Genomic DNA, 288,358 nt, shown 5'->3' with positions numbered 1-288,358 from the left:
ATGCCTGCGAGTAGTACTTTTCATAACATAGGGATATATGGTAACTCGTTCACAAGCTATCTAACGTGCTGTAGATGATCCTTTGTTGTAGGAACACGGACATTGTGGTATCTCCAAACGGGATACACAACATATAGAGCCGCAACGTGTTCATTGCGTTTTGTAGTAGTGTCCCCTTTTAGATTGGTATTATTTTTGTTTATTTGTATGTTAGTTTTTCTCAGTTTATTTGTATATTTTATTTTTTATTGTATATTTTATTATTGTTCTTTTCTAGTATTATTTATTTATCACTGTTGTAGATTGGGATATCTCCAAGCGGGGATACACAACATACAGAGACATAATATAATTCATTGCGATTGGCTTCAGAGTAGTGTCACCTTTTAAATTGGTTTTGTTTTTGTTTTTTGTATGTTTTTTCTTTTCTCAGTTTATTTGTATTTTTTGTTTAAATCAATAAATCTATTCATGTACTTTTCTATTATTATTTATTTTTGGCTTAATTTGGACGTTAAGTGTTTGTGTTAGTGTTGTTTTTGTTTGTTGTTTGTTTGGTGTTGTTTTGCTTTGCTTTACGAATACTCTCCTCTACTCTGCTCTGCGTTGTTTGGGTGTCTTATTGATGGGGGTGCTAAGGAACAGTTGGCTCTATTTGGCCATCTATAGCAAAGTATGGGGTGGAGCAAAGTATACTGGCTGGCCCCCTGCTGAAACCAAACAGTAACAATTTAAAAAAGGAATTGCAAGTATCGGATTCACAGATACTTCATCCGAGATACTAACATCTACTGCGAAATAAATCAAACTCTTTCGATCTGCGAAAAAAACACTTCAATCTAAATAAAACCCACTTCAATCTCAGAAAGAAAATCTTCAATCTCTTCACATTTGTTAAAAACTCCGAAGCAAATGTGAATAAGTTGAGTCGAGTATTTCAGGATTTTTCTTTAACTTTATCAGGATTCATTTCTGGACGTTCTCTGCGTTGAGATCCGTATCTTAATTTGGATTTCGATTCCCGACAGGCATTTGACAAAATGATGAATGTTCTCCGATTCCAAATAAAATGAAGGCTTGCAACTTGATTCTTAATATCATTGATTTTACATGAGATGCCCAGATGTGAGATCGCTCTCTTGAAACTAAGCCACTAATCTCTGCTGCAGATTCCGTCTATTAGATACAGCGTTCGTTTTAACATATGTGTAAGCGAGTGAGTTTAGTTCTACTCCGCTTTCAGCAATCTTCAAGCCCGCGTAAAGCCCACTAACCCACGTGTGGATAGGCGTGCCCGTGAAGATCATACGTGGCGGTGATCAGTATAGATGACGCATGGCGGTTAGCGGCGTCTAATGAGCGATGCGTCTAATATGGTATCATGTGGTTAATATGTAGAATTCAGGTATCCATGACGATCTTTATTCCGCGTATATTTGCTTTCATATATTCAAGACATACTTTTCGTCACACTATGTAACACTGTGGGGGAATGAAATCCTCAAGTGCAGATATCTGTATTTAGTATAATTCTCAGGCCCAATAATGCGGTCATCAACAAAATCATGGTCGTAGGTTCGATACCGCTGGTGGACCAATCACAGTGCAGGATTCTGTAATTGTAGATAGCTATTAACCATCTGTAGAACGGGGTCGATGCTATATTTGACACAAAAAGAGAGTGGAAACATACATGCATTTATCTCATTGGCTGTCGTCTATCTTCAACCCGGGAGGTTGTCAACAAGTTCACTCACTCACTCACTCACTCACCAGTGGATATTACTGTTTGTATGTCTTTGAAAATATAAAAGCGTTTAAACTAAAAAAATCATCAAGAACTTATGCAGTAACGAATGACTATAGTTTTAGTGATGACACCAGGTGTTCCGTTTCTCTTGCTTCGTTAGGTTTTATTTCACAAGGTATCTGTAAGTTTCCCTTTATCAATGGGCGCGGGGTAACTGTGTTTGAGTGTAATGCTAAATGACTGCTAAAGAGGCAAGTATGGTGCAACCTGCTGCTGATGGGTCCGCTCCATTCATAATTCTTAATTATCTGACACGTGTCGCTTTCGTTTGTCTTGAAGGATTTAAACTCAAACCAGTTCTCACTCACTCACTCACTCACTCACTCGGACAACGACTACTTACATCATGCCCAACTGGTCGCCTTCGTTACGCTGTTCTTACATTAACTACACGTATGATTACAGCAACCGCTCCGCCCTGCTTCAAGGCTATGTATTTGTTGTCCACGCCTATTTGAAAAATGGATTATTTAATTAATAATTTCTTGACTCTACCTTAGGCTGCATGTGTAACTTATCACCACAAACAAATATTCCGTAACACTTACAGAACGAATGATAGCCATGATAGCAGAACGCCCACTATCGAACATAAAAGCACCCAACGTTATCGCACTCTCAAACTTTATTGTAATTTATGTTGCTACTTTCCTTTGATGTCTAGGTCGCCAGGTAAATATACCTGCGTTGCACAACGTGTAATGATACGCACAATTTAGGCACATATTTATCAAATCTAAACTTGACGTTAGGATCTATAACGCGGGTATTGACTCCCGTCTGCCACTGATTACAGGTAATGACTTCATACACCGAGAAGACGCCATGGGCACACCTGATGCGGCTCATTAATTACAGGTATCGCATGTAGGAATATTATGAACGAACGTTAATTACGGGTGAAGGTGTTGATAATGAACGATTCGACAGGTAAAATTGTCGACTTCTGCAATAACATGTAATTTCGCCAATTCAGGCGTCATGTATTGACAAATACCTAATAATAGTAATATTGTCTGATTCAAACGCCTTCAAACGTGGTTAACTTACGCTATCGTTTATGTGCTAAAGAGTGCATGTTGTACAACGCGGCCGTCGGATATTTAAGAATTGACTTCAATATTTTTTTGCGTTCACGCGTCGCGGATTTACGCTAAGCGTGCCCATCGTGTGTTATATTCCTACCAATACAAATTAACTCAAACAGACTGAGGACTTAGACAAGGGCGGATGGTGGTGGTGGGTTTATGGGTGGCAGTGGTGGTGGTGGTGGGTTTGTTGGTAGCAATGGTGGTGGTGTTGGGTTTGTTGGTGGCAATGGTGGTGGTGTCGGGTTTGTTGGTAGCAATGGTGGTGGTGTTGGGTTTGTTGGTAGCAGTGGTGTCTGGTTTGTGGGTGGCAGTGGTGGTGGTGTCGGGTTTGTGAGTGGCAGTGGTGGTGGTGGTGTCGGGTTTGTTGGTAGCAGTGGTGGTGGTGTCGGGTTTGTTGGTGGCAGTGGTGGTGGTGTCGGGTTTGTTGGTAGCAGTGGTGTCGGGTTTGTTGGTGGCAGTGGTGGTGGTGTCGGGTTTGTTGGTGGTAGTGGTGGTGGTGTCGGGTTTGTTGGTAGCAGTGGTGTCGGGTTTGTTGGTGGCAGTGGTGGTGGTGTCAGGTTTGTTGGTGGTAGTGGTGTCGGGTTTGTGGGTGGCAGTGGTGGTGGTGTCGGGTTTGTTGGTAGCAGTAGTGTCGGGTTTGTTGGTAGCAGTGGTGGTGGTGTCGGGTTTGTTGGTGGCAGTGGTGGTGGTGTCGGGTTTGTGGGTGACAGTGGTGGTGGTGTCGGGTTTGTGGGTGACAGTGGTGGTGGTGTCGGGTTTGTTGGTGGTAGTGGTGGTGGTGTCGGGTTTGTTGGTAGCAGTGGTGGTGGTGTCGGGTTTGTTGGTGGCAGTGGTGGTGGTGTCGGGTTTGTTGGTGGCAGTGGTGGTGGTGTCGGGTTTGTGGGTGGCAGTGGTGGTGGTGTCGGGTTTGTGAGTGACAGTGGTGGTGGTGTCGGGTTTGTTGGTGGTAGTGGTGGTGGTGTCGGGTTTGTGGGTGACAGTGGTGGTGGTGTCGGGTTTGTTGGTGGCAATTGTGGTGGTGTTGGGTTAGTGGGTGTCAATGGTGTTTGGTTTGGGGATGGCAATAGGGGTGGTATTGGGCTTGATGGTTGCAATAGTGGTGGGTTTGGGTTTTGGGGTGGCGATGGGGGGGTGGGGGGGTTTGTTTGGAGGAATGACTAACAATTGAAGGATTCAATTTTTTTTGCCTCAGTTGAAATTCACTAAGAAATTTAAAAACTATTTACGACGACATGTGCTTTGTGAAGCATCATGGCGATGTCACTCTCGATATGGTTTGGAACACGAATGTTCTATTTCCAACTGGAATAATTATTGAATGCCTCTATTGATGGTAAACAACTGACATGGACAGGTATGATGATACGAACAAGTTTTATGCCACATTTACATAAGTATTTTCTTAATGTGCCTTACCAACGTGTATAAATGTTTTCAGATAGCTTTATTGTCTTGGGTTCCTATCAACGCGGCGTTCAGAGACCTCAACATTATTTATATTTACAGAACGGACCATTCATCCTGTCCACCTGTCGAGCTGATGCATATCATGGTACATCTATATCTATGCAATCCATTTTCTTATCTGGCGTGCCATGCATAGCTATCACTCTAAACATTGAATAAGAGATTAATTCTTCCTGAAAGGTAAGGGGATTAACTGATGTGTTGAATGATAATGGGCCGATCAGCAGAAAATCGGAATTGAATTAAAGAGGATTCCCACTTATCCAAGATATCGCGAGATTCGTACATAGCTCCCGGCGTGCATTGCGGCATCCGGTTGTTCTGGAGAGGCTCGGAGAGACAGGCGGGCGGATTGAATGACTCAATGTGGCGACAGATAGTATGGTTGATTATCGTCAGACGCCATCCTGCTGACATTGCGTCATACGACACCGCTTCGTTTCTAACTTCAGAAAAATGTCTCAAATAGTGTGTAGTAGGTAGTATTACAAGCGATTCGCCAGGCTATGCGTCGTCTGCCTGCTGCTTCTACCTTTGTTTTCCACCATGAAGGTACGATAACCGCTATTGGGCTTTATTTGGGTTTAGGGGGTGGATGAAAAATGTTTGGATGAAATTAAATTTGAAAAGGATGATATCACCCTGATAGGTCCACAAAATAGATCCACAAAAGACTTCCACTAACGACGTGGCATAAACACGGTCGATGCACTGATCGTGTGTGTTTAGGACACCTGATGGTGATGATTTGAACTTGAGTATCTCATGTTTTCAGAATGTAACATGAACGAGGAAGTGTCAATGACATTACATTCCCGAATGACTCATGAGTTTGAGATGTACATGGACACCTTCGTTTCAAGAACACCTCACCAAAATGATACGGTAGCTTACTGTCCATAATTCGTTGTAAGAGGAACTGGAAGAGTTTGAGATGATCCAGTGTTCAGTGTTTCGGGCGCAAGTAAACCACGCATAGATACAGAATGTGTTTTCGATCACTGCTTCAAGATCTACATTGATTCTGCGAAAGAAGACGCTGAACTTTTTTCCACAAAAGATTATCAATTGTCGATGCCTGAACTAGCCATAGAAGAATGCGTTATGTTGTTACGATATGATTAATGGCCGTTTTAGTTTCAATCAGTTTCGAGTTTAAATCCCTTCGTTCCTCCCCGCGTTGTTATTCTTTTCGTTAAAAGGGTCGTGTAAACTATGAGAAGCATTTCAGTGTTAAAGTAGCGAAAAATGTGTTGAGGGGAAAATTTCGTGAGCTCGAACCCCTTTAACACAATTTATAGTTTAAGACGAAATTTCGGTGGTCTCACAGCGACACTTTAGTCTTATATCGACGCTATGGTCTTATATCTGTATTGTGTTCTACCATCGCCTCTAGGGTCTAATAAAGGCACCATGATCTAATATCGACGCTATGGTCTTATATCTGTATTGTGTTCTACCATCGCCTCTAGGGTCTAATAACGGCACCATGGTCTAATATCGACGCTATGGTCTTATATCTGTATTGTGTTCTACCATCGCCTCTAGGGTCTAATAACGGCACCATGGTCTAATATCGACGCTATGGTCGTATAGCTGTATTGTGTTCTATCATCGTCTCTAAGGTCTAATATCGGTAAGTTGGTCTAAGATCGACGCTAGGGTCTAATATCTAATAGCACTGTAGTCTCTTATATCGACACTATGTTCTAACATTGACACTACAGTCCAATATCAGTACTGTTGTCTAATATCAGCACTGTAGTCTCTTATATCGACACTATGTTCTAACATTGACTCTACTTTCTAATATCAGTACTGTGGTCTACTATCAACACTGTAGTCTCTTATAGCGACACTATGGTCTAACATTGACACTAAATTCTAATATCAGTACTGTGGTCTCTTATATCGACACTGTGGTCTAACATTGACTCTACTTTCTAATATCAGTACTGTAGTCTAATATCAGCACTGTAGTCTCTTATATCGACACTATGGTCTAACATTGACACTTCTTTCTAATATCAGTACTGTGGTCTACTATCAGCACTGTAGTCTCTTATATCGACACTATGTTCTAACATTGACTCTACTTTCTAATATCAGTACTGTGGTCTCTTATATCGACACTGTGGTCTAACATTGACACTGCTTTCTAATATCAGTACTGTGGTCTAATATCAGCACTGTAGTCTCATATATCGACACTATGATCTAACATTGACACTACATTCTAAAATCAGTACTGTGGTCTCATAATGAAATTATGGTCTAATATTGGTACTTTGGTCTCATATCGGAATTATGGTCTAATATCCACAGTATGGTCTAATGTCGGCGCCATGATCTTATGTCGGCACTATTGTCGAATCTCGACACCTTTGTGGGGGTCCGCTTGTTTGAAGTGCAGATAGCCTAATACCATATAATTTAGGTTACCCGTTGCCCCGGTAACCCTACGACCCTTACTGTTTTTCATTTGGTACGTAATATTTATGAGGCCTATCTGACTGTGAAATCATATCGAGTTATACGATCTCTCAAGAATCCGCTAGTCAGTACAGCACACATTTCCTCTCGAAGACAAGCATGTCCTTGTTCCCAAAACACAGTATTTGCAGACTGAAACTCAATAAACCTTTCCTAAATAATTAATGAACTAAAATAAGAATGGACTTCTTGTAAGAGAAGTTTAAGGCAGTTTCAGATTCGTATTGAGGACCAGGTTTAAATGATGTCTAGACATTAGACACATTATAGAAACAATACCATCTCGCTGAAACACCAGCCTCACATAACCAGTAATCTTACAGTAAATTGCCGAAGCGACTTCAAGTTTATTATGGTGTGAGTGAGTTAACAGTTATGAGTGAGTGAGCGAACGGCTGGAGCAATCATTCAGTTTCAGTGACCCATTCATATAATTTACACCAAATAATCCAGACTGTATGTTCTCTTGCGTTGTCGTTATATTTACACCGATTTCAGCATTATTTCGACGAAGACAACAAAAATTGCTACCATTGGTGTCCCTATGTGGGATTCAAACCCGAACCTTAAACAGATGTGTTTATGTACGGGACTAAGGCAAGGACTGTACAGCAAACAGGTTTGACTTGTTATTGCTTAACATTTGAAAATGGGAACAGGAATTGAAGTCTCTAGCCGTTCTCCTTAACTTTCCAAACATTATTTCCGTATTTACAGATACAGATTTGCCATGACGAATCTACTATAATTCTAGGATAAATCGGTTTTGATAATATTGATAGACAAGAATTAATTGAGTGTGTTTAGATTAAAAGGAATGCAGCATGAACAATCTTAGGAAACCCAATAATATTGTATGGTGACATCTTCCTGGGGCAAGAGAGTTACAGTCTAGTTTCCATCCTTGCCGAACCAGGCTGGAATTCCTTGGCTCGATCGTAGCGCCACCAGTGGCTATTACCAGTTACGTCTCTTTTAAGCCTCTCCTATGGACCAATCAAACTCAATCACTTGCGTTTGCTTCACACAAAATGGTGGCGCCCAGTCAGGACGATCTGATCGATAATCAAGATCTATATGGGGATAAAACGGGTCTTACATCGCGAAATGCATCAAATAATGTAAGCACCTTGCTTAAAAACATGAAGAGATTAGGAAAATATCTGCTGACAACGAGTTGGCGGTGCACATGCTTTGTAAATCCTGCAATCGATCGAAATCTGCACGACAGTTTACGAACCGGATTTCGATTTCGTTGCGCGATTTTGATTGGACTATGCATAGACTCGTTAGTCCAGCCAAACTGTAACTCCATAATACCAGCCTAGTCGGGCAAAGGTGGAAACTGGACTTTTATAGTCAGTTAACTCTCTTGCCTCGGAAGATGGTATGGTGCTGACAAACCAAGAGTTATAATCGTGCGGATCTTGGATTTGAACTCAAAAGAGCATAAAAGCTAAGGGGCGCAACCGTGTAGTAGTTTCAGCGCCTTTGATCAAAGACCACTCTGCTCGCAATCATGTTGGAATATTTCCAAAAATAAATTTATACCTTTCACCTCATCATTTAATGCAAACCCCCCTGTAATATATCCTCTGACTTCTTCCGTTACTTTCAAAACGACTTCGTTATTTTGTAAAACAGAACCGACAGCGTGAACCAAACGTAACAGTAAACAGTCCGCCTCCAGGTGTATACAATCACACGTAACCACGTGTCGCACTTAACGGAATCCATCTTGGAGCGAACACCTTCTCCCTTTACTAAACTACCAAACCATTCCTTAAAACCCGGTATCTTAGCCCCGACTACGAGCTCTGTGATGAAATTTTATCACTGCAATCTGAAACAGTGATGAAGCCTTCTTTGTGGATTCCGCAGTTACCGTTACGACTGATGGCACCGAGATCCGCCGAGAACTAACATGCTGTGACAGCTGTAGGAAATACCTTAAGAATCAGTGGAAATTCTAGAATTTTGAAGTTTTTTTCCTCAAATAATCTCTGGAACATTCCCTTGATTAATTTCAAGAGTGTTTAAAACGGACACAGGTGTTGCAACTCCGACCGATTGCCGCCGTCGATGTCGCGTTTGCTTATACTGTGAAACCCCGTTAAACCGGGCTGATACAAATCAAATAGTCTGGATTTTCGGGTCAGAGAATTCTGGAGATTTGAATTGTATAGCCATGTTCCTGATTATCTTGAGATGCACATAAAGTATTCGCCAGGGAGGCGGATTTTCGATTAACGAGGTAGTATAGGACTGTATATACACTGCCGGGCAAAAAAAGTATACACCCACGTTTGATGGTGGCAAAACATGAAACAAACAAGAATTGGCTCTCCGATGGTAATGTATTTGAATATGGTATCAGAGTTGTGTTTTGGAGTGAGTGAGTGAGTTTGGTTTAACGCCGCTTTTAACAGTATTCCAGTTATATCGCGTCTTGTGCTTTGGACCTATGTAGTGTTTCGGTGACTGTTTTCAACATAGTAACGTTTGTAGTTTGGGTTTTTTTTGCCGATGATGTTTACTACGAGCAAGAAGCTAACTCAAGTAGGATGGTAATGGTTAGTGGATGGATTGTTGTTTTACGCCGTCGTCGTGGATATTACAGCTATGGCCTGCTTACTGGGTGAGTGAGTGAGTGAGTATTTTTTTACGTCGCTATTAGCAACATTCCAGCAATATCAAGGCGGGGGACACCAGAAATGGGATTCACGCATTGTACCCATGTCATGACTCGAACCCGGGTCTTCGGCCTGACGGCCTGCTTAATGTAGCGCCTCGGCCACGCTAACTAGTGGTGGTAGCTGGAGCAACGTGCCGTGCCGTCGAGGATGATGAATCCCAAATGGTCTCGTCATCAAATATAACCATCCGAAATCCGGAACCCCAGGGGGAGACAATGGTGGGATACTGGGGATCTATTCGGTTCCAGAATCCCCACGAAGAGACATGAATATGGGGTAGTGGGAATATATTCTGCCCCTGAATCCCAATTGGGTACAGGGGATTTATCATACACGAGAATCTTAACGAGGTGACAAGCATGCACACTGGAGGCCTATTCTGCTTCGGGATCTACACGTGGAGACAAGCATGGAAACTGGAGGCCTATTCTGCTCCGGAATCTACACGTGGAGACAAGCTTGGAAACTGGAGGCCTATTCTGCTCCGGAATCTACACGTGGAGACAAGCTTGGAAACAGGAGTCCTATTCTGCTCCGGAATCTACACGTAGAGACAAGCATGGAAACTGGAGGCCTATTCTGCTCCGGAATCTACACGTGGAGACAAGCTTGGAAACTGGAGGCCTATTCTGCTCCGGAATCTACACGTGGAGACAAGCTTGGAAACTGGAGGCCTATTCTGCTCCGGAATCTACACGTGGAAACAAGCATAGGGGAGATGGGGACATACTCAATTGGCAGACAGGGTTCAGGGGATTTATCATACACGAGAATCCTCACGAGGAGACAAGCTTGGACACTGGAGGCCTATTATGCTCCGGAGTCTACACGTGGAGCATAAGGTGCAATGGGGACATACTCAATTGGGAGACAGGGTTCAAGGGATCTATCATACACCAGAATCCTCATGGTGAGAGGCTCACGATTGGCGGATCCGTGCAGGTAAACGACGGAACCTTGAGAACATAATAGCGGTGGCTTGAACCACTGGGCCGGGCCCATATAGCTCAGACACTTATTGTTCGTTTCACTTCACAGGTAGGAGAGCTTCACGTGAGTCTCTCTTACACCCCCGTCACGTGAGGCAGGGGCTTGTCTTGACTTCCGACCCCTCACGACTCTCCGTCAGACAAACCACTGGCTGATGTGGGGCGACGTCAAACCCGTCTGTTAAGATGACGTAACCAAACGCCACCGAATCTGACCATAATCGATCCATTTTAGTCGCCTTTTACAAACTAACCTTCCATTTTAGTCGCCTCTTACGACAAGATAAACTTCCATTTTAGTCGCCACTTACGACAAGCTTTACTTCCATCTGAGTCGCCTTTTACAAGCTTACCTTCCATTTTAGTCGCCTCTTACGACAAGCTTACCTTCCATTTTAGTCGCCTCTTACGACAAGATAAACTTCCATTTTAGTCGCCTCTTACGACATGCTTAACTTCCATCTGAGTCGCCTCTTACAAGCTTACTTTCCATTTTAGTCGCCTCTTACAACAAGCATACCTTCCATTTTAGTCGCCTCTTACGACAAGCTTACCTTCCATTTTAGTCGCCTCTTACAAGCTTACCTTCCATTATAGTCGCCTCTCACAACAAGCTTACCTTCCATTTTAGTCGCCTCTTACGACAAGCTTACCTTCCATTTTAGTCGCCTCTTACGACAAGCTTAGCTTCAATTTTAGTCGTCTCTTACGACAAGCTTACCTTCCATTTAAGTCGCCTCTTACGACAAGCTTACCTTCCATTTTAGTCGTCTCTTACGACAAGCTTACCTTCCATTTTAGTCGCCCCTTACAACAAGCGTAACTTCCATTTTAGTCGCCTCTTACAAGCTTACCTTCCATTTTAGTCGCCTCTTACGACAAGCTTACCTTCCATTTTAGTTGCCTCTTACGACAAGCTTACCTTCCATTTTAGTCGTCTCTTACGACAAGCTTACCTTCCATTTAAGTCGCCTCTTACGACAAGCTTACCTTCCATTTTAGTCGCCTCTTACGACAAGCTTACCTTCCATTTTAGTCGCCTCTTACGACAAGCTTAGCTTCAATTTTAGTCGTCTCTTACGACAAGCTTACCTTCCATTTAAGTCGCCTCTTACGACAAGCTTACCTTCCATTTTAGTCGCCTCTTACGACAAGCTTACCTTCCATTTTAGTCGCCTCTTACGACAAGCTTACCTTCCATTTTAGTCGTCTCTTACGACAAGCTTACCTTCCATTTAAGTCGCCTCTTACGACAAGCTTACCTTCCATTTTAGTCGCCTCTTACGACAAGCTTACCTTCCATTTTAGTCGCCTCTTACGACAAGCTTACCTTCCATTTTAGTCGCCTCTTACAAGCTTACCTTCCATTTTAATCGCCTCTTACGACAAGCTTAGCTTCAATTTTAGTCGCCTATGTCGATAAGCATACTTTCAATTTTAGTCACCCCTTACAACAAGCGTAACTTCCATTTTAGTCGCCTCTTACAAGCTTACCTTCCATTTTAGTCGCCTCTTACGACAAGCTTACCTTCCATTTTAGTCGCCTCTTACGACAAGCTTACCTTCCATTTTAGTCGCCTCTTACGACAAGCTTACCTTCCATTTAAGTCGCCTCTTACGACAAGCTTACCTTCCATTTTAGTCACCTCTTACGACAAGTTTACCTTCCATTTTAGTCGCCTCTTACGACAAGCTTACCTTCCATTTTAGTCGCCTCTTACGACAAGTTTACCTTCCATTTAAGTCGCCTCTTACGACAAGCTTACCTTCCATTTTAGTCGCCTCTTACGACAAGCTTACCTTCCATTTTAGTCGCCTCTTACAAGCTTACATTCCATTATAGTCGCCTCTCACGACAAGCTTACCTTCCATTTTAGTCGCCTCTTACGACAAGCTTACCTTCCATTTTAGTCGCCTCTTACGACAAGCTTACCTTCCATTTTAGTCGTCTCTTACGACAAGCTTACCTTCCATTTAAGTCGCCTCTTACGACAAGCTTACCTTCCATTTTAGTCGCCTCTTACGACAAGCTTACCTTCCATTTTAGTCGCCTCTTACGACAAGCTTACCTTCCATTTTAGTCGCCTCTTACAAGCTTACCTTCCATTTTAGTCGCCTCTTACGACAAGCTTAGCTTCAATTTTAGTCGCCTATGTCGATAAGCATACTTTCAATTTTAGTCGCCCCTTACAACAAGCGTAACTTCCATTTTAGTCGCCTCTTACAAGCTTACCTTCCATTTTAGTCGCCTCTTACGACAAGCATACCTTCCATTTTAGTCGCCTCTTACGACAAGCTTACCTTCCATTTTAGTCGCCTCTTACGACAAGCTTACCTTCCATTTTAGTCGCCTCTTACGACAAGCTTACCTTCCATTTAAGTCGCCTCTTACGACAAGCTTACCTTCCATTTTAGTCGCCTCTTACGACAAGCTTAGCTTCAATTTTAGTCGACTATGTCGATAAGCACTCTTTCAATTTTAGTCGCCCCTTACAACAAGCGTAACTTCCATTTTAGTCGCCTCTTACAAGCTTACCTTCCATTTTAGTCGCCTCTTACGACAAGCTTACCTTCCATTTTAGTCGCCTCTTACGACAAGCTTACCTTCCATTTTAGTCGCCTCTTACGACAAGCTTACCTTCCATTTTAGTCGCCTCTTACGACAAGCTTACCTTCCATTTTATTCGCCTCTTACGACAAGTTTACCTTCCATTTTAGTCGCCTCTTACAAGCTTACCTTCCATTTTAGTCGCCTCTTACGACAAGCTTAGCTTCAATTTTAGTCGCCTATGTCGATAAGCATACTTTCAATTTTAGTCGCCCCTAACAACAAGCGTAACTTCCATTTTAGTCGCCGCTTACAAGCTTACCTTCCATTTTAGTCGCCTCTTACGACAAGCTTACCTTCCATGTTAATCGCCTCTTACAAGCTTACTTTCCATTTTAGTCGCCTCTTACGATAAGCTTACCCTCCATGTTAGTCGCCTCTTACTAACATATTTTCCCAGGAGACAAGTCTACAGCGGAATACCGAATATATATAGCACTATAGTATGCCCCCTAAAAACCGGTGTAACTGGCGGCGCCATATTAACAGTTAAAAAATCCACGTTAAGAATTCAATCCCCAAAATTCACGTGAACTCGTCTGTTTTTAGGTGGGACCGATTATGACGGACAGCCAAGTTTCATTAATATAGTGATATGGACCCTGTCTCTGAAACGTCGTAACAATCAATCTCTCAACTGTTCACCATAAAGGTTATGTTTAACCGTCATGCACCTCTTGTAATCCGCTCCCTGCCTGGCTTCGAGGTTATGACGGTTCGTGCTTCGCCTCTTGATTTTGATACGCCCCCTGCTGAGTGGTTGTGACGTGTTAGATAGAGCGAGAGAGATAATCGTCCGAATGCCCCACCGCGGAACGCAACAAATTAGTCATGTACGCGTATGCACACTTTTTCCCTACCTGTCACTGCCTCTTTTTAATGTTATTGTAATCTTGACGATCGAGGAGTAACTTTAACGCGGGTCAACTGGAGAGCAGGGCTGTTTACAGATCCCGTCACTGGGGATGGGGTGGGTGGTTGTTGTAGGGATATCATCACGACGTCTGAGGAATATGCGGTTTAAGAGAATGTACATGCGCATTCTTTAAATATAGTTTCATAAAATTAAAAAACTACTTTTGGAGGATGTCTAAAACAGTTACTGTTACTTAAGTTCAAGGACTTCGAATATGCTTTGGCTATGTTGAGAAGGTAGTGTGTTGTTGATTAAGGTGAGGTAAGGTGAAATTGGGTTTGACGTCGCGTCCAAGATTATTGCACTTATATAGCGACGTGCATGCACGTGTGTGTGTGGCTGCTTGTACTAGTCCGGACTGATGCCGATTGATAGTGCTAGCTCACTGAGACACCATGCCTCAGTTTAACATGAATACCCCAATCAGACACAGTATACGGACTCCGAGCCGACCTGTCCTTGTTTTAGCCCCTTAATGTCGAGCGCCAGACAGGGTAACAACAAGTACCATCTTTTAACTTTTTTTGGTATGACGCGGCCGGGGATCGAACCCCGCATCTTCCGCACTCCGGGCGGACGCTCTACCACTAGACCACGGAGGCGTTCGTGTGCGTTCGTGTGTGTGTGTGTGTGTGTGTGTGTGTGTGTGTCCGTTCATAGTATAAAATTAGTTATTTAAAACCTATATTCCAACCTCTTCCTTCATCACGTTCCTTTAAATACATATGCTTTCATCAATAAAGGATTCCAGATCGATAGATACGGTAGAGAGCTGGTGAGGCCCCCCATCTTGATTTCCAAAACCAGTTCTTGTTTCGATCTGGAATCTTTATTGTGAATAAATGATAGTAAACGCAGAACGGCGAGGGAGTAAGATAACCACAGAACGGTGCGGGGTACGATAACCGCAGAACATTGAGAGGTACGATAACCGCAGAACGGTGAGGGGGTACGACAACCGCAGAACGGCGAGGGAGTAAGATAACCGCAGAACATTGAGAGGTACGATAACCGCAGAACGGTGAGGGGGTACGACAACCGCAGAACATTGAGAGGTACGATAACCGCAGAACGGTGAGGGGGTACGATAACCGCAGAACGGCGAGGGAGTAAGATAACCGCAGAACATTGAGGGGTACGATAACCGCAGAACATTGAGGGGTACGACAACCGCAGAACGGCGAGGGAGTAAGATAACCGAAGAACATTGAGGGGTACGACAACCGCAGAACGGTGCTGGGTACGATAACCGCAGAACATTGAGGGGTACGATAACCGCAGAACGATGAGGGGTTCAATAACCGCAGAACGGGCATGTGGGGTACGATAACCGCAGAACGGGCATGTGGGGTACGATAACCGCAGAACGGGCATGTGAGGTACGATAACCGCAGCTAGCGTCATTGCAGATAAAACCTTAAATCTTTGAATAAGCGCTTGGCGTTCTCTAGTATTCGCTACGTTCTTAGACCTGGCGTTATTGGAGGTAGGCGTTTATGGAAAAATTATTATCTGAATCGTCCCCGCAAAATCAATATGACTGAGATACGGTTTCCAATGTCTGTATTGACGTCCTAACTTACTCGCAAACGTTTGATCTCCACGCCTGGATGGTCGGTTGTTATTCCGCCATTCCAACATTGTTACTGACAGTAGCTACAGACCCAGCCGTCAATCACCACCTCCAAGCATGGCGTTAAAAGCCCTTGTCGGAGTATCAGTGGAGCTAAGGTGCGATGGTGGTTGCTGTAAGACAGATTAAAATCGAGATGACCTTACCAAAAGGTCATCGCCTCAGCTCGTCAAATTCACACCTGTGTTTTGTTTGATGTTTTTCGCCACACTAGCACACACATAAATCTCGTCATATCACCCGCGGTGAGCGCGAGACAACGCGGGAAGTCGTATCATTACATCTCCCGCCAATATCTTCACCTGGTCTGCGATGATTGCTCACATGGAGTACATGCATGACGTGCCGATCTTTGTTAACCCTCTTAGTGCTGAACTAAAGAAGAGTATTAGTAGTGAGTGAGTTGGGTTTAACGCCGCTTTTAACAGTATTCCAGTTATATCACGGCGTGTCAGCTTAATGTGGTAGGAAAGCCCCAAGTGATGCAGGTCTCAGATGTTTACCACTTCGGTGAAACCCACTAGCACGGGTATGGTGCTGACAAACCTAGAAACATAATCGGGGTGAACCGGAGTTCGAACCCACAATCATAGGTTTCTGGCGTATCCAGGGGACGCAACTCTGCACAGCGAATCGCGGCGCCTTAGACGAGTTGGCCACCCATGCCCCCAGAGTATTAGTAGGTAGAATAGGTCTTCAGCAACCCATGATTGCCGTAAAAAGCGACTATACTTTGTTGTAAGGGGCAACTAACGGGATCCGTCCATCTGTTGATGATGTGCACCGGTCTCTCTGTCTGACCACGTCGGTCAAGTTTTGAAAGTAAAATGAAGTTTTAAAGAAGACTATTGATGGTCATTTACTATGACACAAGTAATTACGTGATAAAGCTCGGATATTGCTGACTGCGGCGTTAAACAACATTCACCCAGCCACTCTATAATTTCTACCGCGTCGGTAGCTTTGGCCTCTAAAATATCTTTCAATGATTGACAAAAGAGAAAGGGTTAAGGAACTTATAACTTAAAATATACGACGTATTTATGTACTTGTATATAAATATTCCGTGAAAGAAGACGTCTAAGTCCAATGGTAACTTATGACCAGTTGACGACGTGGGCCGCAGGTGACGTCAGTGTAAGTAAACAAACCGCCCGCTATGACGGATGGGGCTTGTACCCCGTCTGGGGCGCCCTTTATAGTCGGGTATGCATATGACATATGGAAGTGATTTGTTGGAGGTTGAGTATCACCCTGTCAGATATCCAACAATATGTAGCCTTGTCTATGTTTGTGTGTATTTACCTATTGGTCAGAGCCGTAATCGATACCTCCAACAAATGCAACTGCCAGTCTTGTTGTATATCCTGACACCATGGGCGTAGAGATAAATGGGCAGTTCGGAGTTCCAATACTCGTATCGATAGAAAAATAGATTATGTTCTTTAGTTGTCATGGTAATCAAACTGTAATTCCGAAAGAAATATATAATTGTGTTCAACAAGTGAAATATACAGTAAACTACGGTTATAACGAACACGCTTATAGCCAACTGACGGATATAACGAACTTACTTTTCTGGTCACGACTATTTGCTGTAGTTATGCTGTATATATGCTTATAACGACCTACGGTTATCACGAAATAAAATTAGTAGTCCCTTTGAGTTCGTTATAACCGTAGTTTAGTGTGTGTGTGTGTGTGTATATAAGTATAGATAGATATATATATATATATATATATATATATATATATATATATATATATATATATATATATATATATATATATATATATATATATATCCCGTATATAATCCCGTATATATACGGAAGCCTTTTAGGACCATTCAAAAATAGATATTAATTTAAATGTTCAAGAAACTGAGAGCATGGAGATGACTTTCCAGGATAATACTAACGGGATCGGGTGGTCAGGCTCGCTGACTTGTTTGATGCATGTCATCGTATCCCAAATGTGTAGATTGATGCCAATGATGTCCATCACTGGGTTGTCTGGTACAGACTCGGTTATTTACAGACCGCCGTCATATAGCTGGAATATTGTTGAGCGTGGCGTTAACCAACAAACAATACGATGACAAATCAGCGAGCCTGAGCACCCGATCCGTTAGTCGACTCTTACGACAAGCATAGTCGCCTTTTGTGGCAAGCATGGGTTGCTTGGAATAGAAGACCTATTCTAACCTGGATCTTCACGGGTTGCACTCCTCGTAAAATAACACGGACTACTTAGCAGTTTGGATAGAGTTTAGCAGAGCAATGTGTGGCTATGGGCGACCTACGTCCCTTTGTTGACACGTGCTTTAGCTGTGTCCTCATGGTCGAGGTAGGCTGCAATATTTACTAAAAGCGAAATCAAACCTACCAACCCATTACCCCACTCACCACTTTGATCCCTCAGCCACTCATCCACTCGCCCATTCACCAATCGGCAACTCAAACACTCACCAATCGACCACTCGCCCATTCACCGATTGGCCACTCGCCCATTTACCGATTGGCAACTCAAACATTAACCATTTCACCAATCGACCACTCATCCACTCGCCCATTCATGAATCGGCCACTCGCCCATTTGCCAATCGGCAACTCACACATTAACCATTTCACCAATCGACCACTCATCCAATCGCCCATTCACCGATCGGCCACTCACTTAGGCGCCCAGTCACCCTTTTTCCCACTGATCACTCACTCTCCACAACTTTGATCACACCAGGCAATATATTCCAGTTTTCTGCAAATCAGTCTTATTGATAACAGGCAAACTAGCGAGTGAGAGAGTTTCTCTGGTTTTATGCCGCTTGGTATTTCAGTTATATCACTGTCCGTCAGCTTAATGTGGGAGGAAAGCATGCAATGACGCAGGGGTAGGATGCTGCCAAACCCAGAAACATCATCATCATCATCATCATCATCATCAGGGCGAAACGGGATTCGAACCCATGATCATAAGCTTATGACTCTTCTAAAGGATGCAAGCTAAGAAAGCTCACTGGATTATAGACACAATCTTGTTGGTACAAATGTGAAGTCAGCAAAGCCAAGAAAACCATTTCCTGGGCATGCACCCCACCCTCACACCTGCCCCCACCTGGCTGTAATGAGCTCTAACTAACCAATCAAACATATTTGGTAACAGGTTAGAAAGATGTTAACACCATGGAGTACAGGCTGTGCAGGTGACGGGTGCTAGGCGGGGTGTCCCAGCACATTAGCTCAACTGTAATTACAACTAAATTGCCGGTAATTGTTATCACCTGGGCAACAAATATACCTTTGATGTAGCCACGTGCAGCTCGTGCTCGAGAGACTGATAACAAGGATCGTCTTATGAAAAATGAATTATCTATAAGCTCGGGGAAAATGATCACACATAAATCTTGTAAAACTACGACAGAGCGACCATGTCACAGGATGCATGGGGATTCCGGGTTAGAATTGGTCTCCGGAAGCCTATGCTGGTCGTATGAGGCAACCCAGTGGATCGGGTGGTCAGGCTCGGTGAGTTGGTTGATAGAGTATCATCGTACGCCGATGGCGTGGTTCGTTGTTCAAAATAAAAATCACTGGATTGAATGGTCCAGTCTCCATTATTATTACTCAGCTCTTACGACAAGTATTGGTTAGTGGGGGACCTATTCTGCCCGACGAGGAGAAAATATATTAGTCAATGAAGTACCTCTCAAGCTGTTTTGGTTCATAAACCGATATGGCATGGACACTGGCAACTGGCGTTAGTAAGACCAGAGAGCCCAATCAGCTGTTTTAGGCTCCAACACAATGTTATAATATAACTGGCCTATATTGCTGTCATCAATTTTTTTTTAAACTCAAGTTCACTCAAGTCTTGGTTTGGGTGGAAAACATCATTTTCAGGTCAGTCAAACCTAAAATGTGAAGTAAAATATCAATTAAAACATATTACACTATGACATGCAACGAAGACCGTTTACACCAACAATTACGGTAAATCTGTTTTGAAATCTGCAAAAGTGGCAGTTTAGTGTCTCCATCGTTTGTTAATTGACAGCAGATGATGACCAAATCCTGTGTGACGGACACAGGTTCACAGGAAAGGTGTTAGGAGAGGTACGCAAGCAGTCTGATACGGCGTTAAACAATATGCTCTCACGCCATGAACAACAGCTTCAATGGGACATGGCAGGTGCATTAGGTTCCTCGTTGTACCCCGACCTCTGACACCTGTAGCATTATGATATATTATCTGACAGCACCCTACAAAGAACTGAGAAGCTAAGTGATGTTACATCACCTGACTTCCGGTCAAACATCACCATGTTAAGTCCTCAAACAGTTGAACTATCTCAATTCATCTTTGACTGTGACTGTAATCTGTTCTGTCAATTTCAACAGGCGTGGTTAAATATTTGGAGTGAAAGCATATGGCGATGTGTCACGTGAACAGACATGCGCGATGTCATTAGATGACCTGGCCAGATGTTTGATGGAGACGTCTTGATTGAGACAGATTTGGAACACCCTGCTTTCAATACGGCCGTAAACCTACGCCATAACCTTATTGTCATGTGGTATTAGGTATTGTCAGAGCAAATGATCGCTGTAAGGAGATGGCCAAGGCTACAGTGGTAACCATTGTCCTGGTAGCATTGTGTGGACAGAGACCTGTAAACCGATGACCATGGTCAGCATTCGGACAGTTGCAGCATTGTGCTGGGCCCTGATAGAGTGGTCGGTCATTTGTCATGAGGTGCCAGGTGAAACCAACCACGCTCCGGACAGCGCTGGACCATATCACGACATAGAAACTCGACAGCAGCGCGGACTTCAATTAAACCTTACATTATTAAAAAAACCAGCAGGTAGAAAAAATGAAATCGCCAGACCAAGAGTGATTAATTCTAAATATCACTTAAAATCAATCATCACACCCCTTATAAATTCAGGTCATATATTGGTATCAAATTATTCACTTGAGTCGATAATCCCCCAGCGGTGTCCTGTGGTTTATTGAATATTTTCTTTTTCCACAATCCACTTTCTTGCTGGAGGCGTCGTGATGTGTTTGTGTGATGCTGTGAGGAGCTTGCAGGCAGCGTGGTCACATGACACCTAGGTGGCGCTGTGAGAGGCAGGTGACAGGCCAAACAACACAGATGGACATGTCCGTCACTTGAAAACACCCAACGCTGTGCTCAGCTCGGGGCGAGGGTTCTTTCTACCCACCGCGCCCACAAATGACGTTCATTGTTCACTCAAGAGGATTAAAATGCCGTGAGATTGGTTAAGGCTTCTGTATTACTGCCTAAACGCTCAACTCCTGTGAGTTCTCGCTCTTCATCTCAGGGTCGGGTGACCGTCATGCAAGATTATCCGAACCACAAAGCTCCGATTCTTTAGTTCGAGACAGACCAGTATTCCTGGGGTGGGACAGCCTAATGATGGTCGTGTTTACGTTATACACGCGTCTGTGTGCCTACTGTTTGACTCCCATCAGAGCATAAGTCCGACTATTAATAATCCCGAATTTAACCCCGGCCCGGGGGTTTTCCGGTTCACGAAAAGTCAATTTCTGCACTACATAAGTTTCCGAGCTACGATATCGACACATTGACTCGGTTGTGTCATATGGTGAAGGTTACGGGATAACCTGTTATAAAATGGCATTAGTGTGAAGAGTCGGGTATCAAGCGACGAGAACCCAGTGTAACTCTCATTGAGTTTTCACATAACACGGTAATAACTATCTGTGAAGCAAGAGGCCGCCTCCGTGGTCTAGTGGTAGAGCGTCCGACCGGAGAGCGGAAGGTCCGGTGATGGATCCCCGGCCGCGTCATACCCCAAGACGTTAAAAGATGGTACTTGTTGTTACCCTGTCTGGTGCTCGACACTAAGGGGCTAAAACAAGGACTGGTCGGCTCGGAGTCAGTTTACTGTGTCTAAGTGGGGTATTCATGTTAAGCTGAGGCATGGTATCTCAGTGGGCTAGCACTATAAATCGGCATCAGTCCAAACACACACACACGGGCATGCACGTCGCTATATAAGTGCAACAATCTTAGACGCGACGTTAAACCCCCATTTCACCTCACCTCAGCTGTGTTGCAAGCAACCTTCTTTGATCAAGTTCACGGTTTATGTTTCTGTTTCTTATACATCTTTACAGCATCTGCCATTTGACCCACGTCTTCTGATCAGTTATGCTTCTCCACGTTTGTAATGAGATATTTCATTTATTGAAAGGACAACAATTTCCCGACGTGTGTATTTGACCTTCAGCGCCAAGGCAATATCGAAAGGTATTGGTATGACAACATATCCAAGCAATTAGTTTCATTCCGCCCAACCCAAATATTCACTAGATCAGACATTGGGTAGTATACTAGTATCTACACGACTGATATATAAATAGCGGAATGACGTCAACCGATATATTTTATCTATTGAACGTAATTTGTAATAATGTGAATATTAAGCCTGTATTTGGAACCTTTCTTTTTAATTGTTTGTCATTTAGTCTACTACGGATATGGCGAACAAGGGAACAGAACAAAATAGTAAACTTTACTATTTGTATGAGTTATAAAGTTTATCAACAGCTGAAGGTCCCGTTTCTCACGCAAAGCGATTTTAGCACTAAGACTATGGTACAGCTGCAAACGTAAGCTCCAAAAAAGCTATAATACTCATTTCTTGTTTGCTTCATTTTAGCCAGCTTCAACTATGGGTGTATATGTTATTTGCTCGACAGTGAAGACACTAACATATTTAAGAACGCGTTACCAAGGTAGCATTATATGTTTACGTTTTTTTTAAAAATTATAACTGACAAGACTAACGGGATCGGGTGATCAGGCTCGCTAACTTGGTTGATGCATGTCATAGATCCCAATTGCTCATGATGTCAATTACTGTATTGTCTGGTCCAGACTTGATTACTTACAGACCGCGGTCATATAGCTGGAATATTGCTGAATGCGGCGTTAAACAACAAAGAAACAAACACTCTTCCAAAACCAAATCCGTTATTTGAAATATAAACATATTTCCACATAATATCAACACAGAGATAAAACACGGTAATTCAGCGACACTTGATGCATTAGCAACTTCCTAAGACCTCTAAAACAATAAATAAAATATTTCAAAATACATGCATGTGATCGGTCGGTCCCCGCAGGCGTGTTGGAACTCAGCCCTATGCCATATGTCCCCTTAATTCCTCCAATGACTAATGGCTAGGTATTGATATCTATTTTGTCCGAGTGTGTGATTTATGGCCGTATAACCCACTACGTCAGCTGCCAGTACCCCCGGCCAGGTTACGCGCGGGACACACCGGCCATAACTGTCACTGGGGTCCGTTATTGCAGCCCTCAAATAACTTACCTATACAGGAAACGATTTAAATTGTTTACCACTGTTTACAACGTTCAGTTTACTACGCCTGGTATTTCTTAAGGCCACATCAAAAAAAGATTTTCATCCAAATCGTTGAAAATTGTGATACGGGTTCGGTATTTTTGCATTTTATTTTAACAAGGAATCTATTCAAGATATCTATATATACTACTCAAAAGAAGTTAAAGAACCCGATTTTCATGGGTTATGGTCAATCTGTCATGGCTAGTGGGTATGCCACACACGATCTTGCAATTGTGGGTGTTCTTTCACTTATTTTGAGTAGTATACAAAACTGTCGACGGATGTCAGTCATACGAAGCATGCATGTTTAATTGGAGTGGGTAAATGGTGTATTTCAGAAGGAAGAGAGCTCGATTGTCTTCATCTATGGGTACTTGAAGACGATACAAGTATGCTTTTGGTAGTGAGGCGGGCGGGAATGAGAATGTGATCATTCATTAGCACTAAAACCAAGACATTGTATTTATTGACGTTCCCTGCTAATCACCGACATTGCCGCCCAGTGGTATATTATTATGTGATTAAGCAAATGCGAAGTATCTATGGGTAGTTTAGAGGAGAATATCATACCAAACCTTCAGTCGTAAACAGGCTGTCGCTCCACGCTGCGGTTGTCCTAGCTTCCATACGATAGTGGTGGTGGGGGAGATAGTGTTACAACGTTGCCTCGGGACGGGCCGGGGTCGATTCCCCACATAGGTCATATATGTGAAATCTATTTCTGGTGTCCCCCGTCGTGATATTGCTGGAATGTTGCTAGAGGCAATGTAAACGTTCACTCACTAACTCGTGGTCTGTTCAGTCTGAACTTGTAGACGGAGCCTAGTTGTCCTTACATCCCATCCTTTCAGAATGAGTGAGTGAGTGAGTGAGTGAGTGAGTTGGGTTTAACGCCGCTTTTAAGAGTATATCAGTTATATCGCGGCGTGTCAGCTTAATGTGGGAGGAAAGCCCGAAGTGATGCAGGTCTCAGACGTTTACCATTTCGGCGAAACCCACGAGCACGGGTATGGTGCTGACAAACCTAGAAACATAATAGGGGCTGACCGGGATTCGAACCCACAATCCTAGGTTTCTGGCGTGCCCAAGGGACGCAGCTCTGCACAGCTAATCGCGGCGCCTCAGACGACTGGGCCACCCGTTCACCCGTTGATACGGGTATATCATAGTGTTGTGTTTTGGACCTCAAGTCTGCAGTGTTTCGACGACTGTTTTCAGACTAGTAGCGTTTTGGGGTCACTTCGAGTTTTCAAGTGTACACTTTCTTTTTCCCGACAGTTTATGTTGGTGAAACCAGAGATTCCTCAGGATGATGTCAATCGATCGTCGTAGATACACACATGGTTTTGATCTCTTTCAACCTTTCCGTTTCTTAAATACGTAAAAAATTAAACTGTGACAGAAAACTAACCTCGATTATGTTTAAATTCATGTTATTTTATCAAAATAATATTTCGTCAGATGATTTTTTCGTACCTAAATTTTTATACTATCAGGAACCTTTATCAGTCGTTGAGATAACAGCTTCGTTCCTAGATCTATGGGGGTGCGTAGGTAGCCTAGCATTTAAAGCGTTCACGCCTCACGCCAAAGCTCCGTGTTCGATTCCCAATATTGGTACATTGTGTGAAATTTTCTTAGTGTCCCCCCATATGATATTGTTGGAATAGTGGTAATAGCTGCTAAAAACCTCACTCACTCACTCACACTTGGGGCGGTCGGGTAGCCTAGTAGTTAAAGCGTTCGTTCGTCACTCCGAAGACCCGGGTTCGATTCCCGACATGGGTACAATGTGTGAAACCCATTTCTGGTGTCCCCGCCGTGATATTGTTGGAATATTGCTAAAAGCGGCGTAAAACCATACTTACTCGTTCACTCATTGATAAAGAGAAACGGAAAGGAAGTTGTGAAATGAAACCTAATGGCGTAAGATGATACTGAACACCTGGTGTCATCACTAAAACTGTACAGTGATGCTTGACTGTATAGGTTCTTGGATGTGTCCGTCGTTTTTGTAAGTGAGTGAGTTTGGCACTCTGCAATCCTTCAGCTAACTGACGGCGGTCTGTGAATAATCTGACAATCCGGTGATGGACATAATGAGCGTCGATCCACGCAATTTGAATAGACGACATGCAATCAACCAAGTCAACAATCTTGACCACGGTCCGACCGATCCGCCCCGTGAAGATCCGGGTTAGAACAGGTCTTCAGCAACCCATGCTTACCGTAAACGGCGACTAACGGGATCTTACCCAGACGGTAACGAAAATGACGACATCCTTCTGTTAGGGTTAGTTTCTACACATGTGCTTTGAAGAAACAACTGGTTTGATGAATCATCACGTTGCAACATTATACCGAATGTCAAGTCACCATATTGATAGTCTGTAATAGAATCGTCAACACAAAAGACGAAATATTTATTATTAAAAACAAAAATGAAATTGAAATCAACTCCGTATCTACTTCATCATTTGAAACTATACATAAAGTAAACTAATTTCCCCATAGAAGACATTCTCACAGCTGGTGTAGTAAACAAATTGATGTATTTACAGCGAGGCCTTCAGCAGGAAGACAGGTTCTCGACATGACGATGGTGTGCATTCGAACAACAGCACCTTCTTGTAACAAATATCCAACTATCTGCGCGAAACTTGCTTTCTTCTAAACAAACCCAAACATCAAAGGCAAGAAAGTGCATATTTCCGAACGACGCCTTCTTCTTGGAGTATAATTGCCAGCGCTAAGTAGTCCGGGAACCAGTTGAAGGGGGCGAGGAATATGCTTCCATCTTCTCGGAACAATCGAAGTGTTATAGAGAAACAGTTAATAAAATTAACACTACGAAACCTGTTGTAAATCAGACTGACGAGAAAGAAATGAAGCAGTTCGTTTATTCCTCCACTCCAGCTGCAGTTTACAACTAAAAACATAGGTAACAATTGAGACGAACATGTTCACACCTTTCTGTGATTAATCATCATCAAAGCTGTGAATGAAGAACCACTTGAGACGGAGAGGAGGTACTTTATAGCACGTGGCGGGACGAGCGGCTGCCAGAATGTGCAGATTGGAGGTCAACAGTCCGCCGTGGACAATAAACCAAAAGAACTTGAAGTTAAAATGTTACGTGAGCAAACACACACCTAGTTTTAGGGGCCGGCGCAGGTGTGACGAGGCCAGTCGAGGTTGTTGTCGTCACTCGAGGATGTACACGTGGTTTGAGGACACTTGGTTTAAATCATTCTAACGTCATCTTCATGTTGGTAGTCGGTTGAGCGGACCAGGTATTGTGACCTTCTTAAAGACGACCTTCAGAAAGACACCTAAGCAGATGTATGGCGTTTTGACGAAGAGGACATGCCAGGACATGTTCTGGTAGTGTTCTGTGTGGAATGTTCTGCGTGCTCGTCTTGTTGCCTTACGCGATTAGATCAGCGTTAGCTTTGTGGATATGTTGTTTAACGCCGCTCTCAACAATATTCCACATCTATTACAGAGGTATGTATATGGTCGAGGCTGGACCAGACAATCCAGTGATTGATATTATGAACAACGTTCCATGCCGTCGGGTACGGCGACACGCTATCAACCAAGTCACTGAGCCTGACCATCCTCTTACGACAAGCATAGGCTGCTGTGGACCCATTCTAACCCGGAATCCCCATGCCTCTTGTGACATGGTCGCTCTGTCGTAGTTTTACTATTAACCAAGTCACCGAGCCTGACCACCCGATCCTTTAAGTCGCCTTTTCTACGGCCATGCACCATACGGTTGTTAGGGATCATTTCTAACCCCGGACACCCACGTGGCACGGAAATCTATTAATATAGCGAAGAGTGGCACCTTTTCGCGTACACATATCATCAGTATTTGATAGTGATTCCTAAATATATGCCAATTATATATCCGGAATCGTACAATGGACAATGCTTTTCAGATTTTTTATGATAATGATTTTCGTCTCTTTTATGTATATTAATATAACGGTTGGTATAGAATGATGGATCGGGGCGGCTTCCTGGATGAGGTAGTGAGTGAATGAATGCTGTTTTATTTCGTAGTCAGCAACATTCCGGCTTTATCATGGCGGCCTGTGTATGTACGAGTCCAGGCCAGTATACCAGAGATATGCTGCATGAACAACGATCCACATTGAACAATGATGGCACAGTCAGCACACAACATCTTGTGGCCATCTGATCCTCATTTGTGCCGGCTCTTCCGGCAAGCATACGTTAAAGGCAATCCCCATGGGATACCACACTATCACTTACAATAATTAATGGGTTGTATAGGCGTCGAAGTTTGCCTTTTGATACAAGCAATTGCCTTATATTCAACATAATATTTAGTGGACAGCAAGAAAAACAATAATCGAGGAGTACAAAATACAAGGCATTCTCTGTTGATGAACCTGGACATGCCATCCATGTGGACATGGTGTCAGCTTTAAGGGATGGTCTGCCTTTCTTTGCCAAGAGGGGAAGAGAGAGCCTTGACGATGATCCAGGATCAGGAAGGTGAGGTGAAATGGGGTTTAACGACGCGTCCAAGATTATTGCACTTATATAGCACATATATAGCGACGTGCGGTCCTTGTTTTAGCCCTTTAATGTCGAGCGCCAGACAGGGTAACAACAAGTACCATCTTTTAACGTCTTTTGGTATGACGCGCCGGGGATCGAAACCAGGCGGACGCTGTACCACTAGACCACGGAGGCGGCCCAAGATCAGGAAGACATTAACTGCCACCACTAAGGAAAATGTTGATAAAATACATGGTATGAATATTGATGATGGACGATTCACCACATGTCATACCCAATACATGAGCCAATACGAGAGCTTAGAGAACATTCTGATCAGAAGCAGACCCTAATGATAGCGTTGGGCGATTTGTAACCATGGACGAGTCATGGGTTCACCATTATCAGCTTGAGACTAAACAAAAGTCAAATCAGTGGGAACATCTAACGTCTCTTCCTCTGGAATTCCAAGGAATCCTATTGGTGGACAACCTCCCGAAAGGTCAGAATATCAATGACCAATATTATATCAATCTCATTAAAATCAGATCTTAGTTCTCGCTACCGCTAAACAAAGATCTGAGGACATCCCATTACGGGTCACGTCAGACCGACCTTGCGCGAACTTTGACCGACCAATGGAATGACCAATCAGAAGGCAGCTTTCCTGTGCTTTACGGCACTAATTTCAAATTGGCGACTACGCTTCAAAACATATTTTGACAAATTCTCGATTACAAATTTGAAACCTGAACAAAAAACATTCTGGAATGACTAATAAATGGTCTCGATGGTAAGGATTCAGTCGTTAAACCCGTAACTATCGTTCGGAATACCCCATGTTAAAGTTTTCGAGATTGCATGATTAGAAATCACATTCCGACTGTCACTTTCATAATCTGGTAAGCGACGCACTGATTGGTTGGATGAAAGGTCGTTCTGACGTGACCCCTAATGGGATGTCTTCAGATCTTTGTTTAGCGGTAGCGAGAACTAAGGTCTGATTTTAATGAGATTGATATTATATCTGCTTAGGCAACTGTGTGTGTATATCAAGGTAAACGTTGTTGGAAACTCACTAAAGGCGAGAACTCCACAAGGACAACACCCCTGTGTACATACATGTCTATTGTCGCCCTACTGCTATGCATGAATTTGAATTTGAACTCGTTGAACAACCTTCGCAATCACCAAATTTGGCACCGTCAGATTTCCACCTCTTCCCCAACTTGATGAAACAACAGTTTGACCAGCATTGCGCAAATTATGATGACGTCGAACAGGAGGAAGCCATCTACGCCAGTTGGATCCCGGCGCTCCAGCATAGTTGACAGAAGTGTCTGGACCTCGGAGGGGATTATGCTGAAACATAATTAGCAACTCCATCAAGGTAGTCCTCCCTATGACAGCAAAGTAACAAATAACTTATTCCAAAATATCCTTTCCATGGGCATTTATACGTACTTCTTTTGTGTGTTTGTTTGTTTGTTGTTTAACACCGCTCTCAACAATATTGCAGCTATATGACGGCGGTGTGTAAATAATCGAGTCTGGACAAGACAATCTAGTGATTGATGTCATGAGCATCGATCTACGCAATTGGGATCAATGTATTAATTTAAGCCCTAGATCCAAGATAAATTGAAACAAAGGAGAACTTTCTGTATAAAGTTCAAACAAATGTCTTTGAAGACACGGGTACAGTTTGTATTAAAAAGGAAGGAGATAAACGTCTGCATTGACGTACACATTATTTTGGACTAAGCTGTACTCTCTTCCGCGCGGAGTTACAATTAACACCTTGGACTAAATTCGTAAGGAAAGACAAGGCAGGAAACAAAGCGAAAAACACATTCTTAAGCGAGACAAACGAGCAGTTGGTCGCGGGATTAACTACAATGGGAATCTCTGGCTAGGTGGCAGGTTGAAAAGTTGAGGCAGGCTTACACCAATCCCTTTACTGTCCATTGTGGGATGTTTCTAGTTACCGCGAGACGTGGTAAGATCATTTTGTTCTTGTAACAAGTGGGTTTGTCCATCTCAATGACCTTAAACGTTCGCCAGGAAACAAATGAGGCTCACCGTCTCTCTTGAGGATCAAGACAATCGTGTTATCGCTTAATAAATACGTCTTCTGTGTAACATGAATACTTTATTTATTTCGTTCTTGTGGGGTTAGTGGATATTTGAAGATAACGTAGTTGGGTAAAATTAATCTTTGTAAAACGTCTTGTTTTGTCAGAACATGGATTTATTGGACGTGAGTCTCATTGTACAGTACTTGTTCATTTTACGGTCTCCGTAAGAGATTGACGGCACCATACTTCATGCCATCATTAGATGAATGGTAAATGTGTAAACTAAAATTATTTATATATTACCCCAGCGGTTACAGAATATAGACAATTAATACAAAAACACATGCTACAAATGTTACAGTTTGAACTTATTCCAACAAGTATACCTCGGATATTTTTTCAAACGACGACTGATTTTATCCTATGCCCGCGGGAGCTCGTTTGTCTTTGATGATTAAGATGATATTGTAGTACTGACTGCACCCTTTATAACTCTTTGGACTTGAAAAGTTCACGAAAATATCAGAAGCTCATTTATAAAATTACCGTCCCCAGGCTTTTTTTGCTGTCATCTGACTGAAGTCAGTTCCAACTCGTCATGACGGAATCGTTTTGTGATGAAAGATACCTGGGTTTGTTTGTTTTTTAAACCGGACAATGATGACAGCATAAAACTGATATTATAACAGGATGTCTATACCGGGCATGCAAAGTAAATTTAAATGAGTAGCCCTATTCGGTTAAAATGAAACACATTATAAACAAGAATGACTTTCAGAATGCCATGTTCTCCCCCATGCTTATTAGTATTACAGTGTGCGTCCAGTTCAGCTAACCAATATCTCACCGACTACTTAATTTACATTCTGACTCAAGGTCACCGGCGGCTGGCCGTTTACAATAAGTTGTGTGGAAAATGTTAGCAACAGTTTCCATCCGAGGTGATGAAGCCATATGTTGCTACACTGCCGGGCAAAAGAAAGTATACACTTGAAGATTGGATTTTGACTAAAATAATGACAAACGTTAACAAAGTGAGTGAGTGAGTATCGTTTTACGCCGCTTTTAGCAATATTCCAGCAATATCACGGCGGGGGACACCAGAAATTGGCTTCACACATTGTACCCATGTCGGGACAAACGTTATCAAAACCTCACTCGACTGAAAACAGTCGTCGGGACACCGAAAACTTAAGGTACAAACTATGATACCCGTATCAAATACAGCAAATCTAATAACCATTTCATTTCATTTTAGCTAAATATGGGCTGTTTACTTTATTTTTCTCAGCAGTTTATATATTTGAAAATGGTTATGTCTCATATGTGGAAATATCTCACGAATGAAAATGAAAAATGAATCAATATTAATTGGTTCTCTGTTTGCTCCGTGCGTTTTCGTGACCAATCGTGCCGTTCGGTACAAGCCTTCTTATAGGTCACAAAAAAGTCGATTGGCGACGAACATTTTTTGTTTTTGTAAGCTTCAATTTTAATGTATTTTTGATTATCTCTCGTCTGTCATACATACCCCAGCTACAGATAACAATTGTGTCGCAATACGTTTTTGTTGGGATTTAATGAAGATAACATTTCAAACACTCGGATGGACGACCGGCTGGCCAGATGCCTGAAGACGGAGCCCAGTGCTGCAGACACACGTGCTTGTTGATGACGTCAGTCAGGGGTTAAATGCATTGTTCACAACAGCGAATCAACTCAAAATTCCATTCCAGTGAATCCAACCGAGATGGAATCATGTGGACAATGTTTCTGTCTGCAGGTATCGGTTTAGTGACAAACACGGTATACATCAGTCAGTTGGTTGTATCAACTAGCGGGGACCAGGTAAATACTGGGTAAAGTTTACCCGACCTCGTCAACACCCCACTGTGACAAGGTGAAATGGCAAGAGTTGCCCGGATGTTAGGACAAAACTGTTGAATGTTTCGCAAGTCCAGCCACGTTAAGGGGACAATTTATTGATTGGTCAGACCCTTGTTATAAACTGATAACCTGTATATGCGAGAGATCTTGGGAGTCGGGACCATCCGGGTACCTTCATCTGGGTAAAGCGCTGATGCAGCTTTCAGGTAGCTATCAGTTATACATGAATAATATGTTAAAACTGTCGATGATGGCTAGTTTAACAACTAGATAACACAGATTTGGTTCTAACACCAGTGAAAGGTGAGGTGGGGTGAAATATTGTTTAACGACGCGTCCAAGATTATCGCACTTATATAGCGACGTGCATGCACGTGCACGTGTGCGGCTGCTTGTACTAGCCCGGACTGATGCCGATTTATAGTGCTAGCTCACTGAGATACCATGCCGCAGTTTAACATGAATACCCCACTCAGACACAGTATACTGACTCCGAGCCGACCAGTCCTTGTTTTAGCCCCTTAATGCCGAGCGCGAGACAGGGTAACAACAAGTACCATCTTTTAACGTCTTTTTGTATGATGCGGCCGGGGATCTCCGGGCGGACGCTCTACCACAAGACCACGGAGGCGAAGTAACAAGAGATGAATATGACATCACAAAGGGACATATAAACCTGGCTATAGATCGCAAGCAACCAAGTTTGACCACTGTACCAGGGTGGATCGACACCATCCCCCATACCTCTTCTGGGGGATCGCGCTGCTATGAGGAAGGGAACATTTTGTGAGGCATGAACTGGGTGTAAATACATTGTACCGCACTTGTTCGCCTTTTATCGTCTCCACCAGAGATTGACGGCACCACGCTCGATGCCATCTTTAGAGAAATGATAAATGTGTAAATGATATGACCCGAGCTGTTAAAGGATAAAGAAACACAACGGACAACATTATTTACGAAGCAATAGCAAATATTACTGATCAAACTCGCTCAACTATGTATACCGCGGATAGTTTTCGGGGCAGTTTTAATTCTATGCCTGCGTCTTACTCACACACTCACTCACTCACTCACTCACTCACTCACTCACCCACCCACCCACTCACCCAACCACCAGATGCACTGTTTTGGTTTATTCCTCCAAGACGAAACCGACACGTGTCTGATTATGAATGTAGCTAACCTGGCAGTATCAGACTGCACCAAACTTGCCTCTTTAGGAGTCACTTCGTATTGCAATCATACACAGATAAAGAGAAACGGAAAGGAAGTTGTGAAATGAAACCTAACGACGTAAGATGATACTGAACACCTGGCGTCATCACTAAAACTGTACAGTGATGCTTGACTGTACAGGTTCTTGGATGTGTCCGTCTTTCTTGTAAGTTAGTGAGTTTGGCACTCTGCAATCCTCCAGCTAACTGACGGCGGTCTGTATTAGGAATCGAACACGGGTTTTCGGCGAGAACTTTGTAATCACTAGGCTACCTCACTGCCTCTTAGGGCAACCTGGAGTGGAGGAAGATGGATTACTATCCCTATCATTCATGCATGTTTTATTTGGGTCATCCTCCAACATCGCGTCCTTTGTGGGGATTCCGGGTCCGTATAAATGGGGACAATGTTTGACATGGTTGATAGTGTACCATCCTACCCTGATGACGGGGGTCGTCACCATGTTGTCAGTCACTGCTCTACCTGGCCTATCTTTTTAGGGAATTTAAATTTACATTTCTCTAAAATAAAAATATTACAAGAAAAATAAATTACCAGCCACATTGTCTTTAATACATTATATAAAGAACCACGAAACTTTATCCTTAGCTACAGACAATCTCATTACAAATCAGATCTCTTATTCCGATACCATAATTCTCTGCGTGAAGATCTGAAGACACCTATATAGAAGGTCACGTCCTCTGAACCCTGTAGAAGCAAACTCTGACCGTCCAATCGAAATGAAGAATGAATGGGGTTTTGAGCCAATCAGACGTCACGTTACTAAAACAACCCGACTTCATTTCTTTTTAACCTCGATTCGAATTTTCGATTTGTACAAATGAAAACCTACACAGAAATAAACTATTCCTTCGATGGTACTCCCTTTTGAATACAGATGCCATGGCGCTCAGAAACGACAGAGTGTATAAAACACCCACAACAATATATAGGGGCAGCCTTATTTATCTACATTCGGAACTTGTCTTTTTAAATCGTTTTCGAGATAGGAAATCAGATATGCTGGTCTGAATGGTTCGCTCACTCGTCCCGAGAATGTTGTCGCCTCGACACTGACTGTCTGATCAGAAAGTTATGGTGGGGTCCTCAGACCTTTACACAGAGAGGTAGTGGAATAATACCCTGACTTTAATCCGATTGATCGATAGAAATCTAGATTTCTAAAACTAAAAAAAGACTTTCATCGTGTTTGTGGCTATTAATTGTTTCCGGGTCTGTGTGACAGGGTATCCGCCGTGATACATTCTGACAGCTGGAATTTTGCTGAAGCCAGCATGAATAACATTCACTCACTCACCCCACATCCAGGAAACACAATTGGATCTATTCTAAATTTAACCTATCGTAACATTAACCGACTCTGTCCACCCAGTACATGACACACATCTCAGTTTTTCTCTGAGTACATGTGACATCCTTTAATGTAGGTTGTCAGTTTGACGGAACGGACTAGCATCTCCCTGACAATGTAAGTACGTTGGCACGCTGAGGTAGCTCACGGTCAAGCTCCGACTCCTTGTGTTTGTCCGACATTTGTACTGGACACGTTGTTTTGTCTCATCCAGCTGTTAATTTTCTTAACCTCTTGCTCTCTGCAACCCTCAAGTACAAGTAGTTGAACAAGTAATAAAATGTTTCATGGAAGTGAACCGTATTTCAGGCTCTGAAGCATTCGTCACCACTCGCCACTTTCCGTAACCTGAAAGAAGACTCGTCCCCCTGTCGATGAATGTTATGTGCGAAAATACGACAAACCAATCAGAATGCGCATATGATTTCAAGTTCTTCGTCAAAGAATCCCAACGAAGAATTTTTGATTTTACACATGTCCTGCATCTAAAAATATACCAAAGATACAGTTAAATCATACTGTATAATTCCGCACGTCCTGATGTGCTTTAAATTGCATCTGTAATATATGGGGAAATATATGTAAGCCATTTCGCAACGAATTGACAATTGTTTAAGGTATGCCCGTTCGCGCTAAGACGGAACCCGGTCCCAAAAATGGCCATGATAGGGGCACGAGTCGATATTCGGCTTGTCACGGAATAACACGAGTTGGTCACGAATGGCTCTGAAGTACAATTATGGTGAACACAGCAACTTTGCTGATTGTAATGCATGCTTTATGCTTGACGCCGAAATCAGATTTGAAAAAAGAAATAGCATAAAACAGATACAAAATGCTAGGTTAAATCATCCCCAAAACGAAAAAAATCCTTCATTGGGGTTAAACACCTTCCCCGGTTTTGTCGCGCTGCGCAATTTCAAAGTTCGGTGCTGCTAGGCTTTGGTTTTTTCCCCATTTTGATTAAAGAGGGCACGAGTGACCCAATATGGCTCAGATTCGCTGTTCAGGGTCGTGGGGTCACCTGGTATGATACGCTGGTTGTTAATTCGAATCCCAGATTGGTTCCAATTTGAACCAGCACCATACCCGCGTGACTGACGTTTCCAAAGTTTTCTCCCATTTGATACTGACATGCCATGCTATAACTGATAAACTGTATAACACAGCCTTCCTTAAACCAAACCAAAATCGCCAAATAGATTGAATCTTGAAGAGGGGCCTGTACATAACGACACCACGTTGAAGAAGGTGACAGTTATTATGCTACTCTCTATAACCTTGTAAAGACACTTCATGTCTATGGAAAACATCCCCTGACCAGATAAGCCGTGCGATGTCTATGGGATAGCATCCCCTGACCGGATAAACCGCGCTATCTCTATGGGATAGCATCCCCTGACCGGACAAACCGCGCTATCTCTATGGGATAGCATCTTCTAACTTGGTAAGCCACACGACGTCTATGGGATAGCATCCCCTGACCGGATAAACCGCGCTATCTCTATGGGATAGCATCTTCTGACTTGGTAAGCCACACGACGTCTATGGGATAGCATTCCCTGACCAGATAAACCGTGCGATGTCTATGGGACAGCATCCTCTGACTTGGTAAGCCACGCGATGTCTATGGGACAACATCCTCTGACTAGATAAGCCACGCGATGTCTATGTGACAGCATCCTCTGACTTGGTAAGCCACGCGATGTCTATGGGACAGCATCCTCTGACTAGAAAAGCCACGCGATGTCTATGTGACAGCATCCTCTGACTTGGTAAGCCAGGTGATGTCTAAGGGATAGCATCCCTGACCAGATAAACCATGCGATGTCTATGGGATAGCATCCTTTGACCAGATAAGCCACGTGATGTCTATGGGATAGCATCCTCTGACAAGATAAGCCACGCGATGTCTATGGGATAGCATCCTCTGACCAGATAGCCATGCAATGTCTATGGGACAGCATCCTCTGACCAGATAAGCCACGCGATGTCTATGTGACAGCATCCTTTGACCAGATAAGCCAGGCGATGTCTATGGGACAGCATCTTCTGACTTTGTAAGCCCGACAACACCCAAGGAACCCAAGGGACCTTACAAGACCACACGACGTCGATGGAACACAGTTTTGTATTGGTATTAACTATTATGCCTACTTGAGTCACTACAACTAACACAACACACACAGTACACTTACACCACAAAACCAACACAAATCTAGCAAGTATTGCCCTGTGTCCAGTACAACGTGTTTGAAGTTAACAATGTCCCCTAATCGCAACACGATCCTCCCACAGCGGAGCCAGGGAGCATTGGCATTCCACGGAAGTTCCTGGTTTCTGGAGAGCAGAAGGATCCCTATGGACCATCAGAACAAACACGACTCAGTTGCAACTAACCTGACACCTTGAGTATGTCATAATTGATTCTTTAAAAGGTTCCGAAGGGTGTTTCTGAAACTGGCGAGCATCGGACATTCAAGGCTATTAAAATACATAGGACGGTTCAGATGACGGTGTCTGTTTCGAGGACAAACACCTCACTGATGAATGAGCTGGAGGGGATTGATGATCAGGGCTTGACGAATGCTTGAACCGCGGGGTGAAATGTTCCAAGTTAAATAGGTATGGTGTGTAGATATGTAGAGGTTTGTAATCGCTACTGTGTTGACCTTAGCAGGAAGCAACGCACGTCCACATGCCAGGCATGGCGTCAGTGTTGTTTCAGCAACATGGTACTGTCACGTACAATGCACCCTGTATTCTTAGCTGGTATCAAGTACAGATGGATGAGTCTGGGTTCGAATCCAGAAAAAGTCATCATGTGATGTTTTGTTTACGACTTGTATATTATTTTTGCTTTCTGCTTTGCCTTGTAACAATTTTCAGTTGTTGTTTTTGATACTTTTGATGTTTACATTCAAACTAGATTTTTTTATGTGTTGTTCGTTTTTTGTGTGACCGCGCTGCGTTGACATTTTTCAATTGCCTGGTTTATAGATTAGAATTATTAAGTCATCGTTTTCCAGCTCTGTTTGTTTGTGTGTCTGTAGCGTGGCAATACGTCATCAGTACACAGCTTGGAAAAAGCATAAAGGAAAGAGTTAACAATTCTGGTTTTGAATCCCTTGTATATTATTATATCTTCCAGAAACCACGAAGAATGGTTTGACATCGCTTTTAGCAATGTTCCAGCAATATCACGAGTGGGAAACCCAAAAATGGGCTTCGCACATTGTATCCATGTGGGGACTCGAAACCGGGTCTTCGGCGTGACTACCGAACGCTATTACCACTTGGCTACCCAATCGCCCCAGAGACCACGAATAGATAATAATGTTCAGAATATCAAGACATTTGTGATTTATTCAAAGCATGCAATACAGTGGTATATTTGGGCATTGACTACACAGCGATATAAACTAATCATGAACAAGTTGGGTATTGTATCATATTTACTTTATTTACTTTCTTTCACTGGTTCATTCGGGTGATCTTATTCCATTTCTCCGATACTGTCAAACACATGGGTGAGTGAGGGAGTTGTGTTTAACGGCGCTTTGAACAAAACATATCAGTTATATCAAGGACTGTCAGGGTTGGGTGGTCAGGCTCGGTGACTTGGTTCATTACATGTCATCTAACCGTTATGTCTCAGTAGCAATTGTTGTAAATGTATTTGTAGTGATTATCAGTGGCAGCAAATGATTGAAGTGCTGGTAAAATGTCGTGTGCTGGCGGCGGCAGTGAGTGGAAGTTCGAGTTTCCGCCCTTGGCTGTTGTAAACAAACATGGCAGGTTTATGCGTTCGAGAAGTTTTTGGATTGGTCAGTATCTAAATGGTTGGCTGTACCTATATAAGAAAGACAACAGGTCGATTCGGATAACAGACGTTAAAAGATGGTACTTGTTGTTACCCGGTCTGGTGCTCGGCATTAAGGGGCTAAAACAAGGACTGGTCGGCTTGGAGTCAGTATACTGTGTCTGAGTGGGGTATTCATGTTAAACTGCCGCATGGTATCTCAGTGATCTAGCACTATAAAATAGGCAATAGTCCTGACTAGTACAGGCAGCCACACACACATACGTACATGCACGTCGCTATATAAGTGCAATAATCTTGGACGCCACGTTAAACTCACCACCCACCTTTTGTGATTATTAACCTAACCTGTGTGTTTCAATATCCTTTATTGATTATTCATTGACCTTGTGTAGTAACATATTTCACAATGAACTAATTTCCGTGTTAACCTTTGAGTTTCAATTTGGACTTAACCTGGTAACAGTACCCCAACACTGCGTAGGTCGATGCTCACGAAGTCAATTACCTGGTTGTCTGGTCCAGAGTCGATTGCTGACTGCCCGCTTAAAAACCTTGAATATTGAGTGCGGCGTTAAACAACATACTATCTTATCACCTTCCCACGAGTGTCACTCTGTGACCTGCCTGCTGGCTGATACACTCCTGATTTTACATGCGTGCTGGTAGCTCGAGATTCTTTTGTTTTTTCAGCATCTGCTTTATTCAGTTTCATCTTGACCGAATAACGGCTAGAACGACCTTGTAACACGTGTTCTCTCTGCATCAGAGTCCCTCACGCAGTCTCCAACAGGTCGCCCTTAACGTTGTTGTTGTTGCATAAAGTGTTCAAGAGGTTGCCGTCTAAGCATTTTCGGCTGACCTGTCCCTCTTTGGGACTCATGTGTGTGAGTAGGGTACTCATATCAATTGTGAGTTTGGTATTCACATAATATCTGTTTTTGTATTGATATGATTTCTATTTTCGTATATTGATATCGTTTCATTTTTATCCTTGGCTGCTCTGTTTACATACGTTCGAGTAGCTGTCCATCTCTCAGAAATAGAGTTAGTTTAGTCTTCGCTGTTGCATCTCTTGACAACACAATTGACATCTTTATAATCCCTCGTAAGAGATAAATTGTTGTTTATTCTTCTTTTCACGTATTCCCCCAATTAGCGCCCCATCAGACCAAACCTTACCTCCCAATGTCCTCCCCCACACCTCTGCCCTTACCGCCACCACGGGATACCTCCAACAAACGCCACCACCCACACCCTTCACACGGACCCTCCCTGCGTCTTCACCCCGATCAGCCCCCTCTTCACCCCAACCGACCCCTCTTCACCCCGAACCCCTCCTCTTCACCTTGTGAGATAAAGTACGCAATTTACAACACCTGTAATTACCGCCATTGAGCAGCTTAACTAATCTTAGACCTCCACTGAACCTTTGCGCCATTGAACAGCTTAACTATACAGAACCCCAATCTGAGGTAGTGGTTTCAAAGCCAGGACGAGGAAACTGTCAGTCAGTGTTTATTAGCCTGAATACCTGGTAATGTTCGCCCGGCAACTGGCCATGCATGTAAGTAAAGATGGCAGTTGTTTCAAACTGGTGTAATATATCTACAAGCGCGTACGAACGTTCGAACTAGTTATGAGGGCAAGACAGTAGGGACCGTTCATTTATTTTCAGTGGAGACTGAAAACATGGGAAAATGCAAAGTTGCTTCACTTCAGGGACCGGTCATTTATTGCGGGGGTCGGGTGGTGGAATCAGGGGAGGGTGACAAAAATATGACAATCTCTAGGGGAGGGTCCTAAAAATAATACACATATTTGGGGAGCGTCAGGTGAAAATGTCAATTGTATAATAAAATATTTTGTGTTTTTGCATTTAGTCTTTTTATGGAGCTTCATGGCTAAAATGTACAAGGACATGGGGAGGGTCATCCAAAAATATGAGAAGCATTAGGGGAAGGTCCCTATTTTCAGTACATGAGTGCATCAAATAAAAACCGCATTATCAGTGGTTCATATTGGGAAAGGGAGGTCACTCTAATTTGACACTCTGACACTGACACCATCAACCCACCCCCCTTACCTCACCCCCCTGTCATACATGATCGGTCACATAGTGGCAAAGAAGTATTTGCCAAATGAAGAAAAATGTTGAGTTGTGGCTGCCAAACATCTTTTATCCGATCTGGCAGATCAGAAACATTGAATACGTTGAATGAATTGAATGTCTTGTTCCTAGGTCGATGACGTGTTTGCGACTTTTCTAAATAGCGATGTACAAGGGGCACCACAACACACATTCTCTGATGGTTGGTGTATTTACCTTAAGACAAGGAACACGACAACAGTACTTGAAATACACTTGTAATGCAAATACCACAGCATTGTGTGTATTCCTCGGCAGAAACAGAATTACGTTGACTTTACGAGAATTTATTCTATAACTGTTGCTACTTATAAAGTGCTGCTTCAAATTGTGCGCACATGCAGTCTGATCACACAGGGGTAACCTCTGTAAACGGGAGGCAGGTATGTTTAGAAGAACGCTGGGTGTTTAAAGGTAGTGTTCCTGATGGTGGCTTGGGTTGTGTTTGTTTGTTGTGGAGAGGTGTTGGCATTGTTTTGAAAGGTTGAATCTTGTTTGTCATGCGGTTGCCATTGGTGGTGCCTGATAGCATGGGTTGAACAAGAGACTGATAGCATGGGTTGAACCAGAGATTGATGACGTGGGTTGAACCAGAGACTCTGATGACATGGGTTGAACCAAAGACTGATGACGTGGGATGAACCAGAGACTCTGATGACATGGGTTGAACCAAAGACTGATGACGTGGGTTGAACCAGAGACTCTGATGACATGGGTTGGACCAGAGACTCTAAAGACATGGGTTGAACCAGAGACTCTAAAGACATGGGTTGGACCAGAGACTCTGATGACATGGGTTGGACCAGAGATTCTGATGACATGGGTTGGAACAGACACTCTGATGACATGGGTTGAACCAGAGATTCTGATGACATGGGTTGAACCAGAGACTCTGATGACATGGGTTGGACCAGAGACTCTGATGACATGGGTTGAACCAGAGACTCTGATGACATAGGTTGGACCAGAGACTCTAAAGACATGGGTTGAACCAGAGACTCTAAAGACATGGGTTGAACCAGAGACTCTAAAGACATGGGTTGAACCAGAGACTCTGATGACATGGGTTGAACCAGAGACTCTAAAGACATGGGTTGAACCAGAGACTCTGATGACATGGGTTGAGCCAGAGACTCTGATGACATGGGTTGGACCAGAGACTCTAAAGACATGGGTTGAACCAGAGACTCTGATGACATGGGTTGAACCAGAGACTCAGCTGACATAGTTTGAAGCAGAGATTATGAGGCACGATGGCATTGCGTTAACGATTGATTTACTTAGGATGGTTTGAACGGTGACTGTGATGGCCTAAATTGAACCCTTGATTCCTACCAGGGATTTTGTATCGAGATTAGATATGGTTCAGCTACAACTACAAATTTTTAAATATTATTTTATTTAAACCTTTGAACCTGGACTTTGGCCACAAAGCTCGGATAGCTTGATAGACCAGGGATCATAACTGAGAGTCGACAAATCTGCTGTATTCGAACCCTTACTCACTGTATATCTACCCTCTAAACAATAAGATACGATAAGCCCCGAGGAACTGTAAAGACGGTCCGACGGAATGCTGGGTCTATCAGTTGGGATGTTTACGAAAACATTGTTTGAAAGGGGCAAGGTTGGTTGGTTGGTTTAGTTTGTTGTTTTACGCCGCAATATTCCAGCTATATGACGGCGGTCTGTAAATAATCGAGTCTGAACCAGACAATCCAGTGATTGACATCATGAGCATCGATCCAGGCAATTGGAATACAATGACATGCATCAACCAAGTCAGCGAGCCTGGCCACCCGAACATGTTAGTCGCCTCTTACGACAAGCATAGTCGCCTTTTACGGCAAGCATGGGTTGCGGAAGACCTATTCTACCCCGGATCTTCACGGGTCGAATTGGGCAAGGTGTGTCAATGAGATGAACTACGATATTGTGCTTCATTTTAACATAATTCATCCGGACCCACCCATGAGCTGTTTGTATCTCACAAGACAACCGTTCACAATCATATTGTAGCATAACATTTCTACCAAATTGACTCTACCACTTTTCTAGGAACCACATACGTTGAGCATGTCAGCCACGTGCCGTTTTTCTGTTAACTGACCTATCAGAATCGTGCCTGACTTTTACTGCGCGTCACTCCGATAGCACTGCACCACAGCTACTTGTTGCTAACATTTTAGAGTCTTCCATTCTTTTCTTCACGCTCAGACCAAATGCACAAACGGCTGAAGCCTCTTGGAAAGCTAAAACTAGTTGTTAGGAGGACGCAGATGCGACTTGCCGACTCTAGTCTTCACCTCGCCAAAACACAGATGTTTTTGAAACACATATGATAACAATAGACTCTTTAAATGTTAATGTCGTGTGAGAATGCCGTGATGAAATACTGCTTACAAGGTGTCTGAAAGGGGACATAACCCTGCATCTACTTCCGGATCTCGCCAGCACAACCCGTTAAATTTGTTTTCTAGACATCAACGTCGCAAGTCGATGTGCGTGTATTTCAGTACAAGTAAAGGCAAGAAATTGTCAGATGTGCACAGTCTCTAGTCGTTACTGTCACTGCAGCAACAACGACGACGATAAATAACACAGTTTATGTGTTGCAAAGCACGTCCGAGACTATGTCGGTCTTGTTCAACGACTGACCAAACTGGTCCTGCGCGCGCATGTCTCCTGAAAGAATTTGCTGTTTTGACATTCTGGAAACGAGGTCGCGGGACCAGTTCTTCTACATTGTGAGAATACACAGGGCTACTTAACAGACATAGTTCAAAGAAGGAAACTGTTTAATGTCAGTCTATAAATTAGGATTTGACGGTAAAGCGCCGAGGAATCCCACTTTGTATCTTGTGTAGTTTGTCAACACCTAGTAAAAACCTTTCATATATGCACCTGTGTAGCACCACCGCTTTTTTGTTTTCATACATCCTGAACCTTCATGTATCTTTCTGAATGTCTACGTATTATATTGATCTCATTTTGATAAATGTCCGCTAGTTCTTCTGATAACTGAACCCTGTGTTTCTTCAAATGGTCGCAAGTATTGATGGCAACTTAGAATGTAATAGAGAAAGACGGAGCACGGTTGTAAAACAGCCTGGTTCTCTAGGTATGCTGCGCTGGCGCTAAGCTGTCAGTGTAGCGCCGGCGCATCATACCCAGGGAACCAGGTTGGGTATACGTAGTAATATAACTGTTGGAAACAGTTACAAAACATTTCATGTAATAATCGATTTCGGTTTTATAATGTCAATATGAGTATGGCATGTTGTAAACAGAAACAAATTTGTTTCGTTATAAAATAAATACAGGATACGATATTAAATATGGCCGAAATGTATATTGATGTTTGTTGTTGTTTAACGCCGTACTTGTTTAATGTTTTGGGGATTTTTATACTGCTTTTAGCAACGTGTCAGGCTTATCGTGACGAGGCACTAAGAATATACTTCACGCTTGCTGTCCATTACGGCAGTCGGAAGCAAGTTATCTGCCCCTCTGCGTGATACGCGATCGTAGTATTGCCCACAGTGACTTCCGACCGTTTCTGGAACATACGTCGGTTCTTGTGTTTTGTTTGTTTGTTGTTGAACGCCGCACTCAGCAATTGCAATATGACAGCTATATGACGGCGGTCCGTAAATAATCGAGTCTGGACCAGACAATCTATTTATTGATCCTGGCACAAGAGAGGGCGAAATTTACGCCGGGTAAAGCAAAAAGGGGCCTCGAACCTTCGGTCTGGGAATGGACACCTTGTGTTAGGGGTACCAGCGGCCGCTCTAACCACTGGACTACCCAACCTTTGCCTGAATGATACAGTTTCACAATATGTCACAAACTCACCATCACGGAGATTAACAGTTATAGCTGTTTTAGTCGATCAAAAGTTTTAGGGATGTTTGGAATGATCCTGTTTGTCATTTGAATCATGCCGACGAACGGATTGTCCGTATTTTAACGAAAAAGTTGTTTCTTGCACCACCATGATTCCAAGGGACCGAATCAAAAGTTAAAAAGTTAAATAAAATATCCAGATTTTACAACCCTCCCATCCACCTAGATTAATGCGTGGATCGATGCTTATGATGCCAATCAGTTGATTGTCTGGTCCAGACGCGATTATTTACAGACCGCTGTCATAAAGCTGGAATATTGCTGAGTGCGGCGTTAAACAACAAATAAACAAACAAAAACCTAGATTAATGCAGTGAATAATGGATACAGTCTGAAACCGTATCTTAACAACTGAAATCACCACTCTGACCTTCGGATGAATAATGTTTTCTACCCACATTTTTGTCTCCAAGTCACCCCAAAACACTTCACAGTTCATTTGTGGATGTGTGTCGTCAGCAACTTGTTTAGCTACAGAGCCAAGGTGTATCAATCGTTTGAAAATACATGTCGCGATTGACACTTGATATATATACAACACGAAGTTTAAATTAAATTTATTCAATTATTATTTTTAAAACTATTAATTCATGGATGCAATATATATAGCATCCATGAATTAATAGTTTTTATTAATTAATAGTTTTTGAAATAATAATTGAATAAATTTAATTTAAACTTCGTGTTAATTAACTGTGCAAACTGAAGGAGCCAGGAAAACACATACAGCTATTTTTTACTTGAATCAACAAATAGATTCGAAAAAACAGTTGAATCACTGCAGTCGATATAATTAAAATGTCAGCAGGGGTGGAAGGTGTGTTCGGGGGGTGCAGTGTCGAGTCGACATGTTGCATTGTTGAATTCGCGTGGAGCACAAACTCAACATGTTCCGCGGCACACATAGCCTTGCTCCAAGGCTGTCCTGAAAGATAAGTCTATGGATGTGTGGTAATTCTGTGGTAAAAATGACGCTAGTCTTTTATGGGGGCAACTTGTTCGTATTATTTATATAATCTAGAAATCACAATTAAGACTAATAATTATTGCCTTACAATACTGTCGTCCCCTGCGCAATAAACTGGACTCGTCCGTTGCACGCGCAACACCAACCTACGGTCCCATAACTCGGTGTTCACTCGGAGTTTGTTCAGCAGTGGATCATTGGGCTCCCCAACAACAAACCCACAAGAATAAATGGATTACATTAAGCGATTGACTTTTAGAAGCATCCCTTACGAGTTTGTATCAACTATAATGAATTACTGCCTCCTGAGGAAAACGGCCCAGTGGCAAAGACATTTTGAAAATAGGATTCTTAGAAACGGTCCTCATATTAACGATGGACGTGACATTTCGCTGATTTGGAACAAGAGACTGTAACATGGCACCCACTGCTATAAATATCCCAGAGTTTCAAGAGGTTACAGTTAATGAAGATGGAAAAGATCACAGGGAGCAGATGATTCATCTCAGATGGTAATCAGGCGTAGCTCTGCACGTCCTTCATCTTCCCCTCCATGTCAGTGTGCAGCAAGCACGTTAGTACAGCATCATGACTGTGGGGTATATGTGTTTTATGTAAGGGTAACGAACAAGCTGGTTGGTTGGTTGGTTGGTTATTTTACTCCGCTCTCAGCAATATTCCAGCTTTATTGCGGCGGTCTGTAAATAATCGACAACCCAGTGATTGATATCATGAGCATCGATCCACGCAATTGGGATCGATGACATGCATCAACCAAGTCAGCGAGCCACCCGAACCTGTAAATCGCCTCTTACGACAAGCATAGTCGCCTTTTACAGCAAGCATGGGTTGCTGAAGATCTATTCTACCCCGGATCATCACTGGTCGTATATATAATTAAACTATCAATTCGTTACATATAATCTACAGTTTAACCAACTGAGTGACATATCATAGCGTATTTTAAGAAATCAAAGCAAGATTTTAGATAATATAAAAAGTCTATCAGTCTCAGGAAAAATCATTCAGAGAAGATAAATGTATCGTGTTACTGTAATTAAAGATTTCATAGACTACAGTGAACTACGGTTATAACGAACTGACCGATATAACGAACTGATTTTGTAGTCCCGTCCATGTGTTGTATATATGCTGTATATATGCTTATAACGAACTACGGTTATAACGAACTAAAATGTGTGGTACTTTTGAGTTCGTAATAACCGTAGTTTACTGTATATGCTAGTCTGGAAGGACGGACACATGGCGTCTGGGTGTACTGAATCAGTGAATACAAAAATACTTAGGCCCTGTTCCACAAAGCGATCTTAGCGCTAAGACTGTCGTAGGTGTGGGAGTCACGATCATCTCAGCACAGAGATCGCTGTGTGGAGCAGACTGCTGGGAGCTTGTCAAGGTCATGATGATGGCCAATGTGTATCATAGTGTACACAACAAACGCTTAATTATTACCATGTTTAAGTGAGCACATTTTAACATCCAACACAGTGGATCAATAATTCTATTAGGCTAACATTAAATCTCTGTTGTTTTGTTTGTTTAACGTCGCACTCGGGGATATTCCAGCGGCGGCAGCCTGTCTGGACCAGACAAGCCAGTGATTGATATTGTGAACAACGATCCACGCTTTCAGAGTACGATGACGCTCTATCAAGTAAGTCAGTGAGCCTGACCAACACCCGATCCATTTGGTCGCCAGCAAAGGTTCCCTGGGAACCATTCTAACCCGGAAACCCCACAGCAACGAGCCAGGAGCTGATAGACCAAGGAAGGTAATCGACTATTGGTTTCTAATTCAGCGTCAGCGGATCCCGGCACGATTATCATTCTAACTGGATACAATAACCTAGGGATATATAAACACATGTCAGGTCATCCTCGATTAATCAGTGTATTATATGTCATTTCTGCTTGATTCATCGTAATAGTGAGTGAGTTGTATTTTACGCCGTTCTAGCAATATTCCAGCAATATCACGGCGGGGGACACCAGAAATGATTAATCGCAATAGAAAAGCGAGATGAAATACTCTGGATAATACTTCTTTAAGGGACGAATTTACACGAATCACAATTATAGCTTCAGTGTCAATGGTGCAGTCTGATGGGTGAGTTTGGCTTAACGCCGCTTTTAACAGTATTCCAGTTATATCGCAGCGTGTAGCTTAATGTGGGAGGAAAGCCCGAAGTGATGCAGGTCTCAGACGTTTACCACTTCGGTGAAACCCACGAGCACGGGTATGGTGCTGACAAACCTAGAAACATAATCGGGGTGAACCGGGATTCGAGGGACGCAACTGCACAGCGAATCGCGGCGCCTTAGACGACTGGGCCAGACGTGCCCCCCGTTGCATTCTGAGGTAGTCGAGTGTTTAAGTGATGAGTATGATTGTCTACGACAATGCAGCTGAACATGTTCTACGTTTATATCCATACACCAAATAAACTGTTTCCTTGTGTTTCTACATTTAGTCTGAATCAATTCCGCCACCATTTAGCAGTTTCCATGTGATTCTATATTCTCTCTGCATCGATTCCGTCAGCATTTACCGAATAAGCTGTTTCCATGTGATTCCACTCTCAGTCTGCATCGATTCCGTCAGCATTTACCGAATAAGCTGTTTCCATGTGATTCCACTCTCAGTCTGCATCGATTCCGCCAGCATTTACGGAATTAGCAGTTTCCATGTGATTCCGCAATAAGTCTGCGTCGATTCCGCTACCGTTTATTGAATAAACTGTTTCCATGTGATTCCACGTCAATCTGCATCGATTCCGCCATCTTTTCGAAATGAGCAGTTTCCGTGTGATTCGACTGTCTGTCTGCATCGATTCCCCCGGCAAAGGGACAGGTTTTTTTGTCATGACAGTTGTGTTTACTTCCAAAGTTTGTTCATGATGCTCGATCGTGTAGATGTCGCCGTTGACATGGTGTCCACCTTGACGGAGGGGGCTTCAATACACATTGGCAACGATGCGGATACGATACCATGCATCAACCAAGTCAGCGAGCCTGACCTCCCGCTCCCGTTAATCGCCTCTTACGACAAGTATAATGACCTTTTACGGCAAACAATTGGTTGACGAAGACGTATTCTACCTCGGATTTTCCCGGGAAAGTGTGTTAGTGAGAGGACTGGAGTTCACTCATATTCAACAATACCACAGATACACCACTGCTTCCCGCAACGCCAAAACGTCTATCTGAGGCTGAGGCTGAGCATGTGGGAATGTACCGTCACCTATTCTTTCACTATCGGCGACACATCCTTGTCTTATTCACGTTTGACAGCACTTCGGGGGGCACGGGGGGCCCAGTCGTCTAACGCGCCGCGATTCGCTGTGCAGTGTTGCGCCCCTTTGGCAAGCCAGAAACCTATGATTGTGGGTTCGAATCCCGGTTCGCCCCAATTATGTTTCTAGGTTTGTCAGCACCATACCCGTGCTCGTGGGTTTCACCGAAGTGGTAAACGTCTGAGACCTGCATCACTTCGGGCTTTCCTCCCACATTAAGCTGACACGCCGTGATATAACTGGAATACTGTTAAAAGCGGCGTTAAACCCAACTCACTCACTCATTCGACACCACTGCGGCAATACTCTGTCAGCCAACCTTACATGGATACATATACCCTAAATGCAGGGACCCTTGTGTAGCCTCGTGGTAAAAGCGTCACGCCGAAGACCCGGTCTTGATTCCACTGAAGTGTACAGTGTGGTGAATTCATCTAAAAGTGGCGTAAATCCTCACTCACTCTAACTATTTTTGTTAAGTTATAAAAAGGAGTTGAAGTCGATCTCACCATTTCGCGAACACCTGGTGTCATCACTATTTGATAGTGATTCTAAAGCACATACTTGTGATAAACTTGGAATCGTACAATGGACGGAGCAGAGATTCTGATGCAGAGGGCGTTTCGCTTTTATTATCAGAGAGATCGCATTTAAACTAGGATTAAAATTGTTGGTGAAGACCAATAATAAAAAACCCGGATCTTCAATGATGGATCTATCTATGTCTTGAATTATCAAGTTTGTTTCATTCGGACATATATGCGTTAGATACATGCATATATACTTTTGTATTTAGAATAAGTAAAAAAAACAAATCCATGTTCCATTACGGTGCCATAGATTCGAAAAAACTCCCGGAAGTAGACACCTACACAACTTTAAGACGATATAGACCCAAACTATGTCCAGGGCCCCGTTCCTCAAAGCGAGTATGGGACTTACGATTACCTTAGTGCTAAGATCGCTTTGTGGAACGGGGCCCAGGTGTGTGGTGGGTACGACCTCTCCAATTCAATTCTGGAGGTGACGGGTAGACTTGCACAAGTTTTGTAGGCGATTATTATTACTTTAAATCATAATTTGAAGATGATATAAATAATAAGAACTAGTCGTCCCAAAAACGACTGGCGTCCTCACAGTCCGCTTGTCTAGGCTTGGATAGAATACACGCATATATTTATCATTCAATACGGCCTTGGGTCAAGGCTAGTGACGTGGAAACAACGCTATCTTTGTTGTAACAGAGACCATAAAATAGAGTTTAAAAATATGGTGAAAATGGTAGTAGATTTATAACATCCACACCTATGTGATTGATCACGGCGCAAATAAATCATAGTCCTACATCAACCTACACTGTATACGTACAATATACCTGTGTGGTCAGAAACGTCTCTCAACATTGGTGGTCCAATGACGAAGCTACAACGTTCGGTTCGCAAGGGTGTGGCGTCTTTGACCCAGCGGCGGTCTCTGCCACCCGTCACTGACGCCCTTGGGGTTGGGGGGGGGGGGGGGGGGGGGGGGGGCGGAATCATACCGGCTTCCTCGCACCGCACCCGAGATGGCCCAGGTTAGCTCACCTCATTCGTTACTTTAACCCCGGGACTTGACCGTAGGTGATTTATCCCCACATTCAGTGACCCGACATGACGGAAACCATCTGGTCAGTCACACCCACCCCCGACCCCCGGGGTCAGCTCCGTGGACCCAGGGGCACGTCAACGTGGAAAACTCACGGGCAGGTGGCAGCATCGTTGACGAAGACGCTGAGAGGATAAACAACGTCAAATGAATGACGGCACCTGGCGACAAGCCTGGAACTCACGTGAGAGAATGTTGGGGAATGGACGGCTCGCCGTGGACCTTAATGGTGATCTTACGCCACTGTTGTGTGTCAGCTCTGATTAATGAGGCGCTCAGTATTCGTTTCACAGTTTAGAACACCGGTGAGATATTCACTGCCGACATCATTATGACGTCTCTGTGAAAGTGTTGCGGTTGGCGCCTTTGTAGGAAGCTCCCCCCCCCCATGAGGCTTTTACTACCGACCTACCGCTCTCCGGGCAGACGCTCACTTTATCACAGTGGCGGTCCCTTTTCCGACGAGAATTGGATACCTGGTATGTTGCATCGAGATCAGATTTTTTTTCAGCTAAAAAACCCAAAACATATAATTTAAACCTATGTGCCTGATTTTTTTGATTTTTTTAAAAAAACACCTTGCAACAATGTCATTTTTGTAGCAGAATTGTTTTTGCCTTTCAATAGTGTGAAGCATTATCATTCTTTTCAAGAATTTTCGGGAACAATTTATTTTTTCGATAAGCATTATAGTTTTTCTGGACACTTCACATCATATAATCAACGTAACTCGCCAAGTATACAATACTCTCCAGCTCCCTCATGTGGTCGGAATATTTCTAAATGCGCGTTAAACAACCAAAAAAGAACTTTAGTGAAGGAGACCTAAAACTAAAATCAGTTAAAACAATTCAAACAGTAGACCAAAATTCTACTTCACTGTCTCGTAACGATTGTCGGCAAACAACACATACCGCAACTGTACAAGGAAATGTGCAGGCCACCGCATGTTCTTCGTGCTCCACTTGACCCTTTGTCATGTTCAGGGCTAGTGACCTTTTGAGAATGGCCCCGAACAGGATTAATATCATATTTTTTTCAGCGCATGTGGCGAGATATGTGTTGAGACTATTTTGAGGATCACTTATGTTCCACTTTTCTGATGCAATGAAATTCTCTGATATTTCCCAGATTTTCGAAGTTTCCTGGAACCATGATTTGGGTAATCTACACGGATCCAACCATCTGTCTGTGGTTGTCATGGAAACGGTGGTTGTAATAACGTCCGAAATGTGTGTTTGTTGTTTAACGCCTCACTCGGCAATATTCCACCTGTATGACGGCAGCTTGTAAATAATCTTACCCAGACAAACCAGTGATTGATATAATAAATTATGATCATCGATCCACGCCGTCACGGTATAGTGACACACAATCAACAAAGCCTCACCATCTGATCCATTAAGTCTCCTCGTACTACAAGCTTAACACGTGAAGATCCGGGGTAGAATAGGTCTTCAGCAATCCATGCTTGCCGTAAAAGGCGACTGTGCATGTCGCAAGAGGCGACTTACGGGATCGGGTGGTCAGGCTCGCTGATTTGGTTGATGCAGGTCATCGATCCCAATTGCGTGGATCGATGCTCATGATATCAATCACTGGATTGTCTGGTCCAGACTCTTTTATTTACAGACCGCCGCCATATAGCTGTAATATTGCTGAGTGCGGCGTTCAACAACAAACAAACAAAACACAAGAACGGACGCATGTTCCAGAAACGGTCGGAAGGGGGCAATACTACGTTCGCGTATCACGCAGAGGGGCAGAAAACTGGCTTCCGACTGCCGTAATGGACAGCAAGCGTGAATTATATTCTTAGTGCCTCGTCAAGATAAGCCTGACACTTTGCTAAAAGCAGTATATAAAAAAAACATTCTTGCTCGCTGACTCGTACGTTCAATTGAAAGATGGTGACCCGATCCCCGGATCGACTGGCTGGGTTCTCTGAAGGTTCCCCATAACTTGATCCGACACAACTTCATGGTCGCCTGACGCAATCTGCAGCTTTATCTAACACGATTAAGCTAACGAGGAAGTCACACCAGATAATATGACCCATACGTCTCCGCTCAGAGGTATCATGTGAGCTGGTTATTGCTTTTATGTAAATAGTAAAGATATGGTTATGTCTTCGAGGTAAAAAGAGCCCTCCCACCGTATAGATGTGAGAAGAAGTGTTTAGGAAAGTATAGTTTCAGTTATTCTCATGATCCTGAGACTACTGTTATTTGATAGAAGAATTTGATACCTAAGACAGAACGATATACTACTTGCAGTACAACACACATCATATATGCAAATAAGGAGATCTGAAACGGTGTTTAACGTCGCGTTAAAGATTATCTCACTTATGTAGCGACGTGCATGTACATGTGTGTGTGTGTGTGTGTGTGTGTGTGTGTGTGTGTGTGTGTGTGTGTGCTTGTACCATCCAGACTAATGCTGGTTTTATAGTGTTAGCTTTCTGAGATACCATGCCACAGTTTAACATGAATATCCCACTCAGACACAGCATTCTGACTTTGAGCAGGGTAACAACAAGTATCATCTTATAACGTCTTTTGGCACCACCGAAACACCTTATCGCTATATCCATGTGTATATGTCTATCAATAGTCTGGGTAAGACCTTGTCGAGATATTTCACACCCATTTTTCGATGTTATGTTTTAAGGAGTTATTTTTTATGAGAAATATCGCATATTAGCACATAATATCTTACCAACCAGGAATCTTTTGCACCAATGATATACTTCCCCAAAGAGTTAAGATTCTTTTACATTACTCTAGAATCGGGTGTTCCTTAACTTATTTTGAATCATTCATAAATAATCCTCACTATCTTCTGGCAATTTCTTTTTTCATCAATAAGTGGAGCGAAATAATTGTTATACATGTACAGTAAACTACGGTTATAACGAACTCAAAGGTATCACATATTTTAGTTTGATAAAACCGTAGTTCGTTATAATTATATATACAGCAAATGAACGGGATCAAAACACATTTCGTTATATCCGTCAGTTCGTTATAAGCGTGTTCGTTATAAACGTAGTTTACTGTACCAGATTAAACAAACGGATCTAAAATAGCGGAGAGGTAAGAACGGCTATGAAATCTCTTATTTTAGGAGGTATGTCGATCTAAGCACAAATTCTCACCCCAGACACAAAACATGTCAATACTTTTGTGGTATAAATGAGTCACGGACAACTTGTAAGTCAAAACATGACCCATCAACAATGTCAATAGTGTTAATTCACCCCCATTACACTGGTGGTGATATCTGACACAGCTAATTGCTTCTTACCTTAAGAATATTTTCGAAATGAATACAGTTAGTTTTGTGTGTTGCCTACACCTGCTTGCCAACTACACATATCTCCGTGTCGTGTTTACGAGCATCTAGACTAATATTTATTTCAAGTTGTTATATATTGCCTTTAACATATAATAAAAATGAGCCCATGCAGAGAATCTCTTAAACTGACAAAAACATAGACTTGCCAAAGTCTTGTAGTTTTCTTGGGGGTGTCGGATAATTGTTTTTTCTTGGCCTTACGTATAGCGCGGGTGAAGCAAGTATTTCAGAACTACATCAACGCTAGGCTTATTGAATATTCTCTTTTGAATATTTCTATTTCTAAAACAATATATCATCTAAATCTTTGTCAAAACACAAGAGCAGTGTGTCTGATACTTCTGTTGAAAATAGTCAGTCTCTAAATTCGGACACCCTGTCACTGTCCCACATGTCTGTAAATCGTTACTCATGCTTTGTGAATGCATGTATCAAGGGAATAATATTGCAGTTAATATATAGAATGAACGTATACAGTACACACGTGCTGTTAAATAATTCCAATTATCCGTACCTCGATACAAGCGGTGTCGATAACAAAAGTTGCAGCGAGTTATACGACATGTCAAGATATCTGAGATGTTCTACCGCATCAAGCAGACTTTAAAATAAAAAAAACAAATTTGTAAGCAAACTATCGATGTCATGTAATTAATTTACAGTGCTCAAAATGCAAATCAATAAATAGAGAACTGTCTTTGGGCTAACCATCGATTGCCCATCTCAAGCTCTGATTAATCCCAAAACGAAAGTTACATAATCGTGATGTTTTAGCATCCAATATCTCCCCTTAAGGTCCCGTTTAAGGTTTATAAACGTGTGCAGATAGGAACCCCGTTGTGACGCGACCCCCGAAGATCCGGGGTAGAATAGGTCTTCAGCAACCCATGCTTGCCGTAAAAGGCGACTAAGCTTGTCGTAAGAGGCGACTAACGGGATCAGGTGGTCAGCCTCGCTGACTTGGTTGATGCATGTCATCGCATCTCAATTGCGTGGATCGATGCTCATGATGTCAATCACTGGATTGTCTGGTCCAGACTTGATTCTATGCAGACCATGGAATATTGCTGAGTGCAGCGTTAAACAACAAACAAACAAACAAACCGTTGTGACGCGTTTACGTCACGTGCCACTTTAGACCTTCAAGTCTTTGGGAACAGCTCGATGGTTTCCAAATACTCCCCTTGAACGTACAGGGCGCCATGTTGCGTGGTTGTGAAGCAAGGGGATCCCCCCCTGATCTGAAGAGTCTTTGCGATGGGAAGGTGTTGACAGGTGTAGATGCTACGCTCACAATCACTCCGTCGTTTATGTAATTGAGACTCTGAGTTGTTGTTTTTCGCCGTGCCTGCAATAATTCTGCGATAAGCTGAGCCAGAGATTACAAGGGTTATAGGACATTCCGTGCAAATCATTGGATTGTTCAACATTCAGATCTACATGAAAACATTTACAGTCAATATTGTAGCAATGTTTGTGTATGCTGAAAATACACGGTATGTAGATGAAGCGATAGTCATCAATCCTTTTTTAAGCGCATTGACAATGACGGCATTATTCAAAGGACGTTTGGCTGGTGAGAAGCGATAATGGCGGTTGATGCTTGGAATTCACTACTGTCCAGATAGCCTGTTAACAACAGATTAATGTTTTATTAATTCAGGCTGAGTGTATTTTGGGGTAGAATTTCAGATTTGGGGTTTCTGCCCTTCATGCCGATGAAGACGCATTGGCAGTGATAGGATATCTCTCTGGCACCATGGGGGTATTAGCTGATGATTGGCGTTCCTTGGGTTTGGTTCAGGTTGAAAGAATGCCCGTCCATCGATATGGGAACCAACCGACAAAGACTGACATCAAATGTATCACGAGACTTAGATCTTTCTAAAGTTTCAGGGAGCGATCGTAGTGCTACGATTGTGGTAAGTCTGTATGTTAAACTATTGAGTAGTATAGGTACGACTGTCGGAAGTCTATCTGTTAAACTACTGAGTAGTATAGCTTCGTCTATGTGTTAAACGCTTGAGTTATCGTAAGGCTACGAATGTCGTATGTTTATGCTAAAATATTGATTCTTCGAAGCTCTACAACTGTCGTAAGTCTATATGTTAAACGCTTGAGTTATTGTAGGGCTACGAATGTCGTAAATCTGCAAGTTAAACTATGGGATGATCGTACACTACAACTGTCGTAAGTCTACGTGTTGAACGCTTAAGTCATCGTAAGGCTACGAATGTCGTAAGTCTGTATGTTAAACTATTGAGTACTACTATTATCTCTGCGATTGTCGTAAGTCTATGTGTTAAACGCTTGCGTTATCGTAAGACTACGAATGTCGTTAGTCTGTGTTAAACTATGGGATGATCGTAGTGCTACAACTGTCGTAGTTCTATATATTATATTACTATCGAGTGGTATCTCTGCGACCGTCGTAAGTCTATATGTTAAACGCTTGAGTTATCATCGGACGACGGCTGTCGTAAGTCTATGTTAAACTAGACTGTTTAGGTCTGTAAAGATATTACCCAGTCTTGGCTCGTCGATCGTTTCAAATAACGGGGTCAGTTGTTTTTTCCTCTTTAATCGTTGGCCTCTGGCGCGGGTTACCTGGGCCGTGTGAAACGCTTGATTTTTCATTATGTTTTCTTGGTTTTATGCAAGCTTTATCTGAAACCCAATGACATTTCCCAGACACGTAAGGAAAAAGGAATAATACTCGAACGCAACACCCCGCGCGACAATCACAGAATCTCAAGGAAACAATCATGACCAGTGTATGGAGACATTAAACAAACTTGGGAACTGATTGACAGGGTGAATTCTACAAACAGAACAAAATATATGAGATTTGGAGAAGGGTAAACTCGATGACTTTCGATATCACAAGACTGAAACCTTTGCACGAAACTCTCTTAGATCTGTCGTAGGTGTATGACATGCTATGCATGTTACACCAGTCGCAGAACAATGATTACTTTGTGAAAGAAGGAGGCGTGACATTTTCGTGCCAAAAACCTTCGGCGAAACATCCCCGTAATCGTTGACGCACGTCCCAGCTCATGGGGTCTGCGTTGACTGCACACCGAGGGTTCTCGGCCCCATACACTGCTCACTGCAGAGAGCGCATCGAATGGTACCCGCTGCAATAAAATCCTTCGGCATGGACGGGTTATTCGCTGTCTTTGCGCTGTAGAGTATTTATTGGTTGCAAGCTGGCGTTCGCGTCCTCTTGTTTCTTCCGGGAGCCTGAAAAACCTAGTATGGAGATGGTTCTTTTATCTTCTTAGATCGTTATAGCAAACTGGATCGTAGCTCTAAAGAGGGCCACAGGTAGGCTACCATTTGGCATTATGTCCTGTATCAACTATGGTATCTGAAAAGGGACATTGTCGCGTTGTTGCCATTACAAACCAAGCAAACTGATCAAATTTAAACAAAGCGAGACATTGCGAAAACGAGACACTTTGACTGTCATTGTCGCCTTGTATAGTCTGGCTTTCAATAATATATATTTTTTCCCAAAGAGTGATAATGCGACAATTCGTCAAAATTGCTTTGTCGCGCTTTGGTTTATGTTGTCATAAATGTTTGGTTTTATAAGAGCGACAACGCGACGGTGTCCCCTCTAAGATTCCATAATCATCTACTTACATAGGAAGGCAGTGGCACGATAAAATAACGAATTGTATTCATGTTCGAAATAGATTCTCTCTGACTTTGTATTTCTTTGCGGCTCGGAGACGTATGTGTGCATATTACGTCCCTTTGCTGTTCAGGTTCAGCTGTTCACAGCGAGTTAGACTTGCACACGTTTCTAAGGCCATACCTATTAGTTTAAATCATAATTTCTAGATTATATAAAAAAATAAGAACAAGTTGTCCCAATAAGAGACCATCGTCCTTAGACTGTACTGTCCACTTATCTAGACTTGCCTATTGGGAGGATACACTACTACACATCCATGGACTTGTCTTTCAGTACAGCCTTGAAGCAAGGCTAGCACCCAGTATGCTCGTGATTTTCATTAAAGTGCTTAACATCTATTCATTAAGGTGCTTAACATCTACGATCAGTATCACTTTGGGCATTGCTCCAAGATGTTTCCAATATATATTTTAAAATCCGCGATATATTTTTCCCCGTCCCTGAAGAGTACCGAATGCAGCAAAACCTCTGAGACATTAAATCTAACTGATGTTTTTGTTGCAATTTATTTGTTTGTTTGTGTTAGGTAACTTCAAACATTATCTACATTTTCTAAAAATACAACATTTGCACAGGTATGTCATCAACGTCATATTTGCTTTCCAATATCAAATAGATCCCATTGAAACAAGTCGCGAAAGTCTGACTTTGGAACTTTTAGCGTTTTAACAAAAAACAACTCAAGTTCAAATTTTAGATAAAATCATATCGTCCGAAAACGAATGTGCAACCGAGTGCGTTTTGTTGTACAAATACGGTAAAAATATACAAAGTAAATGAGACTGAAGTTGTAGGATTAACCTGACGACTGTGCTTTAAAGCTAAATAACCATTCAGATATATTATATCCGGGTTATCTCATGATTCTCTTAGAGTCACAAGACATTCTCGGATACGTAGTTTTACACACATATTTACAATTCAACATGTCTACCTATATTCTTTGTATTAAGTCATCGCGTCTGTTAAGACGGTTGGAAATGTTCGCTTGCTGTTTCACTAATGTTAATAGACGTTGATCACTTTCTGCATGGGCTAAATCCAGAAGCCCTGTCGAAAAATGTAAACAGATTTGCTCCTTCTCTGTGCCTCCTGGCCTCGGATGACCTGAAACGTGCGCTTCTCGGCGCTACATTAAATCCCTTACCACAAACCATGGCCTCAGACTTGGCGCTAGTCTGTCTCACAGGTCCTGAAACAAATTATTTTCCCTTTCGCCAAGTCCTAATGAAGCAAGTCTAGATTTTCCACAGGTTCTAAATCTCCCATCTTATTAAGGGTCTGTTCAATCTAAATGTAGTTGCTTGTTTCTATAAAAATGAGATTTTTTCAGAGACTAAGAGTTTGTGTAACTGGGCGCCTGTCTACCGAAACATCATCACTGAAACGGCCACTCGGATCCACTCGGGTCCAGTCGGCTTATGGCGCTACCTTCATTATACCTAATATATTTTAGTCTAATTCATCTTCCCGATGCAAGAGAGTTAACTGACTATAAAAGTCCAGTTTCCACCCTTGCCGAAGTAGGATGGTATTATGGAGTTACATTTTGGCTGGACTAACGAGTCTATGCATAGTCCAATCAAATTCTCGCAACGAAATCGAAATCCGGTTCGTAAACTGCCGTTCAGATTTCTGTCGAGTGAAGGATTTGCAAAGCAAGTGCACCGCCAACTCGTTGCCAACAGATATTTTGCAAACCTTTTCATGTTTTTAATCAAGGTGCTCACGTGATTTGATGCACTTCGCGATGTTGGACCCGTTTTATCACATATAGATCTTGATTATCGATCAGATCATCTTGACTGGGTGCCGCCATTTTGTTTGAAACAAGTGCAAGTGATGGAATCGGATTGGTCCATAGGAGAGGCTCAGGTGGGACATAACTCACAATAACCACTAGTGGCGCTACGATCGAGCCCAGGGATTCCAGCCTAGTTCGGCAATGGTGGAAAGTGGACTTTTAAAGTCAGTTAACTCTCTTGCCTCGGGAAGATGGTCAAATTGGGCCCCTGTCTACCGGAAGATCATCACTGAAAACGGTCACTCGGATCCACACGGGTCCACTCGACGTATCGCGCAACCTACATCACGCCTCTGAGAGTAATGATATTGCATCAGAGATGTATCTGGGTGTGTCTATTTTTGCAGGAGGGGTCCGGGCTGGCACACTTGATTTGAAAGAATGTTTCATTTTAGTAATGACATATCATTACACATGCTCGGCAGCCTCAAGTCTATTATATCTGGGATGTAAATGTTAGACAGAATAGAAATGTCAGTTACATGTAACATGCAATCCACAGTTTTAAAAGGGTTACCGATTCAAGCAGCCATACGTGTTTGGGTCCTCCAGGACTCCAGCCATGTAGATAATTTGTGTTCATTCACAATTTTATATGCGTATAGGACGCAATGTGCTGCGTCCGTTAAAAGCCAATTGCATGAATTCATAGTAATCCTAGTCCTGCACCATGACTGGAATATATTTATTTTATGAGAGAAAAAAATCAATCTAGAAACGAAAACAAAAGCAAGTCTAGCCAGCTCTAGCTAGCTCTATTCCACAGTCATGTCACTCTTTGAAATTGTTTAGTCTCTGAAATCAGCATTGGGAAAATTATGTTTTTTTTATTTTTAGAGTCAAGAAGAGTATTGTGTAATTAAGATTTCATAGACTAATGTTAGTCTAAAGTAATCCATGTAACGCCAGACATGGTAGTGTTCTACCATGAAGGTCGTTTTAGAAGACAGTTTATTCTGATCTTAACTGAAACAAAGTATACAACGTGATTAAAAAACAAAACAAGCGAAAGAATTACAGTGATATGTTTCCAACTGCTCCCAGTTTGTGTTCGTCACGTGATCGCGTACGAAACTCGGTCCAATGTTGATGAGCATATAGAGTTGTGCTTGTTGGCTAGGTGAGGATTCCAGGAATAGGTCCCAAGTGCCACCGTAATGCTGGTCGTAAGAGCAGACTGACATTGGGATCGGGGGTCACGCTCGGGGATTGGCTGATTGCGTGTCATCGTACTCCGATTGCATAAATCGTTGTTCATGCTTTCCGTCACTGGTTTGTCTGATCCTGACTTAACTACTTACAGGTCGCTAAGATGTACGTAGAATACTGTTGACTGCATGTTTACATACATTCACTCACTCACTCATTCACTTGTGAGAGACTCGTGAAGATCTGGGTTTGAATTGGGTCTTAAGAGGCGACTATGCTTGCCGTCAGAGGTGACTAACAGGATCGGATGGTCGGGCACGCTGACTTGGTTGATGCATGTCATCGTATTCCAATGGCGTAGATCGATGCACATGATGTCTATCACTGGATTGTGTGGTCCAGACTCGATTATTTACAGATCGCCGTCATATAGCTCAAATATTTCTGAGTGCGGCGTTAAACACCAACTAACTAACCAAGCCAAATGTTAGAGAGTGAAGACGCCATTGATAAGGATCCTCCGAGGGGATGGGGACTTGTATAGCGAAGGGCTGAGATAAGGTTCACACTGGTTCATTAATGTTTCCACCTCGTCCAGTTTCAGACATGAGACTGTTTCTCACACGGGCTCAAACCTTGTTACATCTGCTGAACGTCAGATCCCGGCTTTGATCAGATCAACATGCACGTCTAGCTGCTCCGTCAACTGCAATACCTCTTAAACAACCACCCAGCTAGCCTACCTGTCGTCTGCGCAGCTTGGTGCAGTGACTCCAAAAACAAGTTCCGGTAGCGCCCGGTGCGCGATCACTGACCCTCGAAGAACGATCACCACGTTTCCGCGGACCAGTGAAACCTGAAGTAGCCATATCCTTGTGCTTGAATATCATATCGGTGATGGCAACGTCTTCATCCACGAACACGGCAACCAGAGATGTTGGAATAGCAATCACGGAACATCTTCCAAAGGTCATGGAGTTTCTCGGGCAGATAATTCATTGGAAGGGTGACCCCAGTCTGTAAATGCAGGGTACTGTGACAGATTATGTTATCCATGCAAGATTTCCGGGAAGACTTAATTAGCCTGACATGTGTGATTTATGTACCCGATTCGACTAATTCAGAACCTCAACACCGCCCTGTTGATGTGCTTGTTAAAAGCTAAATGTTTAAGCAAGGGTGTGGACAAGGGGTATCGCCTGCCACGCCTTATCGTGTCATTATTACTATCATGGCTCATTTTCGATTTTTAAAAAAAATCCTTAAATAATAAATTGCGTAAATGAGTAATATATTTAAAGTGATAAACATCCAACACCCGCCTCTTGACCTTTCCGCACACATCAGCCGACACGCAGATATAACTGAAATACAGTTTAAACTTGCATTAAACTCAACTCGCCGACTCCTGACAGAGATTTCTCTCCTAACTTCATGTTACATTAAGGTCTCTTTGCGGATCTGACTTTGTGAAAACATACTTTGTATTTATAATGTGGAATAATGTTTTATTTTTTATTTTTTTATATTTATTTACGTAATGTTTGTTTATTTATTTATTTATTTATTTATTTTATTTTATTTATATTTTTTATATTTTCATAAAATAAATTATATATATATTATTTTTTTTTTTTTTTTGGGGGGGGGGGATATTTTTTAATTTAACGCTTCAGTCAACATTATTCCAGCTAATTGAGGTATGTACATTTTCTAGTCTGGATCAGACAATCCAGTGATTGATATTATGAGCAAAAAAGACCACACCGGTGGGTACAAATACATGCAATCAACCGAACCTGAACAGCCGATCCGTTAAGTCGCCCCTTACGGCCAACAGTTGGGAACCTGTTCTTATCCTCACAGGTACCAGCAGTGGATGACCATGTGGTGGCTTCCACTGGAGATCGACAATGGCGACAACAGAAGGGGCCGGCACCAGGTAGTGGGAGGGGGAGAACGCTCACACCTGTACCCCCCGCCCTCTTGATCCCCCGAGAGCTGAAAGCCGTCTGCGTGTATTTAGTAACATTTCGACATAACGAAGCAAAGCCGTTAACACAACAGTCCATCCCAAGCCATGGCAGCCATTCACAAGACACGCATTACCCCGTATAACACACGGGGTCTGGCTGAAAATGTGAAACAATATTCACGTACATACGAAAAGCTGACAATACAATAAAGGGGGGCAACGCATGTGATATTTATATATTTGGATGCAAGCAGTACTTGTCCATTAAAAGTCTAGCAGGGACTTAACACGCTTCCAACAAAGCGAACTGATACACCCTCCAAGTGTATGGGCCGGAGACACGGAATGCTGCAGGTAGTGTGATACAATATAAGCTGCATCTCTTTAATTGATCGCTAAATATGTTGTTCTGTCTCCAACACGGGGGATGCTTCCTGTATTGTTGCATGCACGGCCCCGGGGTCGGAGGTACTGGGGAGGGTGGGTGCTGTTTGCGGAGAGGGCGACACCGCCATATAGGTAAGAGAACAGTAGGGATTTTACCATTTGTATGGCAGGATCACACTCGGTAGAGGAGTTTACCTAGTAAGAAGAAAAGACAAAGTACGAAGACCTCCAAACAATAGATTTGGTAAACTTATATTTAATAGGCCACGCTAATTGTATTCCTTCTTGTGCGAATCCGTGTCAATAAGACAGGAGCGGTTCCGAATCATTAAAGAAACACAATAATTGTCTTTTTATTTTATTACTGTTTCAACATTTAGAGTTGGATCGTTCGGAGGACAACACTTAATAGTCGTGACAAAAATCCGGAGGATTTGCGTTACATAAATTTAAATATGGCGATGGACATATTTAAGAAATAGACGACTCGTGGTCGTTGTTTCGAGTGGTTTATTCTCCCTGTAGTGTTTTATTGTACGATAAACAACGACCACGAGTCGTTTATTTCTTATAGGAGATATCAACATTATGTACAGCCTATTTAAGGATGTTGATCTTTAGGATTTATAGCGTAGCTATCCTATATTTGGTAATAACCAACAGAAGGTACATGTGTCTGTTATTAGACAGGTTATTACAGCCTTGTGTAGTAAATACATCGTCATAGGTATTGCAAGACAACACGGCCGTAGTATATTGGACACCGTTTACTGGTTCGTCCTTCTGTTTACCCACAGAGGAAATACGTGCGCTGCTGTCTTCAGTCGAATAATGTTAACGGGTGAAGGTGTTCCCACTAATAGGCGGTCCCAGCCTTGATTCAAGTCGCAATTTCACATTTCATGGTGTAAATCAACCCATGAGTAAACTAAATTCCTAATAAAGTTTCTTAGTTTAAGGGCACTAATTACAACTTCTCGACTGATACTGAAAAAGGGCAGCAGACCCTTGAGGGAAGGGTCTGCCACTTCTACCGACCCGTGAAGATCCGGGCTAGAATAGGTCTTCAGCAACCCGTAAAAGGGTTGATGCATGTCATCGTATCTCAATTGCGTGGATCGATGCTCATGATGTCAATCACTGGATTGTCTGGTCCAGACTCGATTGTTTACAGACCGCCGTCATATAGCTGGAATATTGCTGAGTGCGGCGTTAAACAACAAACAAACAAACAAAGACTTCAGTGGAATCAAAACCGGGTCTTCGGCGGGACGCTTTAACCACCAGGCTACACAAGGGTCACTGCATTTAGGGTATACTCACTAACACACCTTGGAGACGCTGACGGTTTCAAATAAACCTCCCACGCTTTGAAGCCTTGATTACCGCCTCCGCCGTAAATACGGGAGCAATATTAATGTCAAAAGTATATTTTGTTTACAACCAGTTCATGTCAGAGAAGTGTTGTTTATATTCACCTCGTGCCTCCGACAATTTAGTTTTTGTCAAAGGATGGTGTAATAACAGTGTCACCAGTTCTTCTTGGATACAAACTCGGTGCGTCAGAAACAGTTTTTTTTCAGCAAGAGCTCCTCACAAATACTGCATTTTTATAGTTCTAGGTAAAGATATCCCATTGCCATAATTTACCCTACAAGTGCATCTGCTGTCAAGTGTTTCTACTACATCTGATCTGTTTTCCTTCATTTCGGTACGACATAAACTAAAAAACCTTTGATCGTTATTCATGAAACACAAATATAATCACTCGTGTGACAAAAAAATAGGCTAATGTTAAGCTTACCCGTTATAAACGCACTCTGTGAAATGTTTAAGACGTTCATACTTATTCCAATCACGGATGATGGTGGAGGAGATATTGATGATTTTATCACTCCAGTCTTTGTGAAATTAGGGTAGATAAGAACCTCATAACTGAACAAAGCCAATCCCGTTCATGAAGAGGTTTCAAAAGTGCTCATCCCCGATATAGTTATTTTCAAAGATGGTGTTATGTGTAGAATGGGCGATGGCGATGATATAAGTGTTTTATTATCCGCTTTGATATTCGAGACGTTGGTAAGTGGTTTTGCTCTGTTATGACCTGAATTAATTACTAGATATTCACGGTGTTAGCGAAGTGAGGGAAGTTCCATTCGGTTTCAGTCGCCGTGGTGTCTACCAACTGGCACCATGTGTTGGTTGCGGTTGCGGGCGTTGCTGATTAATGACATCAGACGACTCTCCGTTACAAAGATGATCCGTTTGGGGTTGAACAATTTCCCAAAACAATTAAACATAACCGACAATGCTGTTGCTACTTTCAAAATATTCCCTCAGGGAAGAGAGCACAATGATCAATCAAGGTGCCAGAATGGCCACACTTGTGTAATTGAGAGAATTCTTCACGAGTTAAGAGGTTGTATAATTGAAGGAATTCTTTGCATATCGTACTTAAATCTACACGTTGACCTCAACATGTGCAGTTTGAGGATTATTTATTCGGACGGGAAATTTATTGTAATAAGGGCAGCTCTTGTATGGGGAGGGAACAACAGTGGCTATGTGTTTTTTGAGTCAAGTCGGAATTGTAACCTAAATCAGATGACGCGTAAGTGTTTTGTGTTTTTCATGTTATTAAGAAGATATAGTGAGTGAGTGATTCTAGTTTAACGTCTTTTTAACCATATTCCAGTCACATCACGGCGTGTCAAATTCATGTGGGAGGAAAGTCCGAAGAGATGCAGGTCTGAGACGCGTATCCCTTTAGTCAGTGAGTGAGTTGGGTTTAACGCCGCTTTTAACATTATTCCAGTTATATCACGGCGTGTCAGCTTAATGTGGGAGGAATGCAGGTCTCACACAATTACCCGGTGAAACCCACGAGCACGGGTATGGTGCTGACAAACCTAGAAACATAATCGGTGCGAACCGGGATTCGAACCCACAATCATAGGTTTCTGGCGTGCAAATCGCGGCGCCTTAGACGACTGGGCCACCCATAACCCCTATCACTTTGGTGAGTGAGAATGAGTATGGTTTTACGCTGTCTTTTAGCAATATTCCAGCAATATCACGGCGGGGGACACCAGACACTTTAGTAAAACCCACGGGGAATGGGTATGGTGCTAAAAGAAGATATACTAACCAGACTGCCAAAAAGTCTTCTCTGTTAATGCCATAATAGAATAAGTATGACTCCACCTCACCCCTACAGGAGGTACAGTCAGGATACATTCACCACTGCAACCATATTTTTGAGTCCCGTCAGGAACTATTGCCAATTTATTTGAATTTAAAGACCTCTAATCTTTTTTGTGATAATTTATAACTTTTCAAACCGTTTAATGAGTGCGTCCGGGTATAAATCATCACGCTCCACACGCAACTGTCCCCGCGTGACTTCCTCAGTAATTGCTTTTCTCGGCTATCTTCTTCCGATCTTATTATCACCTTAGTTCAACCCAATCAGAAAGTAAACTAAATAATATAATTTTGCATTCCAAAACATAGTTACGCCGGCGCCTTGAAAATTGTTGTTTTTCTTAACTATCAAAGAAACATTTCTCAATAAAAAAATACTCAAGAAAACAGTATCAAATTCGTCATCCACACGGGATCAGGAGTCCGAAGTCAAGGCTATAGTCCTGGGATAGTGAAGGTTTTACAGCCTGGCCCCAGGTTCATGAAAAAAACTTAAAAGTCCATATTATGTTGTCTTAACGCTTAAGTGAGTGAGTGAGTTGATTTTAACGCCGCAGTGAACAGTATTCCAGTTATATCACGGCGTTTCAGCTTAATATTGGAGGAAAGCCCGAAGTGATACCGGTGAAACCCATGAGCACGGGTATGGTGTTGACAAACCTAGATACATCGAATCCACTATCATTGGATGACAAAACTTGTGCGGAACAATATTAGCGGTAAGATCACTTTCATGATCCCTGCCCCCCAAAAGCAGTACTTCATCAGCCAGATTCAAGCATGGAATACACACCTGTGGTAAGGTTGAGCGAGCACCGCTTGCTGCACATTTACTCCCTAATAGTTTTTCGTATCCAATATAAATTTTCTTACCAAGGTATGTTTATCCGAATGTTGTTTATCGCGGAATGGAACAATATTTTAGCCATATCAGGATAGGACAGCTTAACATGAGGGCAAAGCTCTAAGTGATGGTCATAGACGTTTGGCACCTTTTTGGTCGAAATGGTTGCAGAAATTCCTTGTCAACTATGAGTTATGGATCCTCTAAATATGCGAGTCTGGAGATGGCAAACCTCTGACTGCAAGAGCAGCAGTTCACATGGTGGTGTAAAAGAACACCTGCTCATTCATGTGGAATATTGTATCTCCTCATTGCACCAGCTTACAGTCCTGTTTTTGTGTTTGTTTAAAGCCCTTATATGACGAGCCTGTGTTAGTCGCCTCCGACAAGTATGGGTTGCTGAAGAAAATCACAGATTACAAGCTTGGGACACAACTGATTCTGGCCCAAATACTACAGCTACAGAAAAGCCAGTGAGTTCTCCTTATGCAATAGTGTAGCATGGCTACAGTCAACACCAAGAATAGGCTTCACACATTGCACCCATGATGTATGTTTGTATGCCACAATAAGCAATATTCCAAATATATGACAGGTCTGTAATTACTCAAATCTGGAATGGACAATCCAGTGATTGACATTACATCGATCTACCCAATTTGGTTACAATAACATGCATCAACCAAGTCAGCGAGACTGACAATCCGATCCCGTCAGTCACAAGTCGTCCCTTACGCAAAGCATGGGTTGCAGAAGACCGATTTCAACCAATCTTGGGTAAGCACCTATTATGTTGGGAATCCATGGTCTATACAGGGCGAGTGAATGTTTTGACCATCACTGTGGTAAAGTATAGAACTTACCATGTCAGTGCTTTGTGGGGAAGGAACATGGACTGAAAACCTGTCACCCACATCACCAGCAGCTTCACATCACTTGATCTTTGATTCAGTAGGAAACAATCTCATCCAATTTACCTTCATAATGTGTGTCAGTATTCATTTAACTTACACTGCTGTTGGCCATTTGAAGAATATCCTGGTGGCCATACATCAATCAGACAAACCAGTGGTTGATAGCATGAACAACAATCTATGCCACCACAGCCCACTTGCACAAAGTGATCTTTGCACTAGGACTATTGTAGTGAGTGAGTTGGGTTTAAAGCCGCTTTTAACAGTATTCCAGTTATATCATGGCGTGTCAGCTTAATGTGGGAGGAAAGCCCGAAGTGATGCAGGTCTCAGACGTTTACCACTTCGGTGAAACCCACGAGCACGGGTATGGTGCTGACAAACCTAGAAACATAATTGGGGCGAACCGGGATTCGAACCCACAATCATAGGTTTCTGGTGTGCCCAAGGGACGCAACTCTGCACAGCGAATCGCGGCGCCTTAGACGACTGGGCCACCCATGCCCCCCTAGGACTATTGTAAGCCTATGTTAAAGTATGGGAGTTACGATCATCTTAGCGCTAAGATCGCTTTGTGCAAGTGGGCCCAGGTCCAAAAAACAGCATCATTCAGGTCATGTATATCAACCACCAAAACCTCATCACCAGGGTCTTCAACAGACATGTGACACTGTACTCTTTTCTACACCATCGAATTTCAACTGGAATGTAAATATTCAAACAAAGATGACAACTGAATGTGTCAAATTTAAAAAGATAATATGAGCTGTTCAATCGAGACCCTCTGTCAGAGCTTAAAATCAAGAAAACATTCCCCGAGGAAACATCTCTCAAAGAGTACAAATTCATTTTTTCTTTAATATTTTATTCAAATACAAGAGAAAGAAACATACAGATAGGTGGTCCATGTAAATTTTGATGTATAGATAGGAATATTGGTGCATAACTTACTTCACTTTATAGAAAGGATGACTTAGTGCAAAACATTGGACCAAACTGCAGTGATGGCTCAATCCGTTGCTGCAACCATCCAGGTAATATGTAGGTAGCAATAAATAATTAACTTATTTGGGATCAAAATTACTAACAATGTACATATTACAAAACATTCAAATCTTCTTAGCATAAACAAAACATTCAGCAAACTAAATATTTTGGAAATTTGTTACAATTTCCATAATATTTAACAAAGAAGTAATTTCAATTTTCAAATTTCCTTTTCCTGGCTGTGATCTTCCTGTAGTTGTATGTATCCCTCCCAGATAAATATGTTTGGTTTTGGTCATCATTAAACATTATATTTCATATACAACTTCCAAATGTATGGCAATAAGTACTAAAAATTACACCTTGTATGCCACATGAATAATAAAGTTTCATGCAGTATGATTAGCAGTTGAGCAGGGATTGAGCCAGACACTACTCACACGTCATCGACACAAGCATACTTGCAGAGCAATGCATTGAAGGCACACCACAAGATGAAACTTACTTACTGGTTTTTTAGACCTGCGCATGAACAAGTTTTAACCTGACAATACCAATCTTTATCAATTACTTTTGGAAAATTTGAAACTTCAAACATCTGAAAAGTCAATAATCTTATCTTTCCATTAATCATGAATTTGTTCATAAAAAAAATAATTGATCTTGGGAAATTCCACACAGTCAAAGCCATTAACTTCAATTTTGAATGTCAAGTTGATTAGTGAATGTACCTTTAAGCAAGTCAAAGCAGTGAAACTTAACTATGAACACAATACCTACAAGGCATTTTTTGACGATCTAAAAAGTAAATATTATTTCAATGCTGAAATTTTTAACATATTTAAATACATTATCTTACAACTCCAAAACCATAAACGTCACAAAATTATCAAAAGAAAGCCAGGCATTGTGTTCATAGTGCAAAAAACACAAAACACTCGAGTCCCGTCTTGCGGAACCTATGGTGTTTGGCAACAGTCGCAGGAATCTTTGGTAAAAGCAGCAACCATCATCATCCCTTAACATTCACTGGGCCTTCCACAGTGGCATTTGTAGAACTCACTAAACAAAAGTTCAGATACTGCATCCAAACTTTCAGCTCAATGACATACTGGAACATCCTCATCCTCTTTGCTTCCTTGACAACAAGCTGTATGTTGTCATAACATTCATCTGACAATTCTGGATTTCTCAATTTTTCAAAGCACCTTTGTATGATTGCCAGTTTCCATGTGCATCTCTGAAGACAGGATTTTCTTTTTCATTCCAATTCAAGTTTTTGAGATCTATAAGATCCAACATCATCACTGGGGGTATAGAGTGAGGACCTGTTTAACTGAAGCTCAATTGACAGAGGTTGTTAATGCATGAACAACGATAGGAAACAACATTAGGACACAACAACAGGATCAGTAACAACATTGGACAGAGATTGTAAAACATCTCATATATGTAGAAACAACACTTTCTCATGTGATCACAAAATACCAACTGTATCAAAACAAAGTCACTATCACAGGAGTGCGACTGAATCATAGTCCCCAAATGAGCCATTTCAAGCAAGCAAGGCAACAACTTGTCTTTCAATCTGAGAAAGAATGATGATTAGAAATGGCCACAACTAATTAATTACTTGTTCATCAGAATCTTCCCATCCATATAGTTTGTGGTTATGAAGAGGTTACTATTCAGAGAATAACTGAACTATCGTGAATCAAGAAATATCTAGCCCAATTGTGTGAATGCTGTAAGTCCAGGCGGTCAGTTAGGAACTTTAGGATTCATTCATCAGGGTAAGAAATTCTATAGTTCCCAGGTTTCAGTAGGTTATTCTTATGAGAAGAGAAAGCTAAAGTCAACCCATAGTTCCGATGATGTAATGTCATTAACGTCAGACATTGTTTACAATGGATGACTTCAGATCTTATTGTTCTCAACAAAGAAGCATAGTAACATCATAACACTTCAACTGACCAGTACGTATTGGTGGAGGGGGATGGATGGCAGACTTTGTATTAAAAAAAGTGCAATGGTCTTGCTTTGGTTCATGTCATTCTGGTTGACACATGTTTTGTATCCGCCACAAAAAACACAATTATCCAAATTCTCACTTTCACACACAAAAAAAATCAGAGAAGAACGAAATCAACTGGTTGTGGCCTATTCAAATGAAAGAGGTTTTGCAGGTCGGTCAGACAGACATCCAACCTGTCCTCCTCCCTCTGTAAGCAGGTATGTATCACATGGTAAGAAAGAGCTGCTTCCCATCAGTCAGCATCGTCTGGACGGTCCAGACCATCAACAAACCACACAAGCCAAGACCATGGAAGAACAAGCTTACATATATAGATCAAATCTGGTCAACTTTAGACACAAACTGATTGTTAAAGTTACTCTTATTCATTTCTGGCAACACTTCAGTTTCATGGAACCAATGAATACCAATTATCTTTTAATGATATAAGAACAATTGTTTCAACTGACTATAGTACTTCTCCCATGTCAAGGCATCAAAATACTCACTGCGATACTGTCTCCATAAGAGAGAAGTACAAATGACGAACTCATGAGTGCTATGGGTTTGACCTTGTTTGAAGGTCATGATACTGGCCCAAGGTCAATACACAGACCTCCAGGTTCAAGGGGTAAAGGTCCCGTAGTTCCAACATGGCCAGCTATTTGTAGCTCTCACTGAGAAGGTGATATTGTTGCCACAAATCCAGCGATGTTCAGCCCAATGCTGGTGCCGTGAGCTAGAATCTGTTGAACCGTAGCCTGACTTCCTTCCGTCACCTCGAACAGCAGGAACTGTGAGAAGACAGGATCAACTCTCTATACAATGTATTCTTTAACTCAAAATAACAAAAAGTAACGAACCATTAGACAATACAATATGGACAACAGAATACATTCAACCCCTGCTCCACACAAATCATGATACTTTTGTCTTTACATTACATGATAGTATGATAACATTGTCAGCAACATCCAATGGACATCATTACATCATTGTAACTAGTATATAATCAAATACAGGTCAAGCAAACCAGTGGTTGACAGCTTTAGCATTAGAAGGCCCAGCCAAATAAATTCATTTATCAAAATGTGATCTGTCAATTTCTGCCATGCTTCAAGCGCTGTGTTTACATAATACATCAATACTGTCATAACTGTCAGAGACAGTGTGTTCAAGATAAACCTTTTCAACTGTGACTGTTAATGCTTCTGATAGCAACCAAAATTTTAAGTCAATTGTAACAACTACCACATCAAAATTAGCAGATTGTTTTCATAAGTAATTGTGCTTGCAATCAAAATGATACTTTACATTCTTCTATAGGGGATGGAAAAGTGTTAGTCACTGACTCCGACAGGATGAGAGCTGTTTCTCTACTTACCGACAATTTGACAGACAAGATATGTTACATGACACAAGACAAGCTATATCTAAAACACCGAAGTAGTGGTAGGGAATACATTACATCTTTCCACATAGTCACTGCCATAGGCAGAGCTCGCACAGCCTTCACGTAGAGCTTCTCCATCTGAAACCAAACAAATGTCAAGTCTGGATACACAAAAAAAAATAAACAGCACTCAAATCATAGACAGTGAGTGAAATTTGAGTGTGTTTAACTTCTAAGTCAGCAATATTCTGGCAAACATATACTTGTAAATAATCAACAGAAAATATCTGCAATTTCATCGAGGCACAATGACCCACAAGTAGCCATGACCAGTGTTTGAAATAATTTAAAAACCAAACAAGACAGTCAGGCAGATAACCCACATAAGTGTTGACTGCGCTTCTTCAAAGTTACCTGCCGGCATTCAGACATAAATAATGAAAAAAGCGAAAAAGAAATGAGACAAATCGCGCCTTGATTCAGTTGAAATAATGCAAACAATTACTTGTGAATCTGCAAGGAGTTATGATAAAACTGAATCTCTTAGTAGTCTTAAAATTATCTGCCAGACAGTCTGGCAGATGGAGGAAAATGTCAATCTGCCTGACAGAAAAGTTACTAGCCACGGCGGAAGGGCAGGCAGTTATTTCGGATACTGGACACTGTGACATATGTTTTGTTTCCTTGCTTGGTTGAATTGACAGTAAAAAGTTTTACATATTAGTGATATTTCAGGCTAACCTCTTTCACAGATCCCTGCCTCTGAGCAAGACCAAGTACCCTGGAACAGCGCAAAACATGACTGAACATTCACAGACAGTGAGATCCTGCATGCATACAGATCACTATCTATGTGACAATAACTGCTGAGTGGATCCACTTGACAAACAACCCTTCACCAAATCCAGGTACCACATACTAACATTACATCTGTCTGGCTGAGTGGAAGCTGTAGAGCGGGACTGAAATGACTAGCATCAATATATCAGGTTTAACAATATCAGTAAAATTACAAAATGAATATTTAGGTGAGATTTCAAAGGTGAAAAATAGAATTTCTATTCATGAGTGTTAAAATTAAGGGGTTGGTTCTTTGAGGAAAGGGAAACAGTATCTTAATCTGGGAACCAATACTTTATAATACACACACAGAGCTATGACAAGAATGTATGGGACTACTGTCAAATACGAAGCACACTGTGTGCAGAATCCCTGCTGCAACTCACATCTTCCACAGATGGACACTGGCCACTCCTTCCCACAGCAGTGTGTTGTAGAGACTGCGGGCACGCTGGTACTCCTTCCCCAGCACTGCCTCCTCCACACTCCTACAACAGTCAGTCACACTCAGTACTTCTCAATATGAAGACAATTCCAGTACACATCCAACTAAAGCCTAGATGATCCACGTAACCTTTCTAGCAGAGTAACATATAGACCCTGGTTAAGGTTAAATCAAAATAATCTCAAGGGCAGGAAATGTATACTCACACAGGTTTGTACATACTATGTACATCCAGCATCCGGAAATAGATTCTACTGTATAATGTCGTCACTATTTTAAACCGACAATTACATTGCACTAACAGCAATAGTTCTCAAGCAACATGCGCTCCAGTCTTGTGCTACAGTCTTGCGACCATCTATTCTCATCAATGTAATGGTATGGTTCATTCATGGAAAACCATGTGATGATCTGGGATAGAATAGATCTTCAGCAACCCATGCTTGCTTTAAAAGGCGACTATGCTTGTCGTACGAGGAAACAAACAGGATCAGTTGGTCAGGCTTGCTGACTTTGTTGATGCATGTAATCATATCCCAATTGTGTAGATCAATGCTCTAAATATCAATCACTGGATTGTCTTATCCTGATTCAATTATTTACAGACCGCCGTCTGAATGTTGCTGAGTGTGGCATTAAAAAACAAACATTCATGAAGAGCGAGTGAGTGAGTATGGTTTTAAGCCGTTTTTAGCAATATTCCAGATATCATGGCGGGGGACACCAGAAATAGGCTTCACACATCGTACCCATGTCGGGAATCGAACCCGGATCTTCGGCGTGACGAGCAAACGCTTTAACCACTAGGCTACCCTACCGCCCCACATTCATGGAGAAACTCAAGTACAATACAGCTGGTCATCCATGTTGTCATCTATCACAGCAAAATGCAAACTTTGTTCACCTAAACACTTGTCAACTAAGAATGTCGTACTGGCTCAAGTTATTCAACTATCACTTTCATATCAAAATAATTCCAAGGCGATATGCATTTCTCATCATTTTGCAATGAAAATGAAAATACATATATACTTGCATAGAGATCACTCTTACAAATTAGATCAAAGACAATGATTTGTGGCCATCAGACTCACCTGATGACGAGGTCAACATTTGAAGGCATCATTTCGACAAACTTCTCCAGAGCAGTCAATCTCTCCTCTTTGGACATCATGGTGAGGTACGTGTGGATCATCTTGTTGACCTGACGGTAGTCCCTCCATGTAGCACCATCATCTGAGAAGGGGACGGGGAACTTGGTGGGAACAGTTGACAAACTCCGTACCATCAAGTCAAATACCTCACGCAGGCGCACATCACTGCTCACTGCACCCTCTAGTTGCCGGTGATGGTATTCCAGGTAACTAAATCCACAAACAAACACCCTCATCAGGAATAATGTTAAAATGGTAAAGCTAGAAAAAAATGTTGCTTTCATGACATATTCTATGACACAAATCCTACTACACGAGTCCTGTCTTCAATGACCTACAATAACAAGCCTGGAAAAGGAGTAGTTCATTTTACAACAGTTTTGAAAAATATTCCACATAAAAAATATCTTGCCTCTGATGCTATTTTCAGATCTATATTTTCTGAGTAAGTGAGTTCCTATTGTTTAACACATGTTCGCGATATTCCAGCCAAACCACAGCAGAAGATAAATAATTGAGGCTGGGCCAGGCAACCAGTGGTTGATAGCAGGAGCAATGATCCATGACATCATCAGATCAGCTAGGTCACATATCATTACCAACCGTTAATTGTCTGAAATCAGCACAGCGATTAAGTCAGACACTCATTTATTAAGGAATCTTAAGTCTCAAGGGGAAGAGAACAGGAAATATACACACAGGGGTCTGTAAGAGAGACTACCTAACTAACACAATGAAATATGTCCCTTCCTAAACACTGCATCATTCTGTAGGAAAAATATTCTGTGTGATATTGTCAGTATCAGGTTATGGTACATGCCCCAAGGTGCTCGACCTCGAGGTAAGCACAATGTCTGACAGAACAACCCACAACCACCACCATGTCTGTAAGACACAGACACAAGCCATCAGTGGTGACAAGGCTCTTGTGATTCGTTGCACGTTTCCTGCCACCCTCTCTTGCTCTCCTTCCGTTGTTGCGCTAATCCTTTTCTGTTTGCGCTAGATAAGATTTGGGGATTACTTAAATTGATCCAAGTGTTTATTTACTAGGTTTTTTATCAGTCTCCCATCTAAAGTTTCATTCACAAGAGGTTTTTATTATTCTTTGGCCTCACACCTCTGAGCTGACTAGAATCAAGAATCACTAATGCTGGGTACAATTGTCAGCTCCTCATGGGAGAATCATCTCTGACCTTAAATTGAAGGTGCGAGGATAAAGGCATTATTTGTATGATAAGTGTACACCCCTCACCACTAGCTTTAATTGACATATTAAGACGGATCGGGACAGAAGGCTCTACATAAATAAAGACTGGGGTATTGTGTGCCTGCATCTTGGTTAACCCTTTCTGGGCAGATACAAATCTAGGAGGATGAATTCAAATGAACAGTCCTCTCCATATCCCAAGCAACTGCAAAATTTTCAATTTAAGAAGCCAATGCATACTGCTTTGAACATAAGTATATGTCCTGTTCACTTTACTTACAAGTGGAATGCCTTTATTACACTTGTGAGAGAAGCTTGTATGAAATTTATCAATAACTGAAAATATATAGTAATTTTGATGACAATGAAAACTACAATGTTTTAACTATGTAAAAAGACAAACTGCTTTTCTACTACTGTATTATTGGGTAAAACATATAATTTTCATACCAGATTTTAATATTTACCCTTCTTCTTGAAACAGCTGCACATATGTGCAGAACATCACAAGTGTTAAGCAGCAAGTAAATTAATTTAAATGTTTAGAGCATAAAATGGGTACAAATGAGACCGACATCATCCCAGATAAACATGAGTGGAGTTCAAACCCATACAGAAAGGATGAGGTGATGTACCTACATGCTTATTGGTTCACTGGTATATAGTTTACCCAACAAGTTCACTGAATTGTGGGAAAATGGTGACACACAGTTGCGTTGTTTTTTTGTTGTTTAACACCGCACTCAGCAATATTCCAGCTATATGACGGCGGTCTGTAAATAATCAAGTCTGGACCAGACAATCCAGTGATTAATATCACGAGCATCGATCCACGCAATTGGGATCGATGACATGCATCAACCAAGTCAGCGAGCCTGACCACCCGATCCCGTTAGTCGCCACCTACGACAAGCATAGTCGCCTTTAACGACAAGCATGGGTTGCTGAAGACCTATTCTACCCTGGATCTTCACAGCTGGTTACATTTGGAGACATGCGGATGATCTACAAGCACATTGCACAGAAAGACCAATAGTGGCTGTGATGATGAGGGCTGGCAAAACCTACAACTATAGGCCAGACTTATACCAATCTTAAAGTGGACCTATTGTCTATATAGTTGTCATTAGCTTCTTTCCAACAGGATAACGGTTACCCAGACAGCAATGACCTCAACGCCATTAAACACCTGTGGGATGAACTTGAACTAGAACTCTTTGCAACTCTGCAAGAGGATAGGCTCCTGGGCTCTGTTCCACGAAGTGATCTTAGAGCTAACATCACTTTGTGGGACGGGGCCCTTATCCCAAGGGCTTCCATCAGGACCATCATTCACAGCAACCAATAAGATGACAGGCAGTTGTCAGAGTCAACAGCGATCACAATCTACATTAATATTCACTCCTTATGTCACCACATTCCACAACTTTTACTACATATAGATCTTGGTCTTGATAGCTCAGCTTATAATCACCCATCATGAATTAATTCTACTGAAAACGTCTCCAAACACAAAATTGTCATATTCTTGATGTCACATGGCAATTAAACATATTAGTGTCCTCCATACACCATACAGGGTAACAACAAGTACTATATTTTCACAGCTTTTTGTATGAGAAGGCCAGGGACACAGAGGCGGTTAACAAGTGACAAAGGCCCTGACAGCAGTTAAAGGGTTATTAAGCCTTGTGTTATATTTGGGATCAGGCGTAACAAGGCGAGTGTGAGAGGTAGTGACAACACTAGGGGAGTGAGCGGGTGGTGGAAGAAAGACAAGTATGGACACAGTGCCATGTGTCCTGAATAGCTGCAACCACCACAAGCACCTGCCATCTCCACCACACATGCTTGCCCTGGTCCAACTCTTATGGAAGTAACACACTCTGTACAATTTGAACAATCTTGTGAGAAGAATCAAGATTGTTTGAGGATGTTTTTTACCAAAACACCAAATTGTATTTGATATCATGTAAGTATTTCCAATCTCAATAGTAATGCTAAGTATGCATGGGTGAACATTAATGAAAAGAATATTCTATTAAGAAATATTATCCATATGGTTAGACTATTATCATCACCAAAATGTTATCAATGGGAGTGAATTTACATCCCATCAGCAATTTTAAAACTTTTTGTGGCAAATTCATCAATACAGATATACATCTAATTAAGTGATACAAGCGATAACATTTCTCAAATGAACGAAAAAATTGGCACACAATATGGAAAAGAAATACACGTACTTGATCCAGAGAGTTTTGAGGTCCTCTGCCGTGTAGCAAGATGACAACGCTGTCTCAAACACCTCCACACACTCCCGGGTGTCTCCCTGCAGCTCCAGCAGCACGCTGCAACAGCAACAGCACACAATGTCACAGCAACAGCGCACAATATCACAGCAACAGCACACAATATCACAGCAACAGCACACAATGTCACAGCAACAGCACAGCAACTAGATGCTCAGGATGCAATGAAACATTTTCATCAAATGCATATCTAATGTACGCAAAATACTCACAACATCTTGAATATTGCAAGCTGATAATATTAAAATGGAGATACAATAGTAAATGCAGTTTGAATGTCGTAAGTCAGCATATCATTGAGTGAGTGAGTGAGTGAGTTTGGATTTATTCCACTTTGGACAGTATTCCAGTTGTATCACACAGTGCCAGCTTGATGTGGGTCGACTGCCTTAGTTTTATTTGTTTGTTGTTAAAAGTTTAATGATGCACTCAGCAATAATACAGCGGTCTGCAAATAATCAAGTCTGGACAAGACAATCCAGTGACTGATATCATGAGCATCAATCTACACAATGGGGATACGATGATATGAATCAATCAAGTCCTGACCACCCAATCCCATCAGTCACCTCTTTCGACAAGCATGGGTTGCTGAAGCCTATTCCAACCCAGATCTTCATAGGTTGAAAGTCCTAAGTGATTCATGTCTGAGACATTTCTGCACTTTGGTGAAACCTACAAACGTGGGTATGGTGCTGACAAACCTCGAACCACAATCAAGGTGATATTGAAAATATTTACTGTCACCTTGGCTGTTGTCAGATGATATCGTAATATGAATGAGTGAATGCATGAGATGGGTTAAATGAGTGAGTGAGTGAGTGAGTGAGTGAGTGAGTGAGTTAGTTAGTTAGTTAGTTAGTTAGTTATGTTTAACGCCACTGTGAACAGTATTCCAGTTATATCATGGCGTGTCAGCTTAATGTGGAAGGAAAGCCCGAAGTGATGCAGGTCTTAGACGTTTACCACGGTGAAACCCACGAGCAAGGGTATAGTGCTGACAAACCTAGAAACTTAATTTCAAAACCACAATCATAGGTTTCTGGCGTGCCCAAGGGACGCAACTCTGCACAGCGAATCGCGGCCCCTTAGAAGACTGGGCCACCCGTGCCCCCTTTAACCCTGAAGAACCAACATAATGATGTCAAGAAAAGTAGACAGGGTGGTTGCAATTAAGCATCCCTTTTACCTCCCGGAACATGCCAGATTTCTAACCAGTAGATACATGATACTGGTCAAGTCCATGCACAGCTGAACCAGGTCCAGCCACCCATCAAGAGTTGGTATGACCAGAACACACACCCAGTGAAAGCCCTATAGAAGCTATGGCTGTAAGCATAGACCAGTCCCACACAGCACACAATTCAAGAGGATTACTTTTGTTGGTTCCATCAACATTGGGAAATTGGTGTATTCTGTATGGTGTCAGTGTCAAATGTAGACCATTGTTGGAGGTCTGTCCAGCATTTCCTGGTTCAGTCTTTGTGTGGAGGGGATAAGCAGCTTTTTCATCCTATGTAAATATGTCCAGTGGAATTAGTATACACTGTCTGACATTTTACAGTCAATACTCGTGGTGAGGTGTTTGCAGGTATTGTTAGTGGGATGTTAGAGTGTGATGAGGACATAAAACGTCAATTTGTTGAAGATTAAGTGCTATTTAAAGAGGTCAGCAGATTGTTGAATCATTAAGAGTTGTGTCATCATCAACTGTAGTCCTAACATTATATAATGAACCCTGTGGGGATTCTGGATGAGTGAGTGAGTTGGGTTTTAACGCCACTTTCAACATTATTCCAGTTATATCAGCTTAATGTGGGAGGAAAGCCCGAGGTGCTGCAGGTCTCAGACGTTTACCACTTCGGTGAAACCCATGAACATGGATATGGTGCTGACAAACCTAGAATCATAATCGGGGCAAACGAGGATTCGAACCCACAATCATAGGTTTCTGGCGTGACCAAGGGACGCAACTCTGCACAGCGAATCGTGGTGCCTTAGACGACTGGGCCACCCTTGCCCCGTGAGGATTCTCGGATAGAATAGGTCCCCTGCGATCTCTGCTTGTAGTATAAGGCTAGTCAGTGGATCAGGTGGTCCAAGTCAGTTAGGTGCATCATCGTACCCCAATGGTGTGGGATGTTACTCATAATATCAATCACTGGTTGTCTGACCTTGTTTTGATAATTTACATGCTGGAATATTGCTGAGTGCAGCATCAAACAACAAACAAACAAAACAACATTTTGAAAGAGCACCATATGTCTGGCACACTTACTGATACCTGTCATCCGTACATCAACCCTCAAGGAAATCTTCCACATTTAAAGAAAATGTTAGGAATTGTGTCAATTCAGGGAAGGTGACTATGCTGGTCGTAAAAGGCGAATAAAGGGATCGGGTGGTCGGGCTTGCTGGCTTGGTTGATGCATGTCATCGTATCCCAATTGCATAGATCGATGCTCATGAGGTTAATCACCGGATTGTCTGGTCCAGACTCGATTATTTACAGATTGTCATAAAGCTGGAATACTGAGTGCAGCATTAAATAACAAACAAATAAAACTTAATTTGAAAAAATAAAATAGGCTCATTAATTATGATAACCTATATTGGTATTTTGCTCTTCCAATTTGAGAATTATCACACACATTTGCCATTGCCCTATCGGTCTCTGAAGCAGGTTCTCAGCCTGACAAATGAGTGCTTTAATCACTCAGGTACCGTACCTGCCATCATCAAAATGATGTACAGTATCTAACTCTGATTCAAGTGTCATTTAGGATTAATGTCACCAAGTTTCTACACAAACGTTTATTCCCCATTATCAACACCCATCCTCACTGACAATCATATGACATAACATGATCGATTCCTGACGATATGATACCAGACTCAGAGAATACAAACAAGATGCACGACACCAGGTTAATCCCCCTTCAAGATTAAAGTCCTCTGATGTAATAGGTGACAGACGTGAATGTCCTAACATCAAGTCCAGTTCCTGTCTGATACACCTGAACAAGTAGAAACATCAGGACATTTTCCCAGCCCAGTAGGTCTCCCTAGCCACACCTCTCTATCAGCCAACTCTTCTGGATAAGGAGATAGTAATTAGCAGAGTACAATACCCTACACTGTCTCAGGTCAAGTCATCAGGTCAACTGGAGGATGGCCCCCTGTGGAGTCAGACAATCTCAAGCACCTACACTAATCTCCTTGCTTGAGACATTGATTATACTAATCTTTGAACAAACGTACAAAACAACATGCACAATTTGTTTGATAATATAGGTCTTTGACTTCGTGGTTTTGAATTCTTTAAACTTGTCTGGCTTTTCTTAGGGGAAGTATTTCAATTCAGGATGCTGATATCAAGATTTCATACAATGTATAACTTCTGAATTATTATGGGCCAAAGCATTTTTCATAGGTGTCAAAAGTGATTGAGCAAGCAAGCGAGCGAGTTGAGCTTACCATCACCTTGAAAAACTTGTTACTATGTTAGTAAGTGAGTAAGTGAGTGAGTGAGTGAGTGAGTGAGTATGGTTTTGCAAGGCTTTTAGCAATATTACAGCAATTTCACAGCGGGGGGATACCAGAAATGGGCTTCACACATTGTACCCACGTCTGGAATCGAGACCGTGTCTTCGGCGTGACGAGCGAACGCTTTAACCACTAGGCTACCCGACCGCTCCCATGGCACATAAGCTTGATGTGGGAGGAAAGCCCCAAGTGATGTAGGTCTTAACACATTTCCGACTTTGGTGAAACTAATGAGCATGAGCTATTAAATATGGTACTGACAAACCAAGAAACATAATCAGGGCGAATCTGAGGTTTCAACCCAAAATCATAGGTATGCAGCACCTTACATAACCAGACCCGATTAAAAAAAAGCAAGCTTAGTGCTAAGATAGACTTGTATGAGGATACCCCTAGTGGGGACATTGCCTAATGCAGCTCTGTTGTCTGTAATAATAATGACTACCCACACATGACAGCTTGTCACTCTCTACCCCCACAGTTCAAAATACGAGTTACAAATTTCAAAACAAAGCACAAACGTAAAACATACGCTCCCTATGGTATCATTCGAGTACAAAAATGACAATGACAATCTACTTCGCAAACAAACACGTTAATGAAGAAATCAATAAATAATATTTAACTAAAACACTATCTGCATTTCTTAAAAAGATAAAGTAACAGAAGCGAAATCAGAATGTGAAATTATTCTAAAAGTGTTTCAACAAAATAATGACCCACACATAACTGATCCTAGATCAGTTCTAAGAGGGGGGCGTTACATCAATCCACAGAAATCTTACTGTTCCAACAGGTGCCTGTTGACATGTAACAAGACGCTGTGTAATATTACACAGTTAACATACAGTTGCCATGTTAATTGCAATGCTGTGTCTAGGTTCATGGCCACACCTTCCAAGGACCAATCCAACTGTCATCCTATCTCTTCTGCTGCAACCTGTCTGGCTGCTGACATTTCTTTTATCTCCATGTCCCCACATTTGTCCACGAGGTGGATTATAATAAGGTCTACATTCCTGGACTACAATTAGCACTAGGATGAAATGACATATTCCTCCCATTGTTTGAATACTGCCGTGAACCGACTGCCTTGACATTTAACAATTATTTCCCAAAAGTTAATATTTTTAGACTTGGCAGAAATATTGAAAATCCCATTTCTCAAATAACTTAAAGGGGTAGACATTGTAGTCAACTCGAGTCCACAAAAAGCACCTAAAGACTTACATTTAGTGAGTAAGGTTTTACGCCGTTTTTAGCAAACTTCCAGCAATATCACGGCAGGGGACACCAGAAATGGGCTTCACACATTGTACCCATGTCTGGAATCGAACCCCGGTCTTCGGCGAGACGAGCGAACGCTTTAACCTTTAGGCTACCCGACTGCCCCCTAAAGACTTACAACTTAATGAAACCAAAGCAAACAGTTTTTATTTACCGTACCAAATTGTCATTTTTTTGATGATTTCACATGAAGGGCACAGCTGGATACACTTGCAGTTCATAAAACACTTCTCAAAGGTTCAGTCAACTCATGCTGTGTCTAGCAGCGGTGGGAATTAAAATTTTTAGTCTACTGGTCCTTATATTGATAACATACCCTTAAAATTAGCGAATTTCTTCTAAGCCTTATGACACCTTAACTAATAGGCCGTTTGGCAAGGACAAAAAACAACAGGACTAGTGCCAATTTCTATCACTGGTCTAGTGGTTTATGTAACAATTAGACGGGGTGAGAAGGAACTAACTAGTCTTTCCAATTATTACTACCAGTAGTCACTGAAGGGAAGCCCTGTATAGCCCCGGCATCCTTCTTCTAACAAAATAAATAATTTCAATAGGACTTGTATTCCAATCCTTAAACCTAAAAAATATCTTTTTGTTTTAAATAGATTATCAAGAACACAAAAAAACCTAAGTTAACCGCTTATAAAAATACATAATCTCTTATGACCCCAGTGTAAGATAACACACATCATCACTTGGCAGATCATTTCTTTACTATAGATCCCCTGTCACTACTTGTGGACAACCCACTCCCTCTTCTAGATACAGACTTATCATTGTGCCAGTGTGATGTCAGAGCAGCCTCCCTGTAAAGGGTGGACAAGGCAACACTGCACTTCACAACCCGACAGATGCCTGACAGATGTCATAACAACCTCTCAAGCACCCATTACAAGCTCCCAAGGGAAAAACATAATTGATTATGTTTTCCCCTTAAATCAGGAATGATTTGTGAAAATATTTACATATTTGACAATTCAATATTCCTTTTCTAATTGACATGCCAGTGATGTGCTCATAATTGTGATCCAATATTTATTGACATGGGCTTGCTGTCTTGTTGGTAATTAAAATACATGTAACAGAATGTCAAAACCTTCCATTAATCATCTGTGCATACATGCCAACATTGTGCAATTATTTTGGTTCCATTCCCTTAGTCGACAACCACAAGTCCATCTAGTCCTCAACGCATCAGTACCTTCAACATCAATACAACAAACAACCCATTCTGCTGTTACAACAAATGTCAACATCATTTCATGCAAGTAATTGTTTCTGTACGTAAGTTTTTAAATACAAAATTGAAAATGTTGAAGCTGTAGATTTATTACACAACCCCATTTCAAAAGAAATTCTTTCTGATAAAAAAAACCTTGTAATATTCAGTGCAACTTGGACAACTTAAAGGGAGCCAGACTCAGCAATTCTTAATTTTTCTTTTGGTTGTTGTTCAATGATACACTCAAGTTATAGGACGCCAGTCTGAGATAATCGAGTCTGGTCCAGACAATCCAGTGATTGACATCATGAATATTGATCTATGCAATTGGGATACGATGATATGCATCAACCAAGTCAGCAAGCCTGACCTCCTGATCCTGTAAGTTGCTTCTTAAGAGAGTGAGTGAGTGAGTGAGTTGGGTTTAACGCCGCTTTTAACAGTATTCCAGTCATATCAAGGCATGTTAACTTAATGTGGGAGGAAAGCCTGAAGTGATTAAGTGATGCAGGGTCAGTGAAACCCATGAGCACAGGTATGGTGCTGACAAACCTAGAAACATAATTGGGGTGAACTGGGATTTGAACCCACAATCATAGGTTTCTGGAATGCCCACGAAGCACGGGTTACTGAAGATCAAAATAAAAAAAGGTTGGTCATTCTGTACCATTTTTTTAGTTGTACACCTTGTTTCAGCCTCAAACAGGGCACTAAGTACAATGTACAAGTACTAGTCCAGAGTGCCTTTGTACAAAACAACCTGAGTGCTACGACAGTCGTAAGTCTATGTAAGGATCTGGGAGCCACAATCACCTTAGCGCTAAGATTGCTCTGTACAAGGGCACCCTGTACTGCAAATGGCAAATAGATGCAGCATAGTCCTACTTCAGAGAACGCCATCGTCATACAGTCAGTCTTCCAAGGTGAGTGAGTGAATGAGCATGAGGAGAACTTGATGTAAGACTATGGCTCTTGAGATGAGTATGGGAATGTTGTAAAATACCAGTCAGCAATATTTCCAACTACATCACGACCTGTAAAATTATCAAGTCTGGACCCGGCAAACCAGTGACTGAAAGCATGAGCACTGATCCACACAAATGAGGTTTGATGAGATACAATCAACCAAGTCAAGGAGCTGGACCACCGATCAATTTTAGGCAACTCTTAATGGAGTGAGTGAGTGAGTGGATAGATGGGTAGGTGGATGGAGTTTGGGTGTGGTTAGGTGAGTGGGTGGGATTGGGTGAGCAGGTGTTAACCTGCTGTATGAAATCCAAAGTGTTCTCTAGCTTACACGTACCTGTATGTCAGCCAGTAGTATAACTTGTTTGCTTCTACATGTCCATTAACTTCTTTCTTCAACACTGGTGGCTTACTCTTGAAAGGTGCTGGCAGGCCCAACAGGGTGCTGCAAATATCAGATTGGCCAGTACATCTTTCAGTGTTAAAGGTGGAACAATCTTAATATTCTTGCTAGTGTTCTATCTCCCTTGAGCACCTGTTTGGCTGAAGGCTGCTGACAACAGTTTACTTCTTCAAACTTCAGTATTCATTTTACAATAGTACAGATATTACATAAACTCCTGTAGTAATTTATTTATGGTTAACTATCACCCTCTACTCTTGTCACTCTCTCTGAACAAAAAATCACAAGCTATAACATCTTTAACAGTTATCAAGATGCAGGTTCCTTGAGGTTGCTGCTGTGAAATATTTGAAAGTAAACTCCTATTTCAAGGACCCAAACCTTTCATGCCTCATTTCAAACACTGCTAAACATGCTATAAACAATGACATTTCTGCATTAAATTCTCTATGAATCAATAAAGCGCTCAGATGTGTTGTATTTGATGAATACCGCTTCTAAGCCATATCAAATCTCATACTGATAAAAAAAATATTTTCAAACATCCCCATAACCATAAAAACATTATCTTCCTTAACCATTACACCCTGTCATCATGGCAGATAATATTCCTGGTTACATCCCCTAACTTGCCCCCGATGAAGTTTAGCATCATGCCATGATCAGTTTTATAAGTTTCATGGGGCCACCTTTCCCCCACGTGTCTCCATGTGCCTGACTGATCCCCCCACAGCTGTGTGTAATCTACTGCACGGTATCACTCCACCAGTGGCCACCCCTACTTCAGCCGCACCTGACAAATAGATTTACTGCACAATAATCTCAACATACTGCAGCTGACGTTATTCAGAGGTTGTGTACACAGCATAAATCTTCATGTGATTAGCAATGTCAGCAATCACATTATAATCTTTAAAAAAAAATAATAATAAAAATTCAAAAAAAATTCAATATAATTCTTTCTTATTCTTACATCCCCCAAATCACCCCTAATTAGGTTCTAACTCTGTATTTGTAAAATTCAATGATCTAAGGTTTGTCTTTTTAAAATCTATTCAGAAACATATTTTTTTTATAGTGTCATGGGTATACACAAGAATAGGAACTCAATGTTCTAAAATAGTGTCCATTTTTCACAACATTTAAGAAAAAAAAAGAAAATTTTTCTTTAATAAAATTCCAGGTCATTGAATTATGTTTTCTTGAAAAATGACTCACACAAAAACAAAATTTCAGTGTCCTAAAAAATGACTTATTTTCTGAAAAAAGTCACACAAGAGGAATCAACATTCCCTTAAACACAATTCCAGATGATTGCGAATCTCCACATAGTTTTTGACTGATAAGTCCATTAATTCAAGCTGTTTGCGATTCTGTTATCAGGGCGACTGTCGAGGTTGAGAAGCAGGTATACCAGAAGAGCTTGTTGGGATCACAGGAGCCAGGATCATTCATGTCCACATCAAAGTGGCGGATGACAAATTGCTCAAGAGACTCCAGGGCCCGGTCGACACTCCCCTGAAGCAGATCAGAGCAAGAAGGAGTTTAACAACAAGTACCCATCTATCTCCCATATGGATTACCTGTATCACAGCCCTTACATCTTCATGGATTCAGATGCCCCAGATATGGGTTAGATTCAGATAATAAGCTCCTCCCCTCTCCATTATTTGCCCCTTATGTTTCGGGAAGATGGTATAAAAAGGGCCTGACACAACATGGCTATTGTTCTGTCATCAGACTATTAGCATATCGACTGACAGTTGAACATGTGGCAATAGACACGACTCCTTACATCAAAGCTGTTGTTGTGAACCTGGAACTGTTCAGTGATATATGAGAGTGCAATGAAAAAAAATATGAATATCTCTTAAAGTGGATAAGAATCATAAAAGAATATTTCTTGTTTAACGCCGCACTCAGCAATATTCCAGCTATATGACGGCGGTCTGTAAATATCGATGACCGTGCATCAACCAAGGCAGCGAGCCTGACCACACGATCCCGTTAGTCGCCTTTTACGACAAGCATAGTCACCTTCTACGACAAGCATGGGTTGCTGAAGACCTATTCTACCCCGGAATCTTCACGGGTCAATGTTCTGGTACATGTGCTAGTACATTTATAAAGAAAGTGCTTGATACAGGTACAACCCCCTGTACCAATATGTCTCATTGCTTGACAAGGCACTAGCACCTGTACCAATGTCAAATTGCTTGACAAGGTACTAGCACCTGTACCAATTTGTCATATTGCTTGACAAGGCACTAGCACCTGTACCAATGTCACAGTGCTTGACAAGGCACTAGCACCTGTACCAATTTGTCATATTGCTTGACAAGGCACTAGCACCTGTACCAATGTCACATTGCTTGACAAGGCACTAGCACCTGTACCAATGTCACATTGCTTGATAACGTACTAGCACCTGTACCAATATGTCACAGTGCTTGACAAGATACTAGCCCCTGTACCAATATGTCACATTGCTTGACAAGGTACTAGCACCTGTACCAATACGTCACATTGCTTGACAACGTACTAGCACCTGTACCAATATGCCACAGTGCTTGACAAGATACTAGCCCCTGTACCAATATGTCACATTGCTTGACAAGGTACTAGCACCTGTACCAATACGTCACATTGCTTGACAAGGTACTAAAGTACTCACGGAAATGAAAAAAACCTGTTTTTTCGATCTCAGATTTTAAATAAATGCAGTTAACATACATAATATATATAAATACTCAAACAACTCAATTAGTACTAATTGGGCCTTGGCACAAATACAGCGTATCAAAGGTTTTTATGTCTTTTTACATGTAAAAGTGTGTAAAAATATGAACAAAACAGACTATTGTGAAACTGAGCATAACCAGGTGTTAGTAGATCAAGGTGAATGTCCATGACCTATGACACCTTGATGACAGGTGAAAACAGGTGCTTGAAATCCACGTGCATGTGATTTGTCAGTGGTTAGTGATTTGTCAGTGGCATCGTGGGATAGTGAATCATCGTCAAAATATCAGAACGTAAAAGTAACATATTCCCTTCTCAAACAACAACTTACATGTCATTATTATTATGTACATAAACATAGCTGTTATTTTTATTGTTGTTTTGATAACTTTTTTTCCAAGGCTAATTTGCAAAATGCCTATAGCCTGTTTCTGCCATGTCAATTTGGACTTAGTTTTATTTTTGAATGTTGAAAGTGCCTACAAATTCCCTCCTGTAAAGTACATTTTGTATTGAGCACTGAGATAAAACTAGCAAATCCAGACTAGTACTTTTCCAGTTGTTTTGTTATTTTGTATTTACATCTACGTAATGCTTTGTGTCGATTATTATATCCAACAAAACAGGTTTTTTTCATTTCCATGAGTACTTTAGCACCTGTACCAATATGTCACATTGCTTGACAAGGTACTAGCACCTGTACCGTCACATCGCCTACAGTACTTGTACCGATCTGTCAATTTGAAAGAATAAGGAAGATGAAACCCAAAATTTCAATTCAGCCTTCAGTTAAATGTTTTGTAGCTTTATACATTGTTAAAACACAATAGATTCCAGTTTTCAAGACATTTAATTGCAACTCTCATGAAAGTCAGCAAATATGGTTCAATGTCACTGTTAACAGCCGTATCATAGTGGGTGGACGAATAAGGAACACTGACTATGAAGAAGATCAAACATGGAGCCTTTCATGTAGAACCAATGCTACAATCACAAGGCTAATCTACCAACTCTGTCAAGTAACGTGTGAGTAAACAATTACATACTTTCATTGGCATCATACTGCCTTCATATACCTGGCCAATGAAGACTGAATCGCATCTCAATCATCGAGTAAACTGTCATAAAACCATAATGACAAGTGACAAGTTGTCTCCTGTATGTAACACTCAAGGTCATAACAACGACAAGAACCCCGTCACAGAATTGCCCTCCTACAATTTCCACTTCCATCATCTTAACACATCCTAAAGTCATTTAATCTTCACAGGTACAAGCAAGCGTGCCAATAGGTGTTCATAAACCTCCAACCACCCACAGTCGTCACCGACGGCGTCACACCGTCTCAGCATAATGTATTCCCAGTCATGACTACCTCCTCCCAGCTGACTGAACGTGTACCCTACCAGAGTATAATATCACCGATGTTACACACTTTTAAGGCTACAGGGATTAATGGTGAAATAACACCTCAATATACCCATCATTACTGCCAATGTTTTCTGAGGTGGATGAATGTCCGATTACAAAGTACAGACATCAAGAGATTAGGCCACATCAAAACAAATACCCTACACTTTGTATCGAATTCCAGATTACACAACACTTCATCCCTAACATTGACACTCCAAGTTGAAGACTCCAACACTATCAATTTGATAGTGCCATTAACCCCTTAACTGATTACCCCTTCTCATTGGCATAGATGTACATGAGACTACAACCAAGGAGGCACTATGTAATATGAGCTCAACAACATGACATGCGCAGCCAAGTTAACCCCTTAAGGGACAGGTCATTTAATATTTGGGGCTTAGAAAGACCAGATATGTTTTCAGTCAAAGCTTCTAGACATTACTGCTTTCCTTTAAAGAAGCTGAACAATTTTATTTTTAAATCATTTTCACAACAATATCTTTTCAGGACAAATCTATCAAGTCAAGTGAACAATTTGTTGCTGTTGTAAAATTCCAGACAAAATATGTTTTGTGTATTATCCGAGACTGCATCTCCCCCGCCAGAATATCAAAAGGTTGATCCCTAGTGATGAGTGGGAGAGGGTTAAGGTGACAGTGACATAGGAGCGATATAAAGCGGAGCATGTTGAGTGTCAACCAACCTGAGACAGCTCAAAGTTGGCCATGTAGAAGTGGAGCTTGGCACTGAAGGGGTGCGCCGATGTTGCTTCGTTGAATATCTGTAAACATCAAACATTTTATGCCAGAATAAATCAAGATGCCAACTTGACAAAAACGCTTTACATATTTTTTTCCTGTGCTTATGTTATGTGACGTCCATTTTTATATGCTTTACTGCATGTATTTCTGTAATTGTCAGGAAAGAAAAATAGGATGTCTTGTTTGACAGATTTTTTAGACCAGTATAAACCAAGATGCATGTGAAACAACACCTCATGCTTGTCATAAAACACAACTGAAATGGAGAGAATGTGTGACCAGATTAACTAAGTGTCGCCACTGCTAATGCTTGAACTACTGGTTTGTCTGGTCCTGAATACTAACAGGCCAGAGTGACACAGTTGGTTTATTGCTGACTGCAGCAAGAACCAACATTCACATAGTCATGTCTGTCCTTACTTCTCCAGTAATACCAAGTAATTTTTGTTTGTCTGTTTATTGTTTAATGCCACACTTAGCAATATTCCAGCTATATGACATCAGCCTGTAAATAATCGACAAGAAAATCCAGTGATTGAGTCACAGTCCCTTCTTACAAGTTGAATATGGACCAAAACTCTGCAGCACTTGTTGGCTGAGGTGAGGTGAGGTGAGGTGAGGTGAGGTGAGGTGAGGTGAGTCACATACCAGCTCACATCATTTCTGCAAATGTTATCAGGGGTCTGGACCAAGCATACAGATAGTAACAGAGTCAGTACCCATTTAATTTCTTTTTCTCCATTCAATTACAATAATGTTTTATGCCACATTGAACAGTATTTTAGTCACATCACACCATGTCAGTTCAAAAGCCATAAAAGCCATAAGCAAATGAATGGTCCTGACAAACCAAGGATCATTATCAGGGTAAATCTGGCATTCGAAACCCTCAGTCATAGGATCTTGGCACACCAACATATCACACTGCAGCAAATTGCACCAATTTAGGCGCATGGTGCACCAGTGCCTTCGTGCTAACCCTGAACAACCAACATAATGATGTCAAGAATAGTAGACAGGGTGGTTGCAAGCAAGCATCCCTTTTACCTTCCACCACAAGGTGACATCCTTATTAAGGGTCATATATCAAAGATATGATCTTCAGATGTATTTGATTTGAATATCAGAAAAGAATGGATCAGGTTTCAGAAATACAGGACCAGAGATTTTATACTGCACTTAATAGATGACCAAGATCTCCACATAATTTGGAAAACTGAACAATGTATGCTGGTAGATCTAACATTCAAATTCACACTCAAGCTGTGCATATGTCAACATCTCTCCTCCTACAATGTTTGTGAGTTAGACACGGAGGACGTTGGCAGGGAGAGCGCAGCCCAGACTGTCATGTACAACATACAAGCAGCTGTCGACTCACGGCCTAAAACCGAAACATTTGTGCCAACATTCTCCGCACAAAAAAACACAACAGTAAACAAACAAATCTGACAAATATGAGAAGTATGATCCCGACCATGTTCACATGTGTGCAAAACACTTGTCACAAATCTAGCCCAGACGTTTCTCAGATGGACGTTTCTGGTGTCAACTTAAAGCCAATGTCAACGTTTGGTGACATATGATTTAGTCTACTTCCTGCCTGTGTTGACTGCAGAAACCAGCACCATCTGGTCATGTGACCAGACATGCACATGTTTCTTATCACAAGTAGTCATCATCACCTGCATGGTTTCCATGTCAACAAACATTGTCAGAGTGGGTCAATGGTGCCAAAAGCCGAAGTGATGCAGGTCTCAGACGTTTACCACTTCAGTGAAACCCAAGAGCACAGGTATGATGCTGACAAACCTAGAAACATAATCGGGGCGAACAGGGATTCGAACCCACAATCATAGGTTTCTGGCATGCCCAAGGGACGCAACTGTGCACAGTGAATCGCGGCGCCTTAGACGACTGGGCCACCTGTTCCCCCTACAAACATACAGTGAAAGTATGTTCAACAACATAAATTTCCTTCTCGTTTCATTTTTGACATTTTTCTTATTGCAGTAACAATTAACTTTCTACAAAACAAGAATTCTTCAAATAGATGTTTGAAAAATAACATTCAATATTTCAGGAAGTCTTGAGAACTTCAGAGGGAATACACATGTAAACTTCATCAGCAAATAATGATATTTTTGCAGGTCTTGCCACACATACTGTTTCCATTACTAATGAAACTTGAAAAAACTAACCTTCCTTCGATATGCAATGCATGAGAAAGGTAACCTCTTTGATCTCTCAGACATGGCTACTGATGTACTTGGGATTTAAAACAAAGAATTTCTTTTAAATCACACAGCAACAAATCAATGAAGTGCTTTCCTGTGTGGTATGAGAGAAGTACATGTTTTCATCTCAGCATGCTCTCTGAACCTCAAGTCTGTTTGTTCATAAAACTGAGGGGGTGTGCTGGGTTTAGTGCCACTTTGAACAACAATTCAGCAATAACGACATGTAAGATGTGTCTGTGTTTGTTGTGTAACTCCACACTCAGCAATGTTACAGACATATGACAGCACCCTGCGACATGATTCAGGGTAGGATGACACAGTATTAAACATGTCACCAAGTCTGACCACCTGATCCATTATGATCTACCTCCATACGTTGCTGGGGATCGATTCCAACCCGGATCACCCACGTGTGCGTGCGTGCGTGCGTGCGTGCGTGCGTGCAGTATACTGACTCAGTATACTGACTCCGAGTCGACCAGTCCTTGTTTTAGCCCCTTAATGCCGAGCGCCAGACAGGGTAACAACAAGTATCATCTTTTAACGTCTTTTGATATGACGCGGTCGGGGATCAAACCACGGACCTTCCGCTCTCCGGGCGGACGCTCTACCACTAGACCAAGGAGGTGGTAGGAATAATTAGGAAGGAAAGCCTAAAGTGACATGCCTCAGAAATTTAACACACAAGTGCAACCCACTGATGATAAACCAATAATCATAACCAGGGCTAGTCTGCGAGTTACACCCATGACCACAGATTCTAGCATGCTAATGGACACAGCACTGCACAGCCAATAGTGGACTGGTCAAGTCTTGCCCTTCTCCCATTCATTAAAGGTGGGAACAGTAGCATCTTGGTGTCTAGGAAAGACACTGATGAACATTGTGTACCACAACTTACATGTCTAGTTCCTTCCAGCTCCTTGCACGCAGCGTACAGGTCGCCAGCCAACAGCCAGATGTCAACCAGGTCCGGGTTCAACTCCAGGATTTTACGACATGTAGAGCAGGCATCCTCCCATCTAGAATCACAATAAAACACTCTTGAACATGCTGCAAACCAATCAAAACGTTCTTGTCATGAATTTCTGATTAACATCTGTTGAAGGAATCCACAGAGATAGCTGTTCTAGTGCAAAGAAAGGGTTGCAATGATCAAATTTAATTGGATATGTGAAAACAATAATTATAGATATATCAGAATCAGACATAAGTGAGTGAGTGAGTATGGTTTTACACCGCTTTTAGCAATTTTCCAGCAATATCACGGCGGGGAACACCAGAAATGGGCTTCACACATTGTACCTATATCAGGAATTGAACCCAGGTCTTCAACGTGACGAGCGAACGCTTGAACCACTAGGCTACCCTGGATGGATACATTATGGTGGGGAACCAAGACCTGGCTCTCAAATTGTACCCCATCTTGAAAGGAGTCATAAAAACATTCAATACAGTGTGAGATAGAGGCAGGGATTTGCCTGTCTACAAGTACATAGAAGGACTAAAAGGAACTATTTCCTCCACATCACATGCAATTACAAAATGTAAGAGCTGGGTTTCAGTATTTCAACATATCACAGTTTATACGACAGGAATGCCAGAAGTGATACATGATACGCAGTGGAAGCCTTAAAAATAACTCAACAAAACTTTAAGTTAATGTCTGTTTAATAATTGAAACTCAAATTTACACTATATTTAAATTAACCCACGATTTCAGAAACAATTTCTAAATTCACTACTTACCACGATTTGTCCTTATTTAATTTTTTAGTCCTTATTTGACGATGTTTTAGTTCTTATTTGACTATATTTTAGTCCTTTTTTGACTATGTTAAACCCTTATTTGGTTTTCTTAAAGTCTCCATTTGACTTTACAAAAAATACAATTGTGCCCTAATCTGACACTGTCAGAGGCAGCCACCGGTAAGATGGCTGCTCTCTACCAAAGCATGACTATAAAGTGACAAGCCCAGGGACAGAGTTCCCCGCTGCACACAATTGCACATGCCGCCCGTGAGCTGCATGCTGCTGTCGAGCCCACCAACCCTCAACAAGTGGTGCGTTCGTGTGAATGTTTTTTAAAGATTTGGCATCCTTCAGTTCAATGCAGGTTTTAGGTATTTACTACTTTGAGTTGTTTGACAAGAATTACTTGGAAGTTGACGGATGACAAAGTAGACACAATTTATGGATAACAAATTCTTTAATTACTGTAAAGGCGATGTGTCAGTATAGATCCTTATACCGTCATCAAGCAGTCTTGCTTTACAACAGTAAAACCATCTTTACTGAAACGTTGCCTTTACATTAATTAAATAAGTTGTTTTCGACATGTGACTACTTTGAAAAAACAATGAACATAATCTCCAGGGCCCACTTGCACAAAGCGATCTTAGCGATAAGACTATTGTAAGCCTATGTTAAAGTATGGGAGTTACAATCATCTTAGCGCTAAGATCGCTTTGTGCAAGTGGGCCCTGGTCTCAAATCCACAACAAGCAAATCCTGTCATCACTACAGGGCCCAAACTCAGGGCCACAGTTCTTTCGAAAAATGAGCCCTTGCCCCAAGTGGTAACTGTGAATAATTGTACCTGCTAGTTTCATTGAAATATTTTCACAAATGCAGTGATAACTCACCAGATACCCATTGTGTAATTCCTATTCTTTGCATGACATTGTTATATACTTGTTACAACTGTTGCTCAATAAACCGTGTTAGTGTTTATATTCAAGTTGGTTGCAGCTATCCAAAGTGTGCAGTGAGACTGTCTATTGTTGATAGTCATTTTGGAGACGTAAATGCAAAGTTAATTATGTGAGCAAAGACCACTCGCATTTTTCACATTTAATTCATGCCCGTGTTAATTTCAAGATTTACAGTATCAAGACTTCTTGAAATAAAACTAGCCATGAATTTGTGGACAACTAGGTGTTTAACATGCAGCCTTGATCACTAGCTGAAAAGTGGGTGTCAAATAATGCTACAAAACAGAATCCTTCTACCCAGAAGGCCAGGCTGAGAATGTCCCAGTGCACAGACATGTGGCTCGCTGCAACTGGAGCTAAACAACAGCCACGTTCATCCATGTTAGATGTCTTCACAGACCACAGCATGGCCAAGACAGAGATGAAACACAGACATTTGGTCACTCATTGCCGAGGAATTGACATAAAAGGCACGGCTAAACATAAACCATATTCACTAATCTTTGTGTTCTTCTGGTCAAGAAAATTCTTGCTACATTCCAGATTTAGTGTAGTGTATTGAAGCGAAGATGCTGGGCAGATGAGCCTGGCAGATCATTCTGACAGGTAATTCACTTACCATGTTGGAATATCATTCTCCAGATGATGTTTCAGTTTTCAAATCAACATCAATATGGTGACCAGTTCATTGAAAATGGAATACAATCTGACCTTCATACTTAACACAAATTTAGGATATGAGTGAGTGAGTGAGTGAGTGAGTGAGTGAGTGAGTGAGTGAGTGAGTTGGGTTTAATGCTGCTTTGAACAGTATTTCATAAATATCACAGATTGTCAGCTTGATGTTTGAGAAAGACCCGAAGTCTTCCACGTTTACCAATTTGGTGAAACCCATGAGTATGGGTATGATGCTGATACGTAGTCATGACGAATCTGGGATTCAGTTCCCATGATCAAGGGATTCTGGTATGCCTAAGGGATGTAACTCTGCAAAGTGAATTGAGACTCAACAAACGACTGGACCACCTATGTCTCCTTAAGGATATCAGGTTACTTCCTTTATTACAGAAGAACTAATATCACAGGACTAGAAAACTGTACTAAATATATCAGATGATTTAAAGGTCAAAATTTCAGAGTTGAACATCAAAGTTTACACACTTGAAAAGTGCTCATTGTGAAGAAATTAGTAGTTTTCAAAATCAGATTAAAATGACCTTGTTATATTTCAAATCAATATATATTACACAACCAGGTGCAACAACCTCACTCCATGTGCAAACATTCCACATACCTTCAGAAACGGCTGTATTCTGGTACTGAGATTGCTTTATGCATAACAAATAGTTCCTTGATTCAATTCCCTCTAATGTGAATTTCTTGTATTACAGTAGGATTGAATGCACTGGGTGTGGAGTGCAAGGCCATGCTCTGGCTGTAAAAGACCGAATTATCTCCCCTGGCAGCCGTGCAAATTTCAATTTCACAGAATGGATACCATGGAGAGTTATGACAGCCATAAAAAAATCCACCAAATGACGTCTTAACTCAAAAAGCAATTTATTGCTTTTAACTCCAGGCACAAATTCCACAAAGTTTACACAATACTTCAATTTGTGTTTTATTGTAACAAAGCATTAACACAGACTTCCTCTGAATATAAAATAAAACCCAGGTATTCAAGCATTCAGGTCTTTACTAGCACAATAACATCACATGGCACAATGAAAAGAATTTGCTGGGAAATCATAAGCTCCAAATTGATGATTTTACATTCCAAGTCTTTAACAAGAGAACAGCCATGTTGTTCGCATCGCGTCATTCATGGTCGTTTCTAGTACTATTAACATAGCAGACGTGTGTGCACCGAGACTGCCTTATGACCTCAAGAGTGTTCTTCCACGCCCCTCAGGTACAATGCAAGCAAGTATGTCCTAATAATGAGGTAATGATTGTTTTTTGTTGGAGCAACCATACCCCCCAGCTATCAAGATCTGACCAGGGAACTGGGTGCATGTATTGACATCAGCTCATGCAAACAAGGCTCCTAACAATTACATGCTTTCTGGACAAAAGATTGTTTTTATGCTGCAATAAACCCTACCCCCTGAAAATAGGCAGCATGATTTCATTCACCCAGTAAATTCAATTACATGGGTATTGGCAGGGAGGAATATGTTCTGTGTGACATACAAAAGCTTTTCTTATCAATAATGCTGTCCCTGGTATATTCACATATCATCCAACGATGAGTATTATGATCGGTTATTACAGAATAATTTCTGTACAGATGTTAATCACCATAACCCATCACCACCTCCAAATCCACAGTTGACATGTTAATCTGAATGCTGAAACAGGAAATTATTACAAACACATGCAGTCAGCCACTTAAGCCAATGGTTTGTCTAGTCGCTCAGCTTATAACAGTTCACAAATCAGAAGGAGGTCTTATGCAGCATTTAACAATATTCCGTAAATATCACGGCGGAGCACTCCAGAAACTATGCCCATTTTGGGAATTGAACCAGGGCCTCAGGTTTACGACTGAACACTTCAACCACCAGGCTACCCCAGCACCTTAGACCATATATTAAGTTACAATCTACTCATAATGATTCCATGAGACAATTTCAGATTTGTAGGTTCCTTCCCAGAAATACAAAAAGAATAACATCTAGTTTCACATCAACAAATTCCATTTTCTACCAATTTGGCAGTTTTAATGCTTGAGAAAAGAATATTTGATCTTTTTAAAAAATTTCTACTTCTATTTAATTCTCTTGGAAGATAAGAGTGAGTGAGTGAGTGCAGTTTCATGTCACAAATGGCCATATTACAGCTTTATCACCAGGGCCATGGCAGATCAATTCATCTTCATTTACTGCATAGTTCAACTAGAATACTTCTTCAAGTTCACCAAGGTTATCAAATCACTGATGTCAGCGTGTTTGTGTAAAAGTAAAACTGACATACATTTTCTACAAACTGCAAATGTCTACAATTAGAAAATATTCCATGGGCAGGAGGTGGATGAAAGAAAAAAAATTATTTTGACAGTGACTAAGAAGAACAGTTACTGGAAGTGAATTTGTTGTCAAGTCCTACTGCATTGTGGTGGCTAGGTCCACATACACAAGATATATACAATTACCACATTGTGGACAAGTGAATGTTGTTTAATGTCACATTCAGTAAAATTCCAGCTGTATCATGGCAGTCTTTAAATAACTGGGCCTTGGCCAGGCACCCCAATGGTTGATAGTGAAAGATGTGATCAATACTATTGGATCATGATGACACTCAATCAACCATCTTGTAACCACCCAATCCTTCTTAGTCCGTCCTTACTGAGGGTGAAACGATACATCAGTGCACAGTGCACAGTGCACTATGAGTTTTCATGCTCGGATACGATACACGATACGGTTTTTACTGTATCAATACAAGACGATACACTTGATAAAATAAATGACTTACTACTCATTAAATGACCCCAGCATGTGAGTTTTCATGCGAGGATATGATACACAATACGTTTTTTACTGTATCAATACAAGACGATACACTTGATAAATAAATTACTTACTACTTGTTAAATGACCCCAGCATGTTTGTCAAATATCTCAAAATGTGTTTTAATTAGCGTTACAAGTTCACTATTAAAAACAGCTCCAACGAACATGTGTCTTAAGCTAGATGTTCCTTTTGAATCTGCTGAGAAATATTCATAGTCATGTCAGATACATGTCCTATCGTGACCTATGTATCGTGACCTTGCTGTATCAGCTCACCCCTAGTTCTTATGACAATCATGCCAAACATGGTCACTTCATTGACCACGGTTCCTTAACTTCACCTGATTTGCAAGCCATGTTCACAGCACCACATGCTGCCATTTATGTAAGGAATCAAACCATGTCATGAGTGTGACAAGCAAACACTTTCACCAATAGGCCACCCCATTTGGGCATAGTACAAGAGATGACAAGAAGCAGTATGCAATCAAATAATGTTACCCATCCAACATTTTACCCATAAAAATACACTCTCTACACATAGGAACTTGGATTTTCTCAGATATAGATGTGATGAGGGAGTTATCTGTGTTATCTTTTACTAATATTACTGCTATATTAAATTATCTTGTTATATTCCCACACAGTATACCAGCTATCTCCTTAATGACAAGTGCCAGACAGGGTAAAAACAAGCACCATCTCTTAACATCGTTTGGCATGACAATTCTAGCTATCGAACAAGCGATCTTCCGATCTCTAGCCCCATGCTCTATCCACAACATCAGAAAAGGTCACATGAGCAATGATATATGCCAATATGGTAAGCATCACATACAATTTAGCAGGTGGCAAACTGCGGCCACAGAAACCACATTAGTCAACTCTTACACCAGGCAAGGAACACTGAGCACCTACTCTGCCCTAGAACAGTAAACCAGTACAGGAGAATGCTAAAATATATTTTTCATTTGTCATCTTTACATCTGAATGAGGTGATCTTACCACCTCCTGAATAACTCTGACAGAATAATGAGAAATGCCATTTTCATAATCAACATGATCTAATGATTTTTGCATTGAAAACATAGATCATCTAAATGATGCCTATGAGACTGTCAAAACGAAAGTCTATTTCGATTTGTGTTGAGTTTTATGTTCCCTCAGAGTGCAAACAAAACAAAATTGTGCACATTTAACTTCAACAGAGAACACTGTGCCATCATAAACAATGTGCAGAAACTTGCAACACATACTGAAAAGTAAACAACATAAAAAATGAAAGTTAGAAGTTTGTGGAAAGCATCTACAGAGCCTGCTCCCAGACATGTTGCCAAGGATTATATAACCTGAATGTTGGTTCACTAGTCCACCATCATGACAATAAACACAAGTGCAGATGTCCCAACAAAACAGTTAGAGTAAACATGGATACAGCCCTACTGCAAGTCCTTTAACAATCCCATCTTCAACAAATCACAAATGTCCTATTTTCATGCTCACTCGTACACTTCAAATGAAACTGCTCAATTCCTTGTTTCCTGCATATATGGAACATAATACTTTTCCAAAAATGACTTCTAATTTTTTTTCAAATTTCATTTATTATTTATTCAGGTTAAATATTTAATACCATTAATTCCAAAATGACATTCTTCATTACCCTGTATATCATATCCCCATCCTATTAATGATGATAAAAACCCTGGGCCCATTTATCATAGCTTCCTCACAGAAGTAACTTCTCTCTTATCACTAACTTAGTACAGAATTTCTCTCTCATGAGCTTGAAATCAAAAACCAATCAAACTGTCTCTTTACAACATGGCGTTGGCATACAGTATTTCAAACTTTCTGCCTTTTACGAGCGATTCCACAAAACATAAAATAAGAAAAGAAATCCTATAAATTAATTTTATAGTGGAAAAGATGTTTCCCTGAATATTAAGACGGTGAGATGGATGTAATTATGCTGCCAGATATTCCCAGTTGTCTTTGAGACAGAATGCTACAAGGCAAGACAAGTTCAAGTGGTATTGCCAGTATTAAAATCAGGAACCAACAGCTTAATCTAATTTCACAGCTATTTTTAGTGTTGTGCCTTTGAAACTGAAGCTATGGCAGTGACAGCATCCAGGGTATACCAACCATACATATACAGGGATAAATAATACAAGATATTCAAAGATCCATTTATTAGTTAGTCAGAAACACTTGCAACTTGTTTTTCATTAAGATCTGATAAAGTGACTTGCAGTACCAACCATACAGAAACAAAATCTCACCTTGGCTTATCTCTGTCAATTAAGAAAATGAAACAGAATCAAACTTAATACAACTAATCATAAACTACCTCTATGGATATGCCAATAAAAGCATTACCACAGGGCTCTGTAGCTCACCTAATTCTCATATTTGTATACATGATATGTCAAAATATTATGAAATATCCATCACTTAAAATGTATGCAAATATACTACACAAAAATGCTTCAAAATTAGCATCTATACAGTTTATCTTGCTTTTGATTAAGTCTGCTTCATTTTGGCTTTTGTGGCCATTTATATAACAGAATCCTGGAACCAATATCTCATTACATCTTTTCTTGGACAATTCACGCCAATGTTTGTAGTTTCAGCGGTTAACAGGTAAGAGACTTGTACAGTACATTACATTGGCAGGTGTATCGTGTTTTATATTGTCAGAACGTCCGTCATTAGTACATCAATTGTGACATCTAAGTGAGTGAGTGAGTGAGTGAGTGAGTGAGTGAGTGAGTGAGTGTTGTTTAACACCGCTTTCAGCAATATTCCAGCTATATGACGGCGGTCTGTAAATGATAGAGTCCAGACCAGACAATCCAGTGATTGACATAATAAGCATCGATCCACGCAATTGGGATTGATGACATGCATCAAACAAGTCAGCAAGTCTGACCACCTGATCCCGTAAGCCACCCCTTACGACAAGCAGTCGCCTTTTACGGCAAGCATTGGTTGCGGAAGACCTATTCTTTCCCCGTCGAGTGAGTGAGTGAGTGAGTGACTGAATGGCATCTAAATATCATCCTCCAGCGTACTGAACCAGGTGAACCTGTGGTTGATAGTAGCAGCACATCTGAACACCTGATCACAGCAACACGCAAGGTCACAGTTGAAGTCTTTCCTGAGCCCCAGTCCACCCAGCAATCTTGGCACATAGCTTAATAACCCCAACACAAAGACTTATCTGCTCACTTAGTCTAGTGGAACAAAGCCCTGGTGTTTAGCCATGTCAGTATTAATGATAAATTCTACCTGACATGGCCATCTAATCCCCATTTTAGACATTGAGGAATCCAAAGACTGATTTTGCACTTGATGTCTGTAGAGGGAGTGGTAACTGTGGTGGAGGAATTAGGGTAAGATGGTTGTCGGGGATAGGGCTGTAATGATACACTTTGTTGTGATACGATACACTTCTTGTCGGTACAGTTGCTACACAACACATGATAGGATACACGAAAACTTGACACTTTGCATGTTACAGAAACATTCCATCTTTGTCAGAAACTAATAAAAGCCCAACTATACATATCTTTTAGATTTCGGTCAACTGATAATACACTGGCTTCATATCTTGTACATACAAGAAATATCATTTCACAATTTTGATGCAATTTTGAAACAGACTTGTCATGTCAATTGTTGAAGGCAGGAAGCAACTGCTTTTGTTATATCTCAAATGTCCATAAAGAATCCATGCATAAATGTGTCAGTGCTCACCAGTGGTATGAAATATATTTCTTCAAGGACTTTCTAGCATATTTGCTTAAAGTTACTTCTCCAATATTTATCGATAATTGATTTTATTAAGTAAGAGATTATTGATCTCTTTGATCTATATCGATAGCCAGCCCTAGTACATACAATTTTACACGTCACTGTTGCCAGTATTGTTTAGTTTGGATACAACACCCACTGATATGATTCTCATATCGTGGCACAGAGCATCGCGTTGCACAGTCGGCGAATCGTAACACCCCTTGACATGAAACTGTCCTTAAACAAGCTGACTATACATCTGTACAGTTAAGTTAAAGTAATGAAGAGCGTAGCTTTATTGTACTGAAATACAGGTGCTCTATCTTAAACGTTCAGAGTTAATTTCAGTATGTTTTACTTTGAACATATTGGATTATTCTTTTGAAAGTGAGTTCAGGAGCTAAACGGATATACTGGACTCAGTGTTCTGGCCCTTAAAGGCTTAGTGTCACTACACAGCCATCTCTATCAGTGCGAGTTGAGATCGTATGACACTGACCATCAAGAAACATCTACACCCTACCTACCATGTCTACACGCTGACCATCAAGACCCATCTACATCCACCCTACCCTGGCTACAGTCGACCATCGGGACCCATCTACATCAACCCTACCCAGGCTACACCATCACCATCAGGACCCATCTACATCCACCCTACCCAGTCTACACCATCACCATCAGGACCCATCTACATCCACCCTACCCAGTCTACACCATCACCATCAGGACCCATCTACATCCACCCTACCCAGTCTACACCATCACCATCGACCCATCTACATCCACCCTATCCAGGCTACAGTCGACCAACAAGACCCATCTACATCCACCTTAACCAATCTACACCATCACCATCAGGACCCATCTACATCCACCCTACGCAGTCTCCAGTCGACCATCAGTAGCACCCACCTTGACTGAGACTTGAGTAGGTGCACCAGACTCTGAAGGAGGGGCACACAGTGTTGGTTCTGCACGCCCCCACATGCTTCTACACCGTCCCAGAAGTTGCCCACCAGAGACTGCAGTGGTGTTATCAGCTCATCCTTCATCTCCCACGAGATCCATAAGCTGGTCTGTGAAATAATAGAAACCAATGAGCAAATATGAACACAATTACAGGCACTGAAGCCTGAACCTTGTTAAATGGTTCAATGTTGTTAGCTTAGCTTATTAAAAATTTATCAATACTCAGATTCAAAGCTACAGAAAAAGTATGTGAGATGTATTCAGGTTAGTCAACTCAAAAATTGACTTCAGCAATCCCGACACAACATCTTGAAATAAATGCTTTTTTGTGTTTTATGCTACAGCAAAGTGTATGAACTCAACTAATGCTAAATAGCTGTGGTTAATGATCTCCCTTAGTCCTTGTTTAATAAACAACTCCAAACATAACTAGAATCCATTTACAAAAACACTGAAATCTGTCAGTGAACACCTGCATTCAAACACATCAGGCTGGAAATTCAAACTAGTTCTATTCCCTCAACGCATACATGCAGTTCTCTACATGCAGATCTCGTTATCCTGTCAAATGCAGGTGTAATACATTCTGTGAGAGTTTGTGTATGTTGTACAACATGTATGTAGGCTGTGCGCATGTGACAGCCGATCATACTTCCGGTGGGAATGTTATGATGTCATACCCATGTCACATTTGGCCATACAGGCTGTCCATGATTTCACATCTGTCTGAGATATAACAAGCACACTAAGGTAATTCCAAGTTTTGTAGAACTGCCCATCACTTAATAGCTATTTGAAGTAAAAAAATTCTTTTATTTCCGAATTGACAGTTACAAAGAATCTCACTCTCATTTCTTCCAAGATCAAATATATCAAGATGAATTGATAAAAGTCACAAATACCCTCAGCCAGTCTTGGATATTTTTACATTTATCAAAGAGTCTTCATATATTTGAGCTTGGAAGACACGAGGATGAGATTCTATTTATCATCCGAAATTATTCTGCCAAAGTTTACGTTTGTAAACAGTAATAACAAGCATCTTGAGCCCAGTGTTTGAAATAATTTTAAACCCCCATCAAGACAGTCAGGTGACCCATAAATGCTGCTGCCCACCTTCACAGTTACCTGCTCACATTCAGACAATATTAATATTGAAAAATCACCAAGAGGAAGAGACGAATTGCATCGTAATTTAGTTGAATTAATGCAAAGTTCACAATTACTTGAGAACACGAGAGGCGTTACAGTAAAACTGAATACGTAAGTAGTCTTAAAATTATCTGACAGACAGCCGGGCAGGTGGAGTAAAATTTCATGCGGCCTAACTGTAAAGTTACCAGCCATGGGCGGGCAGGCAGGCAGTTATTTCAGACACTGCTTGAATGTAAGTACAGCTAACCATATTAAGTGGTAATGACAATTATAGTGATGTCATTTGATTGTGATGTCATGGTCTGCAAAGCATAGTGCAGCAACTTCAATGTAGTAATATATCCCAGCAGATATTGCCTGATCTCACCAAAGCGATATCTCCTGTGGAAGTCAGTTTCCTGACTGTTCAATCTGACACAGGTAAAGTATGTCCCCCAAGTCACGGGTATAAATGGGTTGTTCACCGACCCCAAGTCACGGGTATAAATGGTTTGTTCACCAACCCCGAGTCACGGGTATAAATGGTTTGTTCACCAACTCCAAGTCATGGTTATAAATGGTTTGTTCACCAACCCCAAGTCATGGTTATAAATGGTTTGTTCACCGACCCCAAGTCATGGTATAAATGGTTTGTTCACCGACCCTAAGTCAAAGGAATAAACAGTTTGTTCACCGACCCCAAGCCATTGATATAAACAGTTAATTCAACCACAAGTAATAGCTTTCAACAGTGAGTTTGACACCTACAAGTTACAGGTATGTAAATGGTTAGCTAATCGACCACAAGTCCGTGGCACGAACAGTTTGTTCAACGACCACAGTGAGGTAAGGATGTGCTCTGGACATATGCTGGCAATGCTGCTGCCATGTCAGGGTTTGGCAACTGTTGTAATGTGCAACAGTGAGAGGTATGGTTGTGTTCCAACGCTATAAATTGGCAGCATAGCATAGAGGTGGGTCTACAGCCTGTTTGACAGCTGCTTAACACAGCTAGTCCAAATAGCAACTCACTTCCAGCAGCTTCCTCCCTTACCCCTCACACAACTTCACAGCCAACGTGCCGAACAACGCTGGCTCTCTTAAGTCTTGCAAGCATCATAAACACCAAACAAATATGGTACTTAATAGACCAAGTCAACAAAATTAAGTTAAAAAACCTGCTACTGTGCTTGTTCCGGAAATATTTATCACCTACAAGTCAAAACAACTTGAAAAGGTGTAATTTATAATCATTCTAAAACAACTCAAACTGTATGATGACGTTTCTTGCAACGAGTCTTTGATCCACAATGTATCATATTCAACAACAGAGTCTGGCATGAACAAGCAGATGGAATTGGGAACTTGTTGGCATTGGGTACACATTGTTTATAAGGGCAAAGCCAAGGATGGGCAGTAAGTTTCTGGATTAAATTTAGGATGGAATCAACATGTATACTTTACACCCAGTCTAGATTCAAGGGTCGGAGCTGACATTGATTTTCTAAGAATATTATTCTTTTACTGTATTCATAATTTCAGCACTTGATTATTCCAACCAGTCAAAACCATAACAATTTTCACTAGACTAACATTAAATCTCTTTAATGAAAATATTTTAAAAGATCTTTTGGGTTAAAATATCTTTTAATTTATAATAGACAGTATTTGCAAGAATCTCTTCATTTTCAGTTACAATAATCTAGGCTTGCTATTGTTTTGAATACTTGCTTGGGAGTTTTTGGATATTTGTTTCAGGGTCTGCATAAGAAACTACATTTTACAAGATCAGCAATTTCTGCTTGTGGTTACAGCAACTTTCTTGTCCTAAAAGTGAGTTTGTGATTTGGGTTTACAATGCTTTGAAAAGTATTCCAGTCATATCATGATGTGACAGCTTAACGTGTGAGGAAAGCCGGAAATGGACAAAGAAGAGTAGATAATTATGATTTTCTACATACCACCATTTTTTGGCATGTCAGTAATGCTTATAGAGCTGAGGTTACCAATGCTCCGAAATTAAGCGTTATTTGTTTGTTTTTTTATGAATGAGGATGTGAATGTTACATTGTGCTGCTGGCTACAAGTGGTATTTGGTATATATTCTCTTTCATGACATCTATACATTCCTTTGGAGCACAATGACATGCAGTCAGCCAGGTCATACACTTATAACCACCTGAGTCTCAGTCGGTTCTACCCTCCACATCTCTGTGCACCCTGCCCACCCTTCGTACCCCTTCTGGAGCCATGTAGGCAACAGGATCTTGCATTACAATTTGTACCAATGTACGGAACTCAAACACACGCATTGTGAGAGACGAATGAACTGAGCCCCCATCACTCAAACCATCTCAGAATAACAGTGTTCAAAATAGAGCCAATCTACCAGCATCTGTAACAGGAACTTCTTATAAGAACAGGCAACCTCCCTGAAAAATTTGACTTTTCACATCAATAATAGTAACAGTTTCTCGACAAGAAGGCCCAGGACCAATATTCTGCCCAGATTAAATCACCCAACTGTGGTTGTCTGACTGAAGTGGCCTACCGTATTTGCTGTAATATGTACCCAATGCCAATAAGTGACAAAGTTCTATACCTATCTGTAAGTAATCTTTTTGTGCCCCTGCCTAAGCTTGGAAATTTACACATCAGTCCATACTTTCTCGCAACCATTACAGACTTTTTACAGAAAACATCAGTGTAGAAGGGGAAAATAATTGTCTGGAACTTGCAGCGATAGAAACTAATTGTTTTAGTCCACTAGTCCTTATAATGATAAACAGTAAAACCCTAAAAAAAGGGTAAATTTCTACTAGCCCTTAGATTACCATAACTATTTGGCAGTTTAGCAAGGACTATAGGACTAGTGCCAACTTCTAATCCTTTGGAGCTATTAGAAACGTTTGAGTTTCAACAACAAATTTAAGAAGGAGTGTATGTTTTTAATAGGAGCCACACTTTGTCAATTTTCTAAGTGCCCCAGGTGCATATTAAAGTGTATACGGTATTTGTTAGTAGTCCCAGAGACGAGTCAAAACAGGTTGTTCCTCTGTAACCATGCACCAGCTGTAACACTACTGACTAGAGAGCATCATAACTCTATCAGTGGGCAGTGGGCAGCACCCATCAGCTAGGTCAGGGTGTAGCCGTTGGTCAATCAGTGTATCAGTGAGTGACAAGAACCGGGGGGGGGGGGGGGGGAAGAACATTTTTTTATAAAAATCAAGGTAATGTACTTATTTTGGTTTCAACTTACTACAGACATTGATCAGATAGGCCACTTACACTGAGGGTAATAAAGTACATCTAATAGGTACTTGTTGTCTATTTCCCTATTTAGTAAAAGCTGAAAGAAGACCGTTTGTCCAGAACTGTTCATACTGCTGACAAGACAGTTTTACATTAATTCAACTCAAACAACATTAAACAAAAGCCATTTTGAAACTTGAAAGTTACAATTTTATGAAAATGAAAATTATGTTACTTCACATTTCATTGATGTAGAAAGAAATTTTATTTGACTAAATTCATCAGCTGGTAGAATGATTTTCTAAAACTATTTTCATTTTCAACAGAAACAACACATGTAGTATTTTTATGTATTGAGTATTTCAGTGTTTGATAGTTGGTCGCAAAAGAGTGTTTCGCTATCAGAATCATAGCATTTTTTGTCAGCAAAAAACACATTTCCATCTCAGTGTTTATGTTTTTATACATTTGTCTCTGTATTGAAGGGAACAGTATGTGTTTCTAGCTTGCTAGTTTACACAGACCCTGCAAGATAGTGCAAACAGTCTGTGACAGACAGATGCTCCCAACACCCAGCTGTCAAAATGATGCCGATTATTGCAATGATATACAACCCATCTAAGTGCCCCCTCACTGATTTATGTGACAAAACTGCAGGGAATGCTCCCTATTAACACTTGATCAGCACTCCGCTGCTAACACTCATGAAGCCAGGGTGCAGGGCAGTTAGCTCCGAGCAGAATGGACAGCAGCACCAATGAAGCAGACGTCACTTCTGATGAATGGCTAGAGGCTAGAGGCCGACGTGGACAAATTGGAGTATTTTCCAACACTTCTTGTACTGCACATTTTGTTGGTGTGAAAACTTCCTTTTTGCATTTTTTCATTATCATGTCTTTTACTCAACAATGAAATTTCTGATAAATGGACAGAGCAATAAAGGTTAATCTTCTTCGGTCTGGTGTAATGAGCCGGCTGAAAGTCAACAAACTTGCACCCATCTGATCTTTGGGACTGGGTCAAATATTCAAATGAAATACACTGTCAGCTCTAAATGGCAGAAAATATTTTCCAAAGTTAAATGACTAATGACATTCATTTAAACCATAAAGATTGACAAGATAGGGGATGACAAATGGCTGGGAGGGTGTGAAAGAAATAGGTATTTTGACGTCTTTAAATGAGCCAAGAATAATGCACTTAGAAACAATTTAACAGCTTTGACAAATGACTGCAGTGGGGAAAGACAGTATTTATGGGTAGGGTACCGCCTCAGAGGGCTGCAGACACGACCACCAGGGTCAACGTGTAATCACTCACACTGACTGGATGAATGGTGTATATTGTGGCAGCCAAAGTCACTGGGTATCACCAGGAAAACTAGTGGTTAATACTGAGTGAATGAGTTTTGTTTAAGGCTGCAGTCAGCTATAGCAGAGCAACATGTAAATAATCAGATCAGTCAAAACCAGGCAACCTAGTGACTGAAAGCATGAGCACACAGAACCTGATACAAATATATCCAATACAGCCCATGCAAGTCTATAATGTTTGGCAAGTCTAGATTACTGCAATATCTGAAAATGAAGAGAGTCTCCGAGCTCCTTTTTAGTATAGTTTTTTATTAAGAAAATAAGATAATTAAAGAACTTTTTTTCTTCTGAAAGATATGTTCATTTCAGAGACTAGATGTTTGTCTAAGGGGAACTGTTTGCAGTGAAATTCCTAAGGGGAAGTCAGGCGAGTTACTCCTTCATGTGTTGAAATCACCAACATTAAGGTCAAGGTACAACAGCAGAATGTCATGGGTGCCTATACTGACCATCCAGCCCTCATTACCATGTGTAATAGCCACTTGGAATGTAAACTTGCACACACCTTAGGGGCCACTGGGTCAAACAGTGCAGGAACATATATTATCTGGACAACAGACTATAAAAATAGGTAGTACCCTACAGCTTGACTGACGCCTCTAGGGATGACATATGACCATTTATTCCTCAATTATGTAAGGAACATGAGATGGTGGGTCAAAGAGTGCATGTGTTGTGAATGCCATGACAATCAGAGTAAAAAAAAGTAAGAAATAAGAGCTACAAGTTTTTGTTGTTTTTGATTTCTTCTGTAGCAGATGGCAATAGCTGTATCACAGTCACCTGTCAATAATCAAGTCTGGGCATGACAAACCAATGGTTGACATTATAAGCAATGCCACCAGAGTACGATGACATGCATTCACCAACCCAGTCGGACCACCAAATCCAATTTAGTTACCTCGGTTATGAGGGATCAGAACAAGTGAAGAGTGGTCCATATCATCCTTTACCGAGTCCTATTACCATCAACAGCTGATGCAGCAATACTACAACACTTTGCAGCCAACACTCATTCTTGAAGAAACAAACACTCTAAACACAAAAGTGGCCAATTTTGTAAACAGACTGTTCATTTTGAAGAGAACAGGTTCATTGCAGATACACAATGGCTCCAACAAAGACCCTTATCTTGGATATATATCTGTACAAAGATATAGCGCTCTCTGTGAAAGTCATATGAACCCAACTTGTTCCAGAATCAATCCTGCCATTGCTGGCCAAGGTCCGATTGGACTGAGACGAGCCAAGTGATTCATTAACCTGACAGTGTTGCACCAGAGTAGCAGGAGTATCAGCCATACCATCATTTCTCTCAATCAGCCCAGTCATCACAATGCTGATAGAGAATGTAAGTACAGATTACCCCAACAGGCAACACAGACATACACCTCTATGAGATGTCTTCAGACTGGATGTGGTGAGAGCTTTGTAGATAGCCATGACCTGTATTTGATTATGTCTACAAACATCATGTCCTACATATCATTGAATCGGTACAGTTTGGACCAGTTTGCACTGATATACAATCACAGGACATTTATTGGATTAAATATTATCTGACTATGTCAGCAGCGACAGGTGTGAAATGCTATGTCCATTGCTGTGATTCATAATGTTTTTCACAGGAACTGATATTTGATTGTAATTCTTAATATAAAACTTGTCCTGTGACATACACATATATTCAGTGAGGCAGTGTGAGTGTGAGTGAGTCTTGCTTACGCTGCCTTCAACAGTATTTCAGTCATATCACACCACATTGATGTGGGAGGAAAGCCCTAAGTGATGCAGGTCTCAGACATTTACCACTTTGATGAAACCTAAGCAGGGTATGGTGCTACAAGACTAGAAAAACATTATCAGGGTAATCTGGAATTTGAACCCACAATCTTATGTTCCTGCCACGGCTAAGGGATGCAATTCTGCACAGATAATAGTGGCACCTAAGCCACCTGGGCCTATCTGATTGCTTGGATTTGTTGTCATACGAATCATTCTCAATACTGCCATTGAACGGACACATTTCCAGCTTCTCTTCATGTTAAAGTTAACATAAGTACACATTTCAATGCATTGATGCTCCTGAGGTTAGTAACAGTGTGAAATATCTATGTATCCCAATCAAGTGTTAAGAAGCATAGATTGAAAGAGCGAGTTAGTGAGTGAGTGAATATGGTTTTACGCCGCTTTGAGCAATATCACCACGGGGGACACCAGAAATGGGCTTTACACATTATACCCATGTCGGGAATCCAACCCTGGTCTTTTTGTGTGGCAAGCGAACGCTTTAACCACTAGGCTACCAAACCGCCCCTCATAGAAGGAAAGATGTTACAATTTGAGCTCATGACTATCGAGTAGACTGATGAGATAACACCTGATGACTGTCATTACCAAGCCATTGGTATTTGTAGCAACAATGCCTTACCAATTACTCCAATGATAATCTTCCTGATAAGTTTCTATTTCAATAATAAAGATTGAAGTGTGATGAATATTGGTAAATATGATATATGATTGCCCATAATCACAGGGTTCTAGACTGGTTTATTTTCTATGACGTTGACTGATTTGTCATCCAAAATGACAAAAAAGAAATCATATTTGGTAATGAAACAGAATCCCTTCAAATGCTCTTCCTATAACATTATACAACATCAATGAAGTGTTTGTCAAAACAGGTATATATTCTCCTCAGGATTCCAATATTTCAGTTTGAATTATCTTTTCAGGGCTGGACATATACTTACCCTAATTCTATGTAACCCTTCTATGATAAAGACTAGGTCAATAGGATATAGCAAATCAGCTTTCATTTGCCTTGCAAATATAATGATTCATAAAACAAACAGACGTTCTTTTCAACAATTCCCCTTTTAATGTGTACTGTCATTCCACAGAAATAAACCTCGAAAACACAATCAATATCCCTACTATTTCTTTTCTTTTACAGAGAAAAATATCCATTTCCAACACTTGAAAACCATTTGTATAATTTAGTTACATCAGGAGCCAAAGACATGAAATATTTTGGCAGAGCATGTGAATTTTCTACAACTGTGGCAGGGTGACCATTGTTAACTGACATCAACATGCTTAAGAAAAAACATGCATAAAATGTTCCTACACTAATTGATGAGCAAACCTGTCAGTTACAATACAACCTCCAATAATTGATTTCTATCAATTGACACTAATTTAAATGCATGCTTTGTCAAATGACATTTTCATTGAAGCAAGAATTGGATCTGCATGTCTATTGATTTTGTAACAAATTGGCATTTGGTGGGAGAGTTATAATCAATAACACTTCTTGTTGTCACAATTATTGCCAGTAGAGATGACTTCAAGTCCAAGTCAGATAAACTGAGTGAGTGAAGCCCTGGTTCAATTCCCAATGTGGGTACAATGTGTGAACCCCATTTCTGGTGTTCCCCGCCATGATATTACTAGGATATTGCTAAAAGCAGCGTAAAACCATATTCACTCACTCACCATGATAAAGCTCTGATGTACAAAGAATGTTAGAAGAGACAAATGTATGTCTGATGAAAAATGGCCATGTCTGTTGGCCAAATATGCACAACATCACTAGTTCCACGTAAAAATGACTTGGAGAATGTTAAAAGAAAACAGTTTTTATAAGAACAAGTCTGTATTAAATAAACTTCAAAGAGAAGTTCTGCCATTACTTGTGGCCTATTTGTTTGCACATCTGGAACAGGGGCAACAACATAATTATAGTTTGGTTTACACATCTACCAAAACTTAGGCTGGAAGATATTTGTGGGGAAAAAGAAAGATTTAGACACCGGTCCAATCAAGTATGAGTTAGTGAATAGACTTTCACACTGCTTTTAGCAATATTCCAACAATTTCAAGGGATATACAAAATAAGTGATTCACACCAGCGTTGGAAATTAAGGATGGTCCTGGGGTCCGTGAGATCTACTATGGTATTTGAATCTAAGGGCCCCCCTAAATCTTGAACTATAAACCTTAGGGTTATGACGATGACCCCTGGACGTACAGGCTTAATTTCAAACATTACTATCTATGGAAGAATTGAACAATCTCTTCATTTAAATATATAACATTCACCGCTATTTCACGCCAGCTCATCACATGGTGAAAACTGTAAATGGCCTTCTCTTACCTTGGACATGACTTTGCCTGGGTTCTGGTTGGCTGGGTCAAAGAGCTGCTGGGGCAGCTGATGGAACTCCAGGAGATGGATGTAGGAGATCCACAGGACACACCGATCTTCTGGCTCCAGCAGCAGCAACAGACCGTCATCGCCCGACTTCTTCAGGACAGTCTGCGAACAGAATAGGAAGGGTAGAGTTGTAGGAATCCCTTACCTGCATTGCCATCTTGGGTTTAGATGTTTCTCACATCATTTCAGTTATTTCAAAGAATAAGGGTCAGGGTTAGTGATTGCACCCTTCGTGAGGTGCTGACAGACCAATGACTAAATCAGAACATATATTGGGTCAATGACAACTGACCCTGGCAACAGAAAAGGGCCATAACTCTGCACATCAAGAGTCAGCACCCTGGACTTCTTGGCCACCAATGACCGAACACACCTCGGACCAGTAAACCAGGGAACTAAATTTAGGGGTTGAGCAGGTGATATTCTGTATCACTGATACTTCATAATGCTTATCATGTACAGTAGTGATGTTTCCGCATACATGTACCTCCTTCAAGACCGGCTTTCTGAATTTTTCTCGTAAAAATGATTTAGTTTCATGCCAAAACTTTCACACCTTTTTGGAATCAGGTATCTCTTACCTTGTTTGAGATTCAATATTTTCTCAAAAAGGAAAGCATGACTTTAGAAAGATCATCATGAATCATCCAGAACAGAAAATCAAGTATGGGTGGAAAACTGAATATTCTGAATGAAATCCAGCATGACAGTCAAAATGACATTTCACATTTCCTAATTCAGTATCATTATTATTCTCCATCAGAACAAATTATGACGAACCTGACTTCCTTTCAGAATAAATTAATCACATTTGCTTAAAATATGTTACATTTTTACTTGTTTCAGCAGCTTGAGGACATTGAAGACACACACAAAGCTCTGATTTATTAAACCAAGTTACAGAATACAGACAATTCGGTCACCTTTAGCTTTGTTAACCTAATTACTACCAAATAAACACTACTCTCACATTTCAAACAGGTTTGACTTTTACGAGAAAATTGAGTAAACCACACCAAAAAGAATCTATTTGCAAATGAGGGTAATTACTCCCCAAATACACCTCCACTAATTGGACCAGTAGATCTGCACAGGAAAGCAGGTGAAGCAAGATGTTGAGTCGGGTAACGACCTACTATGGTCACTCTGGCCCGGAGGGGAATATCACATATTGGTGTTGCACGGGACTAAGTTTTGTTATCATCTTGTCTCAAGGATTAAGCAAATCAACAAAGCGGGATCTCCGATTGTCTGCCGAGACACATGGCCAGGTCCCAGTACAATAGTACCTGGCACCAACAAGGGGAGGTCACTCCCATCGAAGCTAAGTTCGGCCCTCAAAGGCAATGCGACAGTTGTACACAATGAAGGGGTATGGTGTTTGACCATGTAAAGTGACACCTCACAACAAAGGGAGAGAATAGGGGTGTTTAAGCATTTTATTTAATGATTCAGACTGTGCTCAGCTGAAGCGTCACCTGATCGTAGGGGTGGGAGACAGTGGGTTATTCAGTAAACTTAGGTCTGAATCAATATTCATCACATACAGCAAAAGGAAAAACAGATGTTTAAATTTTCACAGGGACATAACTGTATTTGTGAGTGATGTCCTTTATCAGAAGTAACAAACTTTGTTTAAACGTCAATGAAACTAAAAAGTTTTCAATAATAGTTACAAGGCAAAAATATATCCCTTCTGTGCTACTGTCTTGTGAATAACACAAACCTACCAGTACGAATATAATCCAAAGAAAGGATCATACTGAGAGGAAATTTACATCCACAATCAGCAGATCCTGGTACAGCTACGGAACATGACTCTTCACAGCTTATGTGCTGTATCATAGACCACCCACGCCCTTTAGCACCACATTAATATATGGTAGTATCATTTGGCTGCATACAAATATTTAACGTTTCTGGAGGACACTTTTCTCAAAAAATGAAGAGGGCAGTAAGACTTTATTTATTTTTTATTAAAAACAAAAGTGATGCGGGAAGAACACTTTACTTTTCCCCCACCCACAATACCAACAAACACAAATCGGCACACATCAAACTTGGCCCTTTGATACAAACCGAGTTGTCAGACATTATATTTTATGGGTAACCAAGAATGCCTCACATGATGCAGGAATTTTGAAAAATATTTGTTGAATGGAAATAAAAATTACTTAAGCACAAAATTTCAAGTGATGCACCAATGTCTGCCTTATCAATAATACTATTACAAAAAACAAGTGAATTGCGTGTTAGGCCTAAATGTGCACTAAAACAGGCAACCAGGTGTCAATAGTCAACATCGATCCCAATATTGAGGAAAACAGGGATGAAGAGTAGACAGAAAGAGAGGACAACGGTAAATGTGTATGCACTTATATTTCATATATTCTCATAGGACATACATGACCTTCAACATGTTCAAACAAAGTAACATCTTCCCTTTTCAAAATGACTGTCTCTATTTTAGCATTATTGTTTCAGATTGACAAAATAATTTGTCCAATGTGTTCACAAGCCGTGCTACAATGCCCACTTTTTCAAATGGCTACATTCACAAAGAGTCATCTTAATACAAAACACCAGGGCTTGGGGCACAAACACTGACAGTCACCAGGAAAATGAAAACACATGCCTTTTTCCAACATGGGAGAATGTCAAGGAACAATTGGCAAGGTTCAGAATATTTGAATTATGCTCTATTAATATAATCAGCAGCAAACTGTTTACACAAAGGAGTTACATATGTTATGGATGGCCATGTTTGAATGACTTTTCAAACACAATTCCTCACACATGCTGCACCAACATAATATTGGTGTGTAGTGAGTATGGTTTTACGCTGCTTTTAGCAATATTCCAGCATAATCACAGCGGGGAACACCAGCAATTGGCTTTACACACTGTACCTATGTGGGGAATTGAACCCGGGTCTTGGCGTGACGAGAGAATGCTTTAACCACTTGGCTACCCCACTGCCCAATATTGGCTATTAAATGTGAACAGACATTATTAAGACATTCTGAGCAAAAGATTATCCCTGACTGTGTAAATTACTAAAGACAGATTTGACATGGATTTCAACGTCATTATTTCAATGAAACATTTCAGTACAGGTACTTGTCTTCATTTGCTTCACTGAAACATTAGCTTCTAAAATGCCACTCAAATATATTGTGTAAATTACTAAAAATATGAATTTAGTGTCAATAACAAACATAGTGCTTGAACAATAATTAACACCAATCTAAACAGGGAGGCTGCAGTTAGATCATGGCAGAAGCCATCAAGAACAGGCTTCTAAATTTGTGGCTCCTCGAAATGATGAAAGTTTCAATTACTATCTCATCAACCACATTTATAACAAAATCAAAACAAGAAGAATCATTGGAAAAGCAGTAAGATATCAGCTAAAAGCAGTAAGATATCGGCTAAAAGCAGTAAGATATCAACTAAAAGCAGTAAGACATCAGCTAAAAGCAGTAAGATATCAACTAAAAGCAGTAAGATATCAGCTAAAGCAGTAAGATATCAACTAAAAGCAGTAAGACATCAGCTAAAAGGAGCAGGACCAGCTAAACAAGACAATGTCAAATTTTCAACTGTCCGAAATGAAAACACAAGAACCCGGGTTAGAATAGAGAGGCAACTGAATTCAGGCTTTATTTTTTTATTTTCATTATCAAATTCAAAGAAGTGAAAACTTAAAAGCTGAAGCACAACACAGATTCCTGAGTGACTTTCACTAAGAGACTTTCACTGAGTGACATGACCATCAGCCCATCAAACCTTCCATCACCACTGATTTGCCGTTAATTTCCTACTTGAGTCCCATGCACAGCAAACATTATATGAGCTAACTGGAGATGACATCCCACTCTCAACATAGGATACATTTGATAACTTTGGCACTTCCGCGGGAGATCTATTAGTGGGCAGAAAAGACTCCTAATGATGAGTTACATACACGCATTATTTCAAAGCGAAGTAAAAAGCTAAACCCTGATTCTTAAATGCAAGTCATTCTGGGATGAATTGAGCTAATTAGGCCTAGATGCATGTCCTATTACTTCATTGGCAACAGAATGGCATTCCTCCTCAGTTGTAAGTTTTAGACATCATATTAGGTAGCACAGCGTTGTTGGTTCTCTGAAAGCAAGCCTGGAAGTAACACTACTGCTTGACACTTGGGGTAACATCCCCTAGTAACATGACCCTCACTTAGTGGGGCCAGCAAAGGCCAAAGGTGGGAAAGGACAAAGTTCCAGGGGACGTCAAACAGCAGAGGTGGACATTAGGCTCATCAAGTCTCATGTCACCAATAGCAAATAATATCACATTGCCCTTGCAAATACTAGCCAAACCCAGCACTAATTATTTCAAAGTGTCAACCAGGACATTTAATGAGTGAAGAGCCATTGTGATGATGTAGATATCTCCAGACCTGGTTGAAGGAATCAGTGACCTGCACTGCCACCGTGGGCTTAATGCCATGTTTCTCACTCAAGTGTTTGGCAAGCCACATTCAACAGTGCTGTGTTGGTAGATGAGAGGAACAACAACTAGTGAGTGAGGGATGTGGGGTGGGTGGGGGGTGGGTCGTGACAAAGTGAGTGAGTGGGTGGATGGGCAGGTGCTGGGTTAGTGAGTGAGTGTCTTGTTTGATTGCCAATCTGGATGACTTCATTGGAAATGGTTCCGTCCAGATTAACAATGTATATGTTTGCTGTTTAACACCTAACTCAGCAATATTCCAACGATTTGAAAGCAGCCAGTAATCCTGTCTGGACCAGACAATCAGTGAAACACACTAGGGCTGGGACAAGTCCAAATTTACTACCCGGGTACCCACACCCCTATTACCAAACTCTACAAGGGTACCTACTGTTGGTCTCAAGAGATAGGTACAAAATGTCCAATTGGGAATAGTTTGACAGTAGCCCTGGCAAAATGTATTTAGATACACAAACTAAAACGATGTGGTCATGCATACACTGAAGTTGACTAAAGTTTTTGTCATGCATACACTGAAGTTGACTAAAGTTTTAGCTTTGTTCAAACATATATAAGTCAGAAGGAAAGTGTTCATAGTCATGAAGAAGTGCAAACATTAGAGACTTAAAATTGTCATGTAAGCATGTAGTTGTATTGTGAATTTTGGTCATGAAACAATTATCACGTGACTAACCACGGGTCCGGGTAGTCCTGTGGGTACCTAGGTCCTACTCAGTACCCACCCGACCCGAGTACCCGTCCCAGCCCTAAAACACACCTGAGGATTACGATGACATACAATCAAGCAGTCACCGAGTCTGACCACCTGACCTATATTCACCTCTTACAACCAGCATAGGTTGCAGAGACCACCCCACAGGGTTCCAATTTACAGTCTCACTGTATTACAATTAAAAATAGGTGGAATGCAAGTGTCAGCCTTCAACAACAAACATCTACAAGGAACAAAGCATTAAATAATTTAAATTGTACAACAACAAAACCTTTTTTTTCTTAGTTTTTCAAAAAAAGAATAAAACATCTCAGAAATCCTTTTCTGGCAGCACATTTTGTTTGGTTGACAACTATCATCAGAAAGAAACAATCACTGTAGACTAATGCATATTTAAATCATGAACATGAAACAAAAACAATTTAATGCAGCCTAAACTAAACATTCCAACTTGCCAAACTTAAACAGCACATGATTATGAAAATCATATACACATCCACACATTTAATTTATTACCCGGGAGAAGCTTGCCAATTCTTTTCTCAGATCACAGGTTAAAAACGTAAATATTTTACAGAATTTTTTAAACGCTTGTGTTTTTGGCAACACATGTTCCAGACAGAACAAGCATGTTTTAACACATGCAAGTGGCGACAACAGAACCGGCTGTAGGGGATGCCCTGTGTACTCGAGACACACCAAGGGGAGCCCTGCCATAGGAAGTCCCAGCCTAACAATAACACCCACAGGGGGTGGGATGAGGGGTGTTGGTTGTGTTTGAAGAACATGCAGGCTGTGGGGGGTGACACCGTGAAATCGGATGCACATCAAATACAGGCAGATACAGAAATGAGATCCCGATATGCCGATCATGTGTGGCAGGCGTTCACAGACTGCCCAATGTAATGGAGGTCTGTGCTGAGAGTGCTTTGATGAGAGTCCTAGGCAGATCATGTTTAACATCTCGACACAAGTTAATTCATCTATTCTTCATCTTCAAAAAACATCCCAGACGGACTTAATCCAGGATTTGCATTTATGAAAGTCGAAAATGGTTGTGGAAATGAGGGATGGGGCATGGGCGAAGGTCAGTGCACAACTTTGACTACTGTTTCTCTTCGCTTCCTGTTCTTCTTACATCATGTACATAAAGCGTCGGCCAAGTTGACTTGTGCATGACATTAGACAAACTTGTGAAGTATACTGGGATCTTGTTTCTGCCCCAGTGTCAAACACAAATCCGCCAGCAGAGTTTACAATGCATTCATGCCCCACCCCCAGTATTGTTTCCATCAAGCCTGAATGCAGTGGTGCAAGTTTGTGCCAATAACAATCTGAGCACATTAGGAGCTGTTCTGCAATATATTCACAGGCTGCATACTTATGGGAGGCCAGACCAAGAGGCAGACAGACATGAAAGAAACAATTTAACAGAACATGCATCATAATTTGCCTCATTACAAACATAGGTTTTACATCTGTTCCACGAGGATAGCTTTTACTGCCGCAATTTACCACTGTCGTAAATATCTTTTAGGCCTTGATAATATACCCACTTAAAGCGTTCAGTTTATATTATGATATTTATTATTATGAACTAGGTAAACCGTTTTTTACACGAGTGAGTGAGTGGATGAATGTGTTGATCTCTGGCACCTGCTATGTGATTTGACAGCTTTTAAACCCCAACGGAAAATATATGTTCCAATTTCATATGCTAAAAACCCAATTATGTTTAAATTTAAAGAACTTTTTAATTGTAAAAAAGTAAATGTTTTTAAGAAACTCTGTACATACTGTAATGTCATTATGAAAACTGTAAAATCTTCCATGTAAACCATCCATCCATTTTGTGTATTTACTGTTTGCAAATTTGTATATCAAATGCCGAGGATCCCGGCCTGAGCGTAAATAAAGTTTTGTTCTGTTCTGAGCATGTGCTTCTCTTTGGTAGTCGGTAATATCCCAGCCTTAACTAAAACCAACTCTCTGTTAATAATCAAGTCTGGACCATGCATGACCAGTGGTTGACAGCATGAGCATTGATCAATACCACTGGGGTAAGATAACATATTAATCAGTCCAAAATTGGAGTTATGGCCAACTTATGGGGACCTATTCTACCTAAAATTCTCGACAATTCTTGATCTCCACAATCTTAATACATATTCAAATAACAACCAACGTTTGTTTGTTGTTTAACCCCACACTCAGCAGTATTCCAGCTATATGACACCAGTCTGTAAATAATCAAGTCTGGACCAGACATTCCAGTGATTGATAACATGAGCATCAAACCACGCAATTGGGATGAGACGACATGCATCAAGTGAGCAAGTCCACCCAATCCCGTTAGTCACCTATTACGACAACCATGTCGCCTCATGTCAAACATGGGTTGATGAAGACCTATTCAAACCCTGATCTTCACGGGCCAACATCCAAGGTAGACAGCTTCATACCTACCACTCTGCTTATCATATGCTTGGTTGGTTTGTTGTTTAACGCCGCACTCAGCAATATTCCAGCTATATGACGACGGTCTGTAAATAATCGAGTCTGGACTAGACAATCCAGTGATTGACATCATGACCATCAATCCACGCAATTGGGATTGATGACATGCATCAACCAAGTCGGCGAGCCTGAACATCCGATCCCGTTAGTCACCTTTTACGACAAGCATAGTCACCTTTTACGACAAGCATAGTCACCTTTTACGACAAGCATAGTCACCTTTTACAGCAAGCATGGGTTGCTGAAGACCTATTCTACCCCGATCCTTACCATATGCAAAACAGGAAGTGAGTTTAGTGAAATGCCTCTCTGAACCGTATTTTAATTATATCATAACCTCTCAGCTTGAGGAATGAGGAAAGCCCAAAGTGATGCAGGTCTTATACATATACCACTTTGGTGAAACCTATGAGTTTTGGTTTAGTTCTGCCAAATCAAACATCATAATCAGAACAAAGACAGCATTTGAACATTTGACCATAGGTATCAAGCACACCTAAAGAATAGACAACACATCCAATTGTTGGGCCTAAGACAATTGGGCCATCCAGGCACCCACAAGCACACAATACATAAGAGCACAAGAATGTATGAGTCGTGGATTGCAGTTACCTGTAAGTATGTGAGTCCAGTCTTGTACCTCCCCGACTGCACAACTAGAGTTGTCTTGTACAACAGTGTTTCCAGGATCTGGTGTGACCGTCTGCTCACAGGGATATCTGTGGATCTGGTCCTCAGGAACTCCAGGGTCTTCTCACAAATCTCATCCCTCCTCTGGAAGTTGCTAACAGTCTCAGCATACTGCAAAGGAGACAAATTCGGGTAATACATGGCTGATAGACAGAATGAACAGTTAGAAAGTTGGACACTAAGTTTTTACTCTGCTTTTAGCAATATTCCAGCCATATCATGGCAGGTGACACAAAGAATGTGCTTCATACATTGTACCCATATAGGGAATCAACCCAGGGGTTTTGTCGTGCGTGGCTAATGTTTTAACCACTAGACTACTCCACCACAATCACAATACTTTGACAAATATAGCATGGTAGAAATACATACAAGATGTTTTCTTAGACGTTTTAGGATTAAGGGAAGCACATGACAGCCATCAACAGCATGTTCTGCAGCTCTTGAATAATACACATACAAGTGGGTTAATGTTGGTTGACACCATATTTAGAGTATTCATCAATAAGCATGAAATACTCACATCCCCAGGTTGTGAGGCAAACTACCGCCATTTTCAAGACAAAGTTGTTGCCATGGAAACTCGAAAAACAAATTTTCAAAAATCACAACTATCAAAAGGCACCAGTTCTCCACTAGACCTATCTATGTGCCAAGTTTGGTTAAGATATATCTCATGGTTTTGAGTTCTGCTCCAGAAATGAAACATGACGGACAAACTGCACCCATTCCTATATCCCCCTGCCACTTTATGCAGGGGATAATAACCCAACCCTATCAAACATTACATAATAGAATTAATGTCCCGGAATTCCCACATCACAACAGCATGCAAGTCGCAGGCAAAATTCAAACTACCCAGGTCCCTCTGAAAATACCCACAAGAAATGTTGTCTTTACAAGTGTGCCACACAACTCATAAAGACGTTTAGGTGTGCCTTTGGGAATTCAAATGTGCCAACAAGAATATTATTTATCCATCTACAAATAAGATGAATGTCTTTTTACCATGACCTAGATAATAAGGAGATGTAATATAGAAAGTTTGCCCACTTCCTTTCCATCTACCATGAGATTCATAACACCCTTAATTTCTGAATTTCAAGTTAATTTCATGAATCATAGCATCAAGCAGTTTCAAAGGGTCATAATTTACCATGTGTTTGTCCATCTTACTCATGCAATAGCACACTAATCTGGCTTCAAATACTATAAATCGCCACAAGGTACGTCTACTACAAAAAGTATGATTTCTAACTTCACCCTACAAGCACCAGAAACATATTTTAACAATGCTTTTTTTAATAACTGTGCCATTGGCACTCTAATACAAGGACTCTTTTATTTCAAACCCTGTTATCTTTTATGACAGTGTAAGCTACAGGGGAGCGGTAAACCCTGGATTAAAGAAACTGTCAGGTCTGTTGACAAAAAATCACCAACGAAAACAAATATCAAAGGAGAAACGAGAACAACTTCAAGTTATCATGCAATTATTTACAACCAGTTACACATCTACCATAGTCTTTGCCATGGGTTGATCAAATAATCCAAGCAAAACTATTAACATCAAACGTGTGCCAATAAAAAAAAATATTTCCCCACCACAAATGAGGTTATTTTACTGTAATAATGTACGTGGGTAGCATCAACAACTGTTTTTACTTGTTGTTCAGACAGGGTAAAATGAGCACACAAAAAATAGTTCATATATCTAAGAAACCACCGCTGCCCTATATTTAATGTATTTTATTATAGTCATAAATTCAAAAAAAGCTGTTAATGTGACATATTTTTTATAAATTTAACCTCTTGACATCTTTTTCAGATGCAGGTGTGTGAAATCTTGTCAGGGGTTGTACTTGGCAAACACATTAATGATATGTCATGGTAAACATATACCAAGCTTTTCACTGGTGCTCTGCCCACTACAATCAACTCATCAAAACAGTCTCTCAACACAACATAGCAACCACCTGATATTTGAACTTTAATCTTGACAGATTGATTCAAAATAAATATCAAATTACGTGAAAAACTCTCAAATATGAAGGCCCACTTTGATGTGGAAACCTACCCATGTAAATCAAATCCTTAACAATACAACTAACAGGACAGTAATATTGAATATGGAGGGTACTGAATTCGGAAAGAGAAAAATCAATTATACAAGAGGCAATGCAAACATTAGATATGCACCTCATCTTTCCCAGACTACAAAACATATGTATTAGTTGACAGAGATCAAACGGCTGGTTTGAATACCTCTGCTCGTTTAAGCACTTACAAAGGTTTAGATGTCGGAGTTGGAAAGAGGAAGAGAAGAGTGGAAGCTCGGTGTACATATATGTACACTGAACCGTATGTGTGTGTAGTGTTAGGTCATATGACACGGAGAGGACTATCCACACAAAATCTATTACCTCATTTATGAATGCTTTCAATGAATTAACATCATGTCCCTAATACTGTGTTAACATCCAACGGTAAACGGGGGCTAAAACTGATAAGATGCAATCTTCCCTGTCGTTAAATACGTCTAGCATCTACTCTCACACTAGGATTAAACACATTTAACATTTCAAATACGTAGGGCAAATGCCTTATTATGTGAGATACCTGTCAACTAAAACCAATATTGACAAAACATCTTATCCACCAAGGTCCTCATATGAGACGGACGAAAACTTAAATCTCAATATTTCAAACGTATCAGGTTTCTGTATGAATACTAATGCGATAATGTCGCATCCCATTTGACAAAGAGATTCCCAAAATAGGGCTTTTCATCTCGAGAGTGTCTTATTCTTTAACAGTTTCATCAAACGAAAATATTTTCTTGGAACACTTGTCATGCTTATTGCAGAAAGAACTATTTGAAGCACTGATATTAAACAGTTACACCTTCACATGCTAAATCTTAATCAAATTCCATTGGAAGATTTCGAATCTAAAATAAGGTTTTACAAAATATTAATAAAGAGAACTATTTACTCAGATGTTGTACAACACACTTGTTTATTTCATGTCAACAGCGAAACTATTTTCAGTTACAGATTATCGAGTACATTCGCACATCATGCATACCAAGTCCGACAGATGCACGTGCAACTGAAACACCTAACAGCTTGATTATTATGCATAACAGTGACAGCCTGTATTCATAGGTGTAACCCTCCTTATTAAATCATGACAAACTGTTTGAGACGTACAAAGTATTGCATTCATACTGATACCCGAAAAAGCCACACAAACGTGCCTTGACTGTTCGAATTTGTCCTGCATTGATATAGATATTGAATAGACAAATGTGAAGATAAATGTGCAAACAGCCAAACACACTTATCGCATGGTGAACAAGACTATGGACAAATATCCGGGCTTTGCCCTACAGCCATGGAGGCAGGCGGGGCGCTTGTTGATTCATCAAAGAATAAATGCTGTGATATGATTTCTCAACAATTCTGTTATTGAAGCACTTGCATAAGATGGTGAAAAAAGTCGACTGATTTAAATTTCATGGGATGAAATAGTCTGAGTATTTCAAGAATGTACTTTCCAAGTACCACAAAATATTTCATTATGATGATGCATAGCTTCAGACTTATGGGACACAAAAACCTGAGAATAGATCTGGATTGTTTGGAGGGGGCGTGGGATTGTGAGGGTGTGGGAGTGTGGGTGGTAGCGTGCGAGTCATTATTGTGAGATTCATGGAATCAGTTAATCAAGTCAACCTCCAGCACCTCCTGGACAAATAACTTAATGTAATAGTGAGCTAGTAATTAATTTCAACCACATCCTCACTCCTGACCACAAAAAAACCCCATTACAACAAGGTGTTATATATTCCGACTATCCCTTTTAAACACAAAACACCCAAAACCTAATAATAATCCCTTAACTAAAACACTGAAAACATTAACTTCATTGTTGATAACTTTGACCACATACAGGTGCCGTTTCTGAGATCGCATCCATCTCATATAAGATGAGTGCAAAGTACAGTGTAAGAAATTAAAGAGGATCCTGGGGCCCTTTATGGTCTTAAGTTATAATACATGTATTTGAATCTAAACACCCCTAAAGCTATTATACTTAATAAGGACCAAGACCCCTGGCCTCCTATAATTAAATCACTGAAATGCATTATGATTTTCAGAACAGTCTTTCCTTGAAATCTACTACCCCTATTACAACTGACATGGAAAAGAAACAAGTTTTTAAGAACAAGAGCCACACCAACCATCTGATGCCCGAGGGAAAACATTGATGGGGAATGACGACATTCCTGAGGTTACTTGGAGCTGGTGTTACCGCCACAATCAACAATGGTGATATCTCAGTCCCAGAACCAAAGCCTGAATTGAGGCCCAAGCAAAAATTGCCAAAACAAAATAGACTTATGACATGCTTGGGTAGGGGTGTCCACAGCCTGAATGGACTAATTTAGCTAATCATTGTGATCTCAGAAGGATACATGATGGGTTGTGAAATAGTTTTGCTTAACTGAAGAAATCTCATTAGTCTAACATAATTCAAACAGGGACAGATGGTATTAGGATGATACTCTCTGATGTAAGGTAAATATTGACACTGTATGCCAAATTAACCTTCTTGCTTATACATGTATATAGGTTCATCCACAACACAAAATATGGATGAACTGTCATAGAGAAAAGACATTTTATATTTTCCAAAATAAATTCATATTCATACACTTGAATATTCTCAAATTCACCCGTTTTGAACTGTTTTCTGAATGATTTGGGTTCCCTGGGTCTTCCAGGCTTTCAGCCATTATTTTCAATCTACATGATCTAAAGAGCCCTTAAATTTATTGGTGGTGTACTATTGTAGGGTTGGTTCCAACACATTAACTTGAGTGACAGTGCGAGTGTCCAGTTACTTTAAGCAAAGAATAAGGTGTGATAAGGGACTTTTTGGGCCTACTGAAAATGTCAAATTTAAAAGTTATGGAAAGTTTTAAAATACTGATATGAAACATATTCTACAGAACTCTTTTCCTTATGATTCCAAGTTTTGGATACTTGATAAGACCAAAGCATGTAAAGCTAAATATTTTACATTTACCTATATCCCCATAAAAGACAGCTTGGTTCAAAGACTTGCTCATGGTCAATTATTATAAGGTAATGCAATCTGAAAAACTTTTACATTTGCAAGTGTTGAAATGAAAGACGTCAAATTCTCATTCCAACAATTTTTTTTTATTTTCAATACTTTTTGCAAAACTTTGCTTCTTTCTTAAATTTTGCTGATGGGACAAAAAGAGCCTTGACCATACCCTGTCCTTTATAAAAATTTGTTGTCAAAAAGTTGGGAATCAAACCAGTAGCACAAGTATACAACAAGCAAACACACTGCACTGTGCCTCTGGCCCACAAATTATCTGAGTTCACAGTCTAGTCATGGATTTAATGAAATATTATTTAAGTTAAAGAAAAACCAAAGAGTGATATTGCAACGTCCTGCATTACAGTTTTGTTAAACAACAGGGTGTGAGTGAGGTGAAATGGGGTCCAAATGTCTTGTTCAAGATTATTTCACTCATATAGCAACGTGTGTGCGACTGCTTGTAATGCCAGTTTTATAGTGCTCTACTTCAACATGGATAACCAGAGACACAGTATGCTGACTCCGAGTCGACAAGTCAATGTTTTATTCCCTTTATGCAAAGTGACAGGCAGGGTAACAAGAAGAACTATCTCTAAAAAGTCTATTGGTACGACACGGCCAGGGGATCGAACCATTAACTTTCTCCTCTCCATGCAGACAAAATCATTAAGACCATAGAGGCAGTTTTAAGCAAAGGGGATTAAATGACCATCTGTAAACAAAAGCTGTGACATGTGTGACATGTTTCATATTCAGACGACTAGTACACAAACAACTTCTCATGGTCCAGATTACAAGATAATTGATTCAACATGCACAGGATTTATTATTAGACACAAAGGAGTTCATGAAACCAAAACACTCCAAATACAAATATTTGCCTACACTTAGCAGTCTGGTAGGGATATTGAAACCCCACAAGGTAACATGGAACCTTACATCAAACATACGGAACATGCACAAAAACACTTCCAACTTTCTCCCCGACAAGTCTAAAAAATAATTATGTATCAGCCTGTTAACAAACATGGAGGTGTTGGTAATTATTGCAGACACAGGCCAGACGAAGGAAACACAACACATCATTCACTGTGTACCTTCTTCTCACTGAGGATGGAATACATCTGCAGCTGAAGGTCATACTGGATCGTATGCACTGGGACACAAAGGTCTGGAAGTGTAGTCAGGACAGTATTAACAGACAAAGCCTGGAATCTCCTTGATGCTTCTTACCCGGAACTCTCCTGTTTATTTTGGCAACTGTGGAGTACGGCGGAGACATGGGTCAACTAGATTATCTGGTAATGAGGAAACGAGTGAGTGAGTGTTGGGTTATACACCGCTTTTACCAATATTCCAGTCCCATCATGGCAGGGGACACCAGATATTGGCTTTACACATTGAACCCATGTGGTGAAATGAACCCAGGTCCTCGCCATGATGAGCCAACGCATAAACCACTAAGTTCACATCGCCACCTGCGAGAAAAAGAAGTCTGCAGAGCAAACTGTTGCATTGTCTGATGAGGATGTAGAGTTTGATTTCTCTTCTTTACCGTGGAGGAAAGGTATGCCTAGGTTACCTGCTGCAGTGAAATAGATGTTGAAAGTGAGGTAGAAAGTGTAGTTTAACACTGCATTGAACAGTATTTCTGATATATCACACTCTCAGCTTGATATTGGAGAGGGGAGAGACGTAGCATAGTGATGCAGGTCTGAGACAATTACCGCTATGGGGAAACACATGAGCACAGGATTGATGCTGACAAAACATTGGACTGGATTGGAAGACATGATCTTAGGTTATGGCATGGCTGAAGGACAACTCTGCACAGAGAATTTGCGATGGTTTAGACAACCTGGCCATCCATGCCCCCAAGAAGGTGTTAAGATAATCATCCACTAGTCCAACACTACTGAAAATTTTAATGCAATATTGTCATCTGCCAAAATCTAATAATGTTACATAAACAACTGCACCAAAATAAGTTGCAAAGTCCAACAATCCAGCCAGAAGCTGTATATGGATTTCAAGAGCATGACATTGGTTGAGGAGTCCTTCAGTTACATCAGGATATATAAGCTTCATGATGTGCGAGTCCTCAGTGACACAGATCATAGATGTCACCATTGGGTGACAACATTCAGCATTTAGCTGACAGACCGATGATTATTATCTGGGATTCAAATCTATGACCAAGAGCAAGCTCCTCACAGGGATAGCTCTATTCTGTATTCTGTAAGTTGAACTCGCAAGACACAGACAATTATGCTAACAAACAAGTGATGACTGTCCTGATGCCAAATACGTTTCCCTCGGTCAATTTGAAATACGTTTCCCTTTCTGAGTGAATATTTTCAGGATTCTTGTAATGGCCGCATCCACATTGGTTGCCAAGATGTTATCAGAATATAAAGAACATGGACCAAGGAATCCAAGGGTTCCAAAGGGAGATAACTCTGACTGAAAGGACATAACGACAGTATACTGTTAAGGATGTGTGCTGGCACAACACTGTCGTGTCTGGGAGTGTTCAAACGACTTGATATGTATCTTAGAAAATGTTAAATATTCTTAATGAAGGCCAGCAGACATTAATCAAGGAGTTATATTTCTTCCTTAGACTCGACTATGTTGGTTCAAATGGAACAGTCACTCAGGAAGAAACTATTGGGGAGTGTCCCCATAACCTGCTACAGGATAGTACAAGAATGTTGCCATTTCCACAACTTGTCATGCATTTGTGAGCATATTTGTTTGCAGTATGATGTCACACTCAGCAATTTTCAAATTACATGATTGCAGCCTTTGAATAACTAAGTGAGTGAGTGAGTGAGTATGGCTTTACGCTGCTTTTAGCAATATTCCAGCAATATCACGGCGGGGGACACCAGAAATGGGCTTCACACATTGTACCCATGTCGGGAATCAAACCCGGGTCTTTGGCGTGACGAGCAAACGCTTTAACCACTAGGCTACTCGACCGCCCCCTTGAATAACTAAGTCTGGACCAGACAGTCCAATGATTCATATCATGTGTAACGGCCCACGCCATCGGAGTAAAATGACATGCATTCACTTAAGTTACTGAGTCTGACTACCCTATCCACTTCGTTCCCTTTTACAACCAGTTCAGTGCTGGGGACCTACTCTAACGGGGCTTTCATGTAGACAAGACCAAATCATGCACTGAAAAACATGGGTTATATTTCATATAAAAACTTTATCTAATCACACCATGACTGCAATAAATAATTTAATTTAACTTGCATACAGCATCGAACCTGATCGAAGATAACACTACAGAGATCAAAGTGCCATACATTTAAATACATATTTCTGAAAGCAATTCAAGAACATGAACAAAAAATATGGACCTGAAAACAAACATTGCATCTATTTTGGATAACTTACGGAATATTCTGCTTTTGATGTTGGTCCGTGTTTCTTGAATTGAATGTCATAAAAGCCATACTTGATTACAGCACTTGAACATGTGTGGCGATAATGAGATTAGATTCCCGATCTCATACAGTCTGAGCTTAGACCTGTCTGATCAAATCTCCAACTACATGTAAGCACCTCTCTAATTTACTTAATACACGGAAATACACACTTCACATTTATGTCATCTGGAAACATTTAATGCTTCAAAGTCACATACTCATTGCCCTGTGATAAATCTTCAAGCAGTCTAAAATTGCACTGGGCATTTTGGATTATTTGTGTATTTTTGAATATGATGTAAGCTGGCTTAAGTGGACAAATACTTTACTACAACCTTAGAAATACTTCATAGCAAAAATGTTTATGTGAATGATATATTCACAAGCTTATTTCAATATCAGTGATCACTAAAACACATAAACTGTCATGTCTCAGCACATACACTGGCCCAAACAATCTACGGTGTAAGTGAAGAAATTATGAGGATAAGTGCCACAGCAATGTAGCTCACCTATATATGTCATAAGTTTCTGTTGTCAACAAAGAGAGATTTCTTGTTAGCATCAATACTGCAATATTTTCCACACCAATACAGTCGAAAAATGGACACTAAATCTAATATTTTGAACAAAAATTGTCATCACAAGAAGAAACATACATGCCAATGTTTAGCTCCTATGTGTGGCAATTTCAGAGGAAAAGAAGCATGTGAAGTTTCAACTTTATTGGTCAAGTTGTTTCTCATCTTCCCGAGGCAAGAGAGTTAAATGACTATAAAAGTCCAGTTTCCACCTTTGCCAAACTAGGCTGGAGTTCCTGGGCTCAATCGTAGCACCACCAGTGGCTGTTACAAGCCATGTCCATTCTATGCCTCTCCCATATGGACCAAACAGATTCCACATCTCGTATCACTTGCATTTGCTTCAAACAAAATGGTGGCGCCCAGTCAAGACGATCTGATCGACCATCAAGATCTATTTTGTGATAAAACTGTTCTTACTTCGTGAAGTACATCAAATAACGTGAGCACCTTGATTAAAAACATGAAAAGATTTGGGAAATATCTGTTGACAACGAGTTGGCGATGCACATTCTTTGCAAATCCTGCAATCGACCGAACTCTGCATGACAGTTTACGAACCGGATTTCGATTTTGGTGCGCGATTTTGATTGGACTATGCATAGACTCGTTAATCCAGCCAAAATGTAACTCCATAATACCAGCCTAGTTTGGCAAGGGTGGAAACTGGACTACAAGTCAGTTAACTCTCTTGCCTCGGGAAGATGGTTGTTTCTCAGGAGACATGTTTACAACACACGTCAGATGCCAGATAACACACACTGGTCAAACAGGCTACGACAAAAGCTCACTTACTGAATTAGACTTTCAGAAAGGTGATCTAATAAAAAATAAACTAATGATATTGTAGCCTGCAACACTAAAGATATATCACAATAAAAAAGCCTCATCATGTTGAAAATATACAAAACATCAATTTTACTCACTGAACTGTTTTTAAAAGGATGAAACAATGGTACCAGTGTCAAGATCAAACAACCACAACTGACAAGTGACGTAGGTGGTACAGGCATCTAACCTGCTGCAATTCACGAGGCAGAGGTGCACCCCACAACTGTCCTTTTTGGACCAAGGAATCTTGGTGTTACAGAACTCAATGACCAAACAGCCACAGAGCTATGAAAAATCATATTCTAAAAACAAACTAAAAGTGAGACAAACATGGAACAAGACATGCTTTCTAAAAATAAACACACATTTTTTAAATCTGAATTCAAGTGATATTTTCAAGGAATACTAAACATCTAATTAAACAGAGTTGGAAAAGTCGGGCATGGTATAACACTATCCATCAGTACCAGCAAGTGGTTTCTCTGACATTTTCACAGTTTTCATTACAAATTTAGGCCAGTGATTCATCCTTCCAGATCAAGTCGGGTAATGGTGTTTTTTGTCAGCAATCTGTAAACTGTTTCACTACAGCATGTAAGAACTAGTCCCAGACACACCAGGACTTGTGAGAGCAAGCAGGGAGTGTTACAACAACTATACATTTACCTCAACCAACTGCAAAACAAAGTCAAGTTCGATCATATTACACCATAACATCAAAACATCAATACTGTAGTCACTGTAATAAGCAGCCTGGCAGGTCAAAAATTGACAAAGAGGGACAGAGCGGTAGAGAACAGGCTTAATTCACACTTGAGTGAGTGAGTGAGTGAGTGAGTGTGTATGGTTTGTACACCACTTTAAGCAATATTCCAGTAATATAACTGCGGGGGGACACCAGAAATGACTTTGACACATTTTACACATGTCAAGAATCGAACCCAGGTCTTCGGTGTGACAAGCTAACGTTTTAACCACTAGGCTATCCGACCACCCCAGTTCACACTTTAATGAGTGAGTGAGTATGATTTTTTTACCACTTTAAGCAATAATTCCAGTAATATCACTGCGGGGGATACCAGAAATGGGCTTCGACATGATGAGCGAACGCTTTAACCACTAGGCTACCCCACTCATATTTTTGAGTGTTTGTAAACAACTGTTTATTCAGTACTCCCATAAATTTGCTCTCGTTGCTACATGGTTGAAATAATGCCAATGCGACGTTAACTTTTCACTCACTTACTGATCCCTACTCCAAACAGCATTACGAGGTAAATGTTCCATCACAAAGGAACAGCTCACTTTCCAGTCATCACTGTCAGCATATGGCTGCCATACTGCTGACTGCATGCTGCTGCAGATTATTTTCAAATACTGGCTGTGAGGTCCGGGACAACACTCAATGAAAACTTTATACTCCGGATTTAACTTTTTTACAGGGCTGGACATGTGTGGTGTAGGGGGCGGTCTTGACAAACTGTTGATGTACAGACGAGGGGATGTCAGCATGGGGAGAAAGTCCTAGGAGGATTCCACCGCAGACAGCTCTTTATTTACAATTCCATTACAAACCACCAGGAGACTGTCATTGTTTGACATGGAGTGAACGAGCAGGGCTTTACCTGGGTCCAGCCATGTATCAGGCCTGGGGACTCTTTGGAATAACTTTGGGGGTCTCAGGCAAGAAAATAGAGGTCTGAGGGTGATCACTGCAACCTTGTTGATGTCTTCAGAGTGACCACACCTGGCACACGACTGATGACTTTCAATAATTATAATTTTAATTTTGATTTTAATCAAAAGCATGATCTGATAAAGCTGAATAGTTTGGTGGCTTCCTTGTTTGTCACAAAAACATTGGAATTGGACTGAACTTTGTTTTTTATCAGAAAAGAAATATCAGTTAAATTTAAACTACATGTTTCAAAATAATTTTTTACATTAAGTTTTAATGATTCGAACAGACAAGCTTTTATAGTCTCATGGAACTCATGCACATTATCCGTGTCCATTCTCAATAGCTAGTGTCCTGTAAAAGCCTGACGAGTGCTTAAGTTCATGCCACTAACAGGAGAAAAGTAAATTTTACAGAAACCATTGCAGAGGCGACCAACACAACAAAGTAAGTGTGAGTTATAGAAAAAGGTTTAAAGTTACTTTTGGCCATATTGTGAACAGGCTTTACACATTTAACCATAGACGAGAATAGAACCTGGGTCTCAGCTACCCCACTGCCCCATGACACCAGCTGACCAACTATTGAATCTGTATTCATATAGAGAATCAAACCCAACCTTCTGGGTGACAAGCTAGTGCAGTAACCATCTGGCTAACTCCTGTTTCCAGAAACTACTTCAAGACTTGATTCAGAAAATGATGAATGATTCTGGATGCACTTCTTTGAGCCCAGTTGGGTTTTCAAGAAAAAGAAAAATATCATTTAAAAGATTTTTTTGGGTATGTGCTTTCAAAGAAACTGACATAATAGGATAAACGTTGGCTTAATATGTCTAAAAAGAACTTCAATTAGAACAACACACTTCTTCTGGTTGCAGATAAAATTTCATGATTTGAGATAATGTTACTGTTGGCAGTTTACATAGGGCCTTTATCTCAAAAAGGAACAAAAAACTCAATTTTCCACTATCTTTTTTGGCATCAGTTTTACAGGGGTAAAGGAAAGATTAATCATATTAATTGGCGTGATATGACAATCTCTGGCAGCACCAGTGTATTGAGTGTCATATTAATCAGCAAAACTTCCAAGCCTCATCGACCACGACAACCCAAGTAAACAACACACAAGGATTTGTTGAAATAAAATAAACCCAGTATCACAGATCAAATCAAATGTTGCAAAAAAAATGACAAGTTAAAGATTACTGGGAATAAAACTGTGAAGGAAATAGGACCTCTAGCCTCAGGGGTACAATATGACAAATTATCATCTTTAAAAGTGATGTCCTCACCTTCAGTTTATTGTCTATTTATTCATGTTTGGTATCAGCTGATTGTATCAGTTGAAGAATTGCAACTGTTAAGGCCCTGAGGCAGCAAACAAACATTAATCTAATGACCTCTCTATTTGAATGAACTAAGATGGTCAGTGAAGATAGTGGCCAAGGGGAGACAACTCCAATCTGACCTGAAGAGCAACTCCAATGTCTACTACATCACCATCATGATCATAACATACACATCAACACAATTTGTTGGCTTATGTAAGCATACTTCTCCGGTAGATCAACAATGTAAAAGTTACACAGCTCTGACATAAAAACTCAAGCACATATTACATCCACTGAATAGCATAACAACCAAATTTCCTAAAAGCTAATTTTTACCCCCAAAAATATAAACTCTAATGAACTTCAAGTGACAGCAGCATCTTTATTTTCTGTTGGGTTTTTTTCAAAGCAGGAGGATAAAGATAGAAAACAGGAAGTACTGAGAAAATATGATTTATGTTGTAACCTGATTTATTACATCAAAGTGGTGACAAGATAAATAAATATGAACTTGATACATGGTATCAGGGAAGGAAGATCCAATGTAGGTACTGTCATCACCAGATGAAGATGAAAGATGCAAGCATAATCAGTGAGTTATCTCCCCATATGGAAGTGTCTGGGGAGTGAAGCACTCCCTGGCATGTTGTTTTAGAGTGTGGAGCCCGACAAAGGAGCACAAGACAGTTTATCGGAACAACCTGATCTGACACTGCAGCTGATAGCCAAGCCATGAAGTTCCCACTGCTCCCATGTAACTTCTCATCCACTATTTACACACCAATTAGTTTTCATGGCATGGCCATGTGCTCTGTCCATCACCACTGGATTTACATTCACACTGCTGACTTTTTTCAAGACTCTTTGAAGAGGTGAAAGTTATTTCAAAGTGTTCCTCTTTACCAGAGATGATATATGTGTTTTGAATTGTTATCTGATTGGACAATATATAAACAAGCATTAATTTGGTGGTCTGTTGGTTCCACATAAATCGTGAAATTTCACAACAGCTATGCCACACCAACATAAAGATAAACCTTTTTTTTGTTATGTGAAACAAGATTGAGCCAACAGCCAACTATGCAATAAGTAATGTAATAAATGAATGTCAAATGCTCCCAAAATAAATAACAAAATAAAACCTGCCGATTAACTATGTTTATCATTGGCAAATCTCCCTGTACATGATTACAAAACAACAGATCAGTTCTTCCGAAAGGTGTTTTTGTATTATTGGTTTATTTATGTTGAACAGACCACCTGTCAAGTCAAAGCAAAGTGGGAGCATAGCATCTCATCAGTGGAGGAAATTAGCAGAAGAGTTAGGTAGTCATGGGTCGGCAAATCATCCTGACTGGGAGCTGATGGCAACAACTGACATGTGACTTGAGTGAGTGGTAAAGTGGGTGGTTGAGTGGGTGGGTCAGTGAGTCAGTGAGTTAGTGAGTGGGCCGGTGTGTGGTAAGATGGATGAGTGAGTGGGTCAGTGGGTCAGTGAGTGAGTGAGTGAGTGGGTGGGTCGGTGGGTGAGTGAGTGAGTGGGTGGGTCGGTGGGTGAGTGAGTGAGTGTGGGTCAGTGTATGGTTGAGTGAGTTGGTCAGTGAGTGAGTGAGTGGGTGGGTGAGTGGGTTGGTGTGTGGTAAGTGGGTGAGTGAGTAAGTGTGTCGCTGTGCGGTAAAGTGGGAGGTTGAGTGGTTGAGTAAGTAGTCTTACAGTTATGTGATGGCATATCAGAATGATGTGCAAGGAGAGCCAAAAGTGATGCAATAGAAACCATGAGAAAGGTCAGTGCTGACAAACCTGGAAACATAATCAGTGTCAATTTGGGATTAAACCCACGACCAAAGGATCCTGGCCCAATCTGTGCATCTTAGTGCAATGACTACTATAAATATATGTCACAGTATGATTGCTGTCACAGTCTTGGATAGTTGTTGAACAGGGTCAAAAGCCACAAACTGCAGCCACTTACAGCAACTGCAGTTAGTTCTCAGGACAGTTAGGAGGTACTGGGATTAACACTGTCCAGAGATCCTATGGCGAGTCAAGTCCCACCATTAGTGCTCCCCATCTAAAGACCTGTCACAGATTTAGAAAATCCCAAATGCCTTGTAGCAAGTAAGGGCCATCAGCAAGTGAGCTCAGAAACATTCCAACATCTCCAAGACACTGTACCTTGAGGAAATCAAACTCCAAGTCTTTGACAGGGTGAGCCAACGCTTCAGCCACTTCACTACCCTACCAGACAAGTAGGAAGACATACCATTCTAAGGTACCACAACATTCATATTCACAAGGTTAAATAAAACATATGACATGAAGTTTTCCTCAAGTACTTACCAATTGCCATATTTGGTATGAGGGAGCATGCTGCAGAGCCATCTGGCAGAGTTGTGGGAGGTCTCCAGCATCCCGATGGTACTGATACAGAGACAGGTATCGGTGCCACAACACCGCACTGTCCTTGTTTGACTCCAGTCCACGTGCCAAAACGTTCAGGGCCTGGTCCAAATTGGCTTCTGAAGAGCTGCAACAGAAAATAAAACTGCTTTAGAAAGAAGTAACATTGGATATTGGGTCCTGTTGTTTTGTTTATTTATTGTTTAGTGCTACACTCTGCAATATTCCAAATAAATGATGGCGGTTTGAAAATAATCAAGTTTGGACCAGACAAACCAGTACTTGATTTTATGTGCTTCAGGCCTTGGGAAACCTGTGACACACAATGAACCAATTCACCAAGACTGACCACCTGATCCATTTAGTCTCACAACCAGCACAGGTTTCTTGCTGGGGAACTATTTTAACCCTGTATCTACAGGGTGTTTCAATCAGATATGTTTCATTTATTCAGTCAAGAGATCCACAGCATATTTACATCCTAATCCCCACAGCTGAGTGAGTTAGTGAGTGTATGTTGTTTTAACACTGCACATTCAAGATTATTGCACTTGTATAGCAACATGGCTGCTTGTACTCATTCTGACTAATACCGATTGCTAGAAAATTGCTGCCGCAGTTTATCATGAATACCCCATTCAGACACACTATACTGACCCTGAGCCGACCAGTCCTTATTTTACCCCTTTTTAACGTCTTTTGAATGACGCAGCCGGGAATCGAGTGAGTGAGTGAGTGAGTTTGGTTTAACGCCACTTTTAACAGTATTCCAGTTATATCGCGGCGAGTCAGCTTAATGTGGGAGGAAAGCCCCAAGTGATACAGGTCTAAGACGTTTACCACTTCAGTGAAACCCACAAGCACAGGTATGGTGCTGTCAAACCTAGAAACATAATCGGGGCGAACCGGGATTTGAACCTACAATCAGGTTTCTGGCATGCCCAAGGGACACAACTCTGCACAGCACATTGCGGCACCTTAGATGACTGGACCACCCATGCCCCCAGCCGGAATCGAACCAGGATCTTCCACTTTCCAGGCGGACTCTCTACCACTATACTACGGAGGCAGTCAGTGAGCAATGATCCACATCGTTTGGGCAACATAAAATACAATCATGTGGGTCATACATTGCTGCCACCCATTCCTCATTTCCCAACTTAAACAACAAGCTTGGGACCTATTCTGACCCACATATTGTAATACATCAAACACTTTCAATCGTCATATCTGGACCCGACTGGACTATTTCACACCTGATGTAAGAATCCAAATTTGAACCATATCAATGTTGTCAAACCATGTTGTATCAATGAAAACAATGTCAAAGGTTGATTTCATTCCTGATCGTCTCATTATGGAACAGTTACCGTGGTAATAGCCATCTTCCAACATCCCCCCAAATCAGTTGTCGATATTGAGAGTGAAATTCAAGTCCTTGTCATAACCCAATTATAAACAAGAAAACAGCATTACTCCCGCCATGAGGCACATAAGAAGTCTGTTTGTTCACAAAGAAGTGAACATGAACTATAAAAAAGGGCCCCATAAAGCCTTAATAAGAGATAGGCACTTGGGCAGCTTTTGGTCATCAGAAAAAAGTATTTAATGTGAAATTAATACACACAAAATGCCCTTTCCCAGGACAAAATAACTCTTGATACGTATCTCTTAGATAACTTCAGTTGTTTCTGAGAAAACGTGCCCCCATTGCACAAACAACATGGATCGAAGGCCGTAACTCTGTAAACAATTAACTGACGGGACCAATTTTCGAACTCAGTCTTGACAAGTATCTCTTAGATAAGCATGACAACTTTCATTCATGTAACTTCAGTAGTTTCTTAGAAAACTTGTCCCCATTTCTGGTAGTATGCACCAAGGTGAAAATCACAAACAAGGGCCATAACTCTGTAAAAATTTGAATTTACAACATCAATTCTCGAACTCATTTGAGATCATGACCAGTAACAACAGTGTGCAAAATTTCATTTCTCTGACTTAAATAGTTTTTGAGAAAAATTGTATGCTTTGAGAACCGGATGAATGGAAGGACAGATGGACAGATGGAAGAACACTTTGTGGCGGGGATAAAAATGTGAGATTTAAGGGGTCCTTAGATTCAAATACTTCAGCTAAAAACCTCATGGACAACAGGATCCCCCTTAATTTCTATGGCACTACTCAATGCTTATCAACAGAGCTAAAACAGCATATGTCCTTCAAACTACATACTTGTTTCCTTTCTGGCATAGCAAGATTTTGACATTAATTAGGCAGCTTCCTAAACATTTTGTTTTCCCAAATTAAGTCCAAACAAATTACTTTCTTGTTCCAAATATTTATATTTTTCTTATTTGTCATTTATTTTATTTGGTGCATATTTTAATGGTCAATATCCTGCTTCCAGGTGGGGGAAAAGTAAATATTAAAAATCTTACTGTTGATTTAAGGTTAATTTCCTGAGAAGAAGAAAAAAAAATATATATAAAAAAAAACAACCAGATAATCAAACAGATATACTTTAAATTTGTTTATCTCATTTACTTATAATGAAGGATAGGCTAGCTCATCTATATAACAAGAAAAGCATGTCTGGCTTGACATGCTTGAAGATTAATACATAATGAACAAGAGTTTGCCACTAACGTGGCTATATCCCCCGCCCTTGTTGCAGAATTTATGACATAATTAAATCTAAACAAACCCTAAACCTTTTTTTACCGAGGTGGAACTTGTCATGGAAATTGTAAAAAAAGAGATGAGTTTGGAACCTAAGAGTCCATCTTGTTGCCATGGAAACGTAAAAAATAAATATTTCTGAAATTTCTCAATAGCAAAAGGCACCAGTTCAGCATGTACCTGACAGACCTGCAAAGTTTCATGAAAAAATATTGAACGGTTTATGAGTTATGCTCCGGAGACGAAACGTGACGGACTCACGGACGTACAGACGGACGGAGGGAGGGAGCCAGTTTCTGTGTCGCCCGCCAACTTCATTGGGCGGGGGATAATTATAAACATATTATCTACATATTGCATGACCAACTTAGCAAACAGCAATTATCACGGCAATAATTCCCTCGAATAAAAAAATAAGTATCTAGCAGCTAGTCGTGCCTGATGAGGAAGCTAATGAACCACTAGATTGAGAGCAACAGACAAGGTAGGGCAAAAAGCTTGCATATCATCAAAAGATTCACAAGCTATAACATTTTCATTAGGGGAAAAATAGAACTCAGATTTATTCTCAACAAGATATATTTCCCATGAAAAAGGTTTTTAATTGCCTTGGCTGAAATGACAAAAAACAATATAGCAGGTTTGTGGAGGAATTGATTTGCTGCATGTGTGGACCATGTCAATCTTTGACAAGAATGATGGGTTTAGGCAGCTTTTTGTTTTAATTGACAGACAAGACACACAACCAAAATTTTCTTAGAAATTAGATTCTGTCTAAAATAACTTGAGACGTCTCTCTAGCGTGTTTAGTAAGCATCAAGGAAGGCTAAATAGAATGAACTGAAAAACAACTATTTAAACGACCAAGTTCTATCTAACAATTCTAAAGTTAACCGGGGATATTTACATTCGTCTTCCCTTAACGTCAGTCTTCTGCATTTCCTTTGTTAATGTACATTGGATAGGAAAGAATATCAATGAGAAGAAAAAAATGGTATTGGGATAGTCTGATGAAAAAGAAAGATACACATATAGAGTTTCTCTACAGCTGCAGAGCATTAATTCCACATCACTGCCAAAAGAAATCTGTGTCAAACAGGAGTTGTTCCCCCTGAAATGACTTCATGCTTTCCGCCATTGTTAATTCAAGTGATTTTTTAAAGTCAAGATGGTCCATTGTTGAAAACAGGAACAAAAACAGGACCACAGAAAGATCTCGGTGAACTTTAAACATCTCAAGAAGTATAACAGGATTCCCAGACGACATGGAATTTAACAGCAACAACTCCTGGAGCCTTCCGATAGCCTTCATGGAGTCTGTCAAGGAACAGCATGAGGGTGAATCACCGCAACTATTGTTGTTTGTACACGACTTCCCACGTTAGGTGATAGAGCACAAGGTATCAGATGTATTATAAACACAGAGACAACACTGACACCAGTTTCATCAGCATTTTCCTTGTTTTTGTTGAATTACCTTCCACCACAGCATGAGGAGGGAAGAATTTAAAGTGGTACCAGCTCTATTATCAACCTCCCGTATTGCAATCTCCTCCCCAAGACAAGACAAATGGGAACTAGACCATACATTTATGAAAACTAAAAAGGTGATGAAAGTTACTTTCTTAGCATGTATTTGTTTTCACTACCAAACAGGAAAAATGGTTGCAGAGAGTCAAACAAGAACTTCTTTCAGCCAGGCAGAATGATAATACATGTAACTGAAAAATGTTTAGATTTCACAAAAATCAATTAGTCTCATCTAAGCTCTTTGTACACTCTTCAGTTTTCTACAGTCTTCAAACCTTTAAGAAGTTTAATGTTTTCATCACTTTACTCGCAAATTATTATCAGTGTCAGAAATTACAGGGATCAGGGATTCTAGCATTTTGCTGTTATAATATTTGAATATAGGGGTCCCAAAATTTAACTTCTAACAGAAAGGGGTTGGTGTGACAGCCAAGTGGCCAAAGCATTTGCTTGTCACACCAAAGACCAAGGTTCTATTCCCGAGATGAGTACAATGTCTAAAGCCCATTTCTGGTGTCCCCTACTATGATATTGCTGGAATACTGCCTCACTCACTCTACCATGAATGTTACAATGTCAAGGACAACTCGACAATATTTATTTCGAACACTGGTTATGATTTCCATTTGCAAAGCTTTTCTCCACTATGCAGTATGCAGACAGGACGGTGTGATCGTGTTTGAGTTCTAATGCAATGAGGCGTGTGCACTGCGTATTGGGAAAACAAACATACGCTTCCCATTGAAAACAGGAAAAGCCATCTTCAACACAATAGCATTGAAGACATATCTTCCAGTGATCAGGAAAACATGCCATAAACACGATGTCAAACAACAATGCATTATACAATAGGCATTTATCCGTCCTGTCACTGCATCTGATAAGTTACCACATCAACAAATCTTTTTCAGCTGCTAACATAAGTCAGTAAACCCAGAGCAAGACGGACAACATTCTGGTCTCAGGATCAAACACAGTTCCTACTGTGATCCCGTTAGGTAAAAATACCATGCAAATGATGGTCGATCCACACACATCACACGACTAGCTGTCATCGACCTAACACATCCGAGGTGTTTTATTTAGACGCAAAGCCCTGACCTTGCCACTTTTCTGTGTTTAGTTAAGGATATGAATGATAACAGTTAAGCCAAAAAACAGGAAGAACCCACAAGCTGGAGATTTTTTCCTGATGTTAAAATCTCAAGCAGGCAGATGAATCTTGGGTTGCATTTCTGTGCTGATACCAAATGAAGCGGCTATGGCACATATGCACAGAGGATTAAAACAATTAACTTGAAGACAGGAATAAGTCAATTGTTGCATTGTTTGCCATGTCATGGGAGCTGGAGCAGACATAGAGAATTCTAGTTGTGTTTCTAGGCATATGTAAAATAATAGAGCAATGCTACACACCCACCAAGAACACAACCAAGATGGTGAGAACAATGGTTTAAAAGCAGACAGCCTTTCTCTACAAGAGTGGGATGACGACATCTATGTCTCATAGATTTGATCATATAAGCAGGTGAGGATGGAAACAAGTCTTTTCAAAGGGTGCTATTATTGAGTTGTTAAAAAAAAGAAATTCTTCTTCAAATGGTTCTTCAGTCTTTTGAAAACTTTACATGTACAAATCATACAATTTCAATTGCGGGCAATGTGCATTTAAAGCTATATTTTCCTATGACAAATATTCAATGTTTTGGGTATATAATATAAATTAGAAGATAAAAATATAATCACCAAAAGGGCAACAAAGTTGTTCTTAATACTATGAAAGGTGTTTGTTTCGTTTGTTTATTGTTTTACGCTGCAATCATCAATATTTCAGCTATATCCCGGAAACAAAACCATTGAGAACAGGATGTATGAGGACAGGAACAGAAATCTGGAGCATTATTATTCTGTATCCATCATAAAAATAACAATAAATATTTTATCAAAATCATAAAAATACCATAATCTGCAACACAAACATATCAACTAGTTATTAGGCTTTTTACCCTACATTACCATGAACTGGTCCCTTATCAGAGTTCAGTGTTTTAATACCTGTTATCCTCAATTTGGTCCTCACACATAATTTCATATAAATGAACAAATTAACCAGTCATAAGAAGAAATTACAGAATTCAGGGTCGATTCCTTGGTAAGAAACTGAAACCGATCAATCAACAGAAATATTAGGGACTGGAGGCCTATTCTGACCCAGAAACTCTGGAGATGCAGTGATTTAGCTCGGATACCAAACAAAGTGCCCTTGGGTTGTTTGTTATTACAGTAAACTACGGCTATAACGAACTCAAAGGGACCTTTATTTTTAGTTTGTAATAACTGTAGTTTGTTATAAGCATCTATACGGCATATATGCAAGACACGACCGAGGCTAAAAAATAAGTTTGTTATATTGGTCAGTTCGTTATAACCGTAGTTTACTGTCGATATCGCGGCAACACCATTTTCCAACTCCAAAAGCAGATTTGCCTGCTGTGACCTTGAAAATGAGGTCAAGGTCACCAAAACCGACTGGTGTCTGCGGAGTCTGTATATACACCATAGTTCCAAATATGAAGACAATCCAGTGTTTAGTTCTTGAGATATCGCGGCAACAAACAGGTGGGACGTACGGACAGTCGTGAATACTATATCCCCCGCTTCACGCTTTCGCGCGGCGGGGGACAAGAAGACTAATCTGAATACATGAATACATACGACCAGTGTGAATTGTTGTTCCATTCTCAACCAAATATCAAACCATGGCCTGCCTCCAGGGAGAGCTATGCCAGCAAGTGCTCTGAGTCTGACCAATGATATTGATTACAACTCACAAACAGCAATGTTTCTAGCTTGACAAGATTCTCAACATTGGCAATAGCCTTGCAACCATCTTCTCCACAAACTGCTTAAATGTCAGGTAATGGTAGAATTTACCAAAAGGTTCTTGCACAAAGTAAGGCACATTTCAATTTAGTGAGTTATACATGGCCTCCTTTCATATGTTGATGTAACAAAAGGCACTTGTCATAATTTTCTTTGACGAAACAAACAATTACACAGGTAAGGTGCCAACCATACCTAGAAACAATCAGAATAATTTGAAACTCAAACAGACAAAATTGTTTTGTAATCTTGGCTCCCTTATTTATTTAACGTGATCGAGGTACATAATGACTCTCAGACTTTTCTCACAGTAAGGGACTCGAATCAAATCTACTACTTAAATTTTGAAAGTGAAATCCCACAAACTGACTGAAAACAAATGGTCGTGCCTTAGATGACTGGGTCCCCCGTGCCTCCGGATTCTTGACCATCAAATCAAAGAATTCATTCCTTTTGCAAATTCCTCTTGTTATTACTAAACATAATGTGTAAGACTCTTCAGGAAGAAACAATACTGTTTTTAATGTATTTTTATTTTATTCAATATTTGTGAAATGGGGATGAGGCAAATCTTTACACCAAGCAATAAACAAACATCAACTAATAGAAATGCTGTTGACAAGTGCAATACAAGGTCATCTAGCTCGGTGACTTGGTTGATGCATGTCATCGTCTCCCAACTACGTAGATCGACGCTCGGATGTCAATCACTGGATTGCCTGGTCCAGACTCAACTCTTTTTTACTGACTGCCATCATATAGCTGGAATATTGCTGAGTGTGGTGTTAAACAAACAAACAAACAAACACATGTGCCATACAAGGTACTCACTTGTCTGCTCCCAGCTTCCTCTGGGCCAGTTTCAGCCACAACTGAACATCCTGAGGGTTCTCCATCACAGCCGTCTCCATTGTTTGGATTTCAGTGTTATTGCCACCATAGTAGCGTACATCCTCGTCACACAAGATGTTGTCTCGGTCAGGTGGACTTGGATTGTTCAGAAATTCTGAAAATTATATATTATGTTAGTAAAATTGAAACAAGGATTTGATAACGATGATTTATCTGTTACTCAAGAAACAATTTGTTCAAGGAATACTCTTATCCAATTTACCTAACGACCTTGACCCTTTGCCCTTGAACTCTGACACTGTTTCCTGTCTCTCTGGTTGGTCCTGGGCAGGTTTCCATATCCGAGGATCAAAGAACATGGTATGTGGACGGTCTGTAAAAGAGACAATAGCTATAAGACATTGAACATTGATACACATGGCAGTGAGTGAGTATGGTTTTACACCACTTTTAGAAATATTACTGCAATATCAAGGCAGGGGACACCAGAAATGGGCTTCACACATAGTACCCATGTCGGGAATTGAACCCGGGTCTTTGGCGTGACGAGCGAATGCTTTAACCACTAGGTTACCCGACCGCGCCAACACATATGGCAGAAAACGTCACACAACCATCCATAAGCACAGTGATATTACCATCATAAGGAAGTGAAAAGTTTCATGCTATTCTGGAGTAAAACTGTACCATTTATTAGATCTTATAGTTATAGTGAATGAGTTGGGTGGAATGACGTTTTGAACATACATTTTGTTTTAACACAACAAATCAGCATGATATAAGGCTCAGGACATTTTCTACTTTGGTAAAACATGTGACGATAGGATAGTACTGACAGACCAGGAACTTGTCTACAATGCAATGATACCACTAGAACAGTCATAAGTCTATGTTAGGGTGTGGGAGATACGATCACCTTAGTGCTAGGATTACTTTGTGGAACGGGTCCCTGGGATTGCTAACAGGATAAATAAAAATTTGGGTCCCACAATCTGTGTGTACAGAGAAAGTAGCAACTCTGTACAATAGATTACAGCCCCTCAGACCAAAGCACCATCAGATATGCATGGTTATTTTAATCCCTCTGCCTTATTAAACATGATGACTACAAGTGAGCATGGAACCAACAAAAGACCCACAAGGCAGGACTAGGTGGAGAGTTGGGGGAGAAGGTTGTAGGAGACACCTACTTTTGTTGGCTTCTTCTGTGACTCTGGATGCAAGCAGGAGACACAACTGATCAGAGGTCATCTGACCCTCGTGTTGACGGACTAGATTATCTATGTAAGTACCTGAGGTAAACAGAACAGGTGGTGTTTCAGTTTTATAAGCCATAATTCAGTTCAATAACATCATGTTTACTCACATAATAATAATATAATAATAGCTAATTACAGTGTTTTCTACATGCCTCAATGAGTGAGTCAGGCAGGCAAGTGAGTGAATGAATGTTGTTGTAAATTGATCGAGAGAGAAAGAGACAGACAGACACAGAGAGTGACACAGAGAGAAAGAGAGAGGTGTGCGTGCATGAGTGAGTGAGTGAATGATTGAATGAGTGCGTTTTTGTTTTTTTCATCCGGACCTAGATCAAGCCACCAACATTATACCCTCCAGGCAGATGTTCCACACACTAGACCACAGAGGTGGTCTTAACATTATGGAGTCAAAATGTCAAAGACTTAGACAGACAAAGTTATTTGTGCTCAACTAGAATCCGTTTCCGTAACATGAATTTACCTATAGACTTGGAACAGTCTTGTGAAGAAGTGTTCTTGACCCCGGCCAGTTTGGGACAGTAGGACAACAAATCCACAAGCACCTCTCGTTCTGACAACTTGAAGTCTCGCTCGTGTTGGCTGAGTGAAGAAACAGACACAATGATAAACTGTTCATTTTACTATGTTCAAATATGTAGAATCAAGTCTACATAATACACATAATGTATCCATGACACCCAATACTTATAATGTATGAATGACACCCGATACTTGGAATGTATCCATGAAAGCCTTATTCATGATGTATTTATGACATACAATACACGTAATTTATTCAGGACATCCAATATATCCAACTACATATACTAAATTATTACGCAAAAACAAAACCCAGTATGTCCTGCCAATGCTCATTGCACCACACACCCAATACTCACCCAGTACACTTGTCATCGTTACAGCGGCCATGGAGATCATAGGTACACAAGATCTTCCTTGGGTTGATCTTGTTGGAGTATGTGATGGAGGATATGGTTTTGTTGGATTTGGTCCTGTAGTATGGACTGAACCTGGAAACGAAACAACACACAATCAGACAATGATCTGCTCCGAGTGTGTGATGGAGGATATAGTTTCGTTGGATTTGGTCCTGATTGTCCCAAAGTACCTGCACACAGACACTATGTCTTGCCTTGTCCCCTTACTTGATGAATACACCATATCACAGTCCTACACCTTCTTCCACTAGGAACTTACTGAGGGAACCCTACATTGTGACTGACGAGGATGGTGTACTGGGGACCAACTTCTTCAATTAGGGACTTACTGAGGGAACCCTAGATTGTCATTGGCAAGGATGGTGTACTGGGGACCAACTTCTTCCACTAGGGACTTACTGAGGGAACCCTAGATTGTCACTGGCAAGGATGGTGTACTGGGGACCAACTTCTTCAACTAGGGACTTACTGAGGGAACCCTACATTGTGACTGACGAGGATGGTGTACTGGGGACCAACTTCTTCAATTAGGGACTTACTGAGAGAACCCTAGATTGTCACTGGCAAGGATGGTGTACTGGGGACCAACTTCTTCAACGAGGGAATTACTGAGGGAACCCTACATTGTCACTGATGAGGATGGTGTACTGGGGACCAGCTTATTCAACTAGGGACTTACTGAGGGAACCCTACATTGTCACTGATGAGGATAGAGTACTGGGGACCAACTTCTTCAACGAGGGACTTACTGAGGGAACCCTACATTGTCACTGGCAAGGATGGTGTACTGGGGACCAACTTCTTCAACTAGGGACTTACTGAGGGAACCCTACATTGTCATTGATGAGGATGGTGTACTGGGGACCAGCTTATTCAACTAGGGACTTACTGAGGGAACCCTACATTGTGACTGACGAGGATGGTGTACTGGGGACCAACTTCTTCAACTAGGGACTTACTGAGGGAACCCTTCATTGTGACTGACAAGGATGGTGTACTGGGGACCAACTTCTTCAACTAGGGACTTACTGAGGGAACCCTACATTGTGACTGACAAGGATGGTGTACTGGGGACCAACTTCTTCAACTAGGGACTTACTGAGGGAACCCTACATTGTGACTGACAAGGATGGTGTACTGGGGACCAACTTCTTCAACGAGGGACTTACTGAGGGAACCCTACATTGTGACTGACAAGGATGGTGTACTGGGGACCAACTTATTCAACTAGGGACTTACTGAGGGAACCCTACATTGTCACTGACGAGGATGATGTACTGGGGACCAACTTCTTCAACGAGGGACTTACTGAGGGAACCCTACATTGTCACTGATGAGGATGGAGTACTGGGGACCAACTTCTTCCACTAGGACTTACTGAGGGAAACCTACATTGTCACTGACAAGGATGGTGTACTGGGGACCATCTTATTCCACTAGGGACTTACTGAGGGAACCCTACATTGTGACTGATGAGGATAGAGTACTGGGGACAAACTTAGTCCACTAGGGACTTACTGAGGGAACCCTACATTGTCACTGATGAGGATGGTGTACTGGGGACAAACTTATTCCACTAGGGACTTACTGGGGGAACCCTACATTATGGCTGCTGCCTCTTACCTATACGCTCTGAAAGACAGTAGGGGACTTTTGTAGGTGAGATCAATCTGCCTGTTCTTGTTGTCACCATTTGATTTGGCACTTCCCTTCTTAGAAATCTTCAGCTTCGGTATCTGCAAGGAGAGGACGATGATGTTTAAACCATATCCAAAATGGGCAATCATAGGAAACAGAAACTTCAAAAGTAGAATACTGGAAAAATCATGCAGATAAATTCAAAGTCATTTTCTTACTACAAAAATGACATGCATAAAACATTCAATATCAGCAGCCATCAATTTAGTAGTAGTTTCAGAAGCCATCACTTTGTTACTCGTAAAGGTTTTAACCTCCAAAGCAAATACAAATCATATCGAAAAAACTATCCTGGGACACCTAAAAGTCAAATTTGGCCTTAAAATTGTCAAAAGCCATCTTTTGATTCTTTAATTTTAGATTTTTATGTTGGCTGAGTATTTTAAACAAACTATTAAAAAATAAAGGGCCTTAATTTCTAACACTATTATCATTGTATCATGCAGCACTACACGTTTACTATACTATTAAAGTAGTTCTTCACATACCTCCTTCAGCTGTGCCATGAGTGCTGTGTATGCCCCGACACGTCGGCACCAACTTGTTGTCGTGGATTTCTGGATTTTTAATATCCTCTCCATCTTCTCATTCTGACAATGAAGGGTAATGATATCCATGATATAAGGTACACTGAATTAGGCCATGAGATACATGCTTGTACCTTCACATTATCAGTATGTGTATCATTCATTGGGGTACATCAAACATCAGTATGATCAGCTCATAAATATTTCAAGACCACATATCTAACATATTCCTACAATCCATCATATTCACAGCAGTGATCATTCCAATTATCCAATTATCCTCCCTAAACATGACTAATGAGAAACTTTACCATCGGAGGAAATAATTCAACTGCCAGATGAAGAATTCCTTTTTGAATCTTATATATCCTCCAGTTATATTGCAGCGTGTCAGCTTAATGTGGGAGGAAAGCCCAAAGTGATGCAGGTCTCAGACGTTTACCGCTTCGGTGAAACCCACGAGCACGGGTATGGTGCTGACAAACCTAGAAACATAATCAGGGCGAACCGGGATTCCAACCCACAATCATAGGCTTCTGGCGTGCCCAAGGGACGCAACTCTGTACAGCGAATCACGGTGCCTTAGACGACTGGCCCACCCGTGCCCCCGATGCAGGTCTTTGACATTTATCTCGGGAGAAAACCACAAGCATGGGCATGGTGGACCTGACAAAAGAAGAATGCTAATCAGGCAATGAGATTCCTACACTCCTGCAATCTACGCAGCAGGTACAACATACAACCTACCTGCAGCTTCCTCAGGTTTGCCAACTGCTGCCCAGTCGGCATAACAAATGCTGGCCTTTGTGGGTCTTCTTTGCACTTTTCTCCATTCAGAATTTTGATATCTTTCTCAGTGGAAGACAAAGGTATGTTTGGTTTATTGCTGGGATTCAGTTCGACCAGTGAACGTCTCCTGGGTTTATTGTCAACAATATCAGGTACATCCTCGGAATCCAGACGAATTTTTTCAAGATCTTGTGTCAAATGTTCCGTTTTTGTCTTCTTTAACACGGGAGACTTAGCTTTAGGTTCCTGGTCCTTGACTACAGATATACCCTGAGCTTCCTTCAGACGCCGGATCTTCTCTGCATACTCCTTTTCCAGTTTTTTCAACCTCTCTTTCTCTTTGGCAATAAACTCGGCAGGTTTCTTCTGAGGTGGTTTTGTTGGAGGTGGTTTTGTTGGGGGTGCGTTTTCTTTTGTTGCTGTAGTGATCTTTTTCTTTTTAACAGACATCTGACAAACAGATACAATCAGTTAATGTAGTTATAAATCTACTCATATCATAAAGCTCTGAACATGCTGAACAGAATCATCAAATACAGAATTCAAACGACTGAGACCTCAATTTCCTAATTCCCATATCTGAGGATATAAGCAATTTGTCAGACTGCCTCAAGCCACAACAAATAGATTTCATGTTCCTGGAGACAACATTTTTTTTATTCAACATATGACTCCTCAAATGTACTAAAAACACACCCAAAAAATTCCTTAAATTAACTAGTAGTGTATTTCTTGAGGTATTTGACTATGTTTGACTATGTTTGACTATGTTTGACTATGTTTAACTATGTTTGACTATGTTTCACCCTGAAAATAATTTTGGAGCCACAAACAGTACATTGTGCCTGACTATCAACCCTGTTTACCAAGAGTTGAGTACCAGACATTGAAATCAGCACAAGATGTAGCCACTGTGCCTTCCAAATCTACTTCACCTAAAACACAAATAAACCACTAGGTTCAATAGTCTGAACAGCTATTGGAGATGGCCACTGCCGTTTGGTGCTGTCTATCAACAAACTCACCTCATTGAAAACAGTTACAGACAGATTATCTCCCTTCTTCTTGTCTCCTGTTTCCACAGTGACCACTCTTGGTTTATAGTTGGGTCCATAAAATGCTTTTCCAAGGTTAAATACATTCTGTTCAGCTTCCTTGAACTTCTCTTTTTTATCCAACAGTCGATCCTTTACACTTTTAGCCTATTCCGAAGAAAACACAATCGTCATGAGCACACAGGGAAAATGGTATTTCACAGTTCCACTGAGAAACATAAGCTATGCTGCATGCTGTCAAATCCAGTCTATTGTCACACTGTTACATTTGATAGCAAAGAAGCCCCTGGTGACGTTTGCAACAAGTCATACCAGTGCACTCTAATGAGTGAGTTGGATATATGCTCTGCTGTTAACGGTTCGCATTACTTTTCAAACCATATTACAATGAACACAAAAATAGGCTTCAAACATTGCACCCATATGAGGAATTTGGCTCTTGGCATATATTTCAGTTGATTTTTGTGTTACTATACAGAGTAATATTTCTGAGCTTACTGGAACGAACAGAATTATACTCAATAGGTTATGGGCTTTTGGCTAAATTTGCAGACTAAAATCCTTAAACCATATGGTGACACCACTGCCTAATCATGAATACTTGAAAAGTCACATAACCCAGTGCTCCTGTCAGACAACTCCTGCTCTAACAATAGACTGAACTGTCACTCAGTACATATAAACCATAATTCTTCACAGCTAGTATTCTCTAACTACTTTTCAAATATACACCGACCTGTGACTTCGTCTTCTCCAGCTGTTGTTTATTTGCCACCACAATCTTCTCCGCAGCTGTCAGCTGCTCCTTCAGCTGTTCAACCTTGACCTCAGCAAGGCGCGCACTCCGCAAATACTTGGAAGCCCTTGTGATCAGCATCTTGAGGTTGGCCTGATCTTTGATGATGGCTTGCCTGCAAGACAATAGAAGCACTTCTTAAGAAAACCTCTCTGACAGTTACAGTATAAGCCTGAAATGATGCCATCTGGATGAGGTGAGATGAAATGGGGTTTAACGTCGAATTCCAAGATAATTGCACTTATACAGAGATGTGCATGCAGTCCTTGTTTTAGCCCCTGAATGCTGAGTGCCAGGCAGGGTAACAAGTACCATCTTTTAACATCATTATTATCACTTTGCAGGGATCAAACCCTGGACCTTCGCTCTCCAGGTGGGTGCTCAACAACTAGACCACGGAGCCTGTTGATGCCATCTGGGGCCGAAATTGAAAGCATCAACTTCAAGACCATTATTTCTTCTATTCTTCTAGGATTGCACCGTTAATAATTGACTCTGAACCAGGCAAACACATCACCAAAAACATGAGCACAATCAAACTCATTGTGGCAGTTAGACATGCAATCAGCAAAGTCAATGAGGATGCACACCAAAAGTTCTTGAGTTGGCTCTTTTGACAACCATGGCATACTGGGGACCTATTACTCCCTGGAATAATCATGGGACAGATCACCCGATGCTCTTGAGCTGGCTTTTTTGACAACCATGGCATACTGGGGACCTATTAATCCCTGGAATAATCATGGGGCAGATCACCCGATGCTCTTGAGCTGGCTTTTTTGACAACCATGGCATACTAGGGACTGATTCTTCCCTGGAATAACCACAGTAGTATGAACCACTCGATGCTCTTTAGTCGGCAATTATGACAAGCATGGCCCACTAGGGATCGATTCTTCCTTTGAATAATCACAGGACAGACCCCAATGGTCTTTAGTCAGCTCTTACAACAACCCTGGCATTCTATTGAAGACACTCATGGACCTATTCTTCCCCAGCTTCAACACAGGGGACAGCATACAGCAGTAAGCATGGTAAGGCTAAAATGACTCACTCAATTAATATTGACAGATTTTCTAAGTGTTTAACCATCAAAGTACTACCCTTCCTAAGATACCACAGTGGTCAATCATTCCTTTAAATCATAAAGTAATCAATCCGCTAAGGATCAACTCTAATGTACACTGAAGCAGTGTCTGAGACCCCATGACGTACCTCTGACGGGTAAGATTGGCCTCGCACTGCTGGATCTCCTGGATCTTCATCACCTGCTGCATCTTCGTCTCCCGTGGCTTGTCCGTACTGGCCTTGGTATCATTCTCCTGGAAACGGGAGGAGTTAGTGCCGATTCAGAATAATTGGACAAAATGTCCTCCGACAACTACTTACTTCACCATATAATCCATAATGGGGGCTGTGAATGCTGTTTTATGACCCATTTTCAGCAACATTCAACCATATCACAAGGGCCTGTAGTCATCAAATCGAGGACAGGCCAGACAGTGGTTGACAACATGAACAACAAACCAAGCTTTCAAGTCACAATGACACACCACCAGACATGTCAAGCATTTTAAATACTCACTCCTCACGTTTGTCTTATGCCTAACACTGAGTGCTAGGGACCCAATCTTCCCCATGTGGTGTATTGGGTGAGGTGAAATGGGGTTTAGAATCGCTTTCAAGATAATTGCACTTATATCGCAACATACATACATATGTATGTGTGTGTGTGTGTGGCTGCTTGTACTAGTCCAGACTAATGCCGATTTTACAGTGCTAGCCCACTGAGATACCAGGTCACTGTTTAACATGAATACCTAACCTAGACACAGTATACTGACTCAAAGCTGACTAGCCCTTGTTTTAGACCCTTAATGCCGAGCACCAGGCAGGGTAACAACAAGTACCATCAAATAACATCTTTTGGTATGACTCAGCCAGGGAACGAACCTCAGACTTTCTGCTCTCCAGATGGGCGCTCTACCACTAGAAAATGGAGGCGGTCCATAGGGAGTACTAGTTATACAAGAGACAACTTGTGTCATACTGCTGAACTAAACAAGTTCATTACATCTCTGATACTGGTCATATAGGTGACTCATGTGATACTTCATGGGAAAAATAACCAAAGACAAACGACTAACCAATACTTCAAAACCAATTTCAATAACAGATTGAACATTTGAGCTCATATTAAGCTAACAAAGACTTAACTTCTATGATTCTATCAAATTCTCTGCCGCTACAACAGACACTGTTGTCATGACAAATCATCCAACAGCCAAGGAAACGGTCAACCCAAACAGTACACCAACCTGGACCAAATACTGTCGATGCTGAACAGCCACTAAAAACTGGTCAAAACATATCAAAAATAACTTTGTTTACTTCCTAATTCCTTCACTCTGCTTTCAGAACACAACACAATTCTCACCTCCACTGACTTGCGAGCGGCCTTGAGGAAACTGTCCAGATCTCCCAGAAGGAAGGACATGGGGTTGATGCGGACTGGTGATGGAGTCTCGTCTTCATCTGACGAGTTCTCTAGCGGAATCACCACTGGTTTATGTACAGGCAGCTGACGGAGGTAAGCATGAAGGTATCAATGTCAGATATAGGCCACTTTTAACAGTATGGCATCTTGAAAGCAGTCTAAAGTTGTGAAACCAATAAGCTCTTGAATGGTACTGACACACCAGGAATCAAAATCAGGGTGAATATTGGACTTGAACTGAAATATATGACACCTTTGAGCAAATAACGTGAATCTGGATATTAATCAGCAATATTTCTGTTCCTTCAGCGCCAAATGATTTCAAATAACTGTTCTACCTCACTTCTTGTATCATAACCGTAAGATATTGGGTGAGTGAGTTGGGTTTAACGCTGCTTTTAACAGTATTCCAGTTATATCACGGCGTGTCAGCTTAATGTGGGAGGAAAGCCCAAAGTGATGCAGATCTCAGATGTTTACCACTTCGGTGAAACCCACGAGCACGGGTGCTGACAAACCTAGAAACATAATCGCGGCTAACCAGGATTTGAACCCACAATCATAGGTTTCTGGCATGCCCAAGGGACACAACTCTGCACAACGAAGACTACCCGTGCCCCTGGATATTGGGGTAACAGTATACAGTGTATCATATTCAACTGGAAAACATAGACTTACATAGACTTAAATTTCAGTCACTGCACAAGATGGTGTATAAAGTTTACCATTACCCATCACAATACTAAAAGAGTCATATATACAAAAGCAGCAAACACTTTAACCACTAGACCACCCCACCACACACACAACTTGAATCTTACAGGAGTGAAGATGGATGGAGCTTGTTTCTTGGCTGGTTTGTTGGTTTTGTGTGTGGTGAGGACGTGTAGAGACGGAGACTGGCTGCGAGAGGTGGACGGCGATGCTTCGTTACTGGCCGGCTTCACTGGAGGAGCTGGTACCTACAACAAACATCACCATGGCATCACCATAACTAGACCCAGGCTTGTATTAGTGAACATTAATTTGACCTCTGAATATACATAATTATTTCAGTTACACTTTCATGATCTTTTATTGTCTCACTGAGACTATCTTAATTTATTTTGTCAGTTACATATTTCAGGAATGTGCAATATAATCTCATCCCCAAAACATTCAACATTTTCTATAGCACATAACTAGACCCAGGCATGTATTGGTAAACCATACCTGGACCTCCGAATATGCATGATATTTCAATTACACTTTCAATATCTTTTATCGTCTTAATTAATGCGTATTTTAATTTACTTTTATCAGTTACATATATCAAAAGCTATACATTTTCACGGGGGAAAAAAAGAGGTAACAGTTTTCATATGACATTCATACATATTCAATCAGTCAGTGACTTAAATCTTAAGCCAAAATTTCTTTCTGCTTAATAAGCTGGGCTAAAAACTATCCTTACATAAATCTTGATAACTAAAAATCTACTGAAAATGATGCCAATATCCATATTTGAGCTGGTGAACAGAAATATTTTTGGAAAAGAGTGGAAAATACTATCACTATAATGAGTACATCAATGTACAGAGTCTCCAAGCCTGAACTAATCTTGTTGTATCATTATATGTGCAGGTGAGGTGAGGTGAAATTGGGTTTAACATCGCGTCCAAGATTATTGCACTTATATAGCGACGTGCATGCATGCGTGTGTTCAGCTGCTTGTACCAGTCCGGACTGATGCCGATTTATAGTGCTAGCACACTGAGATACTGAGATACAGTTTAACATGAATACCTCACTCAGTATACTGACTCCGAGCCGACCAGTCCTTGTTTTAGCCCCTTAATGCCGAGCACCAGACAGGGTCACAACAAGTACCATCTTTTAACATCTTTTGGTATGATGCGGCCGGGGATCAAACCCCGGACCTTCCGCTCTCCGGGCGGACGCTCTACCTCTAGACCACGGAGGCGGTCATCATTATATGTGAATTTTAGCGTTAGCATACGGACAATTATGAGCCTGGCTAGACCTAATAAAATTTTACTAGACTCAGGCTTCAGCATGTTCAGATTGAAGGTCTTCTAACTAATGGCTAAATCCACAGGCTGAAGATATGCTACTCAACATTTAACAGGGATACTGAGATAGAGAAGCCTTTCAAGGCAATACCTGACAAATTATTAGTAATCATTTTGTTTCATCATAACAGAAGTGGACTATCCACATCAGAAGTTGAAACTAATTAAACATAATATTTCAGCTGCAGTCTCATTCAAACATTTCAAACTTCTGTAAATGTATTTTTAAAATGAAGAACATAAGAAACAAAACTACCAAGTCACCATACAATGACAACATAACCCATGCTTGCCATAAAAGGCGACTACGTTTGTTGTAAGAGGCAACTAATGGGATTGTGTGGTCAATTTCCATGACTTGGTTTGTGCATGTCATATCCCAATTGTGTTTATTGATGCTAATGATGTCAATCACTGGATTGTCTGGTCCAAACTTGATTATTTACAGACTGCCGTCATATAGCATGAACATTGCTGAGTGCGGTATGAAACAACAAACAAACATATACCTGAGGCTCAACAGATGCTTGCTTTTTCTTCATCGCCAATGACTTCAACAACTGTGCTCGCAATAACGCGGCCTCATCTCCCTCTTCCTCTGCATCAACAACCGGTGGAGGGGGAGGTGGAGGTTGAGGCGTCATCCCATCTTCAGGGGGAGGAGGACCTTCAGGAAGGGGAGGGGCTTCTGGAGGCGGGGGCACGGGAGGGGGTGGGTCAGCTGGCAGTGGAGGGGGAGGGATTGGACCCATGGTGATGGGAGGGGGCGGGGGTGGGGGCACCATGAACGGGAGCTCCTGAGCTTGTGGAAGCCACTGCTGTGGAAGCTGGCCATAGAATGACGGAAGTAGGACAGGATCTGGTAGCTCTAAAGTCTGAAATAACATATCCCTTTGAAAGAAGTTGTTCGCTACTGCTAAAAGGTTTTATTTGATATCATAATAAACATGATGAGATCGTATATAATAAAGTTATATACATATACTACTATATTACATATACTACTCCTGGACATGGTAGATTAACTATAGTCAGATGGAAAAATAGGGAGTTCCTCAACTTCTTTCGAGTTGCATAGACCATTTAGACCAAATGATTTGTTTCGCTTTTTCAAAAGACAGTTTGATTTGAGGTGCTAGAAAGGGCAAAGCATCAAACAAGCAATCAAACATTTCTAATCTCAACAATTCACCCAATTCAAATTAACCCAAAACTACATCAGTGCACTTCTCCTTTATCTTTGTCTGATTTAATGGTTATTTTAATCCCTTTTGTCAGTTACATATTTCAGGAATGCGCAATATAATCTCATCCCAAAAACATTCAACATTTTGCTATAGCACATTACTAGACCCAGGCATGTATTGGTAAACCATACCTGGACCTCCGAATATGCATGATAGTTTCAATAACACTTTCATGATCTTTTATTATCTGATTTAAAAGATATTTTAATTACTTTTGTCAGTTATATATTTCAGGAATGCTCAATATAATCTCATCCCAAAAACATTCAACATTTTGCTATAGCACATTACTAGACCCAGGCATGTATTGGTAAACCATACCTGGACCTCCGAATATGCATGATAGTTTCAATAACACTTTCATGATCTTTATTATCTGATTTAAAGGGTATTTTAATTATTTTTGTCAGTTTCATATTTCAGGAATGCTCAACATAATCTCATCCCAAAAACATTCAACATTTTCTATAGCACATTACTAGACCCAGGCATGTATTGGTAAACCATACCTGGACCTCCGAATATGCATGATAGTTTCAATAACACTTTCATGATCTTTTATTATCTGATATAAAGGGAATTTTAATTAATTTTGTCAGTTACATTTTTCAGGAATGTGCAATATAATCTCATCCCAAAAACATTCAACATTTTCTATAGCACATTACTAGACCCAGGCATGTATTGGTAAACCATACCTGGACCTCCAAATATGCATGATAGTTTCAATAACACTTTCATGATCTTTTATTATCTGATTTAAGGGGTATTTTAATTATTTTTGTCAGTTACATATTTCAGGAATGCTCAATATAATCTCATCCCAAAAACATTCAACATTTTCTGTAGCACATTACTAGACCCAGGCATGTATTGGTACACCATACCTGGACCTCCGAATATGCATGATAGTTTCAATAACACTTTCATGATCTTTTATTATCTGATTTAAAGGGAATTTTAATCACTTTTGTCAGTTACATATTTCAGGAATGCTCAATATAATCTCATCCCAAAAACATTCAACATTTTCTATAGCACATTACTAGACCCAGGCATGTATTGGTAAACCATACCTGGACCTCCGAATATGCATGATAGTTTCAATAACAATTTTATGATCTTTTATTATCTGATATAAAGGGTATTTTAATCACATTTGTCAGTTACATATTTCAGGAATGCTCAATATAATCTCATCCCAAAAACATTCAACATTTTCTATAGCACATTACTAGACCCAGGCATGTATTGGTAAACCATACCTGGACCTCCGAATATGCATGATAGTTTCAATAACAATTTTATGATCTTTTATTATCTGATATAAAGGGTATTTCAATCACTTTTGTCAGTTACATATTTCAGGAATGCTCAATATAATCTCATCCTAAAAACATTCAACATTTTCTATAACACATTACTAGACCCAGGCATGTATTGGTAAACCATACCTGGACCTCCGAATATGCATGATAGTTTCAATAACACTTTCATGATCTTTTATAATCTGATTTAAAGAGAATTTTAATTAATTTTGTCAGTTACATTTTTCAGGAATGCTCAATATAATCTCATCCCAAAAACATTCAACATTTTCTATAGCACATTACTAGACCCAGGCATGTATTGGTAAACCATACCTGGACCTCCGAATATGCATGATAGTTTCAATAACACTTTCATGATCTTTTATCATCTGATATAAAGGGTATTTTAATCACATTTGTCAGTTACATATTTCAGGAATGCTCAATATAATCACATCCCAAAAACATTCAACATTTTCTATAGCACATTACTAGACCCAGGCATGTATTGGTAAACCATACCTGGACCTCCGAATATGCATGATAGTTTCAATAACACTTTCATGATCTTTTATAATCTGATTTAAAGAGAATTTTAATTAATTTTGTCAGTTACATTTTTCAGGAATGCTCAATATAATCTCATCCCAAAAACATTCAACATTTTCTATAGCACATTACTAGACCCAGGCATGTATTGGTAAACCATACCTGGACCTCCGAATATGCATGATAGTTTCAATAACACTTTCATGATCTTTTATCATCTGATGTAATGGGTATTTTAATTATTTTTTTCAGTTATATATTTCAGGAATGCTCAATATAATCTCATCCCAAAAACATTCAACATTTTCTATAGCACATTACTAGACCCAGGCATGTATTGGTAAACCATACCTGGACCTCCGAATATGCATGATAGTTTCAATAACAATTTTATGATCTATTATTATCTGATATAAAGGGTATTTTAATTAATTTTGTCAGTTACATATTTCAGGAATGCTCAATATAATCTCATCCCAAAAACATTCAACATTTTCTATAGCACATTACTAGACCCAGGCATGTATTGGTAAACCATACCTGGACCTCCGAATATGCATGATAGTTTCAATAACAATTTTATGATCTTTTACTATCTGATATAAAGGGTATTTTAATCACATTTGTCAGTTACATATTTCAGGAATGCTCAATATAATCTCATCCCAAAAACATTCAACATTTTCTATAGCACATTACTAGACCCAGGCATGTATTGGTAAACCATACCTGGACCTCCGAATATGCATGATAGTTTCAATAACACTTTCATGATCTTTTATTATCTGATGTAATGGGTATTTTAATTATTTTTGTCAGTTATATATTTCAGGAATGCTCAATATAATCTCATCCCAAAAACATTCAACATTTTCTATAGCACATTACTAGACCCAGGCATGTATTGGTAAACCATACCTGGACCTCCGAATATGCATGATAGTTTCAATAACACTTTCATGATCTTTTATTATCTGATATAAAGGGTATTTCAATCACTTTTGTCAGTTACATATTTCAGGAATGCTCAATATAATCTCATCCTAAAAACATTCAACATTTTCTATAGCACATTACTAGACCCAGGCATGTATTGGTAAACCATACCTGGACCTCCGAGTATGCATGATAGTTTCAATAACAATTTTATGATCTTTTATTATCTGATATAAAGGGTATTTTAATCACATTTGTCAGTTACATATTTCAGGAATGCTCAATATAATCTCATCCCAAAAACATTCAACATTTTCTATAGCACATTACAAGACCCAGGCATGTATTGGTAAACCATACCTGGACCTCCGAATATGCATGATAGTTTCAATAACACTTTCATGATCTTTTATTATCTGATATAAAGGGTATTTTAATCACTTATGTCAGTTACATATTTCAGGAATGTGCAATATAATCTCATCCCAAAAACATTCAACATTTTCTATAGCACATTACTAGACCCAGGCATGTATTGGTAAACCATACCTGGACCTCCGAATATGCATGATAGTTTCAATAACACTTTCATGATCTTTTATTATCTGATATAAAGGGTATTTTAATCACTTTTGTCAGTTACATATTTCAGGAATGCTCAATATAATCTCATCCCAAATACATTCACCATGTATGCATGACTATTTTATTTACCATAGATTACTCTTTCAAAATATTTTATTGTTTGATTTTATTGGTTTCTAAATTACTTTGTCAGGGACAATTTCCACAAAATCTCCCAAAACATTCAACATTGTCTATAGAACACAACTAGTCCCAAGCATCAATATTTCAATGACACTTTTAACATCTTTTTTGGCCTGATGATACTGTATGACCTCTAAATATGCATGGAATAATCAAAGGTGATCGAAGACAAAATGGCCCACTTTTTTATCTCCACAACAGAGTTCTTTCCTCTGACAAGGCATTCCAGACTGATCTGTTAAATGACACTTAGACAGGATGTTGAAGGTCCCAATTCCATGCATTGCTGAAAAGTCCCTGACTAATCTGCATACTGCCAGACTACTATACAGTTTACCAGGCTTTAGATAGACTCACCACTGGTTTCATTGCGATATGAAAGTCTGGGTCTGACTGGAACTCCTCCAGCCCCACACCGCCCTCCATGTTGGCCACTGAAACATGGGGACACACATGAAAGTCCAGGCCTCAGCAGCATAGAGAGGTTAGAGATAAGTTTATGCCATCTTGAACAGTATTTCTATATCATATCATCTTCCCATGGCAAGGGATTTCGGATGGGGTTGTTATGGACATGAGTGAGTGAGTTGTGTTTAACGCCGCTTTTAACAGTATTCTAGTTATATCTCGGCGTGGCAGCTTAATCCGGGAGGAAAGCCCGGAGTGATGTCTCAGATGTTTATCACTTTGGTGAAACCCACGAGCACGGGTATGGTGCTGACAAACCTAGAAACATAATCGGGGCAAACCGGGATTCGAACCCACAATCATAGGTTTCTGGTGTGTCCACGGGACGCAACTCTGCACAGCGAATAGCGGTGCCTTTGACGACTGGGCCACCCGTGCCCCCTTATGGACATGAAAATGGTTGTCCCCATGTGATCACTCTACCAATGACATATAAAATGTTTAACATCCGTGAAGCCTTTTGCTACCAGTGAACACTTTATATGTCATTGGTTGAGTGGTGACAACCATCTTCATGCCCCCCCCCCCCTCAAACAGAAACATCAACATGAATATTGTGCTGACATGGATCCTGGCATGGTAAGGGGACACAACTCTCCAGAGAGATTCATTGCAATAAGACAATAAATGATGTACATAATACATAAGACTGCTCCGTGGCACTCACTGTTGGACTCCTCGCTGCTGTCAATCTCCATCTCCACCTCCTCGTAGTTGTCCTGCAGCTGCACACTGTTGGCCTTCACCTCCAAGGACTTGCTTCCTGTAGCCTTGACCTTCAACTGCACAACAATGGCAAGATGCTCATACTGGCTGTCATAACTCATACTGTCATAGACACTGGAGTGAACTTGGTCAATTCATATTTATAACATTGGCTAAAATTTCTACGTGTCATCAGATAAGTCCAGAAGGCAGATATTTATTGAACTATACTAACAATACTTATTACCACAGAGTATTGGCCGACCTGGGATATAGGTTGACCCCTAACCAGGGTTAGAACTTAACACTAGCCTGCTAAAGCCCGAGGCTAGTAAAAATTCCTTTGGGCTTGTACAAATTTCTCAATTTCCCCATTGTTGTAACACTACATGGGCATTTTATGTGTACCCGGGCTAGTAAAGCTTTTGAGTTTAGTTCTTATCCTGCTAACCTGACTCTTAAAATCCTAACATATATGGCTGGCAATCCTTATGAAATACAACTGCCTAAAGTGTTGCAAGCAGAATTTAGAAATAGAATTCCTTTGAAACATTCACTTTAACATGATAATTCAGTATAAACATGAAAACAGTGTTATCACTATCCCCCACCATGAGGCACATTAGAAGTTTGTTTGTTCACTTAGTAGAGAACAAAAACTATAAAAAAAAAGAGCCCAATAAAGCCTTAAGAAAATATAGGCACTTGGGCGACTTTTTGTCAACAGAAAAAAATTATTAAACTTGAAATTAATGCACACAAAAGGTCCTTTCTCGGGATAAAATAACTCAGTCTTGATAAGTATCTCTTAGATAAGCTTTAGTAGTTTGTGAGAAAACTTGGCCCCTTTGCACAAATAACAGGAATCGAAGACCGTAACTCTGTAAACAATGAAATAGATGGGAACAACTTTTTAACTTAGTCTTGACAAGTATCTCTTAGATAAGCATGCAAACTTTCATTCTTGTAGCTTCAGTAGTTTCTGAGAAAGTTGAAAAGCATGGAGCAAGGGCCATAACTCTGTAAAATATGAATGTGCGACACCAATTTTTTTTTAACTCTTTTGAGGTCGTGACCAGTAACATCAGTGTTCAAAATTTCATTCCTCTAACTTGAATATTTTTTGAGAACATTTGTCCCCATTGAGAAGCGGATGGATGGATGGAAAGACTAACTCCGTTCCAATATCCCCACCCCACTTCGAGGCCGGGGATAATAATCAGTGCTCCCCGACAAGAATGATCATTCAAGATTACATTCTGACACTTTCATTCATATATTTTTTTACAAAACCTAAATTGAAATGTATGAATAACTTTTATTTTAGGTTTGGAATTATATTTCTACCAATATGGCAACTGACTGTTAAAATATGAACGTGATTAGGCAACATATTTCTATCAATAACTCACAGCACACTGGTTGATCGGCAAACTACTTTCAAAATCCAGTAACTCTTTTAAGGGATCTGGCAGACCTCCCTTTCCACCCTTTGAGTTCGTTTTTTGTCAATGTTTTGGTTCAACTAAGCATTTTAGGCATTAAATAATTGGTTCTAGACTAAAATCTCATTTTTGCATCAAATTCAGATTAGTTTGTTATTTTACTGGCAGATACCAGACATAAATCAAAATTTGTGTAATGTGTATCAACGCATCCTCTCACCTTGCTCCTGTGGTTAATCAGCTGAAGGAATCGAGCAATCTTTTCATCAGTATCCGACAGGGAGAGTATACGCTCAATTTCTTGTTTTTCAAAGTCATTGTCTTTTTTCGCCAGTGTCTTTTTTCTGTCGTTACTTTTGGATCGCCTTTGTTGAACTTTTCTAGGTGACCTCGAAGGTTGACTATCTTTTCCTGAAGAAAGGAGTGAAAGCATGAGTTTGGTGAAACATGTGAAACTTGCTTTGAGTAATATTACAATAACCTGCTGTATCACTGATTGTCAGTATAATGTGGGAAGGATCTGTTTGCTTGTTGTTTGTTGTTGAGCACTCTGCTATATTCCAGCTATATGATGGCGGTCTGAAAATAATTGAGTCTGGATCTAGACAATCCAGTGATTGATATAATGAGCATCAATCCACACAATTGGGATATGATGACATACCGGATCCCATTAGTCGCCTCTTACAACAAGCATGGGTTGCTGAAGACCTTCTAACCGGGATCTTCATGGGTTATATGGGAAGGAAGCCCAAACTGACACACACTGTAGGTTACCCAACAAGCAAAGACATGCTGAAAAGCAGGGATCCATAATCAAGTGGTTGTGGGGATTCAAATCAAAAAGATTTTGACACCTCCAACCAAAGAACAAGAGACAATACTGATGTGAGATCAGGGATTTACTGGAGTCTATTTTCAATTTGAGGGGACTCTTCTCTTCATAAGTCTAAGCAAAACATCCTGGGGGTCCAAAGCATGAACATGAGGTTTCCAGGTTGCGACGTGTGGCACGCTTCACTTATGTTATAGAAGTGCACAGTCTCAGAAATTAAAACAAGTATTTCTGCCAACAATTTTTACCTGACACAGATCGCCTCCGATCTGATCTATCACTGGACCGGGTCTGTATCTGTCTCCTTGGGGTGTCTCTGACTCGAGAGCTCTGACTTTTCGTGTTCCTACTTCCTGAAGACTTAGGGCTGACCTTCTTTCCTGGACCCCCATTTAAGGGCGGTGTTTTGTTGGGTTCTGCTTTACTGGTTGTCTTGTTGGCTCGAGCCCCAGCTGAAGCTAGAGCAATCTTCCTCAGCTCATCCAAATCCAACTCCTCTTCTTCCTCTTCCACACCCTGTAAACCATAGCAACAGTTTAAGGAACTTGTAATGATAAACACTTCCTCTCTCCAGCCCACTATCAGTCTGCAATATAAGACAGTAGTCTAAAGCCATACCTAGTAAAATTTCTTTCAGTCTAGTAACACGAGTGAGGGAGTATGGTCTTACATCACTTTTAGTCATATTCCTGCAATATCACAGTGGTGATACCACAAATGGGTTTCATATATTGTACCCATATGGACATTTGAACCCAGGCTTTAAGCGTGACAAGCGAACGTTTCAACCACTAGGCTACCCACCGCCCCTCTCCTAACATGACTGAGTAAGCTTCGCCAATATTCAAGATATCATTATCATGATTATGTGAGGTGTAAAATATTTAAAGGGAAGATGAAGGACATCTTTGGCTAGTTTTAGATTCAGAACGGGTTTTTTTCAAAATCAACATGATCAATGACCATATCTTACATGTCTTATGAAACAAAATTTCAAGTGTCTTTTATAAAGATATGATGATGATGGTATTTCCATCACATCTGTAGTTTGAATCCTCATCTTCATGATCTTCCACAGTGTTCTGCCAAAAACTGAAAAAGTGGGGACAAGGACCCCTTCAGCATATGGGGCCTCTCTGAGAGATCACATAATACTAACAACCCGATATGCAGATTATTGATGCAGAATCACCGGCCAAAACGTTAGTGACACACAGGATATTCGCACGACATATTTCTCAGATGTAGCGAATATCAGCAGCATTTAGCCTCAACAGCTTGTTTGTGATCACTGTCAGTAGCTGGTAGCAAGTTTCTTCAAGGCCCTCATTGTGAATTTAGTTTTTGTCATTGAATTAGACATCCCATGATTTATACAGAGCTGACATGTCTCAGTTTTTCTATCTTTCCTCAGTCTGTCACCATCACACTGACAGATGCGCCATGAGACACATTCTTGTGGTCAGTGATTCTGTGATACTGGGGTCATTTGGAGCAGAAACATCTGTGTTTTCATTGGAACTATGACAACAATATAATATACAACATATCCATTATCATGAATGTGTACGATGTCCCACTGAGCATAAATATTATGCGTCAATCAATAAATTATCGTTTAACACCACTTTTAACAGTATTCCAGTTATATCGTGGTGTGTCAGCTTAATGTGGTAGGAAAGCCCGAAGTGATGCAGGTCTCAAATGTTTACACTTTCAGTTAAACAACGAGCACGGGTATGTGCTGAAACACCTAGAAACATAATTGGGATGAACCAGGATTCGAAACCACAATCATTGGTTTCTGGCGTTTCCAAGGGATGCAACTCTGCACAGCGAATCTCAGCGCCTCAGACGACTGGGCCATCAGTTCCCTTAAATTATCATGAGAATTCTGCTGTCTAGGCAGAACACTATTCCCTTAATGAAGCATTCAGATCACCTAGTCAAGACTGTGTAACAGCATGTATTTAATAAGTGTCTACCATTTGAACATGCTGCAAAATGGCTAATTTTTAAGCCTGAAAATACATCCATTACAAACCTAACAAATAAATACCTGTTCTTTTTTCCCTGAATTTTCAAGGCTGTCACCATTCTTCTCAACCTTTTCTGGCGAGGCGTCAATAACGATGACCCCCCCTGCCTGGTCAGTGTTCTTAGCTGGCCCCTCCCCCGTCTTGCCATCCTTGACACTCTGCTCCTTTGGCTTCTCGGAGCCTGCAGGGAGAGAACCAGTGCTAGTTGTCTCCCCTTCCTCCTCTTCCAGGTTTTCAAGCTGCTTCTGTATTGTGCGATATTTCTCCAGCAGCTCCTCAAAGTTTCCCTCATCAGAATCCTGGTTTCTTCTTTTAAATTTTTCTGGTCCATGACGAATATTGAATCTCCAGTTTTTCCTAGCTGAGTAATTCTTAAGGACAATATGTGAGAGGTGAAGCTAAAATATAACACCGAGTTTTGCTTGAACGCATTATTTGCAAAGGTAACCGATTCGTTTTGCAATCACGTTGGTAAGCAACTAGCAGTGTTACATTTTTCAAAATTTCAGATTTTAAATGTTCGACAATTCATACAGCACCCTGGGTACAATCATTATTTACTTCATCACTTCTTTCAACCTCTGACACACAGAAGGTTGTATTTACACAGCCAATGACATTTTATTTTAATCTGAGTAAGCAGGTTTGTATATATCTTTCTATTGATGGTGAAAACTTAGAAAACATTGAAATTCATCAATTTAATTGAAATAACCTTTGTGCCATTGTCCAGTGTTTGAAATAAAAGATGAATGTCAAGGGGTCCTTGCCATAACCCTAATAATTAATATTAGTGACAAAGAAAGCCCCCAAAATAAACAACACACAGGAGAACACCTCCACACAATGTTCAAGGGTCCAAGATTACCATGATTACCACACATTTTCAAACACTGAATATCCATTATAACAATTTCAAATGAGCATCATCTCAAACAAGGAGACAAATTCATATTATATTCATGATGGAAATGTGTTTGTTGTTTATTAACATACCACTTATATAGCTGATCACAAAAAAGAAAATGTCAAGCCTCTCTGATATACTACCAATGCCATTACATATGCAAGGGCACGCAGTCTAGCATGATAAATGGACTTATCTAGAATTGATAACTAGTGCCACTGGCTGGCAAACTGAAAAAAAATATTTTGTTACAAAAATATGAAGTTCATATGTTCCTAAATTCAGAGATATTTAGAGAATGCATTTAATGCCATAATATAAAATGAAGCATTCCATCCTGTTCCTATTTGTTGTTCTTGTTATAAGTGAATACAAGTTACTTCTACAAAGCTATAAAATTGGGAATTACTTTTATACATTGTGACATGAATTGGAAAACGTTGAGTTCCAAATTAGGAACTTTTTTACGTTTGCTGCAGAAAAATCCCTGCCAATTGGTTTGAAAAATAAATAAATTATTTTATACCATTATCTACTATTATACCAGCACAGCCATGTTGGATACATTGATATGATGAAGGGTAGGAGTCCCTAAAATCGTCAGCACGATGGGGCGGTCTATCTCTTCCATAACCTAACGGGTGAATCCTCAAGCTTCGGGGGCTACCTGGCAGTGGAGCATGAGGTCTGGGTAAACTGTCATAGAAGTGCATGGGGGGACGAGGTGGTGGTGGTGGACACATGCCAACCGGTGGTGCCCAAAACCCCACTTCATCTCTTCCATGTCTGTAACGATAATCTAACTCGTCGGACTGTCTAGTGCTTCTTGACCAAGATGGAGGACTTCTTTGCCTATCCCTTCTCTGGGGTTCTAAATGTCTATTTTTTCTGTCAAAATTTCGGTCACGTCTAGAGTCATCATATTCTTCCTCGTCAGATAATTCTCCCTCTTCCTTCATAGAACTAGCGTCGTCTACTTCATTCATTGTAAATAATTGTCTAAACCTTAACTTCTTGAGCTCAAACTCGGGAGTTCCCCTCGCGTTAAATGCGTCGCCATTTTTGTAGATCGCCCCCTATCGCATCAAGAGGAATAACTCTAAATTATGTGATTGAAACGGTGAAGCATCATTATGTGCCTTGTGATATTTTCTCCATTTTACGCGACTTAATCTACACATGGGACATATCATCATGCTGTGTCGATTGATCAATTAAAGTGTGTGAATAAGTACACAAACAGTTTCTCAAATAATATGTGTGATTTGACAAACAGGTAGAAGCATAACTACAAACTATATTTCAAACCCGTGGCTCCATAAAAACAGAATTGAGGAGCAAAGTGACCAAAATGACTGGACTACATATGTTCCCTCTTACAATTTGCATCAAAACATCTTTCAAGATCAACCCAACTCGTTGATATAAATTTCGCGGAATCCGATTTGAAAATGAATTTTACACCGTTATCCCCGGGTACCTTTATTTTCCTTCTGACACTCCTGTTATCTTATCTATGATTAAAAATAGGATAACAGGAATGTCAGAAGGAAAATAAAGGTACCCGGGGATATGATTAAAATCCCCGTGAAGATTCCGGTGTGGAATAGGTCTTCAGCAACCCATGCTTGTCGTAAAAGGCGACTAACGGGATCGGGTGGTCAGGCTCGCTGACTTGGTTGATGCATGTCATCGATCCCAATTGCATGGATCGATGCTCATGATATTAATCACTGTATTTCCTATTTTCCATATCAACCACTGGTTTGCATGTCACACATTTTTTTTATTTACAGGCGTCCATGGAATATTGCTGAGTTTGGACAAAAACAACATGCACTCACTCACTCACTCACTCATATTACTCATGATCTACATTGCTAGGATCGATGCTCACTGGAATGTCTGGTCCAGACTTGATTATTTACAGACCGCCGTCATATAGCTGGAATATTGCTGAGTGCGGCGTTAAACAACAAACCAACCAACCAACCAACCAACTATGATTAAAAAATACCGCCTCCGTCCGTCGTCTAGTGGATACAGCGTCAGCTCGGAGGTTCGATCCCCTGGCTGCATCATACCAAAATACCTTAACATATGGTACTTGTTGTTATCCTGCCTGGCGCTCTACACAAAGGGGGGTGTACATGGACTGGCCGACTCGAGGTCAGTATACTGTGTCTGAGTAGGGTATTCATGTTAAACTGCGGCATGGTATCTCAGTGGGGTGGCACAATAAAACCGGCATAGGTCCGGACTAGTACAAGCAGCTACATACAGAGACGTACATGCACGTCGCTATGTAAGTATAATAATAGACGTTCAGTCTTATTTTACCTCACCTCACCTCACCTCACCTCACCTCACCTCACCTCACCCTTTCTAATTTCGATTCCAATGCCTCGTATGCTGTTAGTTTGTACTTGGGAGATTAGCATGGATCTCATGAGATGATACTTGTACATTGCAAGAATTACTGTTTTGATGTGATTTAGGTTTAAAAGGTTTAACCAAGGGAGTATATACATTTTATATGATATATTGTTACTGGGATAACAGTAACAAACGTGTTGGCGTCCACTAACTGTTTTAAACTATAGAATGCATCAAGAGGCGTAACAGAGATCCCTTATCTATATTTCATCTTCAAATTCAATATTATTTTTACAAATATAACTGGTAAATCCCTTTCTATAATCATAAGAAATCTCTGCTGACAACAGAGTCCATCGTCCGAGTGTGATTATGTCATAAGCATGTTTATGAATCACGATGAAACAGCAATTACACCAGGTGTTTGCGAAACATTTCAAGACTACTTCTTGTCCTTTCATCAAGTAGTGATTCAAATCGGGGTATGCTCTGCAGATAGATCCAGGTAGATAGTGAGTGGGTGAATATTATTTTGCGCCGCTTTATCAATTAAACGAAATTCACAACCATAAATGGGCTTCACAAATTGTATATATATGAGGAATTGAACCCGGGCCTTCGGTTTGACGAGCAAACGCTTTAACCACTAGGCCACCCTACCGCCCCTGGAGAAAGGCAAGGCCAGAAAAGGGAGAACAGACTGAACAAATAACAGGTGTAGACAGTGAACTGCATTGGAAGTATAAAGAGGTTAAACTGAATAAGTCTACTATGTCTTCATGAATACAACAGGTTCTTTTGTTGTTGTTGTTTGTTTGTTTGTTTAACGCCGCACTCAGCAATATTCCAGCCATATGACAGCGGTCTGTACATAATCGAGTCTGGACCAGACAATCCAGTGATTGACACCAAGAGCATCGATCTACGCAATTGGGATACGGTGACATGCATCAACCAAGTCAGCGAGCCTGAACACCCGATCCTTTTAGTCGCCTCTTACGATAAGCATAGTAATCTTTTACGACAAGCGTGGTTTGATGAAGACCTGTTCTTACCCGGATGTTCACGGGTGGTAACTACAGGTTCTAAATTAGGTGAGGTGAAAGATTATTGCACTTATGTAGCGACGTGCATGCTGTTCATTGTTCGGACTAAATGCCGGGGGGTTTGGTTCGCTGACTTACCAGCCAGTTGCAACGAAGGTGTCGTTTTTGACGCTTCTATGTTTCTATCCATCAGATTAATACATTTTGCAAGATGAGTCAATGTAGCATGCCCGATTACCAGATTTCCTCCACTAAGAGGATCAATGTGTCCGCGAACTACATTGATTTTCGATGTCTTGAGTGAGTGAGTGAGTTGGGTTTAATGCCGCTGTGTATTTCTGTTGTATCGACCGACATGACCTCTTTAGTAAAACCCGTGAACATGGGCAGTATGCAAATTAACCAAGGATCATAATCATGGCGAATGTGGGATTTGAACGTCCATCAATCTCATAAAAATCAGGTCATCGTTCTCGCTACCGCTAAACAAAAATCGACGTGTACCGGTAGTGAGCGCTATGATATTATTTGAAAGAGATCGGAACGTTCGTCGAATCCTGGCCCGATCGAAGGACGCAGCTTTGCACATCACATTGTGCACAGTGTCTCGGCCGACTGGTTCGTCGTACCTCAGAGTCGATTAGAATTGTACAGTTATCTGACGCGGTCTGTAAATAATGGACTAAATCGGATTATCCAGTGATTGATATTTTGAGTGACAGTCCACAACGTCGGGGCCCCCTGGCATATTAACCAAGTCACTAAGTCTGACCACCCAATCCATTTGGTCACCTCTTACGTCGAAGCTGGGATCAATTCTAACCCGGAATCCCCAACGGGCAAGGTAACTGGTTTGATTCGACTTTAAAGATACAAAAAAGTTCATACTAGTCTAAAATGTACATTGGACCTCATTTTATCTTGCCCGTGTGTAGAACCGGGTTATAATTGGTCTTCAGCAACCTATGCTGTCGTAAAGGACGACGAACAGGATGGATGGTTAGTCTCGCTGACATGGCTGATTCATGTCATCGTATCTCCACTTGTGTAGATCGATGTCAATTACTGTATTGTCTGGTCCAGACTCAATTATTTACAAACCGTCCTCATAATAGCTGGAATATTGTTGATTTCGGCGTAAACAACAAAGAAACACATTCCTCGTGGGATTTACTATTTACCTAGGAATCTAGCTGGACAATTTGAACCAACAAAACAATCTGATTATAATCTTCTTTATATCATGTAAAGATAGATATTGTGTAGCGTGTCTCATTTCATTTGTTTGCTCTCCTTTGAATGAAAATGAGTTGATTAGATTATATAAGGCAGTAATTTGATATGTCACCGGTTATATGTCGTCCGAGTTACGTCCCCTGGAAAATGGCTGGAATAAGCGGAATAAACTTCCAAAGCAAAACATCCATCAACCAAGAAAGGGAATACTTGCAGAAAGCGAGGGAAAAGGTTCTTGAAAAGGTATGCTGAGTTAAGTAATTGTAAGTCTAAAATACAATTATCTGACATATCGATGATAAAACAATATGATTTACAGATGACATAGCAAGGATCATATTAGAAAGGCGAATCTCAGCTTCTCTACCAGTCTTAGACAAGGCTATCGTCGTGAATATCTGCGTGAACAAATTCCGCTGTGGATCAGTGCAGAGCCGCTAGGGTTGTAGCTTTCGTCGACGAGAACCATGTCAACATCAATATATGTTTGGAGGGGCACACCGCCAGCTCCGCAGTCGTGAAACCATCTAAATCTGACAAACAAATAATCTTTCTTAGGTTTCTGAAAGTTTAAAAAGAAATGTAGCCTAGTACTCTTCTATGTTCAGAGGCACTTCTGGTTCCAATCTCATTGACACTGATTAGAATCAGTTTGTTTTTTTACTCCAGCACGATCACTGCCATTAAGACAATACCTTGGCTTTCTGTGTGAAGATCTGAAAAACATTGGGTGATTTTACATAGCACTTTAATTACTTTTGCGGAGGTCGCAGGTGACAGCACAGCCACGGTGATTGAATTAATTAGTATCAAGTGCTTCACTGAGTACTGCCATCCGCACCCGTCTCGCGTATAGGAGACGGCAGAGCCGTCATGCGTACACGTTACGTCTGCGACTGATAAACCATACGTAGGCAAGGTGGTAGGGCTGGGACGAGTCCAAATTTACTACCCCTGTACCCACCCCACTATTACCCGACCCTACCTGGGTACCCGACCCTACCCGGGTACCCGCTGTAGGCCTCAAGAGTTGGGTACAAAATGTCCAATTGGGAATTGTTTGACCAACGTGGTTATGCCTGGTGAATCCTGAGCGAACATTGCTCATCCAATTTGATTAAAGATGCATGGGTTCTTGATCCAGTCACATTAGCTTTCTTAAAAGATTTCATTTAATGTCTTCCACTTTCTATTGGTCATTTTTACCATAAAAAAAGCAAAACTCACACTGAATATAAATATTCCTTCCATGGTCATGGTGGTAGTATTGGTACTCCCATATTTGTCTGCTACCTAAAGAATAATGATGTATGTTATTCTTACAGTTAATCATTAAATATTTAACCAAAATTCACAGAAACAATTCCATAGTTTCACACTTACAGCAGGATTAGAAATGCATACTAGTCTGTTAATCAGATGAAAATCTAGAGGGAAGACAGTAGTTGTTTTCTCCCAAAATGTAATTAGTTTTCACTCATCCAAAATCAAACTGTGGACTGGTTGGATATTGAAATACTGTACATGTATTACTGTGTTTGCAGGCAAAGAGCAAATATGATAGAGAGGAGAGGCGACGAGAGGAAGCTGCAGCCCGGGGAGAGGACCGATGGATGCTGCCAGCCATCACAGGCAGAATACAATCTGATAGCAAGGTCACATTATTTCTTATCACGTTCTGATCCACTCCATTATTCAGTGGACCAAACCTTGACAAATAGTGCTTGAATCTATGTGATAAATAATCAGTCATGTCCAGAATGTGTTAACCGGTCTCTTGACATCATTTTCAGTAGATTCTAATGTGAAAATATGTGCTATCGTCTGCAATAGACACAGCCACAGGTCCGTTAGTTGAGACTAGTGAAAATGTAGAAGGATTAGTAATATTCTTTGAAGAACTAGTTATTTTACGTAAACCACTAGTCTGAGATAATCTGAAGACTAGTTGGAATTGACCAATGGTGTCTAAGCACTGAACATTAGCAAAGTGAACAAATGCATTATCGTGATCTAAGTGACCATATGCAGTCAGTACTGTTATTTGCTGAGTGAAAATATGCACAATCACCAGTTAAGTAAGTCATTGTCAATACTTTGCAGGTTTGTATACACTGCATTTCTCCATCACCTGTGAAGGGATAATTGTAGGGTAGGTCTTTGTGCTTTAGCCCCTAAATATGAAAAAAGGCCCACATTTTCAAATACAATGGGGTATTTTAACATTGTGCGTACTTCTGGAATATTTGAAATTTTCACATAAAGGGTCTATGTCAGAAAATTCTTATAGTGAACCGTGACTGTGAACAGATACTTCTGATGTGTGGTGTAGTTGCTATTTGATCCACTAATCCTTATAATGCTAACATAGTGCAAAACCATTCAAAATGGCAAATTTCTACTGGTCCTTATGATACCTAAACTATTGGGCAGTTTGGTAAGGACTACAAGACTAGTGCCAATTTATAACGCTGGGTTATCATTGGTTCTGGTGATTTTGCTGTGATATTGAACACAATGTTGAAACATTTAGGGTGAGCCTTTAGTCACTGTTCACTGGAAGTTTAACTTAACTGTCTCAAGCATAACAAGGCTTGGACAAGCAGGATCAGGTGGCTCATACAGTCATGTCATCGTATCCCAACTGCTCATGATATCAATCACTGGATTGTCTGGTCCAGACTCGATTATTTACAGACCGCCGTCATATAGCTGGAATATTGCTGAGTGCGGCATTGATCAAGGGCAGTGATGAACAGCCTCTACTGAAACATCTTGTTAATAAGGGATAGCAGAGAAAAAGTCTGGCGGCATTATATTTTGTCACTGAAGGTACTGTGTATCCCTGTACAGTGTCCAGACTGTTGATTTTCCAGAAGGTCGGTGGTTTGATTCCCAACTGTGTCATACCAAAGCACTAAAAGATGGTACTTCTTGTTACCCTGGCTGGTCCTCAGCATTAAGGGGATTAAACAAGACTGGCTGGCTCAGAGTCAGTATACTGTGTCTGAGTTGGGTATCCTGTTAAATGCAGCATAGAATCTCAGTGAGCTAGCACTATAAAACTGGCAGAAGTTGAGACGGGTACAAGCAGGTACAAGTTGGTACAAGCAGCCACACACACACACACACGTGTATGTACATTGATATGTACATTGGGGCGGTCAGGTAGCCTAGTGGTTAAACCGTTTGCTTGTCAGCCCGAAGACCCGGGTTCGATTCCCAACATGGGTACAATGTGTGAAGCCCATTTCTGGTGTCCCCCGGTGTGATATTGCTGGAATATTGCTAAAAGCGGTATAAAACCATACTCACTCACTAACTCACTGATATGTACATGACATAATCTTGACTGCAACATTAAACCCCACTTCACATCACCTTCAGATTGACTGAGTTTATGGGAATTAGATGTCACTTTATCATTTGAACTTTCAGACTGCAGAAAAGGCAAAAAAGAAACAGAAGAAGGAGAAAAAGAAATTAAAGAAAGAAAAGAAAAAAAGACAGAAAAAGAAAAAGCATGTTTCATCAGACAGTGGTTCAGATTCTGTAAGTTCATCAGCTAAACAATGCCTCAAAGTCTGTGTACAACGGAGCCTTCTTAGTCTAGACACACCACAATATGGACTACTGCTGTTTGGAAACATCTGATTATGAATAAAGGATCACTAGGATGTACCTATGATGTGTTAATCCTGACATAAATTGTTAATGCAGGCATATCACTGGAAATAGTACCATCTGACATATCTAGGGTACAGCTCCATAAACCAATCTGAGGTCTATGACTTTTGTAACTCTCTTTGTTTAACATAGACTTATGATCGCTGTTGAGCATGGATTAAACAGGACCCTTATTAAAAGAGTTGAAGCACTTGATTACTTACTGATTGTCATGATTATATAGACATTATTATCATATATTTCAGTTTGATCAGTTATTATGCAATCTGATTGGTTAAAAAAAAATGTTAGATGGATTTGGATCCCAGAGCTCCAGATAACTTTTTGAGTATTGAGTTTACTCGAAGGTTTCTATTTTAATTGGGTTATTACTTTTTGATTGGGTAACCTATATTTTTTCGCTCATCTATTCATAACTCTATTGGGTTTTTCCCGAAATGGGTACACATTTTGAGATTTAAAAATTAAAAAAAAATGTTTTAGATGTATATAACAGTTCTAAATATAGACTTGACTCGGAAAGTGAATTAGCTCGTAATTGTGTTTCGGAAATAAGCTCCCTTGTACACATACTGAAAAAACTTCATTGGGTCTTTATGCATGCTGTTTTTATACATTTGAGTTTTTCATTTAATGCATGTGATTATGTTAGCAAGTTAATTGAAAGTACAGGTAATTGGGTTTTGAATATTTTGGTGGGGTATTTTAAGCAAATACGCAGCTTATCTGTAGCTCTGGATCCCTGAATACTGTCGGACTTTTCTCTGCATATAATTACTTTTTGTGACAAGTATATATATTTCTTGAAAAACCAACCACATGCCATTCGTCCTGGAGAATGAAAACCACATTAATATAATATTATACCACAACGCAGTAGAATTCCAGAGTGACGTCATGGCTATCTTACAACTATGGGAGTTCATGTCGAGAGAGATTGTTACAGAAATTGCTGTATTTTTAAATGTCAATATGAAAATTAATCTCTGAATTGATTAAAAATAATGTTCAGGTTCTGAATGATATTAATTTAGCTGGTAGATTCTGATAATCAGCCATGACATTGAGACCGGATGACCAGGTAGTCTTGATAATGACCAGTCAGGGGCACATTGCTAAGTGAGATGTGTTTCATGTACCAGGATTCGGATTCGGATGACCAGTGGGTCGAGAAGTCCAGTGATGGGTCAGCCGCTCCCAGGGAGCCCGTCCGGCCAGTGCAGGGACCTACGCTTCAGGTAATAAGTTTAAATCCGGTGGTTACCGTATTCGACATGATAGCGCCCCGCTCTAATAAGCGCCCATGGCGATATTTGCTGATATATTGGCTAGCGAACAAGCCCAATTTGCATCCCTTCCGATTGATCAATGTACACAAGACTTATTTATTCGGTATAATACACACACATGTGTTATATGCACCCTTATTTATGGGCAATTAAAATCTGGAAAAATATATTAGTCGTACATAAACATTTCAGGCTGTCAGCATAAACAACGAAATTTATCTTTCAACTAAGAATTTGTTCACCAAAATAATATTCTATTCCTAATTTTGAGAGCACCCCGGGCGCTTATTACATCGAATACGGTAAATAGAGAATATGAGGTACGAGGCATTACGGATTATCTATCCTGAGTGAATGAATGGTGCAATCACCAGCCCTGGTCAAGGCACACATCATTTATTCACAGGGACAGATAACCTGTCAAATTCTGAGTGTCCGAATTGGTTATTCTATGTATTACTCATTGACATTTTCAGAAAGAAAATGAAAAAAAACCCATATGCAATGTCCACCCTACAAAGAAATTTCACTGGAGTCAGCCTATTGTTCAGATGATGTGATTTGATGCATTTGTGATGTCATGAACAATGGATGACGTCATATGATATTGTTCTCAACAAAGTACCTCCTCTACCATGTGAACTGACCAATCATCTTTGAGAATCACTAAAAGCACATGTGCAAATACCAGATAATGATCATTGTTATTACACTCAATCTTTCTATCCTAGTGGATAAGATACTAGCCAATAACCCCCCCTCCCTTGTGCTTTTGTTTGTTTTGTTTTGTGTCACGTTACCCTATGTTTAGAGAAAATTACTGGTACCTCTTCTAAGTGGAAACTGCTTAAATCTTTTCAAAACCCTAAATAAATGACTTCCTGTGCCATAATCTCACACACCAAATGTGTGTCAGCGATAGAAACATCAGTTTTAGTCCACTCGTCCTTATAATGATAACATATAGCTCAACCCTTAAAAATGGCAAATTTCTAGTCCGTATGATACCTTAACTATTGGACAGTTTGGTAAGGACTACAAGACTAGTGCCAATTTCTAATGCTGGGTTATGTTTGGTTATGGTGATTTAGGTGTGATATTGAAACATTTAGAGTTACCCTTTGGTCACTGTTTACTGGACATTTAACTTAACTGTCTCAAGCATAACAAGGCTTGGACAAACAGGATCAGGTGGCTCATACAGTCATGTCATTGCTCATGATGTCAATCACTGGATTGTCTGGTCCCAACTCGATCATTTACAGAAGGCTGTCATATAGCTGGAATATTGCTGAGTGCAATGTTGAACAACAAACAAGCAAACAAGTCCTGAAAGGCTGGGATTAATCACAAAATCACAAAACCACTATGTCAGCACAAAGAGTTAGTCCATGGGACCTTCCAATATTTTGGGTAGTCTCTTGTTTGCATAAAGTGGGGTACCACTGTTAGATGATGCTGTCAATGCAGGTTCTGCCAGGTTCAAGAACTTGACTCAGCTTGTCCTTGTCTAATGCTACTGGAGTGCAGTTCTGGCTGTAGCACCTACCCTGTAAACTCAACTGTGTGTGTGGATGTTTTCAGAGAGACAGCTGGATGGAGGAGGCGGGGTTGTTCGACGTACCATCAACATCCAGGAAGGACATCCGAGATAAACAGATGAAGATCAAAGAGGAGAAGAATGCAGAAATTGCGAAAGAGGCAGATGTAAATACTTATCTTATGTTAATGTAAACATTTCTAAACAGTTGCAAGGTGATGATAAATGTTCTAAATGCTACATCCCTAAAAAATCCTGATTTTCAACGTACCTTTAGCATTGGACAAACATTTTGGGTAAGCTGCCAAGTGCCAATTTATATCCTTATCAAAGTAATTGGACACTAGGAACAAATCGATACGTATATGTCTGGTTCATGGGGTCATAGGTACTATGACCCGTGAAGATCCGGGGTAGAACAGGTCGTCAGCAACCCATGCTTGCCGTAAAAGGCCACTATGCTTGTCATAAGAGGTGACTAATGGGATGGGGTAGTCTGGCTCGCTGACGTGGTTGATGCATGTCACTGTATCAAAATTGCGTGGATCAATGCTCATGACGTCAATCACTGGATTGTCTGGTCCAGACTCAATTATTTACAGACTGCCGTCATAAAGCTGGAATATTGCTGAACAAAACATTGGTAACCATGACCACAGTGTTTAAATTACTGTTAAGCAACACTGATCATGTTGACAGGCTGCACGGCTGAAGATAGAGTTGAACCCCTACTGGCAAAATGGAGGAACCGGATTACCAGAGGAAGACCCATCCAAGTCTAAACATAAAAGAAACCATTCTGGAATAGGAGATGGAGGGTTGTCATGGCTACGGAAATCCTTTGAGAGATGCAAGCAGCAGGCAGCTGAGGAGGGTCGTAGTCTGGAGGAGATGGCAGCAGAACGATGGGGGGTAGGTGCTCCACTTGTGATGAAGGATATTCTAAGGCTCCATGGAGAATTGTATTCAGCGGGATTGAGTAAAACTGCTTCTAAAATGGATACAGCTCTTTTGAAAAAGGAAGGGGTGAATTTTGCGATTCCATTAGTCAGTGGACAAGTGCTAGATGAATGAAGAGCAACATGTGCTTGGTAGTCATGTTATTATCCCCCACCCAACGAAGTTGGCGGGGGATATAGAAATGGGCTCCGTCCGTCCATTACGTTTCGTTTCTGGAGCATAACTCAGAAACCATTCAATATTTTTTCATGAAACTTTGCAGGTCTGTCAAGTACATGCTGAACTGGTGCCTTTTGCTATTTGAAATTTTAGAAATTTTTATTTTTTACGTTTCCATGGCAACAAGATGGACTTAGGTTCTGTGAGGGTAGGGTTCGTTTCCGGAGCATAACTCATAAACGGTTCAATATTTTTCATGAAACTTTGCAGGTCTGTCAGGTACATGCTGAACTGGTGCCTTTTGCTATTTAGAAATTTTAGAAATTTTTATTTTTTACGTTTCCATGGCAACAAGATGGACTTAGATTCCAAACTCTTCTTTTTTTAACAATTTCCATGACAAGTTCCACCTTGGTTAAAAGGGTTAGGGTTTGTTTAGATTTAATTATGTCATAAATTCTGCAACAGGGGCGGGGGATATAGCCACGTTAGTGGCAAACTCTTGTTTTTATTTATAATGGGCACTAACAAAGTGCTAAATGTCTCCATCATCAATACTTCAAAGTCTTTTACACTTTCCTCTTTATCTCCGAAATACATATGGTTCTATGCAGTGTAGCAGTGACGAATGTCTATTTTAAGTCAACCAATGAAATGAGGCCATTTATGATCCATGCATGTCAAATGAACCCTTTCCTTTGGCTCACACTGAGGCAGTGTGTGGAGCCGACCGGCGCAAGACTAAGGCATAGTTTGTATGATGTAATCAGACTGTTCTTTGGTCTGTGTACTCACTGGCTGACCCCTCACTGGAACCAGACCTTCGCTGGATCTGTTGGTTTCAAATAGTGAGTCTACCGCAAAGGACCGCAAGATTCCAGGGTAGAATAGGTCTTCAGCAACCCATGCTTGCCGTAAAAGGCGACTATGCTTGTCGTAAAAGGCAACTAACGGGATCGTGTGGTCAGGCTGGCTGACTTGGTTGATGCATGTCATCGATCCCAAATGCGTGGATCGATGCTCATGATATTAATCACTGGATTGTCTGATCCAGACTCGATTATTTACAGACCGCTGTCAAATAGCTGGAATATTGCTGAGTGCGGCGTTAAACAACAAACAAACCAACCAACCACCTCAAAGCGACTCTATCTATTCACTCACTATGAAGGGAAGTAGTGTTCACAAAACTGGGAAGTATTGATGATGAAAGGTGTGCTACATGTGTAACTTTGGGCTTTCTCCGGCATTAAGCTTACAGTCAATGTTGTGATATAGCTGAAATTAAGTGTAGTAAAAACTGCTTGCAAGGAAAACCCAATCTCATTCAAAGTACTTGCTACTGCTACACAGAGATCCGAGGACATCCCATTACAGGTCATGTCAGAATGACCATTCGTGAACTTTCATCAACCTATGAAAAGACTAACAAGAAGTTGACTTTCTCAAAGTTTGAAAACTGAAGAAAATAAAATTCTGAAAGGTCTAATAGATGGCCAATATTGAGAGGCAATATTGCATGATCAGAAAACACATTGCAACTGTCACTTTCCGATCTGGTAAGCAATGCTCTGATTGGTCAGATGAAGGGCCTTTCTGACATGACGTGTGATGAGATGTCCTCAGATTTTTGTTAAGCAAAAGATCACAGGAAAATGGCTCAAGTGCAAACGAGAAACCCAAATCACCTTGTCTTCAGGGAATTATATATAATTATTTTATCTTATTAATTGTTGCTGTTCATCTTGTTGCTTTCCCAGAAAGTATTTCTCAGCTATTGTGTGCATGAAATATTAATTTATTATCTTAACCTTGCCGACTGCTTATTGTCATAGTGGCTATTTGTGATGATTAGCAAGGTGATATGTTGGAGCTTTTTTTGACAATGCTTTTAGAACTTTTAAACTTGACATTGGTATTTATTTTAGTCTTTGAAGAAAATTGAGAAGATGCTTGCTGAGGCAGAGAAAAAAGAGAGGAAACAGGCTAACAGAGAATGTTCACCTCCAAGATGGAAGAAGAGAGAAAGGTCAAGGTCACCTACAAGAAATAGACAAAGGTCGTCTCGATCTCCTCGACGTAGCAGGTCAAGGTCTCCAAATAAGGTTAGGAAAAGAAGCTATTCCAGATCTCCTGAGAGACAGCACAATAGGTCAAGGTCACCAAGTTCAAATTATGATCGATCTCCTTCTAGAACTGATCATAGGAAAGACTCTGGTAGACATTTTATGAAACCAGGTGATTCAACGAGGGATAGGCAATCTGATAGCTCTGGGCCGAGGAGGACTTTTATGAAACCTGGTGAGTCAAGGTCAGATGACTCTAGGTCAAGGTCATTCATGAAACCTGATGACTATAGGTCTAGCAGTGATGGTTCCAGGTCTAGAACTTTTATGAGGCCTGGTGACAGAGGTGATTCAGGGTCTAGAGACTCAAAGAGATTTGTGCGACCCTCAGACGATCAGGATGAGGAACCACAAGACAGACGTCAATTTGTTCGACCAGCAGATAACTCACAAAGACACTCACGCGAATCAGACTACCGTCAATCTTCACGCTCAGATTATAGATCAAGCAATGATGTCCCAAGATGGAAGAAGAAAGGCTATGAAAAGTCTGAGGACATTAAATCATCAAGGGAAGAGGAGACAAGGTCAAGGTCACATAGAGACTCCAGAGATGATGGACATTCAAGGAAAAGGTCTCGGTCATGTGAGTGTCAGCTTGCTATTAAGTCATCATGTTTATAAGAACTTGCTTCAATTGTGTACTGAATGATGTTGAAAACTATATTTTTAGGCAAAAATCTTTTTGACATGTAAACAGCCAAGTTATCAATGTAATCAATGTGGAGAGTTTTTTATTTTGTTTGTTCTGTTTCTTGTTTAACGCCCCACTCAGCAATATTCCAGCTATATGATGGTGGCCTGTAAATAATCGAGTCTGGACCAGACAGTCCAGTGAGCATCGATCCTAGCAATGTAGATCATGAGAGAGTGCACGATGTTTTTGTCCAAACTCAAGGGGGCAGAGATGCGTCCCTTGGGCACAACTGGAACCTATGATGGTGGGTTCAAATCCCAGTTCGCACCGATCCTATTTCTTGGTTTGTCAGCACCTTACCCGTGCTCGTGGGTTTCCCTAATTTGTAAAAGTCTGTGACCTGCATCACTTTGGGCTTTCCTCCCACATACAGCTAACATGCCGTGATATAACTGGAATACTTTTAAAAGCAGCATTAAACCCAGCTCACTCAATCATTCAACTCCTTTTACAATCTTTCTTGAATTTCATCTCATTTTACCTATCATCGGGACAACTGCCCACCCCCAAACTTGAGGAATTAGGATTTTTTCCCAACATCCAACTTTTCATCAGCTCTCTAATGACTTCTGTTTCTCTGCAGACTCTTCGTCCAGTACAGACAGCAGCAGCAGCAGCAGCTCCGAGTCAGAGGCAGCGCCATCTAGTGAAGAGGAGACAACTCCGGCTGTTGAGATCCTGTCACCGCAAGAGTTGAATGCCCTTGGAGCCAAAATTCTTAAAGCTGAAATAATGGGAAATAATGTAAGCTGTTTAAGAAATGTTAGATGTTACTATCCTGACTCATACTAATTGCTTTATGAGTCAGGATGAGTATAAATGATATTTTTAAAAATACATTTTGAGACTTTCATTCTAATAATGAAGCCGACATTTGGAGGTTTTGATGGAAGAAATAATTTAAGATAAACACTATTATGGAATAATAGTTAATTATCACTGCAAACTGAAGATTGAGGGCTAAACATAAACACACTGGGTTTATACACTCACCTTCAAAGTCGATGGCCATAAGGATATACTGGTACTTTCTATGAGATAAAAGTGCTATTTTAAGTCAATCTAATTCAAATCAGATTTTAGTTCTCACTACGGCTAAACAAAGATCTGAGGACATCCCATTACGGGTCACGTCAGATCGACCTTGCACGAACTTTGACCGACCAATGGAATGACCAATCAGAAGGCAGCTTTCTCATGCTTTACAGCACAAATTTCAAACTGGCGACTACGCTTCGAAACATATTTTGACAAATTCTCGATGAAACCTGAACAAAAGACATTCTTTGTTTAGCAGTAGCGAGAACTAAGGTCTGATTTTAATGAGATTGATTTTAAGTTGGAATTTGTTTTAGTATTGTCTGTTAATGTTACTTTTGTGTTGATGCAATGATATTATTCTCTGTTGTTGCTATAGTTAGTGAGTGAGTTGGGTTTAACACCGCTTTTAACAGTATCCCAGTTATATCACGGCGTGTCAGCTTAATGTGGGAGGAAAGCCCGAAGTGATACAGGTCTAAGACGTTTACCACTTCGGTGAAACCCACAAGCACGGGTATGGTGCTGACAAACCTAGAAACACAATCGGGGCGAACCCACAATCATAATCCTAGGTTTCTGGCGTGGCCAAGGGAGTTGTTGCTATAGGAAAGACTGATGTAGAGGAGCACACCCATATTATTTTATTCAAACAGTAATGCTAAAATTATCAGAATTTGAAGATGCCATTTGAAAAAGGTACTTTTAATGAGGACCAGACTTTTGTATGTGCATCATACGGTGGGTGTTTAAAAAAACTTGACTGTTGCAGTATTGTGTGAATAGTTTCCAGACTATTTTGATCTCTTCAGGCCCTTGCTGAACAACTAAAAGCTAAGCTGGATACTGCTCGCAAGGTAATTGAGGACAATCCTCAGCTGGCAGCCAAACGTGAGAAGCAAGGTCAAGGTGAGCCTGAGGAGGTCGTGCTGACCCGCACAACCCGAGGAGGACTAGTTCAACCTCTACCTGATGCTAAACACGACCGAGAGACTGGAGGAAAGAGACGGAGGAAGAAGAATGTGAGACCCTTTCAGTATTTTTCGTGTGTAATATATAATAGGATTTACTGGCGGTGTCATCATGGTCATACCCAAAGACGTTCAAAGATGGTACTTGTTACCCTACCTGGCAATCAGCATTAGGGAGTAAAACAAGTTGGCTTAGTGTCAGTATACGGAGTCTAAGTGGTTTATCTATGTTAAGCTGTTGCATGGTATCTCACTGAGCTAGTACCATGAATCAGCAAGTATCTGGACTAGTACATTCAGCCATTCTCTCTCTCTCTCTCTCTCACACACACACACACACACGTATGCATATCGCTCTATGAGTGAAATAATGTTAAACGCGACATTAAAACCCATTTGCTAGTATGAGAGCCTGAGAACTTACGTATTTAAAGGGATAACCCCCAATCAATTAATGTTTTTGACAGTCACAATGTCTTACCTGTGCATTGTTACAAATATCTTTTTCATTCAAACCATTTCCTTTCCAGATGACTGCTTCCATATGGCAGTTTATTATTCACCTACAAAAATGGAGAGTTTTTTCGAATAAAAAAAAAAGATCTGTCCCTGACTTGTTATTGTGTCTATTGATGATCAAACAAGTTTTCTTTATACAGTAAGTCCCTTTTTTGACAAACTTGGTGTGTGACTTTGTTCCAGGTCCAGACCCATGGTGGTGGAGGCGAGCGAGAGCGGTACTTTGATGATGATGACCAGCACAGCCTCAAGTCTCTCGTATGTATCCTCGATTTGTTACAAAATATTCTGTGAATTTATTAAATCTATAGTTTATGCAGGAAGGAATTAACCTGAGCCAAAGTTGTAATAACATAAGAACACCCCATAGTGGGCTAAGTGACTGCTGGTAATACCAAGTCGCAACCCTGTTTATGAGTAATTGGTTAACTAAAGTTACTGGGGTAAAACTTTGACTTATTTGTCCTGAAAGTTCAGTCCAATATAGAATAAGAGAATGAAAGATGACATGTCTCGCTGACTATCTTCCCCAGCTGTTTTTGATTCCTTGTAGCTTGGTCTTGAACATTTAGTGTTTGAACATGTTGATTCCCCAGAATTCAATTTAGATTGCACTTTATTATTTACATGCCACCATGATATATTTTGTCATGGGTGTAAAACAACTTTCAGTTTCTCATTGCTTGTGACAGATTGATTCCTGTGAGATACTCTGAAACAATTTCAAAACAATTCTGACCTGTGAAGATCTGGGTTGGAATAGGTCTTCAGCAACCCATGCTTGCTGTAAAAGGTGACTAACGGGATCGGGTAGTCAGACTTGGTTGATGCATGTCATTGTTTCCCAATTGAGTGGATGGATGCTCATGATATCAATTACTGGATTGTCTGGTCCAGACTCGATTATTTACAGACTGTCGTCATATAGCTGGAATATTGCGGAGTGTGGCATTAAACAAACATACAAACAAAAACAAAAGAATTCTGTGCCAGTTGACTGTTTAATATATGATTGTATTCACTGACAGGTGGAGAGGGAGAAGATGGGGACGGCGGAGGATCAGAACGCCATGTTTGCCAGGCTGGCAGGCAGGGTAAGATTCCTATTTCTGTTGGCGGTACTGCATTTGTCAGATAAATGTCTTCATGAGGCTGTTGTATGAACACATGGCTAGAAGACATTATCAGCATAAAGCCCTCTATATTGTTGAACAACTAGTGACTTGCTGAAGGCATGAATCAAGGACACCTACCCTGGCTTGCATCCAGTAATGACTTCCTTTCCTTAGAAATTTACTAGCAACATTCTGGGATCTAGTCCCGATGGCAAGGAAGTTATCGGACTCGAAAAGTCCAGTTTCCACCCTTGCAGAACTAGGCTGGAATGTCTGGGCTTGATCGTAGTGCCACCAGTGGCTATTACGAGTTATGTACCTTCTGTGCCCCTCCATTTGATCAATTAGATTCCACCTCTCATATCATTTGCATTTGTTTCAAACAAAATGGCGGCACCCAGTCAAGACAGTCTGATCGATGATCAAGATATATATTGTAATAAAACAAGTCTTACCTTGTGCAGTTCATCAAATCACATGGGCACCTTGATTAAAAACATGAAAAGATTTGGAAAATATGTGTCCTCGCCCAGTTGACAGTACACATCTTTTGCAAATCTGCATGTTGAACTCCATGTTGTTTACAAACCGGATGTCGATCTAGTTACACGATTTTGATTGGACTACACAGACTCATTCGTCCAGCAGAAATATGACTCCACAATTGGAGCTTAGTTAGGCAAGGTTGGAAACTGGACTTCTACAGTCAGTTAACTTCCCTGCCTCAGGAAGATGTTTGGACCCTGTTCCAGGGTATAATAGTACATCAGCACCTCATGCTTGTTGCAAGAGCTGGGAGTGGGTAGAAACAATGCCTACCTAGGATGGTCAATGCTTAGAAAGTTTATTGTCCCTCCTTCAGTCATTGTTTCATACTGTCATCCTGTGGTCATCCTGTCAGCGTTATTTTCTATCAGACTGGGGGCAAGGGTGATCTAGTTGTCAATTAAAAGAATGATAGTTCCAAGTGGGTTTTCCATGTCACCGCAATATGCTGTCCAGACTTGCTTCCCTTAGACTTGTCAGGATCATATTATTTGTTCGAATCACAGCTTCACTCTAATCAGCGAGTTAAAATTTTAAATCCCATCAACAGTATTTCAGCCATCCTTTGTTTGTCAGTCCCGATCAAACCCATGCTGTGTCAGCAAAGTGGTGAACCTCTACTACCTAAATTACTTCAGGCTTTCCTCCCATATTGAAATGATGAGCTGTGATATAACTGTAAAACTGTTCAAAGCAGCGTTGAAGCCAACATATACACACTTATGAAGCTGCCATGATATAGCAATATGATACTGGGGACTGCAGTGCACATCGGGTCTGTACATTTCTGTTGAGCTTAGTGGCCATATCAGATGGCTATTGGTCCAAACCCCAACTTCAACTTTGATTCTTGTTTGTCAGTAACTCTCTAGCTTGGTTTTCGCACCGATGATAAATGGTAAGGACCTGCCCACATCTAGAAGACATGTCCATGACTAAAATATGTTAAGAAGAAGCATTGCAGCCCAAGCTGCTCCTTCACTGTCTAATACCATGTGGGAACACGGGTGGCCCAGTCGTCTAAGGTGCTGCAATTCGTTGTGCAGAGTTGCGTCCCTTGGGCACACAAGAAACCTATGGTTGTGGGTTCGAATCCTGTTTCGCCCCGATTATGTATCTAGGTTTGTCAGCACCATACCCGTGCTCGTGGGTTTCACCGAAGTGGTAAACGTTTGAGACCTGCATCGCTTCAGGCTTTCCTCACACATTAAGCCTCACGCCGTGATATAACTGGAATAATGTTAAAGGCGGCGTTAAACCCAACTCACTCACTCACTCACTAATACTACGTTCGTTTTCCACCAGGCTGCTGAGAAGACAGATGAGGACTTCCAAGTTGATGATGTGTTTATTAGCAAAGCTGCACGGAAACAGTCTGAGGCTCAGAATGAGGAGAAAGATCGAGCCAGGTCTATCTTGGGTGAGACTTAGATGAATATTTTAGTCTTCAGGTCAATGCCTTTCACATGTTTTGGTGTGTGTTTTGTGTGTCATCGGAACCCAGTGCCAGGCTGCTTATAATATCAGTCACTGTTTCAGTCCAGACTCAGTTTTGTTTACAGGCTGCCATCATATAGTTGGAATATTGCCTATATTGAACAACAGTTTCCAACAATGTGTATATTGAATGTCTTTGGTCAGCAAAGTCTGCCCACAATGAAACTGTTGTATGGATAACACTGGATGTGTTAATAAGTGCATGTAAAACTCCTTCATATGCCTGTAATTTGAGACTAGAGTAGTGGCACCAATGTATGTATGTTACTTCAGATAGAGTATTGAATTTATCACTTCAGAACATAGGAAGATGGCGACTGCAATGGAGAAATGCAGATTCTGCTTTGACAAGGTGCCAAAACATCTCATTATTGCCATTGGTCTTAAGGTAAGACAAGTTAGTTTTGAACATGTCATTCGAGCACCACTTTTTTATTTGATATATCATGTTCCATCATCTTATTCAATTTAGCAAAACTGTTTACGTTACTGGTGTTGTAAGGGACTGGTATTTCATAATAGGTGGGTGGGTCCATGAAAACATGACACTGAACGAGGGGTGTCCACAAAACATTTCACAACCATATCAGGGGCATGACAAATTTACACAGTTCTGTTTGTTCAAATATGAGATGTTTTAATTTAAACCTTATCAAGGGATTGGTAATTTATTATATGGTATCATCAAGAAAAAATGTTACTTGTATTGGGGGGATGTGTGTGTGTGAAAAAATGGGGGTCAGCAAAATATAACAGTCATAAGGCCAATCTCACCTATCTAATCCTGTTTGTGTACACCAGGCGTATCTGTGCCTCCCGAACCACCGATCTCTGACGCCAGGTCACTGTCTGATTGTACCGATGCAGCATGTCACAGCCGGGACTGTCGTAGACGAGGATGTGTGGCAGGAGGTGCAGGTGGGTGCAGGCAGTGTTGTTATAGACGATGTTGTTATAGGCGATATCTTTAAACAGATTTACTCTATAATGACCCATAATGGGTTGAATTTTAATTTTAAAATAAGTTTAACAAAGTTTTTGAAATTAGTTTACAATCCTAGAAAAGAAACATCTTTGTGAGGATGTGGTTATGAGGGTAATGATACCTTTATTACACATAAATGTTCTGTTTCAGACATTCCGGAAGTGCCTGGTGCGGATGTTTGAGTCCCAGGACCAGGATGTTGTGTTTATGGAGACCAGCATGCACCTGAAGTACCTCCCCCACATGAGCATGGAGTGCATCCCCATGGAGAAGGAGACGGGGGACCTGGCGCCCATATACTTCAAGGTGAGACCCCATGACATGGCACCACCACCCTCGACTCCAGGTGATTAAAGTCATTAGTACATCATTTTATCATGTTACCCAAGAAGTGTGGTTATTTGCTTATTTTGTCTGTGATGAAGATAGATTGATCACTGTGCTATGTTTATGTACAACAAATGTCCAGGCAATCAAGATTAATCACTCAGTTTAATTGTTGTTGTTACTCCACAGAAAGCAATACAAGACGCTGGCCCAGAATGGTCAAACAACAAGAAGCTTGTGGACCTCAGCTACAAGGATATCAGACACTCGGTCAGTCAGTCACTAGCACTTGTTCAGTGGTCAAACATTCAAGACAAGCCTTTAGTCTCAAAAGGATAGTCAGTAGTTTTGTTGCTGAACGTTTTTCCAATAGAAATCATTTCTTGAATTCAACTGTAGGTGGAACACATCAGTATTAATAACTGGTCTAGAAACAGTGTTGTTGCATCTGTATTTAGGATTACCATCATCAGAATATGAGGGAGCTCCAACATGTTAGATTATGTCTCAAACCTCTTTTGCTGATTGTTGAGGCTAAAATGGATCAGGCGGTCTGGCTCGGTGACTTGGTTGTTTGTGTGTCACCGTAACCCTAGGGCGCAAGTGTTGCTCATAATATCAACCACTGGTTTGTCTGGCACATACCAGATTATTACAGTGTGCTGAGTGTGGCATAAAACAACATTCATGTCAAGTGTGTTCATAGGAGTAAACTAGTGTTACTAAACATCTGCAAAGTGTTGTCCATGTAGGTATGTGTACATCCATGAAGATCTGGGTTAGAATTGGTCTTCAGCAACCCATGCTTGTCATAAGAAGAGACTATGCTTGTTGTAAAAGGTGACTAATGTGATCGTGTGGTCAGACTCAGTGATTTGGTTCATGCATGTCATTGTATCCAAATTGTGTAGATTGATACTCATGATGTCAATCACTGGATTGTATGGTCCATCCTCGATTATTTACAGACCGCCGTCATATGGCTGGAATATTGATGAGTGTGGTGTTAAACAACAAACAAACTTTCATGCATAATTTCCAACACTTGTATCATGTCAGTCAAAAGAGACCTGGTCTTGATATCAGTGACAATGTTTCCAGATCCCCAAGGGTTTTCCCTACTTCAGCGTGGACTTCGGGCTGCAGGGAGGGTTCGCACATGTCATTGAGGATGAACAGAGTTTTCCACCCTACTTTGGTCGAGTAAGTTGTCATAACGATATCCTCGAATAGCCTGGGTACTATGTCTCCAGTCTATTATGATAAATACCCTGCACCCATGGCCACCATAGCTTCATGAGCTGGCCTTATCATGTTTTGTTATATCATTTAAATTAGACAAGAAATTGGTACTTGTTTATACCTTATGATTCAACTTTTTTGATATCATGTCTCAGTTGTTGTTTTTAACAAGTGACACGTGCTGAATGACCTATAGCCAAGACCAATACCATTCACTATGTCACAGGTACATCATAAGCAGTGTGTGGCATTGTTCCCAAGTATGCTGTAAAACATTTAATAGTCCTGTCACACATTTCACCAAAATGTCGAATGAAACATAGGGAATTCGAAATTATATATTTCTCATCCTATACCACTCAAAAGAAGTTTAGGACCACCAGATTCTTTCATATTACCATAATTAATAGGTCATGCCATGACAGATTAACTTTAGTAATATGAAAGAATTGGGTGGTGCTTATGCCATGACAGATTAACTGTAATAATAGTAAGGAATCAGGTGGTCCTTAACTTCTTTTGAGTAGTGTATTTTCCCTTCCCCAACTTTATTTCTTCACTAAATAAACCAACACATTGCAGGAGATTGTTGGTGGTATGGTTGATGCTGAACCTGGTCTATGGAGGAAGCCCCACAAGGAGAGCTTTGATGTTCAACGCAAGAAAGTTCTCGAATTTGCTGAATGGTGGAAACCGTTTGACTGGACACAGGACCTGCAAGCAAAGGACTGAATCATACACGGAGAAAATATCATTGTAAATACTGTATTGTTTGTACATTCTTGAATAAAGCTATCATGATGTGGACTCTATTCTCATGCCTTCTTTGTAGAAACTTTCAGATAGTCAGATTTCAACACACAAGGAGATACAGATCTTTCAGGTTAAGGATGTGTTTCACTGTGAAAAAAATATTGATATATATATATATATTCCACATTCCACAATATTCAAGAAATAACAAATCAAGTAGTTGGCTTGATGAGCAACAATTAACCTGGTCATACATTGTAACCATCCGATCCTCACTTCGACAAGTGTGTGACATATTCTGTGATACATTCCATCATACCAACCATGTGGCATGATACACATAAAAGAATTTGTAGGATTTGGCGATAACAATTTGTTAGATTGTCATCTGCCCATCTAACTGCCAAACATCATGCATCAGATAATTTTGTTGTCCCAAAGTACCTATAGATGAGCAATTGCAGTGCATGAATATATTTCTAGTGTAACAATACAGTTTATGGCCGGTCAAATCTCAAGTGCGAGTGTGGCTGGCTGAGTGTGTCACTGTACCCTGACAACGTGGATCACTGCTCATGCTATCGTAGCAGGTCATGGAGTCTTCCTGCAGATCACACCCTTACCTTGTCAGCCTGCTGACAGAGTTGGTTAACCTCTTTGGACATGTGGTCAGTGGTTCGAATCTCATCACGGGACTCAGACATTTTATGGACGCAACACTGTCAACTGCTATCTGGACGGACTTCATTACTTACGGCTTGCTGTGACCTAACTGTAGTGTTGCTAATTGTGGTATTGCTGACTGCAGCATAAAACAATTCTCAGTCATGATAATAATACATACAAGTGACCAACACCAGGTCAACACCCACTCAGCTCATACATGTAATTATAACCCTTGTCAATGGATCAGTGTACATTCAGTTTGCATTCTCAGCTCCCTGGGGAAAATACAACCCTAGCTGCCTATTAACAATATAACCAACAACCTTCTTAAAATAAGGAGGCTGATAAAAGGGATTCAGTTACATATAACAGAAAATTTAAGTTCCATGACAAATAAAACCAATAAGGCAGGCCCTATATCAATCAACAGATATCTTGTAGTCTATAACCTGTAGTACATTGTACAAGCATATAAGTGTAAAAACTGATATCAATACCTCATTGATGGTTTTGTGTCATTTGTTTTGAAACAAAACTGTTTTAAAGAAATGCATATAGTTTCAACCATTTATTCAAGGACCCTCCAGGTCATGCAGATTGGTACATAGATAATTAGAGCAAAGTCATAAAAAAGAATTACAGTTCCAAATGGGTTGCCTTGAAAAAGATACACATAACTGGGGTCTTTATGGAAATAGAATTTGGTGATTTTACTGTAAACACAGTGCTAATACAGGGGTCAATTTCGCTATATCCAAGCTGCACCAGTGCAGGTAAAACATTGCAAGTGCAGGTACATTTTATTTCCAGGATGCACCCAGTGCAGGTAACATTTCAGACCACAAGTGCATGGCAGCAGTTATGTTTCATAAATGTGGAAAACTGAATTCTTTTAGAACTGGCTGTAAATATTTTAGAATCCAAGAAACAAAAGTTCCTCAAAAATAGTGAAATACACAGATTTGAAAGCAGTGAACTTGCAGAACTAATTCTTCACAATTACCACTTGAACAGTCACCATGGTCACTCATGAGGTTACAATCACAACAAACTGACACTTTGAAACTTCTGTTAAAGGTTGTTTACTGGATATCAAGATGTGAATAGCCATATTCAGATTTCTTCAAAATAAATGAATGGGAAACATTCTCAAGTTTATTTTCTCTTTGAATTCATTTAATATTTAAAATAACTGAAAATGAGTTTGCAGCCACATGTTTGGACCTGGAGCAGGTGGTTAAAAAGAATGAGATCGTACCCTGTAAAAATTGTGTGATTACACGATAGCATTGACATCAAGTTGGAACACACAGACTTCTCAGAGAACCACCCCTTATTAAATAAGCCTATAACCAATAAAAAACGAGCTCAAATCATCCCCAGGCCATCACTAATATCTTATTTATTTCTCCTCAATGAAAACATACCATAACTATATTTTTCTTGTATTTTCTGGGTATCAATTAATCACAAATAAAATCATCACCTGTATGCGTGACGTCTGCCGAGCCAATGCACATAAGTCCAGGGGGAGACAACTCTTGGAGGATTAACACATCAAGGGACATAACTCAGGGGGCGGAAGTGTTGAACAGGTGCTTGTTTACATCCTAGAGATATTCACAGTGACAGACGGATGCATGCTGACAGAAGATTGTTGAGATTTGGTGATGGGTGACTGGCTGGTGAATGAGGGGCCTAAATGGTTTATTGTGGTAAGTTTTATTACGACACATGTTCAGAGAACAAGCACCTGTTGATTACTAATTACGTCCTACCTGGATGCATTGTACAACAAGGGAGTGTCAAAATAGTTTGAATTCTGATGGTGAATGTCAGGAAACGTGTGGGTAAATCGGATTCGTATTTGTGGTTTGGGTTGAGTTCGTGGTTTGAACTCAGCGCTTGTCCCTACTGCAGTAGTAACATGCGTGGTAGGGCTGGGACGGGTAACTCGGGTACCCGGGTCGGGTGGGTCCTGAGTAGGACCCAGGTACCCACAGGACTACGCGGACCCGTGGTAGGTCACGGGATATATTGTTTAATGACAAAAATATCTAAAACACTACAAGTCAATAATGTTCGAGTTTCTTTCTGACTCTGCTCCCATTCCTTCTGATTTTTCATATGGTTGAATAAAGAAAAATAAACTTCAGTGTATGAATGACCAGATTGTTTAATACATGTATCTAAATACGTTTTGCCAGGGCTATGCTAAAAATGTTCCCAATTGGACATTTTGAGACATCTGAGACCTACACTGGGTACCCGGGAAGGGTCGGGTATTAGGGAGATTGGTACCCGGGTAGTCAATTTGGACTCGTCCCAGCCCTAATGCGTGGCGTATTGGTTTCAAAGAAACTAGAGCTTTGGGGACTGCATGTACTCTCTGGATTCACCACTGCAATGTTTCATGAAGTTACAGAGAATACTTGTGAATATTTTATAACGTCTATGGTATAAATGATATGAACTGAGTAAAAATAAAACAAGAAATGAATCTGATGAAGTTAATGAACCAAGCGTATGCTCAATAAGATGTACCCATGTTGAAAATTGTACTAGAATCTGTCAATTTTACTTTTTGAAAGAAGAAATATATAGATAAATAATTTTAATTCTTGAGAAATATTTGGTTGTCGTTCTATCATAGATAGTTTCATAAGGTTTGATGGAGAAGGAGAGATGTGCTGATTTTAAAAATCACTTTTGTTGTAAGAATGAGGTTAATATGCCTGAGAATCATGCTTGTGATATTAGATTACCCTGTGGGGATTCCGGGTTAGAATAGGTCCCCAGCAACCGATGCTGGCCGTAAGAGGCACTGAACCAGACCACCTAATCCATTTAGTCGCCTGTCGACAAGCATAGGTTGTTTGGGACCTGTAGGCTTACCTCGAATCCCAACAGATCTTCAATTTTTATGCACATTGGACACAATATTTTGCCTCCAGTAAAACTCCAGTAAAAGGTTATGTATGTCAGTAACACCCAGATGCCAACCATGCCGTTGTTAACAATTGAGATGAACATTCCATTCTGACTGTGCTCCATGTACACAGAGATAAGGGCACAGAGAGTTGAACTAGGTCAGTGGGAACAAAACTAATTATTACCAAAGGTTATTTTGAGCAGATCTGAAAGAGCAACATGTTTTGTTAGCAGGGTTTGTGACTTTCAGAAAAGATTTTATTCTCATTTTATGTTTTCATGCTCATGATTTGTTTCAACAAGTTGTCACATTGTGATATGTTTGTAGAGTTTGGGTGATGAACATGACAAATGGTTTGTAGGCTATATGAAAGATGATAATGGACATATATTTTATTATCTCAAAAGATATGGTTTTATTTGGAAGGAACATTATGATATATTTGTATTGAGTTTGCTAGCATTAGCTTGCGGATCTGTTAGGTGCGAGTAAGTATGGTATGAGCAATATTCCAGCAATATAACAGCCATTTGTTAGGAAGACTTGTGGGACTGACTATGTGCAATCTTATATAAATCAGATCTTTTACTTTAAAATGATACCTTTCTGAGTCTTAAGACATTCCATAGGCGGTAACGTCAGTTGAACCCTAAGTGTACGTTGACCGTCCAAACTAAATGAAGGATGTGTGGGTTTGGGCTGTTACGATTCACTCGCGTATTCATGAATTGAATTCGTTATTCGTGGTCGCTAGAATCGAATATTTACAACAACAAAAATATAAAAATTGCAACCATGAATATGCAGTCATGTGTATTTACATACACAATACCTAAAAATATCCATAAGAACTTATTATATGCATAGATATCTTAAAAAAGGTAACACTCTATTGGATTTAATTTGATAGTAATGTGGTCACTGGTCATTGTCGCATTTGAGCAGATACTAGTACCTGGATCAGTGCAGTATATGAATTTATGATATAATAATAATTAACACTGTCAGCATGTTCAAACCATGTCAAACAATTTATTTTGTTATTGTTTCATGGAATACAATAAATAATACATCAACTGCTGACTTGTTATTGTATTCGTGAATTAATATTCGTATTCATTACCCTATATTCGTGAAACGTATCATATTCGCCTCATAGTGTAATCGTTGCAGTCCTACTGTGGGTTCTGTGATCAAGTAAGATGTCAGCTTTCTAAAATGATTCGGCTTCATTTCTCCATGCTCTCTACCCCCTTGATTTACAAATTCAGATTTGTTCAAAATTGGGTGTAGATGCCATGTCACACAAAAACAACAGGATATATTACATTTATCATCCAAAACTGGCTCCTTCAGGAGATATCGCTTGGATTAGATCAAGCGATATCTACACTGTAGATATCGCTGTAATGAAATTACATCACAATGCTTTGCAGACCATTGTGACGTCACCGGTTACCAAGACGTCACAATCAAATGACATCACTAATGGCTCTGCTACTGAAGCTGTTAGCAGTACTTTTTACACTGAAAACACTGCTAATTACTGTCTACATATTGAAAAAGTTGGAAGAATGATGTTGGATGATAAATAAAATCGTTGATAAAAAGTGGCAAAAAGCCTTTGCAAGCCTCGTAATATTTCCACTTTTATCAACTCATGTTGATATATTTGATATCAAAAGACACTCGGATGAGATTCTCTATGTCCACAACACTATAATGTGCAGCCTCATTGATTTAAATTCAGAAATTGTTCTTTTAGTTTGTTTTCGGAAGGCAGATATTCTGATCTGAATGCTTTGCTCACTCAAACTAAGGATTTAGAAGCCTAAATGTTGATTGGCTGGTTAGATAGTTCACCTGACATAACCTCGATGGAGGATTCCTCAGATCTTCATACTGAAAGATATCGTATCTGAGTAAAAGATCAGATTATATTGAGATTGGTTTTTATGTAGTTGAGATTGCCATCCATCAGTGTAAAGATGGTTCCCATCATGCAAAGTGTTTTAGACCGTACACCTGTGTTTTTCCGTTTTCTTGAAGTCCCTCCCAAAGAACACAAAAATGTCCAAAAAGTTTGTGATTATGAAAATCACATAGGTATAAATATTATTAATATTTATCTATATTTTCTATATTGCTACGGAATTTGTTTTCACAATTTGAACCTGTCAGTAATTGTGATGTTTTGGTGACTGTATTATTTTGATACATGTAGCATAATTTATTTTATTAACCATTTCTTTTCTAATAATGTTATTAAAGAAATCGCAACTTTGGTGAGTTAAATGTAGGAGAACATCCCAAATTTTCAAGTTAGTTTTAAGATAGTTTGACACGTCAGTGCTGTTCAAGGCTCGACCAGTCTGAAGAAATGGATAAGTACCGGTACTTGTATCTGAAAGTACTTCAGATTATGAAACAAACAACGATTAAAACCAAAAATATCTAAAAGCACTATACCCAATTACTTTTTATGACATGAAAATTGATAAATAACTATATAAAATATTTTACTGTTTATTTTACTTTATAATATCAATAATATTCCAAACAGAGGCTATTTTCAGTCCAAGCTTGTCACAGTGCAGTTTATATAGCAAAACAGAAACATGAATTCTGATAAATTCTGACAGTTACTTAGATAATGAAAGAACAAAATCTCTGTTTATGATACAGTCCCATTATTTACAGAAAATCTGCACAGACACATCGTGAGATTTACAAACAGAAAATAAACCTAAATAAACAAGATATCACTTGAGATTGCAATTTGACTTTAACATACAAATATTTCTGAAAAGCACTTACTGTAACAGTGTTAGTATGGTCAGTGAAACAGGACCGCACTGCCCCATCACATACATCCCCGTTTCCCCCTGCCTGTCCAAGTCATCTTCGTCCCCTCCAGCCCCACACTTGTGTTTTGCATGTGACTTCCGCCCCCACCAAGTATGTACTTCCAGAAACATCACGACTTCCTGCTGACTCGGGACATTCTCAGTTAAAGTCACAGATCCGGCAGCTGGTACAGTGTTGGCCACAATGTCCTATGTACATGATTAAAGACTTAAGTAGTTCAAACTGTGTCCGACAAGTTTTCAAACATCAACAAACATATTAATGCTATGAATTTTTTTACATTTGTCTATATTTTTTTCCAAAGGAATAATATATATCTATAAATAGACAAATAAAGCTCTTATTGTGCAAGTGATATAATTTATTAAATGTATCATCAATTTACATGATGTAGGCCAAACTTATTAATTTCTTGTTTACTGATGTCAAAATGCCAAGAAGTAGCATGTACATGTCCAGGTTAATTCATGTAATTGTTGAGGTTAGTTTTCCTAAGAACACATGAAGAAAGAACGCTGGTGAATATGTTCAATAAATGTGTCAACAAAAGAAATTGTTTAGAAAATTATATTTTTAAGTTTTATGTTTATTTCTCTTCAAATTATAGCAGATTTGTCTTAAAGATGAGAAAATAATTTGACTGGCATTATTATGTAAAAATGGTTTGATTATGATACTACTATTTGATGAGTGAATACTATTTTTACGGATTTGAACCAGTTATCATAACAATAAGACGCTTTAGGTTTAGTGAAATATCAAAATGAAGGTTTGTTCAGAAATATTAAATTTGCCATAAATATGAAGAGATCATATCTACATGCACAAAATATGGATATGCCTAAAAACAGTCAATTCTCTTATCCTTCAAGCAGGACTCTACATGAGGTGAACAACATTTCTCCTGAACCTGTTGGACTGATACCACAGGAATCAGTTTATGTCACAGTCAAGACATAATCAATTTCTTCTTTTCTTATGAATCACTCGCTCCTAAAATTACCCTGCCCCTTATATTAATGAAAAGAAATTATGCACGGATAAGAAACAACATTTACAGCTCAAATTTCCTTTTTGCACAAGCCATTTTGCACAAGAGATTCAGAGGAACACCATGCTGTGGTGACCATGATCTCCGACCCACCTCCTCAAACTTCAAGCCAAAGGGGGACAGTGGGTAGTCTAATGGTTAAAGCAATCGCTCGTCATACCAAAGACCCAGGTTAGATTCCCCACATGGGTACAATGTGTGAAACCCATTTCTTGTGTGCCCCGCAGTGATATTGCTGAAATATTGCTAAAATCAGCGTAAAACCATACTCACTCACTCAAGCCAAAGGGTTATTGCCAAAGAGGTCATGTGGAACATTAGAATATAATTTACTTAATAGATCTGTAAAACCTTTAAAAAAATTAAAATGAAATTACGAATTTTAAAAAACAACGTCCTCATCCCTACCCACTTAGTTGTGAAAAAGGCTGTGATAACAACATCTTACATTATCTGGCCTTGTGCTACAGTGGAAGTTGATGGTGTCAAGTGGAGTGACCCTTTAAGACGTGTGACACACTCAGCTATTGTGGTCGAATGTCAGCATGCTCCAGCCATTCTCCATCATTCAGATCTGTAGTGTTGTTGTGCAGGGAGTGTGGCTGATCATCAACGTGGGGATCTTCGCTGGGACTTTTGTCAGCTATCAGCAGAACCTGGACTACTTCTACCTTCGTCTGCTGGTCGGGGTAAGATGGTAGTGTAGTCACAGTCAGACTTGCACTGGCTCACCCCAGTGTTATATGTCTCCATAATGTTAAGTAATCCAAAAGAAATGTTCTAATAGAAAGTAATTTTAGATCCTGCCCAACCCATTATTATCCAATGCGTTCTACCATGTCTACTCATATCTGCATCCTCTTGAAAACCACTTGTTATATATACCGTATTCGACGTAATAAGCGCCCAGGGTGCTCTCAAACTTAGAAATAGGGGTCTGTTATTAGAATATTATTTTGGGGTTTATGCTGACAGCCTGAAATGATACAAAAGAAAAGTGGGTGCGTATTATGTACGACAGATATATTTTCCAGAATTTAATTGCCCATAATTAAGGGTCAATATAACACATGAGTGTGTATTATACCTGAATAAATAAGTCTTGTGTACATTCATCAATCAGAAAGGGGTGATAATTGGGACTGTTCACTAGCCAATATATTAGCAAATATCACCGACCCATGAAGATGCTTGCCGTAAAAGGCGACTTTGCTTGTCGTAAGAGGCGACTAACGGGATCAAGTGGTCAGGCTCGCTGACTTCGTTGATGCATGTCATCGTTCCCAATTGCATGGATCAGTGCTCATAATATAAACCACTGGATTGCCTGGTCCAGACTCAATTGTTTACAGACCGCCGTCATAAAGCTGGAATATTGCTGAGTGAGGCGTTAAACAACAAACCAAACCAAACCAAATCCTGGATCCGCCTCTGTGATGTGGGTAAATCCTGGATCTGCTTCTGTGACTTGGGTAAATCCTGGATCCACCTCTGTGACGTGGGTTAATCCTGGACCTGCTTCTGTGACTTGGGTAAATCCTGGATCTGCCTCTGTGACTTGGGTAAATTCTAGATCTGCCTCTGTGACTTGGGTAAATCCTTGATCTGCCTCTGTGACTTGGGTAAATCCTGGATCTGCCTCTGTGACTTGGGTAAATCCTGAATCTGCCTCTGTGATGTGGGTAAATCCTGAACCTGCCTCTGTGACTTGGGTAAATCCTGGATCTGCCTCTGTGACTTGGGTAAATCCTTGATCTGCCTCTGTGACTTGGGTAAATCCTGAATCTGCCTCTGTGACTTGGGTAAATCCTGGATCTGCCTCTGTGACTTGGGTAAATCCTGGATCTGCCTCTGTGACTTGGGTAAATCCTTGATCTGCCTCTGTGACTTGGGTAAATCCTTGATCTGCCTCTGTGACTTTGGTATATCCTTGATCTGCCTCTGTGACGTGGGTAAATCCTTGATCTGCCTCTGTGACTAATTTATGAATATTCACACACTACAAATACTCAACACCCTGATGAAGTTCTGGGTTAGAACAGGTCTTCAGCATCCCATGATTGTCATGAGATGCGACTAACAGGTTTGGGTGGTCAGACTGTTGACTTGGTTGATGCATGTCATCGTATCCCAATTGCATAAATCCTGTTGTCATTCACAGGATTGTCTGGTCTACACTTGATTATGTACAGACCGCCATCATATAGCAGGAATATTGCTGAGTGCAGCATTGAACAACAAACAAACAAAGAAAAGTCATCATTTCCAGTGAAGGATGTTCAGTCCTTTGTTTTCTGAAAATTGTGAAATATCGGTAATTTGTTGTGATTATTGTTGAGGCCAGACCAATTCATGATCAATACCCTACATGGTCCAATGTTAATAAAGGTGCGGGAATCATTATACAGAATAAAGATATAGTATATGCCAAGGTAACTGGTGACAATGTCTGTACCATATCTGTTATAAACCTGTTCCCAGGATGCCTTGTGCTGGGCGCGGGCAAGTGCGGCATGCTTGAACTTCAACTGTCTTCTCATCCTCCTACCTGTCTGCAGGAATCTCATCTCATCCATTCGAGCAGCATGTTCTGTAAGTAGCATTGTTATACCTTTATTGAGAATCTTATAATTCCATTGGTTAATCCATACCATGTGACAAAACAGCACACTTCAATGTTGACCCCCAAATCACATGATTGACGCTGACCTCAAATAATGACTCGTCTTATGATAAGTATTGACCTGTTATGTGATGAATATTGACTTGTCTGCTTGAAAACTAGATGGTGTCTGGTCCTACCATTTCTTGCTTTACAGCAAGGTTACTGTAGTGAAACAGAGGTCAGTTTAAAGGCTTCATGAACTTCAACAACAAAACAAAGTACCGTATTCGATGTAAAAAGCGCCCAGGGCGCTCTCAAAATTAGAAACAGTGGGCTCTTATTAGAATATTATGTTGGTGAAAAAAACAAAGTTGAAAGATAAATTTCGTGGTTTATAGTGACAGCCTGAAAAGTTTATGTACGACATTTATATTTCTCCAGAATTTAATTGCCCTTAATTAAGGGTGCACATAACACACGAGTGTGTATTATACGCGAATAAATAAGTCTTGTGTACATTGATCAATCAGAAGGGGTGCTAATTGGGATTGTTCACTAGCCAAAATATCAGCAAATATCGCCATGGATGCTCATTAGAGCGGGGCGCGTATTACGTCGAATACGGTATTACTCTTGATGAGGTAAATATGCCAAAACAAGGACCCCACGGACCAGACCCCTTTGGCTGTCTGATGGGACAAGTGCTGCCTCGGTCTGGTCAGACCACCTCAGGGTTGGGGACCTCGTGTCCTTGTTTTCACATACTGACCTTCTCAAGGGTAATTACTGGTATGTTGATGCGTTCTTGTGAAGGTAGAACAGAGCGACCTCAAGATTGTGTGTCAGAAATAACTGATACAGGATGTGATGACTGCCAACTTAGGGCCTAGCATGTTACTACATACTTGTTTATTACCACCACTGCCTACCAAGTATGCTAGGTACTCATATACTGCTTGTTTGACAACTAGTGACAATGAGCAGTGAACTTAAATGTCAGATTACACAGTATACTGCATTAATGAAAACTATCTTGCCCGGTAACGATGCTTAAACGAAACATGTATATACACAATGTGTACATTATACATTTTAAATACATGTATATATATGTTTGACGTCAGACGGTGGGTGCACGAGGAATGACGTAATACATTGTGAACCTTGGCATGCAGTTATCATATACATGGCGGAACAAGCCTATTAAACTCGAAATGTTTTACAAATTGCAGCACCATCTGGCGTTCTTCATTGTCAACGTCCTTGACGCAGTTTAGTGTCCTTTCGTGCGCCATGACGTTCTTTAGTACAAATTGTTCTTTCTTTTCATGTGACGTCTTTTCGTAACATTTGACTATGAATATTGTGTACTTTTGCCTTTATAACAACTTTGTATTTGTTTAACCAGCGTCAGTTTTGTATTTTGACCTTTATTAGTAACATTTAATTCTTTATTCGTAATATGTGACTACTATTGCATACTTTTGTCCTTTATTTCAACTTTGTATTTTTTGACCGAATGGCCCCTCCCCCAATATGTGGTGAAGGTCAACTAGTCCTGGGCCCACATGCACAAAGCGATCTTAGTGCTAAGATGATCGTAACTCCCATACTTTAACATAGGTCGTAGCACTAAAATGGCTTTGTGCAAGTGGGCCCTGCTATGTGATGTCACCAACTGTAAGAAATGTCAACGGTAAGAAAGGTCATCATCCATGATGAAAGATATTAGTATACTTACTTCCAGGTGTGCAGATGGAGGGAAGACAAGTTGTAGCCATGAGATGATAACACTGTCTGACTTATAGAGACACAGAAGCACAGCCAGTAATACCAGTAGCTGATCCTCCTTGTTAGGGAGTACTTACTCTGGTCCAAAAGTTGTATTTTACAAATGAAATATGTCTTTTTTTGTAAACTTGATCTTTACTTACATTTGTTGTCTTCACAGTGCTGTCACCGGAATGTTCGGCGTCAGCTGGACAAGAATCTCACATATCACCGTTACCTTGGTTACATGATCTGCCTAATGACAGGTGCGTGATTGGGTACTGGATTACCTTATTCGACGTAATAAGCGCCCGGCTCTAATAAGCACCCACGGCGATATTTGCTAATATATTAGCTAGTGAACTATCCCAATTAGCACCGATTGATCAATGTACACAAGAGCTATTTATTTGTGTATAATACGCACTCGTGTGTAATATGCACCCTCAATTATTGGCAATTAAATTCTGGAAAAATATATCTGTCGTATATAAACATTTGAGGCTGTCAGCATAAACCACGAAAACCAAAAAAATATTCTAATAAGAGCCCGCTATATCTAATTTTGAGAGCGCCCTGGGCGCTTATTACGTCAAATACGGTATTAGTTAACTACAGGGCAATTTTGTATCTTAGAACAGTAGTAATACTCTTAAAATTCACATGGGGACTCCATGGCTGTATCAGTGGAGATTCATTGGTCACAATGGATGTTGAGTGATGTTGTGATTGAGATGCTAGTTTATTCATGTACCCAGTACACTGATCGCTGGATGTGTATTATAGCACTTAGTAAACAGTTCAAGCTAAATTGCAAATATGGCTGCAGTGATATAGCTCTATGATATCACTTTTTGTCATGACATATTGTCACTTGGCAGCATAAGAGGCATCGTGTATTATCCAGTGTCCATTCTATTACCCGATGGGGGGCACGGGTGGCCCAGTCGTCTAAGGTGCCGCGATTCGCTGTGCAGAGTTGCATCCCTTGGGCACGCCAGAAACCTATGATTGTGGGTTCGAATCCAAGTTCGCACCAATTATGTTTCTAGGTTTGTCACCCCCCTACCCGTGCTCATGGGTTTCACCGAAGTGGTAAACGTCTTAGACCTGCATCACTTCGGGCTTTCCTCCCACATTAAGCTGACACGCCGTGATATAATTGGAATAATGTTAAAAGCGACATTAAACCCAACTCACTCACTCACTCACTATTACCTGATGTGATAAATTTCCTGGACCCAAGCTCTTCCATAGCTTCAGTTTATCCTCATTTATCATACCTCCATTTCAAAATGACGAGATCTGATTGGCCCACGTGATTTTGATAAAATACTTAATCATACTTCCATTTCAGAATGACGAGATCTGATTGGCCCACGTGATTTTGATAAAATACTTAATCATACCTGCATCTCAGAATGACGAGATCTGATTGGCCCACGTGATCTTGATAAAATACTTAATCATACCTGCATCTCAGAATGACGAGATCTGATTGGCCCACATGATCTTGATAAAATACTTAATCATACCTGCACCTCAGAATGACGAGATCTGATTGGCCCACATGATCTTGATAAAATACTTAATCATACCTGCACCTCAGAATGACGAGATTTGATTGGCCCGCGTGATCTTGATAAAATACTTAATCATACCTGCATCTCAGAATGACGACTTCTGATTGGCCTACGTGATCTTGATAAAATACTTAATCATACCTCCATGTCAGAATGACGAGTTCTGATTGGCCCTATTATTACATTGGTAATAACAACATGTTCATTGTATATCTGGACTTATATTTGTAATATATTACATGTGACATCTGGATAATCAAGAATGTATAAGTAGTGTGTGTAATGTTCTCAACAATTATTTTAACTTGGCTCTATTTTCCACGAAATTATTTTATTTACTACTTTGAACTCTGTTTCCTGCAGCTATCCACATCGTCGCACACTGTTTTGACTTTGAATACCTTGTTGGAGCCTACGACAGTCCGGACCCTGCAGTGCAGGCCATCACTTATCTCTCCGTATCAACAAACGGCAGCTACGTCAACCCTATCCGGACACCCGGCACCGTTAGTATACATTCCTGACAATCTGTGGACTTTGGACTCCTTTGTTGTATTCCAGATAGCCAATGTTTAAAAATGTGCTCAGTAGCTATGTGATGGAGAATATAGATTTACATCACTGTACAAGAAATACTGCTGACGATGCAGAATAAACAATTACACAAGAAACCATACAGGTATTGTAGGAAAACATATAATATCCATTTAAGCTTCGCCTGACTCAATCGGGTCATTGATTGAAGACAGATGTTCGTTTCAGCCTTCATCTGTCTCTCTCAGGTCATTGATTGAAGACGGATGTTCGTTTCAGCCTTCATCTGTCTCTCTCAGGTCATTGATTGAAGACGGATGTTCGTTTCAGCCTTCATCTGTCTCTCTCAGGTCATTGATTGAAGACAGATGTTCGTTTCAGCCTTCATCTGTCTCTCTCAGGTCATTGATTGAAGACGGATGTTCGTTTCAACCTTCGTCTGTCTCTGTCAGGTCATTGATTGAAGACGGACGTAGGGTGATGTTTCACATTCTTCTTGTGATGTGTGTTTTATGTGGTGATATATCCATGTGATGTAATGCCCTCAGGATCCCACTCAAGAGGTGTTCAAGACGGTGGCAGGCGTGTCAGGCGTGGTGATCACGCTGTGTCTCATACTTATTGTCACATCTTCAACGGATGTGGTCAGGTTAGTAGCATCTGTCTTATACTAGCAGTATTGATCATTGGGTAACATTTCAACCAAACAACCTTGTTATTAATATTTTAGGATGGAAACTACATAAGCAAGAGTTGCTGCAAAACATCTAAGATCCCAGTAGATTTATGCATATCTATATGTCACAGCCTCTTCAGGTTGTTCAATGGAATACAGCTTCAGATCTAAACTATGATGAGGAAGAGAATTTATGGATGTCAACTTCTTTATTATGAGGAAATAAACGTTTTAGAGTACTTGTGTAAGCTTACTCCTTCATCAGGTGAAGGAGTTCACATATCATGCATATACTCCAAAATGTTATGTTCCTCATAATGAAGAAGCTGACATCCATATATTCTCTTCCTTATGTGTTTCACTTATAAATGCCTTTCAAAGACTAAACTATTAATGGTTTATATTTTTCACTGCAAATTTCAACAGAGTGTCTTATATCTTACATTTCAGACGTTCCTATTTTGAAGTCTTTTGGTTCACACATCACCTGTTTGTAATATTCTACATCGGCCTTGTTGTCCATGGATTACAGTAAGTCATTTTCAGTTTTAATCTATGGGATTTGTACACAATGTCAGACCCTGTCTTAGCTCACCGACAAGGAAATTGTTTCTAGTTCTAACGCATATTGTGGACTCTTTGCAATTTGCATTTAGACCCAACAGGACACAACACAGACACTCCTGCTGCTAAAGCCATATGGATAATGGTAAATCCGCTTTCAATACCATACAGCCTCACTTACTTATGCAAAAGTTTAACATGGGTGTTAACTTGAATATTGTCAAATGGGTCAAATCTTTTATTGTAAACAGGCCACAGGTTGTCATTGCAAGTGGCACCCGCTCATCTCTTATTTACACTTCTACAGGGGACCCTCAATTTGGGTTACATCCGCACAAATGTCTGAGCCTCAGACATTTGTGCGGATGTAACCCAAATTTCCATCGGGATAATGTTTCCCCGTCTTCTTGAAGAATTATATATATCGAAGCATGCATGGACGAGGACCCAATTTTTTACGTAGATTTATACTGAACTCTCATTCAGAAGGCATTTTGATTGGTTGTTGATTTCAAGCTCATTAGCAAGAGAAATGATGTGCAAAATTAGTGATAACAGCAATGGAGCTGGTTGTTTGTTGTGCTATTGTCAGCATTCTTTCATTCTGAAAACATTGTCCAACGAGGATTTGAAGTTACTCATGTGTTTTAATGCCATGCTGGTTCTGGCAGGGTACAGAGGCTTGCTGGGTAGCTGCTAGGCCTTATGGGTACTCAGGGTTTACCATGCTAGATACACTCAAGTCCCGTTAATCCGACATTGTTGGTTGCATATGATTATGTCGGATTAACGAGAATGTCGGATAAACGAAATTAAGTAGTATCAATGTTCGTGATCGAAAATCCGACAACAAGCAAGTATAACACTGGCTGTGTACTCGCAGGCAGATGACCACAGAGTACGCTGATCACTGTGTCGGATTAACAAGTCTGATTAATGAGTGATTTTGGTAATTTGCAGCAAATTTGGTGTGTCTGAGTCTGAGGGGGAGACTGTCGGATTAACGGGTCTAAATAGCCCTGATTTAATCGGTTCCCATCATTAGTGTCGGATAAAGCCGATTGTCGGATTAACGAGTGTCGGATTAACGAGACTTGACTGTATAGATATGTGTACTCATGTTAATATACATGTACCAACACTGGTTTCATCACTTCTAAATGAAGGTGTGATGGCGAATAGATTCAAGGTATTGATCAAACTGGAATGGAGATATAATACCCTGAATAATCGAGGATGTACACTATAATGACCTGAACTGATTGTTTGTGTTCTGTATCTCCAGGGGAATAATCCGGGGCCAGACCAACACAGCCATCCATGATCCTGCCAAGTGTTACAAGAGGTATGACAAGTGGGGCAGTGGGGAGTGCCCTATTCCACAGTTTTCAGGCTCACCACCAAAGGTAGGTTTTGGTCTTGTGGAACTTTTATCAAATACATCAATAGTATTTTTTCTGCATTTTGAATCTGCAATAGGGGAATGGTTAGCTTACTGGTCTAAGAGGGTACAAATCACTAGAGAGTTGTGTCCCTTAGCTGTGCCAGGATCTGCTAATTGTGCATTCGAATTCCAGTATCACACTGATTATGATCCTTGCCCTGTTTATACCTGTGCCCTTAAAACTTTCACAAGCATGATAGCCCAGAACTCACAGTACAGCCTCATTCTGAGCCTCTTGTTTCAGTGATCCAAGCTTCTTAAGCACTTTGATATTTAGTTTTGAAGTTAACGCTGTACTTCCCTTGCTGTTATGTGATGTATACAAATACGGAAATCTTTTGGGGTTTCCTCCATTATTAAGGATGCTAGAACTGAAACACGATTCAAAATGGCGTTAAATCAAACTCACTCACTCACTTTCAGACCTGGATATGGGTGTTGGCTCCTGTCGTGCTGTACATCATAGAGAGGGTTATACGCTTTTGTCGTAGTTTGAAGACTGTTGTTATAACAAAGGTGAGATGGCATCATGTTCATGTATAAATCTATCCATTTTATCCTCTTCCACACTTAGCGCAAGATGATGAGTTAGAGAAGGAGGGGCAAAGATTGTTGCGTCACTAGCCAATATTTAGTCGTGAAGATCCGGGGTAGATCCGGGGTAGAATAGGTAGAATAGGTCATGCCTGCATAAAAGGCAACTATGCTTGTCATAAGATGCAACTAAAGGGATCAGGCGGTCAGGCTCGTATCCCAATTGCATGGATCCATGCTCATGATGTCAATCAGTGGATTGTCTGGTCCAGACTCAATTCTCTACTATATATATCCCTATAGCTGGGATATTGCTGAATGTTGTAGACACTCCTGCAAAAACATATTTTTTTCAATTTTATTGTGATCAGTCCATCACCCGAAGCGACCCAAAACTGTTATGAACTGAGTGGAAGACTGTTTGTTTTTTCAGGTCGTGAAACATCAGTCCAATGTGTTTGAGCTACAGATGATGAAGAAAGGGTTCTCCGCCCTTCCGGGGCAGTATGTGTTCCTGCAGTGTTCGTCCATCTCACGGCTGGAGTGGCATCCCTTCACCCTCACTTCCGTAGGTGGCATCTGTATCTGGAATATAGGGCTTCAGATTGTTAGGTCCCCAGGTTATTGACACCTGAATAACTTTTACCCACCCCCATGAGATTACCAGTGCATCCATTACTCTCATGACCTTATTGTACCAAGTTGTCATATTCTCGCCTACATTACAGACATGTAACTCATCATTGAACAGGTATAAACTTGTGAGGTCTCAGTGCCGTAGCCAGCTGGGGGGGCAGGGAGGGCAGTTGCCCCACTTGGATTTTTTATAGAAAACATTTTTCCTTGTGAAAGTTAACTTGAATAAGAAATGAATAATCTTATTTACTGGCTGCCATCATATAGCTGTAATATTGCAGAGTGTGGCATTAAGCAACAAACAAACAAACAAACAAAGCTCAGCATTAAGACAATAGTAACTCCCATGTTTGAATATTGATGATGACAGTCATAGTGCTAAGACAATAGTATTGATGTACTTATTGTCAAAAGACACTAGGGTTAGATTCTAAATATATGAAGAATCAAACACATTCCTGGAAAGGAGCTTGACTTCAGGTTTAACCCCATTACACCAGCTATAGCGTAGGGCTGGTTCTGACTGACCATCAGTTGGATATTCAGTGAATGTTCTGTTGTCTCCTCAGTCTCCAAACGAAGACTTCCTGTCCGTGCATGTCCGAAGTGTAGGGGACTGGACGGAGAAGCTGGCCAAAGCCTGCCATGTTGATGAGGGGGAGTTCCAGGAGGCGTGGAAGATGCCCAGGTAGACTCACTCACTCACTCACTCACTCACTCACTCGCATACACACTCGCTCGCTCGCCCACCCACCCACCCACCCACTCACTCACTCACTCACTCACCACTCACTCACTCACTCACTCACTCACCACTCACTCACTCACCACTCACTCACTCACTCACTCACTCACTCAGAAGATGCCTACTTTATTACGGCCTATTGCCTTTCTTCTGTATCTTCTGTATTTTCTCACTCACTCACTCACTCACTCACTCAGAAGATGCCTACTTTATTACGGCCTATTGCCTTTCTTCTGTATCTTTCTTCATACCAGTAATACACATGCTAAAGGGTATGACAGTGTTTGTGAAAGTCCATGTTGTAAGCAAGACTAAGAAAGTCAGCAAGTCTATGGCATTAGAGGAAATGGAGAAGTCTATGAACACATGTATTAAGCTTGCATAGTTAGATAGGCTAGATGATTCTAGTCTTCCTTCTTCTTCCCACCAGGTTAGCTGTGGATGGCCCCTTTGGAACTGCCACGGAGGTAAGAACTTTCACCATAGATCATCAACATCATTATCATGGCTGTATGAGGGCGCAGATTGCCTAGTAAGGTGTTGTCTCCCTTTGCTGTCCCAGAATACACTGGTTTGGGGTTCAAATCTAGCACCATACCTGTGCTTGTGGGTTTCAGTGATAAATGTCAATGTGGTTTTACTGCTGCACTCAGCCACCATGCCATGATATAACTGAAATACTGTTTAAAACACTCACTGAAAATGAACAAAGGTAGTACTTATTTGATAAATTATGAGCAGGCTCACAACCATTTGACTGACATTTGAAGTCTGTTAAGACAGCTGAATGTGTGTCTATTCTTTGAAGGACTTTTTCCGCTATGAGGTGGCAGTGCTGATCGGTGCAGGGATAGGAGTCACGCCGTTTGCAGCTGTTTTGAAGAATATATGGTACTGTCACTTGTCTTTCAATCATCCTTGTTACCCATGGGCAGATGTTCCATCACTGTCCTGTTCTTGTACAAGCCTACGGAAATAGGGAAACAGGGATTGGTTGTCAATATGTTTGGCTGTGTGTGTGTTGGGTGCATTTGGGAGCAGAACTCCAAAACCTGAAAATATTTCTTGTTGAAACATGCTATAAAGATCAGTCTAGTGGTGAACTTGTGCCTTTTGATGATTTGGGATTTTTTTTTTTTTATGTTTTCATGACAATTTGGACTTTACTCAAAATGAGGATAGTGCTCATTTCCAGAGCAGAAGTCTAAAACAGTTGAATTTTTCTTGATGAAACTTTCTCTTCAGATCAGTCTAGTGGTGAACTGGTACCTTTTGATGATTTGGGATTTTGAAAATTAATGAACAGCGATATTGTTTTCGTCACTGAACTGAAGGTATCCAATTGTAATGAACCAAAAGTAGGGTATGGGTAAAAGTAGCCAAACTCCATTTCTGAATTGCACCAGACCCGGGGACTTGTCATCTCCTGATGACTCTTGTCTTGTCTTGAAGACAATTTGAATAATGGCAGGTACAATGCCCCAACATTGACTCATTTGTAAGACAGATCTTGGTATCTTGTGATATTGCTACACCTTGTTAAACTAATGCCAATCCCTACTGGCTCCCTCGCTGTAGTAAATTATTTTCAAAATCGATGTTGATTGTTTATTTGGATTCAGGTACAAATACTGTGATGTCAACACAGAGATGTCGCTGAAGAAGGTGCACTTCTTCTGGGTGTGTCCCGACACTCACGCCTTCGAGTGGTTCCAGGATCTTCTCAAATCTCTGGAGCAGCAGACGTACGAACGTGGCAACGCCAATTTCCTGTCTCACAACATCTACCTGACCCGAGGCTGGGACACAAACCAGGTAGGTAGTTATTGGATGCTGGCTCATCACACAGAACACATGGGATGATTACCTGTAGGGTAAACTGTGCGAAGCCCATTCTAGTACCCCCTAATGATAGTGCTTCAATCGTGTGGCATGAAGCCACTCTCATACACTGCTACAGGGCTTGCAATCATAACCTGAGACTCAGTTTCCCACATGTTGTCCTTCTTGAACCCCCTTGTGATATGGCAGCCGATTTTGACTAGGTGTCACATATATTGAAAGACCATAAGACCCTCGTCCACTTCATGTTTGTGACTTGTTATTCTGTAGATTACAAGTTTCTATCCGCCTCTGTGGTCTAGGGGATAGAGCTCCTGCCTCTAGAATAGAAGGTCTGTGGTGCAGTCCCCTGACTGTCATACCAGGAGATGTTAAACGATGGAACTTATTGTTACCCTGCCTGATGCTTTGTATTAAGAGGATAAAACAAGGACTGGTCGGAGTCAGTATATTGTGAGTGGGGTATCCATGTTAAACTGTGGCATGGTAACTCACCGGGCTAGTACTGCAAAATCATCGTTACTCCGGACTAGTACAAGCAGCCACACATGCATACACGTTGCTATATAAGTGAAATAATATTGAATGTGACATTAAATCCCATTTCACATCGCCTACAATTTTTTCTGATCATGATTCTCCCCCCCCCCCCCCCCCCCCCCCAAAAAAAAGAAGCATAATCTGTGTGAGATGAGTTCTCTGATCCACTTATTTGCAAATCTACAAGTTTCAACAAACAGTGACTTATACATGTTTTATCTCCAGGCGAAGAACATTATGATCCATGATGACGACAATGGCCTTGACCCCGTGACGGGACTGAGTCAGAAGACTCATTATGGCCGCCCCCAATGGGACCGGGTATTCGCATCTCTAGCACAGCAACATCCTGGGTTGGTAGAACTGGTACCTTTAGGACTATTTCATTTAGCATTGATTTCGAACTTCTTCAGGCGGTTGCATTATGATTGGGGGGTATTACTGATGGTGATATACGGTAGTTATAGATTCTGACTCATGGAGGATTCAGACGTAAGGTTTGTGACCAGTCCATTATTTGCTGTCTCACTACTTGCTGCGTTTACTGTACCCCCTCATCTGTTCACCTGTTCTCCAGTGTGTAAGACCCGTGAAGATTCCTGGGTAGAATAGGTCTTCAGCAACCCATGCTTGCCATAAAAGGTGACTATGCTTGTCGTAAAAGGCGACTAACGGGATCGGGAAGTCAGGCTCGCTGACTTGGTTGATGCATGTCATCGATCCCAATTGGGTGGATCGATGCTCATGATATTATTAATCACTGGATTGTCTGGTCCAGACTCGATTATTTACAGACCGCCGTCATATAGCTGGAATATTGCTGAGTGCGGCGTTAAACAACAAACCAACCAACTCTAGTGTGTAAAAAAATATCTTTACTTTATTTTGCATAAAATTGTTTGGGTTTGTCAGTTTTGTAAGAAGAGATATATGCATAATCAGTTAAAAATGCTGGATGTTTACTATTTTTAGTTACCATGGCAACATATTTTATTGTCAGTGCAGGGTTGTTGTCTTTTTACAGATGTTCGGTATTTTTAGTGACAATTAAGGGACTATACATAATGAACAAAAATTGCATTTGATTAAATATTAATTAAAAGTTAAGTTACATTTTGTTTTGCTTATCAATCAATACCTATAGATGGTAGTGCAAATATTAATGAATATTAACTATTTGTTTTATTTTCTGATTGTCGCTTTGGACGACGGTCAGTCGGACACATAATCTACAAAAGTGTTGTCGTATTCCTTGTGTTGACCATGTGTTACCATCTACTGCAGGGTGAGCGTGGGCGTGTTCTTCTGTGGACCGAAGGAACTATCTACACAGCTTCACAAGCTCTGCAATAAATACTCTTCTGACAACAATGGAACAAGATTCTTCTATAACAAGGAAAACTTCTAATATCCCCCATCACAAGTGGCCTCGTATTGTGCCATTTATTCCATAAAAGTATGAAATGTTTAAAATGACTCATGATGACATGCATTGTTTATTTTTACACTTTTTATACTCACGCTCAACCTTGTAGTTATTTTATGTTCTGTGTATGTCATATGTCTGTAACTTGTTATTTTTAAATTGATGTCAAAACATTTATTATCCAAAAATATTTTTAATATACAATGAAACCTTGTCAGTCTGGACACCCCTCTTTCTGGGCGATTACTGGTATTACTGTCAGAAAAGGGGAAAGGTACATCAGAATCTCACTAAACCAGTATGAGACCATCCTCGAGTCCGAAGTAGATTAAGATTTTACATCAAGATTTTTCTGTCAAGGTTGAGGGTCGGACTTGTATGGTTCAATCAGCTTTGATGGTTAGTACCATTATGGAAATTACTGTACTAAATAGTTTTTTGGTGAATGTTTACTGCTGAATCTAGAACATTCTGGGTATCAGTCTACATTGTAAACACATTGTCTATTGATGAGGGGGCCGTCGGGTAGCCTAGTGGTTAAAGCGATCGCGTGTCACGCCAAGGACCCGGGTTCCATTCCCGACATGGGTACAATGTGTGAAGCCCATTTCTGGTGTCCCCCGCCGTGATATTGCTGGAATATTGCTTAAAGCGGCTGATAGTCAGAGTCTAGATTAGACAGATTCCACTGTATACAATGGACATTACTCTGTACCAATAATGCATTAGTACATGAATTCGTGAGAACGGTATGGTACAGATTACAGTGTTACACTGTAGCGATGTTTATCTCAACTTTGTTTACAACAAACGTGCCAACATATCCTCCTAATGTCAGTCATGTCAACAGTTGCCATATCTGTGCCTGAGTCATGAAGAACTGTGATATGCTTTGACTGGAAAGACTGTAGATATTCAGTATAGGATCCAGTCAATGTTGCTCTCAGGATGAAGCTTGTTCACAATCTTTACACTACAACTGTCTAGGGGAGCAACCATTTAATATTCAGTTGTGGGGGGGAACTTTCTGTTTGAGACAGAATATTTGTTTTTAACTTCAAAACAAAATTTCTATTATATGAGAGAAGCGGAACAATATTTTCGTTCACAACAGTTTATTCAAGGGCTTAATTCCAACATGTGTGTAAAACTTAGGCCGAAAATTCAGGAAAACATATTTTAAAAAGGAAAGAAATCCCAGTCCAAATCATTCCACACAGACCCGTGAAGATCCGGGGTAGAATAAGTCTTCAGCAACCCATGCTTGTTGTAAAAGGCGACTATGCTTGTTGTGAGAGGCGACTAACAGGATCGGGTGGTCAGACTTGGTGACATGGTTGATGCATGTCATCATATTCCCAATAGCATTTATTGATGCTCATGATGTCAATCACTGGATTGTCTGGTCCGGACACGATTACTTTTCAAACCGCCATCATACAGCTGGAATATTACCGAGTGCGGCGTTAAACAACAAACATTCCACACTCACACAATGACACTCACAGCCATACACACACACACTCACAGCCATGCACAGAGACACACAGAGAATATCAAAATGTGGCAAATGTTTGGTCCCAAAGTCTATGAGATACAGCAGCCATAGTTATTAACATGATGACACCACAGAGCAAGGCCAACCGATGCACTTCAGGTTCAGGGCCAGATTAAGCAGAAAAAGCGTACTTACAATATTTAAAAAATTTGTTTTCTATCATCTCAGATTTGTACAGCGACATGCAAACATTATGAAATTGCCCATTTACCCAACATTAAGAATCAAATGGATTCAAAATAATGTGATTTTCATAACATTTCCACAGCCGAATATTAAAAATTTGAAGCCATATAATGTAGTAAGACAAGCTGCTAAAGTGGGAACAGGCAGGTATAAGATTGGTTATGTGTATATGTGTCATGCAGACATTCCCCAGGTGCTGGTCACCCTATTTATTGTTGTGTTGTTGACACTGATGAACACCTTCTGTCCTACCCAGTCAGTCTTAACCCATGCTAATAAAATCTCATGACATTAATGTGGTGAGCTTCAGGTCTTTCTTCCTTTTTAATTTGTTTCGCATTTGACTCAAAAGCAGAGGATTATTGGAAGGTCTTCATAGTTTTTAACTGGTTTAAACTCAATTTTTTCATACTGAGAAAAGACATGTCATGTTTTACTTGAGATCAGGTTGTTAAAATCTTCCCGAGGCAAGAGAATTGACTGACTTTTAAAGTCCAGTTTCTACCCTTGCCGAACTAGGTTGGTATTATGGAGTTACATTTTGGCTGGAAAACGAGTCCAATCAAAATCGTGCAACGAAATCTGGTTCGTAAACTGTCGTGCAGATTTCGGTTGATTGCAGTATTTGCATTGCATGTGCACCACCAACTTGTCAGCAGATATTTTCCAAATCTTTTCATGTTTTTAATCAAGGTGCTTAGGTTATTTGATTCGCTTCGTGATGTTAGACCCGTTTTATCAACATAGATGTTGCTTATTGATCAGATCGTCTTGACAGGGCACTGCCATTTTGTTTGAAACAAATGCAAGTGATACGAGAGGTGAAATCTGATTGGCCCATAGGAGAGGCTTAGAAGGGACATAACACGTAATGACCACTGGTGGCGCTACAGTCGAGCCCAGGAATTCCAGCCTTGTTCGGTCAACTCTCTTGCCTCGGAAAGATGGGTTTGTAAGGACAATTTAATAAAAATGTGCCATTTTTGTTTTTATTGATGTTATATACATCCAATTAGCTTTAGTAAAGTGTAGGTCTTGATTCTCTATGATTGACAATTTAGGTATGCATCCAACAGATGTGATATTGTCAGTAGAATACATCAGTTGAATGTTTGAATGATGAGGTGTGGTGGTCTTCAGAGACACTTGTTTGCTAACAAATGATTCCTTGAATGATTGGTATCTGAACCAATACTATTTTTTCTAAAATATTTTGTTTTATAAGCTTAAAAAAATAAAAGAATTGGTTCTCAGGCAATGGCTTTTGAAATACAGTGTGGGCGGGCGGTGTGTTTTTTTCTCTTCCTTTATGGGGTTGTTCAAACTGGTATATTAGCAAATAAACAGTTGTGTAACCAACATGACCAAATAAACAGTTGTGTAAAAACAACCTGGGAAAGGGTCTCCCAACAAAAAAGTATTCCTTGTTGAGCAGCATACTGGAATACAGTATTTGAATATTTAAGCATTTTGGGGGGATTATTTTAAAATGGAAATAAAAACGAAACATGCATCAAACTTTATGATGGGGGCGGTGCCTGAGAACCAAGAATATTATTTCTTTTAACCATAGGTTCATTAGTTATTTATGAAAATACAGATTGTAAAGTCATTTTAACATGATCTGTGGAGTGAGTCGAGACTCTACTTTGAACAGGATTTTATGTCACGGAATGTCGGCTTGATGTGTAGTCCAAAGTTATACGGATCTCAGATGTTCGTCGCTATGGTGAAACTGACAAGCACAAATTTATGCAGACAAACCAAGCATCATGAACACAGTGTATTTTGGATTCAAACCCATGCACACAAACATAAGATGATGGCACACCTAAGAGACAACTATGCACAGCAGATTGCAGTGCCCAAGACAACTGGGCAATCTATGTCCACAAGATGTGTGGTCCAAATAAAAGTTATGCATAACAAAATTCTTCAAGCATATTCACCATTACTTAAAACGTCAATCTCACAAAACTGTTATTGTAGAAGTATTATCATAACAGTTCATATGTATTGTCTTGATGATGAATGTTATTATTTTTCAAAAGCAATAAAATCATCATTTTCATCAACAGAAACCTTTATCTGTAGGAAGTGTCAACAAGGCGGCAAGTGAGCCTATGGTCTGTTAAGTTTTGACTTCTCCCAACCAATTGAAAGGAATGAGAGGTGGTCCTGCAACAATAGCACCACAGCAGGGTTGGCGTGTATTAAACTGAACATAATTGGGGTGGGTGATAGTGTGTGAAAACACTTTTAAAATAAAGTGAAAAACTCTTTACGAACCCTCAGTATTTTATTTTTTTAAATTCTGAACCTTCCATTGGGAATACACACTAAAATATTCATATATTGTTTACGTCAAGCCAAATGGTCATCTTTTCTACAAACTCAGTTAAATATATAGGTCAGGTGAAGTGGGGTTAACGTTGCATTTAAGATTGTGCTTATATAGTGGGTGGCTGCTTCTACCACCTAGATACCATGCCGCTGTTTCATATGGATTCTGCACTCAGACACAGCATACTGACTCTGAGCCAACCAGTCCTTGTTACCGAGCGCCAGGCAGAGTAACATCCATATTTGAATGTCTTTTTGGTGTGACGTAGATCTTGATCTTCTGTTCTAACCCAAGGCCAGGCCCTCTATCCACAAAACCACAGAGGCAGTCCTTAAATATACGAGCAACAGCAACTAACTGTTATGAACAGGTGTTTCATTACAATCTTTGGTTCAGGATCGCGGATCGATGATTGAATGTATAGGCAGGCACACTGTACATGTCCATGACATATCCTGAGCCCTGTGATGGGATTCGAACCATGGACCCTCTGACCCCTTCAGCTGGCTGACAAAGTAAGGATGTCATCTGTTGGAAGACTCCACGCCCTGCCGCTGAAAACCCCATGGCGAGTAAGTGAACAGTGTTCAGTGGTTATAACAGTGGCCTGTAATGTGGGTAGTTAGGTTGGAATTACAGCATGCAAGTGAGTGAATTTTGTTTAAAACACAGATTCATTATCCCAGCTATGTTTCTTGTTTAACGCGGCACTCAACAATATTTCAGCTATATGACGGCGGTCTGTAAATAATCAAGTCTGGACCAGACAATCAAGTGACTGACATCATGAGCATCGATCCACGCAATTGGGATACAATATGCATCAACCAAGTCAGCGAGCATGACCACCCGATCCCGTTAGTCGCCTCTTAGAACAAGCACAGTCGCCTGTTACGTCAAGCATGGGTTGCTGAAGACCTGCACTACCCCGGATCTTCATGGGTCCACAGCTATGTTATATCTGCCTGTACACAGCTGAATCAACAAAGTAGTCAACAGAATAGATGTAATACATCATCTGGATACAGCGACACAGACTCATCCTGACGGCATATTGTGCAAAATGAATGGTTGACCTATGGCCCGTGGTTATCAAAATTCTGATCAGTCAACGGTGTGAGAAACTGAGCTAGACCAATTGTCTGTGATGATTAAGTTGAAGGATAAGGAAGATTATTGTAGTGGTGTTTGTTTACACATTGTCCAGACTTTGTTCATCTTGTCGATTTGACATCTATTCATTTATCCAGCTTAAAATGCAACAAGAAATGTGTTTGAAACAGCTCTTTAACTCTTACTCCCGATTAGACTATTTGAAGTCCGGATTTGAAACTTTTCAAGGGTTGCATGCCCCATGACTCCCCTAGAGGGCCGGAGTGCGTACTGTTTCTTGCTTTGGGTGGTCGACTTTCAAAAGGTTCTGGGGCTACTAGAGTATGTTTCTTTGTGTCGTACATTGACAGTGTAACCACAGTCCTCACTGAATTAGTAGCCTTGTGGATCTGATTGGCTGAATATATTGTTTTGTTTGTGTGCCTTTGAATGTGGACCAAACTGAAGTGAGAGCAAATGTTGTATGTCACAGTCAGCAATTCAAAGGATTGGCAGCTTCCTCCACAATGTCGGCAACATTGTTATGTAAAACACAAGTAGGACAATGAGGTGAGGTGAGGTGAAATGGGGTTTAACGTCTCGTTTAAGATTATTGCACTTGTATAGTGACTAATGCCAAATTTTATAGTGCTCTCCCACTAAGATACCATGCCACAGTTTAACATGAATAATTCACTCCTACACATTATACCAACACTCTTGAGTCAACCAGTCCTTGTTTTAGCCCGTTAATGCAAAGTGCCAGGCAGGGTAACAACAGGTACCATCTGTTAACGTCTTTTGGTATGACGCGGCCGGGGATTGAACCCCTGACCTTTCGCTCTCTGGGCAGACGTTCTACCACAAAACCATGGTGACTGTCTAGTAGGACAATGACCACTTGCCGGCTTGGTGAAATACTCTCATTTTCAATCATCGCTGGTGAAAAGAATATACATTTGTTAAAGATGTGTCTTTGGACATACAATCTCATACCTCATTTTTATTGCAAATTGCTAAACATGCTGAATGGGATAGTGTTTCAAATATTTTGGCCCTCCCATTTTGCATATTGAAAAGGTATTTGGAGTAGCAACTCACCAATTATTGTAGCTTACTTTTTTATTTTACATGTGTTAAGGCTTAATTAATCGGCACCAAGTGGAAACCACACTTATTGGTGAAAATGGTACCTCACAAGGCGGCTACTATTGGGAACTGAAAACGGCAGCTTACTTTTTCTTTACTTTAGTTTTAAAAACTAACAATAAACTTGATAAAAATAAAATCAAACTCACAGTTTCACATGTAAACACTAATTGGTTATGAAATTGTGAAATGTTAATCTCCTTAAACACTTTTACATTGAGTGGTAGGCACAACTAAACTTATCAGTGAGTGAGTTTTAACATTCCAGTTATAGCATGGCGCTTAATGTGGGAGGAAAGCCCGAAGTGATGCAGGTCTCAGAGGTTTATAACTTTGGTGAAACCCACGAGCACGGGTAAGGTGCTGACAAACCTAGAAACATAATCGGGGTGAACCGGGATTCGAACTCACAATCATAGGTTTCTGGCATGCCCAAGGGACACAACTCTGCACAGTGAATCGCTGTGCCTTAGACGACTGGGCCACTGTGCCCACAAATTTATCAGGACCTTCTGGCATTACAGCTTCAGAAATAAGCTACCCCTGTTGCTTGTTACAAGTTTGACCCATATTTCACACTATTACATATGAAATCCATCTACATATTTCTAAATATGTGAAACTGTAAAATTAAAATTAATTTGTAATTGTAGAGCCCAGGTACCCATAGGACTACTCTGACCTGTGCTTTGTCTTGTGATATACTGTTTAATGACAATAACTCAATGGCTACACTACAAGTCGCTAATTTCCATATTTCTTTCATACTATGCATGCTTTTCTTCTGACTTTTATATGTTTGAGAAAAGAAAAAGCTTCAGTCAATTTCAGTATATGCATGATCAGATTGTTTTATACATGTAAAAAGGTTTTGCCAGGGCTTCAGTAAAACAATTCCCAATCGGACATTTTGTACTCAACTGAGACCTTTAGTTGGTACCTGAGAGGTAAATCGGTGACATCAGTAGCTGTGCTTAGTTTATCATATAAAAAAACTACATCTTTTGACAAAAAATTTGTCATGAAGTGGGTTATGCTGGGTCAACAATGCGTTTTTCAATTACAAATCAGCCGATGGCAACCATAACATACTTGACAATACTTCATGGGAATAGTGTTGCATGGAGGTTTGGAGAGGGATTCAGGGTGGTTTTGTAAAAGAGGGGCTGGAGTGATATCATTGACCAATGCTAGGCTGATGTTTATTATCCAACATTAGCCTGCTGTAGGTCCAATGAAGTTTTCCAGTCTTGGACCAATGTTGTGTACAATCTCAGCCCAATGTTGTTGTACTATCTGGGCATATACTACTACACAAATCTTTCGTGCAATCATAAGGTTACGTTTACGCCAGACGAAATCAGTGATGTTTTAGCCTGCACCCTATTATATGATCTACAGAGTAATAATACTTCAGGGTTTTAAGCAACACACAAATATGTGTCCAGTATGCCAACATGACGAGAATGGACGCTGAAAAAACATATAATGCGTCAAGTGGGATGCACAATAATGCTTATTGTACCTGCAGCGCATCGAGAGCAGTGATGAGGGTTTGTTATTTCATCCATCAGTCATGACCAATGTCGAAGTAAAACCCTGATACTTCACTAAACACTCTATGTCACAGCACCCTAACCATCATATGTTAACTTACAGACTAAAGATATTGTAACACATTAGAACAAACAAAAACTATTTTTTAATAAAAAATAAACAGTGTCTAATATGATAAAGCAATAGACAGTTATTGCATTTCCTTTGAGCAGATCCACTATTTCTGGTAGTGGTTTCAGACAAGGACTAAACATATATTGTTTCTTTGTATTATGATTGCAATAATGCCTTGAATGTATGTTGCATATTTCCTTAACAGTTACACATCACTTCTGTTACTGGTGACAGTTTGAATAGTTTGAGGAGCTTCCCTCAAGGCTCTCTCTTCCCGTTTCTGTCTTTGAATCTCCCTCTTCTGTGCAATCTTCTCCTTCACCATTTGTCGCTGTTCCTTTGCTTTAGATATGTTAGAAAACACCGACTGTCGAGTAAGAAGCATCTTCTCCATTGCCTTTCTGATATCTATATGATCAGGTATGTGAACAAAGCGAATTTGATGGCCCTGAACAAAGAAATCACTGAACCTTTGCTCGGGTCCTTTGACAGGTCTAAAAACGACATTTGCCATAGTCAAGTGCATCTGTCCGCTAACCATCAAGATTTGGCCATGTACCGAATTTTCATTTCTTAATTCAACTGTCGTCGTTACACCTTCCATGGCCTTTAACAGACACACAAGTGTATTGGTAATTTTATGCTTTTCTCTCGTGCTTGTCATGTTTATTGGTCTCCGAACACTTCTTTCTCTTCGACAAATTTCCCTGCCTCCGTCACAACCAATCCCATGCAAACTTCCCGCTGGAATTACATGGGCAGTTGTCTCCCGTTGATTGTAGTATTTCCCAGCATACAGATATTTAACAACACTCCACAAGAGAGTTTCATATTGCATATCATCTATTTATATTAAAATATATTTCATATACACATTTAAAAAAAAATGCATATTAGTAAAATATGTTTGAACTAATATATCTTTTTATTTTAATTACAAAAAAGCAATAATATTAAGATTCAATGATGAATATTGATCGTTTTGAGTAAGTAGCATCTAAATAGCCCCTTAAGCACCTACAAAATAGGTTTTTCTCTTTCAATTTCCAATTTAGTAAGCCATGAATTATGTACGGTACGATAGTAGCCCCATAGTAGTTATTGTCAAAGTTTGAATTGATAACACCTTATATATCAAACGGGATTGGGTTTTTTTTATGTTATAAGCGATTTGCAAAAGAATCATCATGGCGGCAAAAGTTTGTGTTTTGAACATGCTGTTTGAGAGTTATTGATTTTTCGTCTTCCAAATCGTGACAGTCAACTGACAATGCAATAGGTACCTCTTGCAAAGTAATACTATCGTGTATTTATGGTATCATCCATTTAATGACATTTGTTCATTGAAAATAAGTGTTTTAAATGGGACACTAGAACTGAAGATGTATACATGACCCTTTTTTGGATAGCATCTTCGGTTCTTCTTTGTCACGACGTTTCAGAGCTACTTCTTGCTCCTTCATGTATCATGTGTCATTTATTCATGTTCATCCAACTTCAATATGCCTGTCAAAGACGACACTAGATGAGTTCATTGGTCTTCCTTTCATCTGTGATCGTATGAATTTACGTAAACACACATTTTACTATGTAGACGAATATTTGTCAGAATATCCAAATGCTAGACAAATTGAATGAAATCATAGTTGATTGTCTAAATACACTTTATATATATCATGAGTATTTGTCCAATTTATGCTAGGACATTGTATCTATGGGCCGGCCCGTTATGACCAAAGCGGCTGATCTGTTTTGACTGGCACCCGTAGTATGTAGCCTGCAACCTCGGGGTATCGCGGTACTTGTCATGTACGCTAAACAGAACAAAATGCACTCACTAACCTTTATGATTATTCGTGTTCTCTGTATCAGATATCATTCATTTTATCAAACAATGCATATTTTACTGATAAAAGTTCATTATTCACATTAGTAGCTCCGAGTAAAAGCCGGGCCTCGCGCTCTGTTTGACAAGGGTGAGAACTCCATCGTATCGCGGTACAGAGAAAAGTTGTGTATGGAGGTCCGAATTGGACAAAAAGAGGACATAATTCTACCAACCACTTGGTATGATCATGCATGCCATCAGTGATTTGTCCAGACAAGTGCAAAGACAGCACAAGTAAAATTCTAAATGTGTTATCAGCAATAGGTATTCAATGCATTTTTACCGAAAAGTAAGAGAAAAATATTTTTGTAAGTCAACAACAAAATATCAGAAATGATATTTTAAGATTGTTTAAAAAAAATTGGATGACAATAATTTGTCACAAAATGGAAAAATGTTAAAAGTCAACAATAAATGTATAAAAAGCACTCCTAGTATGCCCAAAGTATGTATTTATCTTTTGACTTCTAGTGAAGAACGTATTTCTAAGTTTGGCATTATGGCCCTTATGATCTCCCAATAGATTCTGGGCACAGAGCGGGAAAAAATGTGCGGACTACGTAACTTCCGTTACCTCATTAGTCGCCATGAATATGCAGATGATCTAGTTCAGGTCGATAGAGAAAGTTTACTTGGGGAACTGCGGGTTATATGGTTGGCCATTGATAGATGGGGGTAAGGCAATATTACAACAGATGCCAGAAATATGTATCAACTGATTAATAACTCCTTACTTACAGCAGACGGAACATTCCGAGGAAATTGAAATTGTTTACGAAGTGAGCACTTCCTGGCTACTGATTTGCATTAATAGACAGCCGCTAAGAGGCGTGTCCCGCGTGAACTATCGGAAATCACAAATGCCGCGATACGATGAATGCCGCGGTACCATGGGGTCCGAGTATACCTTGTGTAAAATGTACATTGCTAATCCCTAATAATGTACTATGTTTGGCTATGTATATCATTTCCCATCATTTTCAAACTGATCAATTATTTGTCTCATGACGAGTGTAATCAAGTTACCCCCTTCTCATTATAATGGATTGCCCCAAGGGTAAAGGTGAGAAACTGTGAAAAGAAATGTCCCCTGAACTGAGACATTATCTCAGCATGATTAGGGTAACATTAACTCTAACATGGAGATACATCATAAAATTGAATTAGCAGATTCACAATGTTTGTTTTGAATTACTTAAGTTTAGCGAGGACTGCCAATTTGCCTGAGCCACTACCCTTTTAATAACACAATAAACTTTTCTTTACCTGGGATAATGTATCCTTAATAAGTATTGCTTTGCATAGAAAATCATTTATATTCATGGGTGGAACTAAATGAATTACTTGGTGAAGCACAAGCCAGGTTTAGGCCCAGCTATTCATCAGCCGATAATATATTTATGTTACAAGCCCTGTGTTCTTTTTATCTCTGTAGGCCCAAAGGCCATTTTTATTGTGCCTTCATAGACTTTAAGAAGGCGATCAACCTTGTAGATAGGAACATAATTTTATATATGTTACATACTAAAGGATGTCATGGAAAAATATTTTAGATTTCAAAGAGCATGTACATAATGTATGAGTCAGTTGCTGCATGTGTGGAACCTAACTGTGGTAAGACAGACGTTTAATACCATATCAGGTTTCCCGAGCTGTGTGTGCGACAGGGCTGCGTCCTCAGTTCACTATTTTTCATTTTCTTTCTAAATGAACTTGTTGATGCTTTTTACAAGAAATGCAGTGATGTATTTGTATTAACTTGTATTAAGGATCTACTTTTTCTTTCATTTGCTGATGATATAGTTATGTTTTCTTATACAGTGAATGGCCTACAAAAGCAACTGAACACTCTACAGCAGTTTTGTTACACTTTGGGGCTAGAGCTTAACCTAGACATGTCAAATATAGTTGTATTTAGAAATGTTTCGGAATGTAAATATGAGAGTTGTTTCCTATTATAAATATTTAGGTTTAATGTTTTATCACAGTTAAATTAGTCAATGGCCTGCAAAACGCTTCTTGCTCAGGCCAAGAAAGCTCTACTCACAATCTAAATATTTGTTAAGAAAACAGGTATGTCACATTTTCAACAGCCAGTCCACTTTTTGATGCTCCCCTACCACAGTGAAGTTGATGTTTCAGCACTATCCACCATGGTGGATCTACTGGAGGACTTTCTGTGTGGGAGATACAGGAAATGTGTTCAGTACCTGGAGGGGTGTGAAGATGGCAAGTTCCAGCCATCACAAGTACAAGTACAGTCCAACAAGGCTGTCTGCCAGCTTCTCATGGTAATCCATCAGGGTTAAAACAAAGGGAACGATTTTTGTAATCTTTTTGCGGATCCTTCAGAAGTTAAAAGTGGAAAACATGAAATCTGAAAACGAAATTTTTTTATTTCGTGAATGCAACTTATAAACATGTTCCGATTGCATACAACATGTACAATATGTCTAACTTCGAAACAAGATTGCCTTATAGATTTTTTCAAGAACAAAAAAATCCCTGAAATATAATTTTCTTTTCACTCTCCAGAACCAAATATCCATGTGAGCATATGACATGACACATTGTCAGTGTTCTGTCTCTCTGTGTATCTCCAAAGTCTTTATTTTTCTGAATTGACACGGAAGGGATGATCCTGAATTTAACTTTATAGTGTTAAAATAGAAAATTTTGTTGTTTAAGAATGTGTTTCCTTGGTTTTGAGCTTTGCCACCGCCGCGATTGGTTTTCTGAACCATGCACTGACAGATGTTAGAGACTTCTGACTTCTCATATACCTCCCTTGGGAACTTTTCTGACTTACGATTGGTTGACATTGAAGGTCAAGGTCACTTGGTATAAAATAGGCATAAAATGACTGTGTACACGATAACTTGAGTATTTATGAAGGGAACGTCATAAACTTTGTAGACATAATCTCTAATTTCATAAATTTTAATTATAAGGTCAAGGTCACTCGGGGTCAACTGATGAACATTCTGATTTGTTATTAAGGTAGCTGGAGGCTAGTTGTTTCCAAGTCGTAACACATTGTGAGGTCAGCTGTCACCTGACATAAAGTTAAAATGGTTCATGATACATTTTTCTGTTAGGGGAAAGTTTTAGGGCATTCAGGAAAAGTCGGGGATGGCGCTGCTTCTTTTTTTGCATGTAATGCAAAACCTTTTTGTTATTATAAGAATCTCATGATAGTGTATTCAAATATCTAGATTTGCCCTGATTATATGGTTTTTAGTTTTTCTGCTTCGTACCCATTGTGCTCAACCCATTCATTGTTGTACATCTCAATCATTTCAGACTCTGTCCAGTTCCCCAGCAGATGTTGACAAGACTCTGAGGACTTCTCTCAACAAGCTGGAAAATTATCTTACCCAAATACAGAGTTCGTATTTATGGCATTCATTATTGTAATTGAACTCACAGGGATTTATCTAGGCTTTCTAACCATTTGGTATTCAGCCCCAGTTCTACACCAAATGTCATAAAAAAATCCCAAATTTCCAATTTCAGATTATTGTGATTATAACCAGTGTTTTTTTTTTGGCGAAAGGAACGTTTTCACTGAAAAGTTAGAACTAATTGAACAAAAGAAAGGGTTTTAGCTCTTAGGGTTTATTGCATTTAATATTAATGACTACAATTTTAAAATACATCTTAATAAAATAGTAATAAATCCATTTATAATATGCCAGATTCCTTTCACCAAGTGAGTTTTTATGACACTACATTCTTATTACCCAGTCGATGGATCAGTGTGCGCTTGAATTTCATACTCAGCCCCCTGGGGATTTTACCACCCAAGCGGCCTGTACGGCACTGGAAAGTACAAATGACCATCTTTTCCTACCGGGTACCCATTCACTGCAGGGTGAACAGAGGCAGATTTCGAACAAAGTCACTTGCCAAGAAGATACTGTATATTCTACATGTGCTTCAGTGTGGGGCAGGACAGAAGCCCTAGAAACTCTCAGGAGCCAAGCTGCCGAAACGTGGCACCCATCCAACTAGTCTCTGGCACCCATCCAACTAGTCTCTGGCAGCCATCCAACTAGTCTCTGGCACCCATCCAACTAATCTCCGGCACCCATCCAACTAGTCTCCGCAATTAATGTTGCTAAACTTCACTTGATTTGTGGCCTATGCAGTGTACACAGGACCGAATACCACCATTTATCTTAATTTCAGAAAGTAATGACTTTTCACAAATTGTCAATTTGGAAGGGTTTTTTTTAATTCCTAATTCGCTTGCCAGCCCAGGGCAGTTAGATCCTCCTCTCGATCACAAGTGGCCTGGGACATATGGATCCTGACAGCCAAGGGATGCAACTCTGCACATCAAGGGAGCTGATGGTCAAAACATGATAACTGTGTGTCATAGAAGCGTAAAATAGAAAATCATCATTGTTCCCTCATAAAATTTCGAATTGGCTTCTAGTTTTACCTATTATATCCCCTAGCTCCTGAAAGGAGTCACTCTTAGACTGACCAAGATAAACCCTTGTGTTTCTATCATGTCTATGTATTACTTTGTTGATGTAGTTAGGGGGCACGGGTGGCCCAGTCGTCTAAGGCGCTGCGATTCCCTGTGCAGAGTTGCGTCCCTTGGGCGCGCCAGAAACCTATGATTGTGGGTTCGAATCCCGGTTCGCCCCAATTATGTTTCTAGGTTTGTCAGCACCATACCAGTGCTCGTGGATTTCACCGAAGTGGTAAACGTTTGAGACCTGCATCGCTTCAGGATTTCCTCACACATTAAGCCTCACGCCGTGATATAACTGGAATAATGTTAAAAGCGGCGTTAAGCCCAACTCACTTACTCGCTCACTTGATGTAGTTACTTGCCTTGAACCGTTTTGACCATGATCAGAACGTCATTGATTGTCCAGTGTATTATGTCCTGACTTTATTATATTAAATGCCCTGAATGCTACCATAGCTTTGCTTGAGGATTGAGGTCACAATGTCCATCTCTGTTATCAGTAACTTATATATTTATATAAGATAGCTACGCCATAATTTGTAGAGAACAATGAAGAACAAAGTGTGGCATATTTCACGATAAAACATTGTTCTACCATGATGTCATTTCTGTAGATTCGAAGCATGTGCTCGCAAGTTGATGACGTTTATTGGATAGGGCTGGGACGAGTCCCAATTTAACTACCCAGGTACCCACCTCCTTATTACCCGACCCTACCCGGGTACCCGTTGTAGATCTCAAGAGATAGGTAAAACATGTCCGATTGGGAATAGATTGACCATACTCCTGCCCTAATATTGGACAACATTATTTTTGAGAGGGGAGTGTCTAGTGAGTTGTTCCCCATAGATGTAACTGGGCAACACAGATAAGCCCGATGGCTGAATGATCGCATCCAAAAGTGGGAGAGATATGATAATCAGTATTGTGAGAAAAGGTACAGATAATGGATGTGAAGATTGTGAGAAAAGTCCGTAAATATCCACCTGTGCATAAAATGGACTTGTCCGACATTTCCAAGGCCAGATTCTATTCAGGGAGTCATCCTCATTTTTCAACGTCCTTAAAGAGGCTGTAAATAATGTTGATATCTCATTTAAGAAATAAACGACTAGTGGTCATTGTTTATTGTACAATAAAACAATGCAGGGAGAATAAACCATGCGCCCCAAGTGGTTTATTTCTTATACTACCCCTCGATTATATTATAAGCTATGGTAGCACATGGGCTCAGGCTATACATCCCAATACAGTGGATGACATGGAGGTTGGGACAGAATGAATGAATGAGTGTCTTCGTCTGCAGGTTTCCCGCCGAAGATGGTGACCATGGAGACAGAGATGACAATTGTGTACAACAGTGTCTACCTGACTCTGCTGCTTCACTCTCGCTGCAGCGGCAGTGACGACCAGACGGTGTTGTCCCAGTGTGGGGCTGCATACAGCAAAAGTCTGGCCAGAGGTAGACCTCGTCTTCTGTAGGAGCATGTGATAAACATGGAGGACAGGATGCAGAGGACTAGATCAGCTGCGCAAAATAAGCAAAATAAATCACTTTTCTAACTCACCTTTGTTTACCATGCTAGTCTGAAATATGTGTGTGAGGTTATATCTCATCACATAGTCCAGTCATCTTTCTGACCAGAATAGTCAGATGGATCTAGTTGTACCTCTAGTATTTCTGGAACATTCTTTACAAAAGTATGAGTAAGTTGTGAACAGACAAGGCATCCAATTTGACTCAGAAGGTCTGTCGTTCAAATCCCTTCATGGGCATTTAATGGCTGCTATCTAAAGAAAGTGGTCAGAGAGAGCACACTTTGTGTTGTACACAATACAGTTTTCAAGTACCTCAAACATTCAAATATATTTTGCATTCATACAAGATGGTTGTCAACACCATACCTGTGCTCGTGGGTTTCACCTAAGTGGTCATGTCATGTCATGTCATGTCATGTCATGTTTCAGTGTTGGCAGCAGTAAAGCACTTCCCATGTCCCAGTACACCTGCTGATTCCCCAGACGAAGCTGTCATGTCACGTCATGTCATGTCATGTCATGTTTCAGTGTTGGCAGCAGTAAAGCACTTCCCATGTCCCAGTACACCTGCTGATTCCCCAGACCAAGACGTCATGTCACGTCATGTCATGTCATGTCATGTCATGTCATGTTTCAGTGTTGGCAGCAGTAAAGCACTTCCCATGTCCCAGTACACCTGCTGATTCCCCAGACCAAGCCGTCATGTCACGTCATGTCATGTCATGTCATGTTTCAGTGTTGGCAGCAGTAAAGCACTTCCCATGTCCCAGTACACCTGCTGATTCCCCAGACCAAGCAGTGATGTCACAATTACATCATCTTCTCCAGTACTCCCAGATTCTACAAGGTGAGAATAAATAAACTTGCTGTATTTTTTGTGATTCTCGATCTTGCCATGACATCATATTCTTTTTTGTTTCCAACAATGTGATCTGACATCATGCATTCTTCATGATGTCACAAACTGCAAGGTTAGCTTCAGTGAAATTTCTCGTTTGGGTTGTCATTTCATACTGTTTTCTTCATTTGCATGCACACACTCACACACTCACAAACACACAAACACTCTCTCACACACTCACTCTCACACACACTCTCACACATACACTCTCGCACTCACACACTCTCACACATACACTCTCACTCGCACACACACACTCACTCTCACTCACACACACTCACACACACACTCGCACACACACTCACTCTCACACACTCACTCACACACACTCACTCTCACACACTCTCACACTCACACATGCTCTCACACTCACTCTCACATACACTCACTCTCACACACACTCTCACACTCACACATACACAGTCACACACTCACTCTCACACACACACACACACACACACTCACTCTCACTCACACACACACTCACTCTCACACACTCACACATGCTCTCACACTCACTGTCACTCTCACACACACTCACACTCTCACACTCACTCTCACACACACTCACTCTCTCACACACACTCACACACTCACATTCACACTCACATTCTCTCTTGTGTCCAGTGTATGGGGTCACATCCCCCCTCTGTGCTGCTGGTTGTGCGTGGTCCTGTCTGTTGATGCTTGCCCAGAAGGAGAAAGAAGCCTTGACGTGCCTGGAGTCTCTCACACAGATGTTGGCCCAGACATCAGATGCAGCACAGGTACTGAACCTCTGCCTTGTCTAACTGATAGTACTTTATGTTGTATGTATGCCAGATTAATCCTCGAGGGATGTTGGTTGTGAATGTCCCATTCTCTGACTTGGCTGATTGAGTATCAATGTACCCTGATGTATTGTAGCCTATGTCTTCAGGACCACCTCTGTGGTCTAGTTGTAAAGTGTCCGCCCAGAGAGCGGAAGGTCGGGAGTTCGATCCCTAACAAAAGACGTTAAAAGATGGACCTTGTTTTTACCCTGCCTTGTGCTCGGTATTAAGGGGATTAAATAAAGACTGGTCAGCTTGCAGTCAGTATACTGTGTCTGAGTGGGATATTCATGTTCAACTATGGCATGGTATCTCATTGGACTAGCACTATAAAACTGGCGACGTTAAGCCCCCTTCTCACCTCACCTTGTTGCTCATGATATCACTGGTTTGCCTGGTCCAGACTCAACCATCTCTAGTGATATCACTGGAATATTGCTCACAGCAGCAATGACACATTATTCACTTTGACAAATAACTAGTGATAGAACGATGAAGGCTTTACAACGTGTACAAACAGTGACACTTCAGTGGTCTAGTGGATAGAGCATCTGCCTAGAGAGCACAAGGTCAGTGGTTGAATCCTCTTCCTCATTAGAACTTGATAAAAGATGGTACTTGTTGTTTCTCTGCCTGGCACTCAACGTAAGGTGATAAAACAAGGACTGGTCGCCTTGGGTGCCTGGTCGCCTGTATGCTGTGTCTGTGTGGGGTATCCATGGGCTAGCATTATAAATCCGGCACACACATGTGCAAGCACAGCACTGTTTAAGGGCAACAATTGTGAAAGTTAAATCCCATTTCACCTCGCCTCACCAATAGCCCTGACTCTGCTAGCCCAGGAGTGTGAGTGAGTGAGTTGGGTTTAATGCCGCTTTTAACAGTATTCCAGTCATATCGCGGCGTGTCAGCTTAATGAAGTGATGCAGGTATCCGATGTTTACCGCTTCGGTGAAACCCACGAGCACGGGTATGGTGCTGACAAACCTAGAAACATAATAAGGGCGAAACGGGATCCGAACCCACAATCATAGGTTTCTGGCGTGCCCAAGGGACGGAACACTGCACAGCGAATTGTGGCGCCTTAGACGACTGGGACACCCGTTCCCCCTGCTAGCCCAGGAACCTATTAATCAGCCAATTACTGGTTGGAACATTTATGGGTACATTTGATAAAGGTAAATACTACTTCCGTGTTGATTGGATTCCACTGGTCTCCATGCATACTACATTGGTATATTTTAGGGATATTAACTTTTAACCAAAAAGTAAGCTTAACTTAGGCTTAAAAAAATGAGAAGAATTGGTTCTCAGGCAATAACTTTTTCAAAATATAGTGCAGGCAGTGTTTTTTTGTTTGTGGTTGTTCAAACTAGTATGTAACCAAATAAACAGTTGTGTACCATCAACCTGGGAAAGGGCCTCCCGACATAAACAAGCATACAAACTCCTACTGCTGTCATGACCTTAACACGAGATGCGCAGTAAAGCAGTGCGCATGTAAAGGGAAGTAACTGCGCGTTATATTGGATTGCATTGTTTTTAAGTATTAGGATTTTGTAAAAATAATTAAATGGAAATGGAAATTAAAAACGAAACCTGCGGTGGACTTTATGATGATGTGGTGGTGCCTGAGAACCAAGACTATTATTTTTTTAGCCTTAAGTTTTTTGCATGATGATAAAGTACAAATGTAATTTTGTGACAATTTTCCTGGGAAATAATCCCTATAATGAAAGGGCATGAGCATTACCTGTACAGTTTCGACAGGAGTCTAGGCAAACACCGGTGATGACAACAGCCTCAAGTGCAACGGATTCAGTTGCACAACCATACTTAAAGGCTACCAAACAATGCTCTTTCCAACTGTCACTTTTCTGTTCTGTGCCATGGTGATCTTGAGTGATTGTACAGTGTTTCGTGAAGTATTGGTCAATCTTTTTATCACAGGGGCGGTCAGGTAGCCAAGTGGTTAAAGCGTTCGCTCCTCACGCCGAAGACCCAGGTTTGATTCCCGACATGGGTACAATTTGTGAAGCCCATTTCTGATGTCCCCCGCCGTGATATTGCTGGAATATTGCTAAAAGCGGTGTAAAAACATACTCACTCACTCACTCACTTTTTATCACAACACTTTTGGTCCATTGTACAAATATTTCTATATTTGTGGTGAATAAAAATCGGCATGTGCTTTTTGGGGTTACATGTATATAATCATAAACCCCATTCATCCCAGATACACACTCTCGCCTCAAGTTAAGGTTTACGTCTCTTGTTAGAGCTCAGTTCACTCCCTCCCTCAATCACCTGTTTTCTCCAGATGACAGTGAGTTCTGTTGGACTGCGACTGTGTGTGTCGGTGCCCGGAGACAAGGTACAGCAGCGATCCAGGCACACGGAGACCCTGTCTGCCCCGGACCTCGTGGGGCTCCTGAAGGGGCTGTGTCACTACAAGCTGGCCCAGTGGGGGCCGAGTAGGGAGTGCCTGACAAGGCTACACAGTGACAGCCTACTGCCTAGTGTGACATACATCATAGGTGGGTTATGGTTATAAAATGATTTACAGGACCAAAAAACTCTTGAATGTACAATTGGTCAGTCACCATCTTGTACAAACCGATTCCGATGGCCCCAAAATGACCCCTTGTTAAAGTCTTTGCATGTGTCAATAGTGTAGTGTATAATATTTTGTAAGCTGAAATAATTCTCTGAACTATTGAGTATTTACTCACAAATATGTCATGTGACCTTTCGTCACGATGTGGCTGAAATATTGCCGATGTGATGTAAAGCATAAACTCACTCACTCACTCACTTGTCAGCAACATACCCATGCTCACCTCTCTCTCTCTCTCTCTCTCTCTCTCTCACTCTCACTCTCACTCTCTCTCTCTCTCTCGACCCGTGAAGACCCGTCCTGTGTGCAGCGTTAAACAACAAACAAAACTAACTCACTCACTCACTCACTCACTCACTCACTCGACCGGCTCCGTGGTCTAGTGGTAGAGCGTCCGCCCAGAGAGCGGAAGGTCCAAGGTTCGATCCCTGACCGCTTCATACCAAAAGACGTTAAAAGATGGTACTTGTTGTTACCCTGTCTGGCGCTCGGCATTAAGGGTCTAAAACAAGGACTGGTGGGCTCGGAGTCAGTATAATGTGTCTGAGTGGGGTATTCATGTTAAACTGCGGCATGGTATCTCAGTGGACTAGTACTATTAATCAGCATCAGTCACTCACTCACTGCCCTGAGTACATCAAATAACTGTAATCTCTTCTTGTGATTTGACATATCATGCCTGTTCTGTGAGGTAGTACACACATGTTCATCCCTCTCAGGCCTGTGTTACCTGAAGGAGGGTAAGGCTGATGACTGCATCTCTGTCCTGGACTCTGCCAGACACCGGACCTCCTCAAGTCCTGCATCCAGGGCCAGGACACTCCACCTGATGGGCCAGTGCTATGCTCACAAGGTGAGAATATATGCTACATCCTTTCCATACTCTAACAAGGATTTGGATCATCGTCTGTGCAGCCTTTGGAATACCAGCTTGTATTTCTGTGAGAACAGTCCTGAAAACACTGAGCCTGTTTTAAGAGTTTTTAGAAGTGCCACACTTTGTAACACATATTCCATAGTTTGTGTGTAGTTAAAACAAAATACAGTGGCTTTATTTGTTTTCTGAACTGAATTTTCATATATCAACAGGATCCTAATTAAGTCTCCATAGGATAACATAGAAGACAGTATGTAAAATATGAACTGGCAAAAAAAGAAATGCACATTTTGGTAAGATTTCTCCTGGTCTGGCTGCATCTTGAAAAGAGACACCTGTGTTTTCAAACCCGCAAAAACAATATATGTTTAAATACAAACTTTCAATAAAAACAAAGCCCATCTTGGCTGCTCTCAAAATATGTCTTATGCTGGGGCATGGGTAACTTTATGGTGCAGCAACTAAGTGTACAGAGTTATGTCCCTTAGCTGCCTGGATCAGGTGGTCAGGGCTTTGATTCACGCACTCACCTGATCACAGTTTTTTGCCTGTCAGCAGTTTCACAGTCTTGATTAAGAGTTTCACCAAAGCACTAAAATTCAAGATCTGCTTCAGTTTAACTTTCCTCCAACATTAAGGCAATTTGAGCTGATTTGCTGTGATAAGCTCCTCAACATTTGGAAAGGACAACACCTTCAACAAAAGATGTCTATTTTGGTCCTTAGTGAATGTTGAGTAGCATATTAATGAGATAATGTTCAAATCAAAATTAATCCCTGCCCACTCATTCCAGTTGTAATGATCTCATAATCCTGGACTGTGATATTGGTATGAATACCATAAATCATCCAGTCTGTCTTGTTGTCATGTCTTGTGTTTACATTTCGATCTACTTTTCTATTGGGAGTGTCTCATGTAGGTTTGTTTGGTTACAGGGTCTGCATCATTGTGCAGTTCTGATGTTCAGAGAGTCCTTACAGGAGGATTTCAACTTTCCCTTAGCTCTGTTCCACATCTCAGAGCAGTACAGGCAGCTAGGCCTGGAGGATGCTGAACTAGAGGCCCTGAATCTCCTCACTACAGTAAGTCCCCTCTCCTGCCTTTTCCCCATCTCAGAGCAGTACAGGCAGCTAGGCCTGGAGAATGCTGAACTAGAGGCCCTGAACCTTCTCACTACTGTAAGTCCCCTCTCCTGTCTGTGTCCCCATCTGAGAGCAGTACAGGCAGCTAGACCTGGAGGATGCTGAACTAGAGGCCCTGAACCTCCTCACTACAGTAAGTCCCCTCTCCTGTCTGTGTCCCCATCTCAGAGCAGTACAGGCAGCTAGGCCTGGAGGATGCTGAACTAGAGGCCCTGAACCTTCTCACTACAGTAAGTCCCCTCTCCTGTCTGTGTCCCCATCTGAGAGCAGTACAGGCAGCTAGGCCTGGGGGATGCTGAACTAGAGGCCCTGAACCTCCTCACTACAGTAAATCCCCTCTCCTGTCTGTGTCCACATCTCAAAAGAATATCCTTTGGCCAAAGTATATTCTGGAGAAAGTCCCTCATGAGAGGTTATGCACTGAAAAGAAGGCTCCGTAAAAACAATAGGATAGTGTCACTATAGGTACATTAATTTGCAATGTATTGTTAGTTTGTGTCTTTAAGATTTGTGTTGTGTCGGCTCAGATCCTGGAGGACAGTTCAGCGAAGGATCTTACACCACGTCCAGTGTCCCTGTCATCCTTGTGGACATTGGATCTCTTCCAACATGTGTGTCCTGCTCCCACCATCTCCCTCCGCCAGTCCCTCTACACCCTGGCACACAGGTGTCTGCAGCTACACAGGTAGGGAACAACTCACCATCTCCCTCCTCCAGTCCCTCTACACCCTGGCACACAGGTGTCTGCAGCTACACAGGTAGGGAACAACTCACCATCACCCTCCTCCAGTCTATCTATGCCCTGGCACACAGGTGTCTGCAGCTACACAGGTAGGGAACAACTCACCATCACCCTCCTCCAGTCCCTCTACACCCTGGCACACAGGTGTCTGCACCTACACAGGTAGGGAACAACCCACCATCTCCCTCCGCCAGTCCCTCTACACCCTGGCACACAGGTGTCTGCAGCTACACAGGTAGGGAACAACTCACCATCTCTCTCCTCCAGTCCCTCTACACCCTGGCACACAGGTGTCTGCAGCTACACAGGTAGGGAACAACTCACCATCTCTCTCCTCCAGTCCTGACCTGGCTGTATTAGTGTAATAATTGTACCTTGACTACATTGATTGACCTGGTCTGGCTGTATTAGTGTAACATTGTACCCCGACTACATTGATTGACCTGGTCTTGCTGTATTAGTGTAACATTGTACCCCGACTACATTGATTGACCTGGCTGTATTAGTGTAACATTGTACCCGGACTACATTGATTGACCTGGCTGTATTAGTGTAACATTGTACCCCGACTACATTGATTGACTTGGCTGTATTAGTGTAACATTATACCCCGACTACATTGATTGACCTGGCTGTATTAGTGTAACATTGTACCCTGACCACATTGATTGACCTGGTCTGACTGTATTAGTGTAACATTGTACCCCGACTACATTGATTGACCTGGTCTGGCTTTATTAGTGTAACATTGTACCCAGACTACATTGATTGACCTGGCTGTATTAGTGTATCATTGTACCCAGACTACACTGATTGACCTTGCTTGACTGTATTAGTGTATCATTGTACCCTGACTACACTGATTGACCTGGCCTGACTGTATTAGTGTAACATTGTACCCTGACTACACTGATTGACCTGGCCTGACTGTATCATGGGGACATTGTACCCTGACTACATTGATTGACCTGACCTGACTGTATTAGTGTAACATTGTATCCTCACCACACTGATTGACCTGGCTGCATTAGTGTAACATTGTATCCTGACCACATTGATTGACCTGGCTGTATAAGTGTAACATTGTACCCTGACCACATTGATTGACCTGGCTGTATAAGTGTAACATTGTACCCTGACCACATTGATTGACCTGGCTGTATAAGTGTAACATTGTACCCTGACCACATTGATAGAGCTGGCTGTATTAGTGTAACATTGTACCCCGACTACATTGATTGGCCTGGCCTGGCTGTATTAGTGTAACATTGTACCCCGACTACATTGATTGACCTGGTCTGGCTGTATTAGTGTAACATTGTACCCTGACTACATTGATTGACCTGGTCTGGCTGTATTAGTGTAACATTGTACCCTGACCACATTGATTGACCTGGTCTGGCTGTATTAGTGTAACATTGTACCCAGACTACATTGATTGACCTGGTCTGGCTGTATTAGTGTAACATTGTATCCTCACCACATTGATTGACCTGGCTGTATAAGTGTAACATTGTACCCTGACCACATTGATTGACCTGGCTGTATTAGTGTAACATTGTACCCTGACTACACAGATTTACCTGGCTGTATAAGTGTAACATTGTACCACGACTACACTGATTGACCTGGTCTGTATTATTGTAACGTTGTACCATGACTACATTGATTGACTGGCTGTATTTGTGTAACATTGTACCATGACAACATTGATTGACTGGCTGTATTAGTGTAACATTTTACCCTGACAACATTGATTGACTGGCTGTATTAGTGTAACATTGTACCATGACTACACTGATTTACCTGGCTGTATAAGTGTAACATTGTACCATGACTACATTGATTGACCTAGCCTGGCTGTATTAGTGTAACATTGTACCATGACTACATTGATTGACCTAGCCTGGCTGTATTAGTGTAACATTGTACCATGACTACATTGATTGACTGACTGTATTAGTGTAACATTGTACCATGACTACATTGATTGACTGACTGTATTAGTGTAACATTGTACCATTACTACATTGATTGACCTGGTTTGTATTGGTGTAACATTGTACCATGACTACATTGATTGACCTGGTTTGTATTGGTGTAACATTGTACCATGACTACATTGATTGACCTGGTCTGTATTAGTGTATCATTGTACCATAACTGCATTAATTGACTAGCTGTGTTAGTGTAACATTGTACCCTGACTACATTAATTGACCTGGTTTGTATTGGTGTAACATTGTACCATGACTACATTGATTGACCTGGTCTGTATTAGTGTATCATTGTACCATGACTACATTAATTGACTAGCTGTGTTAGTGTAACATTGTACCATGACTACATTGATTGACCTGGCTGCATTAGTGTAACATTGTACCATGACTACATTGATTGACCTGACCTGGCTGTATTAGTGTAACATTGTACCATGTCTAGACTGATTGACCTGGCTGTATTAGTGTAACATTGTAGCCTGACTACATTGATTGACCTGGCTGTATTAGTGTAACATTGTACCTCAACTACACTGATTGACCTGGTCTGGCTGTATTAGTGTAACATTTTACCTGACTACACTGATTGACCTGGTCCTGCTGTATTAGTGTAACATTGTACCCTGTCTACATTGCAACATTGTTTCCTTAGGCTTTTACCCACAACACTCTGGTAACTAAGGAATTGATTTATTGTCTAGATACTGATACATTAATAATCAGCATACATTGCATACATTCCTGTAATTTTTAAAGTTAACACTTCCACTGAGCCATATGGGATCTTAGATCCATTGTAGACGTTGAATGGAATAAGTGTTCCATTCAGAACATCGACTCCCATATGAACACCTGTATAGTACCGTCCTATTCTCCTCACTAAGTTTCATAAAATGTGCAATGAGTACACAGATGTTGTCAAGTATCACCATGGTAACATGATCAGTTCCGTGCCAACAATGCACTGCCTGTTCCAGCTTTTCCGGTTGCAAAACACGATTTATATGTGGCCCCACCCACCAGGGCTGGTGCCGACCAGGACATGACTGTGTCCCACACACATACACACACACCAGCAGCACATGTCTGGCAGTCATCACACCCCAGTTACATGTTTCCTTATTTGTACTGGTCACGTCAGCTCTGTGACAGCTGCTACCTACAGACTGCATCCGGGTTTTTCATTCAGAAATGTGTTTCAAGTTTGTCTGCATGGGTTTGATGCAAAAAATGAAAAGATTGACCCAAGGAAGAACCAAAACTGAAACATTTTCATGAAATTTATTACCGGTAAAAGGGGCTGTCGGGTAGCCTAGTGGTTAAAGCGTTTGCTCGTCATGTCGAAGAACTGGGTTCGAATCCCAAAATGGGTACAATGTGTGAAGCCCATTTCTGGTGTCCCCCGCCGTGATATTGCTTGAATATTGCTAAAAGCGGCGTAAAACCATATTCACTCACTCACTCACTATTTCTGGTAAAATAAATTTTTCATTAGTCCTGCATTTGAAATTGGCACTAGTCAAATAGTCCTTGCCAAACTGCCCAATAATTTAGGTATTCTAAGGACATGTAGAAATTTGGCCTTTTCAAGAGTTTTGCTATATGTTATCATTATATGGACTATCACTGTTAGTCTATCAATAATTAACCCTGTGTTTTCTACCATGATTATTACTGTTTAAATTATGCCATATTAAAGCTTAAAATTTAAAGTTTGACATACTGTTGTGTTATGTGGGTGGACCCTCATCTTTCATCGGTAGGTTGTCATTGAAAGAAAACTATAGTATCCATATATCAACTTGGAAGTATCATGAAAGATTAATAGATCATTTGATAATAAGAATAATTATTCTGTATGTGTATAGATGTAAATGACCAATGTAGACCTGCCATATAATGCTAAATATGAACAGACTGATCCATGAAATGTTTTAATTGAACTTTTTGCCTTTTATGTATGTGTGTCTGTGCCTGTGTGTATCTGTTTATTATGTGCTGGTTTCATAGTTCTAGCTCTCTGAGATACCATGCCACAGTTTAACATGAATACCCCACTCAGACACAGTATACTGACTCCGAGCCGACCAGATCTTGTTTTAGCCCCTTTGTGCCGAGCGTCAGGCAGGGTAACAAGTACCATCTCTTAACTTATTTTGATATGACGCAGCCAGGGATGGAACCACCAAGTTTCCACTCTCTGGGCAGACACTCTGTCCACTAGGCCACAGAGGCGGTCTTAACCAATCAATGTAAAACCCTGGTTTGGTTTAAACAGCAGTAATATTATCATGGTTTTCTGTTTTCAGACTTTATAGGGATCTTTATCAATGTTTGTTACTAATGATAGGCCCGTGAAGATTCCGGGGTAGAATAGGTCTTCAGCAACCCATGCTTGCCGTAAAAGGGTACTATGCTTGTCATAAGAGGCGACTAACGGGATCGGGTGGTCAGGCTCGTTGACTTGGTTGATGCATGTCATCGATCCCAATTGTGTGCATCGATGCTCATGATGTCAATCACTGGGTTGGCTGGTCCAGTCTCAATTATTTACAAACCACCCTCATATACCTTGAATATTGCTAAGTGCAGCGTAAAACATCAAACAAACAAACAAAATTGATATTCCTTGTTAAAATTCTATCTTGCATTTACCATTCCATTATTTTCATATAATGTTTTTTGATATATGTTATTTTCCCTGTTTTGTTTGTAGGAGCCTACCATGCATTGGATATTCTTGATTGCTGGAATGTTTTTGACAAAAATATGATTTGTCACAGAATGTTTTATATTTTGCCTCAGGATTTTCATAAAAATAAGACCCGTGAAGATGGGTCAGAATTGGCCTTCAGCAACCCATGATTGTTATTAGAGACGACTATGTTTGTCATCAGGGGCGACTAATATGATCTGGTGGTCAGACTTGTTGACTTGGTTGATGCATTTCATCTTATCCCAACTGTGTAGATTGCTGCTCAAGATGTCAGTCACTGGATTGTCTGGTCCAGATTCAATTATTTACAGACCGCCGTCATACAGCTGGAATATTGCTGAACGTGGCGTCAAACAACAAACAAAATAAGACTTTTGACTGTAGTCTTGAAGACAAGTTGTGTGTTGGACTCGTTCATTCCTTGGAGAAAAATATTGTATGTCTTGAAGCAGGCTATGTTCTGTCTAAAATGGAAACATCTCCACTTCCCCCTACCTACACTAACGCTTAGTCTCTGAATATATATACAGTAGAACATGGATATAACAAACTACTAAGGACCAGAGAAATCAGTTTGTTATATCTATTGTTCGTTATATGCGTTTTCGCTCGGAAACGTCTGCCATCTTGGATAAAACAAAAGACAATACACAAAATTGCAGCATTGACTTGTTTTAGCAGTGATCACTTCATAGCATTCAATTGATAACATTTCATAACCTTCATTTAAGTTTAACAAGGTTGATCCGTCACCGCTGATTGTGTTGATTCGTACAGCCAGTTGTCAGAAACTGAGTGAGATTTCTTTGTTCGCTATACACATCACTAATTAGTGGTAGATGGGCTTGTCAGTGATCAGATCCATTTGTTCGCTGTAGAGAGTTCGTTATGTACGTAAATTTTATATGATAATATATAGGAGATAAATCGGGGATTTTTTAACAGTTCGTTGTATCTGTTTGTTATCCATGTTCTACTGTATAGAGAGTTTTTAAAGAAACAATACTTTTAATTTGAAAAGGAGCCCAACATACGTCACCACTTGCCCCTCTCCGTAACCTGCAAGAAGACTCGTCCCCTATCGATGAATGTTATGTGCGAAAATACGACAAACCAATCAGAATGCGCATATGATTTCAAGTTCTTCGTCAAAGAATCCCTCAGAAATAATTTCTGTTTTTACATATGTCTTGCATATAAAAGTATACCCAAGACACAGTTAAATGTGTTCAATCATACTGTATAATTCCGCATGTCCTGACGTGCTTTCAATTGCATCTGAAATATAAATAATATATAGGGAAATATATGTGAACCATTGCACAACAAGTTGACAATTGTTTTAGGTATGCCCGTTTGCGCTAAGACTGAACCCAGTTGCAAAAATGGCCACGAGAGGGGCTCGAGTCGCTATTCGGCTCGTCCCGGAATAACACGAGTTGGTCACGAATGGGAGCCCAAGTGAGATGAAACTGTGGAAAATCTAGACTTGCTTCATTTAGGGCTATAGCATTACAGTAAGGAGTGGGTGGAAGGGGGAGTAATAGGGTAATAGGGTTCAGGGACTGTGAGACAGGCTGCTCCCTTCTCTAATCTATGGGATATCAAATGGATGGTCGCTTTGCAAAATAAGATGTTCAAAACTGAGACAAGGGAGATAAATCCGGTGTGACTAATGGTCAAGGAAGTCCTGTTTAGTACAGCTGTAGCTTATTGGTTGTGGTACTGGGCGTATCTTGAATGACTGTCAAAACTTTTCCTTGTATGTTAGTACAGATCAAATATAAACATCACCTGATTGCAAAACGTCTGACGGGAGCCATTCAACCCCGCCCTTACTACCAAATACAGTATGATACCCAGTGTTACTGATAACACTTCAATAACAGGCCATGGTGTTGTCATATCTGATAATAAGTGTACTTGACCTTATGAATCACCAAGTTATGGTTATTGTGTTGTGTTGCTACACCTGTATTTGTTACTGATGATGATGATGATGATGATGATGATGTAGCCATTTATCAAACCTTTCAGGTGGCTTCGTTGGCTCAGTGGTCATGTTACATGCCCTTGTGTCATGATCAAATCATGGGTTCAAATCCCATATTTTGCCAAATTGTAAAACTAAGGACTGTCATGTAAATTTTCGGTCTTTCTAGGGGCACTTATTAAGATGACTTACAGACTGATCTAAAAGTTATCAGTTTATTGGACAGGGCATTTAGTACAGGGAATACGGTATGTGTATTTTCTGAAGTTCAGAAATTGAGTGATATGTAGAAGAAGTGGATCGCTTGTGAACAGGATCTACACTCGCTTACATAGTTATAGACTAACGTCTAGTCTCTGAAATGAACATATCGTACAGAAAAAAACAGTTGTTCAGTTATCTTTATAAAAATATAATAAAAGGGAGCCCAGTGACTCTCTTCATTTTCCTGATACTGCAGTAATCTAGACTTGCCAAACATTATAGACTTGCATGGGCTGTATTTGATATATATTTGTATCAGGGTCTGTAAGAAAGCCTAACATAGTTACACTCTCTTCGTGCCTAGCTGTTGACTCAGCTCTTTCTGCTGAGCCCTGCTTGTCATACCACACGTGTAGTGCTACGACATGATATACACTGGCTGTATAGCACTATATAAGGCAGGAATGCTAAACTGTATATCATACGAGTTCCTCACAATAAGCTCTCGCTGTCAGATAGATAGATATCTATCTAGATATATACTTTGTAAACACGTATGTGGACACTGTATAGCATACAACACACTTCAACCCAGAACATTAACTCGGTCATTCCTTATAAGGGAATGAGGTTAGATGGGAGAAGTTTCTGTTCCTGGAGAACTGTCACTCAGGTATTACATGTATTTGGCCTGTCATGGGCTGAATGACAGGCTTGTCAATACTTGTCAGTGCTATAAATCTTTTTAAAATGTGGGGTGTTAAGATTGAGATATGTTGTGATTACGTGTGAGATTGAATGATAATCAGAATTGTGCAATAATATGAAATATCCTGTTTCAAAGATGTACACATAAAAATGGACAGTTATTTTTCTACGGAATTTTTTTTCTTTTGATTTTTATTCCACATTTTCTGGCAAAGGAAACAAATATGAAGATTAAGTAGAGTCTTCATCAGCTGTGTGACGTCCTTGACTGGGTTAGGATGGTGGTGAAGATTAAGTAGAGTCTTCATCAGCTGTGTGGTGTCCCTGACTGGGTTAAGATGGTGGTGAAGATGAAGTAGAGTCTTCATCAGTTGTGAAGCATTCCTGACTGGGTTAGGATGGTGGTGAAGATGAAGTAGAGTCTTCATCAGCTGTGTAGCATTCCTGACGGGGTTAGGATGGTGGTGAAGATGAAGTAGAGTCTTCATCAGTTGTGTAGCATTCCTGACTGGGTTAGGATGGTGGTGAAGATGAAGTAGAGTCTTCATCAGCTGTGTAGCATTCCTGACTGGGTTAGGATGGTGGTGAAGATGAAGTAGAGTCTTCATCAGCTGTGTAGCATTCCTGACTGGGTTAGGATGGTGGTGAAGATGAAGTAGAGTCTTCATCAGTTGTGTAGCATTCCTGACTGGGTTAGGATGGTGGTGAAGATGAAGTAGAGTCTTCATCAGCTGTGTAGCATTCCTGACTGGGTTAGGATGGTGGTGAAGATGAAGTAGAGTCTTCATCAGTTGTGTAGCATTCCTGACTGGGTTGGGATGGTGGTGTGCAGATGATGAATGACCTATGGCTGACCCGCCAATGTTTACTCTGACTGACAATCAGTAATATCCATCCTCTGTAAGAAGCCTAATGTTTATGACAATATTCTTGTTTGCAGTTTGTCAACAGAACACTCGAGACCAGCAATTCAGTGTTATCAGCACAATGGTGTAGTATGGATGATCTTTTCCCTATTTCTGAGATTTTTGGTTGTTGTCAAGTGATGAACCTATACCAAGTTATGTCTAACCAACTCCCCAAATCTTCTGTGCACCTTGATACACTGCCCCGATATGAGTATTGTATTGTGAGGACATTTATTGTTACAAATGATGCAAGAATATATCAGGGTGACATTAACAGTTTATGAAAATGAATTGTAAAAGACAGTTTGGTGCTGTTATGCACGAGAGATATCAAATAATTGTTTCATTAATTTGCTCAAGTCTACTTCATATCTCTTTGATGATGGAATATGTCTCCTTAGTTACAAACAAGGTCATGTATCGTACAGACCACCCACTCACTCACTCACTCACTCACCCAAACTCCACTCACTCACTCACCGACTCAACCACCAACTCACTCACTCACTCACCCAAACCCCACTCACTCACTCACTGACTCAACCACCCACTGACTCATTCGATCACCCACCCACCCACTCACTCACTCAGTCACTCAACTCACCCAAACCCCACTCACTGCCCCAAACCCATCCACTCATTCACTCACCCACTCACCCACCCACTCATTCACGCACCCACTCACTCACCCAAACCCACCCACCCACTCACTCACCCAAACCCACCCACTCACTCACCCAAAACATCCCAAACCCACCCACCCACTCACTCACTCACTCACTCACTCAAACCCAACTCACTCACTCACTCACTCACTCACCCAAACCCACCCACTCACTCACCCAAAACATCCCAAACCCACCCACCCACTCACTCACTCACTCACCCACTCACTCACTCACTCACTCACTCACTCACTCACTCACTCACTCACCCACTCACTCACCCAAACCCACCCACTCACTCACCCAAAAATCCCACTCACTCACCCAAAACATCCCAAACCCACCCACCCACTCACTCACTCACTCACTCACTCAAACCCAACTCACTCACTCACTCACTCACTTACCCAAACCCACCCACCCACCCTGTTTATGCTGTATATACAGTATAGAATTATGTAGTACAGAAATATCCATTTTGTGCTTTATAACGTGCTTATGCAGCTTTAAATAAAAACACCTCAAAGGGGTTTTGAGTTTTTATAAAGGGCACCTTTTTATTGAAAAGCATGTTGCTAAATTTAGTCCATCGAATATTCATACGTTTGACATTGCCAAATGGGTCCCAGTGTGGATTGCCAAGCCTTTCTGTCAGTTTTGTTGCAGTTTTGTTTGTCATTGCCAGACCTGTGAATGTGTGTTCAAGTGTTCTGTACAATAATCTGACAGAGCCCAGACTTAGGTTCCGGCTTGTATTCAGCTGACTTTATCCACGGATGAATATACAGAATGCACTCAGCACACTTGTCACTGGGATGTGAAGTACCGTAGTTCCCTCAGAGGAAGAGCTGTGTGTAATCATTGATAAGTCTTGTGCTCTCTCTTAAGTTCCAGCTTGTGTAAATCTTGTGTTTATCTTGTGTTTATCCTGTGTTCAGCTTGTATACATTTTGTGTCCAACTTGTGCCCATCTTGTGTTGAGCTTGTATTCATTTTGTGTTCAGCTTGTATTCATTTTGTGTTTAGCTTGTATTCATTTTGTGTTCAGCTTGTTTTCGGCTTGTGTTCAGCTTGTATACATATTGTGTTCAGCTTGTGCCCATCTTGTGTTCAGCTTGTATTCATTTTGTGTTTAGCTTGTATTCATTTTGTGTTTAGCTTGTATTCATTTTGTGTTTAGCTTGTATTCATTTTGTGTTTAGCCTGTTTTCAGCTTGTTTTCAGCTTGTATTCAGTTTGTATTCAGTTTGTGTTCAGCTTGTGGTTTCTTTTAGTATCTGTATGATACAAATGTACAACAGATATTTGGGGTAGTTTATGATCTCTGGATGAATAATCACCACACTAAACCTCCTACTGTTTCATACCAGACATTGGAATGTTACAATAATTAGTCATTCCAGAGATAGTGAAATATATTTGTGGTCTCTTTTATTTCTAGTCATGTCTTGCAATATTCATTCAACCTACAGAAGCATACAACAATCCTTTAAAGGCAACACTCACACTCTAGTGCCAATTTTAGCATATCTACAATTGCTTTTATGAATGGCAAAGCTTATTCATAGTATGACGAAATCAAAGTCAGATGTCTTGTTTGTGAACTAAACCCAAAGCCCTTATAAGGTTGTTACATGTTTATGGTGTATTATCTGCCCATGTCTAGAAGTAGGTCCTGTATGGCTGTACACTGGAGAGTATCTGTATATCAGCTATCTACAGTGTTGACACAGGCTATATGTGCAGGCCACACCTTATTGTGAGTCACACTACACCCCTTCCTGCTCCAGATACCCCATCACTGGGGAGGGGAGACAGGTCCTTCTGGGGTCGGCCCGGCTGTAGATGTCCCCAGCTTCACTACTTGTGAACGTGTGCTCCACTGTTGCTTCATCAGGACCCATCCGGGCCTGTCTGCGCCACACTTGACATCACTTGGAAGAGCTATTGCCTCAACTGTTTCGTTTGTCAGCTCCGAGGCAAATGTTTTCAAGTTGCTTCCCTCTGTGAATGTTAGGGTGATAATTTGTTTATTTTCTGTTTTGGATTTATCTACACCCTTTGAGAATACTTCCTTGATTTTATTGTGTCATTTGATATTTTGAAATATGATTGCAATATTGTTAATTATTAGATTAACTAACTCAGATTTACAAATACAAGGCACTCTCTTTGCTCCCTGATATATACTATTCAACATTTGCTAAGGATCACACCTTTGACTAAAGATGACTATTTTGGTCTTTAGCAAATGTTGAACAGTATAGCATATAGTTCAAATTTATTTTGGCACCCTGTTCCAACTTTTGGCACACACCAGACCATGCAAAGTGTGTTTGATTCCCAGGAGCACCTAACCATGGCCACCACAGCCTGGGATCCGTCTCTTCATAGTTTGAGCCTTGCAGGGCACGACCAGAAGAGATCACGTGGTACATTAGAATAAAATTTACTTGTATAAATTTGTAACAAACTATAAAAATATTTGAGAAAATAAGATATGCCCTCTCTATCATGTTAGTTTTGAAAAGTCATGAGAAACAAGAATATATTATTTAACTAGCCTAATCTCCTTGTCCCAGCTATACCAACAACAGTTATGTCCATAAAACATATATATAAACATGCTGTTTGTTGTGTAAACAACACTTTCCTCCTACATTAAGCTGACACACCGTGGTGTAACTTGACACTGCTCAAACTGGTATTAAACCCCACTCACTCACTGTAAACAACGTTGGTACAGGCATCAAAATGCCTTGAATTTTAAGGTCCCTCTTGAAAAGCCTTGATTATTAGTGTCAGCCTTGAAAAGCCTTGATTATTAGTGTCAACCTTGAAAAGCCTTGATTATTAGTGTCAGCCTTGAAAAGCCTTGATTATTAGTGTCAGCCTTGAAAAGCCTTGATTATTAGTGTCAACCTTGAAAAGCCTTGATTATTAGTGTCAACCTTGAAAAGCCTTGATTATTAGTGTCAGCCTTGAAAAGCCTTGATTATTAGTGTCAACCTTGAAAAGCCTTGATTATTAGTGTCAACCTTGAAAAGCCTTGAATTTGTACAAACTGACATGTACTTGTTAATCAAAGTATTATAACACACACAAAAATGTACTAAAAATGTTGAAGTGAGAGTTATCACAGGGAGGGATTTGTGTGCCAAAGACCCTGAAGAATTCATGGCAGACTTAATTTATTTGTTTGTTGGGTAAAAAATAAATTTTGTTTGAAAATGTGTGATGTCACACTGCTTTTTAGGTATTACGACTAGTGTATAGTAAATAAAAAATTGACAAACTCAGGCTGATAACACAACTAAAAAGCCTTGAAAATGAAAGTTAGCAGCCTTTAAAAGCCTTGAGGCCTTGAATTTTAGTGTTCCATGTCTGTAAGAACATTGGCTAGCATATCGACTTGTTTTATGTTTTTTCGTACTGTAGAGCCCACCTTCAGATACACACTCAAAAATCTACTTGAACACTATGGCAACAGTGTTTATGACAGTGTAAACATAACATCATATTCCCCACCTGTCTTTGTAATAAACAGGCCAGTATTTTATGTGGAACAATGTAACTGATATGAGCTGGTATCCACTGTTCTGACAGCTACATGCCTGCTGGTAGTGTCTACAGCCTACCCTGGGTGGTAATCTCACACTGACCCCGGGTAGGTACACACAGGCTGTTGACCCTTCCTGACCCACAGACCCGGGTGATATGGGTGAAGGGAGGGTGCTTTCAGACCCTGGTCAGTCTGTGAATAAAAGACTAGAAGTTTCTATTGAGTATTGACCTTCATTCTTTTGCCCCGAGTCTGGCCATGCTTTGTATCTGACCATGCTTTGTATCTGACTTTGTTTGTTTTCTGGGCAGTCTTGGGGGATGACTTGTATCTGGTTTTAATTAATTCTGTGTAGATTCTAGTTATGATGTTCTGGAGGGGGTGGACGTTTTGTACTTCTACTGTTTCAAACTTTGACGTGCATCAGTTGTTATGTTTAAGCTTACAAATGTAAAGGGAAATATCGGCTCTGACAAGCCTTGTCAGTTGAAAGGAATATTGTGTTTATGTATCGGTAATAGTGAATCTACACGAAGATGATTTCAAGGAGTGTCATTGGAGTTGGTTTAATCAGGACCTGATTTTGATCTCAAGTGGATTCCGGGCCAGAGTAGGTCCCCAAGACCCCATGTTTGTCTCCCAGAGGGGATTCCGGGCCAGAGTAGGTCCCCAAGACCCCATGTTTGTCTCCCAGAAGGGATTCCAGGCCGGAGTAGGTCCCCAGGACCCCATGGTTGTCTACCAGAGGGGATTCCAGGCCGGAGTAGGTCCCAAAGACCCCCCCATGTTTGTCTCCCAGAGGGGATTCAAGGCCGGAGTAGTTCCCCAGGTCCCCATGTTTGTCTCCCAGAGGGGATACGGGCCAGAGTAGGTCCCCAGGACCCCATGTTTGTCTCCCAGAGGGGATTCCAGGCCGGAGTAGGTCCCCAAGTCCCCATGTTTGTCTCCCAGAGGGGATTCCAGGCCGGAGTAGGTCCCCAAGTCCCCATGTTTGTCTCCCAGAGGGGATACGGGCCAGAGTAGGTCCCCAGGACCCCATGTTTGTCTCCCAGAGGGGATTCCAGGCCGGAGTAGGTCCCCAGGTCCCCATGTTTGTCTCCCAGAAGGGATTCCAGGCCGGAGTAGGTCCCCAGGACCCCATGGTTGTCTACCAGAGGATTCCAGGCCAGAGTAGGTCCCAAAGACCCCCCCATGTTTGTCTCCCAGAGGGGATTCCAGGCCGGAGTAGTTCCCCAGGTCCCCATGTTTGTCTCCCAGAGGGGATTCCAGGCCAGAGTAGGTCCTCAGGTCCCCATGTTTGTCTCCCAGAGGGGATTCCAGGCCGGAGTAGGTCCCCAGGTCCCCATGTTTGTCTCCCAGAGGGAATTCCAGGCCGGAGTAGGTCCTCAGGACCCCATGTTTGTCTCCCAGAGGGGATTCCAGGCCAGAGTAGGTCCCCAGGTCCCCATGTTTGTCTCCCAGAGGGAATTCCAGGCCGGAGTAGGTCCTCAGGACCCTATGTTTGTCTCCCAGAAGGGATTCCAGGCCAGAGTAGGTCCCCAGGACCCTATGTTTGGCTCCCAGAGGGGAAACGGGCCAGAGTAGGTCCTCAGGACCCTATGTTTGGCTCCTAGAGGGGATTCCAGGCCAGAGTAGGTCCCCAGGTCCCCATATTTGTCTCCCAGAGGGGATTCCAGGCCGGAGTAGTTCCCCAGGTCCCCATGTTTGTCTCCCAGAAGGCATTCCAGGCTGGAGAAGGTCCTCAGGTCCCCATGTTTGTCTCCCAGAGTGGATTCCCTCTTAATACCGTAAATCCTTACATAAACGCCTGCCTTTAATAATGTCTGGTCAGCTTTCACTTTGAAAGAAATAGTTGATATGGATGAAAAAAATTAAGTTTTTAAACCCAAAATTGAAGTTTTCATCCGGTTTACTCATGACACATCAAGAAAAGACTTTTGAAAAAAATATTAAAACAAAATGATGCCTTTCAGAATAAAACAATGATTGCCTCAAATAACCGCTTCATCTCGGGTCCTTCTGAAATAATTTATCCTGAATTCCTATTCAAGCATTTATGGTAATTAATAAATCCTGAAATTCCGGTTTCATCCTCGTTCTGTGTTTACCTGTTTACCTGCCTGTATGTTTGTACGATGGACAAGTGGGGCTGAACTGAAATATATAAGACACCTACAACAAAGTAGTTTATACTATAAATACATTGACTGACAGGTATGAATAAAGTTGAAATAGAGCAGAGAAATCTGTATAATGTAATGTATAATGTGATCTGGCTGCTTGATTTCCACAGCCTGCTGCTCTGTGAGAAATGAGAACGGAAGCACTTGTCTTGGTTCACTGGGTGTCAGACAAGGAGATGACTCCATGGAGTGTACGTCTTTATTGTTCATAGGTTTGTTTCATGCTGCTCTTGTTTGTGATGGGAGAAAGTTTGTTTGCTTTGTTGCTTCTTGTTGTTTTTCACAAGAGAAAGTTAGTCATCATCTCCACAATACATCAAACAGTTTCTGAAATGTATTATCAGTTCGCCCCCATTGAATTAGATGAGTCCTAGCTCTGGATTTTGACAAACTGAATATCATGTCAGGGTTTTTATCTAGGATTGTAAATAAAGTGCCCTTGGCAGGCAAATTGGGGGAAATCGGTGTCTTGTTCAAAATTGGGATTTTTTTTATAAAGTTGTTACTTTCCTCAATTCAGAACTTTATAAAAAAATTTGTTAAAAATCCCAATTTTGAACAAGATACCGCTTTCCTAAATTCAGAGACCCGTGAAGATTCTGGGGTAGAATAGGTCTTCAGCAACCCATGCTTGCTGTAAAAGGCGACTATGCTTGTCGTAAAAGGCGACTTACGGGATCGGGTGGTCAGACTCGCTGACTTGGTTGATGCATGTCATCGATCCGAATTGCGTGGATTGATGTTCATGATGTCAATCACTGGATTGTCTGGGTCAGACTCCACTCCACTCCACTCCACTCCACTCCACTCCACTCCACTCCACTCCACTCCACAAGTTAACAGTCACAGTGTGGATGTCACTTTCTTTCACAAGTCGTTTTGCCATTTAAAACTTTTCATTTTACTTGAATTATGTCATTTATTTGCAAAGTCAATCAGTAACTTCAAGTTCAGTAAAGATGGGCCTATGTTACATGGTAGCCATACCATAATATGTCTGCCATCAACCCTGTCCCAGATGCAGTGACCTGTCAAATACACCTGACATCAGCCTGTCAATGATGATGATATGGTAATATGAGTAAACTTGTACCATGCACTCGGGGAACCACTGAAGAGCAATGAATTTTATAGTATTTAATTTGTGTGTGCTCTTTATGGCCCATCTAGGCTGTTCAACTCCATCTCAACTGTTTGTGTACCTGTAATCTACCTGTCTCACCTGTAAAATCGACCTGCAATTTAACAAGGTGCGCTATAACCCTCACAAGCAGCCAGGTATTTTAACTTGTGCAGGCCCGACATGATCAAGTTGATGTAGGTCACCTGCTAAACTAATTTAAGTATCCATTGTACTCAAGGTCACGTGTGTAATAAAATACAGCTTGATGTCTTGATCACATCAAGGGAACAGTTGCTGATTCGTGGAGTACTATGTGTCAAGTGGAGTGGTGTTGGTCAGTCAGGTGTCACTTGGCAGTCAGATGTCACATGGAAGTCTGATGTCACATGGCAGTCAGATGTCACATGACTGTCAGATGTCACATGACTGTCAGATGTCACATGGCAGTCAGATGTCAAATTGCAGTCAGATGTCACATGGAAGTCTGATGTAACATAGTAGTCAGATGTCACATGACTGTCAGATGTCACATGGCAGTCAGATGTCACATGCCAGTCAGTTGTCACGTGGCAGTCAGATGTCACATGGAAGTCTGATGTCACATGGCCGTCAGATGTCACATGGCTGTCAGATGTCACATGACTGTCAGATGTCACATGGCAGTCAGATGTCAAATTGCAGTCAGATGTCACATGGAAGTCTGATGTCACATAGTCAGATGTCACATGACTGTCAGATGTCACATGGCAGTCAGATGTCACATGACAGTCAGTTGTCACATGGCAGTCAGATGTCACATGGAAGTCTGATGTCAAATTGCAGTCAGATGTCACATGGCAGTCATATGTCACATGACTGTCAAATGTCACATGGCAGCCAGATGTCAAATTGCAGTCAGATGTCACATGGCAGTCAGATGTCACATGGCAGTCAGTTGTCACGTGGCAGTCTGATGTCACATGGAAGTCAGTTGTCACATGACTGTCAGATGTCACATCGCAGTCAGATGTCACATGACAGTCAGATGTCACATGGCAGTCTGATGTCACATGGCAGTCAGATAGCACATGGCAGTCAGATATCACATTGCAGTCACATGGCAGTCAGATGTCACATCTAATCTCTCTGACACTGAAGCTGGTTAGCTGTACATGAGTTTGTATAATAAATATTCTCAAATCTTTTGGCATCAAATATATCAACTCTCAATATCCATAGACCTCGGGGTGAGGTTCTCTGTTTATTTGGTCTGAGAATCTTTTCAGATGAGAATACAACTATCTGTTGTTCCAGTGTTTGTGTTGAGAGCTTGATGGCAAAAGCGGAGGGCTAATTATGAGATAGAAAAGTACTGTAGGTAGAGTTACTTCTGTCCTTCAAGTGTCTGTGTGATAAAAGCAATACAATACTTTTCAGTGACACAATATGTTTCCATGGAGGAATGTTATACATGTATATTCCAGCCGATGAATATGAAAACCTGTTTTTTGTTTTATGTTGGACAGTAATTTATGACTGGCGGCATAACTAGAAGCACACAAATGGCTTAAGGTTGGGTGAGGGTCGGCATAGTCAGGAATATTTACTGTTAATATCATAGCTTATTTGATAAAATACTAGGTTGGTTGCTTGTTTGGCTGTTTTACGCCGCACTCAGCAATATTCCAGCTGTATGACGGCGGTCTGTAAATAATCGAGTCTGAACCAGAAAATCCAGTGATTGACATCATGAACATCAATCCACGCAATTGGGATCGATGACATGCATGAACCAAGTCAACGAGTCTGACCCCCCTATCTTGTTAGTCGTCTCTTACGACAAGCATAGTCATCTTTTATGGCAAGCATGGGTTGCTGAAGACCTATTCTACCCAGGACCTTCACGGGTCGATAATAAACTAGGGCTGGGATGAGTCCAAATTTACTACCCAGATACCCATCCCCCTATTACCCGACCCTACCCGGGTATCTGCTGTAGGTCTCAAGAGATACATACAAACTGTCCGATTGGGAAATGTTTGACTGTAACCCTGGCAAAATGTGTTTAGATACACGTATAGAACGATCTGGTCATGCATACACTGAAGTTGACTGAAGTTTTATCTTTATTCAAACATAAAAAGGTCAGAAGGAATGGGCATAGTAGTCAGAAAGAACTGCGAAAAAGTAGCGACTTGTAGTTCAAACATAGAGTTCCAGATGATTTTTGTCATTAAACAAGATATCACGTGACTAACCACAGGTCCAGGTAGTCATGTGGGTACCCGGGTCCTACTCAGTACCCACCCGACCCAAGTACCCGAGTTACCCGTCCCAGCCCTATAAAATACTTATGCCCAAGTGAACACTATGACAGTATTCTGGTGACATATCTAGGCCCTGGCTACCAGTGACCAATATATGACAATGTCGGTGACAGGTGTTTGTATGTTATGGCTGTCAAAACTATGACAGGATTTATTGGCAGTTCAAGCTTAAAAATAATATAAATTATCTCGCCAGGGTACGATGACACATAGATGGACAATATGTCAATAACACTGACCCAGAAACGATATGTGATTATTCTAGCTAGCTTAAAAAGCAAATTTGTTCTGGTTGATTAATATAATGTTGTATGAAGATAAGCTGCATATTTGCCTAAAATATGCAAAATAAATCACCATTATCCAATAACTGTTGCTTGCATAAACATATGCATGAACAAATATTTTTAAAAATATATATTATTCACCACTAACTTAAATTACCAAATGTTTCCATTTACACTTGAGTACATTGTCTGCCCGAAGAGTGGAAGGCGTGGGGTTCGACACCCGTCCACATCAAACCAAAAGACGTGAAAAGATGGCACTTGTCTGCATTATATCGCAGTGGGCTAATACTATTAATCGGAATCAGTCCTGACTAGTACAAGCAGCCACACACACACAGGTGCATGCACGTTGCCATATAAGTGCAATAATCTTGGACCCCATTTCACCACCATCACCACCACTTGAGCAGATGTATTTCTTCACATCGGAGGTAGAACAGGTCTTCAGCAACCCATGTTTGACGTAAAAGGCCACTATGCTTGTCATAAGAGGCGACTAATGGGATCGGGTGGTCAGGCTTGCTGACTTGGTTGATTCATGTCGTCGATCCCAATTGTGTGGATCAATGCTCATGATCTAAATCACTGGATTGTCTGGTCCAGACTCGATTATTTACAGACTGCCATCATATAGCTGGAATATTGCTGAGTGCGGCGTTAAACAACAAACCAACCAGCTTCACAGATCTTTGTGTGCAGGCATCACACATACACAAACTCTGCTCCAGTGAATAATGCATTTAAAACGCAGTACTTCTCGCTTATTGTAACATGGACATGTGTATCTGTGTTGACAGTTTTTATCCCCCGCTGGGCCAGAATGGCCGAAGGGGGATTATGTCGTGGTGCAGTCCGTCCGTCTGTCTGTCATATCGCAGTCCCGTTTCATTTCAACTAATTTTGACAGAGTTACTGCCCCTGTTTTACGGAGCTTCATTTGCCTAATTGTGAGAGAGGGTACTAAGCTTGTGAAATCAACTCCTCCTCCAGCTTTCAGAGAATATCCCTGATGCTCTACACACAAGATGTCGACATGTTGATGGTACGCATATCGCAGTCCCGTTTCATTTTGACAAATTTTGACAGAGTTACTGCCCCTGTTTTACAGAGCTTCATGAAATCTACTCCTCAAGTTTCCAGAGAATATCACAATATCTAACTACAATTATAACTAAAACTATAGTTAGTTTCCTTGTATAAGGCTTTTGTGGATTCAGACTGGATTACTCTCAACAAAATGTTCTACACAATTTGTTTCAAATGCAGTGCCATCTACTGTTATACAAAGAAAATATAAACTCGTTAAAATTTCATGCGGGGGAAATGTTGTGCTCTCAGAGCAGTCTTGTTAGCTACATGTTAAACACTTGCATCAATACTCAAACAGATACAAATTCAGAGTCGCCAGTGAAACAACATTTAAAAAAACATCTTCTCACTGGTGTAAAAATACCCAATATAGTGGACCCAAGGGAGTAAAAATATATTGAAAACCTAAAGAAAACTCTCAATACCCGATGTGAATGATAACTTGTGACTAAATACTTGGTGGCTCTAAGTATGTGGCGCCCTGATGTATTGGCGAGTTATTTTATATCTTACCAGTTTACCATGCTGATGAAGTGCAGAGAACATGAGCTACATATTATGTGTAGATCAATCATTGGGTATCAAGTAACACGTCTGACTGTCAGTTAAAATTCTGGTGGGCCTGGGATGTTTTGCTTGTGGAAGATTTTTATTGTCAGTCAGTGCTTCAAGACAAGCAATTATTTCTCTGAAAGGAGAGACAAGCAGTTATTTCTCTGAAAGGAGAGACAAGCAATTATTTCTCTGAAAGGAGAGACAAGCAATTATTTCTCTGAAAGGAGACACAAACAATTATTTCTCTGAAAGGAGAGACAAGCAATTCTCTGAAAGGAGAGACAAGCAGTTATTTCTCTGAAAGGAGAGACAAGCAATTATTTCTCTGAAAGGAGAGACAAGCAATTATTCTCTGAAAGGAGAGACAAGCAGTTATTTCTCTGAAAGGAGAGACAAGCAATTATTTCTCTGAAAGGAGAGACAAGCAATTAGTCTCTGAAAGGAGAGACAAGCAATTATTTCTCTGAAAGGAGAGACAAGCAATTAGTCTCTGAAAGGAGAGACAAGCAATTATTCTCTGAAAGGAGAGACAAGCAATTATTTCTCTGAAAGGAGAGACAAGCAATTATTTCTCTGAAAGGAGAGACAAGCAATTATTTCTCTGAAAGGAGAGACAAGCAGTTATTTCTCTGAAAGGAGAGACAAGCAATTATTTCTCTGAAAGGAGAGACAAGCAATTAGTCTCTGAAAGGAGAGACAAGCAATTAGTCTCTGAAAGGAGAGACAAACAATTATTCTCTGAAAGGAGAGGCAAGCAATTATTCTCTGAAAGGAGTGACAAGCAATTATTTCTCTGAAAGGAGAGACAAGCAATTATTCTCTGAAAGGAGAGACAAGCAATTATTTCTCTGAAAGGAGAGACAAGCAATTATTTCTCTGAAAGGAGAGACAAGCAATTAGTCTCTGAAAGGAGAGACAAGCAATTAGTCTCTGAAAGGAGAGACAAACAATTATTCTCTGAAAGGAGAGACAACCAATTATTCTCTGAAAGGAGTGACAAGCAATTATTTCTCTGAAAGGAGAGACAAGCAGTTATTTCTCTGAAAGGAGAGACAATTATTTCTCTGAAAGGAGAGACAAGCAATTATTCTCTGAAAGGAGTGACAAGCAATTATTTCTCTGAAAGGAGAGACAAGCAATTATTCTCTGAAAGGAGAGACAAGCAATTATTTCCCTGAAAGGAGAGACAAGCAATTATTTCCCTGAAAGGAGAGACAATTATTTCTCTGAAAGGAGAGACAAGCAGTTATTTCTCTGAAAGGAGAGACAAACAATTATTTCTCTGAAAGGAGAGACAGATTTTGTAACCATTTACCGACCAATGAAATGATGAACACTAAGTCTACATTAGTAATCAGAAAACAGCTTTCTTGAGCTGTACTAGTTTCAAACAGGTGCATTCCATTCTGGACTACGCTTTGGAAAATATGAATTCAAAATTTGAAAACTGATCACAAGAAAATTCTGGAATGTCTCATCGATTGCGGATATTGTATGGCAGTACTTGCCACATGAAAGTCTTTTCTGTTTCAAATGTTTATCCCATTAAAGCAAGAGACACATGATGATTGTGTCCGAATCAGTCGTACAGACCTTAACTGTTGTTCAGAATACCCAGTGTTTAACTTTTCAAGGATACATGATTAGAAAACACATTCTGGCTGTCACTTTCCCAAGCTCGTAAGCGACATTCTGATTGGTTGGATGAAAGGTCGTTCCGACGTGACCCGTAATGGGATGTCTTCAGATCTTTGTTTTGCGCTAGCGAGAACTAAGATCTGATTTTAATGAGATTATGAGAGTATAACAGTTTTTGTGTGACCAACAAAACGTTTTTTTGCACTCATCCAGTATGTTCATTTTAAGACTATCAATGTCAGGTGTATATTTCTTTGTGTGATAGAGAATGACATAAATGTCAGAACATTCTATCCTTAGAAATTCTCTACCTAATCACAATAGGTTTTTCAAATGTTCTTGCTAATTTTAGCAGTATCAACGTTCGTGATCGAAAATCGGACAACTACACAATAGATAAGGATTCAAACATGTAATAAAAAATATAAAATAAATATAAATAAGATTGAGGTAATCTAAAATGTGATCAATCCTCTTTTCTTTATTTAAAGCATCAATTGTTTATTGTTAAGCAAGTTTATCTCTGCAGCCATTGTAATATGCAGCTACCAGCCGATTCGTCTCGCATCAAAACACGGGCTGTGTACTCGCGGGCAGATGACCACGGAGTAGGCTGATCACTGTGTCGGATTAACGAGACTGATTAATGAGTGATTTTGGTCATTCGTTGCGAATTAGGTGTGTCGGAGTCGGAGTGCGAGACTGTCGGATTAACGGGTTGAAATAGCACTAATTTAATCGGTTCCCATCATAAGTGTCGGATAAAGCCGATTGTCGGATTAACGATTGTCGGATTAACGAGACTTGACTGTACACTCCGATGGATTGGTTGGTGTCACTGAATCTCCCTGATCATCCTGAATTATTTTCCATAAATTTGAGGTCACTTTAGGGACAGGGAACATTAGAGTATTAATGAATTCCTAGAAAACAGACAGGGTTTCTATGGATGTTGCTGAATATGATAAACTTTCAAGTGAAATTTAGCAGTTTATACCACTCAAAAGAAGTTAAAGAACACCTGATTCTTTCATATATACTACAGTTAATCTGTCATGGCATTACATCACAAATTAACTATCGTATCATGAAAGAATTGCTCCACACCAAATTTTCCTACGACAAAATATCATTGTACTATTAACCTCATGGCATATGTGAAATATTTGTCTCTCTGCCTGCCTGTCTGTCTGTCTGTCTGTCTGTCTGTCATGAAAGAATTGCGTCTTCTTTAACTTCTTTTGAGTAGTATACATAATTGATACTCAGAATTGTTTTTAATGTAAGATTTTTCATGTCCTCTTGATGATCAATCATTAATTGATTATCAATTGCTTTTTAAGGCCAATCATCAATCTAGATAGTTGAGCCCAATTCCCAACACTAATCTGTCCATACCTGTACTAGCTACACTGGCTGGTGAGGTCCCATCAGATACATGTCTACCTGTTTCCCCAGCTTCAAGTGATGGAGTGTTGTCATAAATACGGATTGGATGACTAGCATGCTGATGTGTACGAATCTCCGACTACCAACTTTGTGGAGTGAAGCATGTCCTGCTTTTGAAAAGGGGCTGTCGGGTAGCCTAGTGGTTAAAGCGTCACGCCGAAGACCCGGGTTCGATTCCCGACATGGGTACATTGTGTGAAGCCCATTTCTGGTGTCCCCCGCCATGATATTGCTGGAATATTGCTAAAAGCGGCGTAAAACCATACTCACTTCACTTTTTAAAAGCTGGCACAGACAGTAGATTATTGTCTCCAGCACGCACAGTATGTCCAGTTTTAATAGTATTTGGTTGTAAGGGCTTAAAAGGATTTGCTACTAAAATATACAGAATAAGAACAGGACAGGTATGGATAGGTAAATCATTTCTGAGTGATAGGATACTGTAATCTATTATGCCTCAAAGTGAGATCGACCAATCAGAGAGCAGAACTACTAACCCCATATGAGACCGTTTACCGTCAATAATAAACAAAGATGGTTGTTCCTGTTCCTGATTTCTTTATTTCCATACTGAGGAGGCCACATGCCTACAGTACATTTATAATGTGTACATTCAGAGCAGTAGAGTCTATAACATAATATTATTCCTGTGTCTCATTGCATGATAAATGTACATAGATGAAATCTGCCCTACGTGGAAGACGCTTCCAGGATGACAAGGACATAAAGGCTGCCACAGAGGCGTGGTTAGAGGGCCAATCTGCGGATTTCTATAAAAGTGGTATTAATAGCTTGAAGGACAAATGCAATAAGTGTATTGAGGTGAAGGAAGATTATATTGATTAATAAAAGTGCAAAAGATATTCTGAGACTTGGTCTTATATTGAAGTTGCCAAATTATTGAACGCCCCTCGTAGATACATTTTGTAAAAGTAGGTACTTAGAGTTGTTTAACAGAGATGTGAATTTTAAGAAATTGGGATTGACATAGTAATATTCAGGTATATACTTAGCCCTTAAGATCGTTGTTACTGACTTAATATGAGAACATGTACTGTCAGTAACATCCATTATGGATTTTCCAACACCCACCTCACATATTTTACATGAAAATTCTGGTACTGAAATTTGTTATTTACCACTTTTTTTTATATCATTAATTGTGACGTGCAAAGACATTAATTTTTAATGAAACCACGTATGGGACTTTATTGATAAAACTTATAGAGAAAAAATGCTCACAATGGAAGACACTGATTTACAAATAGCATCGACATACGACATAATATAGGATGACGTCACAAACAAGAAACGTGACGCCAATGACGTCACATAGAATAGAATACATTGGGGAAAAGCGGGCTGCTATCACGTTACAGTGTCCCACAGTTTTCTGATAACATTTCTGACAGTCATTTTTATGATAATTCTATCAACTTTAGCTTTCAGATCTTCTCGGTCCCTTAACCGGCATAAATATTGTTGACATTGTCATAACTGAATGTGACCGCCTCCGTGGTCTAATGGGAGAGCGTCTGCCCTGAACTTGACTGCGTCGTACCAAAAGATGGTAAAAGATGGTACTTGTTGTTACCCTGTCTGGTGCTCGGCATTAAGGGGCTAAAACAATGACTGGTCGGCTCGGAGTCAGTATACTGTGTCTGAGTGAGGTATTCATGTAAAACTGCGCCATGGTATCTCAGTGAGCTAGCACTATAAATCGGCATCAGTCCAGACTAGTACAAGCAGCCACACACACACATACACGTGCATGCACGTCGCTATATAAGTGCAATAATCTTGGACGCAACGTTAAACCCCATTTCACCTCACCTCACCTCACCTCATAACTGAACGTTCTCATAATATTACTCCAGGTGATAAATAAAGTAATGCAAATTCATGACGTTATGTTGTCCTTTCCTTACAAAGCATGAGGGGTACTACCTGTATCTATTTATTACTTAATCATCCCACACTGAATACAAAAGTGTTCTTCATTGGGTATCGTCATTTCAGATCCTTTCTGTGTTATTGGATATCCTCTGAGTTAGAGGGTATGGCCTAGTATGTGCTAAATGGTGGGGGTTCCCAAGCGGATGATACTCCATTGGGTTTTTTGGTTGCAGGAGCATGAGTTGTGCATGATGATAAGTGTAAGATCAAAAGGTGTGCGTTTAGTGATTGAAAACAGGACTTGTATGTTTAATAGGTCCATGCAACATGCACTTAAAAAGTCACCAGATACTCAGGGCCTATCATAGTAAATATACCACCTCGTGAAGATCTGGGGAAGAATAGGTCTTCAGCAACCCATGCTTGCTGTAAAACCCATGCTTTTCGTAAGAGGTCACTCACTTATAATCGTTAGTATCAACCATACCTGTGAAGATCAGGGCTAGACTTCAGCAACCTATGTTTGTCACGATACCCACAACCCGTACCTAGCAGTACATCCCGTGAACATCCGGGGTAGAAAAGGTCTTCAGCAACCCATGCTTGCCGTAAAAGGCGACTATGCTTTTCATAAGAGGCGACTAACAGGATCGGAAGGTCAGACTCGCTGATTTATTTGTGTATGTCATTGTATCCCAATTGCGTGGATCGAAGCTCATGATGTCAATCACTGGATTGTCTGGTCCACACTCGATTATTTACAGACCTCCGTCATATAGCTGGAATATTGCTGAGTGCTGCATTAAACAACAAACCAAACCAAAAGTTAATACACCATAACACTCCCACGCACTCTCACTCACTCACTCTATTCATCGTGAGCCGTAGCGTTGAGTGATGAGTAATAAATATGTCAGCATTCTTTCCAAGTTGTCACTATGATCCCATCAGTGTCACACTTACTTTGAATCATTGTGAATCCATCAGATGACATTCCTGTGCTTGCTGTCATGACTGTGTTGTACAGGGTCTTGGGGACTATTTCTGGGGAACTATTTCTGGAATGAGGGCTGGTGCACTTTATTGATATGTTGACTCGTTTGGAAAATTGATTATGCTGTAACACTGTCAACGTGTCAAAAGACTTAATTAAGGACAGGAAATATGTTTATGTACGAGTTTTAAATCTATGTGATATCCAAGTTGAGCCTACCAAGGTTACAAAAAACTCTGCCCGTAGGCATGCCCTAGGACGTTGGTAGTGACATCTAAATGTCAGGGTGTGGGCCCTGTCTTAAAGATGTTGCAGTTTGTACAGTGTTGCCTCCCTTTGGTGGGCCAGCATTCTATGACCATAGGTTTGAATCCAGGGTTCACCCTTATGATTCTTTGACAGCATGATGACCATTGTCATGGGTTTCATGAAGGGGATCATGTCCAGCTTCACTTCACATTAAACAAACAGGTTGTGATGAAATACTGATACTACTGAAACACAAAACCCCTCACTCACTCACTCACTCACTCACTCACTCACTCACTCACTCACTCACTCCAATGACCAATACCAGTGACCAATACATGACAATGTCGTTGACAGGTATTTGTATGTTATGGCTGTCAAAACTATGACAGGATTTATTGGCAGTTCAAGCTTAAAAATAATATAAATTATCTCGCCAGGGTACGATGACACATAGATGGACAATATGTCAATAACACTGACCCAGAAACGATATGTGATTATTCTAGTTAGCTTAAAAAGCAAATTTGTTCTGGTTGATTAATATAATGTTGTATGAAGATAAGCAGCATATTTGCCTAAAATATGCAAAATAAATCACCATAATCCAATAGCTGTTGCTTGCATAAACATATGCATGAACAATTATTTTTAAAAATAGATATTATTCAACACTAACTTAAATTACCAAATGTTTCCATTTACACTTGAGTACAGTGTCTGCCCGAAGAGTGGAAGGCGTGGGGTTCGACACCCGTCCACATCAAACCAAAAAACGTGAAAAGATGGCACTTGTCTGCATTATATCGCAGTGGGCTAATACTATTAATCGGAATCAGTCCTGACTAGTACAAGCAGCCACACACACACAGGTGCATGCACGTTGCCATATAAGTGCAATAATCTTGGACCCCATTTCACCACCATCACCACCACTTGAGCAGATGTATTTCTTCACATCGGAGGTAGAACAGGTCTTCAGCAACCCATGTTTGACGTAAAAGGCCACTATGCTTGTCATAAGAGGCGACTAATGGGATCGGGTGGTCAGGCTTGCTGACTTGGTTGATTCATGTCGTCGATCCTAATTGCGTGGATCAATGCTCATGATCTAAATCACTGGATTGTCTGGTCCAGACTCGATTATTTACAGACTGCCATCATATAGCTGGAATATCGCTGAGTGCGGCGTTAAACAACAAACCAACCAGCTTCACAGATCTTTGTGTGCAGGCATCACACATACACAAACTCTGCTCCAGTGAATAATGCATTTAAAACGCAGTACTTCTCGCTTATTGTAACATGGACATGTGTATCTGTGTTGACAGTTTTTATCTCCCGCTGGGCCAGAATGGCCGAAGGGGGATTATGTCGTGGTGCAGTCCGTCCGTCTGTCTTTCATGTCGCAGTCCCGTTTAATTTCGACTAATTTTGACAGAGTTACTGCCCCTGTTTTACGGAGCTTCATTTGCCTAATTGTGAGAGGGTACTAAGCTTGTGAAATCAACTCATCCTCCAGCTTTCAGAGAATATCCCAGATGCTCTACACACAAGATGTCGACATGTTGATGATACGCATATCGCAGTCCCGTTTCATTTTGACAAATTTTGACAGAGTTACTGCCCCTGTTTTACAGAGCTTCATGAAATCTACTCCTCCTCAAGTTTCCAGAGAATATCACAATATCTAACTACAATTATAACTATAACTATAGTTAGTTTCCTTGTATAAGGCTTTTGTGGATTCAGACTGGATTACTCTCAACAAAATGTTCTACACAATTTGTTTCAAATGCAGTGCCATCTACTGTTATACAAAGAAAATATAAACTCGTTAAAATTTCATGCGGGGGAAATGTTGTGCTCTCAGAGCAGTCTTGTTAGCTACATGTTAAACACTTGCATCAATACTCAAACAGATACAAATTCAAAGTCGCCAGTGAAACAACATTTAAAAAAACATCTTCTCACTGGTGTAAAAATACCCAATATACTGGACCCAAGGGAGTAAAAATATATTGAAAACCTAAAGAAAACTCTCAATACCCGATGTGAATGATAACTTGTGACTAAATACTTGGTGGCTCTAAGTATGTGGCGCCCTGATGTATTGGTGAGTTATTTTATATCTTACCAGTTTACCATGCTGATGAAGTGCAGAGAACATGAGCTACATATTATGTGTAGATCAACCATTGGGTATCAAGTAACACGTCTGACTGTCAGTTAAAATTCTGGTGGGCCTGGGATGTTTTGCTTGTGGAAGATTTTTATTGTCAGTCAGTGCTTCAAGACAAGCAATTATTTCTCTGAAAGGAGAGACAAGCAGTTATTTCTCTGAAAAGAGAGACAAGCAATTAATCTCTGAAAGGAGACACAAACAATTATTTCTCTGAAAGGAGAGACAAGCAATTATTCTCTGAAAGGAGAGACAAGCAATTATTTCTCTGAAAGGAGAGACAAGCAATTAGTCTCTGAAAGGAGACACAAACAATTATTTCTCTGAAAGGAGAGACAAGCAATTATTCTCTGAAAGGAGAGACAAGCAATTATTCTCTGAAAGGAGAGACAAGCAATTATTCTCTGAAAGGAGACACAAACAATTATTTCTCTGAAAGGAGAGACAAGCAATTATTTCTCTGAAAGGAGAGACAAGCAATTAGTCTCTGAAAGGAGACACAAACAATTATTTCTCTGAAAGGAGAGACAAACAATTATTCTCTGAAAGGAGAGACAAGCAATTATTTCCCTGAAAGGAGAGACAAGCAATTAGTCTCTGAAAGGAGAGACAAGCAATTAGTCTCTGAAAGGAGAGACAAACAATTATTTCTCTGAAAGGAGAGACAAGCAGTTATTTTTCTGAAAGGAGAGACAAGCAATTATTCTCTGAAAGGAGAGAAGAACAATTATTTCTCCGAAAGGAGACACAAACAATTATTTCTCTGAAAGGAGAGACAAACAATTATTTCTCTGAAAGGAGAGACAAGCAATTAGTCTCTGAAAGGAGACACAAACAATTATTTCTCTGAAAGGAGAGACAAGCAATTATTCTCTGAAAGGAGAGAAAAACAGTTATTTCTCTGAAAGGAGAGACAAGCAATTATTCTCTGAAAGGAGAGACAAGCAATTAGTCTCTGAAAGGAGAGACAAGCAATTAGTCTCTGAAAGGAGAGACAAACAATTATTTTTCTGAAAGGAGAGACAAGCAATTATTCTCTGAAAGGAGAAAAAAACAATTATTTCTCCGAAAGGAGACACAAACAATTATTCTCTGAAAGGAGACACAAACAATTATTTCTCTGAAAGGAGAGACAAGCAATTATTCTCTGAAAGGAGAGACAAGCAATTATTCTCTGAAAGGAGAGACAAGCAATTATTCTCTGAAAGGAGACACAAACAATTATTTCTCTGAAAGGAGAGACAAACAATTATTTCTCTGAAAGGAAAGACAAACAATTATTTCTCTGAAAGGAGAGACAAACAATTATTTCTCTGAAAGGAGAGACAAACAATTATTTCTCTGAAAGGAGAGACAGATTTTGTAACTATTTACCGACCAATGAAATGATGAACACTAAGTCTACATTAGTAATCAGAAAGCAGCTTTCTTGAGCTGTACTAGTTTCAAACAGGTGTATTCCATTCTGGACTACGCTTTGGAAAATATGAATTCAAAATTTGAAAACTGATCACAAGAAAATTCTGGAATGTCTCATCGATTGCGGATATTGTATGGTAGTACTTGCCACATGCTAAGGAAAGTCTTTTCTGTTTCAAAAGTTTATCCCATTAAAGCAAGAGACACATGATGATTGTGACCGAATCGGTCGTACAGCCCCAAACTGTTGTTCAGAATACCCTGTGTTAAACTTTTCAAGGATACATGATTAGAAAACACATTCTGACTGTACACTTTCCCAAGCTTGTGAGCGACATTCTGATTGGTTGGATGAAAGGTTGTTCCGACGTGACCCGTAATGGGATGTCTTCAGATCTTTGTTTTGGGCTAGCGAGAACTAGGATCTGATTTTAATGAGATTATGAGAGTCTAACAGTTTTTGTGTGACCAACAAAACGTTTTTTTGCACTTCATCCAGTATGTTCATTTTAAGACTATCAATGTCAGGTGTATATTTCTTTGTGTGATAGAGAATGACATAAATGTCAGAACATTCTATCCTTAGAAATTCTCTACCTAATCACAATAGGTTTTTCAAATGTTCTTGCTAATTTTAGCAGTATCAACGTTTGTGATCGAAAATCGGACAACTACACGATAGATAAGGATTCAAACATGTAATAAAAAATATAAAATAAATATAAATAAGATTGAGGTAATCTAAGAATGTGATCAATCCTCTTTTCTTTATTTAAAGCATTAATTGTTTATTGTTAAGCAAGTTTATCTCTGCAGCCATTGTAATATGCAGCTACCAGCCGATTCGTCTCGCATCAAAACACGGGCTGTGTACTCACGGGCAGATGACCACGGAGTAGGCTGATCACTGTGTCGAATTAACGAGACTGATTAATGAGTGATTTTGGTAATTCGTTGTGAATTAGGTGTGTCAGAGTCGGAGTGCGAGACTGTCGGATTAACGGGTCGAAATAGCGCTGATTTAATCGGTTCCCATCAATAGTGTCGGATAAAGCCGATTGTCGGATTAACGAGTGTCGGATTAACGAGACTTGACTGTACACTCCGATGGATTGGTTGGTGTCACTGAATCTCACTGATCATCCTGAATTATTTTCCATAAATTTGAGCTCAATTTAGGGAAGGCGAACCTTAGAGTATTAGTGAATTCCTAGAAAACAGACAGGGTTTCTATGGATGTTGCTGAATATGATAATCTTCCAAGTGAAATTTAGCTGTTTATACCACTCAAAAGAAGTTAAAGAACACCCGATTCTTTCATATATACTACAGTTAATCTGTCATGGCATTACATCACAAATTAACTATCGTATCATGAAAGAATTGCTCCACACCAAATTTTCCTACCACTGTACTATTGGCCTCATGGCTACATATGTGAAATATGTGTCTGTCTTTCTGTCTGTCTGTCTGTTTGTCTGTCTGTCTGTGTGTGTGTGTGTGTCTGTCTGTCTGCCATGAAAGAATTGCGTGTTCTTTAACTTCTTTTGAGTAGTATACATAATTGATACTCAGAATTGTTTTTAATGTAAGATTTTTCATTTCCTCTCGATGATCAATCATTAATTGATTATCAATTGCTTTTTAAGGCCAATCATCAATCTAGATAGTTGAGCCCAATTCCCAACACTAATCTGTCCATACCAGTACTAGCTACACTGGCTGGTGAGGTCCTATCAGATACATGTGTACCTGTTTCCCCAGCTTCAAGTGATGGAGTGTTGTCATAAATACGGATTGGATGACTAGCATGCTGATGTGTACGAATCTCCGACTACCAACTTTGTGGAGTGAAGCATGTCCTGCTTTTGAAAAGGGGCTGTCGGGTAGCCTAGTGGTTAAAGCGTTCACTCGTCACGCCGAAGACCCGGGTTCGATTCCCGACATGGGTTCATTGTGTGAAGCCCATTTCTGGTGTCCCCCGCCATGATATTGCTGGAATATTGCTAAAAGCGGCGTAAAACCATACTCACTTCACTTTTTAAAAGCTGGCACTGACAGTAGATTATTGTCTCCTGCACGCACAGTATGTCAAGTTTTAATAGTATTTGGTTTTAAGGGCTTAAAAGGATTTGCTACTAAAATATACAGAATAAGAACAGGACATGGAGGTATGGATAGGTAAATCATTTCTGAGTGATAGGATACTGTAATCTATTATGCCTCAAAGTGAGATCGACCAATCAGAGAGCAGAACTACTAACCCCATATGAGACCGTTTACCGTCAATAATAAACAAAGATGGTTGTTCCTGTTCCTGATTTCTTTATTTCCATACTGAGGAGGCCACATGCCTACAGTACATTTATAATGTGTACATTCAGAGCAGTAGAGTCTATAACATAATATTATTCCTGTGTCTCATTGCATGATAAATGTACATAAATAAAATCTGTCTTACGTGGAAGACGCTTCCAGGATGACAAGACATACAGGCTGCCACAGAGGCGTGGTTAGAGGGCCAATCTGCGGATTTCTATAAAAGTGGTATTAAAAGCTTGAAGGACAAATGCAATAAGTGTATTGAGGTGAAGGCAGATTATATTGATTAATAAAAGTGCAAAAGATATTCTGAGACTTGGTCTTATATTGAAGTTGCCAAATTATTGAACGCCCCTCGTAGATAAATTTTGTAAAAGTAGGTACTTAGAGTTGTTTAACAGAAATGTGAATTTAAAGAAATTGGGATTGACGTAGTAATATTCAGGTATATACTTAGCCTTTAAGATCGTTGTTACTGACTTAATATGAGAACATGTACTGTCAGTAACATCCATTATGGATTTTCCAACACCCACCTCACATATTTTACATGGAAATTCTGGTACTGAAATTTGTCATTTACCACTTTTTTTTATATCATTAATTGTGACGTGCATAGACATTAATTTTTGATGAAACCATGTATGGGACTTTATTGATAAAACTTATAGAGAAAAAATGCTCACAATGGAAGACACTGATTTACAAATAGCATCGACATAGGACATAATATAGGATGATGTCACAAACAAGAAACGTGACGCCAATGACGTCACATAGGATAGAATACATTAGGGAAAAGCGGGCTGCTATCACGGTACAGTGTCCCACAGATTTCTGATATCATTTCTGACAGTCATTTTTATGATAATTCTATCAACTTTAGCTTTCAGATCTTCTCAGTCCCTTAACCGGCATAAATATTGTTGACATTGTCATAACTGAATGTGACCGCCTCCGTGGTCTAATGGGAGAGCGACTAACAGGATCGGAAGGTCAGACTCACTGATTTATTTGTGTATGTCATTGTATCCCAAATGCGTGGATCGAAGCTCATGATGTCAATCACTGGATTGTCTGGTCCAGACTCGATTATTTACAGACCTCTGTCATATCGCTGGAATATTGCTGAGTGCCGCGTTAAACAACAAACCAAACCAAAAGTTAATACACCATAACACTCCCACGCACTCTCACTCACTCACTCTATTCATCGTGAGCCGTAGCGTTGAGTGATGAGTAATAAATATGTCAGCATTCTTTCCAAGTTGTCACTATGATCCCATCAGTGTCACACTTACTTTGAATCATTGTGAATCCATCAGATGACATTCCTGTGCTTGCTGTCATGACTGTGTTGTACATGGTCTGGGGGACTATTTCTGGGGAACTATTTCTGGAATGAGGGCTGGTGCACTTTATTGATATGTTGACTCGTTTGGAAAATTGATTATGCTGTAACACTGTCAACGTGTCAAAAGACTTAATTAAGGACAGGAAATATGTTTATGTACGAGTTTTAAATCTATGCGATATCCAAGTTGAGCCTACCAAGGTTACAAAAAACTCTGCCCGTAGGCATGCCCTAGGACGTTGGTAGTGACATCTAAATGTCAGGGTGTGGGCCCTGTCTTAAAGATGTTGCAGTTTGTACAGTGTTGCCTCCCTTTGGTGGGCCAGCATCCTATGACCATAGGTTTGAATCCAGGGTTCACCCTTATTATGATTCTTTGACAGCATGATGACCATTGTCATGGGTTTCATGAAAGGGATCATGTCCAGCTTCACTTCACATTAAACAAACAGGTTGTGATGAAATACTGATACTACTGAAACACAAACCCCTCACTCACTCACTCACTCACTCACTCACTCACTCACTCACTCACTCACTCACTCACTCAGTATTTGTCTGAGACCTGCATCACCTCGGGCTTTCCTCCAATATTAATCTGACCTGCCATGACCTAGCATGGGATGCTGTTAGAACCTGTGTGAAACACAACTCACTCACTGATAATTGTTAGTATCAACCATACCTGTGAAGATCAGGGCTAGACTTTGTCTTCAGCAACCTATGCTTGTCACAACTAACGGGATTGGGTGGTCTGACTCGCTGATTTATTTGATACAAGATATCGTATCCCAATTGCGTGGATCAATGCTCATGATATCAATCACTGGATTGTCTGCCCAGACTTGAATATTTACAGACCACCACCATATAGCTGGATTATTGTGTGGCATTAAACAACAAACAAAACCAGAAACAAAATAGTATCAACCACTGGATTGCCTGGCTGAGACTGGAGAACTGCCAGGTACCCATCCATTACTGTGATATTGCTGAGTGTCCACACGTGCCACCTCACAGTGTCAGCTCCTCTGGTATGACTGCTGCTCAGGGATGGGAGCACTTTATCCCGTTATTCAGTTCAGATGTATTCATTGTATTCCATTGAGAGTGACGGCCCACAGCACCACAGGCTTTAATGTTTCATACTACCCAGCACAGTGTTGCCCATTCCTCTGCTGACATTAACAAACAGTATTGTTTTTGTACACAGGTATGAAGATGGTTCCCAGAGGTACCTAGACTTGTTGGCTGCTCTGTCTGAAGCTTCTCACCTGACACAGGTAAGAACATAGGTGAACACACGCACAGGTGAACACCCACATGCTCAGGTGAACCCTCCAACACACAGGTGAAAATGTATATATACACAGGTGAACACCCACACACAGGTGAACGCCTACACAGGTGAACGCCTACACACATGGGTGAACAGCTACACACATGGATGAACAGCTACACACATGGGTGAACACCAACACAAATGTGAACACCCTACACAGGTGAACATCCCTCCACAGGTGAACACCTACACACATGGAAACATCTACACACAGGTGAACACCTGCACACATGTGAACACTCACGGACATGTGAACACCTACACACAGTTGACCCCTGACAATATGTTCTATTTTCGTTATTTTCCCTCTTTGAACAAAAAACAAAAACCATGCAAACCTGGCCTTGATGTGATATTTGTGATATGTGTTGTAGAACAAGGGTGATGATTCACATCTTTCTTGTTTAATAATGAAGTGTACTTATATAAGGAGAAAAGAGAGAACTGATTTGTTAGAGTTTAGTTGTTTTGGTGTATTTTTGTAAAGAATAATACATCAATATAAAGTTTCGGCATATTCATCCTTAGTTATATGTAATCATGTTTATAATGCTACTGAAAATAGAAATGCACGCTGTTAACAACCAGGACAAATGCCAACTTTTCCACTTACCCACTAGTGGAAGTGTCCAAGACCCAAGAGCTGGCCTTTAATTGAAAACCGAGCCAGCTTCATGCCTCTACACTTAGGCAATGTAATGAGATCAGGAACTCTGAGGTCCTCAGACAAGATAATCTTACTATCGCTAAGTTGGTAATCCTCACAAGTCCCCACCACGTTCCAGATTAGTAGAGTTTTTCTAACAGAATAAACACTCAGAGTGTGTTGTTTATCCTAGCTTTGTATTGGATGTGGGGATATCTTGACCTGGCTGATCACGGCCACTTGGTGGTGGAGGATCTGACTGATCACAGCCACTTGGTGGTGGAGGACCTGGCTGATCACAGCCACTTGGTGGTGGAGGACCTGGCTTATCACAGCCACTTGGTGGTGGAGACTTGGCTGATCACAGCCACTTGGTGGTGGAGACCTAGCTGATCACAGCCACTTGGTGGTGGAGACCTGGCTGATCACAGCCACTTGGCTGTGGAGGACCTGGCTGATCACGGCCACTTGGTGGTGAAGGACCTGACTGATCACAGCCACTTGGTGGTGGAGGACCTGGCTGATCACAGCCACTTGGTGGTGGAGGACCTGGCTGATCACAGCCACTTGGTGGTGGAGACTTGGCTGATCACAGCCACTTGGTGGTGGAGTCCTGTCTGATCACAGCCACTTGGTGGTGGAGGACCTGGCTGATCACAGCCACTTGGTGGTAGAGGACCTGGACCTGGCTGATCACAGCCACTTGGTGGTAGAGGACCTGGCTGATCACAGCCACTTGGTGGTGGAGGACCTGGCTGATCACAGCCACTTGGTGGTGGAGACTTGGCTGATCACAGCCACTTGGTGGTAGAGGACCTGGCTGATCACAGCCACTTGGCTGTGGAGGACCTGGATGATCACAGCCACTTGGTGGTGGAGGACCTGGCTGATCACAGCCACTTGGTGGTGGAGACCTGTATGATCACAGCCACTTGGTGATGGAGACCTGGATGATCACAGCCACTTGGCTGTGGAGGACCTGGATGATCACAGCCACTTGGTGGTGGAGGACCTGGCTGATCACAGCCACTTGGTGGTAGAGGACCTGGCTGATCACAGCCACTTGGTGGTGGAGGACCTGGCTGATCACAGCCACTTGGTGGTGGAGGACCTGGCTGATCACAGCCACTTGGTGGTGGAGACTTGGCTGATCACAGCCACTTGGTGGTGGAGTCCTGTCTGATCACAGCCACTTGGTGGTGGAGGACCTGGTTGATCACAGCCACTTGGTGGTAGAGGACCTGGACCTGGCTGATCACAGCCACTTGGTGGTAGAGGACCTGGCTGATCACAGCCACTTGGTGGTGGAGGACCTGGCTGATCACAGCCACTTGGTGGTGGAGACTTGGCTGATCACAGCCACTTGGTGGTAGAGGACCTGGCTGATCACAGCCACTTGGTGGTAGAGGACCTGGACCTGGCTGATCACAGCCACTTGGTGGTTGAGACCTGGATGATCACAGTCACTTGGTGGTAGAGGACCTGGCTGATCACAGCCACTTGGTGGTGGAGGACCTGGCTGATCACAGCCACTTGGTGGTGGAGACTTGGCTGATCACAGCCACTTGGTGGTAGAGGACCTGGCTGATCACAGCCACTTGGTGGTGGAGGACCTGGCTGATCACAGCCACTTGGTGGTGGAGACTTGGCTGATCACAGCCACTTGGTGGTGGAGGACCTGGACAAGGGTGATCACAGCCACTTAATAGCTGAGGTCTGGCAAAGTTGATGGATCACAACCATGTTGGTGGTTTTGGTCCAAGGTATATTAGTGACATCTGCATAAAACAACACTCACTCACTCACTCACTCACTATTTGTAAGCAGCAGTAAACTTTCTTTTGTAAGATCTCTATTACCATGTTTTTAACCATCAGCATATACAACAATACATATGTATGAAATCCTCCAAGTCAGTTATATGGGTTTGCAAAGCATTCATTCATGTGAACTCCGTGTTGTAGTTATCTAAGTCAGCAGGATCTCTATAGACCTTCCCCTGATATATCAGTGGTGAGGCAATGCAATCACGACCCCCCACAAAGCTGGAGTCGGCTAAAGCTTTCAACCGTACTGTCAGATTATCTTGAACACCCCTCCTTACCAGGATTAGAAATAAAGGACACTACTGTAGTGTCAAATCATACAGACAAACTTGAATCAAATACATTCTTTTGTTGCTGTTTAAATTCAATATTTAAAAAATATGAGGGAAATAATTTTGCATTGATTTTGTCATTTCATGTTGTTTGTAATCCAAAGTAAATAAATCGTTAAACATGTTATTCTGATTAGATGAAACAAGCTGACAAATGTTTGGTTCTTTTGGTTCTTGCATGCACTGTGCCACACGCAAAATATTGTAAGTGTTAGGGGAAAATCTTTGCTAAATGTGCATGTGTGCGTGCCTGACTAAACTAATTTTGTGTTATTCTGGGGTTTTTCTCTGTACAGTAAACTATGGTTATAACAAACTCAAAGGGGCCACTAATTTTAGTTTGTTATAACCGTAGTTTGTTATAATAAGCATATGTACAACATGTATACAGGCAATATACAGGGAAAAAAGATATGTTCGTCATATCTGTCAGCTCATTATAAGCGTATTTGTTTTAAACATAGTTTACTGTACCATATTCAAAGTATTGTTGGAAATTATATTGTCAAGATGTTTTTAAAAAAAATATTTTGTGTTATTCTCAGGATAAGGACCAGCAGGACAGAATGTTCACATACATGTATACCTGGGACGGTCAGGTAGCCTAGTGGTTAAAGCGTTCGCTCGTCACACCGAAGACCCGGGTTCGATTCCCGACATGGGTACAATGTGTGAAGCCCATTTCTGGTGTCCCCCGCCGTGATATTGCTGGAATATTGCTAAAATTGGCTTAAAACCATCCTCACTCTCTCACTCACTGCATGTATACCTTCAAGCACTACAACAGTAGAAAGTTTTATATCTAGTATCTTGCAATTCACTCTCTGTTTCTACGAGATCTAGTTGTTTATCATCTAGTTGGAAAGAATGTTCAACTGTAATTATAGTCGGTGGGGGGCCAAAATATGTTCTTTATCGGGAGTCTGATCACTTTAAAGTTTGTAGGTCAGACTTAATAAGTTCTTGATTAGCTTTATCATCGTTGGTTCATCTGAGCTAATGTATGAAGATATTTAGTGTGTACAAAGATGCACGCTCTTTTTATCTTAATTTAAAAAAAATAATTATTCACTTTTGTTGGTGTGATTTATCATATTCAAACTAAGGTTCTTTTGTAGAACTATCGTCACACCCAAGACCTGGGTTCGATTCCCAACATGGGTACAATGTGTGAAGCCCATTTCTGGTGTCCCTCGCCGAGATATCTCTGGAATATTGCTAAAAGCATCATAAAACTATACTCACTCACTCACTCACTTGTAGAACTATGTTTGTCTATGCAATTACATTTAGGGTTTGCAATTCCTAGTTATTGAGTGCCAGTGGCACAGTTAAATTCATAATGGCATGGTTAAAATATGTTCCTGGTGGTTGAAGGGCACACATAAAAATCATTTTTAAAAACTACCCTTTGTGATGATGTATGTATTCCAACCACTTATATAGTGACATACATGCATGTGGCTGGTGAAGACTAAAGCAAGTGTTACACTGATAGCCTACTGAGAGACCATGCCGCAGTTAACATATATACCCCACAGCATTCTGACTCCGAGCCCTCCAGTCCTTGTTTTAGCCCTTGATGTTGAGTGCCAGGCAGGGTAACAACAAGTACCATATTTACCATCTTATGGTGTGCTACGTTCCTGGAATCGAATCACTGACCTTCCACTTTCTGAGAGATGCTGCACCCACATTGTTACCAGAACTCTGTGTTTCTCAGAGGGGGGCAAAGACTTGGTCTTGTAATACAATGCGAAGAAGCAGAGAGATTAATTGAAGTCACATAAATGTTGCCCTGGATATTGCCATGTCATTACATGATTGATTTTGGTTCCTGTTTAAGTATGAGTATGGCACTCTGTCAACAAAAGCAAATGTATTTCTTCAGAAAGTAAATAAAGGATATGATTTTAAGAAATTAGCATTTCATATAAAACTATATTGTTCCAGGTGTATAAAACAATGAAATTAAATCTGTCCTGCAATTTGGAAAATAATTAAGGAAGCCTCAAAAATAAACTCACAAATTCTCTTGGGATTATTCCTTTAATCTAGGTATGTGCTATCAACATCTCAGTCACGTTCAATTTTAGAAAATCTGTTTTTATTTTTGTAAAATGCCTCAAGGAAGACTTGTCATTGACATTGAAAAAAATGATTGGTTGATTGAAACTTATTCGATTTATAAGAATTTGGATTGGGTACAAGTCATGTCGACTTCTGGACCTTTTCCTTAAAGATTAAAGGAACTAAGTAATGGTCACCCATCTCCTAATCACGGCTTCAATTTAAAGATGAGAATTAATAAGTGCTCCTGTGTGCATCCCTTGGCTCCTGACTTTGTTAAATGTCTGGGGCATTAATTATATTGATACGGGTACAGCTGATGACCTTGAAGACTGACCTTCAGTTGTGGCCTGGCTGTTTGGTATCACTCACGCACCATCTGAGAGTCACATCCTATACTGGACTGCTATAGGCCCAACTGAGGGTCAGTCATAGACCTGTAATATGTCAGACTGCAGTCCCTGACTCTTGGAACACAGGTCAGGATAGGTCCCAGACACTCTATTGCTTGTCGGGACACGGGCAAGGATAGGTCCCAGACACTCTATTGCTTGTCGGGACACAGGCAAGGATAGGTCCGAGACACTCTATTGCTTTTTGGTACACGGGTTAGGATAGGTCTCAGACTCTCTATTGCTTGTCAGGACACGGGCAAGGATAGGTCTCAGACACACTATTGCTTGTCAGGGACACAGGTTAGGATAGGTCTCAGACTCTCTATTGCTTGTCAGGACACGGGTTAGGATAGGTCTCAGACTCTCTATTGCTTGTCAGGACACGGGCAAGGATAGGTCTCAGACACACTATTGCTTGTCGGGACACGGGCAAGGATAGGTCCCAGACACTCTATTGCTTTTTGGTACACGGGTTAGGATAGGTCTCAGACACTCTATTGCTTGTCAGGACACGGGTTAGGATAGGTCCCGGACACTCTATTGCTTGTCAGGACACGGGCAAGGTTAGGTCTCAGACACTCTATTGCTTGTCAGGGACACGGGTCAGGATAGGTCCAAGACGCTCTATTGCTTGTCAGGACACAGGTCAGGATAGGTCCCACACGCTCTATTGCTTGTCAGGACACGGGTTAGGATAGGTCCCAGACACTCTATTTCTTGTCAGGACACGGGTTAGGATAGGTCCCAGACACTCTATTGCTTGTCGGGACACAGGTTAGGATAGGTCTCAGACACTCTATTGCTTGTTGGGACATGGGTTAGGATAGGTCCCAGACACTCTATTGCTTGTCGGGACACAGGTTAGGATAGGTCCCAGACACTCTATTGCTTGTCAGGGACACAGGTTAGGATAGGTCTCAGACACTCTATTGCTTGTCAGGACACAGGTTAGGATAGGTCTCAGACACTCTATTGCTTGTCAGGGACACAGGTTAGGATAGGTCTCAGACACTCTATTGCTTGTCAGGACACAGGTTAGGATAGGTCTCAGACACTCTATTGCTTGTCAGGGACACAGGTTAGGATAGGTCCCGGACACTCTATTGCCTGTCAGGACACAGGTCAGGATAGGTCCCAGACACTCTATTGCCTGTCAGGGACACATATTAGGATAGGCCCCAGACACTCTATTGCTTGTCAGGACACAGGTCAGGATAGGTCCCGGACACTCTATTGCTTGTGAGAATTGACTAAAGTGGATATGGTGGTCAGACTCGGTGACCTGTTGTATGTTATCATGCCCTGAGCATTTAAGTCCTTGCTCACAACATCAATCACTTGTTTGTCTGAGCCAGACTTGATTGTTTACTGGCCACTGTAACATAGTTGGAATATTGTTGACTGCAGCACAAAACAACAAACAAACTGAGTTACTGCAGTACAAATATATACTCTCACTCATGCATCTTGTTTCAGATAGACGATGTTTCTACCCATGTGGTAGATCTACCACATATCAGAACAATCTACAAGGAAACCGTAGAATGCCTCCTTCATGCTGGCCACTATGAAGACTGTGTCATCGTCTGTGACAAGGCCCTAGAGTCTATCAGTCTGACCCTCAACCCGTCTGCTACCTCATTTGGAGCAGACAATATCAGCAGTCTCCTTGGTCCAGACGACAGTGAAGATCTCTCACAAACCATTAGCACCAACTCCAGAAAGAGGCCAAGATCTTACTCCTGTGACCTCTCTCTGGCCAATCAGAATGAAGATGACTGGCAAGATGTTCAACATCATATGACCTTGACATTGTGTAAAGCAGACGCTTTGATTGCCTTGAATGACCACGACAATGCATCAGATTCATTACACAGGTAAAAAATACAGATTTCAGGACTGTTAACCTTATTTCAACAAATTCCATGGATTAAACTATTTGCTGTTCTTACAAACTGGGTTAAAACTGTGTCCCATACTTCCATATTTGGAAAGAAAATTTGCCTTGGAGCACTTTGCATTTTTTGTCATATTTAGACAATGATTTACAACAAATAGCGTAATATTGACCTTTTTTTATTTGTACACACTTGCAACAATGCTACGAACCTGCCAAAGAGTATGGCATGTGAGAACTGCAGATAGCAGTCTAGACCTTAGTCAGTAATGCTGACATTGTTACAAATGTAGCCACCGTGGTTGTTTTAAGCATTGTTTGTGTAATTTGACTAATCTGCTTTGCAGTCTCTTGCCTTGGCCCTTCAAGCTTGTGCCACTCTAATATTCCATGCTGTTGTTGTTTACAGTAAAATCTCAGTGTTAACTTTGAAATGCTTGTTTCTCTGCGTCGAGGTGTATTTAAAATTACGAAGGCTATTCCCTGCACGGTGTTGTTTGGTGGTAACCCAGCGTGAAATGTGTTGTCCATGGTTCTGCACCAATCATTCGATACAGGGTAAGAGGGTTGGGAATTGCAAACTTGACCGTAAATTTAGTAGTAAAGAACGGCCATGTCGGCAAACATCTACTTCAGTAGAGAGCGAAAGGACAAAGCCAAGAGACTGTACGTTCAAGACTTAACGCCTTTTTCTAAATAAACATGCTTTCATCTGTCAGGGCCATTGAAGCACTTCTGGAATGCAGTGGACGATGGTCGGAGTTTTCGGAAGCTGATATCCCGACGACCTCCGAACCTGTCCCCAAACGCCGGAGAACGGTAAATGATGAGGAGGTTTTAATTAAAACAGGTACTACTTGAAAATGTGTGTGTATGCCGAACCCTTAGTGGGGGTGTGGGTTTAAGTAGGTGATTGCTCACTTTAATCGGGTGGCTTGTGTTTGCATCAGGACTAAGTTCTTCAGGTATTCCACAAATCGCTATCTCTTGGGTTTACATAATTGTTCAAACATGCTCTCAACTCGTTTTGTGAAGAAAAAAATCTTGTTAGTGTTTTGGTTTATTTTGGTGAACGAATGGGTGTTTTTACGGACATTGTGGGTGACTGTTGGAAATGAGCAAACAGGGTTGTTTTAATTGGGATGGGTAATCGAATGCTTGGGTTGCTTGGATTCAGCCCTTCATCCTCATCAGGGAGGAATGTTGCTGCAGACTTGACGCTGATGAATGAAAAAGTGTCTAATAGGGCTCATGTACTGTAAATCGTGAAATTAATGAGTCTCCAAAAGAATGCGATAGCTGGCCCCTAGCCCAAAATGCGACACCCCCCTCCTCTCAAGCATTACTTACTTACTTACTTTGTAGATTTAACGTGCGCTTTCCGACTGATGCGTATTTCGCACACTCTCAAGCATCAGTGGACTTCTATATAAAGAAGATATCCTCTGTCAGGTTTACAGGAGAATCCTCACCCTAATTAGCGCTTAGTACTTCCACTAAAACAATACATGCGCACTGGATCGTGTCGGCCTTTGACACAGTCGCAAAGAACAAAGACACCGTGTTGCGTGGGTGGCGTCTGTCTGGATCAGTGATGACATAAGTGAGTAGAACTCTTGTCTTGACCCCAGCAGTGACAATTCACAGGATGTAATTAGTGTTTGAATGACATTGTTTATATACTTGTAACAAGTGCTGCTCAATAAACAGTGCCGATCCCGAGCCAACCAGTCCTTGTTTTGGCCCCTTAATGCTGATTACTAGGCAGGGTAACAACAAGTACCATCTTTTAGCATCTTTTGGTGCGATGCTGCCAGGGATTGATCCCTACCTTCACTCTCTGGGAAGACGCTCTACCACTAAACCACGGAGAAGATCTTTTTCTGTTGAATTTGTTGATGTATATAAATCACAAAAAATAATCCAAATATATTGATATTCCAAAAATATTTGATTAATCATTAAAATACTTTGTCAAATATACATTGTACTGATATTCCTTGACAAATCACAATAATATATAAATATAGTGTCCAAAAAAATAGTTCCTCAGAGATATCATCCAAAAAGTATTTTCATCAATTTCATAAAACACTCATGCTCTTTCTATAAACTCATATTTGAAACTTTCATATTCAGACGTCCTTGTTACTTCCTTGACAGCCAAAAACTTCCATGTTCTGAATGCGCTGGGATGTTTTGTACCGCCAACTCACTCCTGCCCATCACAGACTGCATGCGTCCTGCACTGATCTCAGCACTAGGGATTGTCCGACTTCCTTTATACATTTGCTAACGATTAAACCAGATTTACACCTGTGTTACACCTGTATCACCCACTCACTGCAGACTCTCACAGCCACACTGCCACTGACAGCGACGCAACATCGCACACGCCAACACTGCAAACATCGCCTATTATCATTCATCTATGCTCAGCCAGGGTAGAGTGAATGCACTGTGAAGGGCTGCACACTGTCCCACTCAACTCAATCAGGTCAGAGGGGGACGGACTCGAATAAGGCAGCTTGTAGTCAGTTAACCTTTTTCTCAATTGAATACTCTGCATACTTTTACATACATGTGGTAGATGTAAATGCTATTTGTTGTATAGAAAATTGGTGTTATCGGATTTTGCTTGAGTGAGTTTTCAATGCTGTTACACCCTTGAGCTGTGTGTTCAAGTGTGAATGAGACACTCCTTGTCTGCTTTCTATAGTGTACCAGTAAAACAGGATTTATTTGAAGGAATAGATCTCAGTAGGCGTATGTTTTATCATACATACAGAGATGAGCATTTAATAAGTCTCCAGAGGTATTCTATGTCAAGGATGTATTGAAATTGTGTTAGACAGAAATATTTCTGGGAAGGTATTAAACTGCAGTGTATTGGAGAAGTGTCAACTAGGCAATATATTGGCCACGTCGTCACAATACAGGTGACCTTGTTTCCCAGTGGTTGGAGTGAGTGAGTGAGTAAGGTTTTATGCCGCTTATAGCAATATTCCAGCAATATCACGGCGGGGGACACCAGAAATGGGCTACACACATTGTACCCATGTCGGCAATCGACACGTCTTCGGCGTGACACGGAAACGCTTTAACCACTAGGCTACCCGACCGCCCCAGTGGTTGGAAGTGTTTTTCTGTTTGTCATTCTGTAATTCTTCAGTCCCGGTCGTGGTGTGTGATGTTTACTTTTAGACAATATAAAACATGTTTGTTTGTTTGTTTTGTTTGTTTGTTGTTTAACTCCGCACTCAGCAATATTGAAGCTATATGACGGCTGTCCGTAAAATAATTGAGTCTGGACCAGACAATCCAGTGATTGACATCATGAGCATTGATCCACGCAATTTATATAAGACATGTAATTACCATAGGGTAAGAGACAACCATGTTCATATAAATTGTATCTGCACTAGTGCAAACATCACTTTACTGGCACCAATGTGTTCGTCATCCGGACGGCATTGTTGACGTCATTCGAATCTTGTTGTGACGTAAGATCGGAATGACATCATACTAGAAAACACCATAGCTGAAGATTGTTGACGTCATTCGACGACTGTGGTTTTCCAGGACGGCGGTTGTGATCTGTGCATTGTTTTAAAGGGGAGCTCTAAAGGATTAAGAAATAATGGATAATAAAGAAATTATTACACTTGTGTGTGTGTCATACTGATTTTACGAAACTAGTGTAAGAATTCATGTATAACCCTCACTCTTTCTTGGTAAATACAAGAATTCTGACACTCATTTTGTAAAATCAGTAAAACCCGTACTATAATCTCTATTTATCACACCTGTATAATATTATGAAGACATCGTAGTGAAAGATCAGCATGGCCTCTTTTCATAATCTTCTTGACAAAATATTCCATCTAGTCACCTGTTTCTTCCTTTCCCCAACATTTATGTGCGTTCCCAAGGCAACAAGTTGGACTTTGTATGCTCATCATGAAAGTCCTGGAGCATTTTGATATGGTGGAATATTAATATTTCTTTCATTTCCCCTGGCAAACATGTCTCAATGGGTCAGGTATAATAGTAAATTAATGCTTCCCATTTATAAATGATATAATACATAGTACCTAACTGTTAGTGGAGAAGTAGATGCTGGATCTCTGACAAACTCTGTGTCATTACCGTGTCCAAAAGTAACTTGGTCATTGTGTTTGTTTCTTTGTTTGTTTGTTTGTTGTTTAACACAGCAATATTCCAGCTGGGGACCTATTTATTACCCAGATTTCTCATGGGTGTCTGTGGTTGTAGCACTCCTGCCTGAAATGTGGTTGGTTTATTTCAGAAACCAGTTCCTGCCCTGGGTGGAAATCCCTCCTGGTGCAGGCATGTTGCAAATTCTCCAGCCTCCTGACTGACCAGGGAAAGACATCAGATGCCCTTCACTACTCCAGGATAGCTGTACAGACTCTCCCAGGTAGCCACTATCTCTTTCCCCCTCCCCCACCCCCCCCTCCCCCATCACCCCCTCCCACCCCCCACCCCAGACACACGCAGGTGCAGTAGCCACTAATTTATTGTCTTCTACCCCCCACTCCGAAACCCCCCAGACACACACCCACACCACACCGCACCGCACCGCACCGCACCGCACCGCACCGCACCGCACCGCACCACACCACACCAGACACACCCGATACTGTAGGTACTATCCCCACCCCTACTGTCACCACCCCTACTGTCACCACCCCTACTGTCACCTCCACTGTATCCACTGTGTTGTTGCAGGAGACACAAGGGCATGGTACACCTGCTGCACAGCTCTCCACCAGTTGGGGAGGGAGGCCCCACCCCCACCCCCACCCCCACACCACACCAGACACACCCGATACTGTAGGTACTATCCCCACCCCTACTGTCACCACCCCTACTGTCACCACCACTGTATCCACTGTGTTGTTTCAGGAGACACAAGGGCATGGTACACCTGCTGCACAGCCCTCCACCAGTCGGGGAGGGAGGATGAATCCTGCCGGGCGTGGCTGCATCACAGGGGGGTGGGGCAACTCTCTGACGACAGCCACCTGCAGAGGGAGCTTCACAAGAAACAATCACAACTCAGGTAATTAAACCAAACACTGACAGACTCCCTTGTAGTATCCAACAGCCACCCGAAGAGCCCTGCTCCAACAGACTGATTTCATGGCAGCCACATGGATTTGACTCACCAAGTATTGAGCAGCCTATAGTGCGGCATTTGTTTGTTTGTTGTTTAACGCCACACTCAGTAATATTCCACCTTTTTGGCAGTCAGTAAATATTCGAGTCTGGACCAGACAATCAGAGATTGACCTCATGAGCATCGAACTACGCAGTTGGGACACAGCGACATGCATCAACCAAGTCAGCGAGCCTGACCTCTCGATCCCATTTGTGGCCTCTTACAACAAACATTGTTGCCTTTACGACAAGCAAGGTTGCTGAAGACCTATTTTAACCCAAATCTTAACAGGTTATAGTGCAGTAGAGACTGGTGCAGATGTGATTGTTCCACTTAACAATGGCAGCAATGGTCATGTGGGTGTCCGTGCTGCGGCCTGGCTGGGCTGGTGTAGGATCCAACCCTGATTATCATCAATGCCACAGTACTTACCACTAGGCCTTGCTTAGGGCCTCTGTAGCATCTGACCGGTTGATGATCTAGAGATGGGACATTTGGGACATTTAGGGGACCCTGTGGGGCACTCAAAGATAATAATACACATGCACACAAGTAAGCATGCATGTACACACACACAAACACTCGCACGCACGCACACACACACATGCTGATTGTGTGTCGTCATACCCCAACGGTGTGGATCTTGTTCACACTTGATTATTGTCATATTGCCGAGTGTGGCGTCAAACAACAAACAAACAATGTCAAATTGAAACCATAATCTTGATTGAAGAAAATGAAGAAAAATAATTTTGCTCCTTTTTTGTGTAAATAGCTTGCCAGGTGTGAGCTGTGGTCCTGGGTGTTGTTGAAAACAAATGTTACCTGACATTATTCAAGGCCCAGCTCATTTGATCTCTTACATTCATCTTCTGAAAATTTATATTTTTAGGACTAGCTCATCTGTAAAAAAGATACAAAGCCAGTATAGCCACGTAGTACCTAAATGTCATCCCTGATACTCTGATATAACCGACATCACCTTCATTATTCACATACTAATAGCAATTCTTAATCCTCTATTGTTGTCATACATGAAACAGACAAATAGAACAAACCATTACAATATGTTACTGATTTTGTGTCAACAGCCATTTGTAAGTGAGACTTTGATTACAGGCCTCGATGTGTAACACTTGCAAGTATTGATCGAGGTACATGTGTGGCAGTAGATATCGTCACGGCAACTGTCACACCTGGTGTAGATGGCACAACGGTGGACATACATACACTCGCCTCATGGTAGCTCTGACTCATCTTGATAACATCTGTGGCTGAGCGGAATAAACATGACGGGAACTTCATTTATTAATTGCAGAAATTAATATTGCCTTCTGCAATCGTGGTACGCCTACTCACTGATCTGAGATAGTATGGAAAAGCTATGACCCTCCTCAAGTGTGTCTCATTTTTCTAATCGGATCTGATCATGGTTGCTGTAAATAGAGGGGAATTGATTGAGTCGCCTGATCAGTTCACACACAATTTCCTAAAATTATTATCGACAATATTGAGTGAATGTTTTATGACTTTTATGATTTGGATTGTAAAAAAAAAACATGAATTCATAAGACAGTTGTTGTTGCAAGACAGTAAATATCAGTAATGACCACTAATGGAATTAACTGTCATACTTCACAACATATTTGTTGACTTGCTATTTCTGAAGTTCTGTGCGAGCAGTCATGTTTTGGATTTGGTAAAGTGCATGATAATCATGATAACTACTACCTCTTCTCTGATATATTGCTAAAAGCATCATAAAACCATACTCACTCACTCACTCAAATGACATCACTTATCTTTGCTACTGAAGCTGGTTACATGTACTTTTTGCATTCAAGACACAGGGATTACAGCTTACCAACTGAAAAAGAGAATGATATTGGATGATTCTCACCCTTGTCTCTTGTTATATATTACTGAACCGATTCACTCACACCCTCACTCACTCACTCACTCACTCACTCACTCACTCACTCACTCAGTACATGTCTGAGACCTGCATCACAACATTAATCCGCCATCATTAATCTGACCTGCCAGGATCTAGCCCGGGATGCTGTTAGAAGCTGCGTTAAACACAACTCACACACTCACAGAGTAATCCACAATACATTAAAGTATATAGTTGCCATACTACCTTGTAGATGCTGATCCTGTTTTGCCATTAATTCTTGTTTTACAGGAAGCTATTAACAGAGAATGAGGATACAGCACTTGAAAGTGGAGACCTTGGCTCTCGAGCAGCACTTGAGATGGATGTAAAGTCTATACAGCACATGCTTCAACAAGAACATCACGACAGACTCTGTGTTTGAGGACATAGAAGTAGCCCTGCACCGGGTCTGCTGTACGAGATAGATGTAAAGTCTATACAACATATGCTTCAACAAGAACATCACGACACACTCTGTGTTTGAGGACGTAGATGTAGCCCTGCACCGTGTCTGCTGTACGAGACCACCTCCGTGTCTTGTTGACAGAACATCTGCCCAGAGCTTCCATCTCCAGCCCTGTCACACCAACAGATAGCTGTTATGCCTGGTGCTCAGCATTAAGAGGATAAACCACGGACTGGTCAGCTCGTAGTCCCAACTGGGGTATCCATGTTACACTGTGCCATGGTATCTCTGTGAGCAAGCACTATAAAACTGCAATTAATCCAGACTGGTACAAGTAGACACGGACGGATGCATGCATGCACGCACACACGCGCTAGGTGCTGGGCATTAAGAGGATAAACCACGGACTGGTCAGCTCGGAGTCCCAAGTGGGGTATCCATGTTAAACTGTGCCATGGTGTCTCTGTGGGCTAGCACTATAAAACTGCAATTAATCCAGACTAGTACAAGGAGACACGGAAAGATGCATGCATGCACACATGCACAGTGGTAAAAATGACGTTAAACCTCACTTCACTTCCCCTACTGTACCACATGGTACAAAATGTACCGGATGTTGTGTATCACCGGTGACTCACACCTTGTGACCATGTTGAGATTCAAACTGGCATCTTTATCTTGAGAAGGAATTGCTCTCAGCCCCCGGTACCCAGATCCATGAGGAGCATGTCCTAATGTTGCATCCTTAGAAGGAACTCGGTCCCAAGAAGACACAAGTGTTTAAACTGTTGTGAATTTTTAAACCAATAAATGACAGATCCGTAATAATAAACAAAATTAACTGATGTAAGGCTTACCAGCTTTAGAGAAACATTTTCTGTGGCTGTACTGTGAAAGTACCTGTGTGTTAAGTTTGTAATTGTTATTTTTGTTGATAATAAACTTTGTTGTTTATATTGATGGTCCATAGTTTAGATTGTCTACATGCAGCTCATTCTGTTGTCATATGTCTTAAACTCAAGGTTTCTTG

At 40.7% G+C, this 288,358-nt stretch overlaps 4 protein-coding genes across 5 annotated transcripts; 3 read left to right on the top strand and 1 right to left on the bottom strand.

The window, feature by feature from the left end:
* Nucleotides 1–68,279: 68,279 nt before the first annotated feature.
* LOC139476113 (zinc finger C3H1 domain-containing protein-like) lies at nt 68,280–169,021 on the bottom strand. The gene is made up of 34 exons (XM_071259370.1): nt 168,522–169,021; nt 167,070–167,410; nt 165,259–165,526; nt 164,396–164,586; nt 162,693–162,807; nt 161,915–161,991; nt 157,257–157,622; nt 155,497–155,637; nt 154,616–154,759; nt 153,394–153,500; nt 152,119–152,293; nt 151,353–151,529; nt 150,286–150,777; nt 149,500–149,601; nt 148,937–149,049; nt 147,254–147,385; nt 146,836–146,954; nt 146,286–146,387; nt 145,358–145,468; nt 145,075–145,249; nt 137,089–137,275; nt 121,663–121,851; nt 113,247–113,408; nt 103,269–103,432; nt 93,219–93,339; nt 90,020–90,097; nt 86,573–86,676; nt 85,093–85,200; nt 77,666–77,770; nt 74,150–74,419; nt 72,997–73,098; nt 72,512–72,551; nt 71,846–71,908; nt 68,280–71,171 (listed from the first exon to the last, which is right to left on the bottom strand). Exons 1-34 carry the CDS (start codon nt 168,940–168,942, stop codon nt 71,052–71,054), a joined length of 5,682 nt encoding a protein of 1,893 aa, XP_071115471.1. The 5' UTR covers nt 168,943–169,021; the 3' UTR covers nt 68,280–71,051.
* A 3,698-nt stretch (nt 169,022–172,719) lies between these two features.
* LOC139473875 (CWF19-like protein 2) lies at nt 172,720–192,100 on the top strand. The gene is made up of 18 exons (XM_071256658.1): nt 172,720–172,857; nt 174,159–174,269; nt 176,053–176,166; nt 177,444–177,539; nt 179,175–179,297; nt 179,830–180,042; nt 182,178–182,961; nt 183,656–183,816; nt 184,923–185,132; nt 185,784–185,858; nt 186,629–186,694; nt 188,567–188,681; nt 189,058–189,146; nt 189,560–189,676; nt 189,894–190,049; nt 190,260–190,340; nt 191,172–191,273; nt 191,895–192,100. The coding sequence occupies exons 1-18, from the start codon at nt 172,720–172,722 to the stop codon at nt 192,042–192,044; spliced, it is 2,901 nt and encodes a 966-aa protein (XP_071112759.1). The 3' UTR covers nt 192,045–192,100.
* Nucleotides 192,101–194,307: 2,207 nt separating this feature from the next.
* Nucleotides 194,308–218,267, top strand: LOC139473925 (NADPH oxidase 2-like). 2 transcript variants are annotated; one of them, XM_071256737.1, is made up of 16 exons: nt 194,308–194,446; nt 200,176–200,271; nt 202,064–202,174; nt 204,139–204,223; nt 205,904–206,046; nt 206,623–206,723; nt 207,201–207,281; nt 208,600–208,720; nt 209,182–209,274; nt 209,726–209,860; nt 210,498–210,616; nt 211,104–211,140; nt 211,482–211,564; nt 212,296–212,488; nt 213,281–213,408; nt 214,340–218,267. In XM_071256737.1, the coding sequence occupies exons 1-16, from the start codon at nt 194,402–194,404 to the stop codon at nt 214,461–214,463; spliced, it is 1,695 nt and encodes a 564-aa protein (XP_071112838.1). In that variant the 5' UTR covers nt 194,308–194,401; the 3' UTR covers nt 214,464–218,267. The 2 variants fall into 2 exon arrangements, with proteins under 2 accessions (XP_071112838.1, XP_071112839.1); XM_071256738.1 differs by having other exon boundaries at nt 194,334–194,446; nt 200,163–200,271.
* Nucleotides 218,268–223,671: 5,404 nt separating this feature from the next.
* LOC139475041 (uncharacterized) lies at nt 223,672–287,329 on the top strand. Its single transcript, XM_071258263.1, has 16 exons — nt 223,672–223,760; nt 226,512–226,660; nt 227,673–227,757; nt 230,162–230,317; nt 231,032–231,241; nt 231,923–232,062; nt 234,428–234,644; nt 235,444–235,577; nt 236,537–236,683; nt 237,271–237,428; nt 272,504–272,573; nt 279,378–279,778; nt 280,518–280,648; nt 284,108–284,239; nt 284,728–284,884; nt 287,172–287,329. The coding sequence occupies exons 2-16, from the start codon at nt 226,523–226,525 to the stop codon at nt 287,302–287,304; spliced, it is 2,409 nt and encodes an 802-aa protein (XP_071114364.1). The 5' UTR covers nt 223,672–223,760; nt 226,512–226,522; the 3' UTR covers nt 287,305–287,329.
* Nucleotides 287,330–288,358: the final 1,029 nt, after the last annotated feature.

Source organism: Haliotis cracherodii, unplaced genomic scaffold (assembly GCF_022045235.1).
Source record: "Haliotis cracherodii isolate W230 unplaced genomic scaffold, xgHalCrac1.p SCAF_3, whole genome shotgun sequence".
Lineage (NCBI taxonomy): Eukaryota > Metazoa > Mollusca > Gastropoda > Lepetellida > Haliotidae > Haliotis > Haliotis cracherodii.
The sequence above is the reverse complement of the archived record's forward strand: the minus strand, read 5'-3'. Positions and strand labels throughout refer to the sequence as shown.

What these genes read in the sequence shown, in the direction of transcription:
- LOC139476113 (XM_071259370.1), bottom strand. Translation starts at nt 168,942, where the DNA reads ATGAATGAAGTAGACGACGCTAGTTCTATGAAGGAAGAGGGAGAATTA. An exon ending in TGGAGAAGACGAAGTCACAG is followed by an intron (nt 151,530 to 152,118) that starts GTCGGTGTATAT and finishes TCTTCGGAATAG; the next exon opens with GCTAAAAGTGTAAAGGATCG. An exon ending in AGTGTCCATCTGTGGAAGAT is followed by an intron (nt 72,552 to 72,996) that starts GTGAGTTGCAGC and finishes GCGCTGTTCCAG; the next exon opens with GGTACTTGGTCTTGCTCAGA.
- LOC139473875 (XM_071256658.1), top strand. Translation starts at nt 172,720, where the DNA reads ATGTCACCGGTTATATGTCGTCCGAGTTACGTCCCCTGGAAAATGGCT. An exon ending in GAATACAATCTGATAGCAAG is followed by an intron (nt 174,270 to 176,052) that starts GTCACATTATTT and finishes TTGAACTTTCAG; the next exon opens with ACTGCAGAAAAGGCAAAAAA. An exon ending in CAGACAGTGGTTCAGATTCT is followed by an intron (nt 176,167 to 177,443) that starts GTAAGTTCATCA and finishes TTCATGTACCAG; the next exon opens with GATTCGGATTCGGATGACCA.
- LOC139473925 (XM_071256737.1), top strand. Translation starts at nt 194,402, where the DNA reads ATGGGTGACTGGCTGGTGAATGAGGGGCCTAAATGGTTTATTGTG. An exon ending in ACCTTCGTCTGCTGGTCGGG is followed by an intron (nt 200,272 to 202,063) that starts GTAAGATGGTAG and finishes ACCTGTTCCCAG; the next exon opens with GATGCCTTGTGCTGGGCGCG. An exon ending in ATCCCTTCACCCTCACTTCC is followed by an intron (nt 209,861 to 210,497) that starts GTAGGTGGCATC and finishes TTGTCTCCTCAG; the next exon opens with TCTCCAAACGAAGACTTCCT.
- LOC139475041 (XM_071258263.1), top strand. Translation starts at nt 226,523, where the DNA reads ATGGTGGATCTACTGGAGGACTTTCTGTGTGGGAGATACAGGAAATGT. An exon ending in CCCTGAATCTCCTCACTACA is followed by an intron (nt 236,684 to 237,270) that starts GTAAGTCCCCTC and finishes GTGTCGGCTCAG; the next exon opens with ATCCTGGAGGACAGTTCAGC. An exon ending in AGGTGTCTGCAGCTACACAG is followed by an intron (nt 237,429 to 272,503) that starts GTAGGGAACAAC and finishes TTTTGTACACAG; the next exon opens with GTATGAAGATGGTTCCCAGA.